The sequence below is a fragment of the Balearica regulorum genome, chromosome 2 (assembly GCF_011004875.1).
Source record: "Balearica regulorum gibbericeps isolate bBalReg1 chromosome 2, bBalReg1.pri, whole genome shotgun sequence".
Lineage (NCBI taxonomy): Eukaryota > Metazoa > Chordata > Aves > Gruiformes > Gruidae > Balearica > Balearica regulorum.
Window position 1 is genome coordinate 23,047,197 of NC_046185.1, and position 288,358 is coordinate 23,335,554.

At 44.8% G+C, this 288,358-nt stretch overlaps 3 protein-coding genes and 1 long non-coding RNA gene across 8 annotated transcripts; 3 read left to right on the forward strand and 1 right to left on the reverse strand.

Moving 5' to 3' along the window:
* Positions 1-31,432: 31,432 nt before the first annotated feature.
* Positions 31,433-91,026, forward strand: NCALD (neurocalcin delta). The gene is made up of 4 exons (XM_075743589.1): positions 31,433-31,949; positions 76,208-76,604; positions 83,753-83,858; positions 84,140-91,026. The coding sequence occupies exons 2-4, from the start codon at positions 76,227-76,229 to the stop codon at positions 84,235-84,237; spliced, it is 582 nt and encodes a 193-aa protein (XP_075599704.1). The 5' UTR covers positions 31,433-31,949; positions 76,208-76,226; the 3' UTR covers positions 84,238-91,026.
* A 5,726-nt stretch (positions 91,027-96,752) lies between these two features.
* Positions 96,753-166,809, reverse strand: GRHL2 (grainyhead like transcription factor 2). Of its 4 annotated transcripts, none has more exons than XM_075743592.1 (16): positions 166,367-166,809; positions 153,214-153,403; positions 150,141-150,208; positions 148,184-148,568; positions 144,738-144,790; positions 141,050-141,203; positions 138,444-138,555; positions 132,883-132,977; positions 123,816-123,974; positions 118,232-118,319; positions 118,005-118,144; positions 115,754-115,785; positions 114,186-114,280; positions 108,448-108,533; positions 102,409-102,473; positions 96,753-101,219 (listed from the first exon to the last, which is right to left on the reverse strand). In XM_075743592.1, exons 1-16 carry the CDS (start codon positions 166,384-166,386, stop codon positions 101,105-101,107), a joined length of 1,857 nt encoding a protein of 618 aa, XP_075599707.1. In that variant the 5' UTR covers positions 166,387-166,809; the 3' UTR covers positions 96,753-101,104. The 4 variants fall into 4 exon arrangements, with proteins under 4 accessions (XP_075599707.1, XP_075599708.1, XP_075599709.1 ...); XM_075743593.1 differs by having other exon boundaries at positions 118,005-118,141; positions 141,050-141,206; XM_075743594.1 differs by having other exon boundaries at positions 114,186-114,277; positions 141,050-141,206.
* A 69-nt stretch (positions 166,810-166,878) lies between these two features.
* LOC142600321 (uncharacterized) lies at positions 166,879-176,054 on the forward strand. Of its 2 annotated transcripts, none has more exons than XR_012833749.1 (3): positions 166,879-167,057; positions 168,967-170,701; positions 175,889-176,054. It is a non-coding gene; the product is annotated as an uncharacterized LOC142600321 (long non-coding RNA). The 2 variants fall into 2 exon arrangements; XR_012833750.1 differs by having other exon boundaries at positions 166,932-167,009.
* An 89,195-nt stretch (positions 176,055-265,249) lies between these two features.
* Positions 265,250-273,028, forward strand: ZNF706 (zinc finger protein 706). Its single transcript, XM_075743595.1, has 4 exons — positions 265,250-265,396; positions 268,473-268,609; positions 269,808-269,915; positions 270,548-273,028. The coding sequence occupies exons 2-3, from the start codon at positions 268,475-268,477 to the stop codon at positions 269,901-269,903; spliced, it is 231 nt and encodes a 76-aa protein (XP_075599710.1). The 5' UTR covers positions 265,250-265,396; positions 268,473-268,474; the 3' UTR covers positions 269,904-269,915; positions 270,548-273,028.
* Positions 273,029-288,358: the final 15,330 nt, after the last annotated feature.

A 288,358-nucleotide genomic window follows, 5' to 3' on the forward strand; every position in this document is an offset into this window, starting at 1 on the left:
AGAAGGGAGGGCTCTTCTTATTATTAACCATGTCATCCGATGACAGCCACAGCTCAGGCGTCCGCCCACGCTGCTTCCTACTCCTTTGAACCAGCTGCTCGGCTTGGCTCAGTGGGGAAATGCTCAGCCAGAAGCTCATAGTCCATGTCTGACTCCTCAGTGTAAAATTAAACCACGCCGCCACCAGAGCAAGCAGGAAGGCACAGCTGATGCTTGATGGGATGATGGGGAGGAAGGGCTCCCCACGGCCAGGGCCGAACGGCTCCAAGGAAGTCAGTGGAGTGATGGCTTTGCTGGACACCGATCACAGCAAGGTCATCGCTGAGCCACTTGTCTCTTCCCCCTTCTGATTTCAGCTCACTTTTCCTTGCTTTTCTGCCTCTCCTATGTTTAAGCTTCTGTTCAGCCTTGCATTTACCTCTAGGAATTCCTCAGCATTTGGGCTGAGATCCAGGATAGTTCTTTTTTGATTGCAAATTGATTTAGTCACCTCTTGAGTTCTTAGCATAGGTGCTGTACGTTACCTGGCAACATTAAATCATAGATGGGTTCTGCCAGGGAAATTAGAAATAGATGAGAAATTGGAGGTACTTCAGGAGCTCTCTGCACAGAAAGCCTGGGGGATCGTCATGGCTGTCAAGTCTAGTGAGGATTCCCCAGCGGCCTAGTAACACAGATTTAAAAAAAAAAATAATGCATAATTAAGCCTTCCTTGAACTCCCCTTGTAATGGTGTTGGTGTTCCTAATGCTGCAGTCAGGTATCTCTAAGAGAATTCATATTTCTTAAAAACTTAGCCCTGCATGTCTTGTCACCTGGCTCTGTTCTGTGACATCCCACTTGTCTCCTGGAAATCTCTGGGATGCAGGGGATGGCAATCCAGGGGCATGTGATAATGCAGGCATTTCCAGCCCTGATCTGTGGAGAAAAGGAGCCTGATCCCACCCTGAGCAGCCAGACAACACCCCAGGATGTGGACTCGTGAGCTGCACCCACGCTGCTGTGCACCATGAGGACGTGGGGGCAGCAGAAGTCCCTCCGTTCTCATGTCCCTTGTGTTAAACCTGCCCAGCAGCCTGTTTAAATGCTAATAATTAGCAGTGAGCTGCTCCTTTGTCATTACACTCCGTGTGCCATGTTCACGGAGGTGTGCGGCAGTGTCTCACCCACAAGCAGGGGGTCTTGGGGATCTCCCCCTGCAAAGGTCACTGTGTGATTTGCAACTGCTCACCTTGCAGTGCCTCTGCTGCTGTCCTGGCTCCTGAGGCAGGGTTTAGCAACCCCATCTGGCCTTAGTGAGTGAACTTTTATAATCTACTAAGTATTTCAGAAATTTTACAGCATTTTAGTTTCATAAGGTAAGTCTGGGCAAGAAAAAGGGCTCTTTACCACCCAAGTCCAATCTGCCCTGGGGTTTTGTTTGCAGGTGGGAGGTGGTGTCGGTTCAGCTCTTTGGAGCGGGAGGAAGGACACCTGCTGAGCATCAGCCTCCAGTTAAGCTGCTGCTGAGGGGTAGGCAGGGGAGAGGTCCCTTCCCCTGGTATCTCAACAGCCCTCTCCTTAAACATCCCTCCAAGGTGATCCTCCCACGGAGACAGAGGCTTGCTTAGCTGCTGGTGAGTTACAGCAAAGACTTAAGAGATTTTAAAATGATCCCTGTCACTGACTGGCTGCATCCTCTGAGCAGGAAATAAGTTTTCCTAATCACTATTAACAGTTTGTCTCTTGGCATGAAAAGCTTAACTGCAGTTTCAAATCGGTGTATAGCCCGGATCTTGACCTGACTTCTATAGCTTTGTAGTTTTTATATTTTTTTAAAGTTTCATTACTGGACTATTCTTATTCTACTCCATTCCATTCCATTCTAGGTGTTATGACTAGTTATGACTTTGCACCCCAGGGAGTGCCACTTGCCCTGGGTGGAGGGCAGGATGGGCACCCCTTGCTGTAGGATCCCTGTGAGGGGCTGGGGACTAAGGGGCCCTGCTGCCTGTGCTGCCTGTGCTGCCTGCACCTGATACAGTGCAGGTGCCTGACACCTCTCCTGGTGGACCTCAAGGCAGCAGAGGCATTTTCCTCTTAATATGTGGGGCTGCTGGAGGACGATGCTTTTATTTTAATGGCATAAATTCCCGTTTGCAGGAGCTATTCGGCGCAAGGTGTGGCTTCAAGTAAGAAGGCGAAGGCAGCGGTAGGTGGATGAGCGTGGGCAGCACGCTGGTGGCTGGGGCTGAGGACAGGTCACCCTGGTGCACACTGAAGATGTCCATCAGCTGGCAGAGGAAAAAGCAAAGTACCTGATGTGCCTCACCCCAATCTTAGCTTGACCCGGTTCAAATAAATCCTCTGCCAGGGATTGTCTTCGCTGTTAACTTTAAATAGCAACATCTTCATTAACCTAAGCCTTCTCTAGAGCCTTGTGGCTGCTCTCTCTGTTGAGCTTGTTCTATTACCCCTATCTCAGACCCACAGTCCAATCCTTCCTACACCTGCACCGATGCTAGCAGCACTAAGGGCTGCGGGATCAGGGAGGTGGTTTAAAGCCTTGGTATCTCATCCATGGTCTGTGGAGATTAGCCCTAGGAAAATTTCTCCAGCACTCTCTACAGAGCAGCATCAGACATCTCTCCACAAACCAGACATCACGGCTTTTAAATTTTTTTTTCTTTCTGAGTCTTCCTTTCTCTTTTATGTGCACAGGCAAAAAACCAATAGGTTTTGGAAAAGTCCCTGGCAATACCTGACACAAGACCAGCTTGTCTTTCAACAGGCTGCACCAGGCGTGCATTGGTGGACCTGGGTGGAAAGAGCCCCGTGGCAGCAGAGCCCCAGCAGAGGTGGGCATGGGGATGCCTGCTCTCCCGCACGGGAAGCCCAGGGAGGTGGCAGTGGCCCGGTGCTGGGCCATGATGCGGGGGCTGAGCTCCTACCCCAGAGCCAGGGTGTTGCTGCAGGTTGTAGATGCCTGTGCTTTCTTCCTTTTCTTGAGCTCAGGAAGAGACACGACCTTTCCCTTGGACTTCCTTGTGCACGTTAAAGCCTTCCTGGAGGAACTGGTGACTTTCTCTTGTGTAATTATTCTGTTAAACACACTGCATAGCAAAATCGGTTTGTCGGTTCCTGTTCAGGACCTGTCAGACTGATGGTTGCTTCATCCACATCTCCAGCCTCACTTGCAGCTGTGATGGCAGGTATGAAGCTGTTTCTGGCCCTGGCAAAGGAAGGGGGACTGGGGAGCCACGATCAGAGTCGTTCTGACACAACCATAGTTGAACTCCCACTTATGGATGGCTGCAGAAGGCCAAGTTAGGCTCAGACCTGCCTGGATAGCAAAAGTTTTTTATGTCCGTCTTTATTTACACAGTATTTGCTTTCAATGGGGGGTAGAAAAGCCTCCAGAGTGGTGTTATACCATGGATGACTTTTGGGGCAAGTTTTGGCCCATGCAGATGGGTTGTAAAACTTTGTCATGACCCAGGCTCTAATTCATTTAGGAATCACAGCTGCTCAATGGAAACAACAATTTAGGGATCAGAGGTTATGCCAAATGAGCTAGGCAAAAATAAGAAACACACCCAGCACTCTGCTGACACAAGCTATTTGTGTCCTCTTTGCCCTAGCCCATTCCTCCATCATCCCCCATGCATCTTACCACTGTCCTCCTTCTCCCTACCTAGTAAGAAGGAAAGCCCAAAGCAGTGAGAAACCTGTGCTGCAAAGAGCCTGGGCAGCTACATGGGTGCCATGGGGTGGTGCTCACTGGGACCTGGTGCTCACGACTCTCTGGTCTTTGCTGGGAACTGCCCCAGATACACAGTGATCCCAGCAGCCTCAGATATAAGACCTGATGTCAGGATGAAAAGCTCTTCCACTGGCAACCCCGTGGTGTCACAACCTGCTCCCAGGACTCTGTACTTATTTCATCCAAAGAATGAATAAATTAATTAATGAAAAGATGTAATCCTAACCTTGAAACTGGTCCAGGTACCCCAGGCTCCTTCTGCCCCCACTTATCTCTCAAGGCTGATTCTCCATGTCTGGGTGGCCAGGGAGATGAGTTGGGTCAATTTAAGTGTGAGGTGCTTCACCACTACAGTGTCTTTTGTACTTAAGGGGTGATTTCAGCTCTCACCAGGCAGGTCATAAAAATCCCATCATTATGGGTGTGATCTTCCCTGGGGACAGGGTGTAGTGCCACTGTGTTTTGTAAAGCCATCTTCGGTGTTAAGTGCAGCAGATGACAGCCCCATCTCACCCACTGGGGCTTTGGGGGGGGAAACGGTCCTCACTCCTGCATGCGCAAGCCCATCAGCCAACACCGGCAGGCAGAAATGTGGAGCCGTGAACTGCCCCCACCATCTCCAGAACCTCTGAGAAGGGTCCTGAAACCACCCCAGCACCAAAAGAAAGCTTGGTTGACCTCCAGTGAATGCACTGCAAAGGATGAACCCTACAGCTCCCTTGACTGCAAAGGGGAAGCCAGATTTCAGCACAACAATGACAATTCACATCCACTTAGAGATCTGAGCTATAGTGTTTGTATCTCTGCTAAACTGCCAAATAACCTCTCAGCATACTGATTGGGGAGTACAGATCCACCTGCTGAGCTGGGTAAGTGCCGTAGGAATGGAATAATTTAATTCCTGTTTGCCAGAGTGAAGCAAACTAACAAAAAGCCCATTCATCTCTTTAATAAAACCTTTCCTCCTTTTTTGTAATCAATATGGGTCAGATCTTTTCTATGCAACACAAGGCTCTAATTCAGCTGAGTAAAAAATGTAATGTAATTTTGAGAAACTATAAATGCTTTAAATGTGATGTATTCAACAACATCAATCCTGCCTAACTAGGAAGCAGAAAAATTACTTCTATGGCCATTAGGGATGGTGTTTACTATTCCAGAGCAAACACCAGTAATTTTATCTGCCATATATTGGCAAATTCAATGCCTTCTGACAGTGGAGAACACATGTTCCCTAACCCTTTACTGTGCTGAAATAGCCATTTAAAAATAACTTTTGAGGCGAGGCGTGCTCTGATCCTTTCCATTCTTCAAATGCATTCACGCCCGGCACTGCTCAGTAGGCTAACTTGATCTTGAACAAATGCTTCACAGATTTTTGGTAGTTATCAAAAGCTCAGTTTCAAGACCGGAGAGCGTTTCATTTCTAAAGCACAGCAAATCAGCCGGGAGAGCGTGAAAGCAACTCTGAGCAATCTCCCTTTTGTAGGGTAATTTACTTTCAAATAAGCAGAGAGAGGTGTTTATGGACTCCTCACCATCCCTGCTGGCTCCACAACAGACTCTCGTCCTCCCAAGCCCCAGCCAACAATTCACTCTCCTCCCGAGGACAGGTTGGAGGGTGGGGGCTATCACAGCTCTGTGCAACCCCCCGGAGCTGGCCACGGCTGGGACTGCTTCTTCCCCCCCCCCCAGTTCCTTCCACATGCCACACGCAGGACACCAGCAGCATCCTGTCAATCTGCAGATCCTGGAGATGATCAAACCAACCTCGCGTATTCCCCAGCATCGCTATACTGTTAGCAAGCAAAAAGCAGGCTCAGTTCCCCAGTGGAGCCCAAGCTGGAGTTTATCTCTTCTTTCCTGTACCCAGCTGTGGCTGGAGAGCTGGAGATAAACTGCAGTGCTACTTTCAGGGCAGGAGCTGCCACCACCAGCACTGCAGAGATGGGCCAGGGAAGAGGGTAAAGCCTGTTCCTCCCCACCTTAGAGCAGACCTCATAATTCAATTATATTTCCATTACAGTTATTCATACATCCAAGGAAGACCTTAACACAGATGCTGCAGCAGACAGGGCTGCCACATGGCCCCTGTGTGTGATTAAACGGCTGCCCAGTGCTGCGGGCAGTACCGGCCTGCGGCTGCTGGCCCGTGGGACGCAGCATCTCGGCGAGTGGGTGAGTGACACCTCATCATACAGCTCATTGTGAGTGGTTTGCTAAGTGGAGGTAATTAATGGCTGGAGAATGACATTTAAACATGTGTTTAATACTTTCTCCTAGAATTAGGACAGATTTACGCTGCTTGGCATTCTGATTAATTCTTTTAGCCTGCAACTGACTTCAGATTTGCATAAGCAGCGTAGTTCATGCTTTCTGCTACCAAAAGCCGAAAAGCAGGATATTTTGCAGCTATTATTTTGCTTTCAGTATTTCAGTTAATTTCCACAGTGCATTTGTCATTGTTCAAGAACATACAATGCTTTGCCAGCTCTATCATTAATGCCAGCTCAAGAGAATAGTGTCAGAATGATGATGATGTCTCGTTTGTATGAATTTCAGTTTTTCTGATAAAAATAAAAAATCCTGAGCCCCATCTGTAATTTTTTTTGACCCTGCATGTTGCTTTCTGCCCTAAGGACCACATTTCACCGTTCAGCCGTTCAGTGAAACTATATTTATGGTTCCCCCCCATGGGTGGGGGTGCTCGGTCCTGAACCCATTGCTGGCGTGTTCAGTGCTCACAGTTTTAAGCCCATTTATCCAAAACAGAAGCTTTCCGCTCCCATAATAGAAACATCACAACATTACAGTGCAAGGGCTCCGGGGTGGAGCTCACGCTCTCTGCAAGCTCTCGTGGGATGCTCTGGAGCACGTGCATCTGCCAGTCACTGCCTGCCAGCTAAGCAGGGTAGAAACAAAAGCACACGCAAATTAATTAGGGAAAAGGAAGATCTGCTTTCTGCCCTCTAGTTCAAGCTCCTTGGCTAGAAGGGGTCTCTGTTATTTCTTTTATTTACTCCAGCTCCTTGTTCATGAAGTGCTTCTCCTTTCTGCCCCACAAGACACACACTATTCTTTGTTATTCGGTTACCCAGCAATAAATCCCCAGAAGAAGGGGTGTTTCCTTCATTTGGGAAGTGTAATTAAAGGGTCTTGATTTAAAGTCACATTTTCATATGCGAAAAACTTTTGTGCTTGTAACAAGTAGCCCTTTCACCCAGGCGTGCTGCTAAGCCTTTACCTGCAAGGAAGGAACCCAGGAAGCATTGCATGTTTTTCTGCTGGCTGGCAGATGCTTCCCCGTAAACAGCGATGGGCACTCGAGTGCAGACCTCCCAACTATTCAGACTGTTGCTTGTCTGTCGATGTTGAAGGATAATCTTGTGCTTTGGGATGCTGTAGCTGCCAACTGGGTACTGTTTTAAATGCCACTGCTCCAGGGGTCTGTGCAGTCCCCCTGCCCCTGTGTGCCGGCTGTCGGGGTCACCTCATCGGTGTGGGACTCACGAGGGAGATGAGGCATCTCCTGGTTTTCCTATGTGTTGCAGCCAAGAGAGATGCTCCAACTACAGCCTCCCACCACTGGTGACAGTGTCAAACCTCTCTATTTGCCCAGATTGGCATATGAAAAACGCTATGGATAAGGGAAGTCTAAGCAATAATTCCCTTGTTTACAACTAAGTTTCCAGCCTGTCTCCTTTAAAGTAAAAGGCAGGGATGTCATGCTGTTCAGCAGCAGTTCTCTCTGACATCGGTATTTATAACCACTTCATTACTTAGGTCATCAGTAAAACAACACTTCCAACAAGCTGTAGGGGTTATCCTAGAGATCAGTGACGCAGGACTGCAAGGCATCAAAGCAAAGGTAAACTGGAGAGCAGGGTTTCTGCACTGCACTCCCCAGTGCCCAGCCTGGAGGAGCACTGGACAGCCCAGCAAATCTTTGGCACTGAAGAAGAACTTGCAAACAGCAAGCAAGGGACCTAGCTGCTTTGCAAATCCAACCCTGTAATTTGGGAAGAAGCAGGACACTGTGGCCAGCAGCACTCTCAGGGCAGGGAATCAGGGAACTGGAGAGCAGAGACACAGGTGGCCCTGCAGGTCCAACACGGTCTATGGGAGCGGTGGGGAGGGATGAATGTGACAGAAAGATGAGGTGGTCTGGGGGTTATGAATCAGTAGGAAAGGATGCTGCTTTGAGGCATGGAGCAGAAAGGGAAAAGTGTGTTTGACTTCAAGGATGAGGAAGAACAGTGTCAAAACAGGACCTGCATGAAACTCCTTCTCCTCAAAACCCAGAGCTCCCTCTAAGCAAAATGCATGCACTGAATAAATAGACACTGAGCCCCTCTGCTCAGGAGGGGTACAGACACGCTGTGGCACTGCAGATTTGCTGGTTGTATGCCCAGTGTGGATACTCAGGTTCAGTGCTGTCATGGTATTAGAGCCAAACACCTCTTGCTGGGCTGCAAGTCACCCGGCAGTGCCAAACCCCAAACCCTCCCCATCGCCCCTTTAAGTTTAAACTGTAGCGAACAGAAAAGAAGCCCAAGCAATGGTTTATCCAGAAGCTCACACAGACATTTTTATCCCATTACAGTCACACACACACTCAAACAGCCCAAACACATCAGGCCAAAGGGCACCACAAGCATTCTAACAGTTTCAGGCTCTTCTGCAACTGCTCAGCCATGTTATATCTCAGTGTCCTCACAGAATATTCAAGTCATAAATTCAGACACGAAAACTGTTTCTCCCCTCTCCTCCCTTGATTAAGCTGTGTGGCCAGATTAATCCTGGGTATGAACATCATCATTTCCATGGGTGAATGTCAACCTTTCCTGAAGAGCGTTGGAAAGCTGCTGGGATGTGCATTCAGATGCCTACTTGCTGAGCTCTGAATTTACAGTATTGTTTATCAGCTTTCTCAATATTTACACTTTGTTCCCATTCCAGTAAACAGATGACATATTATATGATACTACTGTTCAAAAATCCCAAGGAAATGAAAACCAGAAACTTTCTGCAGTAGAAACCCACAGATGTCAAAGGTGCTGAATTTAGGTTCCTTCCAAGGCCTTTTTACTCTGTCCACTATTTATAGGTAACACACAGTTCATACATATTTAGAGCAGGCGCAAGCACTGTTGGGAAGATAGGCATGGCTTGATGGGCTCAGACTCAGTATTTTTAACTCACAACCTATCATCTCCAACAGTGACAATTTCCAGATGCTTTAGAAGAAAGATTTCTGTAAGGGATGGTAATAGGAAAGCCAGCCCCTAAATCACATTCTTATTTACTGAAGGAACTCGGCTTGTGACAAGGAGTGTGAGGAATATACTCCGCATTTTTTGAAACTGAATTGAGTAGAGAATGAGAAAATGTGCCTGTGTGTACATCAGTGCCTGGCCCTGTCTGAATCCTGCGTGGCTCTGGCACTTTCTGGCATTCCGGGGCGTTGAGCTGCCCAGGTGAGTGCCTTTCTATGAATTCCCTTGAGATTTTTCTTCTTTTACTAGAGCACAGTACTGGCAGTGCGTTTCATTTTACTTCTTATCCTTTTTTTGCAATATTTTGTTTATCTCTGTTGACAAACAAACCTACAGCGCTTGGCAATGCCGTTGCACAGGAGCTGGCGGATGGCCCTGTCCCCCTCTGCACACTAAAGCCCTTTGGTGACAGCCGGAGACAAAACCTCTCCCTTAGAGGGTATTTTGTCTGCGCTTTAAAAGCAAGGAGGACAATCTGTGAAATAAGGAGGTGTTTCCAAATCAGTGCTCCCTCCTGGCTTTAGCCACAGAGTCCCCGCACGGCTGTGGGGTCTGGGAGGTAGCCCCGGCCCTGCCCCGGGATGGACAGGCTGCGGGTGCCCCAGGGGGGTTCCTGACCCACACGGGATAACGCTGGTGAAAGCAGCTTCAGAGGAGCCAGTGACTGGGGAAGCAAACAAGTTCCCGACTGGGACAGACCCGTAGTATGTGGCTTTTTCCCAAGAAAGGGAAAATCCCTCTTGCTTAATTGCAGGGAAGCTGTTGTTACTTTTGTTTTGCACTCTCCTGTCCTTAATTAAATTGAATAATTTTACATAATAAATCAAGCAGTGCACCTGCAGTATGCAATGTAGATTGAGCAAAATGTTCATTTTAATTACACTAAGTTTATTCAACCGTGTTAATGCCAATAACTCCATCTGGCTGGAGCAGCAAGCACAGTTTGGCATTTATTTCCAGGTATACAAAGCTTTGGTTTCTGCAAACTGAAAGGAGATGAGCCATCGAAGGGAATGTGATCACAATGTTTGATTTAGCAAATTAATCTTAAGCTTTGAGAACATGATAATAGCAAATAAAGCTGTATCAACTTCACCTGCCTCAGAGTTACAGGGGAACATTTCCTGCATATAAATTAGCTTAATATGGAACCAGTTTGGGCAATGGCTGTAATTCAGTAATCCATACATCAAAGAGTTAAAAAAATGAGGGGATTTTAAGTATTAGATTTGATTGAATATTAATGTGATACTTTTTCATAATACAGACTAGCTGCTAAAGAATTCTCTTTAAAGACCAGCTTTGAGCTCAGCCATGATGAAGTGCAGTGTGTGCCATTTTGTAATGGGGGACAACCTCTCCTAACAGGCTGTAGTCAGTGTTTGTACACTTTATTTTAAAGTATCCCTATGTAAAGTGATTTTAGTAGAGAATTTGTTACGGTGCACGTTAGCAGGAGAGTGACACTCCTTGTATTTCCATGGTGAGCACACCCAGACCCCTTCTGCTGTTGTTATTCTTGTGTTTCTTGGTTTATATTAATTTATTTTTTGTTGAGACCAGAAGTTTTCTTCTTTGCTGGTGCACAGAGGAAGACAAACCATTCAAAGACAAGCACATTTGCAGAGGTGACAAAGCTGTTGTTGGTATGAGGTCATTTATTCTACATGTGGACTTTGAAGCATCTGCAGAGTGAGGAGGGCCCTATCTGAAAGAGCTGTGTGTTACTTTTTAAGGGAATGAGCAAATGTACAACCTCATTAACATGAGTTAATGTTATTAAATAGCCAGGAGATATGAAAAGAAGAAGCAGGTTGGCAGGCTCTTGTGGTTCATGTGCCAAATGAGTATGGAATTGAAGAGGTTGCCACGAGAAGGAAACTTCTTGCATAGTGATTTACAGTGCAAGTGCCTAAGCATAAACCAGAAATACTTTAGGGCTTAGGAAATACTGAGATTTAATATGTATTTCTGTGATGATAAAGTAAATTCTTCCTTTTTTAATAGCATCTTCTGTAAAGCTTCTTTTTAAAGAGGTCAGTCCACCAGATATACAGCAGATATGGGATACGGAGAGCTTGGCTTTCTAAAAGCCACTGCAGACACAGTCCCTAGTCCTGGTATCTGTGGCTAATCTCACAAGCATTCACACAGACTCTGCCCAGGATATAAGATTTACAATATAAACCATAATACAAAACAGCCCCTTTATCAGCCATCTGCTGCAGTCTGAGGTTCACCCCAAGAAATAGAAACGGTTACAGTGCTTTGCTCGCAGCTGATTTTGTGGAAAACAGAAAGACCAGCCACTTCTGGTCTTCAGGTCCAGCATATTTCACCACGAAGCTCCTACTCCTTCATTAGAGATCCCTAATGCACAAGGAGCAAGAACGAAATTGCCCATCATTTACAAGATGTAGCCGCAAAGCAAACAAATCCCCTCTGGTGTCCAGGCTCTCCCGTGCAAGGTGTTGTTCAGACGTGCGCAGGACAGGACTGTTCTGTTCCAAGGAGCTCAACAGACTTAGGAAATGAAAAATAATAGGTGACTGCTAAGAAACGGTAAACAGAGGGATGTTTACATTACGTGGCTGGTGCTGTGCCAGGGCTCAGCTTCTCCGTGGCAGGACACCAGTGAACTCATGCCTGAGTTTGCCTTGCACTGCAGCGTGACCCCAGGTCTCGGCTGAGGATGTGCTCAGCTCAGCACAGCGGTGACAGGCACGGTGGGCTGCCAGGCACCCCTGGGTGAGCAGCTCTGGGGCTGTGAGGCCAGAGGAGGACACGGCAGGGACCGTACTGGGCTTGCACCCATCACCGCAGCCCCAGAGGCTGTGACAGGAGGTACCTGCAGCACGGGCTGCAGGAGCGGGCTTGCAGCAAGCTCATTGCCAAGGCCCTTGGAGACGATTCAGGTGGGAAATTATAACCCTAAAGGATATGACACTATGGAGGGAAATGGTGGAGAAATAATGGGTGCTAAAGGCAGCTCAGTAAATTAAACCTGCAGACTCGATTACCTGGTACTCCCATCTTTGTGGGCGCTGTGAGGATCCCTCGGCTGGCAGATAAATGAGTCTGGAGCATCCATTCACCAGCTGATGTTTGAGCTGCGAGGTGAGGACAATGCAACAGAGACACAAGTCTCACCATTGTAGCAAACATTGGCACAGTCCCAGGGCATCCTTTAGGCAGGTGTTTGGGATACTGGATGTGGATCAGGGACCAGGGAAAGAGTTTCTCACCCCAGGCTGTGACTCTGAAGGAGCTCCGTCGCTGTATCTCTGCATTGGGATGCAGTGTGATAAGGGACAGAGGCAGCAGGCTGCACAATGCTGGCTGTCCTGGGGGAGGGCAGACTCTGTCCATCTCCAGTGCAGCACCAAGCACATCCTGGAAAAAATCTTGAGAGAGAGGAAAGAAGGGGGTCTGGTTTGGATCATTGCTGTGGCAAAGTCTGCAGAATAGGACTGACATTGTGGTGGAGGGAAAAAAATTAATAAAGGCCTGTTTGTCAGCCTCTGCAGAATGTGAAGAAGCAGTGGGAGCTGGGCTGCTGCCCGGGTCACAGTGCCAACGCACCCCAAGGCACACAGCAGCCCTGGCAGGGCAGGCACGGCAGTGGGGGCAAAGCGACACTCGGGGCAGAGAGCTTCTGGTTTTATTAACTTCTGCAGAGGTGGAGACAGACTATTCGAGTCTGTTCAACTTGTTCTTTCTATTGCAAGACCCCTGCTCCTCGTTGCAGCGAGTACGTCTCGCTGCGCCCTGCTGCCGGCTGTGTGGTGCATGTCGGGTGCTGCGGCTTTGCTGGCAGCAGCCCCGGCCCCAGCAGTGGCTGCGCTCCCTGGCCAGGGACCCCCTCCCACCGGGACAGGGTCGGTGCCCTCATGGCTGCGTTGGGACGTCACAACCCTTCACTCAATACATGTTTTCCAAAGCAGCTTTATTTATAGGAGAAGATGCGGGAAGGGGGAAGATGAGCATTTCTGGTGGCCTTGGGACGGTGGCTGGCTGCTGAGGCATTCCCCTGTACCCCAGTGCTTATTTTTGTTTAATATATTGCCCTTCTATGTTTATTTTGCAGGTGTTTATTTTGGAAAGGGCTCTGTTTACATTTCTGTTTTTGCACAGAGCGCACATATGGTGATATTTGCTTTGCTGGGATGTAGCATTCCTCCTCTTCCCCTTCCACCCAGCCCTCACTCCAGCTGAGCCGCTGGTTACAGCCCAACAAGTGAAAGGCTCCTTTCACTTTCAGCCTGGGTTCCCACCCGCCAGCCCCCTCATTCAGGCAGCTCAGACAAAACACATTCAAGCTGCAAAGTGTTTTGAAGTGCAGCTGATATCAGCACTCTCCACCCTCTCCACCTCCTGGCACGCCAGAGGACAGATGTGATGTTCTTCACATGTAAAGCATCCGAATTGCATCACTGCAAAAGGCCTTTCTCCCTCTGGGGTACCTCCTCGCCCGGTGAGCTGGGCTCAGCAGGTCCCCCTGGGCTGTGTCTGCACAAACCTGGCTGTGGTTTTTTCCCTGGTTTGTGCTGAGGTGGTGGAAAAGCAGATAAATCAGATTTTCTACGTCCAGCCTGTGAAGTTAGGCAGATGGAGATTAATTATTTCTTCAGAGGAAAGGAAGCCACTCAAGACCTTGCACGCCAGGTTGTCCCCTCCATGACAGCTAAAAAAGCAGAATGAGGATGTGCTACATGCCAGTCGTTTTCTCCTTTACATCATCTCTCCCACCAAAGACCATGGGTGAAGTTTCTAGGAAATGGGAAATACTATTCACTCAGCTTTTGCTTGTGGATGAGCTCACTACTTCTTCCACGCAATTTGTTTTTGCAGCAGGTTCCTGTCAGCAACACCCTCATTTCGCTGGTGGCTGCTTTGTATGTCTGTTGTTGGAAGTTTTGGATTCTCTACCTCTTGCTCTGTGTGGGGGCTTTGCACTGCAGTCCCTCTCTGTCACCATGCCACCATCCCTTGCCCTTTTACAGCAGTCTCTATCAGGTTCACTAGAGGTCTAACAAGGGGAAATCCAGCTGGTCACTTGAGGGCCTTGCAGACATCGTCAGAGTAAACTCTTGGAGTGATGGTCAGGAAGGGCTTTGCAAAGTTTGCAGCAGAAATGATGACTATGCAATGACTCCTTCAGAAGAAAATCCAAGACACCTTTATGAACCTCAGAGGTGGATTTTGAGGTGTGACAATGTAAAAACTAGTGACTTCTTGCCTATTTTTGTGGTTTTATGTAGTCCGCAGGTAAGACCTGTATATGAGATACATGCACTCAAAAAGTCATTCAACTGAATGTGCGTCTGTCCTGCAAATACAGTGTGTGCATGTATTTAATACCACTCAAGCTAGCTAAGTATGAATCTCATTTGAGTCTTTTTCCTCTCTAATACAGCCGATTACCAAAAAAAATGAAAATACGATGGAAGCACTTTCTCCTGACAACCCCCTTTGGCCAGACAGTGTTCCAGACCTCAGGTCTGTACAGAGCCCACAGCTCTTCACTGCAGAAAGTGGAGGTCTTGCCACTTTTCCTTTCTGCCTGTCAGGTTTGGTCCCTTTCTGTCCAAAAGGACACAGGTGCTGAGGCCTCCTGGCTCAGGAGCTCTCCCACCTCACGGAGAGCAGGAGCTGCAGGAGCTGCCCCGCTTTGCCTGGCTCACCCACAGCTCTGCTGGTGCAGGGGAGCTCCAGGGCCTGGGAAAACTGGTGCCTGGGGCTTTCGCTTATGAGCCCCAAGCACCAAGCCCAGGAACTGTATAAAATATGTATTAACTAAATGTTATAGCCAATTTATCTTTTATGCCCAGTTGATCTTTAAATGCTCCTAGGTCATGGAAATTCTTAGAATTGGCTATTTGCAGAGGTCTGTCTCTTTGTTGACCAGCGCATTAAAATTCTTTGTTTAATTTGCCACTGAGCTCATGAAAAAAAACAGGAGCAAATTTGCATTCATCTCCCTCTTGTCTTTGTCTGCTCAGAAGAATGAAGTAAGTACAGGGAAGCCAACATCTAGGAAATACAAAAGTCGCAAGGTCAGGATTTGAAAACTATATGGGAGTTTGGAAATGAGAGCTACAGCTTTCTTTCCCGATGTGCTCACACAGCTTTGCACAGCATTATACTCGTCTCATTTTTTTGTGAAGGGTTCCTAGGTCTCCGCTGCCCAGTGAAAATACCGCTGATAGCCTGATGCTGCACGAGTGCTCACAGTGTAAGTCATAGTCCCGAAAACGGTCCCCAGCTACTTTTCAGACTGTAGCATCAGCACAGAAACAAAGCGAGGAGGGGTCTCGAATACAAAAGATGTGGTTCCTGCTCAGTCATAAAGACTTGGTGAAAACGCAACCATATTCTATGATCCTTTATGAAAACATGCTGATTAGAAAAATTACAACTTCCTTGTGAAGCACGAAGTCCAGTGCAAAGACAAGCCAATGGCCAGTAGCCTGCAGCTCCTTCGCTCGGCGCTGTGGCATCCTGCTCAAGCGGGTGTCCCTCTGCCAAGCCCGCCGCCCCCGCAGCCCCCGCAGGAGCCCTCGGCTGTCCCCCTGCTGCCCCAGGGACCTCCTTGCCTCTCCACACAAGTGCTGGTTGGGAGGACACCCCGTCCTCTGTCTCCTGGGACACCACCGGTCTCAGGAATCCTGCTGGGCCCCAGCAATTCAGGGATGACCCTTCCTTTGTCCCAGCCGTCACCTCCCCTGTGGCCACCAGACCTCTCGGTTTGCTCCTCAGCGGCAAACGGATGGTTGGGCTCATTGCAAGGGGACAGGGGGTCACTCTGGAGACCCTGGCAACTTCATACTGGTTTCTGTGGGTTTTGTGACATACATGGGACACAGATGAAGTCAGCATGCCTTTAACTGCACTAGGACGGGACAAATCCGTCTCTGCAGGCGCCTGTCTCCCCTCTGTGACTGTAGCAGGAGCTGAGGCACTTTGCGTAGGATCACACCTTACCTTTGGATATGGGCTTTAGGGGCCATGATTTAGCATATATATAGTGATATACTCATTCATTCATATAGTTAAAACTCTTTTCAGACCATTATTGGTGAGCTCTGACACTTGAAGATCATGAAAAATCCCTGAGTTGTGCTGGTTCGACACTGATGGGACCCCAAATTCAGGATTTTTAATAGGGTTTCTGATTAGACATCATCTGACTTTGTACAACCTCTGCTGTGTTCACATAAATTGATTTCTTTGTCTGTGAATTTATCTGCAGAAAAACTTGCTCCCTTTTCTCTGTATGCCCCACCTGTGGTCAGATAAGATTTTTGGCTCGGAAATGGGACAGTTTTGGTTCTCTGCTTTCAGACTCAGCATGTTTGCAAAATGCTTAGTGACAATAGAAATGTTTTAAAGTTAATTACTGAAGAGAGATCGAATAGGGTGTCGGGGTTTTTTTCATATTCCTGCAAATATGCCCCACGCCTCTATTTCAAATATTGTACTTGTTAGTCACTCAGGCCCTTATCCAACAACTTTTAATGTCAGTGGAAAGGCTGACACTGGCTGCAGGGGCTGTTGGATTAGGCATTACAGTGCAATAGCACTGACACTTGCAAGATTGTTTAAGCTACTCTTACTTGCATTATCCCGAGGTGTGGGGCTGGTCGCATGCCCGGCTCCTTGTATAAGAGGGGGACAGCTTGGGGGGACCCTGGCACCACACTCCTCATTGCAATCAAGTTGCTCGGTTTCTCACTTTACAGTAATTAAGATGTTGGGTCCTCACTACTCCAGCGGGGGCTGTTCCCAACCAGCAAACCAATATAAAATAAGGAGACGTGAGGCCCGGCAATCTCACGGGGCAGGTGGCAGTGGCTGAAAAACCTTCGTAAAGGCTCCTGCCCCTCACCTCCCAAACACTCCTGTAAATCAGTGATTAAGTGCTCAGGTGACAGATTAAGGGAGGCTGCTGGGGACAGCTCTCCTGAGCCGCTGCTGGCAGCACAGGCAGAGGCATGAAGGGACGCATGCAGCAGCACGTGTGTCCTGAAGGGCTGCAAATGTGTGAAACTGGGCTCTCAAATCATCGTGTCAGTGCCTGAACATACCAGAGGTGCTTTTTTGTGCCATCACAGGCTGGGTGAGAACAAAATTGCAGCCAGGTCTTGAGCCAGCTTTTGAAAACCACCCCTGGCCAGGCACTCTCTCTGAGTGCTAGAGCAGGGCTTTCCTTAGCAAACGACCATCATCCTCCTTCTCCTTATCCTTATCCTCTTCCTCCTCCTCCTCCTCCTTGCTGCCCATCCAGGGTGTCCCACCTCCCAGCACTCAGCCACAGCCCGGCTCTTCGTCCATCCCCAGAGCCAGCTGATGTTGGCAGTACATCCCTGCTCCTGATAGTTACTAAGCTGATACTAATTTAGAAAACGTTCCTAGAATTTAGCTGAAATCTTGACATTTTGCGTTTAAAGAGAACTTGCTGTTCTGCAAAGCAGATAAAAGGCTATGCAGGAGCCCTTTTACACAGAGGTTGCTCCGGGCTGTGGGACCTCCCTGGAATGCAATAAGCAGTCCTTGGTATTTGGGTACCAGCCTCTGGATGAAGGGACCGGCTGGTCAGAGACCTGGGCAAGGGGACCCAAGAGGGTCATCATGTCCCATCACTGTGTTTGCGATGACGGTGGGTGCTGAGCTGTGCCGTGTACTTGTGTCCCACCTGCGCCGGGGTTGCACGGGCTACAAGTGTGCGGTTTATTTCTCATCCCTCCCACTTCTGTGACAACTGCTGGCACCTTTACTTCTTGGGATATATTGTTCAAGGGTGGCTTCTCATCAAAAGGGATACAGGTTCACTCCCGATTAGTGCTCAAAATAATAGCAATGCTCTGTCTAGACAAGGTTTTAAAAGGCAAGGTGGGAGGATTAGAAACAGAAATATATAGATGCCTGTGATGTCTGCGGTGCTGGACACACATGCTGAAAGCAAGCGCCAGCTTCCTGAACTGGTTAAGTATGTCAGCACACTGCTAACAATCTGACCATGGAGACATTTCCACCCTTCTTGGTCCAAAATCTGTCTCTGTCTATGGTGAGCTAAGTAGTATGTGTCTGAAAAAACAAATTGTTTCCAAATGTTTCAGGGTTGTTCATAAACATTTTCCATATAAAGAAGTCTCTCATAAATATCCCTGAGAATTTACTACTAACCTTTGATATAATTCATTTAGTGGAATCAGGGTCTGACTTGCAGCCATGACTCTGTGCCCTGAACCACTGCAGATGTAAACAGTATTTAGATGGAGCAACGTCTTCCTCAGGTTTTTTGAGGTGCTCTCTCAGCGTTGTTTTCAGCTTTGGGTACCAGCAGGAATCCCTTCAGATATGCAATGTGACCTCCGCAACAGCCGTGTTCCTGTCCCACAGTCTTTCATCCCACTATTGATTACATCTGGGCAAGCCTCACTGAGCGGGAAAACCCAGCGAGAGAAGGAATTACCTCTGCGTGTGAAGGCTGTGGCAGAAGGTAGGAGCTGCATTACAATTATGTTTCATTTCTGTAACGGGGTCTCTGGTGGTACCACTAATGCAAATAACTACCCTGTTTAATGCTTCAGTGAATTCTCCCCTGTTCCACAGAAAAAGTCATTTGTATCACAGCAATGTGGAGGGAGCAGGGACCTTTGGGCTGCCCAAACTCCGCTGGTTTTAGTACCATTCAACCCTGGCTCCATGTGATGCAAGTTGAACCCATCCTGGATCCAGCTGCTCTTTAGTACTCTAGGGAACCTCCAGTGATCTGGACAGAGTTACTCCTCACTTACACCCACGTAAGTAGGAATGGGACTGCAGATGATATATTTACATTTTTTTAAAGCTGACTAGGTAACAGAGCCAGAAACAAAGATAGCTTTGGTTATAGTGAAATGCTAGATTTTTCCAGACTTCTGACACAGTTTTATCCTGCAAGCCCTCACTTCTGGAGTGTCACTAGACCTCCTGTCTAGTAGGATGCAGCAGGAGCTAATCTCAGCACACACACGACAGGCAGGAGCGGCCTCCAACCCAGGCCCCGGGGCTGGTGTTGGTTTAGCTGGGCTCCTGCTGGCAGCACCGGCTCGCAGTGCTGGGGTAGGGGATGGACAGGGAACAAAGAGCTGTGAGGTCCATCTCAGCAGGTTTGCAGGTCTGTTACCTGTGCTCTGACCCAATTATATTGGGGCGTACATTATTTGAAGAGAAAGTAGCAGGAACTGCTAAGCTTTATCTTCAGGACTAAGAGGGTGGAGCAGCATCTGGCACCTCAGCACAAGCTCCTCGCACACATTGCCCAGGAAACCTTTGAGCAGCAAAACCCCAGAGAAGAGAGAGTTGAGCTGGAAGTGAAAGTAGTCACTAAACTGAGAAAGACCATCTGCCTGGAAAGCTGTAAAAATGGCAAACCACCCTTCAATTTATGTTGCCTCTTGCATCTTTTGGAGAAGAAGGATGAACAACTAGTTCATGCAAGATGCTGAGGGGCTGTAGCTCCTGTTGATTGCAGCAAAACCACCTGAAACTTCAGGGCTTCGCTTTGAAGAGTGCTCCAGACAACACGGGAAATAGTTCTCCATGCCTGATAGAGGCTCGAGGTATTCCCTGGGACTACGGTTTGTGCCGGAGGACAGCCCAGGGACATGCAGCAGGCTGCACACCCCAGCAGAGTCAGTACCAGCTTCAGCATGCTTGTACTAGGTCTGGCTGAGATGGAGTTAACTTCCTTAGGTCAATCCACCACAACAGTTATTAACAGGCTCTGGAGTCGCTGTGCACAGGGGAGCAAATTAGACCAATGGCTTTCTCAATGTGCAAAATGCTCCAGGATGTAGAGGGCTCTTCTAAAAGTCTTTGCCTTTGTTGTATTTTCCTGATGTTGAAAATGCTGCAGCTCACTGGAAGATTCGTATTTTTCCTGCCAACTTGCTAGTTTCAATAATTTTGACACCTTCTGGCTTGTTTCACAGAACCTTTGGATTATGTGAGTTCCAGCAGGACTCCTAGGACAAGTAAGGCTGCAGGAGAGGAGTGCAGCTTGCTCAGTTACCTTCTGTGACAGCAGTACGCCAGGCTGGGAACCACATCCGGGATCTGCTACACTGTGTATTAGCAGGAACAGAAGATTGCTCCTTTTGCCCCGTTTGCCAGTTGAAATGGGATTTCTTTGAGCGTGCTGTCTCTCTGAGCATGTCTTTGTCTCTTCTCTCTCTGTCGCCCTCCCAAGTAGCTTCTGAAACCACTGCCCAAATCCAGTCAGACTGGCAGAAGGGTGGAAATTTCAAGGACAACAAATTCCTCCGTGTTTTGTGAAAACTGGTAGGTTATTAAAGGGAACCAAAATTAACAATCTCCTGCCCAAGGACACAGGGGAGAGTTCAGGTCTTCTTTATGCAGTTTAATCAGTTAAGACACACCACTAGACCGGCCATGCAGCACATGATGATGTCCAGGGTTGCTACCAGCACCATTTCTGGGCCAGCTAACTTGTTCAAAACTGTCGATGTAGAGTAGCAGGGAAGCTGAAGACAGAGCGTGACTGGCCTGTGGGCCCTGGGGATGAACCGGGTGCCCCATGGAGGCAGTTTGGAAACAGCAAGGAAGAACTGGCAGGATTTTGGAGCTGTCTGCAGATGTAGGGGAGATTGGGGAACCTTGCAGTGAAGAGTCATATGGGACATGGAGCAGGTCTGGAGTCACTGCAGTGGGGAGCACGGGGGCCATAAGACGTGACTCTAGAGGAAATTGGGTTTCTCTTTTGGCTCTTGGAAATAACACTTTTTCAGTAATCAGATAACAGTGAGTTTGCTTTGGCATGATAGGGAGAAAAAAAACCTTTTTTTTCCACTTGCTTTGTGCCCCTTCGTAGCAAAATGGATTTGTTTCAACCAGTAGTACGAATCAGTTCTTACTTATCCTAGGAGCTTCCACTGTTGCCTCTACTAGCATTATTTTCATTTTAGAGATGCATTTCTGTTGGCTTGTCTGCTTTGCTGGCTGTTTTAAAAATCAATGATCGTGATAAGGCAATTACTTTTTCCCCTTCAGTTTGGCCTACCCCCCTTCTTTTGATCAGCTACCTCGACCTAGTCCTTGCCTCTCAGTGTCAGGGTGGCACTGACTTTCTCTGTTGTGTACATGCCGTTTACTGTGTACCCCTAGCTTAACGGCTTTATGATCTCTATGTTTATTGTTGCTAATCCACCAAAGACCTTAAAATCCAATAAAATTTGCCCCTTGGCAATGTGGAAATCTCCCTCATCCAATTCATTTTCCAACACAGAATTTCCAGGAGATAAATCCAGGCTCATTTTATATTGTTTTTGTTTTTGCATTGCCTAGTTATGAAATGTTGCATGACAACAGTTTAAAAGCATGACTAATTACCAGCATAGTGAAACTTGCTTCTTTTGCCTTTTAGGAATGACTTCTTCTGCCTTTTTCCAGGACAGAAGTACCTTTCAGTAAAACAATTCGAAAGAGACAAATATGCAGACAGTTAAGAAAAGTCAAATATGTGAACTGTTTCTACCCTTTATCATGGACTGTAGTTTCAAGGAATCAATGCTCTTTGCAAAAATCTAACTTGGAAAGGAAAGTTTTGATTCCGAGCCTAACCAACACAGCAGTAGGGGGAATAGGGAGATGTGCCATCTCCTCCTTTGTGTCCTCAAGGCAGTGCCTGTGGGACAAGCAGGATGTATTTGGGATCAGTGATGGCCACTGCTCCGTACCCTTGTGCCTTTTTGGAAAACATTTTTAGCTCAGCCACTCTGATCAGAGCTGAAGGGAACAGCACTAACTGGTTTTGTTTCCTCCAGCCAGGTAGGCTTCCCATTCCCCAGGCATCTCCATTCTTCCTAGTGCAAGTTTGTCTGTCCATCCAGCTCTTCCTCTCTGACACTGTGACCATATTCCATCTTGGCAACGTCTTCATCACCAGATTTCACCAGCTCAATATTGCTTTTTGTGCCTGATTAAATCAAAGCACTGCCAAGCTTGGTCCTCAAGGAGCTCTCCACTTGCCAGCCCCCTCCAGGCTCAGCAAGTCATTGCCCACTGGCCAGTTCCTGCTCATGATTCTTGTATTAAGTTGCATCATTCCCATTTTAACTAAGAATTTACTACATCGTGCCAAATTAGGTGGTTTAGCAGTGTCTAGGTAAATCTAATTTCCTATGAGCAGTAAAATCCTTTTATCAAAAATAGATATTTACTAAGTTGGACACATCTGTTTGATAAAGGTATGGGCTTGTATTCTTTTCCTCTGTTTGTTCTTCCCTTAAAATTTTGTTTTATGCTTTGCATGCTACATAGACCAGATAAAAGGACCGGTATTTGTGCATATTATTTACCATCCTTTTATTAGAGACAGCCTGAACTCCCCTGAAGTGGAAATATTTGTTAGAAATACTTGCTGCCAGACTTACCATTTCATTTGCCAGCTCTTTCATCATTCTGTGATTCTTAGATACAGATCATCTGGTCTTTTGATTCAAGCACATTAAAACTCTTCAAATTTTATTCCATTTCAGGTTTGGTAATTTTCATCCCCATATTCTTAGTCTAATTAGCTACCCCGTCTTTGCCCCTCTGTTCATTGTCTTCTCTTACCATAAACTGAGATGAAGGATTAAATTTGTTTTGGGACCATACCTAGATCTTCTTTAATTTGGATGTTACTCTGTCTGTGTAATAACTCCTCTCTCTCCTTGTTCTCATCTTTCTGGGCTGGCTCACAGCACTCAACTACTTGGGTGAGCTTCAATTCCAAAGTTAACACTGTTTTGGGACAGCTCTTACTCCACTCATTTCAAAATTTTCAATATCATCTTGTTCACCAGTTTCAGGTAACAGTTTATCAAATTCAGCGGTAATAAAACATCCCTTTCCTACGTGAATCTTCCTGAAGCAGATAAACTATCCAGCTGTACCACCTTGCACAGCCCTGGAGAGGAGAGCACAGGACTCTGCTCTCTGGCCGCATGATGAGGCTCCAGGGAGCAGGGCAGGGACGGAGCAGGCTGCAGCGAGCAAACACCACTCAGTCCTTTGGAGGGTCTGTGACCTCCTGGGAGAAGCTGGCTGAGCAGGACTGGGTGGCAGCAGAGCCCAGACTCAGTGGGTCAGCAGCAGAAGTTCTTGCATCTGTCCATATTTGTCTTCTCTTTGTATCTTCTTAAAAAGTTAATGCGCTTATAACCTAGGAGCCATCCTCAAACAGCTGGGTGGCATTCACCCCCTGAAGAAAAAAAAACCATGAAGATTTAATGGGTACACCAGCTGCAAAACGCTGCTTTTGCCCACACTGAAGAGGCAATGGAGGCGATGGTTGGATCCACAGCACCCAGCTGTGGCTGCTCATCTGGGTCACCGAAGCCATGTCCCTCTTGTTACGGTGGGAGCTTCACGTTTGCTCCAGTTTGTTTTGTTTTGCTGAGTTTGGTTGCTGGGATTTAGCACAGCTGGGCGACTTGCATTATCCCACTCAGAGATAACGTGGGAAAACAGCCTTAGTTTTCACTCGTTATGAGGAGTCTGGGGACATCTGTTGTGGCTGGATAGGGTCATCTCAGCAAAGGACAGAAAGGTACTTCATGCCATGGGCCCTTCACTTGAAGCATGACGTAGTTCTTTGTTCCTGTTAAAGACAGATGAGAGCAGTAAATGCAGCGGATAGCGGTAACTGGATCTTACAGAATTTAGCTGTTCCTAGCTTGCTTTGGTTTATTCTTGGGGTATTTTTACATGTTTTGGGCAGGCAGTTGTTGGCTCTATCTTACTTGTGTTCTGCAGTGACCAAACATCGTTAGCGTGTGGTTACTGTCTTTCCTTGGTTTGGTGGGGTTTTTTTCCATGTAAACCATACTCGTGTGGCTTCCAGTCAATTCAAACCAGAGGCAGAATGAGCTTGTACCTGCCTGCAAAACACCATGTGTGCATACCCACAGCGTCGACTAAGTCAATAGAAAGACCGACAGGTTGAGTTGATTTGTGGGAGCTTGCCTTTACATTCAGGGTCACATAAACCACTGCTGGGCTCAGAGCACGGCCAGCACGTGCCTACCTGCTTACCGGGTGGGATCCAGCCATGAAGTTGCCTTACATGCAGTGTTGCCTTTACGAACCGGCACGCTGGGAGAGCAAGCCATAACGCCAGGTCTGGTTTCAGGGAAGAGCACTCAGGAGAGACATGAAGCACCAACTGTAGCCTGGAAATGTCTAGAACATTTGCCTTAGTGTCCGGGGTCCTAACAGACTCCACGTTTGTCATCATCTGTGGGGAAGGAGTGGGAGACAACAGGAGAGGGGCTGTTTTACTCCTTTCTCCCTGAATATCCACAGCTTTTGGGTTTGTTGCTACCCCAGATGCCTGGCAGCACAGTAATCGATCTGCTGCTCCATGCCCACCTCCTGTTGCAGTGCCGGGCTGTGCGGGGCTGCAGAGCCTGCGCTATGGAAACAAACCGTCTGCTTGCCTTTGTGCAGGTACCGTGGGCTCGTACCGCAGGTATGTGACTAACCGGTGTCCACACGTCCGTCCTTCTTAGAGCAAGGTCAGGGACACACGCAGGCACCGGCAGCGCTGCCTCTGGGGCTGGAGAGATGGCAGCAGTGGAAAAGGCAAAAGCGAGAAGTGGGTTGTCGAAGGGATGCAGCCGGCTGCTGCCGCCGGCGTCAGGGCTCGGGCACAGCCGGGTCCTCCCCATCGGCTTGGCAAAGCTGGTGCTGAAGTAGCAGGGATCCTCCACGTCCCAGCAGGATACCCTCGCTGGCTCCCACTCCTGTGTTTAGGAAATGTATCGCAAATTTATCACCACTTACCTCTTGGGTATCAAAGGGAGAAAGGGCAAAAATGTGTGTTATCAAGGAAAGGGCAAAGACGACTGGTGTAAGCCAGAAAACAGATGCCAAAAATGCTTTCATTGCTATCTATCTCTTCAGCAGCTGCTGACACTGGGAAACCTTTCTCTATTATCTGTGGGGGAAGAAGTTAACAAAGCGCCTGCCAGAAACGCTGTACAATGATGTGTGCAAGGACAGTGAGTTCCCCTCCCGAGGGCGAAACTCCAGGGCTTTCTTCTGAGCTGACCCTTTTGTTCCGCTCCGAACCCCGCCTGCCCACTGATAAAGAGCCAGGCAAAGCCTGGCCATTTAGAGTTTACCCATCCAGTGAGGAGGAGCAGAGATTAGCTGCTGGGGAGGCGCTGGGTGACTGGGAGGAACACAGAGATGTCCTGATCAGGACTGGCAGGGAAATGAAGCAGAGTCCATTGTTTATTCTGTCCAAATTCAACCCAGGTGAGATTTTTTCCCCTGTAGCCAGGTAACAGCTGGGTGACAAGCTGGGGCTGGGCGAGGAGGGGGCAGGAGTGACCAGCACAGCCTGAAGCCCCACTCTGGGGTTGTTTTGGGGACAGGGTGTGGGAAGCAGCCTTGTTTGCAAGGGTGTGCACACAGGCACCAGCCGGGCTCCCAGGAGTGGGCTGCAAAAAGTTTTCCTCTGCAGAGGACAACGGGTCTCCAGTGCCAAGAGGTGACCTGCCTCCGAGCGCCTCGGAGCCACGGGAAGTGCTGGGACCGAGGTGTCTCCACAAAGGAGGGATGACATCACGCTCTCGTTCCGGAGCGCAGACAGTGAGACACCATGTCACAGGTGTGCTGAAATTCATCTTTAATGAATCAGGCTATTCACACACTGGTGTATTTAACAGGAGTGTGATATAGTATTTCCATGTGAGGGTGCAGGCTGGTGATTTGTTATTACAAATTAAATACTAACAGCTACTCGGATAAGATAAGCTACACAGAAGTGGATGGCAGCAGCTCAAGGAAAGGAGGAAGAAAAAGAGGAGGAAAATGAGGGATTGGAAGCACAGGAAAAGAAAAATAAAAAAAGCAAAAACATTTGAAATTTGCCAAGTGCGATAAATTTGTAAAGATTTTTTTAAAAACTGGAAATGTTCCTTTTTAATATAGGTGGGACTAAAACACAGATGACTGAATTCCTGTTACAGATTTCTGTTCCTTTATCCTTATTGGAGAAAGATTTATTTGGGAGCAAAAGGGTATTTCTATCTTGTTCCTTTGTTTTTCTGTACTCGCTATCGTTGTGTGCACGATTGGTTTCCACGATGCTGTCAGGCACTTGGGCTCTCATCCAGCAAATACTTAAGCACACGTGTAACATCCCAGCCAGAGTAAGGTTATCCATGTGCTTAGATGACATTGGGTCAGGATCTTAATATCTCTGCTGCTCAGATGTGACTTCCACACAGCAAGGCAGAGGCACAAAAGAGCCAGACAATTAGAAAATGTTATTGTGAGACCACAGAGATCCTGGCAAGAGGGCTCAGGGGGTAATTTGCTACCTGAAATATTATTTCAGTCTTGGGGGAAAATTGGTAAATCAATTATTCTCCAGAAAGTGCTGCTTTGGGGCATTGGAAGTAATCAGCAAATTCAGACCAAATGATCCAGGGTATGTTAAACCGTGCAAACAGCAGAGTTTGAGAGGAGAGGGGTGGGCTGCGCTTCCCAGCCGAGCAGTCCCCCAGGACGAGGAGGGGTGACCACCGGTGGGGCAAGCAACGGTGACCCCTCCTGCCCACATGGCTCTTAGCTGAAGTCTCGCTGCAGATGAAGACCTTCATTTCCAAATATCCTTGGCTTGTTTTAAAAATGCCCAAAACGCTTTCTTTGATCCAAAGGGATTTTTTTTTTTTCCCTGCACATTGCCAAGTAATCAATTCTTGTTTGATTCAAATGACTTTTCCCTGTTTTCTTTCAGTTTGGCCCCCAGATAAGTGCACACAACTCAAGTGCATCAATTAATGGAAAGCATCCACATTCAGCAACAAAGTAAGTCTTCTGGCTGGTCCCTTAGGAGGTACTGATCGTGATTACTAGATGATGGGATTTTTTTTCCAGCTAAGAGTATTTTATTTTTCATCTACTCTCTTAAGTTTTTGAGTTGGTCTCCTGGTGCTTCAGTGCCAGTGAGGTCGGATCCTTGCAAGGGTGATTCTCATCCAGCACACTTGCTACTGCCCAGAGGCCAAATATTTGATGTGGTGGCCAACATCAACTCCTCTCACTCTCCTGGCTGTGGTTTGGGGGACAGCACAAGCTTGAGGTCCTTCCCAACAGGCGGGAAGGGATGAGGCCACCCTCTTGAGGGAGAGGCTCAGCACTGCAGGCTCCAGCAGTGATGTGACACCAAGTCTCTGGGCCAGGGAATGGGCCCCGGCTCCTTGTAGCTGCCGGAGTAGATGTAGCCCTGGAAGATGTGCAAGGTGGCAGAAAATGAGTTTCACCTTACTTGTGATTCAAGATGCTTTTCCCATCTAACCGATGAGTAGTGCAGGCAATGGCGAGGGTGTTGCAAGGGAAATCCAGGAGAACGGACAGAGAGAGAAGAGGATGTGAGGACATCGGCATAGGGCAGGAGATGCAGGAGGGATGCAGCAGCCCCAAAAGTGATCAGCTCCTGTGAGGAGGCAGGTGCAAGCTAAAGTTTCAAAAGAGAAGCTATTGCATATCTCAGGAGGAAGAAAATTCAATGCACTACTGCCTAACGATAGATGATGGTGTTATTTAGGCCCAAATGCCAGAAAAATTGTTGCAAACAAAGTGATCCTTTCTACAAAATATATCACAAAAAGGCAGCTCATGGTGCAAGAGCTTTCTACCACCCCTCAGCAGCACCCATCTGAGGTCTTTGTTGGCAAACAGGTCCTCACTGCTGATGCTCAAACCTTCCCAGAGCTCTGGTCCACTGGCTCTTCTCACTGCTAGAAAGGGTGCTGGGGGAATCCCCAAAGCCGCTGGTCCTGTACAGAAACCCAAAATCATTGCTTCTGAAAGGGGAATCATTCACTCTCCCTGGGAGCAGGAATTAGTGGCACTAAAGAGCCATGACAGATATATGGAGAGCGTAGGATTTTCTTACAGTGCTGCATTCTTGGGAAACCATCATCCACCTGATTTGACTCGAACAATAATTCTTTCACTAGGCCACCGTCAGTGAGCAGGGTGCCTGAACTACTTTCCCTTCTTGTTTTTATTTCAAACTCCTTGTGCTGGTAGTGCCATGTCAGCTGTATCGAAACTAAAATGTCTTTTCCTGTGGGTTTTTTCCACCCTGTTTTTCTACAAGAGCAAAAGTCAACATGACAACATTTTACTGAGTCCTGTTTCTGTCTCTTTTTTATCTATGTAACTGATGCCAATGGAAACATTAGCCACTCTTTCAGACAGCAAGCTGCAGAGGCCAGCAAAACACATGTGGTTTGGTTTATACATACATATATATAAAAAAACATTAAAATCATGCCTACTTGCTTCTTTTCTTCCTTTTATTTCTAAAACCAGTAAAAAGTCACGGATGTTTGAGGGAAGATTTCAAGATGAAGCACTTTTCTAAGTGTTGTTTTGGTAAGAGGAAAGCCAAGAGTAGATTCTCAGCTGCTTACATGGATGTGGCTCCTTTCTGAGAGCAGGGATTGACACCAGGGAAGATCTAGTCTTTTGTGGGTTCAGAGATCAACCCATATAGAGTTTCTGCTCCCTGCGTGTCTTCTATTTTATGGGCAAACAAATGTTATCTATTGTTAGCTCTTCAGAGCCAAAAGGAGTACAGGAGGAAAAGATGGATTTTGTCCCACCTTGTAGCACTGTATTTGTGTCTAAGTTATTACATAGGTCGTGATACATGTATGTCATATGTGGGTTTAGGTATTTGAGATATCTATGTGTCTATTACGATATATATAACATACATATTCACTGACACTGCAGTCAGTGAAGCTGTGGCAGACTGTCCATCATGCTAAGGGTGAGGGAGCCAGCTCATGTCCCCTGGTAGTGCCCTCCACGGGTCCCTGATGTGGAGAGGTGGGAGGGAGAAGGTCCTAAATGCAGGATAGAGACCTTTCCCTGAGAGGCATCATGGCCTCGTAGCGGGAGGAGGAGCATGAGTCTTTGTACCGTGGTCCCAGGTGGGACACAACGCATTTGTTTCTCAGCAGGCTTCAGCCTTTAAATATCTTTTATGTATTTTTCCAGTCAGTGCCCATGTCTCATTGCTTTGTGCTCACTTGGTTGATTGACACTACAGAACAGACTCGTTTGGTGTTGGGGGTTTTATCGTGGAAAAGTTAAGCTAATTCAGAGGATATAGACTTTTCTGCCACTTTTAGCAGGATTCTTTTGGTCTCCGAGGGATGGGTGCTGTTGCTTTCACTTCTGTGTCCGTCTGCATGGTGTAAGGTCTCCCTTGCCTGTAGTTCTCAAAAGCGTTGCGGGTTACTGCAAGTGCTGGGGAGAAATAGGGATTTCAGTTTGAAATTCAGAAAATCTCCCTGTGGAGGAATCGTCCTCAGCCACCATCGATGGGGAGGCACAGCGGGACCTCTGTTGAGCCCTGGGAATAGCATGATTTAGGCTGCCGTTATCATATGGTTTTCAGGGCATTGGTAATTTTTTTTTCTGACTTAACGTCTTTCAACTGGCTGAAAATTATCACCTTCGCAACATATAATTAGTACGTCCCTACAAATACTGTGCACGGTTTAAAAACTTCTCTGGGCTATTGCCCTGCAGCGGAAATACCCTATAATGGAGAGTGAAAGGGTTACTTTTATGCCGGAGGACAGAGGTGCTCTGCACACCCGTGTGTCTGTGGTGTGGAGGAGCAGGGTTACACGGGAGCAGAGCGGGTGCAGGCCCCTGGGCGGCTGCTGCGGGGAGCTCCGGGGGGACCCTGCCCGGCCACCTCCACCAGCCCTTTAGGGGCAAAATGACTATTGAAATGTTTTGTGACCATTAAAATGCATGTGTTGTATTGTCTGGTTTGTGAAAGGGCCTTTAAAAGAATCAAAACCATTAAAATCTCCCCCACGTGCACACATTTTTGACAGACTGGTAGAAAGCAATGCATTACGCAGTGTTGAGGGACATCTTTTTAAACTGCAATCCCAAACTTTCTGTTGTGTTGTACAAACATTGCCATTAAGTGAAAAAATACATCTGTATGTTATGGTGCAATTTTATTGGTGGGTGTTGACATGAAGTTTCAGCCTTCTACACTGGATTAATATGTGTGATTATATGTAACACATGTAGTAAGCAGTGAGGGTTTTAAAATTCATTGCATTATTCTTGTTCTGTTAAACTGTCACAGGTTTCCCAGCTAATTGTGAATATTTTCTTTTTAAGGCATGAGTTTTAGAGAGCGAGGGTTGCCTTATTCTATTGTAATAACTCTTTCAGCCCTCCTCGCTGCTTTGCACCAAGGCCCGGGGGCAGCTCATGATCCCAGAGGGCTTTGCCCCCTCCTATGAACTGCCCCGGGAAGCCCCAGCGCAGCAGTGGTGCTGGAAAGGTGGTTTATAAGCTGTGCTGGAGGGAGAGACGCGTGCCTCACTTAATGTTGCGTAAACCAGTGCTGGAGGTTGTTGATGTAGAGCTAAATATCCCAAGCGCCTGCTGCTCTCACACTCAGGAGAGGGATGCAGAGGAGGGCGATGGGGCTCAGTGGTCCCCCCCACTGCCTGCCAGTCCCATGTGTCCACCATCCTCCCTCCACCTTGGATGGGGGAAGCCCTCCCCAGCACCTCTTTATGCCCCATCCCAGGTTGCCTTTTCATTTTTAATATTTTCTCTTTCACCTGTTGCAAAGGGGCCAAAGCCAACTTCATCTGAGGATGCCCCGGTGTTTGCGTTTGCAGATCCCATGCAGCTTTACATCTGCTTCCACTTTCACCGCAGACATCTGTTGCAGTTGGCTCCTGGTATTTCGTATCCCGGGCACCGGTCAGAAATCATCACTGACTCAGATGAGCACAGGAGTGTTTTCTTGTTGCTGACACTTTGCCTTTCCTCCCTGCTTCTTGCAGGTGAAAGTTTCTCCCTCCTCCCGGCCTCTCCCGCATCCTGCCCCTGGTGTGTGCATATGCTGCGGGGCTTTGGTAGGGCGATGTGCAAAGAGAAAAAAAGAAAATTTGGGGGAAGGAATGGATTTTAGCTAGAGTTACAAGGAAATCTGAGACGCCGGTGTCGTGTCTCTGCCAGCAGGATAAGGCTGCTGAGGTGAGCTGGAGCCAGGTGGAGGCAAGCACTGTTTCATCCTCCTTCCTGGGACATTTTGCTGGGAGCAGCAGGAGACGCATCACAGGCAGGAGGGGCCAGTGGCCGAGGTTCAGGGGTGCGAGGCCGAGCTGGCCAGGCACCTCTGGGTGCGACCCGCAGCCCCACATCGCTTCAGCAAGGACCGCTGCTGCCTCGCCCCGAACCTGGGCAGAGATGCTGGCGACCAAACACGCATCTCTGTGGCTATGAATAAAACCTCGGTGTGTGTCATTTTGAAAGACCCTAATTTTAACTAGCCGGTGCAGCGCCCGGCTGCACATCCTTGAGGTGCCCTGGTACGCACGGACGGCAGCACTTTTGCCCCTAAGCTTGTGCAAACCAGGCGTATAAGGGGTGTTTTCTGCCGGAGGCTGGGGATGCAGGAGGAAGAGGAAGAGGGAGGCGTGTTTTCTTACGGGGACAGGGTTAAGAGAGCATCAGCGACGAGACCAACCCCCCGTCGCAGCCAGCTCCAGCGAGCCCTTGGTGTTTGGGTTGTCCGGGCGCCCGTGATGGTTCCAATGTGCGCGCAGTATGACAGATGACCTATTGAAATAATTTCGGAGCAGTGCTGGGGTTGCCAGGACAACCAGTGCTCCCTGGGCTTGCGCCGGGCCATGTGACAGCCGCCTTGACGTCAGCTGGAGGCAGAGCCCGCGGTTTCGGCCGCGCAGCCAAAGTCTTGTGAGAACCTAGTGGATGCTGGATTTATCCCCGCCGCCGCCGCCGCTGCTGTTTCTCAGGGGCTGCCAGAGCATGGACTATTAAAAACTTGCATTTCTGCAGCGTGAGGTAACCATTTGCTTTATGTTCTCGTCAGGTATTTTTTTTTTTTCCTTTTAAAAAAAATAGGATAGAAAGCAGCTTATCGTGACTGATATTTTTTTCACTTGTTTGTTTTGGCTGGAAGTTTGCCTTGATGAACAAGCCCGGCACTATCAGATAATGCAAAGCAGCTTCCAGTTACTAATTCTGCGTGCAGACTGCAAAGCTGAGTTAAATTTAGATTAATGATCCATGAAAAGAGAATAAAATGATATTGTTCTCATTTGACACTTTAGGAATATAAATGAACATGAGTAATTCTAGGCTAATGCATTTGGGAGTTAAAAGAAATTGTGTTTAGGTATTGTGTTGATTTGGGCATCTCTACAGCTTTATACCTCTGTTGGAACTTGCAGTTTTTTAATGTTGTCCAATTCAGATGGGTTTGTACCCAACATGTTCAGTGAGGGGGAAGCCAGCAGCCGAAGCACTAGGAACAGCTTGAAATCCAACTCCCAAAGTTTGAGTCTTTAAATCATCTTTGTTCACACGGAGTCCCCGCACCCCGTACGCTCCCTGGGCTCTCTGTCCCCCTCCTGGGGCACGCGGCACTCTTGACCGTATAGTGTTTACAGAGGAAAGGATCAAGAGCTTCCTGAAAAATTATCTGAAATATGCCAAGAGACCAACATTGCTGTAACACAGGCTTCTACCCTTTTTTCTCACACGCACACGTACAGCTTGGGTTTTGCCTTTTTTTTTTTTTCTGTTGTGGGTTGAGAGCGGTTAGAATAGCTTAAAAAAGAACTGCAGCATGAACAGCACCACGGTAATTGAGAAAAAAATTAAATGCTGTTTGGCTTTGTTTGTAAAAAAAAAAGAGGGGTTTGGGTCTGTTTCTGTATTGCACTCACTCCGAGGGGGCTGTTATGGGGAAGCAGATCCCAGGGCTGCTGAAGTTTAATGCCGCAGCCTGAGTTTGTTTGTGTGGGAACATATAGATTTGTTTGAAGAACAGATTACAGCTGAAGCATCGTGTGTGTTATTTCCTGGAAAAGTATGCTAGATCATTCTTATCTTCCTGTTCCCTTCCTCCCAAAGTTCAAAGGGTTTATTGATAATGGTAGTGATTTTGTAAAGCAGCTGCCACTCTGAAATGATCACAGAGCTACAAAACAATTTAAAACACAGAGCAATAAAAGATAAAAAAAATTTTATGAAAATTATTCTGATGTTACTAAATGCAGTAGAAGTAATTGTTTCAGAAAGGGAGCCAAGGCAGAGATTGAACTGAAAACACTTCTGAAAGGAAAGTTATGGCTTAATGCTCTGGATTTCACTGCATTTGACATCCTTAACAGAAAAACAAGGATACATGCATCTGAAACCTCTAAACCATTTCACTTGGCAGTATCTCATTTGTTCTTTCCAATTTAACTCTTGTGCCTAAAATATCAGTGTTGGGGGGTGTGAAATATTTAAAATTTTCTTTATTAAATTCTTCACCTGATGCCAGTGCATCAGTTGCGTGAGGAATCTCCACCAGCTCCTGGTAGGTGAGTTTAACCAAGGTTTAGAGGAGACTCGCAGCTTCGCTGGGGAGGTGCTAGCGCCCCGTGCTCAGCCTTCCCGCAGGGAGCCAGGCTCTCAGCGTCCTCGCCTGGGCAAGCCAGCCGGGCTGAGCTGGTCACAGCTGCTCCCCAGCCAGCGTGGGGAGCCCTGTTTTGACTGACGGCGGTCCGTGCTCCCACCACCTGCATGTGAGTCCCCCCGGCGTCTGGGCAGTGGGGTGGGAGGGGAGGGCAGGGGGAGGCGGACGATGCGACCCACCATCCTCCGAGATCTGCTTGTTTGTCGGCTTACGTCGGTGGGGCAACTCCGGCGAGGGACTGGGGCATAGAGTATGGGGACAGATTCGAGCTGAGTGGCACCTGCCATTCAAAAAAAGTCATTCATCTTCATGTCTGGAGGGTTTGACTCCACATATAGCTGTGGTTGTCTGCCAGGTTTGACTTGAGTTGTCAGTGTGGCAATGATGCTCGGTGAGGGCTGGGGCTTCACCTCATTCATTCAAGTTTGAATACAGCATCGTGTAGCATTTGATGCCTTGAAAACACCTGCAAGGTGAAAAATAATTGATGCAGGTTTTGCTCAAGAGCTATTCATTAGAAATATTTTAAAAATAGGTTCCTCATGTCCAGCTGGAATGGACATATCTTGCTTTAGTGATACCGAGCAAGTCTTCAAAAGGCACTAACTTGACCTGCGAGAGGAGGATGATAAACTGCTTCACATTTTACCATAAGGGTCCCAGCTGTGTTGTGGCAGGAGGTCTGAGAGGCAGCGTCACTGGGGAAGCTGGTGAGTGCCGCTGAGGTTGCACAGGGATATGTCCTGCTTGGCAGAGTGACCAGCTCTGTCCCCTCTCATTGAGTCTTGGGGGGCTTTGGGCATCCCATCAGCCCAGCTCCTTTGATCCCCAAGGGAGGGGATGGCCAAGCCGTGGTTGGGCAGGCAGCTCGCAGGCAGTGCGACAGTCTGCAACCGGAGGAAAAGGTACAGGTCCCTCCTCAGGGGAAGGGCAGGGGACCGTGCGTGAGAGTCATCCCAGGGCTGTGTGCCTCTGCCCGGTGATTTTGTGCTCTCGTTTTCACTGGTCAACTCTGTACCAAGCCCTTTCAACAAACACTTGGATTTTACCTTGGGAGCGTGTGAAATTGCCAGGCAATGTAATGCTAAGCATCCCGCTGTCTCTGCCCCGCCATGGTTTCACCTCCCATGAGAAAAGAACAAACAGCCTGTAGGTTTCTTCCTACCACCGAGAGGGGGGAAGGTGGCTGCAGCCCATCCCTGATCTTCTGCCCAACACTGGAACCGTGAGACTACCAACTTGGACTTGAAATCCTCTGACATAAAAAGAAAAAAAATGAGATGCACACGGATTTGGTGACACTCCATCTTGTCTGGGGAGGCCAGGTTGACCCTCATACCTCCCAGCAGCCTTCATATCATTTGCAAATGTCACCCCCTTGCACACACACACGAGGAGGAGACGATCCCTTCTGACAGTCTCCTTGTCCACGGAGAAGGGGGAGCAGACTAGAAATTCCTGAGGAATCAGAGCACTTCACCTTAGGAGAGACCTTGGCTAAAAACAGGACTGAGATCTCCTGGAGTCACTTCTCACACAACTGGGTGCAGCTAGGGAAATTAAAAGCCAGACAAGAGCTGTTGATGCCTCTAGCCTAGTAATAATAACACACTCGAGCCTTTAGAGTGCTCTACCTTGATCTGTTTGAGTTGATGGGCAATGACAATCTAAATTTAGGCTAGAAGCATAATAAAGCCTACAAAAACCTTGCAATGCAGAGTGCTGACTCCTTTTTTGCATTTTTTTTTCAAACAAAATGAGATTTCTGCTTTCTTTTTAAAGGTCCTAGCCACTACTCAAGGCAATATTTCGGGGGGTGGGGCGGGGGAGGGGGCAGAATAAAATTCCCCATACAGGAAGGGAATTGTCAGACAGTGGAAACTGGTGTAGCAGTATGGAGTTTCAAGCTCTTAAATTACATATTGCAGAAGTTGGTTTCCACCCTGCTAAAAATCATTACGTTGTGCTAATTTAATGTCCTGCATCAACACTAGCAGCAACTTGTTTAAATGATAACTGAGCTGCAGTAAAGATTTGGCATTTTAATCAACAGTTGCTTTTCCAATTAAACACAGATGCCATGTGTGTGGTACTCTGACTGCATCATAAAAGTTGACCTGATTGTTGGTTCCAAGCTAAAGTAACAAAAATCCTAACTCTGGAACGTTTTTGGTAATCATATTTTTGAAATAATCTTCCATGGTGAGCCAAAATCTGTGCAGACAGTTATAGTCAGATAACAGTTAAAAAAAATAGACTATGTTTTGGCTGTACTTTTGCTGCTGTTAAATTTATCTTCTTAAATAGCAGGGAGTATGAGTTGAGGTTTGAGAAACAGTAATTTTGTAATTATTTTACATGGATCAAATTATTCTGTCATCAAATTTGCATTTCAGACAGCATTACAGTATGAAAATATAATTAGAAACTGTAATTCAGGAATTGCTGAATGTGATATTTCCCAGAGGGAGCACTGTGAAGAAGCTGCCCTCACTACAACTTCAGCAAATGTTGAAATCCTATAGGTGGAAAATGTGAAGGCTGAGTTGTAAAGTTCCTCTCCCTTCTGCGGTCTCAACACGCTGTCAACTTTCTGCCGAACTTCATTTTTTTGTGAGATTCATTTCCACAGAAACATCTAATCATTAAGAGCTGAATTGCTCAGATCCTGTTCTGCTGAATTTCAGTCGATAGTTGCTGAATTGCTTTCAGCCACAGAATGACACTGAGATAGTGTAAGGATCTGATTTACATGCAGAAAAGCCAAGAAGCTTGTAGTTTGGGCTGGAACGCTGATTTTAATTTGCCCAGTGCCCAGAATTCCCAACAATGCCTCCTCTCACGGGAGAGAGCAGAGGACGGGTCTCAGTTTAACTTTCTTTCTCTTCTTTTGTACTTCAAGACTTTTTGCTGTACGTGGTCACAGTGCTATGCAAAGTTTTAGCTGCATAAATCTCACTGATGTCAATCCTTACAGTTTTTTATTATTCTTATTACAAACTTTGGCTTATCATAGACATATTAGCTGGAAATGAGCACATCTTCTCTTTTTAATTGGACTTATGTTGATAAATCCCGTCTGATTTTGTCTGAAACACTCCTTTGGGGAGCATCATCCATACCCAGTTCTTCCTACCACCTTGCATGGGCATTGGACAAGCCCATATGTGGAGCAGACCTCATGATGCACAAAGCAAAGCCAGGTTTGGGAGGAGACAGAAACAGAGTGTGGGGCAAGTTCGATGTTTTGATGTCCCCGTACATCTCTCACAGTCCTGCTGAGACAGAGTCTTGGTGCTCCTCCAGAGGAAAAGTCAGGGCAAGGCAGGAAAAGGAGAAGTGTGGACCTCTGAACCCAGGACTGCAAGGATAAATGGGCTGGCTGGTGACATGGTTCCTAATGACTCAGGGACACTGTCACCCCCAGTGTGCTCTGAGGAGCAAGACCCTGTTCCATACCTGCCAAGGGCCACCTTCCTGCACCCACCTACACCCAGCCCTGGTGCTTCATCTGGGCTCAGGGTGGGACATCTGCTCCATCGCTCACATTTTGTGTGATGGATGTCCTACAACCTGGATCTGGTATTTGCAATGTGAGCAAAGGGCAAGAGTTGCAGGGCATCGCTGCAGATGATCTGAGAAGGGATTTTTGTTAAGGAAGGTGCAATAAGCCAGACTGGCTCTTTTGGGATAAGTGGCCTGGCCTGGGGGGCCCTGTGCCAGTGCTGGTTGGCAAGTGGGGCATGAGCAGCTCCTGAGCATCACACCAGTATTTTTCCACTTTTTCTCAGAACCTCCACCAGGTCAGGCGATGGTGTTTCAGCCATCTTTGTGCACGGAAGCAGGTGCACACTGGGGCTGAAAGGCTTTGAGACAGGTTTATACCTACCACATTTGTCAGAAAGCCTCTTAGCAGTGTGCTGAATTTCACCATCGAGAGAACAGGGGCTCCGGAACAGGCCGGAGCCAGGCACCACAAGTGGTGGCACATGGGGAAAGGAGAGCCCTGGGCAGGACTAAGTGGCCAGATGATAGCAGGAGGAGGCCAGGAACAGGCTTACCGCCTCTTGGCTGTTCTGCAGTCATTTTGCTGCCGTCTCATGTAACGGTGGCTAAAAGGGCTGCTCTCTCTGCTGGACACTGGGATCAAAATAGGGCTGGAGAAACACCGCACAGTGAACCCTTGCACAGTACATGCTACTGGAGAACAAAGACATTGTCTTTAAAAGCTTCATGCTTGTTCTCATGTTATAGAAGTTATCAGGTTTTGGAGAGACCCAAGATTACATGTACAGAGGTTTTATTAGACAAGCAGATCAGGTAGTTTACAGGTTTTCACTCCAGAGAAGACAAGTTACTGCAAAAGAAGGTGAAAGTTACCTTCTTTCCTCACCAAATTCCCTCGCTCCTAGAGTGGGCAGATTCCCTGATTATGCCTCACGTGGCCTTTCTGCGTCTCCTCCAGGATTGCACATGCACAATGGATCCGGCTCATTTGAAGTGCCTAACTTCAGCTGAATAATACTCAAAGAGACTTCAGCTATGAAGCAATTCAGCCCCAAGAACCTTTAACTCTAAAGAAAATATTCTGCTCGTGTTGTGTGCATGTTCCTAATGGCAAATCCAAGTTGCCGGGGGAAGCGAACACAAAGCCGTTGATTATTTCCACAACTGCTATATGCTTCCTATCACAACAGTATTCTTTTGTGCAGAATGGCAGCATGATTGCAGAGTCCTCTTTAACTTCACCATTTTAGCAAGCCCAGGTCCAATTAGAGCAATTATATCTCAGCAGAAACACTGTCTGTTGTCCTCTGGACCTGTCTGTCAAGTGTCCTATTCATAGCTGTTTATCTTGCGTGAGGTTTTTCATACAAAGTCATTCTGACTCTACTAAAACAGTCTCATCTGAAGGGTAGTTTGCATTTTTGTAGACTTATTTCACAGTCTTATGTGAACAAGTAGACTGCAAAATTATGGCTGGCCAAGGATATGTCTTTCAGTCTAACCATGGTCTCCTCTTGCTTGAGCATTATTGCTGATTTGACACAGCACGCAGATTTCACTTTCAATTATTTCACTTCACACTTCACTTTCAATTACTGTACTGCTAAAATTTGAGAACTTTATCAGAATTTGTAGTTCTTCTTTGCTGCAGTGGAGGGTTTCCTTAATCAAAATCCCCAGCGTGAGTTGCAAGGCATGTAATGTTTGATGGTGCATGATGTCAAACCACTTACAGCTCTGAGGTCTGTGTGGAACTATTCGGTCACAGAGTTATTGAAGAGCCACCTTCTTGAAGAAGGTAGTGGGCACTTCTGCAGAAAGACTGTCTATGTTTTGCTTTACCTCTGCTGTCAGAACCTGATGAAGGAGCTGAGTGACTCCTGCCAAGGAAGTCTCACTTGCCCTCACTAAGGTAAAAGCTGAGAAGCAGAGCTCAGTGAAAGGCAGAAGTGCTGGGACTTGAGAAGGTCAGGGGCAGTGGAAAGAGGAACTCTTTCTGAACAAAAAGTAGTTTTTTGTTTTCTTGTACTTCTCCTGGAAGGGAAAATCCAGAGACAAGTGTTTGGAGTCTTTTTCCTGAAACAAAATGAGCTTTTTTTCTGACAAGTCAGAAATGAGATTGCCTGTGAGAGAGCAGCCCCCATCCCTGCTGCTGGCTCCGTGGCATCCATGGGAGTCCCAGCCGACACTCACAGCAGTGCTCGGGCAGGTTCACTTTAGGAACTGAAAACATGAGCTCAGACCTAAGTCATTCTTCCCCCAGCATCATCAGGGCTTCATTTCCTATTTTGCCTTTTTTCTGCTAGGTTTCGGCCCATGTGGGAAGGCGGCCGGTCCCTTTTGTCAGAAGGACATGCGGAGCTACCCCAGCGGTGGCCCAGATGTCACCTGTGCCTTCCCTTGGCACAGGACGCTGCTGGCAGGAGAGCCGTGCCGGTGCTGACCAGGGCTGCAGAGACCTTGCAGACCTGGTCACGCTAGTGGCAAGGATAAATGACAGCCGATGAAACAGCAGTAGGACGTGCTCCACACCAGGGCTGTGGGGGTCTTGGTGAATTCGTGAAGATAAGTTTATTATGGTAAATGTTTACCTTTATCTGCAGCCTTGGCAGATTCAGGTTTTCTTCTTGCAGCAGTGATGGCCTGTTCTCTGCGAACCATGAGCAGCGAGCTGCTGTGCAGGGTTAGACTCCCCACTCACTACGTCCACATAACACTTGTGATGCCCCAATTAGAAAAATACAATTGTTTCAGAAATGACAAAAGGTGACAGAAGCACTAGGAGCGTGACTGCTTGCCTGATTTTTGCTCTTTTTATTAGACACTGAGAGCCTTGCAGAAACCCCCACCTCACTTAATTCAAAGTGTCTAATAAATATTTGAGAGTATTTCACTATTAGTTCACTGTGTGTCAGTTATTAGTTCACTGTGGTATTGTTCCTGTAGAAAACACACCTTTCCTGCGCGTGGCTCCCACCGTGCTTGTGGATGGCACTCCAGGCAGGGCAGTGGAGAGACAGCTGGGAGAGAAGGGGTTAAAACAAGCTACGGTTACCAGTTTGAGGCATTTTCAAAAATAGCAGCTTTTCTTTTGTTTGCTGAATTCCCCGTGCTTTTCCAGTGCTGTTCCCATTATTCATTTCTTTCCCAAAATAACATTTTTAAGCAGAGGAATGGCTTGAGCGGGGAGAGGAGGGGATGTGCAGCCGAGCAGGACAGCTGCATGCTCTCCTGTGTCTGCGCGAGGGGGCTCTGACCTGCCCTTGGATGCTAATGGCAACTTCCAGGCAGGTGGCAATTCCCAGTATTTCAGGCAATTTTGCCTCCTCGGCAGCAAGCCTGGCAATTCCTTCCTGACAGCCCTCAGTGGTGCTTCTCAGGGACAAGCTTCAGGTTGCCCTTGCAGAGAAACGTCTGTTATTCTTCTTTCAAAGGGGAAGCCTGAACACATCCGAATGGCTTCCAGCTACACAGGGGACATGCTCGTGGCCAGTTAGGTGGGAAGGTGCCTTGACAGGCAGCGTGCTCCTGCCATCCGATGTCTTTGTAGTCCGACTTGACCAGAAGCATCTCTTGCTGGTGGATATTACTTTGAAGGAAAAGGAGGGGAAACCTTTGGGAAAATAAGCCCGAGGGAGCCTGGCCCCAGGACCGGTGATGCAGGCAGATCCCGCTGTGTCCCAGCTCTCAGGGTGCCTCGGGTGTCCCATCCTTGAAAGCTGACCCTAGAAAGAAGCTGCTCTGGAGGGGCTCCCAGGCAGCATCCACCTTGGCTGGCTGGGGACACCCCTCTCTTTTCCCTCACAGTCAGACACGCAGCCAAACACACCGAGCTCCAGAAACAGGTGCTGGCAGCCTTCCCCTGGGGGTGCGGGGAGGGGGGGTGTCAGTGGAAAAGAAGCCCTGAGAGGAATTAAAAATTAAATGCTCACAGCAGCAGCTTGCTGTCATCATGTCCCAGTGGTTCACCTTCGCTGTGGCTGGCTGGCTGCCCAAACACCGAGTGGGAGGAGAGGAGCATCCCATCCTCTTTGCCCTGGCTAGAGGCCAGCCAGCCCTCCTGTGGCCCCTGAGGGGGGAGGTGGAGAGGACCTGCCCTTCACTGCGTGCGGGGGCTTCAGCACGCAGGACCCCCAGCTCTGCGCCACTGGACGCAGCAGCACCCACCTCTCCGTGGAAATCCCCAGAGTCATAGTGAAAGGCACCGCACAAGGAGGTGGCCAGACCCAGATGAGTCACCAGCCGCTTGGACAGATGCTGCTGCTAAATGCAGGGTGCAGGGGGGCTGGATTGGCCGTGCCACAGCCCTCTCTCTGGTTTGGGGTCTGGAATAACCCCAGCCATGGGCTTGCTTAGGGCAGGCAGAGGCTGAGCCCGCTGAGGCTGGCATTTGGGGTGCAAGAGTCAAGCCTACCGAGGCTGGTGTTCAGGGGTACAAGGGCTGAGCCCCATTGGGGGTGGCATTCAGAGGCACATATGTGAAGAGTGGTGTCCATCGTGCTGGAGAGCAGGACCCACATAAACACAGTGTGGGAGCAAAGCTCTGGGCTCTGTATCACTGGCAGCAGAGGGCTGCCAAAGCAGACAGAAGCCTGGGTGCCGAGCTGCGATGGAGATGTCCCAGCTCCTGCCTGCTTGTATCACCGGAGAGCACCAGCACCAGGCAGACTCCATCCTCCAGAGCACTCCTCCCCAGCCGGGGCTGCCACTGCCCACCCCACCATTCCCACCTCCCCTGGCCCTTCCCGCTGGCCGTTTTTCTCCTGTGCTCATCAGCGGTGCATTTAGCCCTCCTTGGTGTGCCAGTCTGGCTGCTTGGTCTGCAAGTACCCTGAAACCCCTTCAGAGCCCCAGCAAGCCCAACACAGAGCCCAAGGCCATTTGCAGAGCGTGTCCCAGATGATTTGGACCCTGGGTCTAGTTCATAATCCCCTCCTTTCCCAAGGTAAGATCTTGCTTGCCCCAAGCCTTGACATTTCTTATTTTAGCATTAACATTCCAGTAGGTGACGAGTTACCCAGTTTCCTCAGGTAAAGGCTGTGTCTGTACTATGGCCGCTGGCTGTATCCGTGCTGCATTAAATAGGGAGCATCCTCAGCACCGGAGCTCAGGGATCAAAACCACTCTCTGTCCAGAGTGGTCCCTATCCCAGTTTTTCTCCCAGCCAGTTCATATCCTCCCAGCTGGTGCCCAAGCCCAGTCTAGGACTTAGCCTGTGCCACTGGGCCCGTCCAACGGGGCAGATGGCACACGGTCACTCTTCCAGAGGGTGCAAAGTTCAATTGCATAGAGGAGGGAATTTCTGTGCCAGTTGGTCCCCATGCTGGGGAATGCACCCAGATGCAGTTGCTTTGTAGTCACAGGTGATACAGTAAATGTCATCATGCATAAGCGTGTGGGAATCCTTGGGAAAAAAAGCCCTTAAAAACAGCAAAGCACTTTTTCTGAAGCCCAGGGCTGAGGAGAGCTCATGAGCTGAAAGCTCTGGCCGCAGCCACCAGCAGGAACCCAGCCCACTGACGCATGACAAAAAGGCTGGCAGCTCTAGTCAGCCGAATAAAGCAGTGGGTTTTTCATAGGACCAGAGCAAAGGAAGTGAGGAGCATGGCTAGAAGGAAGGATAAAGAAAAACCTTTAGTCTATAGAGAAACAGCCGCTTGTATAGAGGGACATTTTCTTGTGCAGTGCTGACCTGGCTCCGTACAGAGGTTTCTTCCCCTCCACGTGTGGCTTTGATGCTGATTTCATGTTGTTCCTTAGTACACACACTTCATGCTGCCTGCTTCAGTTTTAAACCTTTTGTTGTTTACAATCCACTTATTTTAAAGATGTGTAAACTGCAGAGATGGATATCCAGTGCGACACCCCTTCTGCTCTGCTGTTTCTCCAGAATGAGTAAATAGTTATCCAATTGGCAGATTCTTCTTATTTTATATATATGTTGTTGTTGTTATTATTATTATTATACTATTATTAACCCTCTCAATGAGAGCCCAACATGATCTACTTTTCTAATGCTGTATTGTGCCTAAAATCTGTTTCCTAAATCCTCCTTTGGCTGAAGCAAGCACTGTGCGCTGCTTAATGCCGCCGCAGCTCCCCAGCTGCCACAGCCCCGCACGCAGCACTGCGTCTGCCATGCAACTCTGTCAAGTATTCCCATTTCACTCTGCAAGAGGGAAGTGATGTCCAGGTGCTCTCTTCATAAAATTTCAGGGTTGAAAGAGGTAAGAAGCAAAGGAGATTTCTGAGTGCAGTTTTCTCCCGGTGCTTCTGTTTCTGTTGAATTTAACCTTTATGTTTTTGGCCTTGGAGTGTAACGTCAGTGGGGTTTGAGAGAGCCAGGGGAGCATTTACCTATCTCCCTGCCTGCGGCTTTTTGAGCATGTTTGATTGTTTTTATTACTTCCTCTGTTAGACATGGAGTGTTTTCCATTTTCCCTGGATTTCCCAGTTACATCTGGCTGCCCGTGCCTCTGTTCTGGGGCAGCAGCCTCCTGCTGTCCCTGGGGACATGGCCAGCTGCGCGGCTGGTGGGACGGTGCTCAACCTCGTCTTGCTGCATGCTGGAAATGCAGCTCATTTATCAGATGCCGAGCAGAAGTAGGCTATGCCACTTGGTAGCAGGCAAAATCTGTCACGCTGGGATTCTTCAGGCTGGGGTCCTCATTTAAACCCCTCCACTGACTCACTTGTAACCCCAGGGGAAACATTTAATGTCAATGGCCATCCCAGTCAGACAAACGTGACCATGGCTATGATGTCTTAGCAGGTCCTTTCATGGAAGCCATCGCATGGTACACTCTGCTATCATTTGCAGCTATACACCAAAGCCCTGCAGAGCACCAGGATATTGGCTAGGCTGTTTTGAACTGTGGGGTTTGGTGAAGCAGGACCCCAGGTTTTAGTAAAGCAGGACATGGGCATGACTGCATCAAAGTGTAAAGTTTTTTCCCTTTCACTTGCAAACAGAAGTTGCTGTGTTCGTATTGCTCCAAATAATACAGGGGATTTAGGAAGACTAGCATTAAGGCATTTTTTCAGAGTCATTGAATATGTTTTAATCCTTATTAGCCTTGAGCAATTGTCTCCCAGTGAACTCACGGAAGGATAGGTATAATTAAAGATCCGTCCTCCGTGGCCTGCCATGCATTTATAGCTACACAACTGCTCTCACTAGTGAAACAGAAATATGTCTTTCTAAAGGAAAGCTCAACAAGAGGAAATGCTTCTTTCACAAAACCAAACACAAGTTTTTCTTCCAAGCATCATCAGATAAAAGCAAAAACTTTCTTAAATTTCTAGTTCCACTACTCATCTGGCTCTAATGTACAATTCCTTAACTGTTCATTTTTTAACCAAAATGTGCTCCTGTTTTAAAGCACAGTTGTTTCATCCAGTAATAAAAGCCTATTCAACCATTTGCGTGTTTCATCAGTGTTTGCATTCCTTGTTCTCTATCATATCTCGTGTTTTGCTTCAATCTTTCCACTGAAGAATCAGTGTTGTCCAAATTGCCACTGCTCAACTGGACATAACTCCCTATTCCTTACTACTTAAAGCTGGTTATTTAATTCTGTTGGTGGGTAATTTTATCAAGATTTCACAGAGTGCTAAATTTGCCTGCATAGACAATACCGTGACAAGCTTTTCTCCCAGTCATTCCTGAAATCCCCCACCCCACCAGTTGCAAAGACTTATGATCGCTGCCTCTCAGGCATCTGGCACGAATGGAAGCGGCACCGTTGTGTGACATGCTTGTTACTTCAGGCATTAGTCTTGAGAAGTGCTGGGTAATTGGATGGTTTGTCATGGCTGTTTAAGCACATTATTCCTGAAACTGCTCCTCCTCCAATCAATAAAAGACTCCATAAAATTGTTTAAACATATTAAGAAAAATGGGATTTACTCCAGGAATCTTTATTGCATTTCATTATCAGCCGCTGAATCTAATATACAAAGAAGATCATTTTAATTATAAGTGGACAGAAGGAAGATCTACACTGCATTCCCACTAAGCAGCTATCAGCAACATGCACCTTCTCCATCTAATGCAGTTTCATAAACTAATTAGGTTTGGTGTTTCTAATGGGAACAGTGGTTAACCATATTACACAGCCCCCAAGAGAAACTGGCATCAGATGAATTTGTTAGGTAATGTGGTATCTGTTCTTAGCTATTTTTTCCTGCGCTGAGGAAACTCATGAGATATAGCCAAAATGTGGGCAGAGAGTTCAGACGATGGGCCCCTGATCTCCCTGTCTTATCTCGAGCCAGTTTCACTGCACTTGGTGCTGCCCTCTGGACGCTCATCAGATGGCAGAGGACTGTGGTGTTCCTCTCCGCTTGCAGACCCCGTGCATAGCTAGTTTTTGTTTTACAAAGTGAAGTGCCTTGGTGTCATTCACTACTATTTTGTACTTTATTGCTATTTCAAATCCTGGGCAGACAATTTTCGGAGGAGGAAAAGAGAAAACTCAGTCCTAGAGCAACAGATTTCTTCCACCTGTGTTCTTCCCTGTTAAGTGAACAGTTGACATACAGGTTAACTTCTTGACTTTTTGCATGTCAGCACCTGATAGCTAAACAGCAGATTCAAACATCTCCTGTACCCTGCAGCACCCAAAGTATCTGTGTTACTTACTGCAGGAGCAGCCCCGCTTAAAATTGTCATTTATAATATTTGAAACGTAGAGAAGACATGTTGAAGGGTGAATATTATGTTATTTTATTACATGAAGTACCTTCCAGCCTTGAATATCTGAGGGTCATTTTTCTCCCTATGGAGGAATGGGTGTGCTGAGGCTAGCGAGGAAAGGAAACCCAGCAGCAGAGTGATACATGATGTAACGCTGGGGATGCAGGATCAGGAGCGCAGGGACGCGGGACTGCAAAGCCTGAGCGATGAAGCAGCGCCTGTGCACCGTGACCATGGGAGCAACCCCGTGTGCGTTCCGGGACCTGCTGCGTGAAGGTGATAAGCAGAGGGGTTCCTCTATGTCTGTCATGGTGCGGCTTGTAGGGGAGCACAGGGCAAGGTGCCTTCCCACTGTCACAACGGAGACAGTCCCGGGCATGGAGCGGAAGGATGGCTGTCAGGAGGTTTGAGTGCCAACAGCCTCTGTGACCTGGTACGGTCGGGGAGTGTCTGGTGAGAGTCTGTCCTATGCCGGTCCCCTGTGAGTCCCCGCCAACCCAGGAACCTTGAAAACTGACCCCAGCTGGTCCAGGAGCACAGGAGCAGCTCATACGAAAAGCCATATAGATGTTTTAGAAAATCCTTTCCTCCCTCTTCCTGTGTATCGGTTCAGTCAACACTGAAATGCAGCTTTCACCCAGTAATCTTTGTGAAGTGGTCAGAGGTCTTCAGATGGAAAAGCTATGTGGTATTAATAAGTTATTTTGTTCCCTACAGGAGACAAAGGGATCACATTAAGGAAAAAAAAAAACCAAACTTTGTAGAAAGCATGAATTGCTCCATCAATACTGAATAGAAACTGGGCAGATCATTCACTTTCAAAGAAAATGGAAAACTTATTATTTCACAGATTTGGACAACATATTCTGTTAATCCTCTTGACTCCAAGGTTAAGCCCAACCAGCTGTGAATTTTATTAAGGTTACGTGTAAATCTTAATTTCAATTAATTTTTTTGTAACAATCATATTGCTGCTCCCAGAATTCTCCCTGAATTGACAGAGCTGGCTGGCTCTCCTGACCTGTCTGCTGCATCCTGGCACTCGCTCCTCTGCCTGTATAACCCTCTGCTCACATTCCTGCCACTCCGCATTACTGATGTGCGGTGGTGGGAGATTACATACTGCAGAGGAAGACAGAGATATCGTAAACACGTTTACTTAACGTTACTGCCTTTGGCTCTCCTCTTGGTGATCCTTTGTGCTGGAAAGACTGTTGCCTGTAAGAAGCACGTTTGGTTTTTAGGGTGCTGTTTCTCTTCCAGAGGAAGGCAGGACAGGAAGAGCCCTCCTGACTCATCCAGTCAGCTGCAGGTATCTACATCATATTGATCCTATTTGTGCACTTCTCAAACTCCGTTTTCATATGAGCTAGGCCATTTGTCTTGTGATCTTCGGAGAAGCCTGTTCCACAGACTTCACTGCTCCAGTGGTTAGAGATTTGCGTCTCATTCCCAGCCAAAATTTATTCATGGCTAGTTTATACCCATTTGTTCTTGTGCCAGCATTGTCCTTCAGTTTAAATGGCTTTTCTCCTTCCCTAGTGTTTACCCCCCTCTGATGTATTTATAGACTACAACCATATCCCCTCTTGGCCTTTCTTTAGCTCGGCTAAACAGTCGAGTGCCTCTGGTCTCCTCTGAGAGCACAGGCTTTCCATTCCCTTATTTGGCTTAACAGCCTGGCTCTGCAGCCACTGCAGGCCAACATCCCTTTTCCTGAGCATGCTGTCCTGGCCATGTACTACAGCAATCCAGGTGAGTCCTTGTACCACCAAACCCTTGTTTAACTGGCTGTGTTTTCATTAATAGCATGGATACTTCATAGAATCATAGAATGGTTTGGGTTGGAAGGGACCTCAAAGATCATCTAGTTCCAACCCCCCTGCCATGGGCAGGGACACCCTCCACTAGACCACATTGCCCAAAGCCCCACCCAACCTGGCCTTCAACACTTCCAGGGATGGGGCATCCACAGCCTCTCTGGACAACCTGTGCCAGTGCCTCATCACTCTAACAGGAAAGAATTTCTTTCTAACATCTAATCTAAACCGACCCTCCTTCAGCTTAAACCCATTCCCCCTTGTCCTGTCACTACACTCCCTCATGAACAGCCCCCTCTCCAGCTTTCCTGTAGGCCCCTTCAGGTACTGGAAGGCCACAATTAGATCTCCCCGGAGCCTTCTCTTCTCCAGGCTGAACAATCCCAACTCTCTCAGCCTGTCCTCAAAGGAGAGGTGCTCCAGCCCTCTGATCAGCTTCGTGGCCCTCCTCTGGACTCTCTCCAACAGCTCAATGTATCTCTTGTACTGGGGCCCCCAGAGCTGGACGCAGTACTCCAGGTGGGGTCTCACAAGAGTGGAGTAGAGGGGCAGGATCACCTCCCTCGACCTGCTGGTCACACTTGATGGAGCCCAGGACATGGTTGGCTTTCTGGGCTGTGAGTGCACATTGCTGAATCAATGCTGAGCTTCTCATCAATCAATACCCCCAAGTCCTTCTCCTCAGGGCTGCTTTCAATCCATTCTTCATCTTATAGTTGTGCTTGGGATTGCACCGACCCATGTGCAAGACCTTGCACTTGGCCTCGTTAAGCTACAGGCAGTTCACACGGGCCCACCTCTCCAGCCTGTCAAGGTCCCTCTGGATGGCATTCCTTCCCTCCAGCGTGTTGACCACACCACACAGCTTGGTGTCATCGGCAAACTTGCTGAGGGTGCACTTGATCCCACTGTCCATGTTGCCGACAAAGACGTTAAACTGTGCCATTCCCAGTACTGACCCCTGAGGAACACCACTTGTCACTGTTGTCCACTTGGACATTGAGATGTTGACCACAACTCTTTGAGTGCGACCATTCAGCCAATTTCTTATCCACCGAGTGGTCCATCCATCGAATCCATGTCTCTCCAATTTAGAGACAAGGATGCTGTGCGGGACAGTGTGAGATGCTTTGCACAAGTCCAGGTAGATGATGTCTGTTGCTCCTCCCTCATCCACCAGTGCTGTAACCCATAGTTCATACCATACTTCCACACAATCATACTTCCCCCTGCCTGGACTCACTGGATCAATCTCAGCAAGTTCATTAGGAAGCATCATTTGTCCCCTGCAGGTCACATCATATTGGCTATCTTATGGCTATATAAGATCTTCAGCTCTTCCTCCAGCTCCATCATTTCTAGTTAAAAGCATCAATTCTTCCTAATGGTCCCTCAGAAACTGCACTTAGTAATAAGGGATTTCATCCCACTGCACTATGCCAGTGCTAAAATCATCCCTTGTGTGGTAGCCTGGCTGTCCAGCTGACAGTGCCTTTCACCTTGGTGTCATCAGCAACTGCACTACTTTAAGAGTTTGCATCATGGTTATTAATGAAAATGTTAAATAAGATCCATCCTGAGACTCATCTTTGAAAAACCCTATTTTAACCACCTTCCACTTGAGCTTTCCCCTTTCATTTCAACCCATGATCCTTAAAGAGGACACATCTGTCTGACCCTCTCCAGCACATCCCCCAGCAGGAATGATTTACTTTGATTTTACCTAAGTGGTTTTGAATTAACCTTTCTATATACATCTATATATCTATTAGAAATGAAAGCTTATGTGCTGGTTTGAAAGCCAGTGCAGGCAGACTTTCTACGGGGTTTCCATATAAGGTCAGTTCTGCCAAGAAACTTCAGTTCTAACCTCTAACGTTTCTACAACTTCAGTCTGAGATCTCTCTTCAGCAGGACTTGCCAATTGTGGTGCTCAAGTTGGGGTGTTAGCAGACGTGTTTTGTTCCGTTTCAGTCTCCCAGTGGGTTATGAAGCCAAATTCATGATTCAGATGACTAAACGCATTATTCAGGCTTAGTATACTTTTTAATGGGAATTTGGAATGGGGTGAAAATTCTTTTGTGCTCTGGCCTGTGTTCCTCAGATCTTGGCCTGCAGAGGAATAGCAAAAATTATATTTGTAGCCTTTACATTCAAAATGGGTGAGTCTATAAATATCTTGTAGTCCTAAAACAACATTCCTGTTAGTTCTTCAATTAAGACTGCGAGACTTCTCCCCCAACATCTCCCTGCGATTCCTCACAAAGATCTGACTGTGTTCTTTTCTTCTTTGTGCCAAATGGTTTAGAGACATTTGGAGGAGTTGGTGGTGCAATCCTACAAACTAAAGAACAAAGGTACTTCTCTTTTAGGCTCAGATAAATCAAGAGAGGAGAAATTACTGAATATTTGGCTGCCCTTTTGATGACAGGAAAAGAAGTCCTTGCCTTCCTTCCCTTGAACAGTTCAGGTTTTGGAGATATCTCAATGTTACCAGCTAGTTCTTCTGAATGTGTTGTATAAATGAGAACTGAATGATTCTACCTTTCAAAAGAAGAGCAAAAAGCCTTCAGAAATATCAAATAAGTCTAGTTAAGCCTGTTCCCTGCATTATAATTTAGCTTTTTTTATTAACATTAGAGAGTTCTCTGATCTGAAGAATAAGCTTTTGCTTTTGCATATTGAGGGCTGGCTGACAAGCCTTCCCCTTTCACCTACATCTGAGATGTCATAAAGCCAAGGACCAAACACTCCCATGACACTGCAGACTTCATCTTACTGACTTGGTGGACAGTTATCCTGGCTGCAGCTCTAAGAATAATTGATTTGAGGATTCGTCTGCTGAGTAATCAGGCAGAAAAGGCTTTAATTTGGCATGAGGTTGCATTTTCCAGCTCTTTTTGCTAAAATGAAGGAACTCCACAACAATAACAACAACTGATATAATTCAATTTGACATTGGATGTTGAGAAAACTGAGAACATGTTCTCCTCAAGCAGTTTTGTGAAACTAGCTTCCAATATTTCTCTTTCTGCCTGAAATCATGAACTTGGAGTTTGCTCAGTCACTCTCTAGACTCCAGAGATGGTACTGACAAGATTTCCATAGCTTGTATGGAGACAGCTAAGTTTCTGAATCAGGAGTTAGATCACCCCTGCTTTCTGTAGGTAAGTAATGTGGAAAGTTTGATAATGAAATGGTCACTTCCTGAGCTGCTGTTGAAGGATGTAACTTGGTAAAGGTTGTTTCTAGATTCAAAGCATTTAATGTGTACCTGCACACGTGCTCTGACTCAGTCCGGCCCCCTTGCTCTGTTCGGGCAACACTGGGGGCTCTGGCTGTGAATTTCCTGCGGAGGATCCCTTCCACCAAGGAAGCTCACTGCTGATCTCAACCCAGCAGAAGGAACACTTTTGCTGGTCTCTGCCTCTCCTGCCAATACAGGACACAGGCTGGAGATGAGCAGAGCCAGTCAGCTGGGTCCCCAGCACATATAGAGTTTGTGATGTCAGTTGGAGACATCCCTGGGAGCTACAGACCCCAAGCCACTGCACCAGCTAGTGCAGAGTCACAGTGTGCAGCCAGGTGCCTGGAGCCAAATTTCTCCCCTTTCCTCCCCTCCCCTCCCAGAGCATCCTCTGTTGCTGAGAAAACTTAGATGTAGGAAGTTTCCAAACCAAAATTATAGGGAGGGGACTGTACCAGCCTGCAGCTGCTTAACATCTCAAAAGGAAGACCGAATTCCTTGTCTCTGGCAATTGAGATGCAGGCAGTCACTTTATTGACAGAATCAGTTCATATTCCAGTCCATCATGTGTACAGATAATGCACTCTGAGATTAAGCTACTGTAGAAATAAATTTGCTAACCTAATTTTAAAAGACAAAAGCTCCAGTGAAGTGAGGCTTCACAGCACACTCCATTCAATTTCCAACACTTTGGAAGATCAGGCAAGAAAGCCCTCCCGCAGGTAGCTGCTCTGTGCCTCCAACCTCCTCCTCAGAAAGCAAATCTTCTGGGGAAGGAAATAGAGCAGCACTAAAACTCCCCTCCCTCTGGGTACCAGCATCTGCTGTCACTCTTCATAGCTCACATGAAAGGTCATATGGAGCAGGGCTTGGAGAAGCCCTTCAAGCAAAATAAGGAGGAGTGTTGTCCTGCATCAGGAGAAGACTTGCCTCCCCTTGCACCCTCCCTCTCCACTTCCGCAGCAGTTCCTGACCACCCTCCTCTCCCCGTGAGTTCCAGATAGCCGTGAGCACCACCAGCCCAGCCCCTGGCCCTCTTACTGGTCTGGAAACAGGGGTAGCTTCCGAGTACTGGTGGCACAGGAGATGCTGATTCCCACAGGCTATTGCAGCTCAGCAGCAAGAAGTGGCACCAGGAGGAGGGAGAGCACAGCCTGGGGTGCTGGGCAGACACCTCGGGGCTTTGTACCTGTTTCGGGGTGAGGGATGGCTGAATGCACTCGGCATCGCACAAGACCAGAAGGTGTTGAGATTGCTCAATACCCGCAAGCCTCCTGTGGCAGTAATTTAGGGATAGATATTGCAGCTGGTAAGGAAACCCCAGGAGCCGGGCATTTCAAGATAGATGGCAGCTTGGACCTCAGCAGAGGAATGGCTGAACGTCTCCATCTCTGCAGCCTCAGAGATGGGAACAGCTCTACCACGGTGTGGCCAAGACCTAGGGAAAGAGGTGGCTGCATATGCATGGGGCAGCTGTGCAAAGAGGCAGTCAGGTGTTTTGTGCACCCCGCCTCCCAAAGCATCACAAGTCTTAACGGGTCGTTGAATTTTGCTCATGATTGAGCTGCCTTGCATTGCTAGTGGGACCAGAGTTTCTTATGCAACTTAACTGAATTAAATTTTTTATCTGGCCACGCTGCAAGGATGGCATTGTTAGAAACCACAGGCATGAAGCTCATGTAATGTTGGTGGCAGTAGCTTTATTTCTCTTGGCTATGCTAGGGGAGTTTGCAAGCTACACCAAACTTTCCTGAGCATTTGGTTGTCTTCATATTTGAAAAGGCAGTATTTACATTGCAGGCTCTAGCAATGTGCTCAGTATGTGCTAGTTCAACATCATTTTAAATAATTGATCAGGGCAAAAAGAAGTGCTTATGTTGGTTATGTTGTCTTCCTTTGCAAAGATCCAAATGTATGATGCTCCAAACAGTGTGCTAAAAGCATCTGCAGTAAGGTGATGGTGGCATCTCCGGGAAAAGATACACATTGCTTCTATATTACCAAAATCCAAATAAAGTAGTGTTGTTTGTGCTGTTTGAGTGCTTACAGTGCACCGCAGTTCAAAGGGAAATCACACAAAAGATGGCACTTCCACCTTATCCGTAATTGTTTTCTGTACAGAAAGCTGCTGTAACCTATTTATTTGCACCAGCATCACAACTGGCCTCCAGCCAGCAGCTCGGGTTCAGCCCAGTTCTAGATGTGAACCTCAAACAAGGTTTTCAGGAAGCCTTCAAAAATACCAGTTGGTGGTTTCTGTAAGGTTCACCAGGACTAGCTCCCCAGGCCTTCCTTTGCGTGCTTATTTTCAGATCTTCTAGGCATTTCACCATGTGCGCATTTCAAAGAGAAGAGTTTGCAATTTTTTTATAAACCAAGGATGCTATTAGGCAGTTGGGTGGAAAAATGCTTTTTGCCTGGACTCTTTGGCCAATATGCACATGCTTACAAGCTCCTGTTTAAATAAGTTGTCACGCAGGTGCATAAAACTCTGCACTCAGAGAAGCCCTTTCCTTCACTGCTGGTTCTTGGTGCAAGTGGTTTCAGTCATCCTGTGCAGCTCCTGGAGCTGGTTATCAGCTCTGTGCACAGCACATCCCTATTATCTCCCATCACCTCTGTTTCAGCTTGTCCTGCCCCTCTCTGCTGTGATTTTTATTTTCTTGGACTTCATTTGACTAATGACCTTTTTCTCCACTTGTATGTGCTTGAGGAGCTGCAGTGCCTGGTGGGATACAAGGTGGAGTGGGCTATCCAAGCCATGGCTCCTGGGCAGGACAGTGTTAGAGGAGACACTGGAGAGCAGTGGGGCAGTGAGCAGGGTTTGATGAGGGCAAGTGGTTTTCGAGGACTCTCATCAGTTTCCATCAATTCTCCCTCATCCAAGCCAAGGAGATCTCTAGGATCAGTTCTTCATGATCCTCCAGAAATGCTGTTTGTAGTTGCTGGGCTTCACTCTGGTGTAAGCAGCTATCATTTCACTGATTTAAGGGAGGGAGACAGCTGCATGTTAGGGGAAGATCTGGCCCGCTTCCATCATGCTGCATCGTCATTTTCCACCAAAGCATTTACCAGCAATTGCTCCAGCCCACTGCCAAAAAAAGAGCAGTTTTTCTTCCTTCAAATAAGAGTGAATGTAGCACTTGAGCCACACCATGTTCTTCTAAATGGTAGTTTCTCACAATAAATGTGCCACATGGATAGAAAGAAATCATAATAGAGGGACCAGCACACACGTCAAGGCTTTGATTGTAAACATCCAGCTCTGGGAAGGAGATGAGCAATCTTTATGTTGAATTATAACTGCAGATATTTCCTTTTTCCTAAGCTAGTGTCTGTTACCATGGCCACAACCTTCAGAATTTTCTGGCTATTTTACAGTCATTAATAGGAGTGAAAGAGCAGATGTTTAATTACATTCTTCTTATTCCTTTCACCAAGGTACAGGTGACATTTTAGGAGTCTTCAGTAAAAATATCCATTTTTATTGTTTATCATTTTCCTAGAGGAAAATAGCAGAAGTTTATTAATATATGCCAGAATGCACTTCACCTACAACTTCTAAGTAGAGGTGAGGAAACCAGTTTCTTTACATCTTAAAGACTGAATATTAGACTGGTATTAACAGCAGTCAGAGGTAGGTAAAAACCGTGCTGTAGAAAAAAGGCTCGGAGCTTTCAATTCTTGTTCTGGCCACCAGCAGCCCCAAAGGACTGAGCATGTCCTTCAAACCCTCTGGTTTCCACCCAAAGAAATGCCGTTGAGCCAGGGCCCCTCTCTCTCTGTATTCGTACACCACCAGCAGAGTCCTGCACAGGCTCTGCAGGAGCTCCTGGTAAGCTGCCCATGTGTTGTGACTGTAGGTACACTCTCAGCATCCCCACTGTGTGGACAAACCTCTGGGATTTATTAAAACACAAGGAGCTTCTTCTCCACCACATCATGGCATTTCTGGTTTGTGAAGAGAGACAATAATTACCAAGGAGATTGCTCAGTCAACAGGACTGCAGTGCATGCAGTCCCCTAGGTCTCCATGGACTGTTCTTGGTCCATTCCTCTTTACTTAGACAATGTTACCACTTGTGTCACAGCATAGAAGATCTGTTCATTAATGTTTTCTGGACAGAGAAAATCAAATATAGGGTTGCCTAAGTTTAACATTTTATCTCTAAATGGTGGTGACCCCAGCACGTCACGAGAGCCTTGGTATTTCCCTGTGCACGCCTTCCCACTAGACTCTGTCAGGCCAAAGGAACAACTACTTTCTGGATCATAAGAAAGATCAAGTATGAGGTAGGTGCTAAGTCCTACTGAGATTGGTATGTAACTTGGTTTATGCTGAGAAATGTGATAAGAAGGCAAACTCTGATGTCTGTGCACTTCCAGGGACAAATGGCTGCTGAGCAGGGGCTTCCAGCTGTTTGGCTTGAGCACATTTGGATGGAGTGACCCTACTTCTCATCTCACTCTTACTTTCAGTCTAAACTTATTTGGATCTGTGTCTTGTTGCTCTGTGCCTGGGCTCTTCACCAAAGACTTCCTCGATGGACTCAGGTGCTGGGAAGGTGAATGCCCTAGAGGAGTGGCTCCCAAGATGTGAATTCAGATCTGCATATTCAGGGTGCTCTCCTGTTAGTGTTTTCTTGACTTGGAGCTGCTAGGTATCACCTTGTTGATGAGTTACGAGATTGCATTGTTTTGCTGATGTTGCCAGGCTCTTCTTGGTGATGGAGTTTGCTCTAGCTAGTACTGCTGCTAACTTGAAGCTATTCATGTTCTAAGCCAACCATAACCTCAGCAGTAATTATGCTGATGAACACCGATTTAAAGATTTTGCAAACCAGGGCAAAGGACAATGCTGTCTTTCTCTCAAAAGCAGAGCACAAGCCATGGAGGGAGATCCAGCATGGGATTCTCCCTGAAACCACAGATGGAAACATAGATGTGAAAAGAGGGAGTTTAGGTCAGGGTCGATGGCTGCGGAAAGTCCCACAGTGAGAGATGTGGTCAGTGTATAGCAGCTTCTCACAATCCCTGCTACTACGTAGCGCTTACAACATCTCCACCGCACAGCTGCCTTTGGGCAGGCAGGGGAATAGCTGACCGATGACAGACGTGCCTCTCAGCCATGGCAGGGAGCAGGCTGGCTGCCCAACAGTCCCTTCTCCTTTGACCATGCTAAGGTTGACTGTCATGCTTTTGCCTTTATTTTTGGCTATGCAATTATTTTGCTAAGTTGCAATCCATTTTGTTGCTGTAAAAGCTTCTTTTGTCTATGCGGTATAAGTAACTAATTGTGCCCCCTCTCATTATTTCATACCTACAGTGCACTATCTGCTATCCAAAAGCCTAATTTTCCTACACTTTTTCCCATTCACCTGTTTCTAAGAAGTAGTGTCATTTCCCTGGTGGCAGTGAGTCCAGCTGATAGATGACTTGAGCTTTGGGCTTGAGGAACTGATTCTTTCTACAACAGTAGTATGACGCTCCAGACTTAACCTTAGTAACTTGGTGAAAGCTTAATACCATGCTACCTAGCCTGGCTGAGTTGGAGTAGGAAAGAAATTATCTGTCACCTACGTACAGAAGAAACATAATGTCCCTGGAGCAGGAGAGGAAGCAGGAGAGGAAGGAGAGGGTCCATTCAGTGGGCAGCACATTTTTAGGCAACCCCTTACTTAAGGCACATTTTTAGTTTGCAGTCATGGAAGAGGAGCAAGTGCCCAGCTTCCAACATCTGCTTCACACTCCACGCATGTCTGATCACATCTCTCATTGCAGCAGCTCAACAGACCTGCAACACCAAGGTCATGTGAAGGTGCAGTCAGTTCTGTGCAAAGCAGATCTGTCCCGTCTAGCAGATCTGAAGGACCCATTTGATTCTCTCCTCAAGGCATTCACAGTTCAGTCTGGCATCCCACTTCTGCAGTGTGCTCCCCACGCTGTGGTTTGTACTGACCTATCTGGTAACCTAATCGGGAGATCTTTTGTTTTCTTGTCTTGAAAGCATGTCGATCTTTCTATATTATTTAAGCTTATGTTATAGATATACGCATATGCACACACATATATAGATACATATATATATATAGTGTGTATATGTAGTTCATACATGTACATATACAAAATGAGAAGATAAAGGTGAATTTTCAAAGTCAAATTGTTGCAAAAGTTGAAATTTGGGTGATCTGTGCTTTCATCTTTCAACTCTTCTAGCTTGCACCTATTTTCATATAATTAGTGCATATATATTAATGCAGTGAGATGTGCCTTTCCTTTATGCTTCATTTTTGTGACGCACCTTGGAAACTGGTTGCAGAAATTCAAGATTGGGATCTCTTTGTGAATGAGGAAGATTGCTTTGGAGAGGGAGAATTTACTTATAATTCAAAAGCCATGCACCCCTGAGCCTTTTATTCAGTGCTTCCTCAAACGTAGAGAGTCTTTACTTCCAAATTGGTGGAACCTACCCTGCATTGCACCACAACTCTCCACCCCAAGTAGTTTAAGTGTTTCTATGTGGGAGCGTACAAAGGGACTTAGACGCGTTATTGTCCCATCAAGTGCAACTTTGGCCATTTATTTGAGAATGGGTCTGTGCATATCTCAAGAAATAGCTGGAGAGCTTCCTATTTTGAACGATCCAATTATGTGTCTTTCTCACAAATAATAAGATGCATCCAGACATCCTTGTTCCATGGTGATTACAATGCACCTTTCAGTAGAGTCTCGGTGTGTTTCTAGAAAATCGTCTCATCGAGAAGCCATACTTCCCTCTGTGAATGAGATATTCTAGAGGTTTTTCAGTCAAATTAATTAAATGTGCTTTTGTTATCAGCTAGCTTTGTAAATGAATTTGTTTCGAATATATAAGAGCTGCAGAACTCCCTGATGAAAAATGCGATTTCCCAAGTGCCCATTCAATGCAGACAAGAGTGGTAATCTGCTGGGATAGACTTCTGCAGAGAAAAAGTCAACAGAATAATGCTTTTTCATTTGAGACTGCTTTCAAAGTTCATGTGTTGCATTTTTTAAGAAACAACATACTGTTGAGTTCAGTGATATTTTTGTCTCTCTTTGCATCAATTCTTTTGCTTTGCCTAAATCTGGGTGCTAGATCTGGCAACAGTATTGGAAAAAACAGTCTGTGCTTTGTGTATAATGTGTGTATATGTAATACAGTAAGATTATACAAATTTAAACAAACTGTTCTTTCACCTCTGTGACGATTAGTATATTGGTAATTCAATAGATATATATAGAATGACTCAGAAATGAGAGGCAGACTCATCCGAGCATTGTATCAAACCCCCGTCAAATGTAGGATGTTTTTCTTCTCCAAAATGTAACTCCTCTCATAATTTCTTCAGTCCAGCTACTACATACAGAAGCTACTTTCTTTGAGCATCTCATGTGTGTTCTGAAGAACAAATAATTTAATGATAAACCTGACCTGCCTAATCTTTCCTGAGCATCCTTTTTTATTTTGGGCCCACTTGAAAGCTGTGCCTACAAGGACCGATATTTATTTAATAAAGCATAAAATTAGATTCTAGGTAAAATGTGTAAAATACTAGGATGTCCACGCTTGTGATTCTGCAGAGAGCTGGACAGCACATGCTCTGCTCAGCACAAGGCCCCATGTGCTGCCTGGTGCAGAGGGCATTTGGAAGGATGTCCTCAAGTTGTTGCTACGTTTGGCCTAGGGAGTCCAGTTCTGCCTTCTACCTTGGGGCAGAAGGAAAAGCAATCCCCTGCATGTGTTCATAGATGAACAACTCGAACTTCTCAGCTGATAAGATATTGGGAAAACTGAGCATCTGCTTGGCTGTGAGGTGTCTGTGTTTAGATCTCTTCTAGCATTCAGGAGTTGCCTTCTCCATTTCTTCATGCTATACTGTCATCAGTCAAGACTTAGACAAGTGAATACATGCGTGCACGGATATACCTGCCCGTATAGTGTGAAAGAGGTGTTGCCACCATGATGGTTTAAGAGTATAAGAGATTTGTAAGAGTGATAATATATTTATTAGATTAGTTTATATACTGTGAAAAAGCAGAATGTACCTTTCGTGTATACTGGTGAGTGTTACAGGCTGGAATCTACATGGAGAAATCATTAAAGAATTACAGCCTGGGCTGGAATGAGGTCACACCTGGAAATAAGTTTTTTTTTCTGAGGTCTCCCACTTGATTTCAAGAAGCCTCCAACCTCCCCCAGTTCATCAGCAGAAGTCAATTGTCCCAAGATCCAATAAGCATCAGGTGAAATCAGGCCTTGACAAAGACCCTCAAGGTTTTCAGAATCAGTGAGTTCCAGATGTGCTTGTCACCAGGTATGATACAGATCTTCTAACGCATCATCTACCTCCTTTAAAATGAAGAAGATGAGACTGCATAAGGTCTGCAAGTTAGAATGAGCTCACATGGACAACTGAGAAATACAGAGAAGTATAATCATGATTAGGAAAATGTTCTTTTGTAAAATGGCCACTCTAATACTGGCCTTGCAGTCCTGATGGCGAAGAGAAGGCCTATACAAAATCTTTAAAATGAGCTTGAGGTGTCCAATACAGACAAGGGTCCCAGGTTTGGCACAGTTTGTGCCCCACTGCAATACACCTCTCACCACACTTTTGCTAATCCGCTGCTTTTCAGGTGCTAACTGCCTGTCCCCTGCTCCACAGAGGTTAATGACCACCTCCCCCTCCACTAATAGCCCTCTTTGCTCCAAACATGCTAATTACCCTTTTCTGTCATGTTTGTAGTGCATTAACAATGATTAATTTACAGGCAACCTGTTTCTCTCCTGTGTTCAGCTTGGGGGTCACTGCTTTGTCTGACCCACTGAGGTACCTGTGAGAGCCCGTTTATTTTTACCACATTAGGTGGTCAAATAAAAGATTTGTGAAGAACTTTCTTCACAAATACAGCTTCTTAGTAGTGGTTTTTAACAGTTCTCATGCAGTTCTACAGTATTTATCCTTTTCTGTCCAGATCATGTGCAAAAGAGGGTGAGGGCACACAAGCTTCGTGCTGTTGAGGACTACCTGCTGGTACCCTGCTAAGGAGCAGCATGTGGGGCCTTTCAGGAGCACTAATACAGATCTCCAGTCAAAAAGCAAACCCATTACTGGATTTCCAGATGCATATCTAAGCAGTGGGTGGAGAAGGGTACATAAAACTTGCTCGGAAAGACCTTTTTTTTCTCCTGCATAAGCAACAGGGAAAATGTAAGTGATGAGACTTGCATTATTCCACAGCAGCCCCCTAACTTTCAACTTTGTGCTTGAGGTAGCTACAACAACTGTTGTGCCAGGATTCCAGCAGACCATGTCGCTGCCAGTGTGGAACCTCTTTTCTTGGCCAACACAGGTTTTTTACCACTCTCCAGCCACATGCAAAACTTCATCATGGCAGAGCCAGCATCATGGAACATGGATTGTCCTCCATGCCATCATGTTCCTGGTACCCAGTAGTCCCTGTTAGAGGCCCTAGTGTGTTCGTGTTCCAGGATCATTTGGAAGGATATATAGATATGTGAGCAAGAAGACTCCTTCCAGGTCTCTGTAAGATAAATCAGAATTTATTCATGGACAGGGGATTGGGGGCTCACCATAGGATGCCCCCACCCACATAGCACTGATGCACACTTGTTTCTGCACAGATATAAAACTCAGAGTACAGGGATCCCATCGTTTAAGTGAAGTACATGTAGCTGAACTTTGGCCTCTACTGCTTTGACTACAGCAGAAAACAAGGGTCTAAAAATAAGGAAATGTTTGCCTCTTGGAAATTTTCTAAGCAATTAATCTAAGAATTATTGATGTCTCTAATTTAGTCAGCACAGGGAGGACCATCAGTCACACTCAGAAATGCCAGCTCTTTGCTGATAACTCATAAAGTGGAATGGCTTTTTAATGAAGTTGCCAGAAGAAAGGTTTGCTGCCAAAATCAAGTATATTGCTCTATCCCACTCCTACTCCTTCATCAAGGAAACTTCCAAGAAAATTCTGGCTTTCTCCCAAAGTTGTTGTGTGGGGGTTTTGTTTTTTTCTTCTTCTCTCTCTCTTTTTTTTTTTTATTTGAGTGCCTGAAAACCAACTCCAAAACCAGTTTTACTGCCAACCTTTTAAAAATCAGAGGAGTGACAAGATATGGTGATAGGAGGTTTCACAAATCAGTATGAGATCACTGAAACTGGTTCCCATCTGATCACAAATGAATGAACGATGTGTGGGTTTGAACTGTGTTCATGATATTATGATAGCTACATCTTTCATTAAGACTGAGATCAAATGAATCTTACCAAGTGCTGGGTGGTAAACTGTTGATAAGTGGCTGTTTTATCATCCTGTGGAGACTAATGTGAAAACATGCTTATTTTAATTTAACAGAGTGATAGATTTTAGAGCACCTTGCAATGAAATATATGGTTTCTTCATGAACCGCTCCCTTTCCTAGAACATTCATTAAAAAGCAATAAGTCTCCCAGGGAACATCCTTCTTTTAATAAAGAAAAAGCAAGTGGATAATCAGTTTTTTATATATATATTTGCATAGTTATCAATGTCTTAATCTTTCTTGGAGGATTCCTTTGGCAATTCACAGGACGATCCCTGTGTTGCTCACTGATCTAAGTGACTTTCCAATGAAGTCATTAGAACATTAAGATATGAGACATATTTGGTGGAACAGGATGTGCTTTTATTATTGAATAAGTGATTTGTATGGTGATTTTATACGGCACTTTACAAACAGTGGGCTGATTCTTCAGTGTTCATCCTGTTTCCAAGCAGTGGAGCTTCACTGGTTTTCATAACATTGGTAGCAGAGGAGATAATTAGGAAATATTTGATGCATGAAGTGAGAGGAAGCGTGGAGTGTCCAGGGAGTGGGTTGGGATTGAACTTATTGGCAAAGATGATGTAGAAGAGAGAATTGACAGCTGAAGATATTTTCAGGACATTTCAAAAGCTATATGTAGAAAGCAGTGAGAGGGAGACATTTCAAGCACAAGGCCTTTATTTTTATAAGGCATGATACTGAGAATGCAAGAGGTTAAGGTTACTGTAGAAAGAATGGTATTGGGCAGATAGAGCAAGAAAAGACACTGGAACAAATAATGCCAGAGATAGATAGAGATTTCTATCGGTGAGATTATGATTACATAAAAACATACGTCACTGCATAGATCTGAAATATTTGCCATCATGTAACTAGTGAATCTTCCATCAGCCCCAGGCAAAAATTCTCACACACTCACATACGTTTCCACTCCTTTCCACACCTGAAAAGGATTGTTTCCCAGGAAAAGGAATCAGATCATGAAAATCTGAAATTCTAATCAAATGTTGGTGATGATGCTGTTCAGAGTACAGAAACTGCTCTTACTAATGAACAGCAGCGCTAGTACTCTACCGTTGAGACCAAAGCAGCAAGGTGAAAGGATGGTGGATGAAATGATAATAATTTGCTCGGAATTAGATACAGAGTAAATTTTTCCTGCCTATTTCTTTTGGATGATTTAATTAGAGAAAGAGACACAGAGATTAAGCCATAGACGATCTTCTTCCAAAGTTTCCAAACCCTGCTGCTTTGGTCATAATATATTTAATTGTTAGGATACTGTTTTGACACAGTGTATGGTTTGGGAAACACCAATACTTGGAAACACTGATAGTAGGAGCAGAAATACAGAGGAAATTAAGAAAAATTTAACAGTAATTATGTGACATGGGTTTTTTCAAAGATAATAGAAAAATTAAGGAAGATGGTGTTTGTTCAAGGGAGTTAAGAAATAGTAGTGAAAGTAAAAGATAAGGGGAAAAGATAAAACATGAAAGAAAGAACAAAGTTTTATACAATAACACAATAAATAAAAGTCCTAGGAAGTGAAAAATGGGGAGAGGCCCTAAAAGACACATACAAGAAATCTCAGAGAAGCTGACATCTTGAGAACAGCAAAGAGGCAAAAGTAAACTGTCCTAAAAATGTAATAGGATCAGCATTTCTATTTATTTACAGTCACTAGGAAGTGATGAAAAGTGGTATTTTATTCCATGTTGGATAAAATCTGGTTTTCCTAAAGTTAAACTTTGGAAAGAAGTTTTCTGGTTCTGCCACTTCTACTTCTCTACAACAATAATACAAATTGTTCGTTGTTCACATGAGAAAAAAATAATTTGTTTGTCTGAAAACAGTTATCTGATGAACTTTGTTTACTTCTTCAGAGGATGTTAATAGTGAAGGCAGAAACACTGTTAATCCATTCATTTGTGGAGGAGTTCATCTCAGTTGAATTTACAGAAAATTTTCAGTGATGGCAGAAGAGTTTTCAAACCAATAATTCAGATTTTTCAGTCTAGATTCAGTCCTAGTTTTTATACTGTATTCCTCATTGCAGTTTGTGTAACACTATGAACACGCAAATAATTTTTACTGACTTCTTGCAAGCAATCTATTTATTTTTTTTTTACTACAATCTGTATTATGACTATGTGACAGATGCCATTGCAAGGGTTTGTTTGTGAAATAGTATTGTTTATATGAGTGGCTATTACCTACACTTAATATTGAGAATTTCTAGGGTTTTGCTTGTTGATACAAATAATAGTAAGAACATAAAGATTATACAAGCATTTGTTTATACGTGTGTTTGAGACATGGACAGAGAAGTAGAGCAAATTATTTTTGCACTTAATTTGTAAAATGTTTTTCTATGCCTCTTAAGGGAGTTTGCTTACCGACCTTTACCATGTTGTTCAAACTCCCAAATTCATTCCTGTTGAGTAATTTCTAAAATCAGGCAGCACACTGTGTTATGCATGAAATAGCAGTCGGGTAAGACACGGGTCTGTGTTTTTCACAGCGGGCTGTCAGTACTGGATGTCATTCTGACTTTCAAAATGAATACAAATCAAAATCTTCTTCTAGTAACCTTATAGATCATATCCAAGCTAAGTTTCCCATCATGTTAGTACACGAACGGTGCTCAGAGGGAACAGAGAGCAGTATCTCCACATTAAACGCCTGTTGTACACACCGAGATCCAGCCCTCCCAGGTCAGTTGCCCATGTAGAGTGGGAAGAAGCAGGTACCCTGAGGTGGCCCGAGTAATCAAAAAATTGTTAGGAAAAAGAAGAGATACCGTCATCACCAAAGGTGACTTCATTCTTGTCCACAGGAAACTTTTCAGGGAGCACAGCAAAGTCCCTGAACTGGGGTCCATGACTGAGCTTAGCAAGCAGACTGGATTGCTGGACCAGCTTGGGGGCAATTATCTGGTTTTCCTGTACCTTATCTGCAGCATGAAGAATGTATCTGTGAAGACAGAGAAGAGCTTTTAGGAAAAATAAAAAAGGCATTGTCTTAAACCAGAACTAAAATGTTATTTTATTTTGTTGGTGGTAAAGTCTTTCAAGTTAATATGACTTCTCAAATAGAATTCAAATTATGACTCATCTGGATGAAGTTATCTTTTGAAAAGAAATAGATTTATCTTCCTATTAATGTTCAAAAATAGACATTTATCATGGAACAAATATTTTATTTAAAGTATCAATTTAAAACCTTTGTAAAATGAAAGTAGCTTTCTGCACTGTAGTTTGGGAATTATGAGTTCTCTTTAGACGTAGGGGCTGTAGGCTGTGCCATATGTCACTGGGAGGATGTTTTCTCATATATTTGCAGGAAAATCTTAGGTTTGAATGATGAATTCCATGAATTTGTCAAGACAGCATGAAGAATAAAATAAAAGTGGCTAGCCTCAAACTTCCCTAGACAACTAGGAGCAAGAAACTTGCCATATGTCATTGACTTCCATGAGCAATGCTGAACAGTAGAATATCACCCTGTTCTGCAGCGTTACGTACTGCCCTAAGTCATTAATACAAAGCAGATGGCTTTGTTGTTGATTAGAGCTGGTTAGAATCCGAAATTCCCATTCCAAAGGAAATTTTGACATTTATATTTATTTTCACTGCAAATTGGAATAAAACATCAAAATTTCCTGGTGGGATGGAAGTTAAAAATTATCTGGAAACACCGAGTTATTTCACTTCATTGGGAATGAATTGTTTTCTCAATAATGTCAAAACCACTGTAATGCTAAAACTAACATCTAATATAAATGCCAAAACAAAATTAATAAAAAACAAAGTCACGCTGAAACTTTTTGCTTTATTACAAGGAAAAGATAAAATTAAATTGATCAAATCTGACATTTTCACAGAATTTCTTTTCCTGAATGAGACACATTTCCACAAAACATTTTGATTTCTGCTAAGCCGCATTACCTGATGGAAATGGGTTCTACTGAAAAATGTTCACCTAGTGCTGTTCCTTCACAGCCAGTAATTCATAGACTCATCTTGCAAGTTCAAGGATGTAAAAATTCTGAGAAATAAGATATGCATAAAAAGAAAATTAACACTTTATCTGCAGTTTAGAAACTTATTTGAAAACTGCTTTAAAAAATTCCTACAACTCCCACAAAATTCCTTTGATCATCAGTATCACCTCTTACATTATGTCCCTTGTGTTCAGGCACACTTGACAGTACTAGGTGCTGGACAAACCATCCCTGGCATGGACCTTCATATTTATGAACTTGTAAACTCTGACATTATCTTAGCGCATCTTGTTTCCATCTCCTTAGCAAGATTCTGGTCCTGGCCGCCAGAACCTCCCACTCCCACTCTTCTGTTGACTACTTTCCCAGAGAAAGTTCCACTAAATTTCTTCAATATGGAACAAAAACTCACAGTTACTCTCCAGGTAGGAACCTCCGCCATCATTCCTTTCCCCATCATAAGAACATCTTTAAAAATATCTAGTTGGCCAGTTAATGGCTCAGTTTTTTCCAATATCATGCTTTCATTTTATCTGTCAACACCAAGTCTCTGCTGTGGGATAGGAGACCATCTGTTAACAGTTTTTTTAAGGGGAGAGTAAGCACAAATGTCACTCTTTGGGAGTCACATGCTATTTATTTACAAAGATGAAAAAAATCAAGATCATGAATTCACATCAGCTTCTTGTGTTACTTTGTGCAACAGTAGCTTTCTGCTTTAGTTTCCACTACCTTCCACCAAGGTATTGCATATATGGTTACATAAAAGGACCGAACAAGATGTAGGACAGATTAGAAACCCGATAAAGTTGCTGCTAGATGAGTTTGACGACTGGTGTGCTTGGGTGCATTGAGGAATATCATGTTACTACCCGTGAGTGCCTTACACAAAGGAGAGAAACACTTCAGAAGAGAGGAGAATGAACCGCATTTGATGTAGCTGGAGGTGTGAGTATCAGGATAAAGACAAATTGCAGTGACGCAGACATGTAGAAGGCTGGCTTTTCTAAAGCACTCAGGCCCTTGTTAGGTACCAAAATAAGTGGTGTGATTTTCTGGGAGATCTCAGTTTACTGGGTACAGATGCTTTTTGAGAAGCTGCTTATTACACAGGTCCCCAAATGGAAGACGTACTTCTTTTGAAAAGCCCAAATGTAATTGAGGGTGCTGAGCACTTGAAAAATGTGACCTAGAGCATTTTATGAAGTGTGGTACAGAAAGGGATTATTAAACAAAGAAACTTTAGGCTCCTGAGTTGCTTTCGTAATAGGAGACACAATAATTGCAGAAAATGTCCATCATTCGGATCTTGATATACAGTCTCCTTTTGAAAGGATGCCGCTAGATAAAGTCACCTCCAGCCAGAAAGGGCTGAGAGATTTTGCCATCTCCCCTGCTGTTAGCTTAACACCCATGTTTATAAATACCACAGATGTCCTGTGCTTAATGAAACAGTTGAATGCAGTAAAATCTGGAAAAGCAACCTCCTGAGGGCGGATGTCCTAATGTACTGTGTTAGCAAAGTCTCTCTTGCCCTTTATCATACAAAACTAGGCAAAGACAAACATACTTTTACAAAAATACTATTTCCATAGAGTTTAAAGAAATCAAATGTATAAAAATATGTATCTAATTCCCAAAAGAGTCATCCAAAGTCTGCCAAGACAAAGAATTAGTTATTTTAAAGACCTCAGATGGTTCTACCCAGGATAACAAATCATTGTTTTTTCTTGCAAAGCCTATGGTAAATTGTTGTTCCTCAACTCCTCACAAATGAATGACTATGAACTAAAAAAGCACATGAATATTGGTATGATTTTCATTGCTGTGAGCTCTTAAAGAATGAGGAAGAAATGAAATGAAAGGAAATAGTGAGATCCTCTAGGAGTCTGGGAAGAGCGCTTAACCAAACCTGTGTGAGTTTTCCCCCTCTTGACTGGTTTCTGTTTTCTTTTTTGATTTCTTATTTCTCACTATAGAGGGAAAATGTTACTTTCTGGGTGGGTGAAACCTTTGCTGGTCGGCCCTGGGGAATGACTGACCAACATTTACAGCTTTACTTTTCACACTGCTCGCAGGGTGGTGGTTCTCTGCATCACCTCCCAAAGCACTCCGGACAAAGCCCAGGGTGCCGAGGAAGCCTGGAGGTCCAGAATCGCCTCCGTGTGCACAGGGGAGCACAGGGCCCCCATTTACACCCACTTCCACCTAGGAAAGTCACTGTAGGATTTGGGAACATTGATTGCTTTATGTGTAGCTCCAGCAGTCCCTTTTCTGGCCATCTTCACTGCCTGTCTACCCCCACGTGGAGGCAGAGGTTATACCTTAATTGAGCAGAAAACCTTCCTGAAGGTGCTTATGTGCACTCTGAAATGGCAAAGATTTTGTGCTAAGCTGAGTGACCTCCACCTCCACCTTATAACGGCCACACTCTCAATGCAGCAGCAAGTAGCTGATCATCGGTAGCTTAAGAACAGACTTGGTAATGCTCCCACGCAACTGAAATCTGGTGGGTGGAGGTGGAGCGAGCAGAGCCCATTACATAAGCAAATACAGAGACACTACTCTGATGTACACCATGTTTCAGCTAGGACCAGTTTCACAGACAAGCTCAGAGTCCTAAATGCAAGGCTTTAAGATGGAAAGAGTGACCGACCGAATGCGAGAGGAGTCGCTGCACAATATGCCATGCTGTGTAAATCCGCATAACGTGGTCTTTTCCCCCAGCTCCCAACATTAGAAATACTCATGCCTAGTCATTTTCTCCATACCACATGCTCAGTGTTACCAAAACCACTTTGGAAACAGAGACCTTCTCTGGAAGCCCCAGTGATGCTAAAGCTGATGCAGAGGTGAGGGGGTGTGAGGACATAATCCATTTTGCTGCTCGAGGCAGAAACACTGCTTACTAGTCTCAGAACAATTCCAGCCAAGACCATGGGCATTGCTGAGAGTAACGTGATAAGCGCTAGGCTGTTATCTAGTTAACCCACTGATGCAGAAGACCCCGGTAGTAATGTACCAGCATTTATTGACAGGGGCACTGCCTTTCTGCTGCTTCTCCCTCCTCCACCCCCGCGCCAGCCCTCATTGCTAAAATGCACAAAGGAACTATGATAAAAAGAAACAGGAGGCAACACGGAGCAGCTGTAGCATTTCTCTGTCAGGGTAACTCTGAAGGGATAAGAGCCTAGGCTTTTGATGTTTGATATCCATAAGCATCTCCAAGTTTGAAACACATGAACTTTGTGCAGCTGCTCCTGCTTGGACTGCTCACCTCAGAGGTTTTACTTTTATTTCTTGTCTTGAGTTTCTCCTGGGGGCTGTAGAAGGAAAGCACGGAACAAGTGCTGTGAAAGGAGCACTGAGGGGCACCTTTCACAGGGGAAGGATCCCCAGTAAAGGGGCTGGAGGAACAGGAAGGTGGCACAAAACAAAACAGTAACTTGCAGCAGTAAAAACGTCAGGATCCTGGAATCAGACTAAGACACTAATACAAAATGAGTGAAATTTATTGTGACAAACACATTATGAAGTACCAATGGGTAACTGGATGGCACGTGTGTCCCCTGTTCCTTCTATTAACAAATAAGGCATAAATACTGAATGATGATCCCATCCACGCCTTTTCCTCTGTTGGTTTTTTTCCCACATTTCTGCATTATTCTTCCTTCCTGTTCTTCAATGTCTACTATAGTTTTAGCCAGAAGTTTTACTTGTAGTATATGTTTCAGGCCTTGGATACTTGTAACACTGTACTGCAAATCTGTTTACTGCTGTTCCTTGTGAATATTCATAAGAGAGTGTCAGATTTTTTTAATGAATCTCTCCCATGAATTTTATCCATTTTTTTGCTGTTTGCCAATATAAGCAGATAAATTGAGGGTGGTAAGGCTCAGAATCTCACTCTGCATGTATTTATTTTTTTGCTAAGTCCCTCTGTGATTTTTAATAAGTTTGTTTTTCTTTCAAAAATATGTTCCAAGATGCTGTTCTGAAAAAAATTAAACAAAAGCCTTTCTTGGCAAGCGTTGCCACACTGGTCACACAAATGAACATGTGAAAACAGACTAGAAATGGCCAGAAAGAAAAAAGTGGCTGGTCCCAAGAGCCTGCGGGGTAGTTTTCTGTAGAATCAAGAAGAAAAGTCTCCTGACCAGGTAGCACTTGCACTTCATGGCAAGAGGCTAAAACCCAGTAAGTTATTCTTTCCAGTGCTGCTGCTGCACTAACAAAAAGCACCATGTCCAATGAGTGGGATCCTGCACTGGCACTGAAATTTCCAACTGGAAGGTGGAGAGCAGCACTGGAGGTGGCTCTGAGGTTGTGAACATCAGAAGGGCAAAAATGAGAGCTGTGTGGAAGCAGAGCACTCTGCCCAACCTGCTCGTCGGGAGCTCAGTGAACGATTACAGAGTTTCCCTGTTCAGAGATGACCGAACACACATTCCTGCCTTGCTCACCTGAGTCCCACAGGAGAGCTACAAAATGACGAACAGTGCATTGCCCACATTTACTGCTGGGATTGCATTCATGATCAGGCTATGGCAACGTTGGTGTTCCAGCCATGGGGAAACTGTATACACAGATGGGAAGAAAATGTGTCATTTGAGATAGCTGCTGCTTTGAACTATTTCATTACATAGCTTGTACAGCAGTTAGCAGTATTACAGCCTGAAGGAATAACTGACCTTATGAAGGAAAGCTTTTATACCAGAAAGTGTTCACCAAGGCCTTGACTTTTGTAAATGCACTTACCTTCCCCCATTCTGCAAGGGTGCAGACAAGGAAGAATCAGAGATGCATCTAGAAACGTGTGTACATTGGATCAGAAATTACAGCAGAATTTGCAGGGATTGCCACGTGCTGTCATTGGTGAACTGGCTTTCGGTATCTGAAGCTTTACCAAGCAATGAAAGCAGCTGGTAGCTGCTGGCAGAGAAGGGAGACAGTTGCTCTTACTGTGAAGACTGTTGAGAACAGGGCAAGATTTTGGCCTGGAAACCCTGGGGACACATCCTCAGCCAAGTCCCATGCTCTGAGATGCACTGTAGTCTCCCCCTGACATCCCCCCCCCCTTATCGCAGGGTAAAGGGATGCTGTGCTGCAAGGTTTGGTCAACCAGAGGTCTGGTCAACCAGAACAGAGCAGCACCTCTTCTTTGCGCTTGTGACAGAGTGGAGTTGCACAGTGACAGGCAGAAATGGTACAGGAAGGAGTGGCAGAAGGTGATGGCAGGAATATTTAACTTGCAGGAGACCTGTACACTGTACTGTGGAGGCTGGCATGCAGTGATAGCTGATGACTGTTGGTGGGTAGGACATGAAAGAACATGAGATCCCTGCCACATCCCGATGTGTAGACAGCTTGAGAAGTAGATGGTGTATGAGTCTGCTTATCACACGTCCAGGTTTTTGTAATGCTCAGCAGTTACTCTGGAAGAAAAGTGACAGCCGTGACGGTGAGTGGAGAACCACAGGGGCTGCAGGAAACACTCGTACCACAGACAAGCCATTAGGCTCATTCCAGCAGTTGTCAGGAACTTCTTCAGCTGCTCGTCAGAGATTGAAATACCACAATTGCTGTTCTCAGGGAAATTCTCAAATTATGTGTTAGAAATGTTAAAGACAGCATTGCTCCATGAGTGGATTATTTCTAGGAAACAAGTCAGACCATATGTGTAAGAAACCAAGAAACAGCAGTTTCTGAAGACAAACAATAATGAGGTGGTTCATCCCTGTTTTCTGCAATATTACAAGCCATATTACTAGTCAAGTAAGCCTGTACTGGTATATCCATCATCCAGCTGTCTCTCAGCTATGCTGGAGAGGTGTCCAGCTCACTTTAGCGGTATGTTACTGAAACTTTTCCCATCCATGCCCCTGAATTATCCCTGTGTGCAACCTGTGGCTTTAGGACTGTATAAACCATCTTGTCCAGTGTTATCTCTGCCACTGAAAGATTGTTTCCTAGGGCTCATGTTTTGTTATCTAGTGCTTTCTAATTTTAAATTGTGGAATAGCACTGAAATCACAAAATGGAACTTTCATTGCTTCTTTCTGAAAAGTTTTCTGCCTTCACTCTTACACAATTGGTCTCTGTAGCCAAGGCTATGGTGTGATTTCTCTTGCTGTCCCCACTGTAAATATATCAGGCAGGACTTGCCTCCAAACTGATTCTTTACACCTTTCAGGTGCTTTGTACCCTGTTAGCTATGAAGTACTCAGTATTCCAAATGCTCCATTTTTAGAGCAACTCTTCCCCCTGAACAAGTGCCCCTTTCTCATTTTACCTTTTCACAGCAGTGATCTTTCCTCCACATTTAAGCCTAAATCAAAATTAAGATGTCTTGCTGGTTTTGGTGGACTGAGCTCAACAACAACAACACCACCACCAACAACAACAAAGGGAAAAAAAAAAGGAAAAAAAAAGAAAAAAGAAAAAAAGAGAGAAAAAGGTTTGAAGAGCAAGAACATTGTTAGAAATGTGTTGCTAGCACTTGCTTATTATAGCGAACCCCCAACAGAAAAAAATCGGTTTGATTTCTCGTTAGGCAATGTGTGTAGATGCTTGCACGGCATTCGCACAGCAATGGGTGAGCTGCTGCACGCTCTCGGCTGCTGCAGCTTCCCAGCTCCTGCGAGGCCGTTGCTTCAGCGGGCAGCATGTTTGCCTTGCCCGGCGGTTTCAGATCGAGGTAACAACTGTATGTGAGCAGCAGCAAACTGCTGACAAGAGACACATGATAGAGTAAGTGTTCATTGCCTTTCTGTCCAGTCACTTCTCCCTGTTTGAGGAGAAGGCTCTAAGAGCATCCATGTCCTGTCTGCACACCATATACTGCAGAGAAAGTCTGTTGGTGTGGTGTCAGTCACTACTACACCTAGTTATTCTCTTAGATGCTGAATTGTCACAGCCTGTTGTCCGTCAAAAAGCTCTGTCTTCAGTCTTGTCTTAAAAACTCTGCACCTGGACCTGATTAGAGCAAGCTCTAAGTATTTACTTTACGGAGCAGCACCTATGACATTTGTTACAAGAATCAGTGAACAGAGATTCTTTCCATAGCAACCACACAGCAGTGATGCTTTCCCTTCTGATCTTCTATAGTTGTTGGCTGAAATGGTATCAACCCTTCAAGCCACAAACACATCACATTCTTTTACCAAACAATATTGCCTTCGGAATTAAGACCTTAATATTTTTGTATGTCATGTTGTCCCATATAGGCAGTCATTCATATATAGTATGCCATTGTATCAAAGGAAGAAATTGTAGACATGCAATTAAGCATAATCATTGAACACTTCATTTGTCTTTGTTTTGTAGATCTACAACATCCATTTCTCAGTATTGTCAAAATTTTACTTTGCCACTAAGATTGCCGTTCACTATTTACTTGTTGTATTTTTAACATTTAATCACGTATTAGAAATTTGAAAGATCTACAGAGGGCATGAAGTGTGAAAAAAATGCCTAAAATCAGATCCAATTTTATTTCATTCTCTGCATTTATTGCTGTCAGTGTTAGGTGACATTCTCTCAGCTCGCTCACAGTACTCTGCCCATAATCTAATCTCTCCTGAAGAGGCAGGCAGCAGTGTATGAAGTGATTATAAGGATCTTCAAGTGTCTTCAAGGATTTTCTGTACTTGGACTGCAAAAGCATTTTGATCTGTTGTTGATAGAACGGGCAAAATAAATCACATCGTTACGGTTCCTAGAACACCACCTATTAATAAGGAACACTCTGGAGGACAAAGAACATCATACAAATTCATCACAAGTGGACTCAGGAATAATCCTACTGGTTTTGACTGTGGTGCCTGGCATCACAGCGGCTCAACCCCTAACTGCAAGTCACATATGGTTAGCGCTCTCTCTGTGCCTGGAGAACATAGATTTTTCTGATTGTGATGTTTTGCTCCTACCAATGCAATGCAGTACGTTCTGCTACTCTGTATGTTTATTATTTGGGAAAAATATGTTGCACCTGCAGCCACGTGCAGCTATAAAGGCATCATTTTTTGGACTGAAACACATTCTTATCAGCTACTTCTTGAAAGCCACTGCCTGCATGTTACCTCACTCTTTTATTTTTCAAAAGACTCTGGACTGGAAGTGTGCAAGCCGAGTTTTGCGTTTTCATATGTTTGAGATATTAAAAAGCAGCGAGGGATTATATCGCTAATGCCAGCTCACTCCTACGGCAGCTGGCTTGCACATTAGTCAGAGATCTTCCCTTTCTACTCTAACAGTCTGAAAAGTGTGCAGCCCCTGGGGCTGCAGAATAGCTGCCAACTGTGGGTGTGAGTAGCTGCTACCTACTCTGGGGATTTTACTGGTTTGGTTCTTTATTAAGCTGGTGCTGCTCTAAACTAAGCCTGGTCACCTCACTTGTCCAGTTGCTTTTCATCCTGCTGACAGACCCTGCTCGTGTTGTTTTGCCTGACATAAACCCGTCTGGCTGCCCTAATGTAATCCGTTCACTCAGCTAATTCCCAGGTTGTTTATTATGGACCCCGTCCAACACCCACTGAAGGCAACGCAACCTTCAGCTGCCTCGGCAGCTGCTGGACCAGGTCTATAAAACAGGGACTTTTTTTGCTATTTTCAGGGTATTAAGAGCTTGGATTACTTAAAAACTGTACAGCATGTTTTGATCATGATGAAAGGAGGAAAGGCAATAGAAAAAATTACCCTTGAGGTGGCATCTTCCACTTTCTAAGTGTTTTGGAGACACTTTGGAGGACAAGACATTGTTTGGATCAAGGTAGTCACCCAGGCCCCTGAAATGGTCAGGGGATGGAGAGGCTCCCATCGGGCAAGACTCCTCACCCCTTTCAGTCTCCTCTCTGTGAACAGGGGACCCTATCCTACATCAACTGTGTAGGCAATGAGTTTAGATTAGACATCTAGTTACCAGGCAGCCATCAGTGGATCCTGGGGAGACACAGATAAATCTAGGATGGATACCACCATTTTACCTTTGCGAAACAAAGCTTTTTGGTCATTCTGGCCTAAGAACACAGGAAATTAAGGAGTCGGTCCCCTAGCTGCCTTGGGGAGTTCAAATTCACCTTGGGGAGAAGGGGAGCTTCTCACCACAGGAAACAATTAGCATCAACCCAAGGGAGCCTCAATTTCTTCTTCCCAGTGCCAAATAGAAGAGACAGGAGATTAGCTTCAAATGGTGGTATATTTCTCACTAGCTGCTTCTGACATGTCACGATACTGTATTATTCTTCATTTTTTAAAAGTAGTATTACCTTGGTCTAGAGAAGACATTTTATTGAATGCTCATTAGCCACTACAGACATTGTTCACAGATCCATCTCTGTGGCCCAGAGACTCCATTCTGACAACTGTGTGGGAATCTTGTATAAATTATTTTGCAATTCTACTTAAGTTATCCATACATCAGATCTTAGTTGTGACTGTCATTCACATGACCTGTTGGAGCGAGTCCAGAGGAGGCCACGAAGATGATCAGAGGGCTGGAGCTTCTCTCCTATGAAGACAGGCTGAGAGAGTTGGGCTTGTTCAGCTTGGAGAAGAGAAGGCTCCGGGGAGACCTTATAGCAGCCTTCCAGTACCTGAAGGGGCCTACAGAAAAGCTGGAGAGGGGCTGTTTACAAGGGCATGGAGTGATAGGACAAGTTTTAACGGGTTTAAGCTGAAGGAGGGCGGATTTAGATTAGGTGTTAGGAAGAAATTCTTCCCTGTGAGGGTGGTGAGGCACTGGAACAGGTTGCCCAGAGAAGTTGTGGATGTCCCCTCCCTGGAAGTGTTCAAGGCCAGGTTGGATGGGGCTTTGGGCAACCTGGTCTAGTGGAGAGTGTCCCTGCCCATGGCAGGTGGGTTGGAACTGGATAATCTTTGAGGTGCCTTCCAACCCAAACCATTCTATGATTCTATGACAAATTCTCAGGCAGGTTTCTCCTGATAGAGAATAGCTTCCCATAATTCAGGTGTAATGCTAAGCTTCCAGTAAAACTGATGATGTTGCTTTTTGGAGCCAACACACTCAGGCTCCAAAACTTAAAACCCAAAGGGCATCAGTCATTAGTAAATCTGCTGCATAATGTGATACGTAGCAACTTGTCTTAAACAAAATATAATTAAAGTGATTTAACAGAAGCTGTATCCAATAATATTTCTTAATGGTTAATTTAAGGAAAATGAATTTCCAATTTTGTTGTCTGTGTACTTTTTTTTTCTCCTCCTTTATTTTAAAGGGTTTTTTCCAAAGAGCTGTGACCACCCAGGTTACTATTACTTAGTAATAAATAGATACAATTTCTGGCTACAAGGAGAATTTAAAAACACAGAAATAGTTTGGGGTGGGGGAATCCACCATTGATAAAATCTTTTCAGATTTTATCTGCATTTTGAACTAAAATGGGAATTAGTCCATGCCAAACCAGAGAGGCAACTTCTGGGTTGCTTTGTTTGATTCTGGCTATAAAGATATATCTAGAAGGGCTTTGGAGCTCCTGGTTTCAGTGTACACTGCAGATGCACCTTGATGCCATTTTGGAGTGAGAGCAAGTGAACATAACCCTTTTGTAGCAACCTGGTTTCCAGCAGAGGGACAAAAAAATGTATCTATCTCGTTCAGGTCAGGTCCTTGAGACAGTTGGGTGACCAGGCTGGAGGGCATGCTGCAACACACAGCTACCAGTCAGCTACCCCTTGCAACACCCATTGCTTACCTTGTGATTTCAAAGACAAAGTAGGATGGCAATAAATTAAATGTAATTACAGTTCTCCAGGCTGTGAAAAGACAATGTAATCAACACGGCTTGTTATTTTTTTCAGAGTGTACTTGTAGTAGTGCGCACTACCCAAAGTTTCAATTGATTCCCAAGAATGAACTTTCATCAGAAAACTCAGAATCCAGCACACTGTTCTTCTGCAACCTCTAAGCTAATAGTTACTAAGTAGTTAATAATGATAATGATAATAAAATAATTAGTATTATTATTCATATGCTTGTTTTTCCTCTGCAGTTAATATTTTGACACCAATATGGGAAAGCAAAACAGCAAACTACGCCCTGAAGTCATGCAAGATTTGCTAGAAAGTACAGACTTTACAGAACACGAGATCCAGGAGTGGTACAAAGGCTTCTTGAGAGACTGTCCAAGTGGACATTTATCTATGGAGGAGTTTAAAAAAATATATGGGAACTTTTTCCCTTATGGGGACGCTTCTAAGTTTGCGGAACATGTATTCCGCACTTTTGACGCCAACGGAGATGGAACAATAGATTTCAGAGAATTCATCATAGCCTTGAGCGTAACGTCGAGAGGTAAACTGGAGCAAAAGCTGAAGTGGGCATTCAGCATGTACGACCTTGATGGGAACGGCTACATCAGTAAGTCAGAGATGCTGGAAATCGTGCAGGTATGTGCTGCTCAGAGGCACCCCTTAGCCTCCCTCCTTCCAAGCAAATTATGAAGCAATGTTGCAATGAGACACTGAATTAAAAACTCTGGCATTATTTCAGTATTTATGTTCTTGGTTATCTGTATGATGGCTTGAATATAAAATGCTATTTCTTTTGGCAAAGATCATGTCACAATTCAAACTACAGCATTTGATATCCATCACAAGTTTTTCCTGAGCAACATGCTGTGTGGGAAGTTCTCTTTTGGGAGTTACGTTAGGCAGGAGCACAGCAAATAACCTTCTGATAAATGTGATTCTGTCCCCTGGGAAATCACTGTCAATTAATTACAATTAATTAGTTGGACGAAGTAGGTATCTTAGATCAACCAGGTAGTGTACTTATAAGGAAGGCAGGCTCCCTGCCTGCAAAGAAGCAAATCTACTTTGAAATCATGTTGTTATGGAGAACCAGCTCACATATTTTAAGCAATGTCTGTCTGCCTAATTCCAGCAAGGTCTGCGTACTTAGTATCATCCTAGCTATCTTCATATTAAGTTGCCAGTATAGATAAATCTTATCTGGATAGACGATGATTCCATACATAGCTTCTTCGGATGCATTTTCTTGTGGTGTTAGTAGGAGTCCCACCCCACTTTGGCTTCCTCTGACGTGTTTTTACCCTTGAGGCACATCACTCTACTGAAAGCTTTAAAACATTTTTGATATGGTGGTATATTTACACAGCTTGAGCCTGTATAATGCAGCACTGTTTAAAAAAAAAGCCTGTTATCAAGATCCTTTCTTTCCCTGGAAATTTTGAGATGCTAACTATGTACTGTATTATTCAGATTTATATTTGTGCTGGAAATCAAGGGAAAGGAATGCACACAAATTACAGGCTGTGATGGCAAACTGTGTGTATGGAGTCAGCCTAACACATGGTGCCCTTGTCTTTCTACCAGGGCTCTTCCCATGTCCTCCAAACAGTAACTAACGGCAGCACTTGCGCTGCTTCAGCAAGACCAGATACAAAGCTCAGCTGCAAAAGTAGGGTTGTTGTGTCGTCTTTCACTTATTCTGCATTGCGTTCCCATGTCTGAGTTACAGAGCATTCAGACGCAGAGACCTCCCTGTCTCCGTGCCATGACAAACCCCATGGAATATTTACATTAGAAGACAGTCTGTTCCTTACAAATCTCCCTCTCCCCCAGGTAGGGTAAACAGGCTATCAGTTAGTGTTTTCCTAGTTGTATTTGTCCTCATGAGAAAACAAAGAGAATCCCAAAAGAACTAACAAAGTTCAAAGTGAGCACAAGGAGCCAAACCCGAGCAAGCGCCAGCTCCTCCGGAGGAGGGGACACCCCAGGGACCGCAGGACCCCTTGCTGCTGTCAGTAGCTGGGGAAGACCTCAGTGCTGAACAGCAGCACAAACCCTCCAGGGCAGAAGATTTGCAAACATGGAGAACAATGCCACAAATGTGTTCATGTCAAATTTAATGAAAACATCAGTGGCTGGGTTCTCCATAGTGAGCCAAGCAAGGACCAGCAAAACCAGCAGCATTTTCCAGTTACCCCAGATCTGCTCACCAGCATCATGAGAGGCTGGAAATGCTCTGCCTCCTCTTCACAGTCGTGTTGGTACCAAATCGTAGCACTGTCCTTTACAACCATGATGTTATCATCAAATGAAGCTGCAGCTTAGGGGTCAGTGTAGGGCAACATTTTGTCAATTTGCACATCCAGCCCAGAGCAACACTTTGCATATGGCCCTCGGCCTGGCTCTCCAGCCCTCCCACTGCACTTCTTGGGAGGGTTGGCTCTCTCCTCCTTTCAGATCGCACCAGAAACTCAACTGTGTGATGCTTACTCTCATTTACTCTCACCCCACATTTTGAGGGACCACACAAAAATCCATTACGGCAGTAAACAGCCTAAAATAAGCCTGAGCAACAGTCATTTCTGCACCATGGACCATCAGTGAGTGGTTTTACAGTCAGGAAAGTTGCCCTTTCTGTGATGGAGCTTGCCATGAGGCAATGTGCTTGTAGGTCTCATCCTGTTCATTTGCTTTTTATGGTCATAGTGATCTCCCTGTATTGCACTGGTGACCCGTAGCTCCCCTCGGTGAGGATTTGTTGCATAGTCTCTGGAAGCGTGTTTGGCTGATATGTGAAACTGAAGTAGATGAGCACATTTTCCTCCTTTATTGAGAGGTTCCTGTGATGCAGAGTGATTAGACTTACAAAAAAACAGCTAACAACTATCACTTTCATTTACAAAAGCTGATTATTTTTTAATATGGAAAGACAGGATTCTGTATCAAATGTCTTCCTGGGGGCCCTCAGCCGTCACAATCTTTCTGACAGTGAAAAACAGAACTCTGTTATATCTCTGATATATGTCTCAGAGGAACCTATTACAAGTCCCTTATCTAGCATACATTTGCATATTGATATAGCAGAATTTATTATGTTTTCACCAGGATTTTTGCACAAGACAATACATCAAAATGAGTGCTAAAAGAAACACTATCAATCTAAAAGTCTTAGTTTCATGGAAAAACATTGCCCCTATTACTGTGGGATTACTGTATCTTAAATAACATAGGGGCAAGGCATGCTTCTCTTCTTTTTCATTCTGCTTTTCTTTGTGTTTTGAAAGTCCTCTCTCCATAGTGATTTTCACTGTTATGCTGACGGTTACCTGCATTTCCTTTCTCATGGCCTGGCCCAATCTGACACCGCTGCAGGCGATGCAGGCATTGCACTCTTGCTCAACATTGCAAGAAGGTGCTTGTGGTAGCAGTGGTAGCAGCAGTAGCACTGAAACAGCAGAGCTACTGGTTAAGATGGCTCCTGGCCCACAGGAACCCTAGCAACTACCCAGCTGCCAAGGAGATGAACATGAATGGTTCATAACAGCTTTTGGAAGCCCATTTTCTCTGCAAAGCGATGGGCTAGAGGGCAAAGCACCTGCATTCCTTTAAGCTCCGTTTACCATAGCGCTGTATGCATGTACACATAGCCTATCACAGACTCACCGTGCCTGCCCATGAGCTTCCCCTGGACAAGTCTCCAAAAAGCCCTGTGTAGAGACACACATGAGCCATCCACATGGAGCCAGCTGCACAGTTTGGAGGATCACATAACTTGAAGGAATTTAGTGGTGGGCCGATGACTGCAGAGCCTAATGAAAGAAGGTCCACAGGATAGGTGGTCCACAGAAGATCCCTGGAAGTGTTTAAGGCCAGGTTGGATGGGGCTTTGGGCAACGTGGTCTAGTGGAGGGTGTCCCCGCCCATGGCAGGGGGGTTGGAACTAGATGGTCTTTGAGGTCCCTTCCAACCCAAACCATTCTGTGATTCTATGATTCTATGATACTGCTGCACTTACCAGGCATAGCACATCTGCAAAGTACTGTGGGAAGATGGTTCATAGCCAGCCCTCTTGACAGACCTCACCACAGATCCTCTCAGATTCTTCTGCTCTATAGATGCTTTTTATGTCTCCCATATGTTTACCTATAATCTAAATAGCCGAGTGCACTCAAAAATAGCTGCAAACCAGCTAGAAGATTTGTGTTTGTTCCCCTTGCTGAAATGGGACATATTTGGCGAGACTCTCTTAAGAATTCAAATAAGACGTGGAAACCTTGTTCTAAGGGTACATTTTTTAACTGTGTGGAGTCATAAGGCATCTTAAGAATACTGATCTGAGAGAGGAGAATAACACCTCCAGTTTAATACAAATAGAGTTTCACTTGCTGGGCTAACTCATTTGCAAGCCTGGAAGAAACAGAAGCTGATATGGGAAGAAGCAGAAGCTGATACAGCTCTCAGTAAAGACAGTGTCAAAAATCCCCATGGGATTGAGAGGAAAGCAATTTTTTGAGGCCATTTATTCACTTTATGAGATTTTTAGCTGTCAAAATGTATTTCAACAGACTAAAAAGGATTGCCTCAAAAATTGTGCTGTCATTGCTGCCATCACCGCAAGGAGTTCTTTGACACTTTGCCAAGTACAGCAGGAAAGTGCAAGCCCCCACCAAGGTGGCCCGAGTGCAGCAGTGGCAGCCAGCAGCTGGGAGCCAAACGTGTGCGAATGGGCAAAGGGATGAGATTTGCCCTAAATCCCCCATCACTGCTCATCCACATGCAGGCAGAAAATCAAAGGGGAGAGCTCTGCAGGGAACCAGCCAGTTCAGTTGAAGCTGGAGCCTGTGCTCGCTCCAGTGATGCCCACAGGGCTCTGGAGGCACCGTTTCTTGGTGGCATTCAGGGGTGCCAGGGACCTGTAAGGAGCCCTCCTGACAGAAGTCCACCTGCAAAGGGCAACCTGGTCTAGTGGAGGGTGTCCCTGCCCATGGCAGGGGGGTTGGAACTACATGATCTTTGAGGTCCCTTCCAACCCAGACCATTCTATGATTCTATGATTCTAAGGCTGCCCTGGCTCAGGTGGCTGCTGATAGATAACCACCTCCAAACCTTCTCCTGCTGAGTGCCACTGATGGCTTTCAGCCCAAGTGCCGTGAGGCCAACGAGTTGTACTCCATGTGGAGTGGAGCCCCTGCAGCCCCTTGGTCCCAGGTTACTGCCCAGGGTTAGTACAGCCCAGGTCCACGCAATTATCAGATGAAACCAGCTTCCTTTGAAAGCTTGCTCTTTCAAACATGCAATAAAGAGCTCTCTGTAGCTGCGCTGAATTAATATGGGGCAAGTCTCAAGATTCTTAATCAGCTTTAGCTGGCTTTTACTTTGGGAAAACTTCCCACTGAACTTCTGAGTAAGGACATAAGAATTTGTCTAGAGTAACCATTTTCAGCATGAAAGGAACGCTTACTATGTTATTCCCATCTGGCTTTCCTAGAATATCTCATCTGTTATTCCCTTCACACGCCTCTGTGAAAAGGACCCTGTAGGATGAAGTCATCTTGAAGTGCTTTTTTTTTTTTTTTTTTTTGTCCTAAAAATCTGCATATTCTTACTATGGTTACTTTGATCAGAGTAAACACGCCTGCACTCCCGGTCTGGGGCATTCCTCCCACACTTTCAATACAGAATCTCTGCTTTGCCATCCTCTCACCCAGAGTGAGGGAATGACCCCTCCACCTCCCTTCCTACCCCAGACAAAAGCCAGACAGCTTAAGATGCTTAAACATTGGCAGATTTATAAGCCTCATCTCTGCTCTGACCCCTGCGAGTCTTGCATGCTGATGAGGATGAGGAAGGTGTAAATCGTTACTGTCTACCCCCTCCTTTTTTCTCTTCCCCTATTACCTCCTCCCCCCAGGTCCCTCATCCCTGTGTTCATGTGCTTGCATGTTCATCCCTTCTTCTGTTCTCCTGCTTATCTGATGATCATAGTTGTGTGGACAGCATCCCAACACTCTGGCACCCAAATTCTCTTGGGAGCCTTTGGGCATTCCTGCAGTGCAAATCACGATGATGATGATGATGATGATGATTAAAAGGGTGCCCATCACTTTTGCATTCAGCCAGCAGCTGTTCATGCTGAAATGTTCTCCTCTATTCCCCTGCTCAGGTCCATAGTCAGTGTCACAGATTTACCGGAGGGCAGACCAGGAAATCTGCGGCCACAGTGTTGGTGACATCACTGAGGGAGCAGATGTTTGAATGCGCAGAGCATAAGCGATGGATAATTAATTAAACAGACAAATGCCTTTCTCAGATTGTAGCTATTTAAGTGATTTAAAGTCCAGGAGATGTGAAAGGTGAGCTGCTGACAGAGGACAGGTCAGCAAGATGGCCAAGGAAGCGGGTGCTCCCTAGTCCGAGTGTAAAATGTCTGTGCTTCTTAGAGGCATCCTCCAGCTGGTGAATCCATGCTGTCACATGCCTGAGGTCATCCCCTGGGGACCCTGGGCCAGATGATGGGAGCGTGCTAGGCAGAGTGCCTTCACGAGTGGGAAAAGGGGAGAGGGGAGATCCAGTGAGCGATCCTGGGCTTGCGCCAAGGTCCCCCCCTCCCAGAGCAGGAGGAAGCAGAGAACAAATATCTAAAGCAATCATGTCTGCACTAAGCTATCAACTGACCGCTACAGACACTGTGTTGGGGGGGAAACGAGAATGTAAATCTGTGGAAGAAAGCCATCCACATCTGCAGACCAGGAGGGCACAGCGACTGCCCAGCGCAGCACCCGTCAGCCAGAGGCCAACGAGCCGCAGCGGGAAGCAGAAGGAGCTGGTCAGACGGGGGCAACACTGCCTTGGGCTGGGTGTGCTGCCTCTCCGAACGGCCGGGGGGCTCCCCCGAGGCCACCACCCTGCAGCTGCCTGGCTGCTGCTGTTCTCCCAGCTGCGTGGCACCCTAAAGATATCTGACACACAAACCGCTTGTTTACTGCTACTGCATGCTCACATTTCCAGGCAACATTTGGATAACCCACTCAGAGACAACTGCTCATCCTTGGTTTAAAATTAACGTTACCTCTCTTTTAGGGGCGGCTAATACCATACGTGACTAATGGATTTGTCCATGCAGAGAATAGCTCTGGGTGGCACCAGTGCCATGTGGGACCAGAACATCTGCTCTCTGTGGAACGAATCGTGAATGGGGATTTTTAGCTGTGTACGCACACCAGTCCCCAAGGAAAAGGCCACCTTGTTGCTGGTCAAGTCTTCAGATCTGTGAGACACGACAAATGCGGGGAGTGAGTCACTGCCCTCCCTGCGGGCAGGATGCTGACCAAGGCGGGAGAGAAGGGAGATGGAGGGGGGAAGCGAAGGCAGGGTGAGGGGATGAGGGTGGTGAGGACGGAGCCTGGGTGGCCAAAGCACAGGGGCATGCCACAGTGGTCTTACCATTCCCCCAGGCACCGGGAGCTGCCAGTGCCTAATGCACTGTACAAGTGATAAATTCATCCTAAAACTGTTTTAATAAGGAAAAATGTAACCTCGGTCCAAACCCAGACTGTGTTCAACCGTGACTAAATAAGGAAACAGTATTTCATAAATGAGCATCCCACAGAAGAGGGCAGCTGCATGCACTGGTGCCACTTGGCTCCCTTCAGCATCCGGACAGCAGGTCCCAGTCAATGTTCCTGGGATATTTTCTGCCTATTTCTGTCACCAGGAGATAATCGTACCCCTACATTACGATAATGTGTTTCTTACCAGCTCTTTGCTCCTGTCATATCACACAGGCAATCTATAAGATGGTTTCTTCTGTAATGAAGATGCCGGAAGACGAGTCGACACCAGAGAAGAGGACAGAGAAGATCTTCCGCCAGATGGACACCAATCGCGATGGTAGGCACCCTCCAGGCACCGGGGTGGCAACCTTTGCCCCCGTGCTGGGTGACTGGGGTGTCCTGCCCACATGAGGTGACCCCTCAAACCCACGGCTCCTCCTTCAGCCACCCAGACAAAGCCCCAGCGGGGGACAAGCAGGCAGGGCTTTGCCTTGCGGGGTTGCTTTCCCAAGGGTTTTCCTTGGGCTCCCCCAGCTTCCTTCCACCATGCTTGTCCAGAGGCTTGGCAGGTGTGCTGCCACCCACCATGTGAGCTAAGCAGACGTGTTTTTTTTCTAGGAAAGCTCTCTCTGGAAGAGTTCATCCGAGGCGCCAAGAGCGATCCATCCATAGTCCGTCTCCTGCAGTGTGATCCCAGCAGCGCCGGGCAGTTCTGAACCTGCTCTTTGGATTAATTATGTATCTGCTTTTTTTTTTTTTTCCTTGCCAAACAACATTCATGGTAGTGTTGCCTCTGTATGGCCAATTATGCCTTCTTTTGTGGCATCTTATAGCTTCTTTTGTTGTGGATTAATTATAAGAATGCTGAATTGCTCTTAACAATTTGTCCAGAGCACGGGCAGTACTGTTTTAAACAGATATTGTGGTGTTATCATTGTTTTAAAGATTTCATTTTGGTTTTTGTTTTAACATGTCTATTTTGGAAAGTACACGTTGAGAAGGAGGAAACCAACAACAAAACCCTTGGCAGCAAGACACACTGACAGATTTTTAGACTGCTGCTTTAGTAGCTGAGTATTCACCTGCGGGACCTGAAAGTGTAGTAGAGGTTGAACCAAAGGGGTTGTGATGGGTGGGGAAGGATTCACCTGGAACCTCCTCTCCTGTCCAGGAGGCACCAGTTAAGGTCAAAGACAGGATTGGGAAGAAGTATAAAAGTGCAAAATGGGTGCAGGGTGTATTGTCCACACCCCTGCTTCTACGCCTCGTTGTTTCAATGCTGTGAACATTTTCCAGGTTGTGAAGGAGAAGGGAAAAAAACAAAGATGGACAGTTTTTCCTAGGTTTACAGTGGTTGATTTTGTGTGGCTTTATCTGAAAATTCAGCAATTTGCAATCCTGATCCCCAAATCCACAACTGATGATACCTCTTGCCATTTGGGATCAGCAAAGGCAGACACAGATATGGAAAACTGGGTCTTGACAATGAATTTAAGGGAGATACATGTTGAATGTGAAATTTTCAGGTTAGTAATAAAGCAGTTTCTACTAAGGAGAGTGGGCATTCACGTGAGGAAGTCACAGACACGCAGCTGAGGCACATCTGCTGTTCTGAATGCTCTTGCGTAGTATGAAGTTTTGGGGGGTTTTTGTCTCTCTCCACGTAGCTAACGGAGTTTCTGGGCCTTCCCTTAGGGGAAGGCCATCATCAAAACTTGTTTTAAACATAAAATTGTAGCATTTATATTTCGTTTATTTTAGTAAAGTTCAAAAAGTCTGTACTGAAACGAGGAAATGGTACGCTTTATGGTATATTTATATATATAAAAATTAAAACAAAAAAAAAGATCAGCTCTTGAGAGAAATGTTGAATGTTTATCTTTTCGCCTAGATGCAGGAGTTCTGAAATTTGCTGCTGCAGAACTTCATCCTTTGGTCAAAGTTGCTGTATGCAAAGCTAGTACACATACATGGGATTTCTTAGGGACTTTACAAGCGCTGCTGCTGCAACGGAAAAGCTTTAGCGACAGGAGGCATTACGCTGACTAAATCGGTATTAATCTGTCATTAGCTAAAGTCTGCTCCGTGATGCTGTTGGAGAGGTACCCATGTAGGCTGTGCACAGCGCTGGGAATTCATGAGCTCGTTAGAGTAACCTTTGTCTGACAGGCAAGGTTGGCTTTTTGTCAAGTGACCTTGTAGATGCTAATCCCCAGTAGCCTTAATTTAAAATAAACTAAGTAAAATAAGTCTGCTTTGCAGATGATGATTAGCTAAGTACTAATTAGAAGTCATGAAGAAGTAGCCGAGTATGAATAATTTTTTGTTGAACACTAGCTATCATGTACAATAACTGAGAGAAAAAATCCTAGACTTAATTTTCCACACCGTTTGCTTTGCCAGGTGTGAAGTACAGAGCATATTAAAATAAAATAAAAATAAATTGAAAACAACATTGCTAATCAGTTGTGCTAAAATTATTATGAGTGGCTAATTACACACTCAATAAATGTCTTCAGGCACACACCTTTCTCTTAAATGATCACAGAAATCCAGTTGATGATATATTCCCATTATATTAATCAAAATACCGAGCAGAGGTATGTGGGGGAAGTGAGAAAGCAAAAGAGGCCCAACCACAAACAGATTTCAATCCCTAGTGCTTTTAGCTGTTCCAAGCATCACTGGCAAATTTTGCACCAATTCTTTCAGCTGATGGAAATGTTCTATATCTACGTTCATTAGACATCCTGTGCACAAATCTAACCCTTCAAAGGAGAGCCTGTGCCTACCTTCTTCAAGGTAATTTTCTGCTTTACCTGGAGAGGTTCTGGCCCTCTCTCCCGTATCCATCACCTCATGTATATTCAAAGCCATGTTCCCTCTCGATTGCTTTGAGGGTTGATTTTCAGCAGGACGAGCCTGGCCAGACTGCTGGGGGGTGCTGCAGGAAGGTCAGTGGACATGCGCTGATCAGCACCCCCTCTGTCAGACGGGAACGACCAGTCCCGCTGCCCCAGCTGCTCCCGGGATGCTCCATCACCGCCCCTGCACGGGCAGGACTAGGTGACGCTAGAGGAACCCCGCTGAACAGCGCAGGCACCCAGATCCAAAGCAGCCCAGACCTACAGAAGCTGGCATTTACTGAAGGTGAACTTGGATACCTTCTGCAGTTCCATCTTCTTCTCAACGTTGTGAAAGCAGTTGCATGTGACCGAAACTTTTTAAATGTTGCCCTTTATTTAAGTGACTGCATTCCATCTCTTTTTTGTTTTATAAGATATTTCTGTCCCAGAACCTAATCTCTCAGTTTGTTTCTGCTCAGTAGTTCTGGGGCTTTGGGGCCAGGCTTGCTTCACGTGTCAGTACTATACAACACGTGCTTGAAAACACAACCTGCGATATGACTCCAGGCCAGCAGAGATGTAATTCTTCCCACAGTTCACAAAATCTGGAAGAATAAGAATTAGCCTACAGCTGCAGAGGACGTAGCTGGAGATAAGACTACTGTATAAACATTTACAGAGTGAACTAAAGGTTATTCTTTTACCTGACTACCACTGATGTCTGGTATTGTTTTAAATTATTAACTATCCTTTTCTTTCTCTGGCTCTGCACATACTTTAAAAGTGATCCATAGCTGGAGTTGTGATAGGAACATCTGCAGACCTCAGATCAGCAGGACAGCAGTGGTGTGCTGCGCCTCAGATTGGAATTTTCTGCTTTGCTGCCATTCGCATCATAAACCTTTTGAAGACAAAATGACCTATCCTGTATAAAATACCACAGCGAGTTAGACACTTCCAAGCCATCCATTAGCAATATTTCCATACAAGCAGAACGGCAGACAGCACACACTATTTCACATCACCTCTCAATTTTGTAGATGCATTCTCCAGTATTAGTTGCATGCAAAAGAAGTAACCTTCACTCGCTTATTGTCAAAATGAATTATTGAGTAGATCCCGCATCTAGACTAAATCCATGGAAAAGTCCCATTTATCCAGCATTCCCAGCCAGCTTGCCAAACTCTGGGCCAGCAGATGTGAAGTGAGGATGATGGCTTGTGCGATCTGCAGCACCCTGTGTTTGTTTTAGGGTGCTTTGGGAAGGGAAACGGGAATACAACCCTTGTAAAACCAGCACACGTGTTTTTGTGAGCACTTAGGGTTTGAGAGGGACAGAAGAAAGATCTATGTTTCAACATTAATTGAAGCCCTGTGAGTTCACGGCAGTGGATGTTCCTGAGGAGCTGTGCTGTTCCTCTTGCTGTTCTCGGGATCTTGTAGGATTTTTTACCTTATTGCTGGAGCATTTTGTCCTTTTTTGTTCTCTGTTTTAAAGCATGACCTCCAAATTTTCTAGACACTGCTGCTTAAAACAGTAAGCCAGAAGCGTGTGACTTCTGTAGCTGGACGAGGTCTATGTGTATCCCACACTGACACTAGAACTGTTCACACATGACCAAGTCCCCACGGTTTAACAGCTGCCCGCAGGGGCTGAGCCCCTGAACCTTTCAGCGTGTGCTCTCTTCACCGACGGCAAACCTGCAATAATGCGGCTTAGCTTAATTTTCTTTCACTGCAGACCAGGCTAAGCCGCATTTGTTGTGTGCTGGAAGCACACACATGGGCAGAAACATCAGCTCAGCTGACTCATGGAAACTTGTTGAACTGTGGTAACTTGACGTTGAGCCCTAATCCGCAGCCTAAGCCGAGTGAGAACATGGCCTTGGCCGTACGTCTCCCAGTACATGTGAATCGGGGAACACGGTGACAACTGGCAGGTCCCTGGGGACACGTGGCGGTGAGGAGGGAATCCCCTGCCTCGGAACAAATGTCCTGAGCTCAGCTGTCTCACTTCTTTTAAAACTCTCTCTCTCTTTTTTTTTTTTTTTTTTTTTTTAGCAACACCGGTGAAGATGCAACATGATAGCAATATAGCATGATCAGAATAAAGGAGGCATCCTTCAAAAGAGTTTCCTTTTGAAGTCTAGCGTACGAGCACCAAGCAAAACAAGCAGAGGGGAGGGCTGGCCAAAACCTCTCCTGAACACCTGTTACACCAGCACCTCCTTTGTCTTTCTGATGGTGTTCCCTCGGTTTCCTGTGGTGAGATGGTCCTTGGGCTCAGGAATTAGGTACCAGGTAACTGGTGCAAGACCAGTGGAGAAGAATATTTTACCTGCCCATGGCACAAGCGTTCGGATGCATTCTTTGCTCCGTGTCTCACTGAGTGGGATCTCACGTAGGAGTCTTAAAGTGGGGGAAGACAGTTTCCTTGGTATCACAGGCAGAACTTGTGCTTAGAAATGCAGAAAAACTTGGCAAGCATCAGAGAGACGCTGGGAGCTGCATGCAGAGTTTTCCACTGACTGTGCAGTAGACAGATAAGATACAAAGCAGTGATATGTCAGACTCGTGGTGTGATGTGCTCTGAGATAGGACTAGACCAGAAATGGCACCTTTTGCTGAGCAGCTCTGTCTGCTATGTGCTCAGTCAGAGGTGCTGGCAAAATACACTTTTAAATACCTTTAGTATGAACATGCAGCTGCAGAAGCAGAATAACTCTACTTTTTCTTACATATAAGTAACAGAGCTGTTTGCTGTGCCCTGGTTAGAAGCTGAACAAGGAAGAGAATGTGACATTTCTTAAGTGTAACTGAGGACAAAATGTCGCCTGCAGGAGCTTTCTTCCCAGCCGTGGTAGACAAGAAAGGAAAGCTCCATCCAGCTCTCAAAGCCCAGGTGCCATTTTGCAGCCTGGGCAACATGAGAAGAACAGCTATGTTTTAAGCACACGGAGGGAAAAAGCAGCAGGGTTTGTAAATTGGCATGGAAAGCAGTGACACTAGAAATTGGGACCATCATTGAGGACCTGCAGAAGCCATGAGGTGCATCTGGCATTCAGAGCAGTAGAATGATCATTCAGATGCAAAGTCAACCTCCTCGTCCCTTGCAGAAACCATCCCTGGCTGCCATGGGTGTCTCAGTTAGCAGCACCCCTTATTGCAGCCTGGCTTTTGCTGTTGTAGCTTCCAAATCATCCATACTGAGAAGTTGTTTGGGGGGTGGGGGGGTAGATTTTCACAGGATAAGATATAAAGCTTTTCAGACATACTCTCCATTTCTTAGAAAGTAACAACTGGAAAGGCCAGATTGAGGGGCTTCCTGCAGTGTACCAATTTGATTTCCTCATTGCTCCCACAGGTCATAAGTGTTACTTTAATATGTATAGTTGGGATTAAGCTATCACATGTAAAATACTGACTAATGCACAATAAACAAGGCAAAAACGAGCTTGGGTTGTAGTGAACAATGTGAAAAGACTAGAGAAAAAGAAGATGGTAAGAGATCTCACTGCCTTTATATCACGGTCTGAATTTGCCAGGTGAAACTCCCCCGTAGCCGTAGCACAGAATAGCTCCTCTGCGACAGCCCAGTCCGTGGGCTGCTTCATCCCCACATCACCATGTGCCAAGCCAAGGGACTCCGAGTCCTGCCACAGAGATGGTCATCTGGGCTTTTTCAGCCTGCTGAGTGCTTCCCAGGTCCCAAAGCACGCGATGGCCACCCTCTCCATTGTGTTCTCTTACTGTGCAGCTGAGACATGTCTTAGATCTTCCCCTCTTGCCCTGATCTTATGCCAAAGATGTTCTCACCTTCCAGGGCAGGCACTCAGGGTGTCTAGCTCTCCGAGGCTTTGTGCCCACATCCCGGTTGCCATCCCCACCCTCTCTGTGAATGAATAACAAGCATCAGCCCTTGGCGTCTGGAGGAGCCAAGCTTGATGCACTCAGATGGAACAGCTTCTGATTTGGTTCACAGCCTTTGGCCCTCCTGTCTGTACCTTGCCAACCACACTATTTATTTCCTATTATTAAGTAATGGTAGTATTAAACTTTTCAAGAGCACACTGAACCTCTGGAACAATGTGGTTTTCATTATCGTGTATGGTTTGTTGATGTACTGCGGACTGAACCTGACCGGTGTTCACTCTCTGCTCCCATGGTTTATTCCTTGGAGGGCTGATTTCTTCCAGGTGGGAGCAGTATCTTCCTATGCATCACCCTTCAGCATATGGTGCCCTGATGCTGCCTGGAGCACCCAGATGCTGTGGACCAAGAGAAAGTTTGGGCGCAGTAATGTCAGGCAGAAACTCTTCCTGCCATCTGTCAAAAACAGGTGTCAAGGGTGTGCCCTCTGGTTTTCTCCTCCCTGGGGACAGGGGTTGCAGTGGTATTCAGGGTTGGCCTCACGTTCCCCCACCAAATGGGATCGTGGTGATTAGTAAACCCACCTGAGAAAATCCTCTTAAATTCTAAGCTTCATTTGTGCTGATAATTGGCTGCGCTCGGAGGGAAGATTAATGGGTCCTTCGCAGTTGGTTGGTGGAGAACTTGCAGTTCCTTGCCGCCACCACCTTTTTATTTCCTGTCATTAACTTATTCCCACTTCCAGGGCAACCAAATGGTTTTTATTAGTAACTGGGAGAAAAAAAACAAACCAAAACAAACCAAAAAAACCCAGAGTTTCAATCTGATAAGGATCTAAGGAAGCTTACTAAAGACATTGTACCCCACGCTAGTCATACGAATGCTCTAAAAGATGTTTCTTTGGTATTTTCTGTTTGATTTCCTAATTCATGTTTGAGTTGTGTTCATGATTTATTTATTTATTTCAGATCCTCTTAGATTCAGCCCTGCCGGTCATTTAGCTCATGTGCTGGCAAAAGTCTCAATTATCCCGAGAGCAGAGCTGCCTGAGCAATTACTAGCAAGGTGGGCTCACCGTGCCTAGTAAAAATGAAGTGCTTAATTACGTTAGGGATTATTGTTGTCTGCACATTTGCTGCAAGGAGACAGATTGAGCCGCATTTCAATATGCTTAGCTCTTCCACTTGCTCACTTCCATTCCATCCAAGCAGTCTTGTAGTTTATATTCGTATATCCAGTTCTATTTTGCTCTTGAACCCGAGGTGACCAATATTGGCCTCTTCTGACAGAAGTACTTGGTACCTCTACATTTTTAGATATTGCTGAGCGAATGACACAATAGATGTGAAAGTAAATAGTTATACATTAGTTTGTGTGAATTTGGGCAGGTATTTTTAATACTGTAGAGACTAATAAGTTGAGATAAACCATGGCCAAAAGCTGAATGGATCCAAATGTCCAGTTCCCGTTTAAGCCCATGACCATTCCACAGGGAGAGCTTTCTCATCTCTGTTCCCTGAGGCTGTTTCTGCATTGCAGCATAGAGTAGAGATACCAAATCTAACTTTAAATTAGCTACCACGGGCAGACTAACTGCAGCAGCATGTAGTTCAGCATATCCTGTGTCTTGGCAAAATTAGATACCTCTCTAGATGAATGCTTTGTAAGCAAACCTACATATCCTAAGGAAGACTTTTACAACTCAGAAAGGAGGGACAACTACGAATTAAATGAATTTGGTCTGCATAGTTTTCTTATGGCTGTCTAGAATTGCTAGTGTCCTGTGTGTGGTTGCCTATAGCTATCGTGATGTGTTAATTCCCACCCCCCCACCCCCCTGATTCTGTTGTAAGCTCATCTGGTGATATCCTGAGTCTCCAGCCAGTTCTCAGCGAGGCAAAGCCCACGGGAAGGACATCTGGAGGTGTGCTGCCTTCAGGAAGATTGGGGGCGGCTCTCGGGATCAGTCCCAGTGCTGTCGCATGCTTTGGGAGTGTGTATCCACAGCAATGCGTTAAACCTACCCGGTAAATGGAAGTAGATGATCAGGCCATGGAAGGAGATGGAGAATTTGGCAGAGGGTTGTGTATGTGTTTTGTGCCCCCCCAGCACGCGCACCGTTCCCCCTGCTATTAACTTCCAGTTAGGACCTTTCTTGAATTCTTAGTGTCGGAGTAAAGTTTTCTTATGCTGATAATGTATTTGTATTATGCAACGTACTCAGAAAAAAAAAAAAAGATATTATCTCTCTATGACTGTCCTCTCCTCTCGAGAATCTGTTCTCTTCTGTACATATGATATGCAGAATGTATGGGAGTCTTACCAGCGTTGGTTTGCATTTTTAAGACTGTACTAATTAATGTGTGATACTATTGTGTTCTCGTAGTGGCATCTTTGATGTAAGATGTAAAAACTATTTAAATTTAATTTTTTTGTTATTGTTCAGCTTTTAGAGATAGCACCAAGGACTGCATGTTCACTAGAATCAGCCTTTTCCAAGGGCCGTCGTAGCTGCACACAGGCGCCGGTGTTTCACCCAGAGCATAGTAACCACGGTCTCGTTTTAATAGGGGTCAGTTTTGAGCGGAAACGTAATTCTTCCTGAAGCGTCCAGTTTTCTGTCTTTCCCTCTCTCAGACTCAAGCTTCCCGCTCCTGCGCCGTGTGCCAGTCCCGGCCCCAGGACGAGACCCGGCCAGGGAGTCCCCCTTGCAGCACCCCGCTGGCCCCAGCGTCAGGCCGTCTTGTCCCTTCCCTCGCCCTTGTGCGCGCTGGGTTTTCCTCGGCACTGCTGGCTATACCAGGACAAAACCGACGGGATCACATTTTAAAACTATTTGTGCAAGTGACTTTAAAATTAATGAACTAAAATTTTGAGGAATTAAGCAATGAAGGTAAAGAAGAGCCTGAGCGGCAAGTTTGGAGTCTGAATCTTATTGGGGTGCTTAATATAGCAAGAACGTGGGGTCAGTCCCCAAAAGACGGGACCATTTGGGTGGCTTAGGTCTACATTTCTTGTTGGGTTTGGAGAGGGAAGAGGGGCTCGGATCTAGCCTTTCTGGCAGGGCTGACTTGCTCAACAGATTGAGTATGAGAGAGGTGCTTCTCCAGATCACGTCCTGGGCCAAAAGACAAGACATGCTGCAGCTTAGGAGGTTTTTTTTTTTTTCTTTTAGTTTCTTTCTTTTTAATGGAGAAAGCAGTTCAAACTGCACCTGGCAAAATGACTGACTTCAAAAGCATGTTTTTCCTTGTTATATAGACACTCACAAAACAGCATTGTGTGGTTAAAAAGGCGCGTTTGTGACAGTTTCTTTTTCAGTGCCAAAATATATAAGCAGTATTGTTTGAAAGGAAATAAGAAATTTTTTACTGTATTGTTATTACTGTTGAACAAATATTGTTTTTAAATGTTAGATTTTGAAGACTTTTGTATTGTAAACTGTTTTGTGACATGGTGCTTTTTCATACTGGAATTACTGATTGCACCTAAATATGAATTATTTTGTTTTCTTATATAAATATGTAACCTTGAACAATCTTGATGAAAACCAATGTATGGTGGATACTGATGGTTCAAACAAATTCTCCTACTGAAATCCCCTAAATGTTCTTTCCTACTAATAAATATTCTGCTGCAGCTAGCTATGATGTGCCGTGTGCTGTTATTCTCTTCACGCCGGAGCCTGAAAGCCTCATGGTCTGATGAGCAAACCTCGGAGAAGTTTTTGCCTGCTGTCCTCACAGCCCCCAGCCCGCTCACCGCCATGGGCAAAGGGGCAGCAGCCAGGTAAGCCAATTTGGAGGGCTTAGCGAGGGCTTAAACCGTGCATGGCACTCTGCCGGCACGTTGCAGCTGGCTGGGCTCTCCGCTGCTCACGCAGTTTTTCCTCCAGCGACTAACGCCAGCAGCCGGGCACAGGGCGAGATAACGCGGAGTGGTTTATAAAAGCAAAGGAAGGACAGCACAAGGCTGAGAGCCCTGGTCCTCCGGAGCTGGAAAGGCCGGCTCAGCTGGCTGACGGAAGCTTTCCCTGCCATAGACAGATCCCTCTCCAGGTTTAGGGCACTTTGTTATCCCCGAATGACTAGCACACCATCAGGGGGGCAGGATGTGGGAAGGGACCACGGGTTGGTAGGGTGGTAGCTGTGGTTAGTCACTCTGAGACGTGGCTCATGGGGCGGCAGCAGAGCCGGTCACAGCAGGGGCTCCCACCAGCCTCTGCCGGGCTCGGGGGGGGGGTGGCTCGTGCTGCTGTGCATGCTCCTTAAGCTCCTCAAACTTTTACCTTGGTTAAATCTGGAGCTGGGATTAGCACCAGGGTGCTAAAAGTAGTTTAAATCCCGCTGGAAGGTAACTGAAACCAGTGCCTATTTCCTTTTGAGATTAAAAAAAAGCCCTATTTGTAGAACTGCACATTAATATGGGTTTGAAACAGGCTGGAGCCTGGATGGAGCATCACTTACATCGTCCAGGTACCCTGTGTGCTCAGTGCACTTTCAAACCGGATTTATTACACGAGCTTCCCGTGTGCCAGACTGCCCGTGATGTACATTCTCCTCACCCTCCCATCAGGGCCATAATACGATTTAGCATTAAGGCGTCAAAAAGGCAGGAGTGTAAGGAGGCGTTCCTTTGCACAGGGGTGCTAAAATCCTCCACTTACCACCTTTGCTGGCCCATGCATCTTGCTGTGCAAAGCCCAAAGCTTCTGTCCCAGGTCAGGGATGTGGACAGGTTCCTGGCGCAGAGCCTGGCTTCAAGTGATGGCCACCACCAGGAACTCGAGCACACGTTGCACCCCGACACCCTGGGGCTGACCCTCCCATCACCTCGGGGAGGAGAGCACCTGAGACCCTGCAGCTCATCGGCTTGTGAGCCCTGGATCTGGCCTCGTCTGGGAAAGAGCACGCTCTGGAGTCAGTCATTGTTTTCACAGCATCAATCATGCTGAGAGCTTGGGAAAGGTGCTGAAAAACACAACTTTGCTGCCCCACTGAGTCCCCTAAAGATTTGGTGAAGAGCTAGAGGAGGGGTGTTTTGCTCCCCTCTCCTAGGAGAGAGTCAGTTTTTCTTAAAGACCTTGTGAGTCACCTTGCAAGTCACCTTGCTAAACCTTGCTCAGCCATGCCAGAAATGACCCGGCCTTTGAGCATGCTGTGGGTGCAGCCGTTCCCATCAGCCAACACGCTTCCCCTTGCTCCTCCACGGCCTCGCAGACGGAGCACTTCCAACCACTCAGACGTTAAAGCATTCACATTTTAAGAGTCACTCAGTAAAATAACTTCCTATAAAGCACAATTAAACATCTATCACAGGCAGTACCCAGGAAACATGATTACTTTAAAGACCCCCACGGGAGCTGGTCCTGGCTCACCCCACACAGCTGGTCCAGATAGCATCCTGGGACTGGCAAAGCCCCCGAGAAACTCCCCAAAACGTGCTGGACTGAGGAGCCACAGTGGCAGAGGCAGCACCTTGGGCTGTAAGCTCATCCACAGAGGCTACCAGCAAACTGCAGCCAGTCCCACAGCTGCCATCAGATAGATATAGATATATATATACACACACACACATAGTATTATATACATATGGCTTTTGGTTTCTGCTGTAGCTCAGGTGCTGACTGCAGACGGGCTGGTGGGGGAAAACAGGCTGCACTAGAGACCACTGCCAGGGCAAAGAGCGTGTGGTGGGAGGGGAACACAGGTCTTTGTGGTTTCCGGTGCATCTGGGAAGATCTCTTCTGCTCTTGGCGAGTCGGTCATACTCACCACGCTACGGAGTGCTCAGTGCCTAGCTCCCCTGCTGTATCACAAACAAAACAGCCGACAAATACTTTTCAAAATTATTAGAAAATGCCATACAGGGAAAGCCTTTTTTAAAAACCTTTGGTGGCTGTGAAAAGGCTCTTAGAGCTGGATACTACTGGATGAATTTTGCTTGGATGGGAATGGTGTGAGGAGCAGAAAAGGCCTTGGCTCTGTGCAAGCACTGCTCAGCAGTAACAAAGACATCCCTGTGTTATCAACTCTGTTTCCAGCACAATCCAAACCCTAGCCCCATAGCAGCTACTGTGAAGAAAACTAACTCTATCCCAGCCAAAACCAGCACACTGTTGAACAGGACCGGATGTGGTATTGACCCCTGGGCACGCTGCTAGTCACTGGTCCCCAACTAGCCTTCATGCCACTGACCAGCAGCCACTCTATGGCCCAGCCATTCAGTTTTCAGTTCTCCTGTCTGCTCATCCAGCCTGTACAGCAACAGCTTCTCTGCAAGGATATTACAGCAAACAGTGTCAAAGCTGGGTAGATGATATCCACTGCTCTCCCCCACACCCACCAGGCCAGGCATTCAACTCATGTTTTGGTGATTATTTTTTCCAGTCTCTGTTCTTATTTTCTTCGTAGAATTAATTTCTATTTTCATCTTTTTGAAAAGCTTTCTGGGCTCAGAAGTAGGAACTCAATCCCCCGTATGTAGTAATACACACCACAGCAACAGAAATATTATCTCATACATAGGAATATTTATTTTTTTCCTTCTTAAAAATGTACAAAAAATAAAATAACTGTATTTACAGTTTATCAACCCCTCTCCCAGTTGCAACACTATTAAGTTACATGAGCTACCTTCTTAATATAAAAGCACACTATTTATACATAGTTTCCTTGTTTGCCAGAAAGAGGGTTTTTCACAACCTTTGGCACAAACATTCTTGTTTGTATCTTGTCTCAATTCATAGGAAATGGAAGAGCATATAAACATTTCATAAGCTTTACATTTTAAAAGTCATAAGACACTCCTTTCCAGTTCCATATCAATCAATATAAAGCATCTCAGAGCTGAAGAGTTTAGTTTTTACTAATTGTTTGAATTAATTTACAACATTTAAACAATCCATAGACTGAAAGAGGAAAATATACAAGACAGACACTTGATGTCTGAATTCCATTGATAGAAAACTTCATGAGAGAGGACACACAGGAAAAAAAAAGTTCTTTTCTTTGTAGTTAACATTCAGCGGTAAAAATCCTCCAAAATGTCTTGATGGGGATATCAAAGCTTCATTGCAAGGATACGCTTTGTTTTGGGGATATCAGCACCTGACTGTGTAGAAAGAAACTAAAATTTGAGATCTGCGGGTTTCACCATACAACATCAAATGGACGGACATTGTGCTAAACCTGTGGCAGGAACCAAAATTAGAGCTTAGAAGACTATTCTCCCTTTGCACATCTCTATCACAATCTTTCAAAACACAATATCAACAAACACTGCACTCATAGGGAAAATCAGCTGAGCCACAAGCCACCCTTCAGGCTGCACTAGTTAAGACTCAAGACTGCCGTCTTGAAGAAGGAAAGGCAATGAGAGTTTTGTTCCTTTAAATAAACAAGCACAGAAGTGCCGCAAAGACACAAAAGGAGGCAAGGCAGTTATTCCTGTCCCCTGCTGAACAGCAGCCAAGTCTTACTTCCATTTAACTCATAATATTTGGAAGATCCAGCGTTTATCAATATTTTTCATTAAACAAAAGCAACATGTATATTTTAAACAATATACATGCAAGCATTTTGTACTCCTCAAGACCTTTGAATCAAGCAGGGCATGAGGCAGGCCACTGCTTCAGAAGTTTGCAGTACTAGTACTGGCCCTTCCCCATCACTTTGATAGCCCGTTTTTTACCAACAAGGTGAACCCTGAGAGCTAGTAGCTTGTCACCACCAGCATCCAAGGTTCAGTGCTCCTTCAGCAGCTGATGTTGTATCTACAACTGAAGGGGTGCAGGGTGGTGTGCTCTTTGTAATGTCTTAGGTGTTTGCAATGCATCTGCATCTGGAGCAGAGAAACAAAGCGCTCAGACCTTGGCAGATAAAGTTAAAGGAGATCATCCTTAACTAGCTCTAGTTGTTGTTTTAAAATAATCTTACCATCAGGGTAAATCCTTCTCATCTTCCTCAACCCTGCTACCTTCACTGAGACTGTAAGAAGGAACTAAAGGCAGGAGTATATCAGCTCTCTTGTATCAGGAATTCGCACACCTAAGATTTATTTAGAAAAGCTTTCAGTTAATCTTTCCTGCCCTGGACAGCACGTGACCAAAAGCTCCTAAAACAGCACTGGAAAGATAGCTCCTCAAGCCCCAGTATTTCCTGGAGCATTGCACTACTCACTGATCCTACATTGCTCCTCAGTACAGGATGCTGCAGCATCCATCTGATCCAAACTCATCTCCACCCATGAGTAAGATAAGAACATCCCATTAACCTGAGTGCTGGTGCTGCCAGGACAGCCCTGCCCTTCTCTGTGAATCCCAATTTCTCACTGTCCTCTCTCAATGCAGCACATCCCAACCCAGGCCAGCCCAGGCACCACAGGCACTCCCTGTAAGTCAGAGAGCTCAGATGGCAGGTTTGTTGGGGGCAGAACCAGGGCTCAACTCCCACGTACATTTACTCCTATGCTTCACCTGCAGCTTCTGCCCAGACATCATGACTAACTGAGAGATCCCAGCTAATATCCCTAGGATCCCAAACACCATCAAACAGAGAAATTCAAGAATACACACCACTGCTCAACAGTCCTGCATGCTGGCCCCAGTTCCTAATGCCACCTGCCAAAACTGTCCTTTCTTTTCTTTAGCATAACAGTATCTGGGCTAAGTCAGCATAGACTTTTTATCTGAGCCCGAGCCAAATAGAAACAAACCGAACCACCATAAATCCCCTGTATTCTCAGGATGTCTGCTCCTGAGCAGGGTAGCAAGAGCATCTTTGCTGGAGTACACATCTATAAAAAGATAATGGAATTACTACAAAACTCTGCATCAGAAGGAGGAAGAACAAATGACAGAGGAAGAGGGAGGGAGGCAGAACAGACATTTTGTTTTGCAGACATATGTGGATTCCGGGTATGTTAGCCCCGATGCTAACAGCCTTTCACAGGTTCTGGTCCCACAGAAACTTTGACAAGTATCTAACATTTCTATTTGAAGTACAGATTTTAATGGGATGCTATTGTTAATGAAGTTAAGAAAGCGTGCAAGAGCTTGCAGGACAATTAATGAAAAAACATGACCAAATCAGACTGGTCAGCTGTCCTAGCTACTTTGTTTGAATGTAAATAGCTCCACATACCTCCAAACACTACAGAATGAGCCCTGTTAGTGTCTCTTTATGTCATTAACCACCTAACAAAAAAAGATTCTGTGACTAAACAGAAAAAAATATTTCAGAAGGAACAAAAATAAACTCTAAAGGCTGCATGTAGGAAAGGGCCCACATTTCTGTCTGTCACACAGGATCCACATACAGTGCATCAAGAAGAAAATGCTTGCAGCTTAAACTCACAGGATTGTATGCTGAGTGAGGAGCTCTCTACAACAGCCAGAGGAGCTGGAAAGGTGAGAGAGAGGTGCTGGGTTTGGATGTGCTAGGGACATTCAGGCCTTGAACCCTTTTCCTGGTACGATGTTAGCCTGCAACTTTCTCTCTTCACAGAATTCATGAGACGGGTGGAATTTGATGGGATAACCATGTAGTTCAACTTGGGTTCAGATGCAGCCCTTGTGAGAGACATCTCTCTCTCCACACCTCAGGTGTGGGATACTCAGCCTCCACTGGTAAAATTGTTCCAGTTTCAATTAAATATTTACATCAAGCCCAGGTTTATACCTCACCCAACTGTCCTAGGAATCAAAACAGAATCATTCAATGGAGATACAAGAGCAAGTAACCTTACAAGGAAGAGTTTGAAGTCCTGTTTCTTACAGTCTAGAGGAATGCTCTAATGAGTAGGGTGCTGCAGAAAGCACCCTTCCCTCATGCGGCTTGAGAAAAGCCCACTTTGAGAGGTTCCACTGCATCAACAGAACAGGCAGAAGTCCCTTCTGTACCTCTAGACAGCAGACACATGGTGCCTCTTGGATTTGGTGATGACAGCTGGATGGGACACTCCGGCATCTACAGCTGGGAATTGGGCACCTAAGGTGGGTCTCATCGTGCCAGAGCACTCCAGACCCTGCAGCATGGTTTGCTCCAATATTTCAGCACAAAACTGGGTGAGCAAGGGTGGAGCATACAAGTGCAGATGCAGTTATTAGCTTCTCAGTACACACTCCTTAACAGATTGCAGCAATCTAATCCTCTAGGAAAGATTCTGTTAAACCCTAAACCCAATACATACAAAAACATAGTGGCAGTAAACATGCCCACATACAGTAGTTAAAATATATTATTGCATATTATAAACATTATATACAAGGTTAAAATGGTTTCTTTACCATTTACTTACAAGTGACATTTGTAGCTGAATGCCTTACTTACAAGTCCTCATTGCTACATGCTGAGAACTACCAGAGGTATTTGGCAAGACTATACACTATAGAGAGATACGGATCAGTATGAGCAAGTGAACTGTCAGCCACTTTCCCCATCTTTAGCACTGCACCAGTATTTTAGCAATGACGGAGAGAACTACTGGTAAAGTGATTTACACCAGATTTCTGAAACATGGTTCCTTAACGTGTTTTAGAATGAGCTTGTCCACACTAAAGTATGGATTAAAATGCTGCATTTCACATTTGCAGTGGGTCATCTGGTTACAAATCTGGGGGCTGGTAACTGCTTGTACACTAGAGAGTGGGGAACAATAAATAAGGGACCAGGTTAACATGAGTGGCCTTGTGCTTGACAAACCCAAGTCTATATGCAGTGGGTGCACATGTGCAGAATGGACAGTTATTTTCAAAGCAGTCTTGTAACAGTTTCTCTGATCAATGTCTGTCAAGTTCCTGGGGAATCTTCTGCTTTCCAAGAAGGATGAAATGCTGTGGTTCCTTACAAAAAGGCTCTGCCTGAGGCTAGATCTCTGTCAGTGTGATCTTGAAGCCTTCGACCATGCTCTCCATGTGTAGGATGAACGTGTCCTCATTGGAGTAGTGCTCAATAATGTTGTCATCCATGTTTACCAAGATACTGGTGACAAAGGCAAAAGTCAACACTTTTATGTACCAGGACACTGAAAGGGAAAGCCATGCACTCTGCCTCACGTGCTCGCTTCACTATGATTCAAAACCAGACTCCAGTACATGCCAGTACAGGGACGATAGTGGGAATCATCACCAAGATCTGCCCCATAGTCCCTTACAGTCTTTGGATTAAAGGCTGCTCCTTGCCAAAGTGGTTAAACTAAGAGACATGCCAGTGCTGGGGTGTTAACCCACTTAAGCTGTCTACAGAGCGAGCTGCGCTCCAGATCCCTGGCAGACCCAGCTAGCTGGTGTTTCCCATGCCTGGTGTTGGCTCCCCAGGTACACCTCCACGCTGCTCCTCAGCCAGGCCGCGTGAGCTGCTGCACCTCTGTGGTGTGAGTTGCTAACATGGGGAAAGCAGTGTAATTTGTGCTTTGCACACAGCTCACAGGCCTGGAGCTCAGCTTGGATGTGAGAATATCAGCAACTCTTTACAATAAAGTGTTTCTTCCAATAAACATCACTTGGAAACAGTGTTAGAAAGAAGCAAAACATGAGAAGTTTCACCTGTCTTCTCAAAAGCTAAAGAAATCCCCAGACAAAACAATGCCCTAAGCTAGAGTTACAGCTGAAAATACATGATTGATTTAAAATTATATCACTACAATATTGTGGGTATTTAGAAGTAAAAAAAGTTTAAGTGGAGAGATTTAGATTTATGGCAAGGAGTAGTAGCCTAGCTATTCTAAAATCACAGCTGTGATGCTCATGTCTAAATTTATGCAGTTGAAATCCCTGCAGCAAACATTGCCTGCCTGCCTTTCAGATTCGGACAGTGGCCTACTTCTTTGTAACACCGCAGGGAAACTCCACACTGCATTCACAGCAAAGGCTGCACCTCTCCCATGCTAGCTCTCCACAGTATTATTAAGCACATAGTCTAGAAAACAGACTTTACCCAAATACCTTTTCCAAACACAAATTCTGTTTCTTCACAGTAAGCCTATAAATACTGGTCAGACACAGACTGGAGATTCATGTTTCCTCTTCTGCCACCCCTTGCTGTCTCCATAGACATTAAGATTTCAAGCGTATAGGCATGTCTCCTAAAAGTATTTATACTGCCCAAGCTTAGTTGGGATCTCTGAGTACTTCTAAAGGATCCTGCAACAGCTCATAGTTAGTTTACTTACCCCTTTTTGCTCTTTTTATAAAGTTTTGCTATCTTTTCAACTGGCAGCCCATATTTCTCAGAGATCTGAAATCATAAAAATAAAAGAAATATCATTTAAAAAGACTAACAAGAAATATTAAATTATCACCTCTCACTTTACATAAGGCATTAAAACACTGTCTCTGCAAACTTTGACAGGATAGCTATACAGAAAAGTCACTCACAACCATACCATGGCTTCATTTAAGGATGAATCGGGGAGGAATAATCCTAAATATCTTGATCAAAACACCACAATTGTTTCCATCCAGAAACTTGAAGACTATAGTTTTCATAGTGTGTCGGTCATCAAAACTGCCTCAGCTTCTCCTACTGCTCTGCTCAAGGAGTCAACACTCTTCCCAGTTTCAGATTTTATCAGGGAATTTCAATCCGATCAGCCGCTTTTCTGATGCTTCTTATTTTGATTTTCTGGGCGCAAGGAAGCAAAGGCTTCTTCCACCAAGCAGAAGGCAGATGAGTGGCAACACAACAGGAGCTGATGGATTGATGGATCAACCGAAAAAAACATGCATATTTCTATTTGTCATTGGCATTTCAAGGTTTGTTAAGCTAACAGGACCCCCCCCCATGGTACTACTTTTGTTTGAAAAGTATCTTCAAGGTACCTTTTATTGCAGGAGGGCTACAAACATGCTACACGTAGCATTAGGAAGCTTCTGTATTATTGGGGAGGTGACTCAGTCTAGTTACTAGGATGGCAAAATGAGAAAACTATTTGGCTCACAAAACATCATCTGCGTGTACAGATAACAAGATGAGATGCCACAGAGAAGTGTGTTAAGGTAAAGGACTTCTAAAATAAACTTCTTGCCAGCTACTGAAATGATAAAGCAGAAAATATAGGAAAACTTTTGAAGGAAGAACTATTTAGCTGACAAATTACCAACACTAACAAGCACTTCACCAGGATGCTCTGGCATTGCTTTGCAGCAGTGTGTCAGCAACTTTTTTGGGCGTCCGTTCTGCAGTGAGCCTGTGGTGTGCTCATGGAGATGGTGTCTCTGAGCCCTCTGCCTGAGCCAGGTTTCCTTTCCAAATTACGACTCTTCTTTGAGGGAACAGGTCACACAGCTCATACTTTAGAAGAGGATTGTCCCAAAAGGCAAAATAATTATGGAAAAATGACTTTTTGTCAGTGATTAATGTTCTGTGGTACACTACTGCCAACCAAAGTAAGTTTCCTGCTCTTCCCAGGTGAAATGAAGTTGCAGCTAAATAGCTGACTATTTATCTTCTGAATTAGAGAACTGAAATGCACAATTAAAAATCCATTTAAAGACTGCCAGACATCAGTCACTGTAAAAATCCTTTCTTTGTGTTTGCATTCAGAGTTCCGTTGAGAAAAAGTGATATTTTTGAGAAGCAAATTAAAGCAATTATCATTAAACAGAAAATGGAAAGAAAGCAATGGATAAATTCAGCACCAAGAACAGATTCAAACAGCCACAGGCTGAACCCCAAGCACGGCTCCTGGCCAGAGAGCCAGGATTCCCTAAGAGAGAGAATTAATTGTCCTATACTTGCCTACCTATAGTTGTATAATTGTCATCTTATCAAAGATACAATTTTGTACTTAAAAAGTATAGCGTAACTCCAAGATTTTGAAGAACCGATAAAGCTGCTTTTATACTGCAAACAGTTTCTTCTGACCACAGTGTACGTCTGTGACTAACAGAAAGAGGAGGATGTAAATAAGGAGTAACTGATAAAGTACACTAGATCCATCCACTCCCAAAGTTTTGCACCTGGCAGAGAACACAATATAAACTAAACTGTGGGTTGTATTTGCTACTTTGGTTTTACTCGCACCAGCATGTTTCATTGCCCTTTTGGATATGGTGCTGGAGATACTGATGGTAGTCCCGGTTCCATGTTCTCACTTGCCTTGGGAGAGGCCTAATTCACTGTTTAGGCAGCACAAGCTCCTATGCTGTACGGTCACACTCTCCCTGCTGTGGGGAGTGGTCCACTTTGTACATTAAGAGAAGAGGGGTTTCACCCCACTTGTTTTATGTGTCACACAGGCATCCTCACTATTGAACTATAAACCCAATCTTTTTCACTCTGAGCTCCATGTACCCTATGCAAAAGGCTCTGTGTAGCCTATGGAAAAGCTATGTAACCACATGCACAGGGTGGAAATGCATCCTACAAAGAAGTTCCATAACATACTCAGCTTACCTGTAGCAAGTTCAAGTCGTTGCTCCAAACAGAGCAGAACAAGGGTGATTCGAACCCAGGGTTTGCCATATCCCCGTGGGGGATGTCCTAACCCATTGCAGCTACTCTCCATCACAGAAAGGACAGGCTGCCCCACCTAGCCTTTGTGAACGCCTCACCCAGCCTAGGCACATAAATCCAAGGGAGGACCCATGGGCAGGATCCCCAGTAGAAGGAATCATCTACCTCTAGCCAGAAGCACTTGTGTAGGTACCCACACCTTGCCCCTCACTCACACTCTACCCCTGTCTACCACCATCTTTCCAAGTCTCCCTTCCTTCGATGCCTCATCCTGTGCTGCCCACAGAGGGCAGCTGCCTGACCTGAGGCTGGTGGCTCCTCTGGGGTACCCAGGTACCACACCGGGAGGGCAAATTTTGACCATCTTAGAGAAGTTCTCAGAGAAATTTTCATGTTCTCCTTTTATTCTTTTTCACCCTCTAGCTTTGCTCACCATGAATAAAACAATGTCAGATAAGCAATCTGGTGCTGAACTTTTTGTATCTCTTTGTTGTACCCCTAAATTTAAGCTTTCATGTAAAGCAATAGTAAAAATGGCTCCATTTCATCAGATTGTTGAAAAAAAATCCTTTCTAACAAGCATCAGAGAAAAACTGCAACTTGAAACTGCAAAAAAAGTCACAACTATGAGAATACATGAGAAAATGATATATCTTCCTCTCTAGGTTGTTAACTCTGAAGCCTAGTGATATTTTAAAGATCAGTACCTGAAGACACTTTTCACTGACTCCATGCAAATAAACAAGCAGGGAGAAACATTTCTGTGCCAAGGAGGTTTAATAGCAGCTAATATACAGCATTCTGCACATTCCAGCATAGAACTTCCCGAGGATATTTGGGATACCTAACACTCACACATTCCAAATGTTGCTCAAAGAAGTGCTTTGGGACTCTGGGACACTGCTTCCTACATAAGCTATGAGAGGTAGGGCTGAGAAAGCCTTGCCTGTCACACTGCCTATGACAGGTGTAGGATTTATATAACACACAGGGATTAGTGAGCTTTGCGAAAGATTTCCAACTGACTGAATAAGCACATTTCTCAGCAACCCCTAAGGATTCAACCAATTATACTGAACAGCAAGCTGTGGAAGCAAGGCTCAAAGTGGGGGTATGGGAGATCCTCCCCCTCACAGGCCCAGAAAACAAGTCTCCAGTGCAAATGTGCTAAGTCCTGCTGCAGAATCTGAGAAAGCAGGGAGCTAGCATCTGCTAGGGCATCTCACTTAACACCCTCTTCTGAAACATGTTCGTTGCCAACTCAGAGGGAACACCACTACTGCCAACTTCCATATAAAACAAAAGCATTTCTCACCTGACCTCAAGCAGGCTACAATAAATTTTAAAAAGATGTCTTTATTTGGAGGACTATTTTCCTTTATCATCGCCATTGTCCATTTTTCAATCTTCTGAGCAGAGAATTCTTTCCTTCCCTTAGGATGCTTGAAGCAGCGGGACAACCTGAAGTAACACTCTGGGTGTCCCTTTGAGCTGCAGTCCCATGGCACAGCAAGTTTGTCTGGAGCACATATCTGATTGCACAAGCCACCAGGAATGCTTTTTCTGCTGGAGTCAGGAAGACCGAAAGAGCAACATCTGGGCTGGTCGAGGCATGTAGGAAAACATCTTTGCCAACATATTGCTATGGAATGGTCCAGTCTGTTGCCCTACATTGGTTGGTTGGACACATATATAGACAGGTATCTAATAAACTTTGGTCTAAGCAAGCTCTATCGAGCTCAGCAGTTAGCTTTTAATTTTAGAAAAACTTTTGGAGGTGCCTGAATTTCCCAATTTAGATCACCTTCTGTAACTTGAATAAATATGTGATTATGCACAATGTAAGACTGAGATACCTAGTGTGAGCCACAGAATTAACCTGATTTTGCATCACTTCCTGAGATGTTCTGTATCTCTGAAACCTGAGACCTCTAGATATTTGCCTGAAGAAATAAATCTGAGAAGGAATCTAATTGTTCATTTGGAATGGGGGTATACAAGAGAATAAACTAAACATAGTATCTGAGAAAACAATATCATTAGTCGTGGAAAATTAGGAGAAAGTCACAGACCAGGAATAGTGATTAACAAGGAAAAAAAAAAGTAAACTCCAGAAACAGAGAAGGAGGGTATAATTCAGGATCATTGGTGCTGTCTTTCAGATCTAGGGCTCTATAGTATTCAGATCCTCAGTTTTTAATATTGAGTTTAGAACTGAGCATTTAGGATGTGCACAATTACAAAATTACATGATTTGTTGAAACGACCCTAGAGAGAGTATTTAAGAATATGCAGTTTGACAGCTTTTTGGCACTCATTTATCCACAATATCCTACCAAGGGAATTAAAGTTTTCCCGTGAACTGGGATATTTTACAACAGATCAGATTTCTCTGGTGCCGAAAACAGGCCACTGAGTCAGCAGCTGTGCTGACAGAGGTATGCAGAAACCTTTCCTGCTTCTGCACCAGCTTTGTTTTTATGTTACACAGTGGCTGGAGAATAGGCATAGAGAGGCACAGACTACTGGAGATAAAACATTCATGTTAGTCTGAAGGGTTATAGCAGGATTATAACATACTTTTAACTTCCATACAAAGACAAGATGAAATCGTGTTATAGCTTATCATGAATCAGACTGCAGCCTCTTCAAGTGAAGTCTGACTTTTATTATACACGTGTGTTCTGCCTAACAACTGCGCTGCAGTCACAGCTAACAAGCAGTATTGGCAAAAGCAGTTAGGACATCCTTAGAATGCAGTTGACCCTCCTCAGAGATGCCCTGATCTGAACAGGTACTTTAAACAACTTCACCAACCCACAAATCTCTTTTTGCCTTCTGCTACTGGCCAAATATTGACCAAATAACTCAATCTTTACTGCATGTGAAGTGTCCAGTATATGTACCAAGACACTGACAGTTTTATAAGAGTATGAATAAACACACTTCTAGCACTCAGCTGAGCTCTCTAGGGACACTTTCATCCATTCCCATCTTCTCCCCTCCATGTAACCAAGGCTAGAAATCAACTTAGTGTCCCACATGTCAATCCCACATTAGTCCCCCCACTGAAGCAGTGGTTGCTTCTTAACTCTTCCCTTACCAAATTTCACACATCTACTAGCCATCAGCTCATATAAACTGGATTAAACATGGAAATAGCCACTCTTGATCACAGCTCACGGGTAACAAGCAAAAACTCAAGTCAAAGAAACAGCAAAGAGGAAGGCTGATAGGTAGGTCACTCTGGGAGTGAGGGCTAGAGAAGGAATTTGAGACAGCAGGTACAAATGACTAGCTGCATTGGCTCAGCAACTGCCTCTTACAGGCTGGAACAGCAATTGTACAAAGCTGTATGAAATTCACACGGAAACAGTGGATCCTTGGGGCTCTTCTTTAAAAGATGTCTGTAAACATACCAACAGGAATTACAGGAAAAGAATCACTAGTTCAGAAAGAAGCATTTCAGAAAATGGAGCCTGTTCCCTGACACTGGTTAAGTACCGCCACTCCTCAAGGCTCATGTCTCCAGAAAATCAGCTCTGCGACATTATTTAATCCCAGCAACTTGCTGATAGCACTGAATTTGGAACATGCTAGCATTTCAGAGGCATGCTCCAGAAAGTCTTTATGAAATGCTTCAAATGTATTTGAGCATAACTTCATCTTTATATTATGTTTCATCTCAATAACACATTGAAAGCCTCAAGATTTTCTTGCCTAGGCAAACAACATGAGGACATCAGATACTTACCGCTTCCATTAGCCCCTTTACTGTAGGTGATTTCAGCATCAAAGCATCAAACACCTCATCTGTCTCCTTCCTCACATACAAAAGCACTGAAACAGAAAAAAAAGTCAAACTTGGAGCAGGTTCAGTCAATTGAACAGATGAAACACCTCACACTGCGTAGAAAAACAAATATTAATCCATGACAGATAACCCGAAGTGCTGAAGACAGTTTGCACTTGCAAAAATGTACTTTCATATTATCAGTGATCTAAACATGGAAGACACATTGTAGTTGCTTTGAAAACACACAAATAAAATTCAGAAAATTCAATGTGAGGAATGTATATCTTCAAGAATTTAAACCTCCATTTACTGAAATAAGTGAACCTAAAAAGCACTGGGGCCCCGTCCCTGGATCACAGGACAAAACACACAAGCTAGGTTTTCCTAAACCTGTGTTTCAGCTTGCACCTCTCCAGGCTTCATCCAAAAGGCTGGGAAAGGACATTCAGAAAAGGCAAGTCTGGTTTGCCTTTAACTGAGCCTTTGAGAGCAAAATCAAAAAGGAAAAGAAATAGTTCTCTCCAACATTACCATGTGGACTGTAAATGGGCCTGGACAGTCTGAAAATAAATACTGGAAAGAATGAGTCCAAAGTCACTTGAGACTTTACAGAGGAGACATCCAAAAGTACATGCCTGCCTGGCAGGCATTTACTTGCATGCCCACCCCTGCTCAGGTACCCAAATGCCATTTGCACTCCTGAAAATCTCTGCTTCCTCCCTCAGACATCCTGCCGGGTCTTAGTGGTTCACAGACACAGTGCCCTGTGCTCTCTAGCTCTTTTTCTCCCCTGCACCTTGTACAGGTAAAAGGAGGAAACTGCTGTTCCATGGAAAAAGCAAAGCAGACAGCTACAAAGCAAATAAACATAAACACTAGAGAAGTCTTTGAGGCATAATCTCGCATGACTCTGATAAAGTAGCAGGTTAAATATGATGTTCTGCCATTTATTTTGTTACCCAAATAAGCTGCCTTTTTAAATAGCAGTATTGCAGGTTAAGTACAAATACACATGCACTGTTAGGTATTTTATGTCTGTGTGACAAACTACATTGGTAACTATCATAATTAAATTTTTTTTTTAGTAGACAGAAAAAGATATCTTTTGAAACTGCTCATCCTTGTGGTCCAAAAGATATCTTCACCAGGTAACTCAATAGATGACTTCCAGATGAACCAACAGAGATGATGGTATTTTTGATACAGAAGCAATTGTTTGGAAGCTAATTCTCAGGGCAAGACCACAGCAGGGTAGACTCAGGCCCATTTTCAGAGAATTGTAGCTTCTTCGTCGGGGTTTTGAGATGATTGAAAAAAAGATTTAAAATGTGGGCAGATCAGTCCCGTCTTGGTCTACAAACCAGATGTGCAGGACAATGGTGGGTTTTTGCACCTTTAATTCAGAAGTATAAGCCACAAAACTGCTACCACAGACATGCAGAGCCACATCCTTTTCACCTACGTTTTGGTAATTCTTTGGGACCTGCCTGAGACTGTGCTTTTAAAGGACTTAGGAACTGAGATAACTTTGGGTCACAACCTAAATAACTGTCAGAATATAAAAGAACAAAAAAAATCCACATCAGTAGTTAAACTTTATTGGGTCTGATATGTTTACTTGCATAAGCAAGTACTCGCTCAAAGTGCTAATTTTACCTGTACTAACACTTTTATTAATTTAGTAATTCTTTTCTTGTGACTAGAAGGCTGTCCTGTAACTCCTGGCTTTTCAAACATCCGGACCTCTGCCAGACTTAACAATTGCAAATGTTACCTGAAAGGAGCAAAAAAATCACTCAGTCCAAGGTTAAAGTTGGGGACATTATACACCAAGTGCTGAGCTTTAAATTTCTCTGTGTTATGCTGAATGAAGGATTCATGACAAGGATAATGGGAAGCTTGAATCACTATTATACAGACAGAGAGACAGGATTAGTAAACATATGGGGGGGTGTTGGTTTTTTCTTTCCCCTGACAGGTGTGAAAATCCTGGCTTTGATTCACTAGGGCACTTTTCCATAAATGACTTGTGGTGACAGTGATGCCTTAAGAAGCCCCTGTCCCATCCCTGCCCTCATGCTTTGTTACTCTGGCCCGTCCTAACGAATTTTCCTGGATGATGAACTCTCTCAAAGAGCAGATGTGAGTGAAAAAACAACCCTTTTTTCTGAGTTGTCCTTCAGACAGATTGGGTCCCTGCTTCAGCGTGCAATGCAGCCCCACAAGCCTTGGTGCTGGCATAACCGCAGAGAGCAGGGTGGCTGGCCCACAGCAAGAGGCACAGCCAGGGCAGAGGGAAAGGAGCTGGAGAGGCTCTGTTGGGCTCAGCAGCATTGCCACTGGATGCCAAGCCATGACTGCAACAATGTGACATAACTTGTACCTATGCCCTCTCATCCTACTGTCACCACGTTCATGACATCTAGACGGGCTCACTTTAATAGTACAGCTTGCAATATTTATCTTTTTTTGGCAGGAGGAGTATCTTGTACCAGGCTTTTTTTGACTGAAAGTTAAAAGATAAATTCAAATTTGTCTGACCTCTACACTACCTGGCCTCAGTTCTTAACCTTCTAGCAGCACTGAAACCCACTGTAGTCCCTAATGTTCTTTAGATGTTAAAAAGAATTGCAAAAGATGGGGGTGATAAATTAATCTCTAGTTACTGCAGAAATAACCCTGATTCACAAAACTGCGGAGTGGCAACCAGCCTTTGCTGAAGGCAAGGGAGGTTATTGCACCTGGGAGATTTCTGGAAGCCAGGCCTCTGAACTGAGGATTTCAGTGTGAATGCAGAAGAATGTTAGATACCTCTTTTAAAAAAGTGTTAACAGCTTGGCTCTCCATTGGCAAATCTGCCAAGGCAGAAGATAAGCAACAGACACACGGCAAAAATGAAACTAAGGACATGATGGGACAGTAAAAGTTGGGCCACTACGAAGGTCTGAGCTCAGGCATTACTGATGCTCTGATGCTGTGAGCAGTGACTATAGTCTTTGTAAAGTGGTCTCTGGATGGAGATGTGGCACATTGCAGTCAAGGGAAGTAGGGCTGGTAGCTGTGACCTGGCTTTCCTTTCCCATGTTTGGAGTTTTCACTAATTGCCCAGGCACAAATTCCCTAGGTGACCGAGTGAATGCTGTCCTCCACAGGGATGGTTCACAAAACTCTGATTGTTATGAATCCAAAATGTTTCAGAGTAGTTTAACGCAACTTTCCTGAGAGACAAAAGCGAGACAAAAATATGACTTTCTCCAAGCTGGGAACTACAGGACTGGAAATCTCCCTGATCCGTACCACAGCTTCTGGATTTATAATTAATGGGAAACTCCCTATGAAATCTGAAAGGGAAAGTGATTTGAAAACTCTTACTGAGAACTCAAAACAGGAAAAGGCCACAAGCCTAGCCAAGTAACTAGCTGTGGTGCACACTTGGTACAGATTAACTTACTTTACATTTCTGTATTGGGCACTTGTACCTCCCTTAGAGGTCAAGGAGATGAAAGAATAATTCACAAAGACATAGCTACCTGTGTGAGAATATTAACCTTGTTTTACCAATGGTTTGCAATCCCCTTCAGACCTGTTCTCTTGAAGGCTGTCCTTTAATACTTTTTGCTGCCACTGGACAGTATTACAATTAGGTCCATCAGGCAGAGGTGAGGCCACACACTGTCACTTCAGTTCTTCAGCTGGGCTTGGACCCCTCACTGAGTGCTACTTACCTGCACTGCTCTGATAATAAGCCATCTTGAGATTACATTGCTTTTAATGCATATTTGCACATATCAGACCTGCTCTCTCTCAAACATTACACCAGTGCCCCATCTCTAGCTGCTCTCTAGAAGCTACTGATTCTGCTGTACCAAATAAATCTGGGAGAAAACAAAGCTTCTAGTATGGCTAAGCATGGGAAAAAACTGCAGAATATTTTAATACCCAGTGACTCCTGTGGCAAAGAGTATTGTCAAACGGGGAGATTCAGCTGAGTTGCGCTGCATCAACACAATCCCAGATGCAGGGCTCCCAATGGCAGGAAGTTCACCAGTGCAAAGGCCATGCTGGAGGAGGCTTGGCCTCCAGCCAGCGTAGTCCAAGTTGCAAGAAACATTGAACAGGAAGGGGATGTGAAGAGAGCATCCTCCAGCTTCTCTGGTTCCATGCCTCTCCTGGATTTAATCATTTAACATAGTTTTGCCATCAGTTGAAAAACATTTCTTCTTCTTTCATATTTTCCCCTTGAAATGGCTGCAAGTCCTGGATGATATTAAAACAACTTACCACAAAGGACAGGAATAATCAAATCAAACCAATACCTCCTTGCAGGCAAGTCTCCAGGGTTCCAGCTGGGAAACCCAGGTGAAATTGCAGGAAATGACTGGTTTTTATGTAGCCCTTGTGGTTGTCCCCTTCTGCTTGATGGAGCCCTGATAATGTGAATTTGGTCAAGGCCTTGAGTCAATCGATGCCAGATTGTGGTCAGTGTTGACCTCATGTAATTAACTGAATATTTAATTGACAGAAGAATATGTTCACATTTATTCCAGGATGGTATCAGTTTCCATCCTGTAATCTCATATGCTTCCCCTGGTTCAAGCAAGCCACCCTAGCCAAGAGAGAAACTTTGCAAATGCAGGTTCATGGAAAGTTGTTTCAATAAAGCTCAAATGAGTCTTACAAATAGCGCAACTAAGAACAACTGAGCTCACTTCTGTACCTTGTTGCTTTGTTGTCTCACAAACTGATCGGTGAACGTCAAAGCATTTGCAAGTTTGAGTTACATAAGTTAGTCAAACCCCTGGAGCCTCCAATCAACTTACATGACAGAACTCATGAGACTGAAGGAATAGCAAATACTCTCCAGGGTATCTGACTGTGGGGGTGTAGGATATTATCACCTACAGCACTGCTCTGGAAGTAACTGTACACAAAGCAGATTTTGTGGACAAAACCAACATCTGTTCATCCTTACCTTCAGTGGAAAGTTTAACAGCTCTACCTAAACCATTGCTTCAGTGTTACTCAACTTAAGCTTCACTACAGTGAACTGGAAAATAGGAGTTGTACTGGTATAGCATATGAAACACAACTGTAGTAATACAGTCAGTATATTTATTAAACTCAGGGCAGTAAAAATAGTTAAGGGAAACAAAATCTTAAATAATTCAGTTAGGTCTGCTGGAAGATGTCTGTCCATGCCTTGTATTTCTAATAGGGTAGGAAATTTCTGAGATTTCATTCAGGCTAACCTAAGTCTGCAGTCAGAAGGAGCTTGCCTGTGTAAGGTCTCTGTATTTGACCCAGTGCAACTTGCATATTTGCTTGTGATCGCAGCCAGAAGAGATGAGCAAAAGTTAAAACCAGACAACTACAGATTTGCTACCAGAACATTTATGAACTATGTAGCTTGGCCAAGTATCAAGAAACTTTCTAGCTTTTTCATATTTTATATACATGTGTGTCCTGATCCATTCTTGAGATAGCACAGTCCTTTTTCTTTTCTGCTTTTAAATCATTATTAGCACCTGTTAAAACGTCTCCTTGTATACTGGTAAGTGTAATGATATCTTCTCCCATCTACCCCACATTTGCACTAGCATCAAACCACTGACTTGGTCCGAGCCACACCTGCCCTTCCCAGCTTGAGGGTATGAGTCCCACAGCATTATTTTTAACTTCTAAGAATTGACTGTTACCTCTTTTCAGGCCTTCTTCTTTCATTTGTTTCAAAGGGGATGGACCAAACTCCTCCTCCACAGGCCGGAACATCCTTTTGACCAGGACACTGCTACTAGAAAACACACAACAGGGACCATGTCACAATAAAACTGTCCTCCCAGCAGGAGACAAGACAACAGCAGCAGTCATGACTGACTTTGGACTCTGGCAAAAAACCCCACTAGCTACTCAAGTAGCACCAGACCAGAAACTGCAAGGATTTAGCTTTTGATGCTTATCTGAACTCTCCAGGCCTCTCAAATTGCCCACACTGACTGGCTGGGACAGGTGACAGGAAAATACGCTCCAATGTTACATACTATTTTGAAAACCCCAAAGGCCCTTAACTATTTAAATATTGAGGAGAGGGGGATGGGGAGGAAGAGACAGCTAAGCAAGGAGCTGAACCCACATTTACACATTGATTCACCTCCTCTTTGGGGTCAAGGAGACAGCCTCAGGAAACACCAGTAATACTTCTAAAATCCGAGACCGTACAAGCCAGTGAGTTCAAAAGGAATAATGTGCCAGGCCAGATCCAGCCCAAAGCTGCGATGCACTCCGCCAAGGAAGCTGAGGGCCGAAGGCACTACGGCCACCCCCTCCCCTCGGCGTAGTTCTGGTGGGACTCGGTGTCTCCTTTTAGTCTTGGAAGAGAGAACCAAAGCCAATGTGCTTGGTGCAATAAACCCCTTTGTTTCTCAAATTCTACCGTAAGCCTTATGAAGAACATTTGCTTCATAAAAGAAACAAAAAGGGCCTCGTGTTTTGGAGTCAACATTAGCTGCAGATGCCTGGCCACTCCCTACCACAGGCCACTTTATGCAGGCTTATGTGAGTGCAGTTGTCTTACTCCAAACTCTCAGATTTGGGGGTGCTCACTGGGGATTCAAGCAACTTACTAAAGTATGAGGCTTGCACACATTACAGTTAATACTGGCTGAACTTCAGCCACACATATTAAAGCCTTTATTTCATGACATCTTCATTTCAGGGACTTTCTACAATTCTTCCAAAGCCAGAGAGGGCATGCTCCCATTTCCAACCTCCTCCCTTCCCGGGATCTCCCATACTCTTTCTGCCTTTTTCTTCTGGCGCTTGAGCATTCTCTCTGCAGTTCCTGTATTTGTCACATACACACGTGTGCTGCTAAACAGCTTTCAGGAAGGCAGTGAAGCTCAGTGCTTCATTAAAAAATTCCTGGTTTTAAATTATTTGAGAACCCTTACATATATAAAAGGCACTTTATTATCAAATATATTGTCCTGTCCCTGTATTGAACCTTATGGCTCTTTAAACTGTTTTACTTGGAAATGTAATCAAAAATAGATATAAAAAGCAGCCAGTTCACATGAAGGACAGGAAAGTTACCAAAAAATAAACTTCCCTCTACCAGTTCAATATATTATTCACCTCCTGTTAACGATGGGAGAACACAAGGGAAGGGGAGAAAGAAGATCAGTTTTATCTGATTTTGTGTTTTATGCCTGCTTTCTATGAGTTTGAACTGCTAACTGCAAAGCTTGTGAAACAGTAAATGTCTTACCCTTCTCTCTCATCATCTGTATTATAGTAAACCTAGAAGGGTGGGAAAAACAAAACAAAACAATTATTCCCAAAACTCAGACACCTGCTTAACAGAATAACTTCAAAAGGGAGAAAAGACAATAAGTGGTTTGCAGTTTTCCATCTGTTAAAAATCCTTTTCCTTCTATAAACCACAAACATCTCCAATTCTAATTGTGATCTGGAAAAAGTGTGGCTTAGAAAAACTGCTGTTGAATATCATCTAGTAGAAATATATCAAAGCATTTTGACAGACATTACCCTCTCCCCTGGTTTATATCATTTTCCCAATTATTTTACAATCGTCTAAATCAGATCACTACTCACCTAAATTACCCCTAATACGATTTAAGCCACAACACTCACAAGCTTTTCTATGTATTTAATACTGCCTGAAAATCTAATTAAACTATAAAGACCAACATTAAACTACAGGCCTAATGGAAATACAATTACTAATAGTACAGCTGAACTCTTTTGCACAGGCTGTGGGCTGAAGCTCCAGTCCAGACTGTTGTTTTGTGTAAATCAGTATAGCTTACAGTCACTGGGACCAAATTTACAACAGCAGCAAATGCAGCTAACAGTAGCAGGGGAGGTATAAAATCACAGTCTGTTGTCAAAGGCTTTACAGAACAGTCAGCCAAATTCCTCACAACATGCCTGCACCATGAGTCTGCACCAACAAGCGTTACCAGCATTCCGGCTGCTGAGTTACTGTGCAAGCGTGGGGCGAAGGCAGGGCACCGGAGCCCCACGTTCTGCCGGGGCAGAGCAAGGCATCTCGGGCAGGTTTCCAGCACTTGTGCTGGCAAGACTCAGAGCACACTCGGCTCTCCAGGGGAGCCTTCGCTTCTGAACCTGTACAATGAAAATAGCTCAGAGGTGGGGGTGTGTGCAAAGCTGAAGTCTGTAACTCATTCTATGACCAGGACCTGAAAGTGACTACACTTTCATAATAAAACATTCATAAATAATAAACTATTGTCATAATAAATCATTCTTATATTAAGTAATACACAAAATAATTGAAAAGTTTGAGATAGCAAGAATGCCAATACTGCAACCTATACAGCAGTAAAAGACTGGGCTGAACATTGCCTGAGAGCTAGCGAACTGGGGTGTCTTCCAGCTAGTTTGGAAAATTATTTACAGGATTACATATACTAAGGAATGCTTCCACCTTCTCCTGTTTTGAGACAAATCCACATTCTGGTTTGAAAGCCACGAGGACAGAAGGTACCCAGCACTGATATGTGAGTGGGAGTCTTTCCAGTTTTGGAGAGTAAGTCAGTGACAGCTGCGATTGCAATGTCTGTGCTCTTTGTGCTGTGCTCTACCACAATTCTCACTGCTTTAAAATAAATGACAATTTTAACACTCAGTGTCATTTAATCTTCATTATTTTAATATTTTGCAGCAAGATGCATATAAAATTTCCTCTTCTATTTGTCTTTATAAGCACACACATATAGGTCTCATTCTACTCCCTGAGATGCTAATAAAGAAGAGGTTCATATTCAAAAAAATTGTCAGAGCTGACCCTCCAATTCAGGTTTGCAATTTCCCAGTAAGCAATAAAGTAGGTCTTAAAAGAGTCAAGTCAACAAAGACTCTCTCACACTTAACTGGTGATAATGACTCCATGACTTCTGCACTAAGCCAATAGTGAATATAGTATTAGCATGATAGATTCTTACTTTGTAGAGTGAAAATATTTATTCCAATGAATTCCCAGATCTCTAGGTGATGCCGACAGAAAATGGGCAGTGGTGTTTAGTGAGCCTTCTCTTGACCTCCTTACACATGTCAGAGCTTGGTCTTTTGTTTTCAGTTCTCACAGGGAGGGGGATCTCTGCTACCACAAGGTGGCACTTCATTTCATCAAGCCAAGTAGTACATTCAAACCCAGACTTCCTTTCAGTCACAAACCAACCCTCTATGTCAAAATTCTTGACTATTTGTTCCATTCTTTCTTCCCAGCAAAGGAATGGCAAAACCATAACAAACACAAATGAGTCACTTGTTAATGAAGTATAAACTCCTTTTTTGCACCCAGAACTCAGAAAGGCACTAGTCTCTTATAAGGTCTTTTTTTAAGTGACTCAAGAGCTGCATTTACAAAAATCAACAGGCTTCAGGAACAGTGCTTTGTTTTCCTACAGCCAGCCTCAGAGCACACGTGGCCGAATGGCAGGTGGGCACCGGCTCATCTCATTATCATTTCCTACCTGTCCAGTTCTTTGTAGGTTTCCAAAGTGAACATCCGGTATGAAGAGGACTGGTTGGGAATCTAGGTCAGCCATTGTTTTGAAGAAGGTGATATCACTCTTTTTTTGCGGAGGGAGTGCACTCAACTTTCCTTCAGCTGCTAGGAGGGTCACAAAGCAATGTAGTTATGAGAGGAGGCATGTAAAGCGTGACTTAGCCCCAAACCAGAAAGGCCCATCTTACTCACAGTTATTACACGAGGCTTGGGATGCCTGGCCTTTGCCTTTCTTCCTGTTCTGTTTCCTCTCTTCATCTCGGATTTTCCTTTCTGCTCCCTGATGCAAAATAGACAACCCACACATGTTATCCAAAGAGGCCACTGTGAGCATCGTACCCTGCGATGCCTGGAACTACAGCAATGGACACATCAGAGATGTTGAAACAGAGACTGGTTATCCCATCACAGATAAATCTGTCCAGATTTTTGGGAACATGCTATCACCAGGGCCTGAAACTCAAGCTGGCACAGCCAGCAGTCCTCAGGGCTGAAGACAGCAAGAGGAACAGATCCACATGCTGGCTTGGAGGAGACAAGACGGATGGCTCAGGCAGCGTGCAGACTGCAGCAGGGCTGTTGCCACCACAACTTGTGCAAAGGGCATACAGAGCCCAGCACCTCTGCAATGGACAGAGTGCTCAGGCCAAATACTTTGCGTATGTACTGACGTAAAACACCTGCAGGATTGCTATCATCTTAGATCACATCTGTGCTAAGCTTTTCTCTAAACTTTCCTCCTCCCACCTTGTCTGGGGGTGGCATTGCTCCACTGTGGCCAGCTTTGTAGAGGCCTTTGAGATTTGCCAGTGCAAGAAAGCTACACTGACATCTTGCCAACAGTGCAAGGGCTCTTACAGAAAAATACAGGCATTTCAAACAGCGAAAAGCTCTCCAGAAACTGGAAAGCAATGTAGCACTGCCCTACTAGGCCCCAGGAACTCCTGGGAAGCTGCAGGCTTCTGTTATGTAAATACACTCTCAACAAGTTTAGAAAATAAAACTTGTTATTGACATAAAAAGCAGCAACACCTCCTTTGAAGTTCTCCTAATTTACTTTATAAATATGAATAGCCAAGTTGTGAAAGGTATTAAAGATCCATATGCTCCCAGATAGTCAGCAAGATTTTCTTTTCAAATTAAAATTAGAAGTTTCTTTAAAAGAAAGGCGGGAGGGAGGTAAGGAAAGCCAAAAATATCCACTCAAGATGGCAAAATTCACACATGAGCCAATGAACCAAGCTTGAAAAAAAAAATGCAAGGGAAGATGTACTCTGTGATCTATCAATAGATTTTCAGAGGTTGAAAGAGGTGGAAGAAGAAACAGCTCTTTAAAAAACATGAAGGTGTCTAACAGAAACATTGCCTCCAGACCCAGGTCCCAGTCCAGTTGTCACTGACCTCAACCACAGAAGACAAGGGATTCAGAGTTGGTTGTGCCCTTATCAAAACTGTTTCTAAGGGTACAATCATATCTTTAACGCCCACCTGTTCTTTGGCAGAAAGGAGCAAAAATATTCCTCACAGTCACTGTCCTGCAGAAGACACATCCCTGAAAGCCCCATGCTGCACAAAGCAGCTCTGCCAAGCAGCCACAGCCCTACCTGCCACTCAGTGTGGCCACTCTGCTGCTCACAGGTAGCAGGATGAACCTTGAAAGACATTTTGTACACAGCAGCAAGCATGAGTTTCCTCTCAGGAAAGCAGAAACTGAGGACTCAGTCTTTTGTACACAGTAAAGAATACATGTTTTGCTGATTTTTCTTTTATATTCTCTGTAACTATGAACCTGGTAAAGCTTCACAACTTTGTCCTCATTCAAGGCAAGACACCCCCAAGTCCTCCGGGGTGCGGGTAATCTCTGAGCAGGACAGCCATTCCCACCTGCCAGTGCCACAGCCACTTTACAAATGCAGCAACTGCAATACCCACAAAACTACCTACCAGCCCTTCTAAGCTAGGAGCATCCTACCCGGCACAGTGCAGGGGCCAGCCAAGCCTACATGATGTACATCATTGCTGCTGGTGCTGAGACAATAGAACACAGTAAGATTTTTGCATCTCAGAGCATTTCTGCCAGACAGTTTTTGCAGTTTCACAGCTGAGCCATCTGACACATATCTAATTAACCAGAGTTTCAGGACAGAAGAAGAAATAACCTGCTCTGACCAGTCAAATAATTGAATGAGTTTTTCATTGACATCTGGACTTAGTATAAATGCAATGAGTACTTCTGCTACTAACCATTAGCAAAACACAGCCTATGAATTCCAGCTGATTCAAAATATTTTTTTTCCAAGTCTTCAGCTCATTTAAGCTTGTCTCGCATTCTAGCTCCAGCCTAGCAAAGCCCTCACCATCATAAGGACCACTCCCATTGTCATTATGAAACTTATGTGAACACCTGTTTCTAGTTCAAGGCCAAAGCGTTCCACATCTGGTAGGAGAGGCCCATAGACTTCAGCCTTCTTCTCTCTAAAGCTGAAGACTAATAGGCAATTACAGTTGTTCAATACCCTGTGATAATCCATTTTCTCTGTGATGGTCCATACTGAAGACAAGACGGCAGAAACTACATATATTTGAAACAACATGTAGTTTTTCAGAGTAAAGAAAATGGGACTAATTTATTTTATTTTGGAATGTTATGGTATTTGCCAAGTCAAATGCTTCTGCTTCTTTTCAGCAAGGCCAATCACATATATAAAATCAAAATATCTCTGAACCCCTAGTTCCTTCATACAGAGTGGCTAAAGCATATAGATATATATATAAAAAAAAAAATATAAATAGGCCTGGTAGCAAGTTTCCCTGACAACCTACTTAAGGAATAAAAATTATATTCTTTTATCATAATGCAGCATCGGTGATCTGCACACGATAAAAAGACTGCAAGGGCAGAGAGAATTAGCACTGAGAAAAGAAGATGTGCACTGTAACAGTTACTTTGAAGACTGCCAACTGGAAAATAAACATGGACAAAATATTGGAGAATGAATAGGGAGCAAGCACATGATTACAACCTCTGCAGCCTTTATCTCCATACATTTTTATGTCATAAAACACACACTGGATCTGAGTTGGTGTTGCTCTGCAGTTTACATGTAAATTAATACTAAATTCAAGCAACTGCCTGAGTAAATACTAAAATATACATAATATGTACCACTTAGCTAAAAGAAGCTTTATTTCTTCAGGAATACTCTTTCCACAACAGCTATGCTGTCCTCAACTAGAGGACATTATCAGCAAATGGTCATCTTAAAAATTGGACACTTCTACCTGTGATTTATCAAAGCTAATATACAAATATACAAGAGGCATCATCACTGAAGAAAAACTATTTGTAAGAACACTGTCAGGCACAGAAACATTTTTTCTTCCATGTTTGAAACTAAGATACATTTCAGTACTGAGGTGGGAGGAATTTACTGCGTAGTTCCTCTGATCCAGATGATTGTTAATAAATCAGGCACCTTTCTCATCAGCTTCTCTTTGGGGTTATCAGATTGGGGCATAATTGTGTAATTCACACTTTTAAAATGTATAAAAATTATTATATGCCTGCTGTTTTTTTGAAATGGCCCTGTAATACTTTTTTTTAAGTGATCCTGACAAAGAGGTGGGCAATAACGGGCTGGGCTTCCCGGCCTTTCCCCAAAGGCAGCACACCCTGGCTCTGTCACTAGAGGGCAGAGACTCAGCAGCGAAACTGAGCCAGGACCCTCCACATACCACGGCCCCGACCAGCGCCAGGGTTTATTTTGGCATCTTGGAAAGATGAGGGTACCCAGCCCCACCAGCTACATTCCTCTGAGCGCCAAAAATCCTCCCAGTGCTATTAGCAAGCGTAAAGTCTCCAACCATTTATTTACTCAGAAAAGCACTGTAACAAACGGATGCCGGTAAAGATACAGCAGCGTGAGGGGAGCAGCAGGCCTCTGTCTCTTTCAAAGAGCCAATTAGCATGAACTGTCATGTGAACTGACCTCGATAATTTTCATTCATTTTCATTCATTCAACTCATTTTCAGCCCTGCATTAAGTTAAAAAGCTTTGTGTGCGTGTATGCATGTATACATCTATATTACACAGATATATATCCCATTATTGGTACCCTTGAGCCCTCCTCCAGTTCCCACTTTCAATATAGTTTTGATGTGGATAACGCTTTAACTACCCCTGTGATCTTTTCTTCTGCTTTGAGACAGTTTTGATTAAAAGACTCAACATCCATTTCCTGCTTTCTAGTCTGGATATTTGAAGTACCAATTATGCCAATAGATGAAATGAACATGTATTATTCAAAATCTCTACCAGTTGTGTCTACAGGTCATCCTTGATGAGTTTGTGCTCTGAATTTCCTTCCTTTTTTTAAATCAGATTTTTCTAATTGCTTTTCAAAAACAGGTAGATAAAAACGACTTGTTACTTTGATATTTACTGAGCTTTTAACATCCAGCTGTAGCTTCAAATCTCTAAATATTTGACATTCAAAGTTACAATTAAAAGCATAACATTTTGACTGCAGGAAGACCTCAGTGCATACATTTACATTCATTACTTTCAAAGCTTTTGCTCCACTAACACAACTGACTGATTAGCCCTCAAGATCCCGTTGTCAAGACAGCAACAAGGGAATGAACTAAAAGAAGGGAAGGAGCAGCAGCACAGAGACCTGGAACAGTTGAACTCTTACCCTGCCATTAAAAAGTTAATGCTACGTATTGCCTGGGGCACGGCCTTTTGCCTTTCTATTCCCACCTGTAAGACGGCAAGACTAATCTGGATAAATTTCCAAGTGACTTAAATAGATGTAGGCTCCTGAATCCCTGAACCTTGACTAGAATCCAGACATCAGCTCCCCTCTGGAAGACCCTTCCCAGCATGGTTAAAGTTATTGGCTGGGGTGGTCACACTCACATCTAAAAATCATCACTGAGATAATATTTCTGAGCAACTGTTTCTACTCAGTGATACACACAGCTGACCATGACACTGTCAGACTCATTAAGGCATGATCTATGTTTTGGTGCTGAAAAACCTTATCAATTCTCACAAAGGAGTGGGGAAACCCATTGTAAAAGAACCAAATTTTGCAAAAGGAGGAGTGAGCAAGAAAAAAAAAAAAAGGAAAAAAATAGTTACCGAACTACAAAATGGGAATGGCCAATGTATTTTTGCAGTTTACTTTTAATAAGAGAATCCTAGCATCATAAAAGTCTTATTGAAGCTTCCAGAAGAACGGTTTGTAATCAAGCGGTGGGGGGGGAACCATCAGCTGCATCACTGGATCATTGGGACTTGGTGTTTTCCATTGTATCATAAAAGACAGCTTAGCAGGCCTTTCTGAAAGCTGCATTTCTCTACCAGAGACCTCTCCACAAAGTTTATACATTACCTGTCCTGGCTGTTAGAGCCAGAAGGGATAACATCATCAGACTGGCACTTGCATGAGCCTATGCTCAACACTGACCTTCCAAGTAGAGATCTTTATGTTTGTGCTTTCTATGACTTTTTTGATATTCCTGTATCATGACCTGTAACATGCTGTCCTTAAACAGTCCAACTATTGCTCACAAGCTGAGGAATCAGGGCCAACAAAGCTGCAAAGCAGTAAAATAATTACACAACAATCTGTTAGATTTATGATATAGCTGGTCCAAATTCTACTGTTTAGGAAAAGAAAAAACTTTTAATTAGATCTAAAATACAGCAATACTAAACTGTCTAACAAGGTTACTCCTCTATCCATGCTAATTGTGCTTTCCACTTACCTTGTCACAAAAAACCTTGATCTGGCAGTAGGCTCGGTGGATGGGTTTATTGCTGCGGTTGTTATAGCTGTACGTATCAATCTGAATCATCAAAGGAAGCCCTTTTACTCCTTTTTGTGAGGAGAAGTCTGTGCTCAAGCAATTCACTGTGATGAAAATCTGTGTGCCAGAGAGATTACTTTTAAAACGTGGTGCAAACAACTATTAAACTTCTGGAAACACCTAACAACACATGGGAAAATAAAAGCAGATACACCTCCTCCACTCCCCTAAAAAAAACCCAATAAATTACGATCCACTCTCTGGCAATTCACACATTTATTCTCCACTTCTGTCCTAAGTCCAGCAAAGATGCTTCCACGCTGGGAAGAAGGACAAACTTTTAAGGCATGTATCGATGGCTTCAGTTTGGATCAGGAGTTCACATTTGAAGTGAATCATTTAATTGTCCCAACTTACCATGCTTTGGTTCACACCAGCGAGCTCAAAGTGCATGAGCTGGATTCTTTTGGAAGAGCCAGGCCAGAAGATGTGTCCTAGGAGCACACGTCACATGCTCCAGCTGCTAACGGTTGCTCAGTCTGTGGGAACTGACTAAAGATAATCTGAGATAAAACCTCCTAAAATGTGTTTCACATGGATGTCAGGTCTTTAGCCCTGACTTGTTTCACTCTACAAACCTGCTCTGTATGTTTGTACTATTTGTTAATATAGACATAGCAAGATCATCTTGCATCTTTCCTTTCCAGCTGTCTTTTGGTCTGGCTTGTTCTTCTAAGAGCTCACAATTTAAATTCAATGTGGCCAAAGTCCTTTCCCCTTTTATTTTACAAATTCTCTTCACGCTCTCATCAGCAGTACCCCTTCCTCCATCCCATCCAGATACTCCTGATCTTCACTTTAAGGGTCCTTCATGGTATTTCTTCAATTTCAAAAATGCACTTCACTTTGTCTTTCAAACTGGGAAGGAGTGTCTCAAATATTTATAAAACTACACCCTACCTCTTGTCAAAAGTCCCCTTTGCTATGTAACATCCACGCAACTTGACACTACCCTCGGTTCCTGGCAAGCCCTGCCTGCCTTTGCTTCAGAAACCCATCTCGTGCTTTGCTTCTACACCCACATATGTCTGTTGATAGCCACGGGTCACGTCCTGCCCTCCAACCTCCATCTGTACAACAGAACAAGGTGTGTCTTGTCTGCACTGTTTGTACAGCACCTGGCAGAAGGGTCTCCCGAAGTCTCCCAAGGACTGTTTTGATGCAAAGCAAGCTGCAATTGTGAACTGAAATCTCACTGATAACCTTTCACTTCAGAGAGTGTGCATGAAATTTAAGAGATGAAATTGTACTAAAAATCCAAATGTTCTTCCCAGTGATTAATATGTGCATTATATAGTAATTTGGGACAATTATTTATTGACCCGATTCTACTTGTCACTTTTTCTCAGTTCAAAGAACAACAACAAAAACCTCAAACAGTGAACTAAGGAAAAGGACAGCGAAAACTGCCAGTACATATTTCCTGAACCAGGAGGACGTGAAACCTGCTCCAGCAGAACGAGCACACTCGGAAAGGAAGAGATCCGCAGGGTCTCTCGCCAGGCAGAGGAGGGGCCAACAGGCCCTGGAGGTTTGGGAGGATTCAGGAAGAGGGACCATGAAGGAACTCCTGCCAAATCCACAACAGAGAAAAATAAAAAAAACCCCAAAACCAGTTTGAGTGACCAGAATACTAAGAGAAAGGCAGCTGAGAATAGAGAAGGGCTCTGGCAGAGCTGCGGGGGGGTGGGGGGGTGGATCTTTTACCCTAATGACAGAAGTTAACATTACAGTCAGGTTTTTTACGATGGAGCCAGAGCGGCTTGTTTGCTGGACTGAGCTAATGGCACCTCCACATTTTTGCTTCTGATTGTATCACAGAGCTGCATTTACAAATGAAATAGTTGAACTTTAACTGCTGGAGAGAGGAGGGAGGCGGAGAAGGGCCCTAGGTGAAACTCTGATTTTTAAGCAGATAATGTTATTTCTGTTTCAAATTACAACTTGGTCTCACCAGCTCCAAAGGTAAGTGTGGATACGGGTGCATATGCCTTTGAAATATGATGGCATGAATTTTCATTTGCCTTCAGACACTTTTACAGTGTCAGGGGAATGCTTTAAAGTGTGTATGTGAAGACAGAGCAGCAGAATGAGGTCTTGGCATAAAACAGATTCTGGTCTTGCTATATTTTAGCCCATAGTCCTCCACACAAATTTTCCAAGTTATATGTTAAAATGTGAGAGGGGATGTGCAGGCTTTAAATCTATCCAGCAGTTTGCACATCTAGGACCTTTACTGCACACTCAGCTGAGAAGTAAAAAAAGACCTTGTTCCACCTTAATCAGCTACATACACTGTGTGTCATCTCTTCTGCTGCCTCCAGAAACACAGAGCGGAGTAGGAGTGGCTGGGGAAGACAGACTTTATCATTTTAAGAGTCCCCATACAGCAATAATAGATTATCCAGCATGAATAATAGATTGATGCTGTAAGATTCAATATCCTAGTCCTGACACTGTAATACATCAGGATCTCTCTGAGGAGCAATGACTGTACGTTCACGCACATGAAGCGTACCATAGTTTCTGTCATATCATTTGCACCTCACAGATAGACAGATGGATTTGAATTAACACAGATCATTTATTTTTAGAAAATTTTTCTGTCTCCACACAATCTTCTCTTAGCTTTCTTTTAGAGTGCCACACTGACTTTGGATTTGGAAAACATAGGGGGGATGCAGAAGTGGGGGGAAGAGGGCATAAGTTCTGTTACTCAAATTGATTTTAGGGTTTCTTTTTTCTCTGCATGACTGAAGATTTGCACCAGTTTTAACACCATGGTCCAGCAGGCTGCTGCAGTGAACAGGACTCGGGGAACCCTCTGGACAGTCCCATTCTCTCTGTCCCTGCCCTGTCCAGAAACCTTCACATACTGCTCTGATTTCACTGCCCAAGCACAGCCTGCTTTGCCCTTAACAACCCTCATCTCTCCCTCCTTTGCAGCTCCTGTCTCTAATGCAGGTAAATTCCCACCCTCAATGAGACAAGGAGCAAAACAACCCCACATGCAGCCACAAAAAGATGAAGTCCTGTTCCACCTCTCTTGGAAGACATTCTGGTTTAAAAGCCTCCTTGCTCTGGTCTCTTGCATAGTAGAGTTACATGGTTAAAAAAATGTAGAGTTAAGTAGAATGACAGTAGCAGGAGTAGAAATCACTGCTTTTTATTTTTCCCCCAGGGCCCTGTCTACACTTGACTTAGAACTATTTTAATGGATGTGACTATGGCTGTACCTGAATTCATTAACAAACTTTTTTTTTTTTTTCCTGTGCAAACTAGATTTTAGCAATGTTTTGCTATCAGGAACAAGTTTGGGTTGTCGTTATAGTGATGTCTTTTTTTTTTTTTTTATGTCAGCATATCTTAGATTAGAGCAATTAATGATAGAGTTCCACCCATCTAGTCTCCAGCTCAGGCATGCCATTGGCAATGAAAAACTAATTTGAGAAACATTTGGTGCCTGAGAAAGTTTCAAAAGTGGCCTAGATAATGACAACTCTTCTGTTTGTTATAGAGCACGTCTAGAAAAAGCACTCTCTCTTTCGGGGAAGGCACTCCTCCACAGTGTAGCTGTTATTATGTGAATTACTGACTGTTTGTTAAACACTGCAGCATAATTAGTGATGTACAAGACACACACAGAGTAACTTGCCTTAAGAGAAAGCAAGGCCCAGAAATGCATTTCCCCTTTTATCATTTAACGCAGCCAACATGACTCCTGCTGCGGTCTCTCAGCTTATACACTTTAAACATCTACAGTTACGAAACCTCTAATATAAGTCTTTTATTACTATTTACATTTCTGGCTCCCATCCTCTCAGAAAGAGCCAAGAGCAGAAGGGAGGGAAGAGTGTGTTACAGCGCAAAATCAGAAACTTAAAGCAATTTCTCTACTGAATACTGGCAATACATAGAATCGGCATCTGGGTGATGAGTCTTTACAAAACCCTGTTTTAAACGGGTTCAATCCTCCAGACTGTAACAACAAAGAGTTAAATGACTTGTCTCTTAAATGACTAACATCAATCCCATCATTCCTCATATACACAGAAAGTGTGGTTTTATAGTTTCTCCTGCCAGCCGTTACCTTATAAATCCCATACAAAGGTAAGACCTTTGTTTTATTTCAATACGAATGTCTCCAGCAAATGTTTACACTACTCTTTTGAAGCTTCCTCAACTTACACCACACCCTGGCAACTACATAAAAATGCCATTTGCCTTGAATCCCAGATGCATACTTACCGAACCATTTGTATACACTGAAATTTCAACATTATCTGCTACCACAGGTTAACTCTTCTTTAATATATACATGTGTGTGTGCATGCACAACATATAAATATCTTAAAAAATATATATGCACACATACACATACAGACATGGTTTATTAAACCAGTTACCAAGTCTAATCCTACATAATTTCTGGTACTAATTCCCCCAAATAAAGTATCTTCCTCCAACCTTTAAATTTTGAGAGTAAAGAAAATACTAATTTCCTCCTTAATGAAACAAAATTTGATCTAAGTTAGGAAGGAAATTAACAATTAGGAATAAAATAATTCTTATACTAGTCAAAGCTTGTCCTAAGTATTGCTGGCAATGTTAAAGAAATACAGATTGCCACAATACAAATGACTGAGAGACTATGCTGCTCTATCAGCTTGATTTTACAGTTGTGCCCACTGGAATCATAGCTCACTTTGGCCCACAATATCTAAGAACCTAATCCTGCAAATCACTCACTCATTGAAAACACAGCTTATTACTGTATGGGCTATGCCAAAACTCATTAAATAACTGGAAAGGTTCCCAGAAGCTTCAGCATGCTTTGGATTAAAGATCTACCTTTCAGTTAAATATAGCAGGACAATGATTGCACGCAAGTATACACAACAACTTCACAGCACATAGCTACTGTACACACCAAAAAGCATGTGCCAGAACCTGCCTGAATAACAAACACATCCGCCAACATGTCTGTTCATTGCATGTCCAAGTTGCAGCGCTTTGCATAAATCAGTAATTTCTCACTCGCACTGAGAAGTAATTTTTGCCTGCTTTAAGATGACATTTTTCTTTAACAACTGTTCACTGAAGTCACACCTTTGAATTTAAGGTTAAAAAGTTCTTTCCATGAAAATATACAATTAATGTATCACAAGTATTAATCAGAGAGAAGGCATATCTCAAAGAGTTGGTATGATTTATGACAAAGATATTCTCCTTTGACCAGGAGAGTTCTAGTTCTTAATTATCTATCTTTCTTGCAAACTAACTTCTGTCAGCAATCCGACTCCAAGCGGGCAGATGTATGTCTATGGAAAATGAAGCTGAGCTCTGTTCAAAAGCCTCCACTAGAACTTTGTCAACTAGCCAGATGCTGCAGCAGAATCTTCTGCAGGGCAACAGCAAAGGAACTACCTACCTTCTAGCATATCATAAAAAGATTTTTAAAAGATGGTTAAAAAGTCAGCCAGTTCTTGTTAATTGTTGTTTGTTTCCTCACCTCTTTTTAAAGAACTCCTTTAAAAATACCAAACATAGCATTCAGGTTCAACCAAAGGGAGCCAACAAATCACCCTGACCATAAATGTTGCATATTTATATACAGAAGTAAATACAGGAGTGAAACAAAGATGGACTGTACAGAAAGTATTCTTCACTTCCTACCTCTGCTTTCGTATTGCACAGTATTTTTGTCTCAAGGCAGCATAAGGAAGAGTTCAACATGGCTGTAGACCCTTCCCTCGTTTCCCTTTATCCTGCTCTGAACCACAAGCCTTGCAGTGACCTCTAAACAACAGTCCCATCAGAAAAGGATGTTGTTCTAGAAAAAGGTAAGGATGTGCCAGGCCCAACTCTGCTCTGCCAGAAGGTACGGGGACTGCTGTTGTCAATGAGATACAGCAGAGGAAACACCAGTGGAGTGGTGTTTCTGACTTTGGTGCTGTTCCCTTCGTCCACAGAAAGCACTGGTGAGATTATTCCACAGCTCAACATGTGCTGGACAAGATTCCCTCTTCCATTGACTTGTTCTGTCAAGCAGCAGCTGGATGACGAGGGACCAAGCACAAGGAGCTGGAGCCAAGACCCCAATTCCCTTGACATTACTGAGGCGATGAAGAGAGGTCTCTGCCTCTACTCTCTGAATGCCCGTTTCTTCCACATAAGATCCAGCTGAGATGCTGCCTTACAAACCCTCGGCAGACTCACTGTTAACAGGCAGATTCTGGCTGTCACACCTACGCTGTTATACCCTCGTTCTGAAGGGCTTCCAGGAGGAGGGTACTGCTCTGCTTGCATGTGGGAGGAGAAATCTGGCTTTAAATCAGCTGCCCTCCAGGCAGAGTAGGAAAGTGAGAAATCCAATGCTCCAGATAAATCTTCCTAGATGTGGGATGTAGTCTCCCAGGAGAGACAGGGATATTTGGTTAGGTGATTTCTGCTTCTCCTGATTGATTTTTCAAGATCGCTCCCCTGTGCACTTCTAATGACCAGACTGTTTTCTTTATTTCTTCCCAGGCCAGCAGAGCGCTTCATCGCATCTCAGAGGCCCTGGAAAGAACTGCTCTGTGCCGCTTTTGTCTGACTCAGAAGAGAAAGGTCTTTGTGCCTGTGAGGTTAGTTTTAATCTTGAAATTGCGGTGAAAAGGGAAAACAACACTGAGCAGAAACAATGGAGCCAGTTTAAAGATCATCGCTCAAAAAGCTTAAGAGAGTCTGTAATTAGGCCTTGAAATTCTTCATCTCTCTTGGATGAGGTAATTGCTGGAGAAAAAACAGCCTTCAGTGACGTGCCTCAGAGTCCACAGCTTTCAAACACCGCAGGGGCATCCTATGGGAATCCCCAGACACAGCACAACTGGTTATTGTATTAGACTCTCCAACAAGAGCAAGCATGTGGGTACGTGTACACGTATGTGGGGAGGGAAATACTTCAGTGCACGGTGATAAGCTTTCGGTTCAGGTACAACCTGATTTATGCCTGATAGCCCAATACCAAAGCATGTTATGAAACCTCTTTCTTCTATCAATACATTTGCAGTTCAAGCTCCTAAAAGATCAGGTATTTGATAACTACCCCAGGAAATAAATATGCATAAGCCAATTTGCATTTAAATGACTACTTCCTGCAGAAATACAAGTGGCTTTCTTAAATTTCACTCCTGACACTTTTTTAATCCAGCAACAATAAGAAAGTCATTATTTTAAAATCTTACTATGTTTTATTTCCAGCAATCATTGCAAGAGTTGTGTTCTTCACCCAGGGCAGGAGCAATGTGAATGGTGTGAGATTAGAACAAAACAGCTGAGGGTAACACCTGACATTAGTGGATGTGACTTTCTTGCTCCTAGATCAACATGGTATCTTGCTAAGTCTGGCTTGCAGCTGCAAATGCAAATGTGTTAAAGAACTGCCAGCCCTGGCAATGGGGATAGTAGCCACCGGTTGGACGAGACTGCCACGCGGTAGCCCTGGTACTGCTTCTGTAAAGGTCCTTGGGAAAACCCATCGTGTTGGAGATCCCAAACCAAATATTTGCTGTATTTGCTTCCATAATGATCACACGCACACAATGGTCATCTGTTGTGACTGCAGAGGACAACATACCGCTGTATTTTCAAATGGAATCACATAATAAGGGAATATCTAAGGCAGTGAGAATGTAATCATTACATGAGTAATTATAGCACCATTAGCAACTGAGCCAAGTACAGCTCTGTTTACCAAGGCCAGCTTTTGAAAGAGCTAGGTGGTTTTCAGAACTATTGTCTTTTCTTTAGTGCTCTATTCTTTTAAAATGCGCATCAGAGATGAAAATCCCTGTTACTACAAAGCTCAGCACCTTCAAGTCAGTCAGGACAGCGCAGTGTTAATGCTACCACTCCATGCTCGATGCTATCTCTCACAGGACTCACTTGCTAGATGCAATCTCTCTAATGCTCTGTTAGAAGTGCAGTGGGGAATCGTGCATGAAGATGACTCTGGATGTGAAAGATCCTTGGCATTACTTGAACACTGGGCATTTTGTATTCAACATGAAGACAGTATCAAGGAGTCTGCTAAGCTCAACGTGTTTCGTGTTTATTATTTCTGCATCCCCGAGAGTCCCACATTACCCTCACTCATTTTACACAGCCTGTTTCCCCTGTTGTTTGCTTTTCAGAGGACAACTTCTTGCAATTACCGGCAGCTTTTCATTTCTCCTACATTAGTCCATGCAGCTGAAACACTCTGCCACCCTTTGGATAACCTCATCTATAAGAAACTTGTTAAGGTGCTCTGCTGTCCTGATTTATAGGTCCACTATAGCAGTGACATCCCCAAATGTAAAACACTAACGTCTGAGGGTACTTGACCATCTAAAAAAGACAGACAGACAGCACCAGTACTCAAAACCACTTTCATTTCCAATTGCAAGGACAATCTGTGTAACACTATAAAAAATAATGGCACAAACACAAAGGGAAGGCACAGTCCAGGTTACAAGAATATTGATTACTGCCAATGTTTATAGTGTAGAAAGGAAGTTTATAATTTAGAGAAAGAAAATATTCACCTTGTGTCCTACACTGGCTTTGCAAGTAGGAAAAAAAACTTACTGTTTCTCAGGCTGGCCTTATTTTAAATGGAAAATCACTGAGAGGCCAAAAGTAAGAAACTACAGTGAGAGCACCCTGCAGGTTTTCCTCAGAACTACATCTCTATTTGTCAGCGATACAGGTGTGAGTGCAGTATCACCCTGACAGCCGTTACATACTGCCTTGCCTTTTAGGGATGGCCAGAATCCCTGGGGTGAGTGAAAGATCACGGTTTGGTTTGCCTGGCTTTGCAGAGACTGAGCTCTCTCACCTCCACCTACCCTTCCTGTTATTTGTTAAAAAGGAGATAAGTAGAAGAGTGACTAAGGATGGATGATACTTATAAAGGGATACCATCTGCATGGCTTTTCCTCACCTTTGCCTCTTCATTGACATCCCAAGTAAAGGACACAGCATTGAATGCTATTTCTTCAATATTCCCAATCGTATTAAAACTCTCCTTGTAATCAGCTGTAAGAAATAACAAAGAAACAAAAGACTCGTGAAAAAAATTTGAACTTTCTCTTTTACAATTCATAGTACATTTTTGCTTTTTCAGCTGGGTTGTCTAATGCATCAAAACTATCTCTTTGTATTGTTTATGTTAAATTACAAATAAGCTTAATTGCAAAGAGGTAATATATTGCAGCTTGAGTCTTATGCATAGTACATCACTAGCTAACATTCTTGCAAAATACTGCTTGCTCTCAAAAAGGAATCAGTGTGACTGTAGTGGGAATGAGTGGGTGCGGTGCGTTCATTAGCTTGGCCAAGGAATGGCCAAAACTGGAAAATTAACTAAAAGCTATTGAAACATTTAAAGAGACTGTTCAAACCTTGACATAAATAAATGACATTATGGTAAATCCTATAGAAGCTTTCTAAAAAGCTAAGAGCTATCATTGGAGGAAATAACCAGTAGCATACATTCCTTGCCCAGCCATTTCAACTTTCCCAGGAATCACTGCACTGGACGCTGGATGGCTATTTAAAAAAAAAAAACAAAAACAAAAAACAAAAACCAAAACCAGACACACCCCCAAGAAAACAACACAAAGATCCTTTCTCCAAAGCGTGTATGATACTAAAATAGCAAACAAACAAACATAATGTGTTTTTACATTGTCTGACTACCAAATTTGCACCCTCTTCTCACTTCTTTCCAAAGGGCTGTTAATATTATTAGTAAACTAGCATCTCAGAAGGAATGCAAAGCAAGAGGGAGGAAGTCCAAATTTCAAAGATGACCTGCCCCCTCACTAAAACCAGTAAGGGCAGAAAATCACATAAGACAGACAACTTCCAGATCTTCTTTATAAGCAAAAAGAGGAACAAGCCGCCTTTTTCTCTCCCTTTGCCAGCCAGCTTAACACACTTTCTTCTTTTTGATGACAGATTAAGAGAAAGACCAGGTTTGTAAGGGGGTAATATCTGTTTGATTAAAGGAACTTGCAGATTCTTTATGCAAATGCATCAACTGTCTCTAGGACATATACATTTCTTTAGCATCCCTCCAAGGCTGTAATGGCTGTAATTGGACTCGGTGCCAGAGGGCTAAGATTACGTCATGCAGCAATCTTGATCTAACGTTTGCCCAAATCTGCACTTCAGAAGCACACTGATTCTTAGCTTTCTAATCAGTTATAGAAAGATGATGTTTTTTAATTCTATAAATGAGACACCCAAATGGTTTCAATATGCATTTTTTTTGCCCTTCTAAAAATAAACTGTTGGTCTCTAAAAAATAATTTCCAGGTAACAACTGTTTTAAAATCATTTATAACAAAACCACTGCTGCAAGGAGAATTATTTGAGATGTGCAATCAGTTTACTTTTCTCTCATCTGAAATGCAGGGATGCTGGCATTTCACTGGGCAAGTGAAACTGTGTGCCTGGGATACATGAATGATTTTGGATACAGTAAAAAATAATTCACTGTTCTGACCATAGGCACAGCACAAGATATTTGGTGATGCAGCAAGCGAACATGGTGTTTGAGAGGGCAGGCAGGCTTTTCATTCCCATCGTGAACTCAGATCTCCTGTCTAACTGAAGTCATTGGCTTCACTATCTAAATTCAGTGTGGGAATGCAAATGAGAGGAATTAGCATAAGTAGTTTACTATGCTAATTATTTATACATATTAAACTACTTACATAAGTAGTTTAATATGCATGCGCACACATCCACCCACCCCCTAAATTTATGATTCACCAGAAAGTGCCTCGTGCAACTGACTGCTGCATATGGGCGTGCTGTGTAGGTGCACTTTGGAAAGACATGAACAAGATGTCTTGTAAAGACACATGTTTTCTTCTCCTAAAAGACTCTCAGAACCTCGCATCCCACCAACCCTTTCCTTCCCCCAGCACATGCCTTCACATTCTTAATTGCCATACACAAATCTCATGCAGAGTCTATGTGACATGCTGTTTAAAAGCAGAAGTGCATCCTATTCCCCTCAATTTACTGATAATTAAAAAAGGATCCTCAGTAGATTAAGATAGCATTTACATCCAAGGATATCTGAAAGTTGTTAGCGTGACTACAATTTTTCCTTTTCTGCTGCTGTGAGTTACCAGAAATAGAAAATTGGGGTTCTTCAATATGCAAAAAAAATGGCTCTACAGGAATTGTTTCCTCTTTTGTTGAGTAAACTGCATATTAAACAATGGCAAATTTCAACATTAAACACCAATCATTTGCATGTAGTACATACCATTGTAGTAGTTTTTGTACTGTGCACATAAATAACACAAACAATCCTGCAAAAAAATACAGGCAAGACTCTGGAGCACATATAACCCCAATCTAAAGCTTCCACACCCACCCTTTATATCTGTGTTTGAACCTGTTCCTGTATCTATCAAATTATATTACTGATTCTAAATAATATTTGCTGTAATCTAGTACTGAATTCTTTATTTGACATTATTTTAAAAGAAAAAGCTAGTGATCCAGTGTCACAGCACTGTGGAAAAGTCAGATTTTATTTTCCCACACACACTCCTGCTAAAAAACAGTGAAAGTGCCTCCTTCCTTCTTCAGAAAAATCCATAACAGCACACAGCCTAAACTCTGGAAAATACCTTTTCTTCTTGCTTACTAAGTGTCAAGTCCTCGGGTTGATTCCTCAAGCACTAAGGACTTGCTTACATGTAAGTACACGCTTATCCCATTAACATCAATGCATCTTCAGACCCAGCACAGCATCTAATCCATTCATCCATCCTTCCTCCCAGGAGGTGCACCAGCCAGCACACAAAACAAATTAACGCAGTGACCCCTGCATGTCTGGAGTGAGGAAACAAGTCACTCTGTTTCCTCTGACCTCCAGAATATAACTGCAGGTCAGAAGGCAGGCAGACCAACCTATGCCACCTGGGAAAGCAGCACAAGCAGAGTTGCCACCCCATCTAAGGGCTAAACAGCTGGACCCCTGAACTAGAACAATTCCCAAATTCATTTGATTCTCTGTCTGCTGAGGAGCAAGGTATACTCTAGAATACACGTGCATTCATAAACAATTAAAAAGGATTCACAGATGTTAAACATATGCTACAAACATTAAGTTAAAATAATATTAATTATTATAAACCTTTATGGAACAGGTTATACAGATTTATGGCTATTCACAGATAGTTTTAAAGGAGCCTAATGCATGATTAATGCTTTATATACTGTTCATAGTTGGAGTGAAATCCAAAATAACAGAGAAGTGGGGCTATAAGCAGATTGCCAGGCCATCCCCTGAAGATAGGACAAATCTGATACACATTTCGGTCCTTAGCAAGCTGCTCTCGCTGCCTGTTTAAATGGTTCTCCAGGGCGTATCCTGGTATTTGCTAATCATCTCCCTCATAGACACCTAATTCTCTCTGTTAACTACACGGGGCCTGGACACTCAGTATTTCTTTATAGGAGCCCTTCAAGGGTCTGAATTTTCAATGTAAAGGGAAATCTTCATAGAGCCACACAATAATTTAGCTTGGAAGGGACCCCTGGAGGTCATCTGGTTCAACCCCTACCCTAATCCTGCTCAAAGCTGGGCCAACTTCGAATTTGGATGAAATTGCTCAATTAGATCACCTGATGAGAAAAGTGGAAGATTTTGCTAAATGCAGCTTGACGCTTGTATGGGAAATGTAGTTGGGAGCCATTCTGCCCTAATAAGCCAAATATCCACAATGTAAGTCTCAAAGAAAATGAAACGTACTTCAAAATCACTGTACTTGGTAAGAGCTAAGGCTGTATTTCAGTTGTTCTCAAGAAAACACTACTGAGCAACATCTAGGTCTTTCTTCTGAAAACGTTGAGATGAACTGTGCTCTTACAGCTGTACGTCTGACAGGGAGCGTTATATCAGTAAGTTACTACACTGAGCGTTGCTCGTATTTGCAGTCCAAATACAGAATAAGTACCAGAGTGCCTCAAAAGTCAGCACAGACCTATTTCATCTCAAACTAATGGAAACATAAAAGACATTCACTTTAACAGAGATAAACACACAGCTCTTGTACAGCACTTGTTTTGCATAGCACTATTTTACAGAATATGCATAAGCTGACTCGTTTAAGTAAGTGGACTGAAATGTGCCAGTACACCACAAGTGCGGTGGAGTTGGAGGGTGTTGGCACTGCAGTAGAACGAGCTCCTCAGCACATACCTTCGAAGGTATGAGCATTAGCACAGCAAGCTTGTAGGGACTAGCACAAAAAAAACAGGCAGCCTTCAGAAATAGCTGTGACGTGGCATACTTGCTCTTTTAATGTGTCATGATAGGAGTCATTTGGTCTGGGGTGGAGGTTTTACTTCCTTAACTACCCCAAAGGATTAAAAAAAAAAAAGCTGTGGAAACAGTTCAGCCAGAACTATGATTATAAGACAAGGGGCAGAGAGGAGATTCAGGAAGAGCTGCTTTGACCAAACACACTTGACTTTAAATAATGCCAGCCTCAGTAGAGGCAGCAGCATTTGAGTGTTGAAAGGCACTGCATGAGTAGGACCACTTAGGGACTGATTCCCAGCACTGGAGGTGTTCAGTCACCTTTGAAGCCTTGCAGTGCTCTCTCCAAATAACCCTACCTTTTTTCCCCCCTCTTCTCTGCCCCCTCTCATTCCTGCCATTCAATGGTTTGGTTCCCTCAGGCGGTCAAAACAAGATAGACTTTGTCTGCTTTGGTCTTGCCGACTCCTTGACTGGAATCCACTGCAGATGGCTGTGTGTGTAAACTGCACGTGGGAGGGAGAAGCGCTTGATGTCTAGACACTCCCACAGATTTCAACTTCAGGCTCCTTGGCAGCAGGTACATGTTCTTCCTTTGCTAAAATCTCCTAAGCATGCAGATAGGGCAGTTGTGGCTGAAATGGGCTTGTAAATACCTTAGATGGGATGAATGGTAAACAGGTCTCAGGATAAGCACACCAGAGCTCACTTCTCCTGAATGTCTTTGACACTGACAAGACTCAAAAACTGGGGGTGTAGCAGTCCTGTACGTTTCTTTGCAGTCACCATAATGATGGCTTCTTCACTCTCAGGCTGCCCTTATGCATCAGATTAGCTAACATAACTGTTATGTGGGCTGCTACAGGATTAAAGAGTGGATCAGCCTTTGAAAAACTAAAGGAAACAAACACTGCCACTCCTGAGGAGGCTAGACCTTGACTTCCCAGCAGCAGAAGGTGGAACACTATCAAATACGCATGCAAGGTGCAGCTCTTCTTTGCAACTACTAAGGACCATTCCTTCTGCATGGTCTCCATCCTGCTTCATAGACCCCGTAGCCCAGTTCTAGCAGGGACGAGCCATTGCTAACAACTGTGATACAAGCCTTGCAGCTATTGCAAATATATCCCACCCCATCCCTGTGCAAGGTACCAGAGCTTTCCACATTCTGCCATCTTCCTTGAAACATTTGCAGATCCTCTTACACTCACCAATGTCGAGGACCCTCTGTTTAGCTGTGTGCTGTCGAGAATGCCAGTATTTCCAGTATTTCAGCTGTTCATCTCTGTTTTTATCCTCACTGAAAACAACCATGACCACGCTCTAAGAAAACCAACAGAATTTGCATTAGCTAATATGTAATTAACAATTAGAAACACAAAGAATAAAATCTCCCACATGCCTCTAATGCTGACCCAGTCACCGCCCTCCCCCAGCACTTGGATTGCAGAAGATTGCTGGGTTTTATTCCAGTCCAATATTGCAATGCACTTAAAATCTCAGAGCAGAAGAAACATAGTTTTAAAATAACACAGGACCTAGGATTATGTTCTTATTAGTCGAAATAAAATATAATCGTATTCTCAGATTTAAGAAGTCTAAGTTGCCTTATGTAAAAAGTGGTCATTTCCAAGTCAGAGGATCCCCAATTCCAATTCTGATCCAAGTCCAGTCAAAGTGTTGGAGTTCAGATTCCTTGTCTCTCTGGAAGATGACATCACACTGTAAAGGGATGTGTTGTTATGGAGCTTAGGCTCACTGGCTAAAGGCAGGACACTTATAGTTTTAGCATACGTAGTCCAAATACCCTTCTTAGAAGCAGGACTCTTGCATACATGTATTCAATGACAAACTCGGTGTGACTATTTACTGAGATTTGCTGAGCTTTTCAGTTCAAGTTCTGAATTCCCTTTGTTAAACTGTGTGACTCAAAGGAAACAAGTTGAAACTTTATGCAAAACTTCACATGAGTAATAAAGGCTTTTTTAAAAAGCCCTGCTGTAGGCAAGCAAAACAAAAAACACAAAACAATGAAAGAATGTTCATACTAGGTAAACTGAAGTGAAAAGAAATCACAGAGAAAAAAAAAAATCACTTTTAAATATCCTCTTTTGTTCCCATTCTTCCTTTAACCCTGAGTCACCAAGCTCAAAAAACACCAACAGTTTCATAAGCCGAGGAGCTGGATCACAATTGATTCATGATCACCACCATAATCCTTGACATGCTTTGTGACCTTCTCCATTCCACCTATAAAAGTTGAACATCATCGTGTCTTCCATGTCTAGCTACTGTGTGGGCACAAGGCAGTACATGCCACGGATGAGTCCCGAGTTATGTATATATATACTGGCTGGCCATCAAGTATGCATTACCTGGCCAGCTGATGCACTAACCAGAACTGGCAGTGCAGACTGTAGCTTTTCCACCAAGGACAGCATTATTTTTTTCCTCTATGAACCACTTACATGGAACTTGTAGAGGTTTGATACCTTCAAAACCTCTTGCCCCTCTGTCAGGTTTGGATGGAACTGGCAATAAATTCAACAGTCGCTTGGCTGGGGGCCTGGCAAACAGAACACGATCATGAAAGTTGCATTTGGTTTCGCAATCTTCTGTAAACTGTACATCCTCCAAAAGAAATGGTCTCATCTCTCCTTTACAATTTCCACCCTTCTGCTGCCACAGCTTCAAAACCCATGTGGCTGTGCAGTGAATCAGACTTATGAGGACTGGTTTTCAGCCAGACCAGTGAGCTCCTGACTCCTGTTTCAGTTGTACTGAAAGAGCTGGCACCACAAAGGGGGAAGGAACAGGTGGCTGGCAGGTAAAGAGACTTTTCAGTAGAAGAGAAGTCTTACATCAACTTCAGCCAACAACGAAATGCCATCATCAGCCTCATGTCCTTAGGAAACCAGGCTAAAAATTAACTGCTATTCAGGTTTACAAATCATTGCCTCTCTTTAGGAAGAGTCTCTCTAAACTTCATGTATGATAGAAACATATAGGTTGTTGCTCATGTTCATTGCTCATGTTGACATGCATTGGTTCCTTCAACTAAAGTCACAACATTTTTACAGAACTTCATTTATTTGGATGGAAACACTTTTGCAGCCTCATACATATGCAGCCCTTCCAGCTTCAGGGTGAAAGTTGCAGAGCAGCAACTCTGAGGCTCATTATTCATTCCAAGTTTACTGTGTTAGGATTTGCTTACTCAAAAACATTACCAGGGAAATCAGGAGGCCTGTTCACCAGGCACATGTTGCTGAACACCGAGCTCCAGTTCTGCCCGCAGAATCTAAGATGCAAATCATCCATTTGGTCATACTTCTGGGTGAATATCAAGTGAAAACTCACACTTATACGATGTAAGTGGTTTAAAATTTATGTCACAAAGGATGGCTTCAACTCTTCACATTTTATCTGAAATGCACTGGAAAGCAGCCACTGAAGTGCACGAGTGAAGATGGACTTACATAGTAGATGTAGCAGCAGTTCTGTGATTTTTTTCTTTAATCATGCCGATGGTAAGTTCACCAATGTCAAGTGTAATATCTGTGCAATTACCATTCTGTCAAAGCATAAACTGAGGCAGATACGTATATAATTAACTCATAAGATCACACTTTGAAAAAACTGGACCCCAAATATTTGGGACCAGCATCATTATTACTCTCCCACCTTTACACTGGGCATAAGAGTAAGCTTGCTCTGTCCTCTCCCGCAAGAAAAAAAAATAATTAAAACCCAACCAACCACAACTACATTTATCTGCAGAGCTCCATTTCCATCTAGGAAAGAAATTGGACTATACCCTGACTTTGCTGATGGGATGTCGGAAACATTTGTTGTCACCCGTCTCACTCAGGGTGATGGCGTAGAACTGTCCTTTGTTCAAGTAGGTCATGGGCCCCTCCCCTTGCTTTTGACGCAGAGATTTGGTAGCTTCTAATGTATACTGAAAAGTGCTGCTGAAAAGACAGGGAGAGAAACACCAACAAAATCCATATCACTTTCTCCTTTTGTCTTTGTCCCCATTTATTAAATATTTCATGCATTGTATAAGCAAGGCTTAAGACACTAATAATAAAATTCCAAGAAAAGGTCACACAGGTATTTAAAAATGCAATTTTCTTTTTTCAAGTTCATCAGATCTGACAATCAAGTATAAAACTATCTGAACTGTAAGTCTCTTGGATCAAAGACTACATCTTTACTTCCTCTGAAAAGAACCATCATGAAGAACAAGACTATGTACCCCGCAGTGAGAGTGTCAAATACCAGGAGGGAATTCAGTATGATTTGCAGGAAATCAGCTACCTCCACAGACATTTAAACTTAGAAGTGATACAGAAAGAGAAATTAAAACAACAAAAAAACCCAACCAAACAAAAACAGAATAAAACTTGTTGCAAACGATGGGCACAGAGAATGGAAAGTCCAACTGCTACTTTCAGCACAGTGCAGAGAAGGAATACAACCAGAAGAGACCAGTAGGTTCATTTGTTTAAAGACAACATGCAATCAGGGTTTTAATAAACCTTCTTTTCAAAATTAATCAGACAGAATAAAGTACCTACATTTAGTTGTATCTGCAATCAAGTAATCTCCCTTTAAAAAAAGACAAAAATTAGAGAAAAAGAGAGTTCGCTCTTGTGTTAGAAGTCAGATTTTAGAAAAGACCCTCCTTCAGAGGAGAACTTTCCACCTTTAAACCTTTTCAAACCATGAAACATTAAAGCTCCATTAACTAGTGAACTGTTAGCTGAACACAATCCTCACAGAGCCTCTTCCAGCCACCTCCTTCAAGAAGGGACTTGAACAATAATCCAATAAAAACAATGCCTGCAGCTCCTCACATTCTCTTAAATGAAAAATAACGTTAACCTTGCAGAATAAAACTTCTCTTCAAACTGTATTTGGTCACCCCAGGAAGCTTAATGCAAGGAGTCACTTGCAGGATGTCCTCACAAATTGGAGATACAGAGGAAGCATTTTCACAAAGGTCCTAGTTCAGCAAAGTATTTAAGCAGTGCTGGAGTAGAACCAAAAGGACAAATATGTTGGTCCAGAACAACAGTGTGTCCTTAACTTTCTAGTTCAAGCAAATACTCTGGATCATCATAACACTGCCATAGCTATATGGAAATAAGGGGAAGGGCAAAAACAGTCTTAACTGTTCAATGGAGGTAGTGGTGGGGGAAATCACTAAAATGCATGAATAATAACATTTAAATCCCCACTTAAAGAGAAGGTAGAAGAAAAAAAACCTGATACACTGCCTTTCCATCCAAAGGAAGAAGTTTCAGACAGTTTAGTATCAATTATTTAGTTTAGTATCAATCATTCAATCAAATGAAGACAATTTCTAAGTGTTTCTTAGCTTATAAATGGAAATCCAGTCGTTTTTCTAGCTGCTTAAAATTTACAAATCAAAGCAAAACTAAGGTGAAAAGCAAACACTGCTCTATACCTCTCCAACCCACTGATGGCAGTCCCAGCACGTCCCAACAATGCAGTTGCTGCCAACACAAAGGCTCTCACACGCAGTGGGAAGACAGCACGAAGGAGAGTGTGGTCCCCTCCACTGCTGCCCACTGCAGTGTGCACTGCCACAGTCCCTCTGCCCTGTGTGCAACAGGAGCAGAGGCTCTGTCAATGCTGGCAAGTGGTACATTCTCATCCGAGTGGACTGGAAGAGCAGAACCACTGGTGCTGCAGACCCAGCATCCATCCTGCTGCATATACTTGACCTATGGATTGATTGCCCATTAGTGGTGGGGGCACATCCCCTGATTTAGTGTCACATGACAGGATGGTAGGTTGCATGCTGCAAGACTGCTGCATGATGTGTACCAAAGCACGCTGAGTGCCCTCAGTGATGCACCTCAAAACCTCCCACCAGACAGAAGGTCTAACGAGGATGTATGCTGACAAGAGCTTAGGATGAACCAAAGACAGACACACAGTGTCTTAACAGAGCTGCCTACAGTCTGCCATGGTCTGATCTTCTGTTTCCTGGCATCCTGTATGTTTCAGAAAGACATCAAAAAATGTAAATCCCAGACATACTGCACCTAGCCAATTTTGTCTCTGTGTCGTACCACTTGGGAATTTTCTTGTCCCCAGCTGGCAATCAAAGTGTGCCCTATAGCAGGAGGATTACTAGTCCCCTTAAAACTTATTGCAGTTACTCAAATGATTATAATACTATTCTGAATCTCACCATGAGTCTTAACTAAGGCCCCATGTAATCATTAAGGAATCTTCTATCAGGCTTCCAATTACTTTCATATTGATCGCTTTTTTTTTTTTTTTGCCTTTTTTTTCCCTTCAATCTGAAGGTTTCCTTTCTGAGCACCTATCACTTCCAGATAACTCCCAGGAAAAAATGTATTGCATTTTTCTTAATGTGCATTTGGATGTTTCATTCTAATGTGGACCTGGACCATGGCATGAAAGACTTAACATCTGAGAATTGTTAACAATACCAATGCTTTAAGATTCAATTTTATAAATATCCAGTGCAGTAAGTGAGCAGTCTTTGCCAAATATCTGTTTCATATGTACTGTGCCTATATAATGACTCCATTCTGAGCTCAGTGCAGTTAATGATTGTTTTAATATTCCTCAGAAAGAATATCAAGCTGTAAGGAACCTCCACTACAGACACAGTCATATGCCTACTCCAGGAAAAACATGTAGGCATGTTCCTGTTTCTAAAGTGAGACTAATCTCTCAGATATAAACAGAACTATTCACAAGCATGAAGTGAAGCATCAGCTTATAAACTTTACTGATCACAGTCTTTATTAGTTAAAGTGACTCTGCAGTGTTTGCCCAGTCTACTCATGCATTTTTCTGTGCTTAGGGAAGACACTACTCCTTTCAAACTTCAGTTTTTGAAACTTTTTAAAAAGCTTTTTGGAATTCTTAGGGTTTTCTACACATTTTGTAATACATACTTCATTTATGTTATTTTATAGGTAAACATGAAGTACCGTAACAAGCAGGATAAGAAGACAGAGGGTTTCCCAGAAAACCTACTAGGAGTAACTAGAAAAAAAAAAACAGAAGGTAAAAATAAAGATGGGAATTCCTTAAGGTTGGAGGAGCCAGGTCAACCATCCTGGACATCAGACTTGTGCATCCTGCCATCCTGAAAGGTGGGGAAGATTTTCCATGACCTGGCTGTCAAAGCTGTGCCCTGTTACCTGGGGGACCTCTCTTAACAGTTTTAATCTTGCGTATCTCTGGGTGGCTTCAGAGGAGTTACTAACTTAAAACAATGCTGAGGGAAGATAACAGATGAAGATATAAATGGGTCAGATATGAAAGCTAATATGCGCAGGAGAAGGGGAGAGCGATGCTGGGCAGCATCAAGGGAGCCCTGCAGGTGCCCCAGGGTGAGGAAAGGGAAGGTGGGAAGTGGACACAGGCAGCCTCTCCTCAATACATTCCTACGTGATGCCAGCCAACACATTTCAAAGCTTATGCTATACCTTGTTTGTTCGTAAATATATTCTTCAGCCCCCACTGACACACTGCGATACTTCTGAAAAATAAAACCAACAATTAAATAGAGTTTGATACAATCAAAATGCAAATACCAACAAAAGTAGAATTATATTTATTTAAGGGCCCCTCAGAAGAAACCATCAACCATTTAAAATTTAAAATCCCTAAAAACTGGAGTGGACCCTAGATGGTATTTACACTAGAATTGACAGAGATAATTCCTTTATGTCAAGCTTTTAGAGTTTTTCATAACCTAACTGCTACAGGAATGTAGCTGAAAAACATCATCTACCTTATTAAACTCTTTGCCTACACATTAATACATTCTAAAACAAGCCTGTAAAAATGTACCCCATCTCAAAGATAAGTAGATTTTCAAATGAAATCATAGTTTTCCTAGACACTTCACTTTTTATTTTGCTTCATTTAAAAAGGTGTCGTCAGCTGTCCTTAAGGCCTACAATGAAATGCTGATGAAAAATTTAGATTGCTATGCTGTCTATTTTGAACAGGAGTGGTGATGCAGGCTAAGAAAGTATTTTACCTTCAATATAAGATTCTGTCTGAGCAAAACACACACTTTACAAGATGAAAGGAGACCTACAGTCACCTTTAAAAAATTAAAACACATCTATCAAAACAAAATTACATCAAGAGGTAGAATACTGAAAAAAAATGAAACCTTTTTGCACAGACTAAGCAAGGATTTGTAGTCTTCCTGAGCAAACGAGTCCATTTGTACTCTACTACTTCTTGGCTTGCCTGTTGCCTGAAACATGTTTTTGCTGATGTCTCTCTGATTCATTGATGGATCATTACATTTAATTTCCAGACTTTCTTCTGTGATCACCAGTTAACAATTAAAAGCTGTTTTGTTTCCAATTCAGGCAATTTTGAAAACAGTTTTTCATTTTGCCTTATGTACAACTGCACCACAACAAATATCCAGTCAGATACTAGTTAAGTGCGAAAGTATTATGTACCAGTTAGGAATATTTCCTGAAGATCAAAAGTCAAGGAACCATGAGCAGTAGAACAGACAAGCTAAACACTCTAAGAAATCTAACAGTTGAGGAGTATTACAATAAAGATGGTCCCATATTAAAATGCTAGTCACATTTTATATGAAGGCTAGAAGTTGACATTGCCAAGAACACTCAATTTACTTACCTATCCTCAAAAATATTGTCTATACTATAAAGGACTAATAAATTAATTGCAGCTAAATAAATATATGAAAAAGATGAGAAAGGTATATTTATATAATTACTAGAATTGTACCTGAAAAACATAGCAAATTATAGATCGAAGTGTCTGCTACCACAGGGATCTATAAAAACTCAGCACTCCTTCAGTATAACAGAACTAAGTCACTCAATAAATGTTTTGAAACAATTTCTAAATATTATTCATAATGCGTTTAAAAATTGCACAGGTATCAGAGCAAATCTACTGTTGCCAAACCCAGCCATTCTTACCAAGTGAATGGGAAAACTAATAAGAACAACTGTATTCCTACTTTAAACACTGATTTAGCACAAGTTTCTCTTTTGGTAAATTTCGACATTTTACCTTACGCTCTCCCCACACCTGCTTTGTACAGCTGTCCCTACACACCAGCACATGGCTGGAGAAGCAGTCAGAGCACCGCAGGGCAAAGCCACCCTGGGATTTGGGTAGTTGAGAAAAACAGAAGGGACAGGCTAAATGTTGAGCGAGGCTGCAGCAGGGTGAAAAAGCTCTTCCTGCTCCCATGACACGTGCACGTGAGCATTTGGGGCTGGAAGGCCACTACCAGTGGCACACATCTCACCTAACAGCTACAGACAGGGATCTAGTTAAAGTTTGTTGTTCGGTTTCCCCGTACAGTTAATGGGGGAGGAGAGTGCACCCGGCCAACCACTCCATCCACTTTTGGCAATTGGAGTTGAACTGCCTCTTTCTCCACAGACTGCAGAGAAAGCCCAGATGACAAGTATCACATCCTGTTATTAACCAATCATTTTAAAAAACATGTAACAAAATATTACCATTGTAACAAAAATTACCATAACATGGAGTTTGGGACGGAGAGCCAACGTATAGATGTAAATTCCCTTTTTACCTCCAAGTTAAACAACTTTGCACATTCGACAGCACTTCGCACAGCACAGACTGGCTGTTTGAGTAGCTCTCAGCAGTGTATCCCAGAACAAACCAACATAACAGAATCACTCACCTACTGTGCCCCAGGAAAAGCCATGGGTACAGTACCGCTGGCCATTTACCAGTAACAATGAGAAATAGCTGAAATGATGTGATTTAATAATGCAGAGCCATGTTTCTAATCCAAGGTTTGATCTTACTGATTTTTCAATGGCAAGCTAGATTTCTTCATTAATTATTAGTTGACCTAAATGTGTTCTATATCTGAAAATGGATTTCACCTCCAAACGTCCTGATGTACGACACTTCTGTGGAGATAATTTACTTTTCTATAATACACCTACACAAACACACAGTAAATTTCCTATATATTTAGTCAGAGCAACTCAGCCTTAATGTAGCTTGCCTTGTACTTTTGCTACATTTACAATTTCATAGATTTGGAGGAGAAAATCCAAGGAGAGTTTAACCACCTAATATCTCTAATTATTGCAGAGGTACTGTCAGCTTTAAATAATTTTTACCTTTCTACATTTCTGGCTTGTTTGCATTATTCTGCAGCAGGCAAAAGCACCTAGAGGGTATTCACTGTACTAAAGCTGACTTTATAATTACTTTGCCTCAGCATAACAGTGTAAAATAGTTACACGGCAGTTCCTTGTCTCTCTTCTCCTCCTCATTCGCCTACACGCACCCAAGTCTTTCCCTGCCTGTTAACTTCTCCACTCCCCTCTAGTCACCTAATTCCACTCGTTTTTCTCACTTGTCCATGTTGCAGAGTAGAGCTTAGTGCAACAGACCGCTTCTGAATAAGCGACTTGGGTTTATCTAGCAGCAGAGGCTGACACTGCTCATTTGCGCTTTCAGGAGAACATTAAGAATTTCCCAGTTACAAAGTGGCCACTATTTCTTAGTTATGAATAGGTCTGAAGGCAGATCTTGTTAACAGATAACAGATCTTCTTTCAGCATGGCAACTATCCTCTACTTGACACAATATCCCAGAAGTCAAAAGATCAGTTTCTATTACTCTCAGAGTTTCCAATAAACAACTTTAAAACTTGTCTTCTGAAACACCTCATGATGCTCCCCTATAATCAGAGCACAGACTGACAGAAACACGGCAAGAAGCAGAGATTAATTTGTTGAAACAAGCATCACTGTTCTTCTAATGGCTCTTGTGGACAGCTCAAATCTCCTTATCTTGTTTACAAGCTCAAATCTCCTTATCTTGTTTACAGCTTTTTATTGAGTTCTTAGATACTAATTTGAGGTGAAAAACTTACTTCTGTTCCTCCGTCTTTGAAGGTGTCACTGTACGTACTGTCTGGAGTACTGCGCTGGTCATCTTTGAGATAATTTGTGTGGGGAGCAATGTTGGACACTTCGTATGGTTCAAAGATAACCCCTCGGTGCTCCTCATTTTCTCCTCTTGCATAGTGTGCTTGCGGGGTCATAAAAACAGGGGTGAACTCCTCTGCTTTAACCACAGTCACTCCAGTCCCCGTGATGGGTGTCGAGCTCCCAGAAACATTTGTGTTGTATTCCCTTTTGGATGACTCCAAAGGATCTTGGTTCAAGGAAAGGTTAACCGGCACAGTCTTCAGGACTTGCACGCGGTTCTCTCCCCCACTTAAATTACTCTGAGCTTCCGTGGTATTAAGACAATTTCTGTGAGACAAAACCAAAAAATGTTATGAACTGTCCTGACAGAGTAAAACTCTTCTTTAAATAGCTTAATGTTCTTAGATGGCAAGGATGGACATCTTTCAATTCTGATAAGCCACTGCCATAAGAAGTAGTACATTAACAAATACTAGGCAAAAGACATCGTGAGGCAAGCAGAGAGGTCCAGAGCTCTTTAATAGCTAGGGAAAGATAATACATTTGATTTGCCCTATAATCAGTATGACTTATTACAATAAATTCTGGGTATCTGGTGTTGCTTTTGCCTTGGCTAATAATTTGGATGCAAAATCATTCCACTAGTGCAACAGCCTTAAGGCACAAAATAAGCATAAATAATAAGGTGAGGCGTGGATTACTTACAGTAGATAATTTGCATGTGAAATAGGCAGAATATCAACAGCAAAATTCATATGCTGATGCATGCTCTTTCAGGCTGTTGACAGGCCACTACTGTTTGTGTAACTCTGGTACCAATGCTCTCCTGAAAGAGCGAGCTCAGGAATCCCATTGTATGAGTCGATCAGTAACTATAGTGGCTGCAAGGTAACCTCCAGCAGCATTCCCACGTCTACCCGCAGTTGCTGTTGAAAGCAATCTGATTGCTGATTGTAGTTGCACTGACATAAAATTGTTAACTTGTAAAACTTTTAGTAGGTGTAGCACATTGCTTTGTTTTCAACCCAGGAGATATGTTCTGACATTACAGTTCCTCTATCTTGGCTTTCCACCAAAAGCCAGTTCTGTCAATCACACTCAACTTAGGAATTTCGCTGGCGTGCGCAGAAGAAAAACTGTCCCTCAAAAAGAGTTTCACATTCTGTTTTGAAACAGGGAATTTAGACTACTATCTATTTAAACTGTCACCTTACACAGCTAATGGAGACCATCTAAGGTTGCCTCGAATTAGCTACATTGAAATAAACCTTGTGTAGCTTCCCTCCACTATAATTTTACATGAAGATATCTTCCTATAAGTAAAAACTTAGTTCTTTCTACATAAATATACACTCTTTCTTGTCCACAAGTCTTAAAGGCTGGAGTCAGCTTCCTCTGACTCTTCAAGTCACTTTTAGCCTACAGAGAAAAGCTGAAATCTGAGAGGAGCAAGAAAAACGTTGTAAGCAAATGATTTTGAGTTACTTTATTTGCTTCTGGGCAGACCCTAAGTTATGTTAAATGAAACTGTATAAATCAGGTTACTGAGGCCAAACTACTCACTTCTCGCTCTACAAGAAGAAAATTGAAAGAAAAGCAGCCAATCACCAACTGTCAATATAATCTGATTTTACAAACCTCAGCAGCAGCAAAGCAACAAAACAGAATACAAACAAATTCTGAAACTTTCTGCTACTTTGCAAATTGCATGTTTAGTATACTGTTCATTTTTCCTAATAAGTTAAAAGTAAAAAGGAGTAAAGTTTGCTTCCCAAAACAGTCTTCATTCTTTTATCTTTTGGAAGAAAACCATAAACCCTCAGGCTATCATAGTTCCTTCAGTTCACAACTGATCAACACTGTTAGTAGCTGGGTGTATGATTTTGAATAATACTGTACCTTTTATCTTGGTCTTCTTGATTATCACTCACTTTGTTAACAGACAACAGCCTTTTATCTCTGGGAACCTGAGAACAACACCAGGCATGGGGTCAGGTAAATGCAACTGTCAGGTACTTGCAGCTTCAGACTGCTCTACAGCAACAACTAGAAAAATGTAACCATATCAGTGTTCACAGATGCCAGGAGCTGTTTTTCTTTGGGAGACCGATTGTGAATGGAAAGATAATTTCCAAAGGGAAAAAATGCAGGGATTGTTTTCTTTTCTAGTTCTTGGGCACACCGGTCTGGAGCAAAGCACTCTTCTATGTGTCCTTGTCTTTGGAACATCAAGCTAGGTCAAGCTATCTCAAAATCAAAGCTTATATTCCCAAACACGCGCACACTTTTCACTGCATAGTAAAAGATGAGAAGGAAGACATGATGCTTTGATGAGCTCTGCATGGAGATCCTTTTAGCTCAGAGAAAAAATGGTTTTCAATTAAACCACAAGCACCAGCTAAGTTCTCCTGTTACAGAGCAGTCTGGAGGGTGCAAGACTCGTACCTAAGGGAAGTCTGTGGATCCTTCCCTTTCCTAGCATGGGGACAGGTCAGGGCATGCTGGCATGTCATCAGAGAACACTGACTCCTGCTTTGCTGAGTGCACCAACAGCCATGAGAAGTAAAAATCCAGTCAAATCTGGCCCCTCAACAGACTCAGAATTGACACCAAGTGACTTAAAAGATTTGTCTTCCCACATACCGATTTCCTGACATCAGCATAGATATGAAATCACCAAGGGCAAAGTTGCTGCCATGATCATATTTTTCTTTTCTTGCTGAACCAGCAATTTGGGAGCTAAAACTTTTATCTTTTACAAAAGCAGGTATATCCACTCCATCACAGCAGTTAACTCAGGATTAAACAGCAAGAATAGACCTAAGAATAGGCTAAACCTCTGCCTTTTTATCTTTAAATACTTCAAAGAAATATAAGTAAAATATCTGAATTTAGAGGAAAAACAATACTACAGTGCACTAGAGTAGCCAAGGTTAACATCAGCCATATCTGCAAGACAGCAGCAGAGTCAGAGAGTGCTAGCCAGAGCCTTTCCTTCTCTTAGGGACATCCTCTGTCCTTATTAAGTGTCCTGCTGGTTAAAAAGCCTCTTTCATATATTTTAGAAGTGGGATCCAAGCCACAGTTTGCACATGTTGATTTCCCTGCGAAGATCATATATTTATCCCTGAAGGAGAGTCGTCTATGTTTAGGTAAATATCACTACAAGAAAAAGGAGGGAAAAAAACAAAAACAAAAAAAAAACCCACAAACAACAGTTAAGTTCAAATAATTCCTATTGACTGGAAAAAGTACTTCAAAAAAATTACCCAGCATGTCAGAACAAATGAGCCAGATGATAAATAAGGGCAATTCAAGAGAGTCTGGCACACTGGAAGTCGTCCTCTACACTTCCACATTACCGCACAGAGGTTTAAGTTAGGTTTTAAGTTCCTGTTTGAGAGCATTAACAAGAGTTATCCTATTCTCCCAGTTTAAGATAGAAATAGTTATGATTGAATGCTGGAAATGGCTTTGAGATTAACACAGCTTATTCTGTCTGAACCCCAAGTTTTTTGCAACTGTCTGGAACAAGGAACAGACATGTCTCTAGTTTTGAGAAGAAAAAGGGCTGTTGTCTGTTTTTATTAAATCCAGCAGATTAATGAAATGCTACATACAAAGGTATTACTAAGACAGAAGCCAACACTCCAGATGCTCATACACATTCTGAATTTTACAAATCTGCATTAACTTCACAGACTCCAGCACTGTGGTAATTCTGTCAAGTAGAGAAAAGGACCTATCTTCTTCCTCATTGGGAAAAGCTTTTCTCTACTGGCAACAACACACAAAAGCAAGGAACATCTCTTGAGATGTAACCAGTAACGAAATTAAAACAATATTTAACCATAAGGTTGCTATATGGCATCTTGCCTACAACCCCTTCTCCTGAACACTCATTTAATGATTGTAGTAGAGACTAAAAAGATTAGCCCATTCTCTAAAAGCACTTGTACTAATAAACACTAAAAGCAAAGGGGTTTAATTTTAAATTTCCATTCCTGCTACTTTCTTCATAAATTATGAGGGGAGCTGGCATTGTTCTGCTGGCTTTCACAGAAGATCGACTGTCCAATGCAAGCATAGGTGGCTTCAGGAGTATTCAGATAGTTTAAGTGAAATCAACAATTTCATACTTCAGTGCTTGGTAAGCAGCATTGATTCCATTTGCAGAGTACAAAGGGGTCAGCCTGGGGTTTTCAGAGTGAAATTTCTGCATTACCCAGAGATGCACCCTGCAGGACTCTCCTCAGAAATCTCAAACATAGCTCTACTTAAACACTATGAAATATATGAAAAAGAAAGGTGGTATCAAAATGGTAGGTCAGGTTCTAAGCCCAGAGCTTTACATAAACTGAAACTGTGCATCAGTGCTTCCCCTCTAAATTGACAGATCTCTGTCTCTGTGTCCAGCTCCATTTCTGTCCTCCACCTTTCTAGTTAGACTGCAAACTTCCAGTGCAAAGGCTAGACCTAACTGTATGGTATACAGCCTACTGCAATCATTATACAAATACAAATAACATGGGAAACTGTCAGATGAGAGATACTCCAGTTAAAGTGCAAACCAAAACGTGTGGAATGAAACAGAAAAGCAGACAAACCTACAGAAGGACAAGGCTTCCCCTTTTCCACTTTTTAAAGAATACTGCAAGTATCTGAGCACAAATAAAAAGGGGGCTAATTCATCCAACGCTCTTGCAAGGGAAGAGGAAGAACACTATATGCTCAAAAAGAAATCATGGTTGCAAATTTAATACAGGAATTCTGATTTTGGTTTTTCTCTCCAGAACTAAACACATCAAAACAGCCTCAGACAGGCTTCCTAAACCAGAAAGGGTGCCTGATGCAAGTATCAGAGAGAAAACAAGATGCAGTGACTTCTGTCTTCGAAAACCAGCTCTTTTGATGCCTCTTACAGTGGTCCCCTGCTAGTGCAGCAGGGAGGAGTAATGATGGAGTTACCTACTTTATAATAGTCATACAATAGGCCAAGAGCAGCAGCACTGTCCTCATCCCCATTTATGCTCATCATAGCCTTGGTAGCTGCTGTTAGGGGATTCTCCAAATACGACTTCCAGGCTTCATCTTCGCTGGTGTAGGCTCGTCTGGTGTTGAATGAAGTGTCATTTGGCACTAAGGCCACAAGTCGCTTGTTACTGCATAGACAGGAAGAATAAAATGGTGATCCAGAAGGGATTACTTTATTCACAAGGCATGTTAAAGAACATCAAATAGCTCAATGAAAGTGATATGATTACATCAAGCAACTCTGTATTAAACTTGGTGACATTAAATATTTATCAGTATTAGGTATCTTTGGTGCTTAAAAAAAAATATGCGTAGATCTCATGATAATAATTCAAATGTATTTTTACTAAAATACAGATACAGCTATCAAAATATTTAAAAACTATTTGGAAAAAAGGAAGTAACAAGAACATTTTGCCCCAGTATTTTTGCTAGATGTACATTTGATTAGGGAAAAATACACTTAACTGAAATCAATTATAATTAGAAGACATGAATGAAAAGAAAAAGCATCTAATACTAACCTAGTGTTCACCTAAGCAGAGCGTAGTTCAGTATTTAATAACTGGGTACACCTTATACTTATAGCTTATAATTGAGCTATTCTCTGTTTTTGGAATGCAATTTGCCCATAATTTCAGAGAGGTTTTCTGTAACAGGACATGAGCAATGGATCCAGTGGATGGAGCAGAAGTAAACATATTTGGTCTCAATTCAGACTTTATCACTCATCACATCTAGTTACAGACCCATGGCAATACACACAGGACTATTAGTAAGTGGGAGTTGCAGCAGAGCAGTTTCCTCCAGCCTGAAATTGGTACAAACTGACCAGTGCCTGTGCATATCACAAGAAAAGTTGCCACACCACAGCTATGGCTGAAATTTCCAGTACAATGGAAACATAAATGAAGATAATAGTACCTGCTTTTGCAAAACGTTCAATACACTTATGGATAAAAGCGCTACCAAAAAAAAAAAAAAAGTTGCATTCCTATTACACAAGATACTAGGCAAACAGATTAGGCAGGGAAATAGTGGAGCGCAGGGTGTGCTGCTTAGTGCATGTTGCAAGAGCACCATCAAGAATTGTGGCTCAAGTTACAAGGATCAGGATGAAACTTTTAGCACATTACACCTTACAAATTTGAAAGCTGCAAAGATGGCAGAATAACTGAATATACTGGCTTAACTGGCAAAACTAGCAGTTATTCCTGGTGACCTTCATAAAATATTTCTTGCCATCTTCTACATAAAAACTGTTCATTATTCAGTCTCTTCTCTCCCCTACCTGCAGTGGTGCCAGCTCCACAGACCTAACCCAACCAACTGCCACTGTTGCACAGAGTGGCATTCAAACACTGTGCAACCAAGCCTTTTATTTGATTTCAGAAATAGGATTTATAAAAGCACAAGTGAACCCACGCAGTGAATGCTCTCAGACGTCAGGAGCCCGTTTTGTGTGGGCCCCAAGCCACAGCAACCAGCAGGCTGGGGCTTCGCCACCTCAGCGTAACCTGCAAAGTGTGTGCTCCGGGCTCCGGTGTTTAAGGAAGAGAAGGGGGGTGGAGGAGATTATCATCTCTATGGTACAGAGCACTGTTTACAAGTTTCTTTATTTAATGAGAAACAAAATAATCCATCTGGTACACAGAACACAGTTTTATGACCTCAGTGGGGGAAGAGAGCATTCTGTAGCCTCGTATCACAAAATACAGCCAACAATTACAGTTCAGATTATATTTTCCTTTAATTTAAAATATCTGGATTTTTAGAAGCTTCCTTTCTTTTCCAAGAGCTTTTCTTTCTGTCTCACCTTTTGCTATCTCTTCTGAAGATTTTTGTCCTTTTTTTCCACATACACATTTGTGGTATTACACGTTTGCTTCAGCAAGCAAAGCTGAGGAGCCCAAGGAAAGAGAGAACTGCTAGGTCTGCTTGCCTTTTCAATACCTTATTGTTAGCAACTCAAATCAGATTTGCAACAGCCCCGCTGTCTGTGCCAGAGGTAGCTGATGGCCTGTTCCCACTCTGGAGTAGCCAATTCTCCCTGGCTTAGAGGCAATTATTCCAGGCAAGGATTCTCCTTTCCTCAACAAAGCTCCCCTTCAGCTAAACCCAGGCTATTTTACTGCATGGGCGGCTGCCCATTGCAAAGCACAAAATACCACCCGGTCTCCTTCCTGTAGCAAGCTTCCCTTACAATCAATAACCACCTTTTGTTACTCAGAGTGCTCATAGCCATGCGATAGTCATAACTGATTTATGAGCACTACTGGCAGACTGAGATGCCCTTTAAAAAACACACCTTTTAAGACCTGGGCTGTGCTTGTCTGCAGAATTGCTGGAAGGGAGGAGTCAATCTCTGCTGCTCTTACTTAGTCAAGCAATCTTAAAGCAATGAACAGAATGCTGTCCCTCAGAGGTGTTGTATACAATTGTGCCGGGGAGAAGCTAAAGTAAAGGGGATAAATGCTCTAGGAACAGTCACTCAGTAAGTAAACAGTTGGGACGGCTGGAAAGGCAGAGATGCATAGACCCGCAGCCTCCCCAGCATCATCCCAGATACCGTTTTCTCTAAAACCCAGGCTTTCACATTTAAAAACTAAATATGCGTCTCCTCTGGCTTGAGAGATGGTCTGCAGCATAATCAACTGACACACTCGTTGTGTTTACTCTGCAAACACACTGAAACAATAGCACTAAGAAAAATAAAAAACTTCCTCATCACCCCCATCCCTGTAATCACCTCTGTGGGAGGTTAATGGTCAGACCTAATTTTCATGATTTAACATAGTCAATCATTTCAAAGATTATATCCAAAGCAGTCAGGCAAAACAACTGCGCTCGCTTTAAGAAATCTTCTCTATTAATTAAGGTCGTTTGGAGGGGAGGGAGGGTTTCTTTTAAGAAATGAGGCTTGTGTGTGCACAAGCATTCCCTTTCCTTTTCCATGACCACTGAAACTCCTGGACAATTTTCAGCCAAATGTGACAGAGGGGTAGCAAAGTCCTCCATAACCAGAGGAGAAAAATACTTTATATTTTAATATATGCCAAGAAAACCCAATCTCCTGGGCAAGGCTCTGCACAGGTAAGCTCCCCTGGTCCCATCAGGCACCCTGTGTCACCAGGGCATCCCCAGCTGTTTCAGTTGTGTAACTGATTACAGCAGGCAACTGCCTGGAGGCCAGTAACTCTGGTGGCATCTGGACCATGGCAAAGGCAAGGGGTGACACCCACAAAAAACATAAGAGCTTTTCCACTGGAGAGAGCTGCTCTGAACACCCTACCTGTGAGAAAAGCCTCAGGTGGAACCTGCAACCAGCAACACATCTAAGAATCTCATCAAAAGTTGCAAGTCCATCAGTGACCATGTTCACAGAGAGCCACTCACTTAAGGAATGAAAGTGGGCTAAGATTGTAAGTAGAAGATTCCCGTTCAACCTGGCCAGCAGTATCAGCAAATATCCGCTGTAGCTCCAGGCACATCTTCTAAAATAGCCTGCCAAGGAGTGGAGAACAAGCCCAACTCTGACACTGTGCCCATTCCTTACTCGGGCTAGCCCACCATCCCTCTCTATCTGATAGTCAGGACCTGTGCTAACCAGAACACAGCTAGGAGGCACATGCCTGTACAGGCTAGGAGCACACCATCATTTTACTGTGGAGATACAGCTTAACAACTGAGGATATTTTGTCCCTATAAAGTAGATGTTTCCTTTCAAGCTACCAGTTGAGCTCCTAATTTATGAAAAATGTTTCAATCATTTTATGTTAAACAGTAGTAGGTGGTTATGTATCTTAATTTATAGGTATATGAGGATGAAAGGTAATTGCTGAGGAACAGTCTAGCTTAGGAGCTAGATTGTCCTGAAACTTGAATGTTTATGTCAAGACTAAACTTCAGATGGCTGTTATTTTGCAAGATCATTTCCCCTCCCCCCCCAACTATTTAGTAGAGATTTTCTTGTTTGACCCATCTTATATGGTTTGTGTGCTTTCCTCTTAAGAAAAGATACATACAAGTTTTCCAGATTTATACTAGTTCTAAATCTGGGAAACTGCTATTTTTGAACTTATTTAAAAGGAAGATTATGGAATTTTATAAAACCCTATACATGTGTAGGGTATACATAGACATGTCCAAAACTGCGCTCACTTTGTTTCATTTCAGTTACGGCAGTACAACAACATAAGTTGGAGAGGTACATTATATTTAATGTCAATAAATTAGCTGAATGGAAAGGGCTGGCCTTTCAAGCTCTTCTTCCGATTACAGATAATGAACTTTCAACAGTCAGCACGTGGGGCTATAAAATCCTACTACAGGCAAATTCTTACCCAACTTGATGCAATTTGTGAATTAGCTTACACAGAATCAGAAATGCCCATTAACACACTCATGAACAATGGTGAAAGGTGGCAGGTCTGTGATCAGAGCTTGCTTTTTATTCAGAACCAAGATTTCCTGCCTGCCAGGCTCTCTCAGCCAATTTTGATGCTCAAGAGCTTTCTGTTGAATTGGCAAAGTTCACACAGTCCTCAACCTCTTTGCTAAATTTGCCACTGAACATAAAGGAGCCCAATACAGCCATGCTGCATCAAATACAGCTGCATCCTAATCTCCTCCATTGTATGCTCAGCATTACATCCTGATCCAGTTGGTGCAAGTGGGGAACAAGGTCTCATCCTGCATGCCCCCCAACTTTTGCATTGCCCAGGAAATTCACCCCTGAAACACAAAGCAGACTATTAAAAGTGCCAAGGTAGGCGCTCAGACCAGGCGTTTCCTGGGTTTTTTAATTGCTTTTTTGGACATTGCATTTGTTCTTTCAACAAACTTTTTAAAAAAAAGTAAGAATCAAGCTGCTCTATGCATATCCCTGCAGACAACTTTGCCCCCTGATAATGCATTAGGGCTTCCCCCTCCCTGCACAGGCTAGGTGCCGGATGGGAATACAGCAAGCAATGTGTGTGAGGCAGCAGAATGGGAGAAATCCCTATTCCCAGGTTTCAGCCCGGGCCTGAGCCTGCCTGTTCTTACACCTGTGAGACAGGAGTGGCAAGCACATCTGCACAGCATCCTCTGCAAACTGTCCCTTCAGGAGAGGAGATGGGAGGCTTTGGTCCATACAGCTGCTACAAAGCACACAGAAATTTTAGCACCAAATGACTGGAAAAGGCAAGACGGACTCGTGTCATCCTGGCTCGCAGCCCAGCATGCCAAGGCCACAGGATATTTATTAGAAGCTCCTTTTTTGTTGGATGATAAGAAAGTGCACAGGGCAACTGTCTGCGATTGGGAAACCCTGGGAGAAATACAAACTCTAAAACAAGATGCTAGCCAAAGGGACTACTTTTTATGTTGCATGCAGACATGCACCACACACAATGTTGTCCTGGGTTTCTGATCCCTTAATTGCCCAGACCAGAGATCTGGCTGAAGTATGCTGTGACTCAGTGTGGTATGGGAAGAACACCTGCCTGTTCAGTCTTTCCTCCAGTGCAAAGTAAGAAATGGAGAACTTCAAGAACACCAGCATTTCATTTAGTACGACAAAACGTATAGGAACATACTTCAGCCAAATCCAAGAGCTGGAAAAATAGCTGAAGCTCCCACTTCAGTTTTGACATAGCTAAGGAGGGCAGAGTGTGATCATTTACAAGAATTTCAGTAGCTCTAAAGCCCTTTGTAAATTTAGTTTACGCTTACACAATTCTCGGTTCAGCTATAAGGCTACTATAAAACAGATTTAGAACAGATGTGCATACAATTTGTCTTACAACTCATGTACATACATACGAACTCACAGGCACAAACTGAACTGCTATGACCATTTAAAAGGCAGCTAAGGACAGATCCCACGGAAGCTGGATAAAGTAACAAACTTTAGATTACAGATCATAAATTTTTGTCTGTGCATTATACAAAGAAGTATAAATCAAAGCAAGCCCTAGTGCTTGAAACCATTTGTTTTAAAGAATCTAAAGTTAGCCCAAATTTCCTACCTTCAGCATACTGCTTTGCCTAGACACCAAATTAAAAAACAAAACAAAACAAAAAAACCCCCACCAAACAGAACAACAACAAAAAACCCCCACCACCCAAAAAACTCATGGGTGACTCACAGCAAGTTTTGATTTATTTTGTTTAAAAAAAAGAGTTTAGACTCCTCAGGATTTATTGCCAAAAGTATAATTAAAAAGTCAGCAACACTGTTGTTTCAATTAGATAATAGTGTTCCGTTAAAACTACAAAGGAGCATAAATGTTTAACGAACAGGAAAATTATGGCCCATGTGCCTTGGTATTTTGTCTTTCATAGCTGACAATCACATCGTTCCCAGAAGCACGAACAGATCTCCAAAACGCACTTAGCCCAATCCAGTGAGCATATAAATATACAAATGACTTGAGAGTGAAGAAAAAAAATCAAAGCATTTAGACCACCAAGAAACCAGAAGGTAAGATGCCCTCTGGGCCAGCCAGCAGTCCATACCAAGGAAAAAATTCCCATTAAAGAGGCTGAATAATTTTGCCTACTAATGAATGTAGGTTTGGGACTTTTGCAATTTTGGGACGATTATTCCTCTTGAGCACAAGACAAATCTGAACAAGATTACACATGTTAAATGATTAAAAGAAATTATTTTACCTTTACAAAATACTCCGAGAGGAAGTAAAATAATATATTGAGAGCAGAAACGGCGAATGGCAAAACAGACTAGTTCAACAATTAGATGCCTACTAGAATTTTTATTTTACTCAGAACCAAAATAACTTGAGCATGTAACAGTGATTAAAAAGATTAAAACAAATAGGTGATTCATTAACATTGACAAAAATTATTAACTATGTCAAAGTGAAGGTACAAAAGAGAAATCTGATACAAGGATTAAATACATACAGTAAGTGCCTACTGAGGACTGGTTCAAGTAGGCAATCACCCTGAGATAGACTTTTTATACCTATGATTTCAGCGACTTTTTTTGTTTCACTTTTAATTAAATATTATTTCTACCAGACAATCTTTTGTTGTTAGTGCACTAAGTAGCCTGTTGCCCCCCTCTTTTTTTCTTTTAAAAGGCAAGCAGAAAACAGTCTCAAAAAAAAAAAAGCATGTTTCAGCATATTTGTAAAAAACCAGATGTCTCAAAAAAAATGAAGATACTCTGGAGCTCACAATATTCCTGCAGTCGCTAACAGTCGATCAGAAATAGCAACTTCTTAGTAGCTTCGTACCAGGCCATGCTCTGTTTTGCTAAGAAGCATACTTCCAGCATACATAGCACCCAAGGTTGTTTTAGCTGACTTGAAGCAGCCAGCATTAATTAAAAACAGGTCATGACAAGGCTTCCCAGACCTGCTGCAGTTTAACCTGACCCTTGATCCTGTAGCCCTTATTCATTCATTACTTCCACAGAGTTAATGGAAATGGAATAGTTACTGCACTGATAGCACTGATTGCTGTTTTTTCAGAATATGAAATCAGAAGGAAAACACAAATTCAACAACTGAGCAATCCTGTGAGTCAAGATTTTCCACAAATATTTTTAAAAAGCACACAAAACAAAAAATACACTTCATGGAACAACTAAAATACAGAGTTCTGGAAGATGCCATTATCTCCCACTATTAGGAAAAGTTAAAAAATCTACAGATATATGTAATCTTCGAGGTTGGAGACATATTCTCAAGCTACAGGTATGCTGCAATATTTAACTCCTCCACAGTTCACATGCACTTAATATGGTTCCCTTGGTTAAATATTTCATAAGCAACAGTTCTTTATGAGGTTAGCACTACTGAAGAATAGGACAGTGTACCGGTATACTAGGATGTCTGAAATAATTAATTACTTACCTTCTTCTAATTAGCTACTACTGTCCCAATCACTAATAAAAAGCTAATGAAGATTCATCCTAGGATGAATTCCTAGATCAGCATTTGAAAGTGCTATTTTTTTTGTGTGTACAAAAAAGGGCAGCTTAATTGGCTGTTCCATAATCACAGAAAAAAAAATTATTTAAGGTAACCATCAATGGTCTGCACTGGATTAATATTTGTGAAAATATTTGACAACAAACATCAACTGGTGCAATATCATTTCCCCTTCAGATGTCCCTGCCAGAATGAGAGCGATGATGTCCCTGCTGACCCTTCCACAGGGAAGACGTTATGCCATCATTACAATCAAGTAAATGATGTGGGAAAATCCCCTCCCTCCTGTTCTGCTTTGATCTTCAGTCTGGTCTCAGACTTCAGCACCAGAGAGACAGCAGTGTTACAGGGAGACATAACCTTTTGATACCCTTGTCCTCTCAGTTAAGCTTACAGTTGCAAGATCTATGAGGTTCTGAACACTGATTTTCCACCTTCCTTGCACAGATATGGTTTTCTGGGGAACATCCATGACAGCATGTCTGACATTTGAAAAGTGCAAACATTAAACACCTCTAATTACTGCTTCTCCATTCATTCCTAGATAAATAACACTATGGAAAATTCATCTCAATGGATGCCCTATCCACACACTGAGCAATGTAAAAAAAAAAAAAAAAGTAGTCTATGACCTCATTGCCACTCAACATCAGTGATGAGAAAGATGTTTGGTCCTCAAAGAAAAAATTAAGAACAATTCACAGAATCACACTGTAAACTATAAATGTCCTTTGTTGTTATAGTGCTAGATGCTTAAGTTAAACATTATGAAGGCAGCATCTACATTTACACACTGATGAAGTAGGAAACCAGGACAAAATTACTCTGAGAAGAGTCCAAGATGAACTTCTGCCACAGACACTACCAAGTAGAAAGCTGGATGTGGACGTGCTTCCACTGACACATGGGAGCAGGTCTGAACCCGTTCCCACCTCCGGACTTGCTCTCCCCTCAGTTATTTACCCACAAGCACATGCTCAGCTGCAGACCCAGGCTGCCCTGAGTCCTCCTTAATGTGGTCAGTCTGAGCATGCCCCAGCCCCATCTACCTGGTGTCCCGAGTAGCTCTTGCACATACTGGGGGTGCTGGGAGCCTGATGGACAGGCAGTCATGCGGCTGGCTGGCTAGCAAGAGAGCCACAGCAACTAGCACGCTCAGGCCTGCTACCAAGCCTGCTCTTTGTGCAACTGCAGCCCCAGCCTATGTGGGACTCACGACTTTACACAATGCCAGGAGCGGCGGGGACACAACTGTGGCTTTTACCAGGCAGGTCCCAAGTGGTTGTACAGTTGCTGCTCCTCACTCACAGGAGTACTGGCAATCTCTAAAACCCTGTTAAGTCTCACAAGGACTGAGGTCACTAATTAGCTTCACTAATGCACTAGAGCCATTAATCTGGAGCCCTGTTGTGACAATTTTTTTCTGTATACTACAGTAAGAACAACTTTTCAACTTATAAATGCAGAAGTGAACCCTAGAATCATCTTTACATCCTGCAAAAGGGATGCTCCCTCCTCCCCACCCTATGCCCCCCACCCCCAGCCTCCACTCAGTCCCCAGGGTCCCCTCATGATGGCTCTGGGGTTTGGATAATAACAGAAGCAGCTGCATGGACCTCCAAAATGTTCACAGAGAGGCAGGGACACACGTTTCCTTCTGCAGAGGTTCTAGTTTGAGCAGTTCTGTCTGTAACACCTGCCATTTGTTTGCACCCTCTCTGCATATGAAGAGCCCAGAGCGATGAAAAATGGATGTTAAAAATAATCTCCATGAGGAGATCAGGCTACTCTCAACCCAACACTCCCCTGAGCCAGTTCTCTAGCTGCACAAACAGCTCTACTGACACAGCTGAGAGGGTGGAATGGAGGCAGGAACAAGTGGCCACAGGCTGCTTAAGTCGGTACTACCTCTGAAAAATGCATGTGAAATCATGCCTTATCTCTTCTGACCGATAGGAGTTTGTGGAAGCAAGCAGGCAAGACCCAGCTTAGGCAGAAAGACTAAAGGGAAAGACAAGGAGATATGCACACTATCTTAAGGATAATCTCCCCTTCCAAGCTCCTCAATTAGCATTAGAATCAAGTGACTTGTTCTTTAGCATTTTCACCTGACTGTCCACCTTCCTCCCTTAAAGCTGATGGTGCAGGTAGCACCCCTGTCCCTCCTCCTCCCTCCAAAAAGGGACACTGCAGGTGTTGTGCAGCGGGGTGTACCATCTCTCCAGAAAACCCAGCAAATCCCACTGAAGGATGAGACAGGAATGTATTTTTCCATGCTTTCTATATCCCCTCAGCTGCTTAGTCCTCTACATCAGCGCTTTACTAGCACAAACCCCACAAAAACATGTCCAACAACACTGACAAATTAACTGACCTCGAAATAATGAACTTCCCTCTCCAGTCTTGCCTGTAGGGAAGATGTGTTTTTAAGTAAAAGAAAGGCCATGTGGAGGAGAATAACATTGTACTCTCTTGATTAGGTTTTAACTGGATATAATTTGAGCCTAAAAAAAAACCTAAAAAACCAACAAAAAACCTTCCCATGCAAACTCCCACCAGTCTAATATCTCATTCCATTTGGTCATCTTTTCTGAAAACAAATGTATTTGTATTCTCGTCTTACACTTGTGTACAGAGAGCCCAGGGGACTTCTTTACTTTTTATTTCCTTTTCAAACTCTTACCTACCACCTATGAATTTTCTAAACACCTTAACCAGAAACAGATCACAGGCATACCTGCAACAGGGGAAGTACTGTTACTTGAGGAGAGTACCTGCTCTGCAGTGCTCTTACGTTCCTCACAGCGGTAACAGCAGCAGCACTACACAGAGCAGGGGATGAAGGACATTAATGCTCCAGTCTCAGTATCTTACACCTATGCCATATGGTTCCTGTTGGGAAGGAAGGACAGTCCTGTAGCTTAGTAGCATCCTAGACCCCAAAAGGAACCACTTTTGCCCTAGTTTCTTACATGAGTTAGGTTTCCACTGCACTGTTTTTTCTGTTTCAAAGCTGACTGTGATACAAAGTTGCTCCTTCTCCCACCCCCATAATCCCCTCCTGCTCCCCTTACCTGTGCCTGATCTGCTGCAGCCTAGTTTCTGACCCTTTGCTGAAACTACTGGCAACTAGGCTCGGCCAGGGAGTAACTTATGGGTCCCTTCCACCACCTTTGTGCAGTTCTGGAACTGCCTCTTGCTTTGGGATGCCCTCAATCACTGCTTCTTGTCAACTCTAAGCTCTTTCCCAGTTAATCTGGTTCCCCTCCCAATTCAAAGACTGCTCTTTCAGCTGCTCCTCCCTGCCTCATAGATCCCTCAGGGCTCTGTCCTTATACCCTTCCTTGCACTTAAATCATTTACTGCTCTTATCTGGACACCTAAGGCATTAGATCCCAGTCCCCACTCAGATGAACTCCCAAAACTCCACTTTGTTCCCAAGTCCTACCACAATGAGTTTAATTCATGTTAGTAACTACCTTTGCACTATCCCACTGTCAGCTGATGTTTGAAAAGGCCAGGACTAAAATTATTTTTTTAATCTTTCTCCTCTGAACCGTCCAGTCTCTTCCCTATCAGGGCAGCCAACCCTGCTGTTTTCTTTTGTCAGATAACCTCTTTCTTTCGCTCCTTGACAGGCAGGCTGTCACCAAGCCTCTCAATCCGACCTCCCCAATATCAGGCTCCTCCTCTCTAACTCCTTTGCCACAAAGGCTCCTGAGGAGCCCAACAAGAGCTTGCAGCTGAGCTGCACCAATCTCCCACCCTCCATCTTCCTTGCCCCGTTACTCTCCCCAGCCGCCTCCTGCAGAAACACTAATAACCCGAGCAGGTAAAATGGCCTTCCCGCCCGGCTGCCTCACGGCGGCTCCTCGGCGCCGCACAGCAGCAGGCCGCCACCACGCTCCCAGCCAGGCCCCGGCCTTCACGCCAAGCCACCTGGCCGCCATCGCGGGAACACAGACATCGCCTTTACCCTACGGCGTACCGAGACGGGCAGGGACGGGGGATTAATAAAAACAACCCCTGGTTTTGGGCCGATCGGCACGAAGCGGTGATGGAATTGGACACACGCTGGGGTGGCAGAAGAGCAAGCCGCGGCCTGCGCGCTAAACAGCTCCCAGCGCCTCTCCCCGCGCCGGGACAGACCCCTCTCCCACCGAGCCCACGGCTGGGCTCTGTCTCGGTCCTGCTGCGTGCCCCGGAGTGGGCAAGGCCGGCACCTCCAGCTCCTCTGGAAGGCAAGAAGGGGTCCTCACTTCACTGCCGCTCTGTCCCCTGCCTCGCTGGCCTCAGGGCGGGCAGCTCCGCACGCCTCCCCGCTGCCAGGCCCGGGCTCGGCCGCCGCGGCCTGCGGCCCCGCCGCCGTGCGCCCGTTCGGGCAGGAGAAGGGCTGCGGAGGGCCCGGGACGGGAGCTTTACACCTCCACCTCCTCCTCCTCCTCCGATGCCGCTACTGGGAAAGTTACTTTTTAACCCCGGGCGGAGGCGCCGGTCTCCGAGCAGCCGCGGGCCCGCCGGGGCGTCCCGCCGGAAAAACAAGGTCAGGGCGCCGAAGCTGAAGACGCCGCACACAGCGGCTGGCGCGGCCGAGGTAGTGGAGCACCCGCGCAGGCCTGGCCGGGGCCCTTCCTCCCGCCGTCCGCGGGACGGGCCCAGGGTGCCGCCGGCCCCCCTGCCCTGCCCGCCCGGCACCGGCCGAAGGGAGGAAGATGGCCGTGTCCAGCCCGGGATAAAAGCCCTTTGTTGCGCTAACACAAAAGCCAAGAAGCACTTTTCGTCCGGGGCCTTCGGCGGGCGGAGGCCGCTCTGCTCTTGTGGGGCGAGAAGAGCTCCCTACCGAAAAGTGACCCTCGAGGTGAGAGGAGAAAAAACGAAAAAAAAAAAAAATCTAAACTCAAAGGGGAATAAAAAAAAATCGCGAAGCCCCACAACCAGATGGAAAGCAGGGTGAGGGGCGGTGAGCCGCAGCCTTATCCTCGGGCGCTCAGGGAGTTGCTGTGCCGCCCGGGCCGGCGTCGCTTTACGGAGGGAGAAACGCCGTCCCGGCAGGTCCGCGTCCGCCACCGGAGAGGGGGAAACACAACCAGCCAGACGGGCCGGCCAGCCCCGCGCAGCGGGAGCAGCGGCGTGCCTGCGATCACTTACTTGTCCGTCTCTTGTGACATGTTTGATCCAATGAACTCTCTCCCCTTTTCCCGGTGCCTCCGTCTCCCTGGCGGAACTGGACTTTCAGGTCTGTGCAGGTAAAGGTGTGTGTGAACGCCCGGGACGGCAGAACCAGAGCTACTGGTAATTCTGCTTTCCTTCCCCCCCTCTCCCGGCTCCGCAGCCAGCCGCCAAGGTAGGACAGGTAGAGCCCCCTCCCCCTCGCATGTGGGGAGCGGCGGGGCTGAGGCGCCGGCGAGGCACGGCTGGGCTCGACTCGGCGCAGAGAGCGGCCGGGCCGGGCGCGCACAGGTAACTTTCCCGAGCGGCGCTGGATTCTTTCACTAAAGGAGCGGGGCAGAGGGACGAGCCGCCCGCTGATTGGGCGGCGCGGGCTGGCAGGTGCGCTGCCATTGGAAGAGGCGCGCACAGGTAAGGCTGCCGCCGAGCTCCAGGTAACGCACCTCGCGCCCGCGCCGCGACGGGAGGCCGCCGCCGTCGTGGGGAAGGAAGGAAGGAAGGGGGAGCCGGCGCTGAGGCGGCGGGCAGTTCCACCGTGAAACAACCCCTCCCTTCCTTCGCCGCAGACGGAGCGGGCGGGCCGCGGGAGAGGCGGCCGTCCGCGCTGGGGAGGCGAGGCGCGGTGAGGCGAGGCGAGGCGCGGGGCCGTTGGTGCCTCACGCCGCTGAGGGTGAGGAGAGGCCCCTCGCGTGCGCGACGGAGCGGGGCAGCCGGGCGGGCCGGCGGGGCCGCGCTTCTGCGCCGGGCCGGGGGCCGAAGGGGGTAGCTGCGCCCGGCATCCCCCGGCTGCCCTGTGGCTGGCCTCGGTGCCCAGGGAGGAGGCGGCCTTCACAGGACGGTTTTGTAGTTAGGTTTTTTGTTGGGTTTCAGGGATTTTCTTCCTTTTTTTTTACCTTACCCACGGTTGTGACCGGCCGGGTTTGACATTGGTGAACGTCTTGGTGCAGAAAGCATCTCACAGCAGAGGGATGAAGCAGTGCCAGGCGATGACACCTACTGCGTGGATCTGAGAGCTACCAGCTGGGCTGGGAGGGTTGAAGGGTCTGTTTTGTCAGTAGGAGAAAGCTGGAGAGAAAATGGGAAAGCTGGAACAGGGTGTTTATTGAGGAAGGCTCTGTTACACAGGGGCAAAGCACAGAGAGGACTGCACCATCAATCTGTCAGTCACCCTTCAGTCCAGCACACCCTACCGTGTGCTTTGCCCGAAGACCTATGTGGGCTTACAAGGGACAGGATCGGGCTCTGCAGGCAGCAGCTTTGCCCCTGATGGGAAGGGGAGGAAGAGGGCCTCTCCCCCTGTTGTGTCAGTTGGAGAAGAGAGAGTGGAACCATCTGCTCTCAGTCCCCATTCCTCCACCAGAGACAGGTCAGGACCCCACTTACTCCTACTGCCTGTCCTCATGGAGACATCTTCCCATACCAGGCATCCATCTGGACTGCTGATAATCTCTGCTATGCAAACAGTGCTGTATATGTAAAGAATGCACCATTATATGAGGTCGATCATTATATTACTTGCTGATCTTTGCAAGAAAAATAGTTGAATGGTGCCAAAACGATCTAATTTATACTGTCTTAGGTGAAGGCATTTTCCATTTTCTACCTTTGGTTTCACCTGACAGGGGAATGTAGTAGAAGGAATATTTGCAGAAATACATATTTGTATAACAAAATATATATGCATGCATACATACATATATATATATATATTTTCAAAAAACATAGTATTGCAATCTGGGGCTTGAACTTCTTTCACCTATTCCTATAGTTGAAATCAAACTTGACTCTGTAAAGTCTTTGGTATTATGGGATCGCAATCAGGCACAAGTATCTATTACTGGGTCTCAGCCCTTATCTTTATTCATAGTGACTAACCAAATTAAGCCAATTCAGTATAAATCAGTTCCAAGGCAGCTTAAACATAGCCCCATGATGATTTCTGTCACTTTAACTAAACAGAATTAGAAAAGTACTTTAGCTAGATTAATGACGCTTTGATTGAGCACAAGATATTAGTTAGCCTTTCTCTTCCTCCATTCACCAGTCACAGGAAAGAAATCCAATCAGAAGTCGCTAATGTGATCTGAATTTTGAATAACAAATACTGGTATTGAACTTGTAGGCCATTATTCATAACAATGCTTGTATGAATTATTTTGTATAATACATTTTGAGGAAGCCATAAGGCTTCATAAAACACAGAAGGGAAACAGTCATTTATTCATTACAAATAATGCAGTCATTTTGAATACAGAATTAGTATGTAATCTTAAAACAAGTTGAGCCTCTCAGGGGCGTTACTGTGAGATACTGTGAGTTGCTTTGGAGAAATAATGGTAGAATGCTGTGACAGTTTAAGTTAGTGAAGCCCCCCTGTTAACTGCAGAAATGATAAGGTTTCTTTCCCAAATGTTTGTTATGCTGAAAGAAACTGAGTCCTGAAAAGGTTACCTGTTTGAGCATCATCAAGAGGCTTAATGCCAGTTCGGTATCCTCTTTCTCTTTTTTAATTTTTCAGTTATGAGAAACATTTGGATGTTGATATTTTTCCCCTTTTTTTAGCTCTATGAAATGTATAGGAAGAAGGAGAGGAAGATCAGTGATGAGCACTTTTGAAAATGCCACCTTCCCCAAGGTAGAAATGCTGTTGATGTGTGATTTTACATGAAAGAAAACTGCATTTGATGCCATCTGCAGTCCTGGACCAAACCCAAACTGTAACTCAAACTGAAATGGTTGTTGTTCTAGTACTGGGTCAAATACAAAACTGCCTTTACCAGCCTGCTCTCAGGAGAGATTCTCTTAGAATGAGGTAGTCAGGAGACTGAATTACTGCTCACCATCTTACAAGGTGTTTCAAGGTCAAAGTTAGGAATATAAGTGGAAAATGGAATAATGAACTGTTGATTTGAGGTTGTTGGAGATGACAACTGTTATTTAGTTGGGAGTTATTTAGATGGAAAAATATACCCTCAAAATTATTTTAACTAGGTAGGTAGGCACAGGGCTCATCATTTTCTGGATGAGCCTTTTGCTTCAGACTGCAGACTAGAATCAAATTGAAAGTGTCAGAGTCCACCTCTAGCTGAGCAGGTCAAACAAGTCCTACTTAATCCAGCCTGATGCTCATTCTTCATGATCTACAAGATTATTATAAACTAATCTGTTAGTCATTGAAAAATCAGCTAATGTTATTTCTGGCCAGACCAGTCTTGCTTCCTGTAGAATAAAGGCTGTGTAGAGCAAAAATGAAATAGTTGTGCAATACATTATTGAAAAACTAGGACTTATCTTTGGAGTGTACAGGAGAAATTTAAAATGGTAACCTAAACCTACTGTTTTTCGTACTGTGCTTGCTTCTTTGTTTGTGCAGCAGATGATAGTTTTTTGTGGTGGTGTAAGGATTCAGAGTAGAATTCAGCTGTCTAAAGTTTTACCTCATGTTTACACTGTTTACTCCATAGCAGCTAGCATCAGTGTTGTTTGGACTTGCCAGCACTGGGTAAGGGAAATAGAGTGTACAAACAAGGCTTAACTAGGCTTACTAATTGCACTAAGTACCTAAAAGATCTTTCAGAAAACTACTTAAAAGTCAATGTGATAAAAGATGTTAGAGAGAAATTTATGTCAAAACAATGTTGTAAAGCAGTTCAGTGAGAGAGCAGATGTTTGGAAACAACTGTTTTCAGTAGGCAATGATTACTACATATTTTTATTTGTGTCTTTCTATGTCATTGATGGCTGTTGATATAAAATGTACTCTCTCATAGTAAGTTCAAAGACAACCACCTACCCACTAATTCTGTGATATGCAACATCTACTGTTAATCCTCCACATAGCCTTTCCTTTGTAGTCATCTCCTGCATGAAACTATATTTATTGGAATCTGTGCAGACCTTGATCCTCAACTAACTTCAATGAAGCCATCATGTACATCAAAATAAGCTGAACAGATTTCAGTGCAACCCTCCTATACCTCAAAAAGATCATTCTTATGCTCTCAGAATGAATTACTCAACAGTGTTAACTTCAAGAAAGTAATTCTAAGTAACCAAGATCCTGATAACTTTTTACTTAGAATGCTGCACAATGAAACTATAAAAGTCCTACCAGAATGGAAGATTTTGTGATGAACGGCAAGTACTTGTGGATATCTGTCATGCTGCCTGGAAACTGCAATTTGTGCTCCCCAGACAGGTCTGCTGGGATCCCTTTAGCAACCTGGAGCTCTCGGGTGCCTCCACATCACCTATGACAGCAGCAGTTCAGCAATGTGGAGGACCATGGAACATCAAGCATTTCCTGGCCACAGGGTAAGGTGTGGAGCCATGGCACTTTCTATTTGAAATGCTGATTTGCATTTTTTTAAGATTCATCAAAGTAGCATTTAAGAAGAAAAGGAGGGGCTTTATTTATTTTTGCTTTGCTCCTTATAAATGTAGAATTCATGGTTCTGAAAGATGTCAAAGTTATTAGTATCCTATACAGGAGAAGTTCAGTAATGCTGATGTGGTTTCAGCTTAAAACAGAAGTCATTTTTAGCGAGGAAAATAGCTCAAAGCATGGAAATCCTTTCATGATTGAGACATCGAGACAGCTAAGAAGGCAGCAAAGTCTGACAATAGATTGGAATATTAGGTTCATACTTGATTAGCAGACATTAAAGTACCAATCCATTTCATAAAGATTGCTCACAGTTTTGGAACCAATTCAATAGAATTTAATATAGAAGGATAGCTTTTCTGCAGATGCTTTGATCTATCTGATAGCGTTTTTTAGTGATTCATTCAAGCATTTTGAAACATTGGGAAAATACAGTTAGGTCACCTAATGATGGTAATTTTGCATTTAGTGTAAAACCGTAATGTGAAAAAGAATAAGAAGGCATCTCTGAAAGACAATTAATTTTGATGTGGGATCCGGGACTCTGGAAATATGTTAATTAAGCTGACATTAAAATTGTGTGATGTCATTATGGGGCAGAGCTAGAGAACCTAAATAACCTGTCCTGTGAGAAAAATGTTAAGTGTGCATCTTCGTGAAGCTTTGTCCAGCTTCCTGTGTTAATCAACGGGATCTTTGCATCATCATAGAACAAAACTGCAAATTCATAGACACATTTTGAGTAATCCTAATTTGAACTCTTTTGGGATGAAGGTAAAATGCTGTCATTTTGTTTAAGTTGTCCCCAGTTCCTGGGGAAGGGAAGAAGAAAATTGTCCTAATATCTATATATCCTTTTTTTTTTAAACTGCTAAAACATTTTTTAATTGCCAGTAGTAGTTTAAAACCAACTTCTTCTCGAAATTAAAGTTTCTTTTTTTTTCCCTTTTCTCCTCCTTTCTTTTTTCTCCTCCTTTCTTTTTTCTCCTCCTTTCTTTTTTCTCCTCCTTTTTTTTCTCCTCCTTTCTTTCTTGATAATGTAGAATTCCCTCAGTTGTACACAGTGAGCCCTTCGTTTTTCTTGGTACTACAGTGAGTGCCTGGGGGAGGTGGGCTGGCCTTCTCTAAGTTCCATGGAGGCTGGGACTGAAGAACTGTCACTGGGGAGTGGGAATGGCCAAGTCTGTGTTTGCTACTGAGGCTTCTACTCCCAGTTCTCATCAGTCAGTTCTTGAACCATTATGACTTACAGAGCATCATTTTAAAGGAATCTGAAATAGAGATGTGGTCAACACGTGGAAAACTTAAGAGCTTCAAATGTCTTTGCATTGGTTATAAGCATGTTGTGAGTTTAGAAAAAATATAGAAGCTCCACAGGTCTGAAATACTGCACTGCAATAATAAGCATTCTAAAACCAATGATGAATGTGTCTCTTTTTGCTCTAGCAGTCTGTCTTAAAATAGGTGTAAGTGTTCCAGCATGCAGAAGGTGAAGGATGGCATATAAACAATTGCTTGTTGACTTTTCCCACACTCAGGAACCAGAGTAAATGCAGCCCAAAGAATCCACAGAAATACTTTCCAATCGGAGCAGCAGGAGTTGGGAAGCAAAGCTGTGGACTGTCATCCTGTTCACTTAAATTCAACAGGGTTTTCCCTCAAAATAGGTCAATACTATAATCAAATGGCAGGGTACTTAAGAAATCACAGCAAATGGAAAATACTGCTTTCAGAGCCTGCTGAATAAGAGGTACGGTTGATAGCCCCTGGGCTGTTGCTCACATATCCTTGTGGCTGCCCTCAGGAGCAGGCAAATGTTATTTTATTTGAAGGGCAGAGGATAAAGAGGATTGTCTGGTGGTACAAAAGGAACCAGTGTTGGAGCCAGGAGATCTTTGCAGTGCCTTGTTCTATGGAAAGGTCACTAGACCATGTGTCTCTGTGTTTCTGTTTAAGCTTTGTCAGCTCTGCTTTTAGTAACTGACAGGTGTAGCCCTGTCACTTTCTACTATTTGTTGTTATTCTCTTTTGAAATAGAGTATTTCAGAAGAAAGCCTCCAACTGGTTTCGTTCATAAACATAAAGGCAGTATATAATATTACTCCATCAGGCTTTTTGGGCAATGTACAATCAGAGCTTGTTGACATAATCTTTGGCCTTTCTTATTGCCTGGGTTTGGTTCTTCAGTGTTCAGAAACTTCAAGGTCATTTAATCCTCCGTGGCATGAGGAAGACCCCAGTTCTAGATCCCCTGCAGCCGCTTCATCAGCCTGTCCTATCAGGTTCACCATCTCAGTGATACCATGTTTATACAATGCACATGCCCTGCATGCACCTACAAGCCTGCTTTATCTCTACTCAGACTCTGCTGTGAAAGTAGATTTTGCTGTTCCTCTGTTGCTGGAAGGACTTCCCTGACAGCCAGGGAGATGTGATAACTATTCTGTCTTGTTTGCCTTGGTGGTGTGGGACAGCCAGGCCCAGGAATCGGGCTCTCAGTGCATCACTGTGATGTGCTGGTTCCAAGTTCCATTTTTCTTTTGCAGTATCTCTGTTACCTGTGTGCATTATTACACTGCCTAATCCAGTATTGATCTTTTTGTCATTGTTTTTCAATGCAGATCAGAGTTAATAGGTAATTCCAACTCCTTTAGCTGTGTTCCATGGCTGTGGAGTATGCTGCTTTGTAACCCTACCATTGTTCCTCTGAGTCCCTTGAAACATCAGACAAAACATCCATGTTCTCTCAATTCGGTCAGGATACAAAAACTTCTTACCATGTCTTACCTAGACACTGTGTGTCAACAGGAGTTGCATTGCAGATTTTGCTTCCTTTGTTTTAGTACGGAATAAACAGATTTACAACATCTGTGTTTTTTCCCTTATATTTTTGTTTCTTTTCTTTTTTCCCAAGTAAGTGGAAATCTTCGCTTCGGGAAGAAGCAAGGTGAAAGTATTCCGCAGTGAAGAAGTTTTATGTGGCTCCAGGACAGAGATGCTGAGTATTTGCTTGTCTCTGACTTGAAAAAGATACCTGGAAATGGCAGTTTGTTTATGTGGAGTGTTTGGGTGTGAGGGGCAAAGCAGGCAGATTAATATTTACATTTCTTTACTGCTTTTTTTTATCTAGCTCCCCACACATGAGCAATAACCCTGCGGGGAAGGGTGGGGGCGAGATGTGTATGTTGCTCCTTATTTCACCATAAACTTTGCCCTGAGTGCTAGGACTTCTGAGGGGAAGGCAAACCCTGCTTTACCATCATTGGGGGTATAAATCACTCCTCTGCATAATCAATACCACAGTTAAGGTGCTGGGGGGGTGTGGGGGGGAGGCAAAAATCATATACTCGGGCTGTGTCATTCCAGAATGAACTATGTGCAGGAGGACACATTCAAAGGTTGAGGAAACCTGTGTGAGAGAGAGCCCAAACTGACACCCTGCACTCTCCTAGCCCCAAGGCGAAGACGTTGTTTGGTATCAAAAGTTGCTCAAGCTCTCACTGCCAGAGACAGTTCCTGACCTGCGAAGGTTTCAAAGTTGGTGCAGGAGGCAGACGCAGGGAGGTAGGTGCAACACCTCTCCATTTTATACGTGAGATTTTTGAGTAACAGACGTGCCAAAGGTTATGTGGAGACTCCGTGCAGAGCCAGGAATTTATTACCCCTTGCCCAAATCTCAGGCTGGTGCCAGATGCAGACAGGTAGTTTGCTGAATGCTCCAGCCTGATCCTGGAAAGTACTCTTGCATTTCCAGTGAAACCAATGAGTTCCCCACTTTAGAATACATTTATTTTTAAACTGTACAGGCAGGATTTACATGTTTTGACAAACTCCATTCCGGAGCACTGGACGCCTTGTGGATTCATAGCCCCTAACTGCTCTTTCAATCTGCTGCTGCCCAGCAGAATCCCTCAGCCCTCCAGTGGACTCTTGGGCAGTGCCTGAGAGAGTGCAAGGTGCCTTTCTCAGTCTAGCCTTCTTTTTTTTTTTTGTTTAAATCACTGGCAAAGGTGAAGGTAGAGTGTATGAGGGGAAAAAAATCAGGGTGAGTTGCACTCACAAAATAAACAAACTGCATTTGAAATGTAGCATTTAAAACCCAAATGTCTTCATCTCATTTTATCAGAGCTAATTGGTTCAGCCTATGTGCAGCATAGGTTGAATTTTAAATGTTGCACTGATAACTCTAAGTTGACATCAGTATCTAGACAAGACAACTGATGATGCAGTATCATGTTTGTCTTCAAGGACAGGTCTTACTTTGGTCAGAGTGGAGTCCATCCTCTTCAGAGTTTTATAACTTGATAAAATCTCTGTCTTATATATGCATGAAGTGCTGGTGGTGAACACTGAGCTTGGTACCACAACACAGTGGAGCAGGAAGTAATCCTGTAGCAGAGATTCCCATGGTATCCCCAAGGTCACAGCAATGAGAAAGCAACTTGAGTGCAAAGCAGAACACCAGAGAATGTCAGAAGGTCCTGTCATCTCACCTCTACTGGGATCTTGTTTGTAAGGCGAGGGGGAATACTGCATGCTTCAACCCTCCTTCTTACAGTGAAGTTGAATAAAGCATATTTTGTTGAGATTCCAATCAGATAAACACGTAAGTCACCACTGGTTGGCTTAGCCCAGTAGAACAGCACGTGGCTGCCCAAAGGGTCTTTCTCTCTTACCCTAGGTCACGCATTTCTGCCTTCTTGTTTCGCAGCAGCAGCCTTGCTCTTTCATCCTGAAAACTCTTTTGGTTTGCTTTTTTAGTAGGGTTAGTTTTCAGGTAGGTAAGCTGGTTCGACCCCCTAAAATTCCATTCTCAAACTGTGGGAGTGCTGGAGCCAACAAAAGGAAAGGGAGAGTAGTAGGGCAGGCCCACCTCTTTTGGCAGCAGCCTGGTTTTAGCTCTGAGTTAAAGCAATTGTGAAAGTGCATGCAAAGCAATCTTTTTTGTTTGGGATGAATGAAAGCCTTCCAGGTGTAAGCATAGAGAATTAATTACACCATTTGCACAGCCCAGTTCTGGAGTCTCACACATGGCTGGCTAATATGACGTCTCTGAGCATTAGAGAGTTATGGCATCACCAGCAGCTCTGACAGCATCTGTTTCTTGAACCTTTCAGCCTCCTCCCGTGGCTGGAGTGGTGGTGAATTTCTGCAAGTGCAACACAATCCACCACATCGGCATCATTGTAGACCCAGTGAAGCTTCTGAATTCATGGAAGTGTATGGATGAGTGCAGCTATCTGATCAAGAAGGTATATTGTAAGTCACAGGTGAAATGACCATCTTTTCTTTGAAAGGTGTACATGTAGAAGGTGTTGTGCCTGGTTTTTATAGACAGTATTATGAAGAATGTCAATCATTCAAGTTGTCTTTTGCACTGCATCTCCGTTCTTTGCTTTGGAAGTGACTTCACAGCTGGCTGGTGCTCAAATTCCGTTAGCTCTAGATAGTAGATGCCTGGGGTTAAATTCGATGCTTTGGCCCTCCAAACCCAGCCTTGCAAGATGGAGTGGCAGGAAGGGGGGACTTCCCCTTGATCTGTGCTGTTCCCTTTGGGTTCCAGAGCTTCCATCAGGACCCAGAGTGGGAAGGGAGACTAAGGATATCTGAAAATCTTCAGTGTAAACAAGGCCAATTATACACACACCAATTACCTCAGTGTAAACAACCAATCACACTATAATAGGGAGAACCTTTTGAGCCTGAGGAGAGGGCTTTGAAGTGCCTTTGCTCAGAGATTGCCTATTAATGCAGGGAATTGCACCAGCAGCACTATTGGCTCTGTGAGTAGAGTGACAATGACAATGGAGCTAGGTGGATTGGGAGTTGCATGCCCTGATACAACAATACAGTAGTTAAAATTCCAACAGCGATGGAGCAGTAACCAGTGGCAACCTAGCTGTAGGCTTGGCTGTATCAGTGTGAAGGAATGGGAATTTTTTGTTACATATATGTGTAGTCATTTCTTCTATGTCCAGGAAACTGCTTGACCTGCACTTTGCTGACTGGTCACATTCCCAGTAAGTTTGCAGCCTCCACTGACTTTAGGTCTCTCTAAGCCCCAACTGTCATTTTCTCCTTCAAAGCACTACGCTGCTCATTCAGAAGCCCTGATCTTGCTGTGGATGGAATCCACTGAGAATCTTCCTAATTTTGTGAGCTGTGTATCAGGGCCTATAGGGTTGAATTTGGTCTGTTTGCAGGTGAATGCTGTTCCCCGCGTAATGCCGAGGGCTGCAGCAGGTTCTCCAGTCCTTCTCTCCACTTCTAGAAGAGGAATCAAACACAATGATTTCTTCACAGGGTCTTGTCCCCATGCCACATCCTCTCCTAAAGTTCCCTTAACATTCACTGTGTACAGCCCCTGTTCAGTCTGGGATCGATGTGCTGGTTTTGCCTTCGTACATTCAGCAGACCTGCGTCATCTACCTCTAGATGTGACATATTGGTGCAATAAGGGCAGGCATTTCATCTGTATGTGCAGAAGTGAATTCCAGTTTTTTAGCAGTACCTACATGATTTCTCGCATTTTCTGTGAAAGAATACAAGACATACCCAGGTTAACATAAATGTGTCTTAACTCTCAGCAGGGAGAGGATTATGTCAATTTAGGCTAATAGCTGCCAAATAGCAGACACACAGATACTCTTAAATTGGTTTAATTTATGTGTCTGCTGGCTCTGACAATTGGAAGAAAAGATAAATACACACAAAGCGTTCAAAGCTTGGGGTGTTGTGATGCTAATTGAAAAGTCACCAAAGGAAGCCTGCATGGTGTGTGGGAATCTTAGCACATGAGATTAGTGGCTAATTAGTGGCTGGGAGCTGGAGTGCACTCCTCTCACCGTGAGAGCAGACAGCTTGGCCCATGCAATCAATTCTCGCCCCTGATACCAGCCATGAAACACCTATTGTGGGCAACAGACAGCATGGTGATGGAAAGACACAAATAGTGCCAGCACTATAGCAGGCTCTCATAACATGCACAGAAAGCAGTGTCAGAGAGGTCTAGGTAGCTTGCTGTGTCCTGAGCCACAGCAAATATACAGGCATTTGAGAACTGTCTTCTTTTTTTCTTTTTAACAGATGCACAAATGTCTTTATCTTACTTTCTGCCTCTTTCATGCCATGTTTGCAGCAGATGACAGAACACGCTCCAGAGTTCCTGAGCTTCAAACTCTGCTTTAGACTCTGAAGTGAATACATACAGGTGGTGGCACCCCCTTCCTTGCATTGTGTTTTAGAATCATGACATTTAAAAAATAGAGGTTTCATCTGTCTGTCAGTGTCCCGGTATTTCCCTCTCAAGCTTTTCCCTGGTGTACAAATGAAGTATAAGAATCAGAGATTTAAATAATACACTTCTGTCAAGAGTCGAAGAGGTTGGCCTTTAGGAAAAGAGACACATGGAAAATTGTAGGAATTGGTGTCACTGATGCATCACTGACACCACTGAACTTATCAGGGCTTTGTTTGATTAGGCACACATCTATTTTTCTCAATTGTTTTGCGTTCATTTGGGATAATCCCTTATTTATTTCTTCACTTAGGAAGGCTGTTTTGTGACTGAAGAGTTACAAGTTTTCTTCTTTTCCCCACATTTGCTTTTCCAAATCTTAAACAAGTGTAAACACAGCTTTAACTATGACACACCCTCTTGATTAAACTAACCAGTATTAAACCTCACACAGGCATTGAGTAGCAGTCTTGAACATTACAGAAGCTAGAAAACTCTTTCCTTGTCACCAGCTGAGTGATGCGGTGTTGCTTGAGCTGGAGTCAGAAGTGGGATATCATAAGAAGCCCGTGCTCATGGGCAGCGGCCTGGGACTGCGTGAGCTGTTGGTTGTGGAGTCAGCTTGTCTGGCAATCAATGCATGGACACTTCTAGTCCAGTTTCCTTAACCCTCCAGTCAATCAGCCCTCCAGACAACTAACCCTCTTCTCCAGCTGTTGAGAAAAAGCAAAATCATCCATGATCTCCCCAGTAAGAGCTAATCACAAAGAGGACATCCTTCATATAGTAGCCCTGTTGTTGTAAAAGTGATGCTATGGAGAGAGGTAAGGTTTGCTGGCAGAGCTAATATCTTGTTTGATCACATACGTAGTTGGGAAAAGTTAACAGACTTTCAGACATAGAAGTTCTTCTACAGGTCTGAAAGAGAAAACGCAAACTTTGAGCTATTCTGGCCCATTCTCAAAAATCCTGTGGAGAGAACAGACGTGACAGCCCCAGCCAGCCAGCTCTGCCATGGATAAAGCCAACTTGCTGTGCAGCCCCGAGAGCCCAGGTGCTCCAGGAATCTTAATAGCCTATGTGGAGCAACAAATTCCAGAAACCTTGCTCTTCGTTCAGTAAATGTTTGCCAAAACAGGAATGAGAGATACAGGAAAAATCAGCATTTTCTGGCCAAATTATTTCCAGCTGGTTCTAGGTGGGTATTAGAAATGCAGCTGTCAGTTTTCACATGATGGTTTTTAAATGGACCCCCTTTTCTTAGTCATCTTTTAAGGTATCCTCTCTTTTATCGTCAGCAAAATACATGTGGGTACCATTACTGATGGTTTCAGATACTACTGGCAGTAACATTAAGATACCAGTGGAAGCTGGTTAGTGTGGCGACTAACGCTGCACGGGAATTCGGTGATAGTGTTACAGACTGGAAGATACTCCATGCTGGAGCCTGGCAAGGAGCTTTGAGTAGATAAGACATCTGTTTAATCTCACTGTGAGGAGAAAAGGGGCAAAAATCCCAAATAAAGTATATTCAGCTGAATGGAGCTTGTGAAGGGACTGCTGTCTGCTTGAGCAGCTTTTGAGAGGAATCTTAAGGGGACTCTGGTCTGGTGGGCAGATTGCCTCTGCCAGTATGCTGCCTCCTCTTGGGAGCCTCAAGAGAAAACATTTGCCCTTCCCCCTGGCCAAATCGAAACAGCCCCTTCTCCTTCCCTCCCACTCCCTGCTGAGCTTGGGGTATCTCCTGCTGCCAGGCAGGGGGCAGCGGGGCCAACACCAACTGCTTCTTCACAGCATCCATTTAAAGTCAAGGCTCGATGATGATTGTTGGTCCATGGGCTCCTCTTCACTTGGGGAAGGGCCCTATCACAAGAGCATCTCAGGTTATGCAGGTGGGTGTCAGCAGACCACAAACAGTCCAGCCATCTCCCTGGAGTGCAGAGGAGGCTCTGGGAGAGTCATCCATGTAATGATTTCCGGATGCTGTGTCTGATCAGTTCCTGTATTGCTGCGGGGTTTTGGGGGGTTCAGGTAGGCTGCATGTGAGAGGAGAAGACAAGAGAAGGACTCTTCTGCTGTAATTGTTCCTCCTATACAAAAACAGCCAATGGTCCCACCACCTACCACTTGCGCTTCTCAACAGGCTGGGAGACAGGCAGGTCTGGAAAGGCCTGGCAACCCACTGAGAAAGTTGTTTCTTTCATCCCCTTGCAGGACAGCCTTTCTCTTTTAATGTTTTCTGCACAGTAAAGAGACGGAAAAGGGTGAAGCAGCTAAAGAGAAGGAGTTGCAGAGGAGATTCCAATTCCTGTGGCAATCTATGCATGGCACATTGGGTCTGCAGGAGCACAAAGCTGTGCTCAGCTCTATGAAACCTGGTAGCTCAGCTGCAAATCCCAGGATTTCTTCTGGCTTCTGAGCCAATCCCTCAGCATGTAGAGGAAGTACTAGACTAAGATGACGTTCTGCAAGCATGTTTGATCTCATGTCAGCTAAAAAACAATAAAAATCAGCTTAAAACACTAGCCTATTCCAAAGAAAAGTACCAAACCTTAGTCTGGAGCTTCTGTTAAGTTAAAACTGGAAATGCTTCTTCAAATAAAGTATGCAATTTAAATGCTTCTTCAAATAAAGTATAAAAGACAATTTGCTGGACTTCACCCTCTTCACTGTGAGGGTGGTGAGGCACTGGAACAGGTTGCCCAGAGAAGTTGTGGATGCCCCCTCCCTGGAAGTGTTTAAGGCCAGGTTGGATGGGGCTTTGGGTAATGTGGTCTAGTGGAGGGTGTCCCTGCCCATGGCAGGGGGGTTGGAACTAGAGGATCTTTAAGGCCCCTTCTAACCCAAACCATTCTATGATTCTGCGGTCTAACAACTGCTTTCTCCAGATAACTTCTAAAATAAAACTCACCTATTCCAAAATAAAAATCACCTATTAAAAAAATTAAAAATCATCTATTCCAAAATAAAATTCAATGTCTAAGATGACATCTGGGAGATCTACGTAAGTCTGGTTTAACTGGGGTAAAGCTAGGGTGAGAGGTCAAAATCAAGCTTACCACGGAGGCTATCTGCAACCTTTGTGGAGAAAGATTGCCATCTTGCTGGGGAGATCATGTTTCTGTTATTTTCAATAACAATCTGTTTTATATTGCTTACTCTCCCCTCTTTCTTAGGTTATCATCTCTGACAGCTGGGAGACTCGACACGACACCTAAGGTGAAGCTATGATGAGACCGAATCATGTTATTGAATCAGAAGTGTCGTCCTATTGTATCACACACTGTGACAATATGTAGGTACCACAGTCCTTGCCCCAAAACACTTACAGTCAAAGCCAGAGAACTTGTAACGAGGAGGGTCATAGTGAAGTACGGACATCCAAGTGCAAGGTCCTGCACCTGGGTCAGGGCAAGCCCCGGTATCAATACAGGCTGGGGGATGAAGGGATTGAGAGCAGCCCTGAGGAGAAGGACTTGGGGGTACTGGTGGATGAAAAGCTGTCATGACCCAGCAATGTGCGCTCACAGCCCAGAAAGCCAACCATGTCCTGGGCTGCATCAGGGAATAACCCTTAAAGGTCCCCTCCTACCCAAATGATTCTATGATCTGTGCTATTTTGAATGTTGTGATTTATAGCTGTATTTTTGCAATAAAGGTCATTTTTTATTTTAGTGCATTTTGATGTAGAAGCCTATGAAATCTTACAGATGTTACAGTAAGAGCAGGCTGCCTTTCTGTGTATGCTTCTGTGGGGGAATGTCTTTTCTGTGCAATTAGCTGGGAGGATTGAGCTTTACGATGGAGCAGTTTGGTCTGAGCTGCTTTCCCTTGCTGGCCTGTTCAGAAAGCGCTAAGCAGGGCAAAGCCACCCATCTCTACAGCCTCACAGGGTGTCTGTAACAGGGTGGTGCCTATGGCTGTGTGCAGAGACCCTCCTGCTCTGCAGGAGCTGATGCTGTTATGCTCCACAGAGCAAGTCTGAACCTGGCAAAATGAACAGGAAATGCCAGTTCCAGCCCTCCCAGATGGCTCCAGGCTACTTTGTACACTAACTTTTTCAGCCTCCAGAGGTTTTGCATATTAATTCCTCACCATCCATAAACTGCTTTTGGATCAGCACTGCGCTGCTGAGATCTTGGAAAGCCACCCCACTCGTGTGATTCTGGAGACATTGGCTACACCGTGTTTATTGGGCTGCCTGCTCTTTTCTCCTGGTTTGGTAATCCTCTGCTCTCCTGCAGGTATTAACACGTACAAGAAAGCTTCATCACAATAAACAATAGCCAAACATGCCACTTCTTTTTCCGTCTGTCAAAGATACCATCATACTTTTAAGTCGGTCCCAGCGAAAATCATCAGTGGGGCTGCAGAAAGGTCAAAGGTTTGCTGGTTTAGGATTTCGTGGGAATATATGCTTGTTTGGACTTGGCCCAAGAGCTTCGTTTACCTGTTTGACAGGTAACAATTAGCGAGTAATAGCTCTGCCGGCTGGAATGCGGCTGCGAGGGCCAGCGGGCGCTGGGTTACCTGGTGGGCAGGTGTGGGTGCAGCGCCCAGATAGGTATGTGCATGCACAGCATTCCTGGGAATCAGTTTTCCCTTAAAGATGCAGCGATGACTGCAGGGCACAAAAAGGCTGGGCTTAGCCCAGGCTCGAAGATGTTAAGCTGTTTGCAAGGTAAAGAAGTAAAGTAAATAGTGGAAGAGAAGAGGAGCTGAGGAAAGGGCTGTGAGAAGCAGTTGCCCCTTTTTTGCCTTGCCCAGGGAGAGGAGAGTTTTGATTCTTCCCTGAGAATCTCAGTAATGCAGAATTCAGTGCAAACACAGTGTCAGGGGAGATAAAAAAGAAGAGAAATGCTGAGATAGGGTAGAACTGATTTGAGAAGTGCGCGTCTGTCTAAAAGTTATGCGGACGGGTCGCCAGCATGGCTCAGGAACGGTCTGTAAGGATTTCGTGCGCATTGCTCCCCAGTGGCAGCCCAGCATAGGCGCAGCAGCACACCAGCATAGGTGCAGCAGCACACGGCAGAGCTGAGCAGCTCATTGGCGTGGTACAAATGCGAAGTGGGGAAACCCTCTATCAATTGGTTTAGAAATGGTTAAACAGCTTGTGTGCAGTTATGCTCAAATCTGCCATTAGCAAGAATCCAAACCTCATGAGTTTATCGAATAAAACCGCTTTATCTGTGGCAAACGGCCCCATTTCCAGCTCCTGCAGCAGTTGGGGAAGATTCCTGCAGCCCCTCCCTACAGTCGAGTCCCTAGAGGGAATCTGGTATAAATTATGTAGACAGTCAGGGACTTCACAGGTGGTTTTAAGATGTTTGATATTGTTTTACCACAGTAGGTGACCCTTCTGTTCTAGGAACGGAAAGGATTGCTCATTCTTTTCATATTTTATTCCCATTCGTGAACAGGCTTCTGGGTTTGTGTATATCCACTTAGCTGTTTCACACTTGACAATTGAGCTATTGTGTGACTTTGGAGAAGCCACATCCTCTTTCCTGGTCTCTCTATTTTCACCTGCAGAGTTGGAGTAGTGAGTCTCGTGTTATTAACCATGAGAGACACAGATGATAACTACTGCTAGTTTTAAACACATATGCTATTAAAGATATGTATTTATTTATATCTCACAGTAATTCCTTTGAACCTTATTTCACTAAGATGACAAAATATTTTGTGTTTTTAATAAAAATCATGTCTTTTTTACTCATAAATGGCTTCCCTGGCCGAAAAGACTTTATTCTTGATGTACTAGTTGATGTCATTTGAGGAAGAAGAAATCCAAGTATAATTAGAGACGATTTTCCTTGATCTTAAAGGACCCAGCATCACTTTGAGTCATTAAGCATTATTTGTACACTGTTATTTAGTATGACCTTCATTAAGAGGGAGTCTCTTTGCTCAACAGTGTACGGGCCAATAAATGGTCATTAAACTGACAAAATAGCAAGGTTTGTGTTTATTCTCACAAGCTCCTTACAAGCTACAAGCAAGCGCTACAGAAACACAGAGACATCTCTGCACTGTGGACGACACTAAAGCGAAAATATAAAAATATAACCCTTTCTGAGAAAGTGCTGAGAAAGACGTGACAAGCCCCTTCCCCAGCCCACATCCACTGCAGAAGAAGATGCAATTATCTGTTCTGGGTCGGGCAAGAGGCTCACCCAGAGCACCTCCAAGAGCCCCCACCCAGGCACTTTGGGAAGAAGTGAGCAGCACTCTTCCCCTTCCAGGCATCCTTCACTCTGCATCTCAGTCTTCCTCAGCTGGAGCTTGGATCCACATCTCTGCATTTCCACCTCTGAGTCAACGCTTTGTTTTGTGAATCTGTCTGACCAGTGTTTGAACCCCTGTATACTTTTGACATCCGTAATGTTAGATAGCCATGAGCCCCACAGATTATGAAGTACTTCAGATAATCATTTTGTTTGTCATAAACCATGTTTCTGATGCTGGCATTTGGCATCTATGGTACTGTGTGAAACAGCGGGCAAACTGTTCATTCTGTCTCCCATTTATTGCTGACCTTTACAACCTGCACATTTTGATGTGTCTTCCTACTGTTGCTCCTGCGACCTTAACATTTCAGATCACCTCCCTTTTGGGCATGGAGGACAGGAGCTGCACGCAGTGTTCAAGACCTAGGGAACTTTAGATTTGCCCAGTAATGTAATGGTGCTTTCTGTTCCTCACATTTCTGATGTTCCTTTGGCCCTGCTGAGCGTGGGAGCAACCTTAGCATGCCGAGAAACGCTTTCATCAGACTTCACGGTCACGATCATGCTGCATGGTCATGCTGCACGATAAGCACAAATGCCTCAGAGTCAAGTGAAGAACTCTCCTCCCTCCTGCAGCTTTCTGCCCACCTGTAGGTTTTATGTCCCTGTGTGGACTTGATCACCCCATCACTTAGAGTGAGTAGAAAGGGTTCCCCTGATTTCAGCAAGACTGGAAGTCCTGTGAGCATCTCTTGTTAATGACAAGGGGAGCTACATGGAGAAGCAGAGCTGTGGTTAGTGCTGAGTGATGTGCTTTTCTGGTCCTTGGGAACAGGAAAGTTCATGCTCACAGGAAGACCAGACTCATGAAGTCAAGAGAAATGAAGTGGAGTACCAGTGGTGGGCTTGTGAGAGAGTTTTGCTTCAGCTTTCACTTTCTTAAATGCTTTCTGTGAGCACAAGGAATTCAGCCGTTCAGTCTACTGCTTTCCGCTATATGAGCACTTTAGCCAGAACACTTGGAAACATTTAAAGAGTGGCATCAATCAAAGGTGACTCAGGAACAAATCTGATATGAAGAACTTGGAAAGACTGGAAGAATAGCGATTGTACCAAGTGCTTTTCTAAATGGATACCTGAAGGGATGAAGCTATGGAGAGGATGGTTTGGGAGGCAGCTTTCCCACTTCAGCAGTGCCGTCATGGTAATTAAACATACCCTTTGGAAGCACACACCGTTTTGAAGGAGCTTCCAGCCATCACTGAATGAAGTTTACAATGAACAACCCATTGCATGTTAAGAGGCAGGATGACTCCACCTGCTACTTGGGTTCTGTACAAAAGGCTGGCAGTACTTCAGGGTGAGCATGGGGACTCTGGAGAGTATGGCAAGGGCTCTGTTGTTCACTGGTAACTACCGATAAAGAGTCCACTAGATAAACTGGATCATAAATGGCATCTGAAGTAGTCTTTCACCCCAGCAAAGGATATTCCAGGAGAGCAATGCAGGAAAAGGACCCACTCAAAGGAATTCACCACCACAGGTTATTCCCAGGCAGCACCACACTGTGTAAGGAGGAATGGAAAACACGTGGCCTTATTCTCTGTGAAGTGTTTGCAGAGGTTTTGTCACCATAGTACCGAGTCACCAAATACAGAAAGGTCCCTCCCATGATTCATAACTGAACCCACAATAGCTGCTGCTGTTTCTTGCAGTCCTTCTCACTCTTACCCGTTGTGTAATAGCTGAAAGGAGCAATGCTGGACACTTGCAGGCTTCTCCATCCTCCCAGCATGTTACAAACAGATTACTACACCCAGCATGAGCTTTTCTGGGCAGGTGAAAAGAGCAGATTATGGATCATTTCATACAACCATAGGTCTGACTGGTGTCACCTGCTATCACCAGGGTAAGGATTCATGAAACACTGCGTTGTGAACCTGGGTTTAGCTATCCATCACCAGATTTGATCTATTTGGGAAGAAGTTTTCTGAAATTTTTCTTTCTAGCATTAAGACATTTTTAACCAAAATGGTTCTGCTGTGTGTGACAGCAGGGATAGAGAAAAATCCAATGTTGTTTTGTCCAATGTTGTTTTCATGTTAATGAACAGTTCCGCCATTCCCATGCTTCAGAGAAAGATGCTAAAAGTTAGCATGGCATAAGGAGAGGGAGAAAAAATAAAAAACCCTGCTTCAGGAGTCTGCTTTGAAAATCCGTTTGAAATTCCCATCTGCTCAGCAGTAGTGTTGCTAATGTCAGCAGCAGAGTATCTCTGGGTTACCATCCACACCAAGCACACACCAGGCTATGAGAGGCCTGAGAGCAAATGCCTCTGCCGATCCAGAGCTCTTCTGCTGGGATGGCCACCCTTGGAGGAAGAAGTCTCCTGTGACGGCCAACTGCCCTGCAAGGGAGACCTTCTGGAGCTGGGCCAGAGGAGTGGACCACAACAAGGAGCATAGGAGGGGAAGATGGGGGACGAAGGCTGGACTGGCATTGACTGCGAACCAGAGTGTGGGGAGCACTGGACTACTTGGATGAGACTGGAGCAAGGGGAGGGGACCTCCAGGCACAGCAGTTGGAGCAGGGCAGACTGAAGAAAGACAGAGGGGACGACTAGGACTGTTTGAATGCATGAGAAGAACTGAGAACTAACAGAGGTAGAGGGAAAAGTGGTGGGGCTGTTCTGTGAGGAGCAAGGACTACTGATGGCTGAGCACTGTGGTGGAAACCCAGTCTGAACAAGACCAATGACTATGAGTGGCCTTCTGGGTCAGCCACCGGGCTTTCTGCCTTCCCGTGGTGCTGGATGGCCCAGAGATCTCAACATGACTGAAGGGAAGTACACTACCAGGAGCCGTGTCACTGCAGGAAAGTCACTTTCCAGATGCAAGCTGGACCATGGACACTGTTTCAAGTGGTAGAATCACAGAATTGTAGAACAGCCCAGGTTGGAAGGAAAGATCATCTGGTCCAACATTTCATGGGAAAGGGAGCCTAGATGAGATTAACTAGCACCCTGTCTAATCACATCTTGAAAACTTCCAATGATGAGGACTCTACCACCTGGAGAGGTTGTAGAATTAGACACTTTGGGTGGCACAACAAGAACCTGGAGAACTGGAATACAAGATGTGGGAGGTCATTTGTAGCAGGCAGATGAGCAGAGGCCAGCTGGCTTTCCCTGCCAACACCACTGCTGTGCCGCTGCAGGAAGGCATCTCCAGCCAGCGAAAGCAGTGCTGAGGCCACTGCGGACCTGCGAGCGGTGAGACCCCACAGGCATGACCCGCCTCCTTCTGCCCTAGGAGGGGTGTCCCAGACTTGCCCAGCACAGAAAGCAAAGGATACAAGGAGGTACTAATACCTCAAGGAAGTAACTACCAGGAAACAAACACAGAGATTTAAATTAAAGGGCAGTGTTGGCACAAGGACAATAGGGTGCAAACGGACTTTAACATATTTCAGGTGGTAAAGAAAAGGTGGCATCTACCCAGGTGAGAAGTGAGTTACTGGAAGAGATCCTCCAGCAGCAGGAGTGGGAACGAGGGCCCCAGGGGCTCAGGGTTGCAGTTTGGTTGGGAGATGCTGCCAGGACCACCCAGGATGAGCCAGGGCTCAGTGAGGCACGTGAACCCTTCCAGACCACTTGCTTGAGCATCTCCTAACTTTTGAGTTGTCCCTGCTTTTCCAGGGCATTTGGAGAGCATCATACTGGGTCTTCTGCAGCTTCAGCTGCTTTATTTCAGTGAATAACAGGGCTTTCATATAGGCCTAATTATGTACTACTAGTAGAAAAAGATAAACTGAAAAAAGGAACTATCTGTATTTAACAAAGCTGATCTGCTGCCACCAGGGATTAAGTGCTGACACACAGAACTTGGCTTACCCAAGACTAGTTGGGACAAAGCAAACAGCGAGTTGTTTGACTGCAGCCCAGCTAGTGATGGCAAGCCTTTCAGGAAAATAAACTGCAGCCATCACAGCTCAGGGGGTTCTTTCCCTGCCAGGGATAACAAAAGTTATGAAGTTAAGAAGTTATGAAGTTAAGAAGCATCCCTTGGATAGTCACTGTAGCATACAATCTCTCCTTCAGGCTGAGGAAAGGTCAACATGAAGGAGTAATGCCTTCCCAAGGAATATTTTATGATGGAAGAATTTAGATTGTACAGGATTTGTTACTTTGAGTGACACGCATAGTTTATTAAATCTTTTCAATTCGGTGAAATAAAGAGCAAACACGAGTCCCCACACCTAAGCAAACACACAGATAGGTTCTTATGCAACTCCACCCCCTGTGGCTGCTTTTTTGCCAACTTCCGCAATGACTTAATTTAAACAAAATCCCAGGACAGAGGCGCTCCACAACACTTCAGCGTAACCTCAGCCTGAGCTTCCTTTTAAAGTGGCAGGTCCCTGGGTTTTCCCTTAAAGGTACGTGTGCTTATTAGCATCCCATCTTGTCTAAGGCAAGCTAATGACACCCATCTTATTTTAAGATTTGTGTAGGTCATGATAATAGCTGTGCTGCTTGGACTGCTACTGATGTTTCTTTCTTTGTAAGAATAAAGGGAAAGTATTGGGGATTAGCACTGTCGCCATACTCACTTCTTCCCTCCTCTCCCCACTGCAAGCCTTACACAAAGAGCACAAACACAACCTTTGCATTGCACAAAAGTAATAATCCAATATTTTGTAAGTAGATCGGTAACTGAGAATTTTTATTATATCATTGTTAAACACAGTAATAATAAAATTTTCCTTCTATGAGCAGCATATGTGGCACTGAATGAGAATTTAAACCTGAATCACAAATATCACAGGTTAATACCTGTACCTTCCAGATCATCAAAATGGAAAGGCAAGTTCACAAGTATTTCCAGTTCTGGTAACTGCCACCCTGCTTTGCTTTTCTTTCCTGTCACCTCTCCAGGGTCTTCCAAGCCTTCTTCGCTGTGGCTTCTCTAGTAACTGTCGTGATGCTTCCTACTCAACAAGTGCAGAAGTCCACGGGAGTCTTCCAGTATTTATTAGCAAGATTTGGAGTCTTGGCCCCAAGAACAGTGGGGATATCGCCCTTGGTTCAGGCCCATGCCAGCGTGAGCTCACTGCCAAACGGCGCTGGATGGGAGCCATGGGAGAAATGCTTCCTCCCGTTAGGAGACTCGGTGGTTCTCAAAAAACAACAGGTAACATCATTTTCCTCCCTTGACTTCAGCTTTTGACTTTATAAAGAGAGAATAATGACAATCATTTACTACATAAAAAGATATACAGGAAAGTTTAATGCAGTGCTGTCTTTGAATACAAATACCAGATGCTGCAAAGTCTCTTTTAATGAAAAGACTCCCTTTGTCCTTGTCACAAAGGAAAAATAAATTATGTATATATTTTTTAAAGATCTCACCACTTCACTCTTGGAATATGACTTTAAATTGCAACCTAAAATTATATTTCAAATATTAAGCTAAAAATGTTAACCTAAAAAGATGTAAAGGTGGAGCTGACCCAAGAACTATGGGTGTGAGTTTGCCCTATTCTTTGGCTTCTGAAGTTGTAACCCTGTCCAGAAATCTGGCTGGGGGTCCATCCCATCCCATCCCATCCCATCCCATCCCATCCCATCCCATCCCATCCCATCCCATCCTTAGCAAGAGAGCAGCCTCGCGTGAAGGAAGGCTCTTAGGACATTAAGGTGGATTTTTTTGTGAACCATTAGTAGCATAAGAGTGTTTCTGCTCAGAAGCAGGGATGAACTTCTTAGCAGTTTTCTTTTGGAACCAGCAGAAAAAAATAATCACCAAGTGCTTTGGGTAATATTCAGGGCTTCTGTCAACACTGCCCAAATTACCAGAGTACTTACCATAGAGGCAAACCTTGGGAAATCACGTCAAGTGTTTAGCAACCAGTGATCTCATAGTTTTTCTTATTTGAGCAGTGCAGGATGAAAGCCTCCTACAAAGCCTGAGCATACAACTGACGTGTCTCAGCCTGTTTCCTTCAATGGCTAAAAGAAGTCATGGCAGACATTGAAATAACATCTCCCTTCATATGTGCAATTATCTCTGAAACTACAGCAGAGGATGATTGCCTCTATGGGCAGCCTTCTCAGGTAGGAGTGATATTTGAGGTCCTATGCACCACTTTGGGTTTGGGAAGTAGTTTAATCTGATCTTGGAATATCGCATTGCATTCGCTTGAAGAACACTTGCCCAGCATGTCTAACTTTTGAGGACAAGTGGTTTTACACAGGTCAGCTCATGCAGGAGATGACAAACATTTTGAGGAGGAAAATCCAAGTGTGTTTCTTTACAGACCCTCATTCTCCAAGCCCTTCTAAGCCTCCTCCTCTGTCACCCACCAAGCCCCCATGTCTATGCCGAGGCAGGGGCTGCGAAGGACAGTTATGTGACGTGAGTTATTAGGAAATGAACCAGGAGCATCTGATGTCACCAGACACCCCACAAAACACGTAATACAGGATTATCAGGTTCAACTGCCACTCCAGAGCCAATGGTAATGCGATGCTGGGGAACATCTCCATGGTTCACTCCTCCCCTTTCTCAGATGCTGCTGTGTAAATCTAGCCTTAGGATCTATGAACTAGAGAGCATTTCAATTCCATTTATCCCTAACATCTTGTGAAAACACCTGTGGTCTTTACAAATGCTCTCTCTGAAAGGCTGAATGGAGCAGGGAGTCAGAAGGAAATCCACCTTTCTACCCCTGAGAAATGTCCCGCTAAGAACTGAAATAAGCTAGGAAGGTCACTTCCAGAATCTTTAAATTTTTTTCCCAAATTCACAGACTGGATTTTTATTTTTAAAGGAACGTTTTTATTTCAGTGTGAGAAATTTCCCATTAGATTTTACTTCATGTTCTAGTGATTCAAAAATCCTTAGTGAAATGTCAGAACTTTTCAGACAGGTTTTGTAAATACTCTGGAACTAAATCTTTTCAAGCCTTCTTTCTCTTTCCCCAGGAGCATAGCCAGAACCATGAGATACCCTGGAAGAAGGAACTGTTGTGCAGTAAGTTACAGCTTTATGATGGTATAAAAATAAAAAAAGCCCCAAACAATTAATGTTATACCTGACACTTACTTACAAGTACACAGAAGCAATTTGAAAGCTGTAAAATCCTTCACCAGCCTCATGTAAGCTCACCCTGTGAAAGACATGGATACTAGTCACTTTTATTACCGGCAGTGCAGCGACCGAGTATTTTAGAGCTCGTTAAATAAGTTGGGTCAGATCCACAGATGGTATAAATCAAACTTCTGTAGTTACTCCAACATATCTGTGGTCACAGAGGGCTCTCTGGAGTCATTGCACAACCAGAGCCACCCCAGGGAACTCTTACATCAGGTGCAACCTCGATGAGCTGCAGACACGCCAGGGTCCTGCTGCTGATACGGCAGGTCCCCACCCCGCGTCCCCAACGGAGGTGCGGGAAGAAGGGGCCGAGCTGTCGTATCTGTCGGCCAGCCAGGCTGGCATTGCAGCCCTGTCTGGGGCTGGTCCCCGGACCCATCTTGCTCTCCTGAAGTCTCTGCTGGAGTCCTTGGGTCCAGCCTCTTCCATTCCCATCCCCTCGCTGCTGTAGTGCTACGTACATGATCACAAAAAATGGCATCTCTGAATAGATTTAGCCAATGGTGGAGAAATGATCATTTTTAGGGGAACATAAGAGTAGAGAGCAATGGCTGGAATGTGTTTCTCCCCCCCCCCCCCGCCCAGGAAGGGGAGGAGGAGCTGGCAGCAGATTGCGTTAGCACAATGCTTCGGGATGACTAAATCGCTCAAGGTAAAAGGGTGGTGAAATTTGATTTGAGTTGCTGTCAACTGTGAAAATCCACTTATCACAGACTTCTCCCACAGTCATGGAAAGAGCCTGCATCTGAGCTACCAGCAGCACCTGGTACAGCTCCCACTCCATCCAGCTCTCGACCTCCATGAGGTGGGAGTGATGAGGATGTGACACCCCAGCAACCCTTTCCCCTGGCTGAGCTCAAGCCAGAGACAACTGGATGCAGCCTGCAGCTGGGTGCTTATCTCCCATGGAGCAATGCAAGTCATTAAAGCCACCTCATGAGACGTTATAAAAAGCACCTCTCAGCTCTTTTCTACAACTTTCAAGGTTTTATTCTCTCTCTATGGATATCTCTGCCCATATCATCCTCACCCTCAACAGGCTTTGGCCCCTCAGTGTCACAGTGCTCAGAGCTGTGTCTCGGCAGCTCCCAGCCCAGCTGAGCTCTACTAGAGATGCCACCAGGAGCGTTTGGTGTTGCAGTGTGACTCCCCAACCAGCACGCTGATGGGGAGGCCACTTCTTGCAGTCAAGACAGAAGACGCAGAGCGTCTGCCCCTGCAATTCTGTAAAACCCCAGCGACCGCAACTTCAGCCTGCAGCAAGCTCAGCAGACTTGTTTTCAGTTTTATCTTGAACAGCGGTGTCATAGGTGACAGGTCTTGCTGTGCCACTGCCATCTAGTCATAAAATCAAATCAGAGTTTGACTCTGCATCTTCCCTCATGGATTTTATCTCTTAGGTCACTCTTTCCCAGCAGTTGAGGGACAAGCAGTTACACGTTTAAACTTGCGGTTATCATTCTGTGGCCAGTTATCAGACATGATACGTCAAGTAGCTGCATCTGATTAAAGAGGACTGTGTACACATGCCTCCTTTCTACCTGCAGTATTCTTCAGTCATGCTGAATGTGTGAACTCATGAATGATGCTGATGTGAATAATCATCTGGAACAACTAGATGTTTTTTCCAGATGGCTCACCCAGATCTGCCTCTGCCTGTGCTCCAGAAGCCTCATTTCCCCCGGTTCCCAGCATGAGCTCTGTCACTTAGTTTTGCCTGGATTTTAGGTGCATGCTGCAAGCGCCACTGCTTTCTCCAGTGTTTCTGTACAAGGCTGGTGAGACATGCCAGTGGCATTTATCTCAGATTTTTCAGTCCTGACATGACTTTCAAATGTCCTTTTTTCCTTGCTTTCACACACTCCTACCTGGTCTTGATGGTCCAGAGCATGCTGAGTTTCTGGGTTTAATTTGGTTTGAAATGCACTAACACAGTTCTGGCCTTTGCTCCCCACTCATTTGGCCGGGGCACTGGAGGCTCCCTCACCCACCAGTCTCTTCCACGTCCGCGTCTGATTTTCAAATAATGCGTTAGTTGTTAGCGGTATCCTGGGAGGGCTGGCGTTTGTTTGCAAAGCTCCTCTTGGCAAGGGGACAAGGAGCTTGCAGTTGCTGCCAAGTAACACGGGCCTCCCAACAATAAAAATATGTAACTTTTTTTCACCTCTGGACTCTGACGAAGGTGAGGAGGATGACTTTGGCTGCAGCACGTTATGTGAATTGAATGAGCATCAGGTACTCAACTGCTGTGGGGTGTATCTATCTCCACTCCTTCCTGCGAGCGCAGGCTGATAGGCCGTGGGACCGCAGTATGTTTTGTGTCAAATTAATCACTGGTATTTTGCATATAGAGATGCACAAAGTCTTGAGACGTATTTTTCGGCACCGGGAAGCAAGCTGAGATCTCATGGCCCACTACTGAAACTGCTTCTAGTGAGCAAAGCATGAGATCTCTGCAGGTTCCCATAACATCATGGGTGGCAGGGCGATCTCCAGGTGAAAGCTGGTGGCAGGCAGCTGCTGCCTGCACCTCTCTGCAGGCACGGCGGCCACCTTGCCCTGCACAACCCAGCAGGCAGCCCTTAGTGAGACCCACGGCATATACTTTCCTAGGAAGCACCTCAGCAGCACATAGTGTGTCAGGGCTTCTCTGGAAATATTTTTGCATTGCTTCATGCCCTAAATAATTGCTTAAGCCCCCCTCCCTCCACCTCTCACACATTTTAACTCCTGCCCATCCCGCTTGCCAATTTTCCTCAGGCCTTGTTATGCAGAGAGGGATTTCATGTGCTGCAGCATGGTGCGCACTCCCTCCCACCCCCGGGAGACCTCTCCCCTTCCCCAGCACCCCCGCAAGCGGTGGCAGTGGCGTTTGGGCTGCCACAGCCCTGATGGAGCAGCTGACCCCACAGCCAGGCAGAGGTGTGCACACACAGCAACCCTCTCTCTCCCACTTGCCTCCAGCAGCACTCGCTCTCCTTGTTTTTCCTCCCGATCTTTTGCACCAAAGGGCTCAATTTTGGCACAAGACCTTGGAGAACAGATGGCCAGGGCTGGGGTCTGTGACCTGGAGGAGGCACAGCATGGGTGTCCCTCTGGACCCTCCAGCTGCTGGCAAGCTGAAGAGAGCTAGGGCAAGGACTCAGCCACTGACCATGTAGTTTCAAGACGGTGTTACTTCATACTGCACACTCCCTGGCACGGATCCGTCCTGGGCCAAGTAGCGCTCTCCCTGCCAGAGCCCAGACCCAGGCAGGGGAGAGCAAGATCTATGAGGCGACCCTTTTTTGGGGATAGGAAGTGTGGTGAGTTGCCCTCGGCTGGAGGCCAGGTGCCCCCCAAAGCCACTCTTGTCACTGTCCGTCCTCAGCTGGGCAGGGGAGAGAAAATAAAACGCAAGGCTCATGGGTCAAAATAAGGACAGGGAGAGATCACTCACCAGTTACTGTCATGGGCAAAACAGACTCAACATGGGGAAAATTAATTTAATTTATTACCAATCAAATCAGAGTCAAGTAATGAGAAATAAACCCAAATCTTAAAGCACCTCCCCCCACCCCTCCCTTCTTCCTGGGCTCAACTTCACTCCCAATTTCTCCCTCCGCCAGCAGCACAGGGGGATGGGGAATGGGGGTTGTGGTCAGTTCATCACACGTTGTCTCTGCTGCTCCTTCCTCCTCAGGGGGAGGACTCCTCACACTCTCCCCCTGCTCCAGCATGGGGTCTCTCCCACAAGAGACAGTCCTCCATGAACTTCTCCAAAGTGAGTCCTTCCCACGGGCTGCAGTTCTTCATGAACTGCTCCAGCATGGGTCCCTTCCACGGGGTCACAAGTCCTGCCAGCAAACCTGCTCCAGCGTGGGCTCCTCTCTCCACGGGGCCACAGGTCCTGCCAGGAGCCTGCTCCAGCATGGGCTTTCCACAGGGTCACAGCCTCCCTCAGGTGTCTCCACCTGCTCCGGCGTGGGGTCCTCCGCATGCTGCAGGTGGACATCTGCTCCACCATGGACCTCCATGGGCTGCAGGGGGACAGCCTGCCTCACCATGGTCTTCTCCACAGGCTGCAGGGGAATCTCTGCTCCAGCGCCTGGAGCACCTTCTCTTCCCCCTTCTTCACTGACCTGGGTGTCTGCAGAGTTGTTCCTCTCACATCTTCTCACTCCTCTCTCTGGCTGCAATTGATCCTGGTTTTGGTGGTTATTTTTTTTCTTTTCCCTTCTTAACTCTGTTATCCCAGAGGCAATACCACCATCGCTGATGGGCTCGGCCTTGGCCAGCGGCGGGACCGTCTCGGAGCCAGCTGGCATTGGCTCTATAGGACATGGGGGAAACTTCTAGCAGCTTCTCACAGAAGCCACCCCCGTAGCGCCCCTGCTACCAAACCTTGCCACGCAAACCCAGTACAGGAGGGATCCTCACCCTATGGACAGGAGCTGCACTGAACAGCCCATCCCCAAGCCAGAAAGCAGACCCAGGCTGATTTTATTTACTAGTAGCAGTAGAGGTGTCCCCAGCTTCACATCTGATGCTGTTTGTGTGTGGATGCACTGTCCCACACAGGTCTGCCCCTTCTCAGTGCCAAGCTCCCTCCAAGCCGCCACTCCTGGAGCCTGTCACAGCACCAGCTAACATTCAGGTCATCTCATACTCCCCAGTGCCACCACTCCTCTCTGCTGCTGATAACTGTTGCCAGACTTCAGCCATTTTAAGCTGAAATTGTCCTCTGGGTATCTGCCTCTGGTATTCACTGGAGTCCTCACCGGTTGGCATGCAAAGGGTCAGCCATTTCCAAAAGGAGGCTGGGCCCGGCGCTGCTCGCCCTGGGAAGGGCGCACGGCTTTAGCACCTTTCCCTTGAGGTGTCCTCCTGCGGCTGCTGCAGCTGGGCTGAGATGTGGCCCTCCCCATGCCTGCGAAAATCCACCAAAACCCAGCCGGGTTATAAGCCATTTAAAGGTGGCCCCGGTCTGCACAGGGGACCTGATTTCCTCTGGGGTTTTGTGGTGTTAATGACTGATCTGGCTTCCAGGAATAAGTGCGTGCCAGCTGGAGGCTTTTTTTGTGGCAGGAACATTTTGAAAACCACTATCCCATGTATACCCTCTGGTGAGTGATAAACTGGAAGCTCCTGTGGCCACTTTTTCCACAGTTTGGGATTTTTTTTTTGTCTCTTTCCTCCCTCTACTCCCTTATTTTTGTGAAACTAGTAGGGAGTTAATTATATGTGTGACATCTGATTGAGTCAGCCAGTGGCTTCACAGCTTAGCAGGGGATGGCAGGCAGATAAACAACCAGACACACAGACACACATGCCCACGCACGTATGTGCGCGCGCACACACACTCACACGTGACTGCATAAGGCTTTTCTCTTAGAAATCTGGATCTGCAGCAATAATAACCCATGGTTTTGGCCAGCGCTGGATGTTTGTCCAAGGCGATGAATCCTGCAGTGACCCTCGGGCAAGCTGGTGAGATGCCCCCCAAGGGAAATGGGGCTGGTTCTCCCTTTTGTCCTCAAAAAACCCCAACAACTTGGAAATTGTTCTTCTAAGACTACTCAGGTGACGACACAAAGTACAACATTACTCAGAAGTAAGAAAGCGGGGAAGGGACTTGGCTTGATGGAGGAGGCGCATGCACCATGTGGACCCCTGCTCAGGCCACCCCCAGGCTCTGCCTGAGAGGATGCTTTTGGCTTGGGCCGAGACTGTGTGCACGCTTCTTGCACATCTGTGCTTGGGCTCTGGTCCCGACGCTACCTCGCTTACTTGCACATTTTTGTGCCTCTGTTTCCAAAGCGGTAGCAATACTCAGGTTTTGACACAAGCGGTTAGGAGAATAATTTCACTGATCTCTGTGAGGTGCATCTGTGCTCGGGGCTGGAGCAGCACAGGAGAGCCCAGAGGAAAGGCAATCCTGAGTTCAGAGCAGGGTTTAATTAGGGAGCTATAAATCGAGCACAAGGCTACACACTGGGAATAGATGGGTTATCAGTGCAGTATGTCGGCATCCTTCATTTTTCCGCTGGCTTCAGCTAGGTTTCTGTGCAAAGTGGATACGGAGGCATCATTGAAAAGGGACCCCAAATTCATACAGGTGAGAGAAGCAGGAGAACTGACTTCCACAGCCACCTACGTTTTGGGAGGAGGTAACGCACAAATAAGGAAAATATTGATTTTTCTACCATGCTGCTGATCTCATGCATAGCAGAAAAGAGTCAGCTGCCTGCAGAGGTTGTGCTTCCAAACAGGCCATTTGCTGCTGTAGCATCTAGTCCTGGTGCACAAGATGACAGCTTTAATCTCTTTGGGAAAAGCAAAGCCACAGAGGGTAACCCAGGCAGTCTTTGCGGCATCAAGGCACTACACAGCCGTGATAAGATTCAGGTTTATTTTGATCTTTGAGCTCCTGTAGGACTGACTGCTGGGAATAATCATGGTTTGGCACCCAAGGGAGAGCACAGGGAGTGACACAACCGGCAGTTTGTAGGTACAAGAGGAGGTGACTTGGTCCTCAGCAGCTGCGGGTCTGCCTACTCTGGGTTTGTGGCTGTGCCCGAAGCCCTGCAGATTCCCAGGTTTCTTAGTCCAGAGAAATGAAACAGCTAGCAAGACCAGGGTAGAAAGTGAAGGCTGGCAAAGCGTTTTTGAGGAGCTATTGATTGCTTTGGTCTCACAAGCACCATGCAGAAAAACCTCAGCCAGCTTCACACGCACTGGCTGGAGACCTGGAAGGGCCTCGCCACGTCCATGTGCCACATCTCACTAAGCCCATCAGGCTGCCAGCGCCAGAGCGAGTGTCTCTGTCAGCTGTCTTCCTGCTTGAAATAAGAATTTTAGTACAAAAGGGGAAAGGACCAGCCGTTGTCAGCAGCAGATAGGTCTTCAAGACCCACAACCAAGATACACCAAGAAATGTTTATACAAATCTCACTCACATGTGTCCTTTCTCTTTCCAGTACCATCTGCCAGAGCAACAACAAGTGTCCAAAGTTGTCTGCATTGGGCTAAACCAGGAGCTGATCTCAACATGGCCTGCTGAGAAACAAGTTGAAACACTTTAGGATTTATTCTCAGTCAACCTCTAATTGCAGAGTCTAGTAATCATCACCAGATGAGATCTGAAATGTGGATCAAGCAACAGCTTAAGCAAATGAGCATTGCAACAAAAATACAGAATCCACACACGGACATTATTTTTCGCAAGAATGAATCAAAGCTCCTTACTCTGCCGGTTCTGTGCAACAGCACTAGTTATTTTCAGAAGTGGAGTTGGAGGTACTCATACTCCATGGAGGGCATTGCTTCTACACAGCAAGGCACAAAGGATCCACTTTTAGTCTGACGCAAGATTACCTCCAGAGCCGGGCCTTTGCGCCTGGTTTGTGTTTAGCTATTGCCAACTTCATTCAACGGTATGAGCACAGGAAACTTGTGCAAGCAGTCCCTGCTAATGCGCTTGCACATTTAGAAGGCAGTGGAGCAAAACCACACTTGAGTCACAGCTGAACACACTTGATGGGGGAGACACTGATGTATTTCACTATATTTAGATCAGCCTGGATCATTGGAAAGAAGATAAGCAGCAAAAAAAGGAAGGAGAGAAGAAATTTTCTTTCATAAGGAGTAGTCAGAGAGAAATGAAAAGGGCAAAGAAAATATTAACACTTACTTTGCATCTCTGGCTGCCAGAGAACAGATACTTTCTTAAGCAAGATTATGATTACTGAGAGCAGATGATGAGGAATTAAGAAACCAGGAGATAAGATCAGGAATAGTTAATAAAAAGCTTGGGATCTGTAGAACCAGTAAAAGGGAAAGGCCATATGCAGGCGTGCTGAAGGAAATGGGGAAAGAAATTAGAGACGCTTTAGCAAACCTTTTCAGAAGTTCAAGAGAAATCCCTTGGGACTGGAAAATGCAACAAAAAGCAAGTGCTGGGGAAAGCAGCCTGAGGGCAAATCAAGGCTACATCTAGTCAGCTTGAAATCCATTGCTGGAAAGCCTTAAAGCTCTTTAAAAGATCAGTTTGGAGAAATACTTAGAAGAGCGTAAGAGCACCTCACTAAGTTGCTTGAATTCACTGAGGTTGCTATTGGCGGAGCAGAACAAAGTAGTGGTACATGATGAGAATTTCTGAAACAATGTCTGGCTTGAAAATCATTTTGAAAAAGAGAAAAGGAGAGAGGTGCGTGAGTAGAAACCAGATGACCTATGCAAGAAGAGAAAAACTCACTAAGACGTATTTTTTGCAATTGTCCTTTCAGCTTCAAGCCCTGGATAAATTATATGGCAAATACCAGTGTTATCAGGGGAGTTTAGTAAAGCAGGTTTAAGTTATGTTAAAAATATAACCCTGCATATGACATTACAAAGACAACCACACATGTCCAGCCCTGTGTCACATGGAGAAATATTAAGGTGGCACTCCCTGTTGTATTTAGCTAAATGTGGAAACAAACCTCCACGCTCTTTGCCTGGATGACAGCAGGGATGACACAAAGAAGACAGCACGAGTCATACAATTGCAGTATCACTAACAATACTGAAGCAATAGACTTGCATTAATTAAAGAAGATGTGGTTTATTAACTAGTAAAAGTAAAGCTAGAAAATTCTGATCATAGAAATATAAAAAGATAAAGACAAAGGTAACATAGACATGAAAACCTAGAAGATAATTTTTTAAAATAGTTTTAATATTGGTAAAATATTTAACTAGGCCATATTATTTTGTCATTTCTATCTAAGCTCCCCACCAAGATCAATCTGCAGTAAGTTGTAGAAAGTTAATGTATCTCCAGTTTCTACTGTTTTATTTTCTATGCTCTGTGTAGTATTTTTTCTATCATCGAGTCTGAATTTCTTTAAAACAAAGTGCTGCAGCTTATACTTTGACTGTTGCTATAATGCTTTGTAACTTCTTCTGTCTGTGCTAACATTTCAAAAGTAGCTAATTTGAGAAAAAAAATCTAATATCAATGTTGTAATTAATTCCATCTATCATCTCATTAGGCAGCGGCATCTTATAAAACAACGAGTGCAGTCACCTCGTCCGTGTGTCCCGCTAACGACGCCGTCCTGCTGCACCAGCCAGGGAGTAGCTGTGCTTGTGGCTGCCCAGGCATCCCAGCAGTTTGCTCAGGCAGTTGCCCTGTTTTAAAAGTTAACTTAAGTAAAAGCTGACACGAAAGCCATCGCAAGGACAGATGAGAAAAGGACTATGAAGAGGAGCGTCCTGGTTTTTGCTGGGGTAAAGTTAAGTTTCTTCATAGTAGCTGCTATGGGGCTATGGTTTGGATTTGTGCTGAAAGCAGTGTTGGTAACACAGGGATGCTTTCGTTCCTGCTGAGCAGTGCTTACACAGAGCCAAGGGCTTTTCTGCTCCTCACACCACCCCACCAGTGAGTGGGCTGGGGGTGCACAAGGAGTTGGGAGGGGACACAGACGGGACAGCTGACCCCAACTGACCAGAGAGACGTTCCATAACATATGACGCCATGCTCAACACATAAAGCTGGGGAAAGAAGGAGAAAGGGGGAACATTTGGAGTTATGGTGTTTGTCTTCCCAAGTCACCGTTACACATGATGGAGCCCTGCTTTCCTGGGGATGGCTGAACACCTGCCTGCCCATGGGAAGTGGGGAATGAATTCCTTGTTTTGCTGTGCCTGCATACGTGGCTTTTGCTTTACCTATTAAACTGTCTTTATCTCAACCCACGAGTTGTCTCACTTTTACCCTTCCAATTCTGTCCCCCATCCCACTGAGGGGAGAGTGAGCGAGTCGCTGCGTGGTGCTTAGTTGCCGGCTGGGGTAAACCACAACAAGGAGCTATCAGCAGGTCCCACATCTGTGTTTGCATTTAAAAGACTGGGGGGGAGCCAGCGATGCGCCCCCTTATAGGGGTGCGTGGCAATGGTGTTGCCCAGAGTCACCTTTCTCCTTGGCAAGAGCATGCTCAGGCCAGGAGGGCAGCTACACAGCCATGCTCCAGCACTGAGCACATCGGCCATCTCTGGGACAGGGCAGCTGGGACACAAGCCCTGTAAATCTATGGGCATCAGAGCCGCAGAAACTCAAGGGAGGAGCTGCAGCAGGGGCTGAGCCCCAAACACTGCTGGCTCAAGAGCCCCAGGGTAGCTGCAGGAGTCTGCAAGGGATTTTGCTCTCAGCAGGTGCCCAGAGATCAGAGCTAAGGAAGAGCTTACCTAAAAAAATGTAATGACCTAGAAACTGATAAAACTTAAATGTAACAGGAAAAGTGTTTTGAAATACCAGGGAGAAAATGCAACAGCAGCAATGCATGTCTGAGTCTTAAAAATGTCCAGCTGGTGAATCAGTGCCGGTGGGGACTGGTGCTGAGCTGTGGCTGTAAGCGAGGACCGTGTACACAGAAAGCCGTTGGACTGACAGGGAGCCCGGGGAGCCATGTGTTTCACGAGGCTTGGAGGAGTGCAGCTGGTATGCTTGTGATTGTAGCACAGGGATACCAGGAACTGGGGCAGGTAATGAGACAACCCATAAAATGCTCCCCTCAAATCCTGAAATCAGAGGTAAAAAAATTACAGGCAGCTTCGATCATGCAAGGGCAATGTTTAAGGAGTGGGGTTGAATGACTTCCAGTACAAGGAACTACTGTAAGACTTCCATGCAAGTAAGATGGCAAATGAATAGAAAACATGATGACCATCCATGCCTATGTCTACGTTTGTGTCATCTATCAGAGCTTCTGAATATGTGGGAAGAAGGATTAATTTTTCAAGAGAATCCAGAAGCACATAAAATGCAACCCTTGACAAAGACTTCAGGGATGCCACCGGAAAAATCCCTTGACAGTTTTGTTAGTTGCACAACATACGCTCAGATAAAACACAGCAAGCAAACACTTCTGCACTGGCATCCTCTTATATTCCTCTCTGCATGTATGAAACTGGGTAAGCTTTGGAACTCACCAGGAACCGATCTGTGACCACAGTGACCAGGGGAATGCCAAGGTTGTGACTCCAGAGGCCTTTATGGGACAGAATCACAGAATCAGCACAGCTGAGGCTGGCAGCCACTGCTGGAGGCTGTCCAGCCCAACCCTTGCTCTTGCAGGGTCAGCCAGAGCAGGCTGGTCAAGGGTCTGCCCAGTCAGGGTTTGAGTATCTCCAAGGATAGAGATTCCACAATCTCTTTGTGCAACCTGTGCCTGTGTTGAACCACCCAGCTGCACCATATAAATGGAATTTCCTGTGTTTCTGTGGGTGCCATTGCCTCTTGTCCTGGCCCTAAGCACCACTGAGAAGAATCTGACTCCCTCTTCTTTATCTCCCCATTAGATATTTATGCACATGACCACCCTGAACCTTCTCATCTGCAGGTTGAGCAGTCCCAGCTCTCTCAAGGAGAGACTTCCTTGTACAAAAGTTGCTCCAGTCCCTTCATCATCTTTGCAGCCCTTCCATGGACTCGCTACAGTAGGTCCCTATCTCTCTTGCACTGAGGAGCACCCGACACAGCACCCCAGATAAGTCTCACCAGTGCAACGCTCTGCCTAATGCAGCCCGGGACACCCTGGCTTCTTCACTGTGTTGGTGCACTGCTGACTGATGGTCACCTTGACCCCCAGGGGTCCACCAGGACCCCAGGTCCTTCTCTACTGAGTTGCTTTCCTGTTGGTTGCCTCCTAGCATGTACTGGTGCATGGGATTATTTCTCTGTGGGGGCAGGGCTTGCCTCTATCTCTTGTTGAATTTTAGGAGGTTCCTCTCTGACCCTCTTCTCCATCCTGTCTATGTCCCTCTGAATGGCAGCACAATCACCTGGGGCATTAGTCACTTCTCCCAGTTTCATATTCTCTGCAAACTTGGATTGTTGTAGAAGGCTATCAATCAGGTTGGTTAAGCGTGATTTCCCCTTCATAAATGCATGCCAACTACTCCCAATCACCTTCTTGTCCTTCATATATTTGGAAGTAGTTTCAGGGATTAGTTGCTCCATCACCATCCCAGGGACCGAGGTAAGGCTGACTGGCCCATAATTCCCTGGGTCCTCCTTCTTGGTCTTCTTGAAGATAGAAGTGACATTTGCTTTCCTCCAGTCTCCAGGAACCTCTACTGATTGCCACACGCATATTGAGGTAGCTCTTAATTTTTGTGTTGCTCCATCATAGATTAGCAGAAAACAAAGAGCAAACATGAAGAACATCCATTTTGTTTGGTGGTTGTCATGTGCGGAGTACCAAGTGAAGACTTTGTATCTAAGACATAGCTGTGAGGAGATATTGAAACTGTAGTGGTCCCTGCCATCTTTCAGTTATGCTGCTCCAAATCCAAAGCAGGTCCAGCATCTCTGGGCAGGCACCAAGGAACAGGTTTCTGAAATTTGCCTCAGTCTTCACTGAAATTTGCCTCAGTCTTCACTGAAATTTGCCTCTTCACTAGCAAGTGCTTGAGCCACACTGCCTAGGCCACAGAAGGCAAAGGCAGGGACTGAGAGAATGCAGAACCACCCACTGTAGGAGAAGATCAGGTATGAGACCATCTAAGGAACCTGAAGCTGCACAAGTCCATGGGACCTGATGAGATGCATCCACAGGTCTTGAGGGAACTGGTGGGAAGTGGTCAGGCCACCCTCCATCATATTTGAGAAGTCCTGGCAGTCCAGAGAAGTTTCCACTGACTGGAAAAGGGAAAACATAACCCCCAGTTTTAAAAAGGGTAAAAAAGGAAGACCCAGGGAACTACAGGTCAGTCAGTCTCACCTCTGTGCCTGGCAAGATCATGGAGCAGACCCTCCTGGAGACTATGCTCAGGCACATGGAAAATAAGGAGGTGATTGGTGACAGCCAACATGGCTTCACTAAGGGCAAATCGTGCCTGACAAAGTTGGTGGCCTTCTATGATGAACTTACAGCGTTGGTGGACAAAGGAATAGCAACTGACATCATCTACCTGGACTCATGCAAGGCATTTGACACTGTCCTGCACGACATTCTTGTGTCTAAATTGGAGAGACATGGATTCCATGGATGGACCACGCGGTGGATAAGAAATTGGCTGGATGGTCACACTCAGAGTTGTGGTCAACGGCTCAATGTCCAAGTGGAGATCGGTGAGAAGTGACGTTCCTTAGGGGTTGGTACTGGGACTGGCACTGTTCAACATCTTTGTCGGCGACATGGACAGTGGGATCGAGTGCACCCTCAGCAAGTTAGCCGATGACACCAAGCTGTGTGGTGTGGTCGACACACTGGTGGGAAGGAATGCCATCCAGAAGGACCTTGACAGGCTGGAGAGGTGGGCCTGTGTGAATCGCATGAAGCTCAACAAGGCCAAGTGCAAGGTCCTGCACATGGGTCGGTGCAATCCCAAGCACGACTATAGGCTGGATGAAGAATGGATTGAGAGCAGCCCTGAGGAGAAGGACTTGGGGATATTGATTATGAGAAGCTCAACATGAGCCAGCAGTGTGCACTTGCAGCCCAGAAAGCCAACCTATCCTGGGCTGCATCAAAAGAAGTGTGACCAGCAGGTCAAGGAAGATGATCCTGCCCCTCTACTTGGCTCTCGGGAGACCCCACCTGAAGTACTGCATCCAGCTCTGGGGGCCCCAGTAGAGGAGAGACATCGAGCTGTTGGAGCGAGTCCAGAGGAGGGCCACGAAGCTGATCAGAGGGCTGGAGCACTTCTCCTATGAGGACAGGCTGAGAGAGTTGGGCTTGTTCAGCCTGGAGAAGAGAAGGCTCTGGGGAGATCTAATTGCCGCTTACCAGTATCTGAAAGGGGCCTACAGGAAAGACGGTGAGGGACTGTTCATGAGGGAGTGTAGTGACAGGACAAGGGGTAATGGGTTCAAGCTGAAGGAGGGTCCATTTAGATTAGCTGTTAGCAAGAAATTCTTTACTGTTAGAGTGGTGAGGCACTGGCACAGGTTGCCCATAGAAGCTGTGGATGCCCCATCCCTGGAAGTGTTCAAGGCCAGGCTGGATGGGGCTTTGGGCAACGTGGTCTAGTGGAGGGTGTCCCTGCCCATGGCAGGGGGGTTGGAACTAGATGATCTTTGAAGTCCCTTCCAACCCAAACCATTCTATGATTCTATGAAATACGCCATAGCCATAAGCCAGATTTCCCTGCAGGGCCACAGCAGAAGTGGCCAGCATTGCACTGCTGCCAAGCAGCCCTCCAAAGCAGGATGCATCACAGGACAAGAGTTACTTTAGGTGACATCATCAGGTGTGAGCGCTTCCCACAAAGAGCCTGCACTGCCTGGGGAAGGGTCCTGTCGATATTTGTACTGTTACTGTGAGAATCCACAGGAACATTTTGTTGGCCCCAGCCATTTGTGGACTGGATTAGCATAAAAAGCTGTTCCTAAATCCTACTGACAGACTTGATGTCTGTGTAACCATTTAAGGTAAGCAGGTAATTTTTGTTACTGAAGTAGGTGGAAGCCTTAGACAGATAAAGTGATCACAGAAAAAGGATTTCTGCATTATTTATCCTCCAATGTGGAAAAGGTTTGTAGCAGAATAAGCACAACTTCATTCCGGCAATTACATCTGTGAAATTTGTGTTACTTTATCTGTATCACAGCATATGTTCAAATGCGTACACTTTTCTATGTAAGCCCAGAATTATTCTCTATACACTGTGTAATTGAGAAAGCTACTTCTTTGCATGGCTTTTTGCTTCATTGCAGTTAGTTTTCTTAGCTAAACCCATCCCGCTGGGGGAAACTAGATAGAGGAGATCAGATTCAAGCCAAAAGGTGACAACAAAGTCAACTGCAATCATATGTGTCCAGTTTATTCCCAATTGGAAATCTAGATTTGGCAAAATAACACAAGACTTAACAGGATGTGTGTAGTTCCAGCCTGGCCTGTCTCTGTTAGAAGAACTTGTTGAAATAATGTTTAGAGGTCTGGTTTGGCATTCTGGGGAGGCAGACGTTATATCCTTATTGCTTTCTAGGCAAAAAGGGAGTGATTAAAGGCCTGGATTGGAACAGGCTCTCTTATAGAGACATACAAATGTCAATCCCAATTTTGAAGTTCACTCCCCAAGGGGATCTGGAAACAAATTTCTGAAAGAAGCAAGGCAGCGCTTCATGGGCACCTTCCACCTGCAGGACTGCTGAATCGTTCTCCCACTTCTTAATCCAAAAGCAAACTGGCAAAGTAAAGAGAAGAGATTTGCTTAGGAACCAAGCAGAGGCCTGGGGACACAGCACCTCCAGAATCACTCTCTGCTGGGGCTACAACAACGGCATGTGCAGAGGGCTCAAAGCAGGACAGACCCTCAGCGTCTCTCTCCCATCCTCTGAGCTGCTCCTCTGATGAACCTTTTTCCCTACCCATCCACCCAGCTCCACCCCCCAAAAGTGGAATCTGCCCCCAAAATCCACACAAGCAAACCCAACAAATGATGCTGCAGCTCCTGCATTTCCCTCTGAGTTGCCAACAGTGCTCAGGCATCGAGGAAGGAGCCCTTTCTGCTAGATCCTCAGTGGCTAAGGCTTCACAGAGCAAAACCACAACCTGAAACTGGAAACAGCAATTCTCAGTCTGGGGCCTTTAACTTCAGAAGCAATGCAAGATATACGTGTTAATTTGTGGTTAATGCCTATTTATCTGGAACAGCACTCGAGGGTGGCTTAGCCTTTCCTGTAGCACAGCAGTTGGAACTGCCAAAAGTAAGAGGCATTAAAAGTTAATAAAAAAGTCTGAAACACGCTCATTAAAATACTTGGAAAACTTCACAGTTTGGCTTCATACCACAGAGTGAGTATGTGAGAACTTGACCAGGCTTGCCTGCCTCCCTAGCAGACTGTCTTGACTTAGAACTTAAAAAAAACCCCACCTGGCGCCTGATGCAGTGTTAAAAAGCCCCTACCATGTCAGATACTGTTGTAATTTGCCCTGGAAATGCATCTAAAGCAAAGGAATGCGTGCACACAAGTCCAGAGCTCAAACGGGGGAAATACTGGTTGTTATACAGATCAGTGGATACAGATGGTATTTTATTTATTTTAACCCTAAGCCCAAAATTTTCAGGGGCTGCTAACTCTGCCATCCCTCTCTGGTTCATCTGGCTTCTGGATGGACAGATGTTGTAGCTATTGCTCCCAGAGCAGGCTCTTCGGATACCACAGTATCGAGCGGCCTGGCCATATCTGGAGCCATTTCAAAGAAAATCTAGCCCTGTATTTGACCTCATACTTTTATTTACTCACCACACTAATTAGGTCAGGCAGAGGGAAGGCCAACAAGACAGGTAGGATGGACTATTTGCATAGCTGCAAGCAGCTTCTATCTGATTGAGTAGAGCGGATTGAACCATAGGTGGATTGTGGGTCAAGAGGTTGTTTGGGTTTCACATTCAAGGATCCACTCTCCACAGCCAGTGTTTTCATTACGCTGCTCCACGGCACACTGCATTGGCTGCCAGGTTGTGAACTGCGCGAGGCTTGGATCTCAAGATGTTGAGGGAGCTTTGAGGATCAGGACTGCTGTGGTTATACATCCATGTGGGACCCTGAGGACAAACCCTACGGTGATGTAGTGAAGGCTGCCCACTTTCCATCTCAGCAGGACGGTCTGTCTGAAAGCATGAGCTTTGGTGGTGTTAGAGACTCTGATTTATCAACAGCTGAAGCCATCTTTGATCTAGTATCTAGTTCTACGGTAAAAATTAAAAGATATATGAAGTACCAGCTTGGGATTCTTTGCCTAATGCCTGTTTCTCCTACCCTGCCACTTTCCCAGGATGTAGTGTCTTTGGCTAACATTCCACTAGTACCATCACATTTGGGATTATCCTGCAAGAACATCATGTTTATCTTGCTTCATTCAAAGTGCAATGATTACCTTGGGACCAGGACATAGTACTGAATTTTGCACCTACTGTAGCTTCTTTGAGTGCAAGGTCTTGGACTTGGTAGCTTTTGGCTCCGGGGTCTGTTTCTTCATGTGATATCACTCAGATGAAGTTACTGTCCTTCAGTGCTACTGCCATGAAAACCCTTCTCTCATTGATGCTTATTCCCTTCAGCAGTCTTGCTGAGTATCTCTTCTGTTCAGATTAAGGCAAATCCCAACATCCAAGTATGTCTACCCATTTTCAAATCATGTTCCCTACTTGCTGTGAATCCACATAAATCTGATCAAACAAGTTACATGACTATTTCTGTGGTGGCTCATCCTAAACTAAGACCTATTATTGATTTTGCAGATCTCTTTCAAAATTTATCTGCTGTGTTTCAAACAACACATATGATACCACAGCTCTTCTGTGGTTTGTAGCCAAAGCAGTGTGTGCTAAGCAGTCCTCTAAAATACACAAAACCAAAATACTTAGAAAGTCATTGTAATAAAGTGCTTACTTTTAGTACTTATTTCAACTTCACCCTTGGAGTTTATTTCAAGAGCACAATTCCACAATGTTCCTGCCCTTCTCCAGTACTTGTCCCAAGCAGTCCCAGGTACTCTATTTCAGAGCTTTCAGGTATAACATATGCAGCCTTGTGGCTTTTTTATGGTAGGACTTACTTTACTGAAGAAGGTTACTAGTTCGTACTTTTCCTTTTGCCTAGGCCACATTATGGGTCTATAATTACACAGCACTTGTTCAGTGTTGGATTGCTGTTCCCAGACATCCTTCCTTTGGAAGCCTGCTGTAGATTTGAGCTACATGTCCCCCATCCTGCAAAATCCCAAGGCAGGGCTACGAGGAGGTGCAGGATGAGTTCAGAGCACTCTGCTTAGTTTGAATGACTGAAACCAAATCTCTGTGGAGGAAGCATGCCTTAGCATCCCTGCATGGCAATGACTGCTCCTAGGGCAGTCCTGCCTGTAAACACTGCCACAGTCCTCTGCACCCTGGAAGCACATACTATCGGGTATGACCTGTTCCCAAGGGCTTTACAAGGAGGAGACATTCCTGCCAAAATCAAGAGCAGCACCCAGCTTCTCCAGACTCCTTTGCCCTGTCTCCTTCCTTCACAGGAAGCTGCCCAAAAGCCTTCTTGGTAGGAAAAGGCCGCTGCTTTTTGGGATGGAAAGGAGCCCCCACAGTGGAAGGTATGCACATGCCTTCCTTCTACAACTTCTCTATTATCAGTAAAGAACAAAGAAATAACAGATGTGTATCTGATGTGTTTACATGAAAGCTGCAGTATTTACTGATGCTTTTAAGGTCATATTTTACTTCAGTCAAGCATCGAAAAAAATGTAGAGAATATCTTGCAGTTAGTTAGCTAAACACCTTTTCCTGCCTTTGGATTGGGTAAGACAGATCCTCACAATAAACTTTATCTGGGGGACAGTTCAAGGAATTGGCAAGAGAGTCCAAAATCCACTAACTCAAGGTCACTCATCCACTCCAGGAGTCCAGGCTGGCTGAGCAGGGACCGTAAATCATCACATCTGACAGTGATCCGGTGACCTATGTAAAACATGTGTGTCTGCACACAGTTCCCGTGGGAGGAGCATCATATCACAACTGCCAGCTACAGAGGCAGTAACTGGTTGCTTCTAGAATAGGCCCAGACTTCACTGGGCATGGAAAGGTAATTTTCCACCAAATCACTAGGACTTCTACTCAAATCATGTCTATAGATAGGAGTGTGGCCAAATCTGTCACCTAAGCCCATTCTGATGGAGCTATAAATCCAAGAAATTGCAGGCTGCAAACACAACCAGGACACACCCTGGGTACTCCTGCCTGTCACACCAAGTCCTAGCAGAGGACGTAATGTCATGGTGTTTCCTTTTGGCATCCTAACAACTTTCCAGGAGCTATGTGGGCACCATCACTACAGTATCCCAATATATCCCAGTGACCTAGTGAGACAAGGAATTTTACAAACGGAAAACTGAGAGACAGTAAAAGTGAATTGCCTAAGGTTTTTTGGCAATCTATGGTTCAGACAAAAAATCTTGGGTATCTTGAATAAAAGTTTAATGCCTTATGCACTGAAACACCCTTCCTAGCAAACACACTCTCAGACTTAGTAGTTAAAGCTCCCCACTCACTTGTTGGGGTGTCAAGAAATTACGTGTATGGCCAAGTTGTTCCCACAGTCAGCTCTGAGGTGTATGGCGCTGGTCAGTGTGAGAGCCAGGGTACTAACTAAATGGACAGTTCTGATCCAATAGTTGTCAAATTACTTGAAGCCCCCACAGAAAAATTAGGAGAAAAAGCAGACAGGTCCTGTTACTTCTTTAGCACAGAAAGTCTGAAGCCATTTTGCACTGTTGCATCCCTGTTACGTTTCAACACTGTCCACAACACATAAAAACTATGATGTAGCATGAGCTAGAGTAAAGCTTATTGGGAGCTACTAATGCAAAAATAGAAACCTCCTACACTAAATAAAATGAGTGCTAAGACACACTAAGACATGTGTGAGAGAGACTGCTTGTAAATATTCTCTGCAGTCTGTGTAGGAGTTGTGTGGAGGCAGCCTGAAGACCTCTAGCAGCACAAAAAGGAGATAAATGGGCATTTATACAGCTGAGCATCTGGGGAGAAGGGTTTTAATATGTGCTAGAAGAAACTGGGGATTGACGTTATCAAACTGTGTCCTGGCCAACTTAAATAATAAAGGCTTGAGCTATGCCCTGCTGCCTTGTACGGGCTGTATCATCCCGTGAGGATGGTTTCAAAAAGGTGAGAAAGTGTCTCTCATCATATCTTTTCTCTCTTCACCTGGCAGATTTCTGTGTTTCTTAGGTAAAATCTCAGACAAAAGAGTCACAAATTTACCATGTGTAGCAAACTTCCATGAGCTGGAAATGTCCTCCCCAGCTGAAAAACTCCATAAAGTATTGGAAAAATAATTAGGCTAAGTAAAGAATAATCTTGAGTTTTGCCCAGTCTGGGCTAATCCCAACCTTGGCCTGACAACTGTTCTCACAAGGGCACAAGCGAGCTCTGCTGCATGCACACACAGGTGAACACACGTGTACACACCCAGATGCATGTGCCTGATAAGCAGCGTTGGTAGCACCTTCCCATCAGAGGCTGCTCCATGCTTCCTCCTACACGGCTCCCTTACAGCCCTGCCAGCTTCTGCCTCTTTGGGCTGAAATTTTTCTATGCTGCCTCAGGCAGTTTCATTCACTTTTCTACTTATCTGGGGTTTGTATTTTCAGCCAAAAAAAAGTTCAAGTGTTACCAAGACAGACAGCAGGAGGAGGAGGGGGGAAAAAAGTTAGTTACCTTCATTTTTCCAAAATTTGGTAAATGTGGGCAGATTTTTTATGTGACTTACAGAAATGTGACTTCTTCCCTTTCTTCATTCTCCTTCCCACCAATACCAGACTTTGTATTTCCAACACTTTCCCAGAGCCAGAAAGCATGCATTTTTCTCTCTTGCAGACTGCAAAATGCCCGGACCCTTTGATGGGCAGCAGTCACATCCCCCTTTACCTCGTACTGCTAGCTGAAACAAGCCTGACGCTTGAATCTCCTCTTACAACACAGGCTTTTCCACCCCCTGCTCGCTTGTGTCTGCGCCTTCAACAAATCCCTTGTGAATGCAGGCAAATGCAGCTTCTCAGATGACACTCAAAAGAGCCCTATACCAGGGCATTAAACCTGTCCTCATTGTGCTGGTCAGTCTTACATTGTATATGCACTAGAACTATGCTTGCTGTAGATCAGTAGCTCATAGTCATGCTGTGACTGACTAATGCAGCATGATGCAGCTTGTGCACCAGATCCTTGCAGCACACTCCCATTCAGCCAGTTGCTTTCTCCCCATGGTAAATGGCTGGTTTGGTAGTAAAACATGTCCAAGAACTGAACATCTCCGCCCTTACAGCAGCCAGCTTAGAGCCCATAGCTATTGCTCCATCCCTGTGCATGGGAGAAGGAATTGGGAAAGTGTAGTATCTTCCTGCAGTGCCTGGCTGGAGTTTCTGCCTCATTATTAGGGGGAGAAGGAGCATCCAACAGAAGCTGCAGCTCCTGTCACGTGCTTTTGTGGCAAAAAGGAGTGCTCTCGGGGCTGCCTGTCCTCCTAGAAGTGTACTTGTGTGAGGGGTGACATAGTGTGGTCAGCAAAGGCCTGAGACACAGCTGTTACTATCACAACCTGTGAAGTGAGGGGAAGGACAACATGTCCCAAATCTTGGTTGCAGTTGTGTTTGAACTGCCCTGGACTAATACATGCACTGATCTTCCCCGCCCCCCTCTCTTTCCAGCTGAGTATCTAGCTGATGGCAGAGCTTCTTGTGAGCAGTTCTCAGATCAGCCCCTCTGCTCTGCACTACTAGATTTCACCTCATTTCCATTACTACCCTCCATCATTCACTGTTCAACAAGATTTCTGCAGGTAGCATCTCACGCACCCCATTACAGACAGTACTCAACACTATGTCATCAGTTAATGTCACTGTCTCCTTCTGATTTCTGGTGCCACAACTGGGAATGAAACATTAAATAAGGTCCATTCCAAGTCCAGTCCTGGAGGAATTGTTCTTGTTCCATCATAACCCATCATCATCTTCCTGTTTGTCAGTGCTTTCCTTATCTTAAAATTCATGCTCTCCAGTATAAGAAATAACTTCTTGGGTTTATTTCAGCCTCTTAGTGCAGATTGACTGCATTTGCCTTGTCTGAAAATGTCAGTTATCTTACAAAAGAAAAGCACCATGTTAATTTGGCATGATCTACCTTGAGCAAATTCATGTTGTATTTCATCCCATTTCCAGTTATCTCCTGTTTCTTTCCTTCAGCATAGTTTTTGTGTCCATCTGATCCAAATATCTAATGCATGAGCAGGAGGGGGAAAAGGAGAAGAGAGTTGGTGCTCAATTCCCCTCTGCAGTCTGTTCTGTATCTGTGACATTGCAGCTGCTGCAGTCCACGCAGGCAACCTAAAACAGAAGGAATAAAACAAGGTGTAAAATCATGAGCTCTCTCATGAAGCTCTCCCATGGAGCACGGACTGTGCATCCTTCCTGATAGAACCTGTTGCCTCATGAAACTCTGAGCCTGAGGGGCTTAGTCAAATGTCTTAGATAGAGATGAAACACTTGCAATTATTAAAAGACAATTAAAAGGATTATCTTTCCTCATACTCCATAAACTGTTCTCTAACTGGGCTAGGAGGACATGAACTCCTCGGTTGAAGAACTCCTGATTAGGTGCGGAACATAAATTTAACAACTTTCTCTGCACTGTTTGGCTGCCATCCCAGAGAAGCTATCACTGCAGATGAAGCATCACCACCAGGGCCACAGCTGCATCTTCATTACAACCTCCACAGCGCATCTCCATTGCAGAGACACACTGTTTCTGGGGAGGTGGGGGGGTGTGGATACAGTTTGCTTTACACACACTGTGTTTGGACGTAGACAGCGTGGGAAAGTTCTTGTGTAAACTCCAGGCCAAGCAAGAGCGTGCCTGTATGGCATGGGTGCTGGGTTCAGTGAGCAAGGAGGCTCTGTATCGACTTGTTGATGCTTAAGGAAAGGATGGTGCCTATTGATTAGGGCATGTAGGCAGAGGAGCTGCAGATATGGAGCAGAGTTTAAGGATCTGCAGCTCACTAGGAGTGGCTTGCTTGTGAGAATGCAGCTGGCAGATGCACACAGATGTGTGTGTAGCCAGCTCTGCACAGCAGTACAGCACCAGTGCAGCACGTAACCCAGGGTGGTCCACCTCGCTCTGCCCCTCCGACATGCGATAGGCACCAGCAGCACAGGCAACTGCCAAGATGGCAGGCGCCCGTGGTTAGCACACACCACCTTCCCCTGTGCTGGAGGAGCCTGGAGTTGGGCCCTTCAGTAAGAGGTGCAGCCCAGACAGCCAAACCCTGCACACCCCACAAGCCAGGCAGCAGTGTGGGAGACAGTAATTGTCATTGTCTGTGTTTCCCCACCACCCCACAATGCAGAAGTGGGCCCAGCCTTCCAGGTACACTCTCGGCCCAGGTCCCAGCCTGCTCTGGCCTTTCCTCTTTGCCAAAGCCAGCCTGAAAGTCTTGTCGTGGCTGCCAGCCCGTGCCCTTCTCCAGCCAGAGGAGTGGGAGCAAGAGCTGCTGATGGGAGGGTGCGGGGAGGTCTTGGGGCACAGCATGAGATCTTTTCTCTAGGGGACACAAGATCGACCCGCAGACTGTGTCTCCTTCTCCTCAGGAGTGTTCTGTCTCATCTAAGGATTTTGGTGAGCTAAAGATTCAGATCTTTTACTTCACCTTCAGGCTCTGCTGCTCTGAAGCCAACTTGGCTTCTCTGAAACCACAAGAGAGGCAGTAAAACCCTCACTGGAACATGGTGAGTTTGTCCTCCCCTCTTCCTGCCCCACTCCAAATTTCCGCCACAACTCAGGAAGATACTGCTATACTACAACAACAAGGCAGGCCAGCTGATGGAACTAGTGGCTCTCATGAAGAGTTTAATAAACTAAAATGTGGAAAATGTGGGTGTCGGTCTCTTCTCCCAAGTAACAAGCGATAGGACAAGAGGACACGGCCTCAAGTTGTGCCAAGGGATGTTTAGATCGGATATTAGGAAAAAATTCTTCACTGAAAGGGTTATCGAGCACTGGAACAGGCTGCCCAGGGAAGTGGTGGAGTCACCATCCCTGAAGGTATTTAAAAGACATGTAGATGTGGTGCTTAAGGACATGGTTTAGTGGTGGACTTGGCAGTGCTAAGGTAATGGTTGGACTTAAAGGTCTTTTCCAACCTAAATGCTTCTATAATTCTATAAGAGAGCCAGTGCCCAGCACAGTCTCCCAGCAACTGGGCCAGAAAAGCAGAGGACTGGGAAAGAGCAACAAGGGAGAAGCAAAGCCAGCTGCTGTCTTGCCAAGCATGCCCTACTGCAGCCCCCTGTGCATGCAGCCGCTCGGGGAAGCACTGCCTGTGGAGAGCTTTGTGTGCGGCCGGCCGGCAGACGTGCTGAGCACTGCCTCATCTGCCCCTCGATGCGTAACATGGTTGTGCCAGCCTCTCTGCCGGTCTATATACACCCAGCACTCCCACCGACTGCTGACACAGGAATCTGAAGAAAAGGCAATGAGCCCGCTTCTGGGCACCTCCTGGTGCTGGTGGAGCCGGGTTCCCCCCCAGGAAGCGGACCCCCAGGAATACTGCAACGGCATCCTTTCACCCCATGTGTTGTACGTTTCTTAGTCTCAATCCATGTGTGTGTATCCTGCAGATCGCAATGTCCTTCCCCAGGGGTCTACAGTGGAACCCAAAAAGCCTGTGAAGGGCAGTTTAGGACTGATTAGTCCTTTAAAACTATCCCACATGTATTTATCTAGCTGCTGGTTCCTAAACTGACAAGACTTGCTGTGAGTGCAAACCCTTCTAACATTCAGTGAACATCAACAATAACAAACAAAAAACCTAATTCTCACTTAATCTTTTTATAAGATTGAATTTTACAACTGATATCACAAAACAGAATAGAACCTTTGAGCACTTTTGATATTGGATAAACTATAAACCTTTTATTTAGACAAAGAAAACTAAAAACACGTTGAGAAGACAGTATTTCCCTTCCTGCTGTGAAATTAATGTACTGGCTCCCTCATGGCCAAGCGGTAAAGAAACAGGAAAGTAATTTTGCTCAAATACCAGTTTCTCTGTAGCACTTTGTTAAGTAGAGCCGATACATCACTCATAGTGTTCTCTTTAGATAATGTCAAATGATAATGAGGCAGAACATGCAGACTTCAAATAAGGCAGGACAATACCAGGAGAGCTCATAATAAAACAATAGACTCTGTGTTTCTTTAACAACATTTATCTTTAAACAACTGCATTGAAATCCACCTCAGTTTACCAGCTTTTAAATGAAACTATGAACAAATAGTCCCAAAACTGCTGACATTTTGACTATGACTTTTAGCAAAAGAACATAAAAATGCATTCATCTCTATAAAGGTTCATCTAAAATATCTTGAGAACTCCCTCACTTTATTTCAATTTGTTCTAGTCCCTCAGCAACCAGGACTTAGTCACATATAAACTATGACCCCTACATGCTAGATTTGTAAGAGGATCTTGCCCCAGAAGATACTGCATATGGTAACAAGGGACAATCCTGTTTTTCTTAACATTTTCACAGCTTGGCATTTCAGAGAAAAAAGAGCTAGTTAAACAGCTAGTTAATATGCTGGGAATGACCTTGCAAAGAGAAAAGAGCATGAGAATAAAGTTCTCACAAAACTCATATTTATGTATGTCAGCTTGGGTAGATTGAAAAGGGATGGAAAAGAGTGTGGAGTGTCCAAAGTCCCAATCTGACTGCCCCTGGTTTTGCCCAGGCAAGCTGTCAAGCTGCTTTCCTGTATAAGAAAGTGTTTTATGGTCAGATCTTACTTAGCTCTGTACTTTCCAGGGCGGCTGGTGTCACACGATGGCCACCCTGGATGCTAGGCTCCAAACTACGGCTTTCATTTCAGTTGGTGATCAGCAATAGGAGTTTCTCCCAGTACAGGATTTGGTGGCATGAAAAATGGAATTCAGCATGTGGGGGAAAAAAAGCCTTTAAGGAAGAAAATATAGCTGTGGACTAAGGCCAATCAGAGCATTCTGGCTTGCTACCATTGAGTAGAGAACATGCCCTTCCCAGAACATATCCTGTCCCTGAGGACTTAATGCAGATGAAAACTTCAGAGACCAGATTCTCAGCCGGTATAAATTGGCATAATTTCATTAATTGAACCAGCCAGACCAGGAGTTGATTGAAAACCTAATCTCTGGTTGCTGCTACACCTGCGACAGTTCTTTTCCTACACTTTGCTGTATGAACCAGCATCCTTCTGTCTGACCATCATTATGTAAACCACAGAATGGTGTTTTTTCCCCTAGACATGCTTTTCTGTCTGAACAAAAGGCCACAGAAGGAAGAGTTGACAGGATCCTCAGGAAACCAGCTAGTCCATCATCTATGCTGCAGCAGGATTAGCTGTACTTACACTGTAGACTTGTTCCGTATCTTCCGATCCCACATGTAGATAGTTCCAGGCAGTTTGTTTTTAATGACTGGGCAATTTTGTCCACAGTAAGGCAAGAAGCAGAGGGAATCTGAACCCCTGCAGGTGCAGAGTAGGTTTAGAGGCAGCTGCTTGCCAAGATCCCACCAGGTTGTTAGAGCGGGATTGGGCTGGAGAGTAGCAAGGAACCCAAACTGCAAACACGGGGATCCACTAAGGGCATATTTTCATATGTGCATGGGTAAGAGTAGCAAACAAGCGCTGGCCACTGGTGTCAGTGATGTTCTGGAAGCTTGGAAGGAGTGGAAGATGTCCTGTGTGACTGGGGCAAAGGAGTATTTGGGTTCAGCTGATACGCATGGCCCAAGGATTCAACAGTACTCTGAAGCTGTGGGCCTCAGTACCATCTGCATGGGAGTTTGATGATCATTCTCTGTTCTTGTGCATGCTGTAAATTGTTCGTTACTCCAGCTATCACACATCTGTCTCTTAGCTCTCTCCAGACCTTTTCTTTCAATGTGGCAGTATGCTCCTGATGGACTAAATGAATGATTTATCAAGCACAAACTAGCCAGAAATATCAGACTGAGATTTATGAAGGACCATTTCTTCAAGTAAAACCCATGAAACTGAATTACTGAATGCAAAGAGTCCTCCAGGAAAAGTGTTTCAGAACAGAAGAAAATAATTGCTATTTTTTGTTTGTTCTGCTGACTTTTTTACCCTTCAGCCCCAGTTTGCATGCCTAAACCAATACAAAGACACCAAACCAAGTGTCCTGATCATCCTACACACCCTTGCAGTAACACGCCCACAGCTGAAAAACAGAATCCAATATGCCGACTGCGCTGGTGACAGAGAAACACAGACAAAAGAGGAGTCCTTCTTGCCATTAGAACCACTAACCATATGCTTATTAATTTACTTTAAGTTCAGCAAATCACCCTCCAGTAATTTCTAGCTTAATCTAATCTTGCTCGCCTTTTAACACCCAATTAAAAAGACAGATACCACAATAAGCATAATAAATCAACCAACTTGCAGCAGCACCAAACACATAAACACATCCGCAAACCTGAGTGGGGAATAACACCTGACAGAAGTTCTCAAGAAGATGATGTTATCTGTCATTTCTGTTGGAGCTTCCCTGTAACTTAAATCAGGATAGAGCCGTTCATGGACTTGGGCACTGTCCCAACACATACAAGGGCACAAGTCATGACCAAAAAATTTCAGAGTCAAATTTTTCTGGAGCATCCACAGGGAGATGGCATTGTGTGTTCTTCACTGCTCTGAGGGCTTGGTAGAGACATTTCAGTGCAATTGTTGTCCTTCAGGATTTCTTCAGCCCAAAGCTGGACACAGCTAGCGAGGTGCAGCACACTGAGCATCTGGGTGTTTGTGTGAGCATGTACATGCTTGTGTGTGGAAGGGGAAAGCAAAGTCAGAAAACAACATAATGTCTCAAGACATTCATTAATTTTTCCAGCAATTACATGAAGTCTACACCTTTAATTAAAATTCAATTAAACTAGCTCTAGACCTCTGACCCACGTCAGGAAAAAGAGTCAACAGCTGCATGGTGGGGTAATATCAGAGCAGACGGGGGTATCTGTTCTCCAAGGGGTCAGCTGTAAGCTGAAGATGTCAGCTGAACCACCGCTATGTATTACTTGGAAAGCAGCATACCCCTTTCTTGGTGGTGTAGCAGTACAATGAGTATTACCACAGCAGCTCATAAAAAGCTTCAGGGCACAACTAGAGCATCAGACCCCTGTTCCTACTGTGTGACATTAATGCCCTGTAAGACGGGCCCTGACCCTGCACCTCGGCCATCATGAGAAGGCTGCATGGCAGGACGGGAGGCATGGGGAAAGCTTGAGAAGTCACCTTTCAGCATCCACTGCAGACAGTGCGTCCCCTAAAACCTGCGTGCCCAGGGCCACCACACTGACTGACGGCATCAGAGTTAGGTGGGCCCCTGGCAGGGTCAGTGAACGGGGTGTCTCCACTGGTGACGCAGTGCTCCCATGCACTGAGCAGGGATCACAAAGGACAGCCTGAGATCCTGACCCTCGCCTCGTTCCTGCACTTCTTTGCCCTTCTGAAGTTCAGAGTCTTCTGCTAAAGCAGACACTTGGCTGAGCTGAGCACTACTTTTCCCAAAACAGGCAAAGGAGAAGGCTGAGATGACCATTACCCCATTACGTGATAATTTAGTGACTGGAGAGCACCTGCTCACACAATAGAAGACCACCTATCAGTTCCCCCTCCTCAGCATGATGATAATCCAGGCTTTCCTCCACCCACCTACATATACCCTCAGGCTTTCTCTCTTCCTGCTCCAGATCTGCTTTTGCCACCCCCAGTCCTGGTGGTTAGAGACTATAAATCATAATGAAAACCGTGGGTTTGAATGCCTTCAGGCTGAGAAGAGCATTGGATCCAGGTGCTTCCCAACGCTAAGCAAGAATGCCAGCCACTATGCTTATTCCCAGTGGCACGCAGAATGCCACCAATAAGGGTCACATTCTTATGATGGCAGCTGCAGTGCTTTGTGGTGAGCTCAGAGCTATGTGTGCAGGCAAAAATAGGATGGAAACTGGGGGATTTCAGGTTTCTTCATGTTACAGTCTAGATTGTGAGGGAGTTTATATGTGCCTACATTCTCAGTGCATTCCCTTCATTTCCTGCACGCCTATGGAAGTAGGGAAAATGGGTACTTTGGATTTAGACTGTGCTGAAGAGAAGTTATTTTGGATTGCTTTCTGGAGGTAAGGCAAATTTCACCAAAATCCAGTTTCAAGCACTCTGACTCTCACTGAAAGTTGCTAGTAAAACAGATACCCAAGAGCTTTATGTCACAATAGCAATAAAGTGTCTTGGTTTATTGGGATAGGAATTAGAAATGGCATTAAATGGAATTTTAAACAAACCCAAGCTAAACATGGGAAGACAAATATTGTCATTCTTCCAGTGTGCTTCAAATTGTGTGTTTCGTGCCTGTTTTAAGCCTTGGAGCTTAGGTGTTAAAGGTATATACTGCCCCAGGAGAGTTCAGCAAATCCCTTTTTCTAGAAGGCGGTTCATGTAACAACCTAATTTAGCCCTGCTATAATTCTGCTGCTTTGAATTCCAAGAGTTTATTTTGCTTGCTGCGTGTTTCCTAAGCTGGGAAAAGACTCAGAAAACAATATGAAAAAAAGCCTTTCCATGTGACAGCACCTCTCTATGTTAAAGCCTAGGCATAGACACAAGATCTGTGGCATATTTAGTATTCTGTGGCCCAGGGAACTGTATCTTTCAAGGGATCTCCCAAGATTAAGGCTCAAAACATACTATGTGACCTTGGGAAAACCACTTCATCTTTCTCTGGCTAGGTCTATTGTATAAATTAAGCCCTGCCAGGGGATGTTCCAGGGCATTGGAATTCAATCCTCTATAAACTGTTGACATAATCCTTGGCATCAGTTTTGCTGAAGCCAACTGGCAGTGTCCCAAACAATTCCCCGCTCAGCTCAGGAGTCAGTGCAACCCAAGGCCATTCCCAGTAGACACGTAGAAGGCAGCCACTCAGTTTTGGAGGGGAACACAGCGAACAGAAGCTGCTCCATGCCAGTCAGCCTCTGTGTTCAACACCGAGCCCGGGCATGTTTTGTTGACTAGTACAAACACAACCGATGCACCTAAAATGGGGATAATGTATCATTTCCTTTCTAAAGCACTTTGTGATTTAAGGATGCAGCTACTGTTATAATCCTTGGAGACACATAACTGGAATGCCCATACCATTATTTGAAAGTAAGTAAAGGTGTCTCTCCCCTCTCGGAGTAGCATAAAGGGAACAGCTGCCAGAAGACACATCCTATAGGAAGCTCACATTCACACCTACAGGTAATGCCTGCCAGAAAAAAAAAGTATCATGGTGGCCTAATGGGGAGGTTTAGATTGGATATTAGGAATAAATTCTTCACCGAAAGGGTTATCGAGCACTGATGGCCTATGGGGGTAAGATTTCTAATTTCCTGCTTTTTTAAGTGCAGGAGAAAAGATGTTTATGCATTGGTCCCCTCCCTGTAAGAGAGCAGGGTGGCCTCGTCCATCTCCAGAGATCCTTTGCTTTAGCTGGCACTCTCTATCCCACCTGACAATCTTGCCATGGCCACAGGAGCCAGGTCACCTGTGCTTGTGTGATGGATGCACCTTCAACACTGAACAGCTTTGAGATAAGCATCCTCTCTTCCAAAAAGGGCTCAACTGGAGAGCACTTGGTGATGCTGCAGATCTGCTCTACAGGCCGGCAAGCAATAACCTGGAATTAATGCAAGAGGAATGTAAAGAAGGTAGAAGCAGAAAGAAAGCACGCTCCTCCTTCTAGAACCACTGCCTGCCCTCATCCTTGCCAAGTACGCGGGAACCCCTCACCCTGTTTGAGCCTTTCACTTGAAAACATTTTGCTGATCCTTCCAGATGCACAAATGACTGGCATCTCCTCCAACTGCTTTGGGCTTCAGTGGGTTAGGAGCTGGGTTCAAAATACAACTCGTATTTCATCCACCACATTTCAGCCCTCAATGAAAGGCAAATCACTTATGGCATGGGATGCTGGAGCTTTGTAACAACTCATACCTGCATTAATTACCAGTCTCCACAGTCAAGGGCTACCTTCTTGGCCAAATGGACACAGAAATGTTTGCCCAGGCTAAGCCTCTTCTCTTTGCTCATCCTGAAGCAGCAGGCTCCATCACTTCCCCACTCCTCCTGCCGAGCAGAATAGAATTGGTTACTCTTGATTTAAATTTGTGCAACCTTATATGTACGTAGTCTTTCTAATAAAAAATGCATGCATATATTTGCTTACTAATGTAGGATAACATGCTGTACAGTATGATACTGATACATTCAGGGGAAACAATCCTATTTTGGAAATGGGCTATTCTAAGACTTTTTTTCACAGGAGCTTACACACAACTTCCTTCAGAGCTGTTAGCCGACACCTCTATGCGTGTTCTGTGTGCAGATGCATTATAGCCCACAGCTGGAGCTGGTTTGTATGTAATACTTCCTGTGTGAAAAACCAACAGAAAATGGAACTGGTGATAATTATTATGGCAGTTCTTCTTTTTCTAGGATTTTGGAAGAAACCAATCTCTGACAAAGGGAGGCATTCAGCTATGTCTTCACCCAGTAAACAGTTCCCTAAGTGTTCACTAGCCTGTTTTAGAGGGGAGGTGCCTCCAAGAGGCTTTCATCCTGAAATCATGCCCTCTGCATAGATGATCCTGTTGTTTTCATCATCCACTGCTCTCTCATCTCATTTCTGAACAAAGGAATAAAAATATACTTGTACATTTGTATACTTGTACAACTTCCAAGGAAACATGACTGCTGCAGAGAAGACAGAATGGGTCAGCCAGTAGAGAATGGATGGGCTGGCTGTAGCAGAACTCACTCCATGATCACACCGCTCTCTCTCCTGAAGGCAATATAGAAATAAATAATGACCCTACAAAAGACTAGTTTGGGCACTAGCTTTGTATAAAAAAATGAGGATGCTTCATTGCTCTCAGTAATTGTTAAATTAGATGGATTATTAGCTACAGTTTTTAAAGCGTTCTTTTGGCCAAGTGCCCCTATCTATGACTATCATGAATTGCCCAACTCCAAAACCCTCTTCTGCTCACTATTCCCAAATTCCCAAAGCTGCAACGTTCTACACCATTTACAAAGAGCAGCACTTTTCAGAAAGGCAGAAATACGCTCAAGTTTAGCGACATCTTTGGCAACATCTGTCTCAGATGTTCAAAGGACTCCAGGCACAACCTCTCCCACCTCTCAAATGGAATTGCTTTTGACTGACAGAGCTTCAATCTACACCTAACTCAGCTATTCCCACAGCCAAACCACCATGCAGGTACATAAAATATATGGCCAGCTGGCCCAAGCTTGTTCCTGCAGTTGATGGTACTTACCCTTCAGATTTCCTAAAGGAAAGTAACCCTTGCTTCACACTAGTCAAAGCTTCTTTCGTTCTGATTTTAATCCTGTGTCCAGCCATGGGCTTGACTCCTGAACTGCTGTCAGCAGGAATGATGCCACCTGGTACTACTCACAAGAGATTCAGCACCTGCAGGCTCAAGCTGTGAGTCAAGAAAGACAATTATGGAGAAATAATTTATGCACAGAACAGGAAAAGCAAGTGGTAGTATGCTGGAGTAAAGTGACTATTTTATTCAAAGAAAGCTGAGGGCAAATGCACTGTTAAAGTCATGTGAGAAAGAGAGAATGTAGATACATAGACTAAAGCCAACTCTGTTTTTATTCTTTAAAAAATCATGCAAAAAGAAAAATGTGGTTTGATTTTTCCTGGAAAAAGAACACTTGGTCCAAGTCACACTATCTTCATTAAGCATCAAGCTTTAAATTATGTCACTTGTTTTTAACAGACCAACTATTTCCACCTGCTAGTTGCAGCCACTGATGCACTGTCCCACGCCATAAAGACAGCACAAGGCGTTTCAGGAGCTCCCCCTCCACCCAGACGAAGGCAATTCCTATTACTTCTCAAACCTCAGCTCCACAGAGCCTGCAGAGAGCTCAGGAGCCGCCTATAAAGGGCTCAGGCAAAGGGTCTGTCAGCCTCAGCCGCGGGCATGCCACGGAGGCCGCCATTTTCGCCGCACCGCCTGCTACGTGTCCTCAATGCTGCCCCCTCGCTCCACAGCAACGCCTGGTGATAATTTTTTTTTTTTTTTTTTTCCCCCGAATGACTCCAGACTGGAACGTGAGGCCGAGCGAGCCAGCTAGCGGCATTATGTCCGCCTCCCCTTCGCCTTTCCCCCAAGCACCCCTCCGCAGCGGCGGGGCTGGCGGCGGCGCAAGGCCGCCATCTCGCGGCTGGGAGCGCGGTACGCGCGGCTGGCGGCAAAATGGCCCCCGCTGGTGCCCGCCGGCTCCCGAGAGCTGTGCTGGGGCCAAACGGCGGGTCGGGGCGAACACGGGCGAAGCAGAGAGCGGGAGAAAAGGGACCGGGAACGAAAGAGTGATAAAACCCACAAACGCAAAGGGCGCAAAAGTGTTCCATCGGATAAGCGGTGCCAGGTTGTGCCCAAGGCGGGCTGTGAGAGTGGCCTGCTGCTTTTCATTCACCCGAGACAAGCACATTGGCTACCCCGCCCCGATATTAACATCTTCCTTGGAAATTTAGTAAGGGGCTTGAATTTAAAAAAGGCGAGGGAAAATTTCAAAAGTATAAAGGCAAATGTACATCTGATGGGAAGAAGGACTTTATTGCTCTCTGTTGTTTTATAACTGCCAGATGCATTCTGCTGTTGTTTCAGAGCTTGCAGATGTCAGGGTGTAGAGAGAGGACTGCTCCACCCCATTTTCCTGCCAAACTTCATTTTTTTGAAATTTCTCATACCACTTGCCTGCCTCGGGCTGAATTTCAGCTTGAAATTTTCCTAAAAATAGTCCAGCCAGGACAAGAACTGGTTAGTGGTGAAACACTTGTTCTTGCCCATGTTAAAATAACGTACAGTCATTTTGTACCATCAAAACACACGAATTTGTGCAAACTAGAGTGCCTCTGTGCATTGAGGCATGAATTTGGCAAGGAGCCAGGGATGTAACTTTAGCCCAAACTATTAAAACATTAAAAGCTGTAGAAAATATTGTCGGTAGAGACTTTGGTACTTTTTTTTTAAATTTGGTAGCTAAAATCCTTGAAGATGCATTAAAGGACCACCATGGGTAAAGCAAACTTTCCCTGCCGGTGCTGCTTGGGGCTTTTACAGGCTGCTGCTCTATTAGTTGGGTGCCTGAAATCACTTGCTGTGGTTTGTGTGTTTAACTGCCCATGGTGAGGGCTCACAGAGAGCGACAGTTCCGTGCTGCCAGCTCAGGGTCCATTACACTGCTCAAGCCAAGGTGGGTATCATACAGTAGATGTTTCAGTCCCACTCATGATCCATAGAGGTAGGCCATGTGGTAGATTTGTTTTCCATTTGTTCTCTAAAAACGTGGGCAGTTAAACATTCACAGAAGTTAATGTTAAGGTCACAAAGCCACATAAACCACTCCAGAACACGGAAGCTGGCTGTGCAACCATCATTCCACCCTTTGTGCATGTGTATTAAGGTGCATCTGTACCATAGGCTTCTTGCTTGGGTTGAATGGGGTTCATGTCTCTCTGGTACCCTCTGCATCATGACAGAAGCCTTGGGCACATAAAGATCAGTAGCAGTCCAAGTGAAACTCAAGTGACAGAGCCAGGGAGCTGTACAGCTTAGTATTGTTCAGTGACTGGGCATCAGGAGCTCAGCGTGCAGCCAGACCGCAGTCCTGCCTTTTGATAGGTGAGCATGCCATTTCTTCTCACTGGCTTGGGAGGCTGGTATTCATCATGTGTATGAGCAGGACAGGTAATTTTGCAGTCTGTGAGATGTCAGATGTTTGCAAAGCTGAGGGAGGCATTAAGAACCCAGCATTTTCTGCTGTTAAAAAAAAAAAAATCAAAATGCATCTCCAAAATAGAAGAGATCACTGTAATTCATACAAAAATGCCTTTTATTTTCAGTTTGTGATGAGCTCTGCTACTGAGACCTCTGTGACTTCTCCTCCAGGACATTTGACTTCTGTCAGAGAAGTCAACTTTCACTCACTGCAAGCACACAGCAGTACAGTCGAAGAAATGTGGGCCGATCCATGCCGCTTCTTTTCCACCGAGAAATAAATCAGACACCAGCAGGGATTCCCCTTAGTCGGTAGCAGAGCCCGCTGCTGCCGGCGCCGCAGCAGCTGAGGAGCTCCTTCCCGGCGCTGTCGGAGACCACCACCTGCTGGGGGCTCGGCTGAGCTCCGCCAGCCCAGCCGCTGCAGCCACATGCCCTCCCCTCTAGCCTCTCTCTTTTCAGGCCCTTGGCATTTGTATCCGCATCACACAATTTCCGTCTGTCTGCACAGCAAGCAGTTCTCTGGAGCTAACAAATATGCAGTTTATAGTTGACAGCACGCTGCTTTCCTACGCCCAGTCATGCTCTGCTGTCTCCAGCAAGAAGCAGGAAGAGACTGTAGCTGTTACATCCCATTTTCCTCACTCCTCAAGTGATTGAGGACTTTTGACTAAACTAATATCAAAAGAATCCTTCCATTCTTTGTTATTGACCTTTTAGTTGTGGTTTTGGTTTGGTCGGGGGTTTTTTTATTTTATTTCTGCTGCAGTTTTGGAGTTCACTCAAGATGTCCGGGTATCAGACAGCATTGCTAGAGCTCCAGCAGGGAAGCAGCTTGTCTGGAGGGTCAGGAAAATCACAGCTTCTGATTTCCCTGGTTTCTTTCAGTGAGGAGGGAATGCCAAGGCAATGAAAATGAGCTGCTGTTTTGTCCCTGCAAACCTTACACACTTGGGAAGTGACTAAGCTGTGGGTTTTGGGAGACTGCCTTGTATAGATGGATAAGAAAAGAATTTTCAATTTGTGTGAAGTTAGAGATGAACAAACTGAAAATGATAGCAGAGCTCTGGAAAACCTCTGGAGTGGGTTCTCTGTAAGGGCCAGCAGGGTGGAGAGGAGACGCAGCAGATAGTGGAAACATTTGCTTATATAATTTTGGCTTCTGGGATTGATTTTTCCCATGACCACCACAACAATTTCATGCCCTGAAACCCAAGTTTTTAGTGAGCTGCAGGTTTTCCTTTATGTGCAGTTGTGACGCACATGAAAACACTGCTTGGGTTTCAAGAACAGATTAAGTTGGCTTTGGCAAGGTAGTCCAAATATGCTTTGTGGGGCATGGAATGAAGAGCTTAATAATTCTGTGTCTAGAGCAAACTAACAACCAGAAAATGCTGCCAATTAACCAGTTTCCTTTCAGACAAATGAATATAATCATGTTAGCATGCAGTTCCCATGACAAATCAGTCACAGGAGCAAGCTCCTGAGACTTCCCATCTTGCCTATACAATAGCACAAGAAATTTCTCTGGGAGTGTCTGGTGTGGAGACCATTTCCACCATAGCCTGAGACTGGCTAGACCACAGGGCTTCTAGAAGAAACTGCAGCTCCAGGGGGTCCCACAGATCATATACCAAAGCAGAGTGAGGCTTTCTGCTTTACTTCTGTTTGCTGTGATATTCAGCAACGCTCGTGTTTCTGCCATGGCTGACTAAAAGGCAAGAATTTAACTGTCAGTTTGAACTGATTTTGTGGTAATGCATTCTTGGACTCGCAGGATATAATTTCTGGTCAGCTGTAGCCTTTCCTGCCTCCCGACATATTTAGTGGTGGCTTTCTGTGTCTCTGAGACCCATAGGTTATAATTTCTAGTAAAATAAACAATTTCTTCTTATTATTTTTTACAGAATGAATCAATAAATGACTGGAGCTCCAATGTCAGGCATTGCTGTACAGTGCCTAGAAGCCTGAACTGGCAGCAGTGAGGAACTTCCACCTGCAGGACTCCCCAGGTTTAAACAAAAGGGTTTCTAAATTATTAACATGTTTGAATAACCCCATGGGAACCTTCAAGCCTAACTGAGGTGAGAGGTGCCACACTACCAAACAGCCTGCAGGCTATGTGATGGCTGGTTTATTGGCACAAAATTACAGGAGCCATACCCTGCTGCTGCATATCCAGCCAGGAGCTCTGTGGTATTCATTCTGGATTTTCTGATTTTCTGGTTTGGCAGGGTTCAGCTTTTTTGATAAAGTTTCACCCTCAGTTGACAGACTAAACCAAAAGAAGGCCAAAGCGGACCAGAAATTATAACTGGAAATAAATGTTGGCAACTCTGAAATAAATTCCAATTTTGACCTCTGATTTTTTAACAAAAGCAAGACATTGAATTCTACCTCACTTCCCACCAGGACAGCTAGCAAGAATCAAAACAGTTACATCACTCGGACTAGAGATGCACATGCATAGGTAGGAGCCAGATGCTGAGCAACGTTCAGCATATTTCCTAGTGGGATGGAAGCAAACCTTCAGCTGGGACTTCAGGGTGCTGCTGCCATGTAAATTAGAAGTAGTTATGTTCCATCTCCACCATAAGTGATAAAAAAGCCACAGAAGTAATAAGGTTGAATTATGTCATCCTTGAGCACTGTATGTGCCCTTTAGTGCTTTGAAATTTGTACTACTAGCTTGGAAGTTAGCATGCAAGTATTTCACACTCTCAGCTAACTGCATTCATTAATTTCTCAGATGTCATGTGGATTGCCTGCTCTCTATCCTCTTCTCTGCCTTTGACGGCCATATAGGCTGTGCCAAAAATACAGCCAAGACAAACACTTTACTCCAGATGTAAACTGCTCCGATTATAACTCCTGCACACTGTTAACTTCAGTAAGTTTGGAAACCAGCATAAAGCACAGATTTCTCTGAACTGCCAAACTTTGGAGTTTTTACAGTGTGTTATGTTTCTGGCAGGAAATCTGGATGAGATGCTAAGTTGGTAGAAAATTCAATATCCCACTATAAAATGTTTATTGTTTGGCATGTATATCTAAGTGCACCTCCCCGTTGCTAAGTTAACATGATTAAAAAAATTCCCCATCTGAGAATCAATCATCCAGCTGCAGAGTTCAGTGAAATAACTTTCAATAAACAGCGCAAGCATGAGGGAGCCATTCCTGTAAGGGCCTCAGAGCCAGAGTACCTCCCAGTATCTTCTGTAGGACCTCAGCATTTCCTGATGTCTAGACCTGAACTTTTATTTAGTTCATCCTTTTAACGAATCACAGGACCATTATTAAAACTCTGAAGGACACACCAGCTGCTTTCACAGTATAAACCAGGAAAATAGAAGCTTGATCCTACACTAACAAAGCCAGATCCTTAGTAGTTCTTACATCACAACCATTGCAATCACTAAATGACAGACATCAGGTTTCTTCTTTATCTCCCCAAATATGTGCTTTAATAAGTTTGAAAAAGTATCACATTAGTGTGTGCATTTGTAAACCATATATATGGCTCAGTTTCACAAAACAATGCACCTTCCCATACTGTGTAATGTATTTACATTACAGTATTATTAGAACTATAGGGATGTAAAAGATTAGCTTTACAAATACGCTGTCCTCATTCATATCCTATTAGAGCATGCTAAAACATCTCCATTATGTAGTTTACAAATGTGCCAAACTAGTGTATAAGTATACTCCATGGTTAAATGGTCTTATTATTCCTTGAGCAGGAACCATGTGATCTTCCTTACATTAAAATAAACCATTTTATACCTATTTCACTCTACATTCAAAAATATTTGCTCGTTTGTAGAACGTAAAGATGCGTGAAGTGGGATCTTCCTCGAAGCTGCAATGTCTTGGTGGACAGGCTAAATCTCCACTGGCCATGGTGACTGCCCCAGCTCCAGGTATTTTTTAGTCTGGGTGCCTTCAGGAGTTCCCACCAGCTGCTCAGCGCTTCAGGCCTTGCTGAAGCCTTTTTGACTGCGGGGCAGCTCCACGATGGCTGTAACCCATGGCTCTGTGGTGGTTGTGGCACTGCCATCCTGTAGCCTGCACACTGCTTACAAGAGGTCACCAAAGACAGCGCATTCAGTCCTGTCACAGTCCCTTTTTATGTGTCTCACACCCCCCCCCCCCCCATAGAGCACAGCACATTAAGCAATCAGCTGAGCAAATTAGGCCCAGGAGTGCAACAGAGTGTACTGCAGATAAAGACAGCAAGCTGCCGGGAAAACTGCCGTGTGTGACCTTACACAGCACTTGTCCTTTTATGGCTGGCTGAGGCCAGCGATACTCTCACGAGGACAGCTGCACACTCACTTCTGGGGGGCTGGTGCCAAGCCGCAGGAATTCTGCTGCTCCAACTAATGGTGTCGCTTAGGAACCTCTGAGTTAAGTGTAATATTTTGCAAAATGCATTTATTCCCAAATGCACTGGTGAGGATGTCCAGCTGGATACACAGGACTTCACAATACACAGACTACACAGCCAAAGGTTAATAAAGCTAAGGTACAAACTTAGAATCATATTAATTCTTAGAATAGTTCACCAGATGATGTAATTTTCCACCAAATTAGCAGCAGATGAATTACCAAGGTTCTGCTCTCTTGTCTAACAAAAACCTGCGCCTGAGGAGAGGAAGAAACCCATACACATTGTAAGGATGGTCAAGAACATGCAGTTTGGGAGCACTGCTACCTCACAGTTAATCAGCTGAGACAACAAAGTGAAGCGAAGAATGCCCCTCCTCAGCACAAACTCACATTACTAAGTTCCCTAAATGCTGGCTGTAAGAATGATCAGTAAGTACAGAATGTGGAAATCGACTGTGTGCATTTAGTCTACTGCATGCTTTTAGAAATCTCTTACAGTGCGATTAGTAGCTGGATGAGGTCCTTTGTGACAATCCAATCCATTTCCTTGGCACCAAACAGGCACTAATGCCTGTACAAAAGAGCATGTAGGTAGTTCTGTTCAGCTCTAAGCAAACAAAAAGCACTCTGCAAGCACAGGATGCTATTAAAACCAAAGGGAGTTTTGCTGTTGACTTTGACAGAAACAAAAGCAGACCCTTTACATGAAAGACTCACTCCATGGTGAAAAGAAAAAGGCCTGCTGGCCCTCCTGCTGCCCTCGGTAAATTCACGTATGTGTTGTAGCTGCTGCCAAAGGCTTTAACTAAAGAGTTTTACCTTTATTCCCTGATATAACTGCTTCCTTAGGTACTTTGCCAGTAGCTTCCTTGGAGTTTAAGGTACCATCTTTAGCCTCACGTTGGCAGGACTCCTCAGTTCTCTCTCAACGTTCATCAATAGAGAAGTCTATATATTTGTGCTTTAGGTAAGTGAAAAAGTGAACAGCAGAAGGTGGTCTTGTATGTAATGCTATTTCTACATGATCATGTTTATCTTTTCAGAGGGAACCTGCAGTAGCTGTTGTAAATTCACATAACTTCCCTTCCTGCTCTGGCTACACCAGAAAATAAAGCTAGGGTGGCTGGTTGGGAAAAAAGGTGGAGATTCAGGGGTGACCATAAGTGAAGTGGGAGAGAAGCTCACAGCACTTAGTGTGCCCAAAGTGAGAGAAGAAATAAAATTATCTACACTGAGAATCTGAAGAATTGGTGTATAAAACTGCTGTTCCAGGAACAGAGATTTTAAAATTTAGGAGTGCTCCAATCTGACAGCAGAACAGTAGGCACCATATCCATACTTTATTAAAAAGACAAAGATTATCTTGGCAGTCAGAGACTTATCAGTCTTTCTATGATCGTGGGCAATCTTTAGAACAAATTTTGAAGAAAAGAATAATTAAGACCTGAAGGTAAGTAGAAAATTATGTAGATAAAACAATTAGGGCAAACTCAGCTGGTATCTCTTGTTGATTTTCCAGGCATAACTCATTTACCTGGGTGCTAAACTCAGGAACCAACTTGCTAAGCCAGATTGACTTAATCACTCGTGATGATACCTGTCTTGGACTGGACAAGACACCCTTAGAACTGGGTATCAAAGTGAATAAGGAGCCAGCACAGCTCAACTTGGGTAAAGAATTACTGAACAGGAAGAAAATGAATAATGGAATTCCTCAAGGTATTGGGCCTGATTCTTTCAAAGATTTTCATTTATTACCACGGGACATGCTAAGGATGTTTTGAAGCATTGTCAGCATGGAAGAGGGATGGAATGTTAAAAGCACTACATGGCACTGGTGACCAAAGCAGTGGAAATAAGGTGGCATTTGCTAGGGCAGAATACAAGCCATGTAGGAGCTGTTTGGATGTTAGATGTCAAAACAAAAGAGTTACTAAGGTTTCTTTATCAGTAATACAGAAAGAAAAGCACTTCTGGAAGTTCAGTCTTACTGCTTCAGACACTGATCTGGAGGGAATTACCTGTGGGAGGTGTCTCTGGTGCACTCCAGAGGTAGCTGGGAAACCTGCTGTTCAGGCAGCTGAAGCTATGTCGGATCAGTCAGATATCAAGAAGAGTGTCTGCTCCAAAAAGGCCACCCATAGCTCTGAGAGGGCTGCAGAGAGGAACGAATGGGGGTAATAGTTGATCATATCGTGACTGTGATGGGATAGTCATGAAAGAGGCAAACAGATACTGTATATATCCAAAGAGATCTTTCTAAAGCAGAGTATTGACATATTCCCAGGCACGTATACCCGGAACTCATCTGTGTGCACTTCAGGTGACTTGTGCCAAGGAACTCAAGACTGCACCATGTGTAGAGAAAGCTACAAAAGTCAATGTGAGAATGGAAAATATATTTTATTAACAGTGTGCCTAAAGGAACTGGGCTTGTTTAGCCTCACAAAATGAAGGCTGAGGGGGACTCTGTTGCCTTCTTAAATGTATCAGAGCAAAGGAAGAGATTTAAAAATTTTTAACATGATGCTGGTAAAGGATTATAGTCTGGTTAAGAATAAATTTGGACTCAAAATGTAAAGGTCTGTAGCTATCAGAGCAGCTGGTATTGCCCAACAACCATTTCAAAATGTTGCTTGGTATGTTTGTAATCCAGGGTTTTTCTGGTTTGGCTTTTTCTCTGAGTTAAATATCATAGTAAAGAGTCCTACAGAAACAAGAATTTTTCACTATTAATAAGACCCTTACAATGAGATCCTACCATCTCCTCTATTTCTGGGTCAAGCATACACGTTCATTCTCCAGCATGTTCTCAATATCAAAGTAGTTTTAATTGTAAAGGTTATTTTCTGATAATGGGCGAGTCTTGCTGAGCTGCCAATCTTGCCTGAGAAATACTTACCAGTGGCTTACTCCCAGGAACTGCTGTGCACAAGAGGCAGGGTGTCAAGGGAGTTCTGGTGCTTGAGCTACATAAATAGCAAGGTGGCAGACATTAGAAGTCTTTAGTAGGGAGTAAAGTGGTATTTGTGTGTGACGACATAAATGTAAGGGTAAATTTCCAGTCTGTTTAGATTCGCCTTTACCCCAACAGTCAGGAAATGCTTTACAAATGAGCCTGTGTTGGAAGCTGAGTGAATGAATGATGCTTCTTGACTGGTTGTGAACATGGGGGCTTGTGGCTGTCATTAGGAATCAGCCCCACATCATTAATCTGGCGTCCGTGTGTAAGGTACTTCATATTGTGCTGGCGTTTTTACAGCATCCTCGGATGGAAATTTGAAAGTGCAAATGAAGTGTAAGGAAGAACAGAAGCATATTAAAACTTTGCTTTAAAGAACTGCAACTGAGTTCTTTTCAGGAGCTTTTAAAGATCTTAATTTAAATGGTACAGGTGGTGCCTAAGGTTTGATTAAAATGTAACGTACAAACAGATTGGAGTTGTGAATTCAAAGTGGTTGCCACAGATTGGGAAGTGAGGACTATGTCCTCCCAGAAATACAGGCCAGTTAATCCTCTCTCCTGGTATGGGGAAAGTCAAGGATTTGTAAAGATAAAGAAGATGGAGCCAGACTCTTCTCAGTGGCACCCAGTGAAAGGGCAAGAAGGAATGAGCATAGATTGAAATACAGGAGATTCCACTTAAAGCTAAGAAAAAAAAAACTTTTTAATGCAAGGATGGCTAAACACTGGCACAGATTGTGCAGGGACGATCTGGAGTCACCATACTTTGAGCTACTCAAACCCCACTGGACATGGTCCTGAGCAGCCTGCTGTAGCTGACCCTGCTTGAGCAGGGCTTTGGAAACAATCTCCAGAGGTGCCTGCCAGCCTGGATTGTTCTTTGATTCTGTAAAAGGCAGTGAAATTCCTAAGTGAGCCAGTTTTTTTTTCTGCAGGAACTGCTGAGACCAGCGCACATTTAACATCGGTTTCTGTTGGGTAAGGAGGGTATATTGCTACCCTCAGTCTTGTGGAATAGAAGCAAAACCCAAATGTGCAGGGACAAGAGCAATGGAGTTGTGTGGCTTCCCTAAGCAGTTTACCTGCTGTCAGCTAGGGTGTTTGGTAGATACCCAAGAGACATTGTTCTCCCCACCCCACACACGGGCCAAATCACGATGTGTGTGATAGGGCTGTTCTGAACCAACTCTCTGTGTCTCAGGGCTGCAAACAGGGTTTCTCCATCTTACACAGTGATTATCTCAGCATAAATCAGATGGGTAGAAAATATAGCAAGTCCAGTTTGGGGACTTTTCTTTCACTAAAGCTCATTTTGTTTCAGCCACAAAACTACAGATTAACTTGGCTTCAAATGAGTAAGTCTGCCTTCCAGAGTAGGAGTAAAGGCTTTTTCATCCTTCAGTTCCTGTCCCAGTGGTCCCTCCCTGCCTAGTGGACCACTGACTGACTGGAGGAGAAGAGTTCGGTCTTCAGGGGAAAACACCATAGAGTGGGGATTTTTCTGAAATTCTGATGGGGTATTGTTTTGCTGTAACTAAAAGTTCTTGTTTGAGGACCAGGTAGCTCTGAAAGGAAGAGTGAACTGACAGGATGCAGCAGAACACTCGGTTTGCTGTTGTTTTCCCATCACCCTGTTCCCCGAGGACTATGGAGACGTGGGCAAGTGTGTCTTGCCATCTGTAGGATGAAAGTCTGCAGGTTGGATCATGTAAAAAGGACACCAAAATGCTATTTACATTGCATTTATGGGTTTGACTATATGAAAAGGAGAGGATGTAACAGAGTGCTGGACCATGAGGCCATGGAAAGGCTGAGCTCTCAAGTTTTCAAGCATTGTTCTTGATGGGTCTATTGTTCATGCCAACATCTGCTCTGGGTACGTACCGGTGGCACGGTGACAGAGCTTGGCCTCTGAGCAGTAATGGAGGCCCAAAGTGGAGTTTCCAGAATACTTCTTCATCCTCTCTGCTCCATCGTTTTCTGCACAGAAATAGAAAAGAACATTCTGCCTGTTACACTCCTGTGCAATTCACAGAAACGCTCAGATGTGCTCCTTCCCCACCTCACACAGCCCAGGCTCAGCTCTTACTCATGCAAGGAGGAGTGCCAAGTGAAAAGCGTTGTCTGTCATCTTGAGATTTCTCTTTGTATAGCTGATGGCTTAATGAGTGCTGTGATAGTGCAGGTTGCTCAGAATTGCTGTTGGGGGCATTATGAGAATGCAGTGAACCTTTGCAGCTTTCCTAGAAAGTAGGACAGGAGCAAAGTGGCAGCAACGAGCAGTTCTGCAAGGCAGTAAGAGGTGTGAGACTCCTCTGCGGGGGCTTTTCCTTACTGACTCATCTGAGAGCTGTACTCCCACTTTTCATTTGAAAATGAACCTCTACCCCTCCCTTGACTGCAGTTGTCCCTAGCAGTGTTAGCGTCACCTCTACACCTCTTTTTCTCACAAGCATGTGTGGGTGGTGCCAGCTTTGCGCATGAAAACACTGGGGCATGCTCAGCCCTGCTCTTTTGTTCTGCTAGTGGTCACCACTGAACACACTTTCATTTATACTGTCAAAAATGTTTCCACCATAGCAAACGCAAGGATCAAGACCACTGCTAGGGGAGGTCCTCTTCCTACCGTGCAGTAACTAAAAACAGCCAGCAGAGCCACTGGTTGAAGGTCTGTGCTCCGGAGTGCTAGCAACTACTTTGCCATTGCTTTTTAAACACCCGTGAGACAGTCTTTCATTACATGTGAAATGAATCCATCAAAAATGGTGACAGGGGAACATGGATCAAACTGCCAGATGGAGGAAAAAGACATACTTACAAGACTCCTTGCTAATCATACCGAATGTTTCAGATGGGAGCACGTTGACTCACAGGAGGGAGCTGCTTTTCTGCTGTCCTCCATGCAGGTGTACTGATAGTGACAACATATTGCCACCCCAGGTGGGTGGCAGCTCTTTGAAACATGAAAGGAAGGAGTAAAAAGACCTGGAAATCTGAATTCTGCAATTACTTACCCCTAGGTTAAATCAGTCCTTCATGCTTTCCATTGCTTTCCTCAGGAGTGGAACAAACAGTCTGGTTTTATGGATGGATGTGATCCTGGCCAAGCCCCCGCTTGACAACAAGTCTGGAGCTACCCAGAATTAACGATCTACTCCTAAATCCTGACTGCAGGCACATCAGTTGCTGGGAGAGCCTTGGGGTAGAGCATCAACCCATGTAAATCTGTCATCTCTTGGAAAGTTCCTGAACGATGCTTAGCCTTCATAGATCGAATCTTGTATGGAGATCAGAAGCAGGGATTCAAGGCATCTCTGGAATTACAAATTCCTGCTTCTTAACCCAAGGCCATTTGCTGATAGAATGGGCACACAGGGAGCTGATAACAAGACTCAGCCCTTCACTCCTGCACAAACAGGATGCAATGGCAACACACCCACCAAGATCTAACAACAACTCACCTGAAAAACAAGTCAACAGATCAGCATTTTGAGGAGTGAGTGGAAATTTTCTGTTCCCAGGACAACAGCTCAAAGCAAGGCTGAAAAGTGATGTTTTCTATTATCGTGGAAACGCAGTACAGTCTGCAGCACCCAGGATGGAGTCAGGCTTATTCCAGCATTATAGTCAGAGCTGACTTACTTAATCAACAGTAGTTTAATATCCTTCTCAATCACTATCATTGTCACTGCTGTTGCTTCACCCTGGCAGGGATGTCGCAGCCTGGTTCATCTCAGGCCAGTACAGTACCCTCAAGGATGAGCCCTTTTCAGACACATCCACTGCAAGAAGTGGTGTCACATGTAAAGACCAAGATGAGGGTTGCAATATCCAGCACGAAAAATACACGAGAAATCAATGGTAATTGGAGAGCTATTTCTGTCCAGAAATGTTTCATGGGTGTTTATTTTCTCTAAACTGTAAAAATCAAAGGTATGATGCTGAAGAAAGACCTGCTTGCTTTAGGTACTGGAGAAATTATGTAGCAACAATTAGCTTTTATGCAAAGACTAATCCTTAAGTAGGGAGGTATGGGTCTCTTTTAACACTGCTTGACTTTTCCACAGGAGATTTTATATTTATAAGTGACTGTTCCTGCTCACACAGAAAACTTCTGTCTCTTCATCTGCTTCCCTAGAGACTTCTGAACTTGTCATCAACCTGATCTCCCAGCCAGAGGAACACTTCCCCACTGTGCAATGAAAATTTATCAGCTTGTCCTTCATCATGTCTCAACAACTCAGAGATTATTAACTCGTCTTTCAAGTGATTAATACTCCTGGGTGTTTGAGAGGCACAACTCTGGTACTTGTGAGGTGCTTGGAGGCCCTGGAAAAGAAGGCAGGAGGGGAATGCAAAGTGTGACGGTTTGGACTGAGAGGCAGACTAACCCCACTCTTGCTCGAGTCCTGTGCCTATTCCCCTCAGGTCCCATTTTGGCTGGCCTCTGCAGGCCCCACAGACAAACAGTGAACAGCCCTTTTTAGTCTCCTTCCTTTGTATGACAATCCAGATCTGCGGATTCTCAAGGGAGTACATCTGAGAAGAAGCCATTTCACTTAGCGCTGCCTAATTATAGCCATGTTGACAGCCGCAGTTGTAACTCCTCTGCTAAAAGATTTTTAGTATTCATCAGCAGGCTTCTCATTGGTGGCTGCAGAGTACCTGTCAGTCATGATAATTACTAATTTGTTTTAACTTGCCTCGGAAGCATTCCTAGAATTTATGGCTGTGCTGTGAGTCCGCACAGGCCTCATTATTCCAGCTTTGCCTTCTACTATGACAGAGGTATGGCAGAAATGCAACATATATAAAGTCATCGTGGCCTGTCTCTAAGACAAGTGATGCGCTGAGAAAGTGCATGACCATGATGCATGCGTGTTTGTGCCATGAAGAACACCAGCAGCACCCTACTATTAAATCACTCCTGGGACTGCTCTTGTGGCTCTGCCTGTCTTTTGAACATGCACACTGATAGGTGCACGTATATAATTTTCTAGGAGAGCTGGTCTGTCTCTCCTTGCACATATGGCTGAGGCAGCTAACAGGGCTACAGTGTTCAAATACGGTCAGGCCAAGTGAAAAAGAGAAAGGGAACACAAAGGATAAAGACCACATTTCACGGCTAGCTAGGCACGGGTCCAGTGCTTTCGTCCAAAAGCTCTTGCGTTGTGTCCCTAAACTGACCCTGACAGCCTTGCAGGAAGCCAAGTTGCTTCAGAAGATTATCGTGCACCCCCCATTACAGTAAGTGGTGTCCACAATACTGCTTTATTGGAATACATTGGTGCCGGTAAAGAGCACCCAGATTGTGTAAAACACAGGGCAAGAGTAGCATGGACACAATAGTTTGTGCTCCAATAAAGGGCTAATGTTCTAATCATGAAGTTGGAAATGAAGCAACACTCCCCATTCCCCCCCTACCACGTAACACAAGGTAAACATAGACCATGCTTCACCCCAGCCTGCACCCCAGGATTCCTCCACAGCACGTCCCTGCCATGGAGCCCAACAAGCCACCCCAGCAACTCTGCTACCTGCATGCTGCTCCCACAAGCCTCCCCCTCCACTCCCCCACCCAGCCTTCTGCCTCCCACAGATACTCTGCAGCTTTCTGAGTCATGCTAATTGTGAATGAAGCTTCCCAGCTTGGCCCAGCAGAGCCCCTTCCCCATTTTGTCTCTAATTTCTGCACCCCTGTCATGCTGAGCCATCGCTGGTGGCCTGGAAAACACAGCCTCGGTGAACTTTCACATCTCCCCACACGTGCCAGAAGAAGGGGATTCACACACAGCACCTCAACTCTGCTGTGCTACTGCTCTCAGGAGAGTTCCCAAAGCACGTATAATAAATTGCTTTTCAGTGTGCAGCAGTTTTGATCGTCTCACAGCTCGGGAGCCTGTTACCCTTGTGTCAGTCCTGACTGGAGGAGGTGGTTTCCTTGTACACCCTGCTCCAGGTCCTGAGCTCCTGGAGGTGCCCTGGGCATCTCAGTTTAGACACAGCAACTCCAACAAGGCAGGAACGGGTGGATCGTGAGGTTGTTCCAGAGGCTGGGCAGAGAGGGGTCACTGGCAGGGAGAGCAGGGTGACTCTGAGCGTGTGAGCAGTGATTCTGCCCAGATCAAGATTTAACCTCTGCCAGCACCAGTCCTTTGCAGGACTACCTGCGCTATGATCCCCATGGAGACCAGTCCCAAAGTCCAAAGCATTGTAGCCAGTAAGAGTTTCTGAGTTTATAAGTGGCTCAATAACTGTGACATACTACAAATATGCTAATAATTATTTTGGGTAAGTATTGAAGCAGTAAGGCTCTGCCTGTTCCCTGCAGGAAGAGGCTGCTCCAGCAGCACCGCTCTGGTTTCTGGTTTTATTGTTTTAACTCAGAGACCCATCACGCAATCAGTTCTGCTACTAGTCCTTGAATCCAAATAATTTCCCATCAAATAGAAACTTTAATTTAATGAACAGGCAGATGTTTCAAAATGTGACCTTTCCCAAGGTGAAACACTCAGTGGATGTATTATTTATTGGTTTTCAATTTTTCCACAGGCAGACATGTCTATTCCATCAGGAATGTTAAACAAGAAGACGTTTAAAAATTCATTTAAGTGCAAATGCAGTCCTTACTACTGTAGTAATTCTTTCTCTTAACTACACATTAAAGAGCAAGATGTGGTTGTACTGGAAGATAAATGATAGCTTGTTTGAGGCAGGACTGACAGCTTGTAGCTATCCACTGCTGGCTGCAGGTGCAGCTTAAATGGTCTCCAGCCCTTTCCTTGGGCTCACTTGCCATCCATCTGCTCTCTGAAATTGGGCTGTACTTTGCTTTAAGCGTGGAGTACCTCTGTTTGTCTCACCCAGCAGTTATGCTCATGTTCTTTGGTGGGGACAGCATCAAGGTGCCCAGAGCAACTCCAGCCACCCGGCTGACCTTGCAGGGGCCTTGTTGGATGGGGCAGGTTCTTGTGCAGGGGTGAAGGCAGAGGAAAGGTTCTTCATTTTGGAAGCGTCGCTCTTCTCTCTCTCTGGGGGAGGACTGGAGGTCACTCTGGAGGCCGCATTCAGACTTGTGTCTTCTGACTCTTAAGGATCTTGGTTGATGAGAAGATCAACTTGAGCCATCAATGTGTGCTCACAGCCCAGAAAGCCAACCCTATCCTGGGCTGCATCAAAAGAAGCATGACTGGCAGGTTGAGGGAGGTGATCCTGCCCCTCTACTCCGCTCTTGTGAGACCCCACCTAGAGTACTGCGTCCAGCTCTGGGGGCCCCAGTACAGGAGAGACATGGAGCTGTTGGAGTGAGTCCAGAGAAGGTCACGAAGATGATCAGAGGGCTGGAGCCCCTCTCCTATGAGGACAGGCTGAGGGAGTTGGGCTTGTTCAGCCTGGAGAAGAGAAGGCTCCAGGGAGACCTTAGAGCAGCCTTCCAGTACCTGAAGGGGCCTACAGGAAAGCTGGAGAGGAACTTTTTACAAGGGCATGGAGTGATAGGACAAGGGGTAATGGCTTTAAGCTGAAAGAAGGTAGATTTAGATTAGATACTAGGAAAAAAATCTTCACTATGAGGGTGGTGAGGCACTGGCACAGGTTGCCCAGAGAGGTTGTGGATGCCCCCTCCCTGGAAGTGTTCAAGGTCAGGTCGGATGGGGCTTTGGGCAACGTGGTCTAGTGGAGGGTGTCCCTGCCTGCAGCAGGGGGGTTGGAACTAGATGATCTTTGAGGTCCCTTCTAACCCAAACCATTCTATGATTCTATGATCTTGATAACTGTGTGGCTAATTCGCATGGTTCTCTTCTCTTTTTCCAGACCAATGTAGCTTAAATTTTTGCAGATTGGTTAAATAATAATTCCAACAGATGCAAGAAAAAAACTCACTAGTGGATTATGGCAAAGCAGAACTATTTGCTGAGAAATTAGCTCATTTGATTGGAAATAGTACCTTATATGCCCTAGTGAATCCTTTAGAACTAGAAAAATGTGCATAAATAATGTAAATAAGAACAGTGTTTTGTACTCATCTTTCCAGGAAAATCAGTCCTGACAGCTTGTTGGATTTGCCTCTTCTGGCTATTTGTGATGGTGACTTAGAAACTCTTCCTGATTGACTCTTCAGCTAAGAAAAAAGGAAGAATAAAACCAGTGTAGGCTCTACATGTTCTGTCATAAAAACTGACAGTGCCTGGTCCTAACACAATGCATTATTCTCCTGTGCCAAACCAAGGCCAGGCCTCTATGCAGACTTTGTTCCTGAGCTTTGGCTGCCAACGCCATGCTCTGATTTATGCTGTGCGACACAGAACCATTAACATGTGTTGAGCAAGTTTAAATTCCTCTGTAATTGAGAGTAATCAGTAACACAGGATAAGAATAGTAAGTAAAAACTGCAGCCCAAGTGATAAAAATAGCCTGGTTGAAGGACCGGAGCTGGAAGACAGCAGAGCTCGGGGCTGCAAGACCAGGACCTTGGAGTCCTCCTATGCATTTATAGTCTCTGCACAAGGTGCCATTTAACACCCCATGCTGCATGAAATGGAGGTTTCTGCACCAGTAGAAGGATTTTTCTGTAAGCTTTCTAGGCCCTGGAAGAAAGGTTAGATTTGATAGTGTTTGCATAGCAGGCATCATAGCCCGGATCCACCACCTCACTCCTGGCCACCCCATGCATAGGCAGCCAGGCCATGAGTCTGACCGGGTCCAGCACGGCTTTCTTGTATACAGTCAGCACCCGTCTCACCTCCTTCTCCCTTGATAAGAGCCACCCTGGTGCCTGCAGCAAGCCCCTCCAGGTGCCCACAGCACAGCACCCTGCAGGACAGGGTCAGCATTCGCAGTCCTGGGGCAGCGCTCCGCTCCTCTCCCTCGAAGCCCTCTCAGATGCACCAGCAGCACTCTGAGCATGAAGCACTGTTCCCCTGTGCTCCCAGAGCCCATGGCACAGCCCTCATCTTGCTGCTGGCAAAAATCTCGTGGCACCGCCACATCTTGCTCTTTGGGCACATCAGTCTACAGGAGCCGAGCAGGCTGCACAGGGGACATCCCCAGGGCATGGGAAGGAGCACCTGGCTCTGTGTCTGCACTGCGAGTGAAACACAGTTAGAGTGAAACACGGTTAGCGGGGCATGGAAGATGCAGAGACTTCCAGTCCTTTCCAGTTCTTTCCCACACTCTTAGCATGGATGTGCAGGAAACTAAGAAGTTAAGCAGCTTGCTCTGCTATTTTTCCTCTCCTGTGACCCTGGCGACAGTAAGTATAATGCCCATGATATACTCTTATTACCATAGTAACTCGGCCAGGAGCTGATGATTGCACGAGTAGATGCTGAAAGGGAAGGACTGCCTGAGGAAGAAATCAGCTCTCTGCTACCTGGGTGCATCATCCCTCTCTGCACTAGATTCTCCTTTGAAGACAGTAGGATTCCTCTGGCACAGAGTGAGAGCAAATTACAGCTTAGGTCTAAGTCTGTGCTTGTAAGGCAATTTTCCCAAAGGATCCAACCATTTTACATCTAACCAAAAAATAACCCACCCCTTATTAGAAGAGGCTGTTTTTCAGCAAGGCTCTGCACTGCTCGCTCTGCATTTCTCCTACTCCCTTTGAAGCAAGGCCATGGGGTGCAGCTCGAGCTGTGCCACCTGCAAGAACATAGGCATGTCTGCAGCTCTCCTTAACGGCAGCTGCTCAATGCAAAGAGGAGGCCAATGTTAACAGTTCAGCTGAGTGACAGTGGCAGAAGCCTCCGTGCACAGGACGCCCTTGGCTGCACAGTGTCTAACCTCAGAAATTTCTGCGCTAGCTCCAGTGCTGCAGGGTGAAAATGCCTTTCAATGGAGTGTGGTGATGAGACAGCCCCTTACCCCAGAGTGTACCATCTACCTGAAAACCTCACAACAGCAGCTAATATTTCATGTGTTTGCCTTCCCAGTGCCCCATGGGGTACGAAATCAGTCACAGCCATCAGACACGCAAGTAAGCACTGAAGTGCAAAGAAGCCAGCCAGGTACCAGGGCCATCAAGGGGACATGTAGCAAGGATTTGAAAGCTCATGTCTCAGGCGAAAATAGTATGAGTTCATAGGGTGAGCTCAGGGTCACTCTTCCTTTTCTAAAGCAATAAGATCAAAGAGGACTTCCCCAGGTACATGAGGTTTTCTTCATCTTTTCTTCTTAGTTTTGCCTGTTGGGTAGTAAGCCTTATCACAGCATTGAAACTGCTGTTCTGCTAACATTCACCACTCTTATTCAGGGGCATAAAGTTTCTGTTCAGTATCCAAGGAGTGAGAGGGATGCAGATGAGCAGGATGAGACTATTTTGGCAGTCATGGACAGCAGGACTCTGTGAAGGCAACATTAGGTAGTGACCACCCTTCAAACTCCATCCTTCTCAGCAGCCCAGGACACCTCCCTTGGTAACACAGGAAAAACATGACCGTCACTGACATTACGCCATGGTGGGGAGCAGCAGAGTCCTGCCACACAGCCCTGCCTAGTTGCATAAAAATGTTTCAGGAAGATTTTCATAACCTTTCCACCAAGTGCTGTTAACAGCTCAAGGGCCAGACTCAATTACGCAAGGTTTCCTCTTAAAACTTCTGGTCAGCAACAGCTCAAGCCCCTCTCTACCCCTACCTAGAAACCTGCAAAAGGGAAACCTTCTCTCTCCAGCAAGCTTCTCTCAAGTCCTGAAGCTGCATAGAAAACAAAAAATGTATATATTGTGGAGGGGAGGAGAACTGGAGCATTCATCTGGGAACACACAAAACATAAGTCATGTAAATGAGGTAGATATATGCATTTATGTGTGTGTATATATCTGCTCATGTGTGCATATAAATCCTGAGAGATGTCTCCCCTCCCCTGCTGCTGTGGATAGCAAATCTCTGTCCTCCCAGGGCACGAGGTGGCAAGGCTGCCTGTGCTTCTGTCCCCGTCTCGCGCTTCCCACGTCTTTGGCTGACAAAGTCCCTGTGCCCAGAAAGGCACCTGCTCATATTAGCAACCCATTTGAGCAGAATAACCAAAACGCTGCACTGGGAGACCAGCAGCAAGTATAAAAGAATCCTGCTGCCATGTTGCTGGGTCTTCCCAAGCTTTACCAGCAGAGAGCAACAGCTAACCCTGCTCCTCACCCGCTTGGCCTTTCAGGGCTGGTGCCATGCTGCAGGGCTGGGTTGAGTCAGCACACGCAGGACAGGCACGGGCTATGTGGATGGGCAAAAGGGAACTTTTCCCACTTCCAGTAGTGCTGGCTACTCACCAAAACCAAAGCCCAAAAGCATCGCCATCGTCGGGACCCTGGAGAGCTGTGCTGGAGTAGAGGCTTGTTTCAGCAAGGGTGCTTGGGGTAACCCACAAAACTTCCCCCAAAGCACGGACCATGCCTGCAGCGGGCACGTGAGTGATGGTCACATCAAGAAGGAAGATCTGTTTGGCCAGAGTAAAGACTGCCATCGCGGTGCTGCCATTGCAATTGGATACTGCAGTGCATATGCTGAAAAACAGAGTAAACTGAAGGGAAGATAAGCCTTTCATTTTCCCTGTACCTGAGCTGCAAGGAGTATCTTTCTAATTGAAAGGGAAGTGAATACATTAGTGAGCTGCTGCTTCTGTTACAGGAAAAATCAGTAGTGTTGTCACAAATGTCTCCACATATCTCAGTGACTATTAGCTCTCTATTAGCATTTGACCTTCCTTGTCTCACACCTGTATTTCTGGGTAGCACGCACATCGCCTGTGTGCCAAAGCCTGACAGATCACCCACCACCCAAAATGTACCAAGTGGAGTATTTAAGTTCCAGGTTAACTGAACTCAGGTGAAAAAAGACACAAACCTTTTGACTGGGCATACAGCTTGCTGAAATAAAGTGAGAAATAGTGTCAGTCTGGTCTGACTTAGGTCAGGAAATCCCAAGGAAGATCCCTGTTTCATTTACCTCCCTCTTAAACAGACACAAGCCTCATACCATTTTCCTGAACTCTCAAGCTTTTTTTTTAACATTCCCTGAATCTTGAAGGCCATCACCTCTGCTACACTGCAAAAAGGACTTGTTTCATACAGATCACAAAGATGATCTGAGCCTGCAAAGAGCTCAGCTTACACAATTCCTACTGGGTGTAAAACACCGTCTCTACGTGCTTATTGCTCATGCATGAAACTCAGTGGTGAACCATTGACCTACAGCAGTCAGGAGGTGATGGCAGGGGAGAGTAGACACGCCTGATGGCTTTCATAACAAAATCTGAGGGGAAAATAACCATCCCCTACGTAAATGTGGCACTGAAGGGGACTCTTGCCCTCTGGCAATACAGCTCTGGTGATGAGGGATTTCCCACCACTGCTGGGACGTCCAGCATTTGAGCCCCAGACAAAACCAGAGTTGGACAATTAACTCTGAAAGCTAATGCCATATTTTACTCGCTCTTCTCTTGAGAAGCTAATGGGAAAGTATTTGGAGGAATGCCTTTATTTCTAATCTAAGGCTGACATACAAATCAGAAAAGTCTTGCTGCAAGCATTTGAGTTACCAGAGATGGAGCCAGGCTGACTGGCCAGTTCACACCTCCGTTCCCACTGCGCTCAGACACCAGCAGGTACTGAGTGTGTCCAAACCCCCAGTGCTCCTGCACCCTTCTCTTCACTGAAATCTCTTTACAACAGGAAAATATGGAAGGCGATACATGCCAGTCCCTAGCTTGCTTCTAAAATACTAATGGAAATGGAAAACGAGGTCAGAGACAATGCTATGGCTTTGTATGTGACAGCCTGCACTTAAGGAAACAGACTGGAAAGAGTCCAGGACAGAGGAAAGATGAAAAGGAGAAGAAAGTGGAGATAAAAGTCAGTGGAGTGGCTGAAGCGTGTGCTAATGCTGGGGGAGATTCTGCAGCTAATGATGAGATGACAGTGTGTAAAGAGATTTGAAAGTGGAAAGCCAAACTGGGAAGCCAGACGAAAAGCTGGAAAAGGCAGGTACCGAAGTGCGTGTGATCGCAGAAAAGAGGCTGGAGAGAGCAAGAAAGATTTTCTGAAAGAAGAGACATCTGTTGTCTACTTTGCCAGCCTCAAAGGAAAGCAAAAGGAGTGAGTAGCATTTCAGCCCTTTCTGCAGCAGGTGGCTTGCAGGCTCCATCCCCAGCCAGAGCTCTGAGGAGTCACAATTAAATGCAATGAAGTGGAATAAGATAGGCTGGAGCATTGCAGCGTGGCAGTGCCTGAAGCCTGGAAGGCAGTCTCTAAATCCGCCTGGGAGTTGTTCCTGTGATCTGCAAGGAAAATTGTGCTCACAGTCCTGCTAAGAGCCAAAAAAAAAAAAAAAAAAAAAAAAAAGAAAAGAAAAGAAAAGAAAGTGCAAGTTTACTATATGGTGGTAAAACATGGAATTCTGTAGTAGCAGGGGAAGGAGCCCTGAGACAAATCCAATGTGGGCTTCCAGCCCCAGACCTTGCACCCTCGTGGCTCACTCTAGGGGTCCTGGGAGCATCGCTGTCAGGGTAGTCTTCTTAGGAGCTATCTGAATTAACAAGTGTGAAGACTCTGCAATCTTGCACAGCTGTTTGCAGGCTGTTTTCTGCGGAGCAGAAGGCACTGAGGAGTTGCTCATGCTTGGTCTTCAGCAAGGCAGTCTTAGTCTCAGGTGTGTGGAAGTGGACATTTAAGCGCTTACACCCTCTCCTCGCACTGAGTGTCAGCTCAGTTGATTATCCTCTGCTCCTCTCCCCACATGAGAGAGAAACCCAGCCCTTGAGATCTCTCCTGGCACAGAGATACAAAGATGCCTGCCTCTAGCCCATGTGCTGGGATCCACAAATGTTTCCATTAAAGCTAAGAGCAACCTGCCTTTGAGCTTCCTTATTCCCATCTCACATGGTGATGGGAGCAGGAGAGGCGTGAGCCAAGCATGCCTGGTGCTGGGGAGCCAGGCACCTGTGTCCCCAGCTCTTCCTTGCAGGCTCCGCAGCTCTGCAAACCTGGGACACCTTCTGGACCAGGAGTCCAGGACATCCAGCAGTGGCTTCACTGTCATCAGGGAGAGGCGTGGAGAGTGACAGGAGGTTCAGCCCTTAAGGCTGAATGTCTCATGCGGCCAAACCCATGCAGAGCCTGTACCACAGCCTGCCAAAGCAAGGAACATGTTCAGTCACAGCATGTGGGTTAGCCACCAGCATGGCACCGTGTGCTCGTGGCCATGAGGAACTCCAGGCACTTGCAAGTTCAGGTCTTCCCATGTCAGCCTGGGATGCTATTGCCCGCTCTCCATGAGAAATCAAAGACACGGAGATTACTGCCTTATCTGTGTACTGGCACCATTCACTGATGCTCCAAAACTTCCCATATATATATAAAAGCAGCCCAAATCCAAGGCTTCAACAGTATGAGTGATGGGAGCCTGACACTATGTTTAAGTACCCTCCTGAGCTAATCCTACATGAGCAACTGCTCCCGAGGATCCAGTAGCCAAGTTCCCAACATGAATATGCTGCATCAGTTGCATTTGCTTTTGTTTCTATTAGACAAATGTTCCTATTTGTCTCGTTACACACCACCACCCACAAAGCAGCCCAATAGCTTTTGCAAGCTGCTATTTAGTTGCTTCACACCAGTGAAGACTAGTTATGCTAGTTTTAGGAAGTCGACCTACATCCTTTCAGCTGTTACTATCTCGTCAAACAGGCCAACCTCATGCTAGCTAGTTCTTGCTCTGTCTTGTTTCAATCAGTTGGCACAGTAGCTCTTTTTTCAAGGATTCACATTTCATTTGCATAAGAACATTAATGGCGTAATTTCAGAAATAAACGCCCAGCTTAACCCTGCTGTACCCTTAGGAAAAGTCCTCTCCACTGTGAAGGCTCTTTGGCATTTCTCTTTGAATGGCTCACAAAGGCACAGGCAAGAGAAGTCAAGCTCCTCTTTGTGCCAATTTCAGAAACAGAGGCTTTCACAATAGGAAAGCACAACCAATGTTTCCTGTCTGTCTTAGGCTAAACTCATAAATCATCTTTTCCAGAGTGACCAAAGAAGAATAAGACCAGAGCAGGCAGGCCAGAGAACCTTACTGCTGGCAAACATCTGGACTTTGCATTGAGTGGCGGGGTGGTTGGCACCTGTGGCTGGGGACAGGGCCCTGTTTGCTGGGCTCTTTGCACATTTCACCTGGGGCAATGATGGCATTTAGGAAAAAATACAATAATCCTAAAAGTGGAAAGTCCCAAATCTCCCTGGGCAGGGCACAGAGCCCTTCGGCTGGGGTGCAGAACCAAACTTCCTTTTTGTGTTCCCCAGGATTTTGGCATCCATGGCCATGCTGTAGTGTGTTCCCAGTTTCAGTGAGGAAAGAATAGAAAAATCTTTCTTTATCCTTGAAATAGCCTGCAACTTGCTGGTTTCTGCAAGGAGGTGGTGGATGTGTGCTCAGGCCCCTCCTGCTAAGCAGATATTCCAAGTACCAGACGCTACTCTCCAGCACACAGGAAAGCCGATGCCTGTTTTATCCCATCCTTTACACTCAGTTTCTCTTTTGCTATGAGCTGTGCAGAAATATTGTGCTTTGTCAAGGTTAATAAGATATTTATTCTACATTTGATCTCTCCATTTAAAGCTTAATTACTGCCCTAGAAAGCTCCAGTTCTTGGAAATCAGCATCTTTGTGTAACTGAAAGATGGAGCCCTCAGCTATTTCACACTACATGAAAGAAGCGCCATGTCAGTTCATGTTTTAACGTAGCTCCATCTTCTGTGAGTCAGTCAATCACAGGTTTTCCTCAAGCGCTCTCTATCCCCCACTCTCATCCTCCTCCTTCCTTGCTGCTCCCCTTCAAGCCTCTTTCCTCCCTCACTCCTTGATAGCCCTGCAAGGACACCCAGCTGGGGTGCATGGTCTCCAAGCCTGGGAGATCCTTCAGCCCCTTGGGAAAGGTTTCCTTTCTGTGAAGGCACTTCTCTACTTGGTTGACACTTCCCCTCCAGAGATGCTCTCAAGCTGTCTGCATGATGTGCTACCCGTCTGTTCCCTGGGCCAGGTGCCTGTCTCCCTGGGGATGCCATGCCTGGCACATAGCTATGGGCCTTGAGAGACAAGAGGAGAAGGCCCAGAAACCCAAGTGAAGCAAAAAGGGTCACTGTAAACACAGGCCTATCTCCATGCATAACATGCACACACTCTTCTGTGGCGGCTTCCAGCTACACCAGCCTGGCACAGCACAAGCTGGGGTGCAAGGAGAACTGAGCCCCACTACTCCTCCCGCTGGTGCCTGCGCCCCACACGGAGACATGGTAATGAGCTGGCAACATTATCTCTGGCACCTCTGCCCAACCTAGATAACATGGCAGAGCCCAGTCCCATGGTATTGCGCTGGGGGAAGGGTGCATTTGAGCAAGAAGAGCAAATAACACATCAGGTCAGAATCTTCTGCCAGGCGGGATGCAAAGCAGCAGAGGCCAAACCTCCAGACTGCGTCAGCAGAGCACATTACGCTGAGCTGCACTAATTAGTAGCCTAAAGAGAAATAGCATCAGCATGGATGAGTTCTCTCTGAGTCAAGTCTCCCTGCAGAGACCTGCTTGTGCATCAGCCCTTTCTGCAGGCATCGCACCAGTTTCCAGCTCTGGCTCCAAGTCGTTGTGTTGGTCTTCTCCCATGCTGAGGTCACGTGCACCTAGCAAGTGCCTTCTTGGGGGCTGAGGAGAATGGTGGGGTCGCTTTGGCTCCTCGTAGTGCTGAAATGTGCCGGGCAGGAAGCTGAATACTCTTTTGGAAACATTTCTGCTCTGGGCCATGTGGTTTCCTGAGGATGCAGGGTAAATGGGTCACCGGGAGGTGCTAGCAGTGACTCCTCAAGTGCCAGCAGGGAATGTTTGCACTGGGATGTGTTTCTGAAGTCAGGATTATGTGTGTTCTCTGAGCTTTATATAGGCACTTCTGTTAGAGAGGAATAGCCATATGTCAATGCAGGTTAAGATTTTAACAAATTATTCACCAGGAAGTTACTCTGAACAATAATGTTTTTAGCATGACCCATGAATATATAAATATAAATGATCATATTACAATGAAAATATTGGGGCTCCCTCAACAAGTCTCATTCATGGCTTTTTCCAACACACTTTGAAGTTAATGGAGCAGTTACAACTCATCAAACATACATAGATATTACTGTGGGCAAGATAAAACATTCCTAAATGTAGCTACGTTCGTCTTACAGACTTGCTACATTTGAGAGGTTAGTGTACTTCCAAGGCCAGCACTACAATTTGAGTTATTCAAGGAAAAAATACTCAACCTCTGTATTTTGGTTTGAGATTAGTTGGTGAAAGCAAATCCAAAGAATATGCGCAACCCAACTTTGCAAACCTTAATTTTTAACATTTTCTTTGACATAACATAGTTGTTCTATTGGTCGTTTAGCCCAAAATGATTCAAAATTTCTTGGTTACCTACATAACAAGAGAACAGCAGCCAGTCCTCTCCCAGCATCAGAGAAAGGGAAGAGATCTGTGGCTCTCCGTACCAACCTGTTGTCCTCCCAGTGCAGGACTACGCACTGCTGCATGGTTGTGTTCAGTCTTACCAGAAGACCATCAGGTTATGACACGCCACATTTTCCTGCTGAAAACTGCTCCACTTTTGGAAAAAAACCCTCTTTTGTAATGCTTGTCTTAACTATCTTTTGTTGTACTGTACTATTAGCAACAATGCCTTGAGCCATATAATTCTGAGCATCTGTAATCTGCGATAGCTAGCGCCAAAGCCTATACATTTAATGCAAAGAGAAACAAAAAGCTCTTTCAAAGCAGTCTGTTTTGGAGTCTGCTTTTAGTCTTATTACCTATGCACCTTCCCTTCACCCATGTTGCTCAGGTTTAGCTCAGCTGTAGTTGCTCTGAAGTCTGAGGTGGTGGCAGGGCTGTGTGGTCTAGCTAACTGTGAGTGGGTGCTCTTTCCTTGCCTCAGGAAGGCACCTGTGACAAGGTGCCTCATCTTGTCTCTTCTTCCTCAATCCTTTCTCTGCCCATGTACAGCTACAGCCTTTCTCATAGTGCCATTTCCTCCTTCCTTGTGAGAGCAGAGGGTTATGTGACATCAGATGTTGGCCCACAAGGACAGCAGCTGAGATGATGGCTGAGCCAGCCAAGGAGGTTTAGGGCTGAGCTTCCAGAGCTGTGCAGAGGGAAGCTGGTATCTTTTCCTCCAGCAATGCTTTTGCTGTTTAGTTTGCATTTCTGCTTTGGGCTGAGGGGTAAAATTTTCTCTAAAAAAGAAAGCAGCAGCTCAGCTGGAGCGTTCTCAGCAGCACAGCTAGTGCCCCGAAGTGTTTGGGTACATACAGGCTTTTCCTTGGTATCCCAGAAGAAGACAGTAGTGGTCTTTTTGCAGGCCTCACATAGAACAAATTTAGCCAAACTTTAAAACAAACCAACCAACCAACCAACCAGTAGTACTAGAGGTGAATCTGTCATCTTCTGCTGCAATAGCAAGGTTAAACCATTCAAGGTGTCATCACCGCTCTGAGAGGTACCTCTGGTTACGACAGCTCTGACGCAGGAGGGGAAACTCCTTTCGGAAGTGTCAGGACATGCCCAGCAGTGGCGATGCGTAATGTTTCCTGTTATCATGGGATCTTTCATTAAGTATGATGGGAAAACAACCTATGTTATGCTGGAAAAGCCATCCATGCTCCGTGTACTGTAGCTGCAGCCCGCGAGGTGGCAGAAGGAAGCGGGTGTCATTGCAGGCTCACCCCGCTCAGGCTTCGCTTCCCTTTAGCGCTGGTGTTTTGAACTTTGAAAAGGAAGGCAAAAGAAAAAACAAAGAACAGAAGCACGTTTAACTTTCATGTAAAAACTTTCCTGAGGAGAAGAGGATAATTTAAGAGGGTTATTTATGTATTTGGTATGTTTACATATATTTATATAATTAAAAACAAGAAAAGTGCAGAAAATAAAGTGCATGTCTTGGCTCCCATGTATTTCAAAAAGGTAAGGCAAATAATAGCAATGGCCAGGAATTATTTTATGCCTCCTTGTGAAGTGATGACTGCCAAGAAGATGCCCACAGACAGCTCTGTTGCAATACAAATTGGCACTTTATCAAACCAGCTCCCTACCAAGCCCACCTGGCCCGTATGTTTATTGACTTGTTTATTGACCAGATTTATATCTGGTGCTAATGAGTTAAAAACAATTGAGCTTGTCCAGCTCTTCAGTCTAACACATACTAATATCCTGAAAGAAAGCAATACATTAATTTATTCAGGAATAAGCAATCATCCTCCCAAGATCCAAGGAACCTGGGTCCTAGTGAAGCTTCTGGGGGAATCCCAGAACACAACCTACCCACACAGAACATAGCTCTGTGCTTCCCTTTCTAGACAAGACACAGTGATAGCATTACTGAATGGCATCCCCTACAGCAACATACCTGGGGGATTTGCTTCCTGGCAGAACTGTGCCTCAAGTAGAAGGGTCCTCTATATACATTAGGCTCCTGGGTGTCCGTTTGCTGGACTCCCAGCTTGTCCTGCCCCCGCTGGAATTGTTTGCTGAAGGAAAGGAAGCTCATGCAAGCACCCAGTCTCATCCTATATTGCAAAAGACTTTTAAACCACAGCTGCAAGATATTGCTCTGCCCAGTGTGATAGTCCAGTAATATGACTTTACTATTAGTTTCTTGGGAAAAGACCACAGAAAACAGAAGAATAATCTGCTTAATTCCCCCACTCGGCAGGGGGAGGGAGGTCAACATGAGCTCATCACATCTCAGACAGCAGAGAACGCCCACAAAAGACCCTTTGTGTGTCTGCTGCGTGTGCAACCCTGTGCGTGCCCCAAAGGGAAGGCTGGGATGAGAACCCATGCTGTTGCACTCGACCGCAAAGCAGAAAGTTCGAGGAAACCTGCTTTTATTCAGTGTGCCCCTTGCTCCTGGACGCCTTGCTGCTGCACTGGGGTCACGTGTTGCATTTCCCATATAAAAGTGAGTGAGGTCAGCTTAGGCTGTCTTTATAGTAGATCTTAATTAGACTGCCTGTGGAGTACGTAACTTCCTTGCCACCGCTGCCCTGAGGAACAAGGTTTGCTGTCCATTGCCTGAGGAATTTTGCTGGCCAGCTGATCTGCCTATGCTCTGGAACCCCTGGAAGCAGGGCTCACAGCACTCGGTGCTCACCAGCTCACTCTGCAATGCCAGCCCTGCTCGCACAACCTGCAGAAAGCACTTGAGAAAAGGGTCCCTTTGGCTGCGAGGCCATTGTGTTATTTCTGCTCTATATTCCCTTCCTTAACTTAAATCTTTGTAAAGCTTCCCCACCAGCAGGCTGACACCACCTCCTCAGGAACCTGCGGTGCTTCTCACCATGCAAGCATGAAGCACCCACCACTGGGAAATGTTCCTGCTCTGCTGTTCTCTGGGTACCGACTTAGGTTTTTCTGCCTTTGGAAACCGTAAGTCCTTCCTAGTGGGGCCAGCCTGGTGCTTTCCTATCACTACAAAGCTTAGTACTCTTATTGCACCACTGTGTAATTAACATTGCCATCATTTGCTGATGATCCTCATTTGCTTCTGTTATGCTGTAGTTTTGGGCTAATGCAGATATCCCCAGGAAAAGGATGACTGTAAGGTCTTTTGCACCTGAGAATTTTTTTTTATTTAGTGCCAGTGCTCTTAGTTATAATAAAAAAACCTTACCCCAAAAAATTAAAAAGCAGTTGAGCAGCACAGCTAATCCATGCTTTCCCATGGATTTATAGTAGGATTCTCTGGTGTCCAGCAAGACACAAACTCCCACCAAAATTTGGGTAGGTGGGATGCAATGTCTTTTCCGTGTGGATTCTGTAGTATCTGAGAGCAAAACCTGCACTGTGGCTTGCAGGGCTCAGGGAGGATGCTCTGTGCATGGACAGCTACCTCTGCTGATTAACTGCTCCCTCAGATTTTGACTGAAATCAGCCAATGGGCCCAAAATTGCTAGTGGGACAGCCTGACTGGTTGCATAAGCCTCCTTTCCATGGGAAAACGCTCCAGAAGAATACATGGTCACACCAACTGTGTGCATGTCACTAACTGCGCTCTGAGTAAACCAATTTACCTCAACCAGTCTGGTCCTGTCAACAAAATGTAACTACTAATATAGGAAACGTGCCAGTAAAGCCTAAGTAGCTCTGATAACATTGTGTATGGAACTGAAAGGTTAAGATAAAGTCAATGGAAAGAATTTAAAGCCGGGTGAGATCTGAGGCTGAAGCAGAGCCCTGGCGTAGCTGGGAGCCCTGCATTCAGATGAGCTCTTACATTTCTGTGGCAGAAGTACCCTCAGCACTTGTAAAGGCTCCCCCGAGAGGCAAGACTGCTGGGGATGAATCGCAGGGTACTACGCTCCTCTTGAAGAGAAAGCCCTTAAAAACACAGTCATCATCTTAATTTCTTCCTCTGTCTGTTGGCGACAGAGAAGAAATCAGAGATACTTCTGAGTTAGTGAGCTTGCACAGCCTGGGCCAACGTACTGCAGAGGCAATGACAGTGGATGTTGTGCTAGAAATAAATTGGACTCGATAGCTTGAATAGATGCCAAGGAGCAAGTTTGATCTCCAAAACAGCAGCTAACAGACCATTAAGAGAAGCTGGCAGAAAAATGTAGCAATCAGCTGTCAAGAGCTGTGACACGTCCTGCAGATGAGGAGCTCGGGGCCGGGTACCGCATTCTCGTACCATGTGCAAGCTGCAAATGAACAAGTGCACCTCTTTTAAATTCACTTGTGGGCCTTCAGGAAAGAGTCAAACACAGGCAACAGGATTCAAACCAGCAGAGGTGGGCTGGATTTCTCCCAGTATTTCTCTATCATACATAAGACTTCATTAGAGAGCAGAACCAGAGAGGAGGCCAAATACAGCTGTTGTCTGAGCGTTTGCCATGCACTTAATTCTAATGGAGCTGTGCACGTCAGTGCAAGCGAGCAATGCAGCCCATAGTATTACAGGCTTATATCTTCTGATGCCTTGCGAGTTAATCAAAGTTCAGAAATTCTTAGTCCTGCCTTCCTTGGATGTCAAGGAATAATGTTATTCATAGCTGACATTATCTGTCATGATACTACTTCTGTCCTTATTCAGACTAGGGCTGGCTAAGGCTCCTCTGTGACGTATGCCATTCAATTGCTGTTAGCCGCATTGAAAGCCAGTGACTAAAGGGCAGAAGTGGAGACGTTACTGGAGAGCAGCTACCCCAACGGGGTCAGGGCTTAGCCTCCCTAGGCTCTGCCATGGCTCCAGTAGAGACTTTCATAGCAGGCCGGAACGTGATCGCTAATACCAGGCTGGACAAGCCTGGACTCAGCCTTTTCTTTGAAGAATGGATATTGGATACTTTTTGAGGATTACCAGTATTGCGCTGGATGTCATGGCTGTGGTCTTCCTGTCGCAGCGCAATGGAGCAGCTGTTTCCCCCTTACAGTCTAAGTAACAGGATCTTGAGGCCTTTCATAGGGGCCACCTGACACTTGGTCAGAAGGGCCATTACTAGGCTGTGCCAGGGCAAATAACCTTACTGCTACAATCTGCTGTCTCACTCATCACAAGCAGCCTAAGAGCTGCAGGCACTCGGGAGCAGCCAGGCTTTGTAATGTGTGATCAAGTTGGTTCATCACTTCTGCCTCAGTAAATCACACCTAAAACTCTTCAGGATTCACTAAGGTTAGATGAGACACAACATGGAAGTATGCTTGCTGGCTTCATATCCCGTCACCATTGTGCTTTGTCCTAACAGCTAAACCCAAGTATTTTGCACTGAGAAAGCTGTTCACTGAAGTGATCAGGGGTTCCCACAGCCATGATGCATTTGCCCAGGGCAGGACGCTGATGGGTCAGGGTCTCTGTGTTGTGTAGCATGTCCCAGAGAGATTGCAGCCCCATCTAATGCCACCACTGAGATTTAAGAATGTAGATGTGCCATCATGAGACAGCTGAGGGCAGAGGGATCCAGCATCTGAAGTTGGTGTACTCCACAGGATCATAAAAACCCAGAGGTGAAGAGTGAGCCTGCCAACTGTGCCCTTCACTGATTCTTCAGCGTTGTCATAAAAGTCTCTCCAATAGCCCCGAACAAATTCACAGACTTGACCAAAGCCTTTTCCCTTGCCTGGGTTGTGCTAAGCACAAGGGTGGTTCCTTCCACCTCCTCCTCTTTCCCAAGACAAACATTTCTGCCTTCTTTGCAGGTGGGTGTGGTAAAAAACCACCTCCAGTGCTGAGCCAGCAAAGCCATACGTTCTTTCCCTTATCATCACTGTTTGCCCAAGCACCTCACCCTCCACAGCGCCTCTCTGAGCAAGGAGAGCCACAAGCTCTCGAGCTGTGTAGAGCACAAAGGTTGTTTCCTGACCCAGGCCGAGGTCTAATTAGTGGAGTTATGACTTGCAGTGCTGGTGAGGCGAGTTAGCGAGGCTCTGCGCTGGCACAGGGCTGTGGGGTTACAGTGATGAGGAAGGGATTTGAGCTTCAGAGTAGCTACATCAGCCTGAGCCCTTCCATCAGTCTGTTTTACATGCACGGCTGCATCTGGGTAATTGGAGGCTTCCAAGTCAAAGGTGGTGTCAGGGTATCCATAGTGGTCAATGAACATCAGGCTTTGCCGTCTTCTTCGTGGAAACTTTGCCTGGCATGTGGGAAGGGACATCCAGAAAAAGATCTGGGGAAGACCCTCAGGACTTCTGGGCACCCAGTAAAGCAGTCAGGACAGTGGTTCCAATAGGACTGCTGGACACCAGTGAGACCTGGTCCTAGTGACACTGCAAGGGGCAGGTTGATTCTGCAGTGTATGTCCACCAAGTCCTGCATGTCCACAGCACAGTCTTAGGAAGCCAAGAGAGAAATACAGGTGTCCTGTTTATACGGAATAATGGAAACCATGGGAACAGACCAGGATCTGACTATAGAAAATCTCAAAAAAGAATTGTAAATGGGAAGCCATCCTCAGTGCCAGCCTTTGTACTAGGGCTGGTCCCACAAGGACCTGTTCTTAGCAAAGCACTCTTCAATACTAGCTCAAGCTTGTTGGTTTATCAAAGAGAAAGGTAAAAAAAGGATCTGATCCTCATTTTAAATATCTGAGGAAAAGATTTCTCTCATCAAAGAACTCTTTACCGTATCAGAGAAAAATATAGAAGCAACAAGCCTGGGAGATCATTTCCAGTCTAAATTTATCTTGCTTAAAGGTGCACATTTTTAAATAGGTACAGGTGAAGTATGCAAGGGCTCAGGCTGTCTTGGCAGCCTCTGGTTTGAACTTTGCACAGCTGGAGTTGTTACTGTGGATGCCGGGACACAGGGGACAGTGCCAGGAAGAGCCGGGGACAGCTGGTTTGGAGAAGGGTACACTGGAGATGTGGCAGTAGTAAGGCTCAGGTGCAGGATGGTAAGGGGCTGGTTGCAGTCTTGGTTTGGGGATGGTGAGAGTGCAGCAAGTAGGTCCTGAAGCTCTATACTGTCCAAGCATGGACAGAATCAGGCCTTTGTTTTCTAACCTGGTCTTTTTTGTCCATGGAAGCACTGTAAAAGACACTTCCCCATTGGGACTGACATGCAAGTCTCCAGCACCAGGAATTTCCACTTTACTATAATTTTTTAGCCAAGTTGCTAGAGAACAATTTTTCATATTAGCTTTACAGACCAGCAGTCAGATTAAAATAACTTTTTTTTTTTAATCAGGTAGTTCAAATGAGAGCTTTAAATGTTTCTAGCCTAGTAAATACTAATGTGCAAAGTTTGTACCTAATGTTACTTCATAACCAGCTCTTGTTCTTTTCAGCTCTGGGACTCTCCTTTAAATGTTATTCTGTCTTGCCTGATTAAAGATGTGCACTGAGTGTTTTCACAGAAGCATAATTCATCCTCCTTGGTTTTCTCCTGCAGTTTCCAAGCAAAAGCCAGGCTAAAGGACAGAGTGAAAATGCCTGTGCTGCTCAGACACCAGCCATATAGCAGGAAAAGGGATTTCCATTCTTCCATCCTATGGCAGTCTGTCTTAAGAGTAAACTTAGGAGCATCTACTGGGACATGACTGTGGGCTTGGTATATCCATGGTAACTTAGTTGCTGACAATCAGCACATATGTTCCACCTCACTGCCCACAAGTAATGTCTTTTGCCTCTACTTAGCTGCAGTCTTTTGGCATTGCTGGCTGCTTCCAGAAATGTGGTTTCTGTTCTGCTCCCACATCCCATAGCACATCACTCTTCTGTGGCACTCTGGGATCTTTTGCAGAAAGCAATGAGATCCAGTGGCCTGGTGCAAACCAAATCATTCCCCTGATTTCTCTTGCCGGGTCCTATTTATCCACCAGTATTTGTGAGATAGACCTTGCTATGTTCAAAGTGCTGTCAGCAGCTGGCAGGAAACACTGGCGATCAGAGCAATCCTCACAGCTCAATTTGCAGCAGGCTTTTTGGATTCCTGCCTTTAAGTCATGCAGTGACTTCAGAGTGAGTGTAACAGAGCATCTGAAAAGGAAAAAGTTTAAATCCAGCAGATGTTTCTCACTGATCTCTTCTCAAAGCAGCAGACTGCTGGGGCTGAGCCAGCACTGTAAACCTGGGAAAACCAGCAGAGTGTGTCACTTTTGGATGTCCAAGGCTGCTTTCCTTCCACGGGGAATGTCCTGCAGCTGGAGAGCCCTTTCCTGTGTACTGACTCACTGTGCTCATTCTGGGATGTGTCATTCTGGGATGCACCCTTGGCCTCTGCTTCCTTGCCAAGCAAGATTTCACATGCTATTTGGACAGCAGAAAGAGCCTCCCACCCTGGCCTTAGCAGGTCCAGAATGGCAATGAAATCTGCACACGAATGACTGAAGGACAAATGGAGAAGCTGTCTGTGGATGAGAAGTAACTGCCCCTTCTGCAAGGTACAATAAGCAGCTACCAAAATATTTGCTGGTACAAGGGTGGAGTCTTGCAGATGGGCTGCACAAGGAAGCAAGCAGAGCTGGTGGATACTCTGAGCCACCTCAACATAGAGGCATCTCTGGGATGTGCAGCCACTTGGAAGCACAGAGGAAGGGATGTATTGCCCTCCACGAGGCTAGAGGCAAGTTGTCAACAATGTTGTCATGTTTGTGAGAGGTTTTAATCACAAATGCTGCACGTGTTTTCATGCGGACATGACATAGTGTGAGGATTTTATTCATACTTCATACATATATTTAACTACACTGGTGGAGAGGAGGGAAATATTGGTGTTCTGAATTAATTAAAAATGTATGGATATATTGGTTTTCATGATCAGGTAGGGACATGAACATGAAGGAAACTCCAAAGCATGAATGGAGGGCACATGCAAAAAAAGGAATGAATGCATCAGATTAATTGGTGTGCATTTAAAAATAGTAACTGTATGTAATGCTGTGCAAAACTAAAATCTATTTTAAACTGTTTATATAGAACAGAAGTGTACGTTCTCAAGGTCTGCAGTTTGTCTACGTGGGTTGGTCAAAAAAGTTGTGACATGCTGAAAAAGGCATTTGCGCCTTGTTGCTTTTAGCAAAAGTCACATCCAACAAAATGGATTTAAAAGAGGAGAGACTGGAAAATACTTAGAGTTCACAAGGCAATCTTTGCCCATGCTCTCCAGGAGGTGCATATGCCATGCCAACCTTTCAGGAACTGCATTGCCGAGCTTCTAACTGCCTCCCTCTGTCATTCTTCACAAGCCTTTTCCTCAAGCCTTCTCTCTTTTTGTCTCTCAGAGGACGTTATTAGCTCCATGTCACATCCTCCATTGAACATTTTTTTGCCCTTCCAATGGGGAGGAGCGTTCCCTGAAGCAGTTCTGTCCATGCTTGCCACAAAGGGTCAGGGGCTATGGGAGGAGGGGAAAAAAAGAGAAAAAGGACAATTAGTTGTAGTCTCTGTGCCAGCAAAAGCAAACCAACACGCCACTACAACCTACCATCAGCTTTGGGACACTCTTCCCTAGGTTTGTCCTAATTTAAGGTTTGGTGGCAAAAGTATTTCCGTAGGCTGCCTTGTTGCACAGGATCCTGGGCCCGTGGTAGGGGTGAGTAGAAGTGACTGTTGTATCAACTTTTCGAAAAGGTCAACAAATGAGTGAGCACCTGGCAGGCTGTCAGTCTGCTGGGGGTGTGGGAGAAGAGGGGACTGTCCTGCCAGGAAGGATAACGTCGCTCTTGTTTACATGCTTCTGAAGTCTACTGAAGGGAGCGTGAGTTCAATGAGCAGCACAGGGAGGGTGGCAACATGGTGGACATCACCTGAGGTTGTTCTTGTTCTGGAGGATCACCCATCTAGTGTCCCTGAAACAAAGAGACTGTTCAGAAAGGCAGCAGGCAAACCAGGAAACTCTGCTACATTGCTGTTAACGGGGCTGGTCCTTCAAAGCTCATGTGGAAGTGGAAGGGTACTGCAAGCTTGAGGAGCCCTGCCAAGAGAGCTGCATTGCTGTGCCAGCTTCCTTCCAAGACAGAGCACAGTCTTTTGGCTTTCCTTCTCATTTTGTTTGCTCTTCCCCCCCCCGCTTTTTTCCCCCCATTTTTAAACTGTGGATCAGCATACAGTGCACTACAAAATACTAATTTACAGTAACATGCAGAAAGAGGCATACCACCACATGCCTTAAAATACTTATTTCTGCAGTATATATGTATTGTGATTTGGTGCCATCTCATACCACTGCAGAACTCAGAATCTATTGAATCTGTGAACCAAACATGTGATTTAAGATCTCTTTTTTTTCCTAATTGCCACAACAATACTGTGCAAGCCCATGAGGTGCCAACATCCCAGCTGCAAAAAAAGTAGCACACAGCAATCAGGGTCAATGGAGGGACAGGAGTTAATGTTGTGTCAAGGAGGTGTGAACTGGATGTATGAGAGCTGGTTGTGAAAATGCATTTACCGGGAAAAGAATAGTATGCTAACGCATGGGGGAGGGAGGAGGTAAAAGTCTGTAAGGCAGAGAAAGGGTAAATGAGCAAAACGCTACCCTGTCAGGCCCCTGAGCTAGGTTAAGTACTGATGCATGATGTTTTCAATCAAACAATACTAACTGCACAGGATTCCAGCCTGTCTGGGGTTCTGCCTACAACCATGTCATCCCATCCCTGAAATTCAGCGATATCGACTCTGATCTGCCCTCACATCAGCTCTGAATATCCTTTCAAAGGATATTGGCTTCAAAGTCTGTGTCTTACAGCCTTCAACTGCAGAGCCAATCTCTTCTGCATTCTTGTCAATGTTGGTCTGCATCCACAAAACCTAGCGAGGACATCTCTGCCGCTTGCAGGGCCCAGGGCATATCCCCTTCCCTTTCCTTCACTTGTTCAGACATGCTGAGGGGTCATGGTGGGGCACCAAATAAAATCACTCAATAGCCAGGCACACGATGCTGGCACGTGTACCCCCCCCCCCCCCAAGTGAGTAGCAAAGGGCAGCACTGGGCTGCAAGCCAGTGTTTAGCCAGTGAGATGACGTTTGATTGATGTGACACCGGATCAATAGCGAGCACAGAAGCAAAAGAGCAGGGAAAAGATGTGGGCAGGGAGCGTGGTAGGGAACGGCAGTGGGAGGACCTGGCAGGTAGACAGGAGTCGATTCAGGAGGGAGACACAGCCCCACCTATGCTGTTGTGAGCAAACTTGTCCTGCACCTCAGAACAATTGCTTTCAAAATGGATTTAATAACATATGTCAAAATGTCAGCTGGTTCAGAGAGGGAATTGTGCTGGGGAGACCGGGCACACGATGGTGAGATAGCTGAAACTGACTTGCAGCAAAATTCAAGTGTCAACAAGTTGCTGTTGAGCAGAACAAGTATTTTGATCTAATGACAGAAATTTCACCTCTGTGCAGGCACAGAAAATGATGGGGGGCTGGAATCCAAAGAGATGGGAAATAAGCATGAGAATAACAAACAATCAAGACTGTTTAAAAAAACCCCAACAAACTAACAAATAATCCTGCCTTACAGCATTGCTCCTTCCAGTTTCCTTTGCTGCTTTCCTACTGATTAGACCAGCATTTTGCTTTTCCTGATCATGCTGTTCACCAAACTCATGCTTGGCCTTAAAGTAGAGCCTTGTTTCTCATCAATTGTCTCATCATGAGAAGATAATAATGTCTTTCTAAAAAAATGGACTATTTTTAAGGGCTCCATGAAAGCTAAAATGCTTTATCCATACCCATATGGAGCTGTGTTTTCCATGTCTATGATGCTGCTACAGATTTCAGTGAATTGTAAACACTGAACATTTTTGTAAGGCTTGGCTTGAGGATAATAACAAACTCCTTGTATTTGGTCTGCCCTTAACTACTGAGAGGTATCCTTGATTTTCACTCTATTTTAACACAGAATGCTTGGTAATATGAGTTGGTTTTAAATTAGAAAACAACAAACAAGAAGCACGCAGAAAAATGCTGCAGTATACTTCTGGAAATTTAAAGATACATTTCAGTCTAAAGCTCACATTTATTTTTCATTTTAACTTCTGTTTATACTTTCATTCATATACTCTAGCTTGCTTCACCTCATATGGGAGCAGCACAAAGCAGAGGAAGTCCGTAAGCCAGATATAAACTGCAATTACGACGGGTTCATTTTGTCAGAGCTATGCAAAGCATGCCAGCACACAGACCGGCCTTGCCTCTAAACCAGCTCACCATATCCACCCTTGTACCTCTCTGCTAACCTGCACACATGCATGGAAAAATCCCCTTTGGTGTGATGAATAAGTTTCATGCAGTGAATACATTTTGAAAAATTATTTAGAGTGAATGTGAATTTTTCCTTATTCTCTTCATAGTAGAAATCTCAACTATGGGGACTCACATTCTTCTTTCACAATGGGTTTTTGTTTCCCAACAGTCTCTTTGGAGGCATCTACATTGCAGAGCCATGATTTGGGCAATACAGGGACCAATGCTGTGACCAGGATCTACCAGCACAAAGGGACAAAAAACAGATTGGCCAGAGGAAGACCACAGTTCCCTGTCCTGCAAGGAGATCCTCTGTTCTCTGAAAAGCAGAAAAAGGTTTGGAGACCAGCCAGAGCTCACCGTGCGTTCAAGAGATCTGCTCTATTTGAAATTCTCATCCAGCCAGGTGTGCAGCAGCGCTGTAATACAGGGACATGACCCTTGAAAGCAGTCTCCAGTTCCACATCTGAGGCCAGCAGTCTTCCTAAAATAGCATCAGCCAGCAAAGAGGCTACTTTTTCACTCGGCCATCTTTTCTCCAATCAAAGCAAAACCTCATTCTGAAAGCCACCTGTTTGCAAGCACAGAACCCAAAACGCCCACCTCTCCCCACCACCCCACAAGCACACCCACGTGAACTTTCAATGTTTTTTATGTAGTTGACTATTTCCATGAAGTTCAGAACCTAACGACAAGATTATTTTAATGCAGTATGGATTGCACTGCCCCGGTATAAGCATTTTCAGAGCTGTCAGTTTAATGTGGAAGACATCATGACAAACAGGAATGTTAGGAAAAATATAACTTCATTTGTTATCATAGACTTATGTTTGACTGTCTTAGATGTTGTCACATCCAGACCTACTTCCAGTGACTTAAGTGTCAGAAATCTGCTACACAGCTCCCCTGTAACTGCTATCGTGCTCTGGGTATGACTCATAATGATGGCCCAAAACATTCACTGTACTGCTTTGGAGACTTTCTGTTGCTCTTCCTCGCTCTCTCAGATCAGAAGAAAATATTACACTCATCAAGTCTGAGCCCCAGTAAAATGCCAAGCCAACACCTAGTAATTTCTCTAGTAAGCGTATTTTGTTTGCTGTTTTGCCCCAGACACAGAACTGTTCAAGACTCAAGGCTTATTTTAAAGCTACAATTGCTCAAAGAGTGGCAGAATGTCATTTCTGAGCAGAGATGCTGCCTCTATTTCTCCTTTTCCTAACAGGTGTATAATCTGAGAAAGCACAGACATTCAGCCTTCCTTTGGGATATATGAAGAAGTTGATAGAAAATAAAGCGCTCCTTTACCCTTCTTTACAGGGCCCACCTACATCTCTACTCATGCAAGCTAATACCTTTCAGAAGAACGACTTCCTACGCGGTCCTTGCCTTAAACACCAAAACAAGATATAGCACACTTTCAATTTGAAACGAATTCTGCTTCTCCCGCCTCTGGCCATTTCCTTCTGCTTACAATTCATTTAACGCTCCTCGCCCCTGCATGGGCCTTCTGCGTGAACTGCCACCTGAACGGTATTTCATTCTGCCCGGGATCCCTGCCTGGCCTCATCTCCCATCCCTTCCCTACAGCCCCTCCAGAGCCATTTTTCCGGATCCCACTGAAGAGGAACAGCAACTATTTTTAGGCTGCGTCTGTATGCTAAGCACAGAGGAATGTGGCCGAGAGCAGGGCTTGCCGGGAAGAGAGGAGCTGCTCTGGGGGTAGGTGCCTACCGCAGTCCCACCGGCTCTGCGGCGCAGCGCTGCCCGCAGCCAGGCACGCCGGCAGCAGCAGACGGAGCTCATTCGAAATCTACCTGCAACTTCCCGGGGTTCAAGTGGGGCTACGGTCCTTGGGACCCAAGTGGGCAGAGCTGGGCTGCCTATCCCGGCTGTATCTCTGCTACAGCGATCCCTGACTGCGGCGTTGCCCTGTCATGTTTTTCCAAGCACCAGACCCCTCGCAACGCTGAAGGTCAGCGGGACTTCGGCCCTCAAGTTGGACCAGCGCCCACCGACCTCCTCAAGGCCGAGGCAGGATCCCCGGGTTTAGCCCTGCCTCCTCCCGAGGACGAGGACTCGCAGCCCCAGCCGCTCGGCTGTTGAGGGGGGGGGGACACGCTTCGCTGCCGGAACCCGAGGCTGTAGACAAGCGACAGCAGCAGCGACAGCAGCGACAGCGGCAGCAGCCCTCACAGCAGGGCGGGCAGCGCGCGGCCAGCGCGCGGCCAGGGCAGGCCAGGCCGGCGTAGCACAAGCCCCGCCCCCACCCCTCGCGGAGGTCAGCGCAGCCCGGTGCCCCCTTCTCCCTCCTCCCCCGCCTTATGTAACGGACGGGCGCTGCCATTGGCCGGCGGGGCCGGGTCGCGCGCCGGTAGGGCCGGGTAGCGCGGGCGCCGGGGCGGGGTCGCGCATGCGCAGTGCAAGCGCCCCCCCGGTCCTCCTCCTCCTCCTCCTCCTCCTCTCGGGCAGGCGGCGGCGGCTGCTGCGGGGCCGCGCGGAGCCTTCTCCACCCGCTCGCCAGGGCCGCTCGGGCCGGACTCCAGGCCGGGTGAGCGGCGGTGCCAGCCCTTCGCGCGGCGGGGCGGCCGCTCTGGCTGCGGGGCGGGCGGGGAGGGGGTCGTGGTGCGCGTGGGGGGAGCGGGCCCGGCTGTGGCGCGGCGCGGCAGGCCCGCCTCGGGGGGAAGGGGGCGGCCCGGCAGCGAGGCGCGCTCCGCTCCCGGCCTGCTGCGGGCCGCCTCCCCCGCGGCTGGGGTTCCGCAGCAGGGGCCCGCTTCCTTCCTCGGCCCCTTCGCGCGGGGCACGTGGTGGGGTTAGCCGGGCTGCGGCTGCCCTCCGAGGCCCTTCCCGGGGGGGGGAGGGGAGGGGGCGTCCTCCCTCTGCCCCTTCGCGCCTCAGGCCGGGCCCAGGCCGCGGGCATCCCTCGCAGCGGTGCTGGGCGAAGGCCGAACTTGCTGCTCCTTCGGCTCAGGCCAGTCGCCTCCTGGCCGGGTACAGCCACGGTACCTCAAGCTGCTGTTTGTTTCTGGAAGTGACAGCGGAAGCAGCTGTTGGAGTCCAGTTTTAGGACTTGAAACTCTCTGCTCAGGTTCTGGTTACTTACAAGGAAATGACGCTGTGTGAGGTATTAACGTACTGCAGGCTTCAGCCTCGCTGCCCTGTAATGCCCGTGCTGTTACCATTATGATTTCACAGCAAGTTTTTCTGTGGTATTAGGCTTCATAGGTGTTCATGCGTTTTTGTTTCAAAACAGCAGGCCTGTTTGATGGGCTGTCTGAGGGTGTGCCTGATAATGAAAACAACACTTATCTGTGTTGTGCAACTGAAATACAGATTTAACCTTGTAGATAAACTCATAATTCTTTGAAACGAACTTTGGGATTGTTTTTGTCACTTTCTTAGTATACTGATAGTCCAAATAGTATTGCTTTTCCAGTAATGGAGTATACACTCTGTCTGTTTCAGCTGTATCGGTGTAATTTGCAGTATTTAAACTCTTGGATTTCTGGTCAGGGGCATTATATGGAAGTTGATATTTTTGAGCAGATGTTTTTGTTCGTGTTTTCTTGTTTGTCTTAACTAAACAGTTGCCAAATACATACAAGCTCAGTGTGATTGGCTGTTGCAATGTACTACTTAACAAGCTCTTACCAAGGGACTAAAATACAAAGTAATATGCAAACACTTTATGAAAATAACTTTTTTTATTACATCTGAGTATTTTCTATTGTGAACCCTCTGATTTCTGGAGGGTTACTGTAATGCTAGTAAAATAGAACTAAATAAAGTTCCTTCTAGTGTATGCAAACCTATTGGCAGTATCTCTTTTTTGTTTGTTTGTTTTTGAACAGGAATTCAGTGTTCTTGTTGAGCCATGCTGTACATAAACAGTGTGAGGCCCTGGCTGGGATGTTTCAGAGTAATTGTAGCATATAGTGAAACAGACTGGTATTTTTAGTCTTATTAACATTCAGTCTGCATCTTATGGAAATTATTGAATGCCACATGTATTCCTGTATGCTTGTTAATAGAATTTGTGTGTTCTTATGTTCAATTTTGGTAGCCATATGGACTTCTAAATTCTTCTTTAGAGAAACTGATGGGGGAAGAGGAAGCTGAAGACGTAGTCTAAGACTTGTGCAAAGGGTTGCGTGGTGGTGTTGTATGCCATGAAAGAACTGTACTGAGGCCTGAGAGATGCCTCTCAATCCACAAGAGCTGTTTTGGGTCTTGGGACCATCTTTGTGCTCAGCATTAAGCACGTCGATGCTACATGTCCAGAAATTCTTGCAATACTAGTGAATTTCCAGATGTTGATGTTTTATAGAAACTTAATTTTCATAATGATTTTAAGGTCTTTTCATGCATATTTACTGGAGGTCAGTCTTTGTTTGGATAGGCTGTTCTCCCTCTTGCAGTGGAAGGCAGTCTGTCCTTGTGGGAAGGACTGCATGACGGACCTCTTGTAGCCACGCAGTGTCTCATGAGTACCAAACTTACAGCAAGTGCCCAGGTTGTGTAGAGGGGCAGTGACCAACCAGCCAACCACCTGGGACCGTTACACTTTTTACTAGCTGTCCTGAAAGCAATGGACTTTACTAGCTGTCCTGTGCTTGTATAGTAAGTTTTGTGCTTCTGTGAGAGCTGCGCAACTGGATTGTGCGTGGGCCGTGAGGGACTGTGAGAGAGATAATAGCAGAAAGTGGGCTGCTGGTTTATATAACCACGCTCTGAAGTCTGCTCTGTCAGTGCGCCTAAATCCTGCCTGGTGTCTGATCTGGGGGTGGGGTGCAAGCTGAATCGGGTGGCCTAGTGGGCTGCATGCAGGTGGAGCATTGCCGTTGTAAAATATGCTGGTTTACAGCTCCCTGAAATGTGATTTTTGTATCTCGTTTCTTCTTATGGTGGACCTTGTCATGGCATATAGCAATAGTGTTTGCTTCTTTTATGCTCCTGTGTTATATAGAGTAATGGCTTTTGATGGGGGTAATTTTACTTGTTTTTTTAAAAAGTATATATGCATGCAAAGTTGGCTCAAAATCAAATAGAATGGCCACCTGTAAAAATAGCCTTGAGTAAAGAGGGGTGACCTATTGTTCTGGGCATTCCCAACTCCAAAGCAGCCCACAAGCACATACACCAGAAGACAGTAACACAGCTTGGGTAATACTTTGATTTGCCTTTCTTGGAGCCTGTTTCAGGTCCCAGAAATAAAGGTTGAGTCTTAAGCTTAAAAAAACAAACAAACAAACCCACAAAAAACCAACAAAACCCCTAAATTTTACTGTACCTGTGGAAATAGAGAAGAAGTTTCTGTTAACTGTAAAGGAAACTCTAATTATTCGAACTATTGAAAACACTTTTCAAAAGTAGACCTTGAAGCTTTGTAGGGGAAGAACCATAAAATGGCCTAATAATTCTGGTGTGTATTTTAAGAACAATACTAAAACCAGAGAGTCTACATAGTAAAGAACTTGAACAGATGTCTGTTGTATATGAGTTATGGGAGTTGTAGGCCTTGTGGACAGAGTGTGTGACTGCTTTATGCTCATGGTTATGGCTTCTGAGTCAGCTAGCAGCAGTAGTTTCTCACATTTGTAGACTAAACGTCTTCTTTTTGTTTGTAGATATGGCTCGTGGACAGCAGAAGATTCAGTCACAGCAGAAAAATGCCAAAAAGCAAGCTGAGCAAAAAAAGAAACAAGGACATGACCAGAAGGCTGCAGCCAAGGCTGCCTTGATATATACCTGCACTGTCTGTAGGGTAAGAGGAACTGAAGACAAACTATTCTTGTAGGCAGGTCTGTCTTCCAGCCTAGAGCAGAACTTTTAAAAGATTATATAGTGGAAACTAAAATACTTTTTAAGTGGCTGTCTAGCTTGTTGCTGTAAGCATTTGCATCTGTTACATGACTTGCATACAGATTACTTGACTAGTGATAATTGAGATACGAGAAAATCTGAGAGGTCATGTACAGATCTGTTTTGGGTAGTTATCTTGCCTTTTGAATTGCAGGGGTCTGCATGTGCTGTTAGTATGACATACAAAACGTAAAAAGTTTGAGATCACTTCCTGTTTAATCTCCAAATGGAAACATCTTTTCTTTGTGATGGAATTGGCCCACATTGGAATCACTGGTTATCGATGTTAATGTAGAGAGGAAAAGCAGTGGTGCCAAAAGCTTTAGTGTAAGTTCGATATGGAGTAACTTCTTCTAGAATAAAAGACTTGAGAACAGAAATGTGAGTGCTAATCAGATTGTACTTTGCTTATGGCTGGTTTTCCTGAATGTGCTTGTTAGGGGGCTGAAGGATAAACTTGCCACTTTTGCTTAAATGGTAAATCCCAGAATAGATTTGTCACTTTGAATGTCTTAAATAAGGTTCCAAATTAAGGGCTGCTCACTTAAGTACTTGTAACCAACTCCTCCTCTTGTGAAATGAAGCTGTGGCAGCAGTCACTTTGGGCAGTTGATGCCTACAACTGTGTAGTAGCAGTGGTCTGAGATAGCTTGTGCCAAGTAGAGAATCAGTCTATGCCACAGCTCTTTGGCCTTTTGATAAACAGAAGAAATAGCTTTTGTAAAGATTTGATTCTGAAAAGGATAAATGTTTGTCTTGTAGGTGTTGAAAAAGAAAATGGTAAGGAGGTAGGTTTTCCTCCAAATCAGCATGTGAAGTGTAAGATCTGCAGGGAGATTTCTGGCAAGAATAATTCTGTTGATGAAAATGCCAAAACAGTGTGATACTAGTGCTTAAAAGTTCTTTAACCTCTTGAAAATCTGAGGTTCAGTATTCTCTCTGAATCTGCAGCTAAATTAATGGGGCTTCTGTCACTAGAGCAGTGTCATTGAGGAGACAATTTGCTTCAGGAAAATAAAATAAAACTTGGGGGGGGACGGGTTTTGTAGCATCATGTAACTCTTGTCTGTGCATAAAGTTAAATGTCTCTCTTTAATCAGACACAAATGCCGGATCCCAAGACCTTCAAACAGCACTTTGAAAGCAAGCATCCTAAGACTCCACTTCCTCCAGAATTGGCTGATGTTCAGGCGTAAAGTTGTCTACAGGTCATTACCTTAATTTTTAAATGATTGTCTGAGAAAGATATATTATGAATCAGGTTTTTTTTACCAGCAACAACTGAGACTTAAAACTTACTTCATTTCCTTTAATATGAAAATTAGCTATAGGCTAAGGTTATACCCCTGAATTGTTACACAGGAGAAGCAAGGTAATAGTTATGTAGGTGAAATGGCTGTGGCATTTCACTGTGCATGGAGGTTGTTTTAAAAGGGATTAATGTTATTTCAAATCATCATCCTTAGTCATAGGAATACTTGGTTATTTAATTCTTGTTTTAAAATCTTAGTTTTGCTTTGAACAAAATATGTATAATAATCTGTCGCTACAAAACACATAATAGAAATAGTTGTTTAGTGTATTTCCAACAATTGACCCTTTTTTGTTCATGAAGTTATGCAAGTGAATGCAGATTTTTCTGCATTCTAATATAAAAATTAACCTCTGCATTAACTATAGAAGAGATTTCCCAATAGCCAGTTGTTAGGCTGTAACCGAAAGTGGTGATAATAAAAGGCTGAAATTGGGTAAAAAGCAGTACTATGGAATTTCATTCATGTAAAGGTAAACAGCGTTGTGTAACAGTTCAGCTTAACTGAGTTATTCTTGTTTTTTATAGGTGAAATCATGGCACCTATTGACTCTTCTACTGTCAGACCTTACATAACAAACCTGCAGCTGCTTTTCTAAAACTGTTGATCAGCAAAAATGAAGGGGCTACAGAAACATTCATATTTTTATGCTGTTCCCTCTTGGGCTTCATGCAAAGACAATTCTGTGTAAATGTACAGTTGTGCCCTATTTGGAAATCCCAAAAAATCAGTCCATACTTGTTATAAAAAATTTTTTACAATTGTAATTATATTGATGTTCATATTGTGTAAAATAACTCATTTAATAAAGTAGTACTTTGATTTTACAATATCACAGATTAAATCCTTGTAGAAGTTCTGTTTCAAATTTCTGCATTATCTGCCTTATAAAAATAATAAAAAAGACAAAGTGGAATTTTCCCCATCCTGCCAAAACATGAGCAGTATCATTCCACTGAAAGTAATGTACATTACAGCAAATTAATCTTAAGTGAAGAGGGAAGCTGCTCAGATTTACTGTTCAGTGTGCTGCCTGCTTGACCCCGGTCACTAGTGGTCAAGTTGTTGGCTCGAGGCATGGCAAGACTCCCTAGAAGCTGCATGAAAATCATGAGACTTCCTTCTACATTTTTGTCCTGTGTATTGGAGTCTAATACCACAAGCCATTTCAAATGGGATTCCTTTACTGTGAGGGATCGTGTTCCTTGAAGTCATGCACTGGAGAGACTCTGGTTATGCTTGTTATCCTTTATATCTGGTAGATGGCTGAGGAAGCTGAGAGGTGGCAGGATTGAATGCTTCTGGGTATGCTGGCTTGAAAAATGCTCGCAAATGTTAGGTTAAAGCAACTCTGCTCTTAGTTGAAAAATTGGTTTGAAAAGATTTCTAAATCATATTTTGAGCAGTCAACCACACATGTTCCTCAAATGCATCTGGTTATTTTAGTAGCAACTTTTCAAGAAATATGCAAAATAGCCAGCCATTAATAACCTTTCTTTGCAACCAGCTTAAAATAAGCCTGTTGGGAACGAGCCAAAGTAACTAAAATAATATGGCTACTTTAAGAAATCGGATGTGATTAAAGTTGCATTGACAAGAAAAAGCTGGATAATAACTCTCTGGCCAAGAACATTTGAGCAGCTAAACATAATTACCCTTAAAGTGTTCCGGGCTCAGTTCTAATCCCAGATGTACAGTACAGAAGTAGTGAAGAAACATCTGAATTGTGCTAGAAGGTCTGCTACACAAAATCCCATCTTTGGCATTTGGAGGGAGCTTATTTAAGAGCTTTAGTTTTGACCTCACAGTAAAAAGCAATACTAGAATTGCTGTGATTTACTGAGGTTACAACGGATGTAAAAATTCTGGCAGTCCAAGTAACCCTTGCTACGCAGCAGGACTGTACATCTCGCCTTCAAATGGCTTCCTAAAATCTAGGACCATAGTCTCAAAGACTCATTCACTTAAAAGAATGCACTTGGTATTTTATTATATAAAGTCAAAGCCTTTGTCTTCGTCCATTCATTTGCTCTTTATTGAACTACTTCTGTGAGACTAGCTTCCTGTCCTCTTTGCTGTGACAGTATCTCTGTAAATAATTACTTTGGCATAAAGTTTCTCTGTATTATAGTCACTCCAGGATAACCTGTATACCACTTAACTTTTCTAGATAATGTTGTTCTCCTCTGAGAGTAATCCACTACTGCACTTGTACACCTGACATCAGAATGTAACGCTTCATTTATTTTTCTTTAATGTTATCAATACCTATATCCTGGAAAATTGGCTCCCACAAGGCAAGAAATCTGCTCTCAACATTTGTGCTGTATGGGGGAGAGATACTTAAATGTTCTGATGCTGTAGTTTGTTTAAAAATACACTGAGTGCAAATGGATAAAGATGTTTCTTGCACTGATTGGTGTTTGCTAATCTGGTTTTACTTTGGAAAATGTTCTGGGATGTATCCCTATAGCTTGATCCTGAGGTGAAGTATATGTTCGATTCCTTCAATTCAGATTGTGTAGCATTAAATAAAAAGATTTTGTTTCATAAACAATCTCTCTTAATGAGCACTGAAGAGCTGGAAAGCTGCATCGCTAGTGGGATGGTTAACTTCAGTTAGAATTGTATTTTCAAAACTTTATGATGCTCAAGTTGAAAATACCCTATGAAATGAAAGGGGGGTTTTATGTATGAGAAGGCAAGGGTGATTCTCAGCTCAATAAGATCTTTAGCTGCAGTAGCTGCAATCTCAATTACAGAAATAAAGGAAAGTTATGACTGAATTGTTACAAAGGCTTTATAAGTATAGGAGGAATGTTATACTAAATGTGGGAATTGTCCTCATTTAGAATATCTGTGATAGTCCTTGTACCTAAAAGGTCAGAGGAAGGACTAGGAGTTCTCCATCTTCTCTTCCTGATCTGAAGGATGGCACCCTGTTACCTGGCTAAAGACACACTTGTGCATTGTAATGTGTCTGATTAAAGAGAATTAAAAAACTAAAATGTAAAATGTCATATTTCCTGCCCTTTTAGAAACAAGTATTGCTGCACTTACAAAATTAATTTCCTGCCTGTGGATAGTCCTGGAGCTTGAGGCTGTCAGACTTTACAAGAAAGAAAAATAGGCCTGGAAAGTGTCCCATGTTCCCTTGAGAAAGATTCATCTTTGTGCAGGGACAGCATTTAGGTAAAGGGTTCTTGCATTGTCAGTATGGGCATCAGTGGCCATGGAGACTTGTGGAGCAACTTTAAAAAGTGATTTTGGATTTTCAGAAGCCCACATCTATTCTGGGAATCTCTTTAAATGGTGTCGGAAAAGTCTCGCTTTAGATCCCAGAATAAAAGTTAGCACGTGTGACTATGATGAGGCTATCTCAGGGACTACTGAGTAATCAAGAATGGTTTTGCCATTTGTGTTACTCAGGCTAGTTTCTGTTCCTCTGCTGTTCCTATCTCTAAGGGTTTCTGGTTCATGCTATCAAAAAGCTGTGTGAAAAATTGGAAACAGAGGTTGAAGATAGTTGCTATGTAGCCTTAAGGAAATAGTTGGCATTATGCAGTGCTCTTGAAACGTCCCTGGAGACTGTCCCTTTTGGTTATTTGCTGTTGAGCTGAAAACACTTCAGCTCAAGTAAAGCTAATGACCATGGGCTGTTTGCAGACCACATAGTAATGAAGGCATCTGTAGCATTTCTGTAAATTACATTGAACTGTTTTCCCATCTTGATAAGAAGAGCTTATAGGTGGAATTTCTTTTGTCATCAAATACCGGTAGGCTGGAGGTCTGTTTTGTTTCCCGTTTTTGCAGAAACAAGTTGGGGAGTATTTGGCTTTAATAAAAGCATGGTCTTCCCAACTCGATTAGTCCTGCAGAATCCATAAACAAAGGTCAGCTTGTACTTCTGTCTGCTCAGCCCATCCTGCTGTGTGTACTTCTGAGGCCTTCGATTTACCTCTGTAGAACCTTACAGGTTTTGCAGTGGACTTTGAATTCAGCCCCAAAACTCAGCTTTGGGTTGGTATTCAATATGTGATTTTCCATATTCTGTAGTACCGTCAGCAATCTTGTGCTAGTCCACACAGTGGGAGGGTGTAAAGTTCTGTCTGTGGAATTTTTCTATCTGTTTTGAAAATTACTTGGAATTTTTTTAATGCATTGTCTATTGTGTTACAGTTTTTATATAGATAAGGCACAATAGAGACTCATTGAGGGAGTTGTGTTTTCTTGGTAGCTTTCAAAAAATGATGGAATAGGTTGGGTGTATATTTTACAGTTCTCTTATATGGCTTTTAGCATTGGGGTTTCTGGGAAAGGAGGAATCCGTAGCTGTCCCAACACTGTTATCTAACAGGAATCTGTTCAAGCAGTGGCTCAGGTTTTTCAGGAAATACAGCACAGCTTTCCTCTGAAAAATACTATCCATTAAATATATAAAGTTAAGGTCCATACAGCCTTTTGATGGCATAGCAAACACATGTGTGTTCCCTGTTCGTAGCTGTTACAAAATTGCAAACATCACTAATTGCTGGAGATCTTGCAGTGAAGCAAGGACTAAGGGAAATCTGAAAAAGTTAACTGGTCCATCTCCTTGCTCTGAGATTGGATCAAATCTGCCAAGATGTAACTAATAAGTGTTTCTCTAACTTGTTCTTAAAAGCTTCTGGCCCAAGGGATCCCATGATCTTGTAAGCAGCGTGTACCGCTGTTGAACCCTACAACTGGAGAGTTATCACAGCAAGAGTTTATCCCTACAAATTAATTCAATTACTTATTGTTCTTATTGGCGATAGATGTGATGAATACAGCCCTCATTTGAGCATTACTCTCATGTTCTTCTGGTCTTCTCTTTTAAGAAAACCCAGTTAATTGAATCACCCTTCATAGGTCACGTCTTCTAAGTCTAGCGATTGTTGGTGCTCTTTGGATCCTCTCCAGTTTGACTACGCTCTTAAATCGGATGGACTGAAATGTGACCTGAAGTGCTGGCTGAAGCTAGTGCAGAGTAGCTGGAACAATTAACTTCTGGCACTTGCATACAGTAGTAGTTGATGTGGTTAACTGGAATAATACTTACCTTTTTGCAACAGCATCACATTGACTTGCGTTCAGTTCCTGGTCTGCGAACATCCCAGATCCGTTTCGGTACCACTCTGTCCAGCCTAACAATCTCTATTTTGTGCCTATGTATCTGGTGTCTGCATCCCTGTCTAATGGATCTCAGACCACGACAACAAAGATACCACCAATCTAGTCCTGTCTCCTGTGCTGTTTACAGTTCATCTAAGTATGGTGTCGTGGGGAAGTCTTGCAGATGTCCTCTTTTACTCTGTAGTCTGAGTTGTTCATGAACACACAGATGGCATAGGTCCCAGGCAAAGCCCTGCAGGACCCTGCCTGAGTTCCCAGTAAGCCTTTGGCAATTAGTCTTTGAGAGCATTTTGTATTGCTGGGATTCTGATTATGATCAGTATGGATTGGAGCCCCATGTTTCACTTGTGAGGATGTCACAGAATGACAATGACAAAGGCCTTTACAGCAACAGGGAGGTTTGGGATCCGATGTGCCTGTGGCCACCAGGCCAGCTTTCACGAGGAAGGAAATAGATGGTGGTAGGGTACGGTGTACTTTGTTCCTGACAATTCCACGTTGGCTTGCTGTTGCTGGGTTACTTTTCCATGTGTTTACAAATAGGATTTTTAAAAAATTAGCCTTTTTCCAGGTTCAGGGTGACTGACAGAGTCCCCTTCTTTTTAAGTTCCTTGTGCTTGTCCCACAGCTCTCTTGGACTCTTCTCCATGCTCTGTGAGTTCTCGAAGAACAACACTTATGGTCCATACAGACATGGCTGATGGCTGGAGCATCTGGGAGAAGAGTAATCGGCTATTGCCAACTTGAATACCATCTAAGTCCTCTGAATAGTTCAACTTACTCTTTCATCTTAACATGCTTTGTTTAGTTAACTTCTGACTGAAGTCAAGTGCTGTTTATTACTTATTTGTAAATCTTATCTTTTATTTTCTCGCCTTCCTCATCAAGTAATGTACCTATACTTAACTTTGTATCTGCCTTTTAGAACCTCAGCTGGTTTTTTGGCTCTGCTAATGAAGGTGTTACTTTGTTGACTTTTGAGCCATTAAAAACCCCAATACCTGTCTGTCTCTCAGGATCCACACTAACTCTTAGAACACACTGCACAACCACAGAGGCCAACTCTTTGAAAATCCTTCTTAGTTGGGGTTTTTTTTTTTGGTTTTGGGGGGTTTTTTTTGCAGAGTTTGCCCAGCATGAAGCTATGAGAAGCTATATATACTCCATCCTGTTCAGTTCATGGTCCCAAATGTGCCAGAGCTGCAGACTTTCTCATTAAAGTTTGAGCTCTGCTAAGTATTTACTTACTTGCACATTGGCAGTGAGAAAGACACTACAGACCGGGGTGGCCTGATAAATCTCCCATGTGTGCAATAGCTGTTATGCTGTATATAAAACTGTATGGCACTAATTACAGTAAATGATTAAGTCACTTTTCACCAGACATCATTCTGACCATTTCTTCCTCTGGTTTTCAAGACTGTCCCTAAACTTTAGTCATTACTGTCTGTTCTTTTCCATATGGATGCTGATGCTATCCAACCCCTCACAAGAGTATATCATGTCTGTCGTCTTTACCTTTTCTTTACCTATAACACGGTAATACCCAAGCCACCTTTCTGTCTTACACAGTGCTTTGCAAAATGAAAGTATGCCTGGAAAACAAATGCATGTTAACTGCACAGCATACTCTCAGGCCAACAGGATAGGCCTTAATTTTTAGCTTCTTATTCCTGATGTGCCTTCAAGTTCCAAGAGCCGTTACCTGCAGATAGTTTTAACTCTCTTTTGGTATACATGTCTTCTTTAGCTGTACATGGTCACTGCATATTTTGCAATAAAAAGGGTGCTTTGAATTATTTGTGGATCTTTTGAAGAGTGAAAATTGAGTATTTCCAGCCAAAAGAATAATTGAAGAATGATGTCTTCTGGGGAAAAAAAAAAAAACAAACCACCACCAACAAAAAAAACCTAAAAAAAAAAGAAAAGTCTAAACTGTTTGTTTATGTCCTGCTGGTATGCAGAATTATTTTTATCATGGAATCATAGAATGGTTTGGGTTGGAAGGGACCTCAAAGATCATACAGTTCCAACCCCCCTGCCATGGGCAGGGACACCCTCCACTAGACCAGGTTGCCCAAAGCCCCATCCAACCTGGCCTTGAACACTTCCAGGGATGGGGCATCCACAGCTTCTCTGGGCAGCCTGTTCCAATGTCTCGTCACCCTCACAGTAAAGAATTTTTTCCTTATATCTAATCTAAATCTACTCTCTTATGGCCATTACTCATTTTCTGTTACAGTAATGCTTAGCGCAATGGCACTTTCTGTTGTTGAAGGAGATACAATTCAGGTTTCATATCACAGCGGGCTGCGTGCAGTAGGGGGGAACTGACCAGAATAGTCTGTGTGCAATGGAGCTCCTTTTTCTCTCCACACAGAAACAGAGGGGAAAATAATTTACATTTGTGACTAGATTTCACTTGCTGTATTTCAGATTTAGAAAGGAAATTTAGATTGTGATTTTAGAAAAAATTGGTTAACCCTTAGATACATTTTCTAAAGGGCACCTACTGCTGCTGTTAGCTCTTACCAGATCAATGCTAGAAGAGAATATTTTTCCTAATGAGGTCTAAGAAATACTGTTTATTAAGGCCCATGTTAAGAAAGGTTAAGAAGTAGTACACAGCTGCTTTTTGCTGCTGCAATAAATCATTCAAAGAATTTGCTATTGTGCATCTGAAAGCATGAGCTTTTACGCAGCTGAAAGAATGTGACACTGGATCATAATCGCCACCAGCCAACAAGGACAACTTCTCAGCTTCTAGGCTGCTTTCTAAATGGAGAAAGCATGCCTGTATTTTTCTCAAGTAGTAATTGAATTGTACATCACTGGAGTCAGTAGGAACTTCATTTTGTTATGTGCTAAATATTCACATGCATGTGCAGAAAGCTGCTAGCTTGAACACCTTTGTAAAATCTATAAATCACATATGTTACTAAAATCAGTTTAATTGACCTCTATCAATCAGAAGACAATTTCTGCATGTCTAGGAGATGCAGTCATCTGTCCTAGAAAACGTAGTGCTGTACCAAGACAGACTTCACAAAGTGTAGTTGATAAAGTCATAAGATGTTTTTGAACTACAGTCACTGTCAATCCTCAAAATTTCTCCTGCTATTTTATCATAACCCTTTTAATTGGACACGCTGTGTGGGCAATATGACTCTGTGGACCTCACAGATGCTAGTGCCCCATGGACAGAGATTTGGAAACCACTTTGTGAGACACTTCTGAAATTAATTGTCTCGCTTGCTTGCTCTGTGGCTCCAGGCATTTTCTCAGGACCCGAACATCTCTGTGTTGCTCCCCTCCTCCCCATTTGGGCTGGGTGAATGGGTAGGAGCACATTCATGTAACAACATTGTCTGGTGTAAAATTACTAACTGCTAATACTGCCTTGATTGCACCATCTATTTTCAGTCAGTGGTGGCCGGACTTCACCTTTCACTCTGATGAAGGGATAGAAACCTGGCATCTGAAGAGCTGCTGTCTGGGGTTGCTAGTCCTGGATGGCAGCCTGCCTTCCTCTCAAATGAGGCTCACAGAGCCACACAAGCAGTGTAACTAGTCGTGTCTAGCTGGCCCTAGGCCTGAACTATAAAAAACCCTTGCCTGAAGACAGCCAGATTTGCAGAAAGGGAGGTATCTGTTGTTCCTATTTGTGAAAATAGGCAGCTGGGTAGAGGAAAGGCTCTCTGTCTCATTATGGGGGAGGGTGGTGGGTTAGAGCTGCAAAATAACCTCCTGCAGTGCTGGAAACTGGAGAAACATTTGAGAAATGCCCAAACCACAAGACAAATTTCCATCGGTGCTTGTATGTCAGGAAGGGGAGTTCATGCTGAAGCACTTGATACCAAGTGCCTGCACCAAACTCGCTCGGTGTCAGAGCTTTGGCCGTGGCCCTGTGGGCAGCAGAGCCGTCTTTAGCCCTGGGACAAGGGGGTCCTTCTGCCTCCCTCTTCCCTCCCCTCTCCCAGCTGCGAGTCCCAGCATCACCCACATTGGGTGCTTGTCGGGCGCTGTCCTGGGCCGAGTCAACCCAGCAGCCTGACAGAAAATGATCCCTTTGACTTGTTCCAGGCAAGTGAGCAAAGTCAGCCCCTGGAAGAGTCTGACAATCCAAGGTGCCCACGTTGTGGCTGGGAGCGGGGAAGTGGCAGGGGTCTGTGTTTCCATACGAGATCAGCAAAGAAAAACAGCTCTCCCTTGACAGCTGCCCTGCACGAGGAAAGGAGAGGCAGAGATGGGATCCCAGTCGGAGACTGTAAGAACAATTCACTGTGCGTTTGCTTACAGGAAATGTTTGCTTTTGAGCACTTGAGGCTGGCTCAGAATTGATTGATTGCTAATGATGGTCAAGGTCCATTCAAAGGCAATAAATTAACAATGTCCTGAAGAGATTGTGCTTTATATGGCAGCCATGACAGATATTTTGCAAGTACCAACACACCATCCCTCTAACTAATGTGGTAACGAATGTGCTAAGTGCTTGGGTGATTTTTTTTTTTTCCTCTTCCATCCCTCCTTGTTGTGAGTATGTCTGTACCAGACCTCCACACACTGCATTGATCCTTACTCAGATACTCATCTCTCCAAGTACTCTTGAACAGACTTGTATATAACTGGTGTCTCAGGAACAGAAAAACTGGATAGAAACTTAAACAAAGCTGATGCTGAGACTTTGTTGTCAGCAGGGAAGTTTATGAGTTGCTTTTGACCAGAATTTGACTCCAGCAGATCACATGCTGTAGAGCTGGCAGGGAGAGAAAGAAAGTCTTTCCATTTCCAGGGAGCTCCGTGGGAGGAAGTGAACAGGAAAGCCCAAGCAAGCAGTCACAGTTCAAGAGGAGACTCGAACAGAGGAACATCGAAAAGTGCCACCAGAAAACAAAGATCAGCCATGAACTTAACATCCAAAAAGAGTGCTGCTTCCCAGAATTTCTTTCCATATGGCTCTGACTCTCGGGCAGGTGTAAGCTCTACCAAGAGCTCGTTGGCTTAGTTGCTAAAACTGATTACGAGAAAGTATTGAAATGTTATCACTGCTGAAGGTTAGTTGTCCAGCTGCTTAAAACAAGTAAAGCTGTTACTGTCCCCCTGGAGACTGAATGGAAGCGGATTATAATGAAACAGATGGTGTAGAATTTAACTTAAAATCAAGATTCTTCATTATTTAGACTGGTGTGTCTCAAGCCACGCTTCAGGCAAATTGGTAGGTGGAGACATTAAACAAATAATCCCAATGGTTACTCTTGGTTCAATTTCTTGGTTACCAGATTTCAGAGTGCTAGAAACATCACTTATTTTTTAATAGGCATCTCTTGGTTTTCCTAAGCTATAGTAAACCCCACTTATTTTAAGATGTGGATCCCAATTTGTGGATTCATATTGTGTAGAAACAGCCCCTCTTTTAATTTAGCAAGGTATATCAAAACCAGCATTATTATTTATATTCTTTTTGTCTTCCAATGGCTACCATTTTCTAGTCTCTCCATTCTTATGGCAGACTTTTTCTCAACCCCATTTCCAGCCAGCTTTCTAGAAGAGCTGTATAAGTGTTTCCTCTTCAAAAACATGTCAGCTACCATTTTTATTCCAAATAACTCCTCAATCTGCCTCTTTACCATGGAATAAATCTCAGCCCCTCTCTCTGACATTTCCACGTGAATGTCTAGCCAAAACCTGTAGCTCCATACCACTGAAAGAAAACAACCTCTTGCCCACAGCTCTTCAGCCCTCACTCCTTTCTCCATTGCTACCACTTTCCTGTCCCTTTGGATTGTATGTGTGCCCTTGGCTTGGATCTCCATCTAGATCCCTTCATACAAGTTAGGAGTCTTGCTGATTCTTCTGCCTTCCTTAGTCAATGCTTTTTTTCCAGGTCCTTGATTTCTCCTCTGTGCAGCATCCCTTCCTCTAATGTATATAGTCTTCACATATGCAAACAGCACCTGGCACCGCTGGCTCCAGCTCCCCAGCCAGGGCTCTTTGGCACTTCCCAAATGCACACTGGTCACAGCCACACTGTCCTTTTTCTCAGGTCACACAGACAAGTCTTCTCCCTGCAGAATAGGTATCTTGCTTTGGCAGAAGTTGTCACAGCTGCTAGATGCTGAAACAACTCTTTCTCTGTTTTCTTCACCAGATAATCAGTTCATGGGCAGCTGAGGGGCTCTCTTGCTCCTTCTTCACTAAGTTAATGGTTTACTCCACAAGCTCTTTGCTTTTCAGACTATATATTTTTTTAATTAGGATTTGCTGCTTTGGCCCTTAGCATCCAAATTCATGCAAAGGCCTCTTTTTAAGACCACATTTCTCTCTGCCATGCCTCCTACTCCTTTTCTGTCCTCCATCGCATTATTTAGTGACAGGGAACTGGACAGTCAGAGACATAAGGGCAAAGCTTGGGACCAAACGGGGTGGAGAACAGGGCTGCACATCCACAGTCCCCCTGCCCAATGCCTGTTGCTGTCAACTTGCCATGCGATCTTCAGTACAGCAGTGGCCAGGTAGGCTTTTTACTGCACCGAGAATGTTCAGCTAGTGCCAGAGAGAAGGGCTCAGGAGCAGCCCTGACCCGCTCTCCTCACGCTTAAAACCACCACGGTACTGAGCCGCCCTCTTTCTGCAGTGAGAAACTAGACACCTCCTTAAAAACCTTCGGTGTGTTTCACTGCTATGTATTTAACGTAACTAGTTCCCAGGTCAAGGCTTACCACTCTGCGTTTACCCCTGGTGAACCCCGAACTGCCAACACCTTGCAGATAGGCTTTGCTGAACTTCCAGCACCTCCTGCCCAACCCGTTTGCTTCTCCCTCTTTCTCGTGCTTCATTATCTCATTTATTTCTCATTTAGTGTCCTTCTGTCTGGAAGGACAGGTCTTGTGTGAGAGGAAATGAATCCCCAGCCCGCCTGCCTTCCTCCTTGGCACAGCGCACAGTGAGAGAGCGGGCAGCGTAAAATCCATGTGAGAGATCCCACCTACCCACCTCAAGTGCCGAACAAATCATAGTAGCAGGACTTGCTGGGTCCAGCCCTTGCATTTTGGCCATCAGAGCAAGAAGCTGGTCTTTGCTTTGCATCCATTACCTTTAGTTGCATCACTCAGTCACCCCTCGGGATCATTTAATGTGCCTTAGTCCTCAATAACTGTCATCTGAAGTGTTGTTTCCATGTATGTTCTGCTGTATCCTGTGTTTTCCAAAGCACAGTTAGTTTTTGCGCACGAATAGCTGGGTCCTGGACTTGCTCAACTTGACTGTGGATCTGCATAAATACAATTCATGTATGTCTTCATATGGAGCCATGAATTGTCAAAAACATACCATAGGTGCCGATTCAACTTCAGTTGGAGCAGGATTAGCCCAAAATGTCAAACTTCCTTTGCAGGTGGCATCTCTTCCTGCACATAGATTTTCCCTTAAAAAAAAATTCCAAGCTGTTTATAATCACAATTTATAAAGCTATATTTTCAGTCTTAATCTCTTGCTGTTTCAGACAGAGCTACAGGAATACTCCTTCAAGCAGCTACCAGAGTATTCCCTTTCCATGCTGATTTAAATTAGCCAAACAATAACCCCTTCTGTAATTAAAACACCCACAAAAAAATCGTAACAAAAAGCTTCCCGTTTAATTCTGTGTTAAACCAATTCATCGGAGTGACACGATTAAAATCTTTGGGCCAAATCCTCCTTGTCCTCTTCATGTAAGCAGTGCTTTTGAGAGCAAAGGGATGAGTGAGAACAGCATTTAGTCCGTACATTAATAATGTATATCCTTTGACTGACAGGGAATGGGCTGGCAGAACAAATGAAAGCACCCTGGGGTAAGAGGAAGAAAGCCTCAGCTAGCTGCTACAAACTGCACAGGCATAAAAGTACATTTTGTTCCCCTATTAAATAAGAAGATTTGGGATATAATACTGTCTCCTTCTGCAGCCCTTCCATTTTCTGCTCATGGCAAAGAGGATAAAACTGTTCACAGCTGTAATTGTTCTGTCCAGCTCTCACATGCCCTGGAGAATTAATCGTGATCTGCAAAATCTACCCCTCTTAGCTGCAAAGCAGCAAGCTTTTGTACGGTAAACATCTACTGACCTTTGAGTCCAAGTACACCAAAGACTGTCTTCCGTGTCCCAGCACTGCGCCCCGTGAAGCTGTCGGCTTCACAGCTGGGACAGCTCGTGGTGGACATCCAGAGCCTCCTTATTTCACTTAGCTTTTTCCTGATCGGAAGGGCATTGCTGTCTTTCTTTTAATTAAGCTGTTTGGGAATGGAGACAAGAGCCATGCTGCTACGTGAGCAGCCCCAAACCCCATGGCTGCAGCGTGGGCAGGACGTGCTGGGTGGGTGCCTCTGGTCGGTGGCACGGGGCTGCCCGTGAGCAGATGGAGCCAGTGTCGAGCCTTCGTGGCTTCATCTCTACATTATGCCTTAGGGGGGTTTAATATTCATTCATGTTGGATTTACCGCTTTCCTTTATTTGTGGGTTGTTTATTTTTTTTGCCAGAGGAACCCTAGACAGACAATATCTGGTGAATTCAATAGTACGAGGGAAACAAAGCAAATTCCAGGAACAAATTACCTCAAATTTTGCACAGTGTAATAACACTGCACTTCTACCATCCTTCCAGCCATTTGATAGTGATTATTGTAGTTAAAATGAATTCACAATGTTCCTGTCTAGCTTCTGCCAAGCAACTCTTCCCTATTTGTTACTGGGCTGTTTCTCTGGATGTTTTTTGTAATCTTATTATACCTGGTATTTTTCATGCCTCGAGAGCAAAGCCAGTAACTTCTGCATCAGTGCTGAAGGTAGTCAGGGAGGGTGAGTCAGCTTCTCTCTTCCAATCATAAAATTAAGGCTCAGTAACTAACAAAGACCTGCTAATCAGGATAAGGACCTTGCCATTTCCTTGGTCTTGAGCACCTAATTTCTACTGTGATATAATTATTACACTAAAATCTATTAAAATGAGTTCGTTTGGATGCTTCACAGCTCAAAGGCAGGATGATGTCCTCGTGCCTGGGCTCCCCTTCTGCAGAGCAGCTGAGCAGACCCGTGCCCAGCTGCATTTCTTCCCCAACTTGCACCCACACACGGTCGTTGCTGGGACGCATGCCCAAGGCCGGCTCGCGGGAATGCCTGCACCCGTCGAGCCCCGTGGGTGGATTCGGGCAAGCCCAGTGCTGGGAGCCGAGAGGATGAAGGAGGACAGCAACGTGTGCGGGGCAGGGGTGCGACTGCCCCAGGTGACATGGCAGGTCCTCGGGGTGAGGTGGGCACTGTGAGTGTGGTGAAAAAATAATACCCCAGCTGGTTAGGGATGAATATGTAACATAAATTCTTTATGACACATAAAGAACCACTAAGAAACAAAATAATGTGTAATCATCATGTGCACTAGTTTCCATCCTGCCATTGGAAAGCTTTCTTCTTCAGTGGCTGAAAAGCAAAGTGCCTGGGTTGAGCTCCTCTTCTGAGCAAACGAAGGAAGATACATCCCCGAAAGGCACTGCTTCCCACCCAAGGTGCGGCATCAGGGGAGATGTCTCCTCATGGAGCTTCGGTCCTGTATTGGTTTTAACAATTAGTTTAGGAAAGATCTGACTTTTAGAAAGTCAATGTACACGAGGGCAGTCCTGCTCCTGAAGTCTGAATGGCTTTAGGGCATGATCCAAACTCCTGGTTTTCATGTATAGGCAGACAGATAAACTTTCGTTTAAAAATATGATTAATTGAAAAATATTATTTTTCTTGCTAAAGTTTTTTTTTTTAAAGTTCTTTTAAATCCTACTCAGCTATCTGGCTGAAGCCTCTCCAAAGCTTTTGGGCCAGCCAAGCTGCTGTTTGGCAGAAGCAGAGGGATGTTGCAGGTCTGCAGTCCCAGTGGTAGGCTGAAACTCAGGGCAGGTGACACCAGCCAGCTACCGATGACCGATGCGTGCTGAGGCCAACCTCAGAACAGTGCTGCCTGTTCCTCGGCCATGTGAAATGGTGTCTGGTCACACAGTCCTTACTCCGAGGTTTGAGGAGCCTGAGGCTGGCTGGCAGGAGACAGGGAATGGCTGAGATGATAGGGCGAAGAAAGTGGAGAGGGGACAAACCGGCGGGGAGAACTGGGATGGTAGGTGAGGAGAGGGGGTGATTGACCATGAGAAGAGTGGGAAATGGGGACAGGTTGAATGACAAGAGAGTGGCATGAGCGGGGGGTTGAAGAAAATGGGGTGCTGCTGGGGGACAGGTGGGAGCAGGTCTCGGCATCCCCTGGGGATGTCCCCTCCTGAGCACAAGACGGAGCCCAGGAGCCATCTGCTGTGAATGAGCCCTTGGGAAACCGGGAGACATGGCAGTGTGGGGTACGAGGGCCACGGGCTGGATGCTCTGTCCACACCTGCACGTTGCCCTGACGAGCACCGGGGAGCTTTCTGGGTTCGTTGTTTGGCAGTGGAGGGGTTAATTCCACATACGAAACCCTGTGGGAAGGTAGCAACTCCAGACACCCACAGCTGGGAAATACAGCCCACGCAAACCTAAATTCAGCCTCTGGAAACTGGTTACTGTGATACAGTCTCTAATGGCAGCCCCACAGGCATCCTTCCCCACGACGCAGGGCCCAGGCACCCTTCCCGTGCTCTGGCAGCAAGAGAAGATGAGATACCCCTGCATGGACACAAGTCCTCTAGCTCAAGGGAGGTGACCCCATTCTTTCATCGTTCCATCTTTTCTTCATTAGAACCTGATTTACGTTGAGCCTAATGAGATCAAAAGAGAAGGTGAGGATATCTAATGGATGATGGTAGGAAGCTGCAGATCCCAGGAGGAGGGAAACTCATAGGTTTTCTTGCCTGATTTGGGATAGACTGTAATGTCAAAGCCCTGCAAACTTCATACGTTGCGTTGGGCCCAGAGATGCTACCAGGGCTGTCAGTCTGGAGGCATTCAGCCCTGGAAAATAGTGAAGCCTTGTATTCACCCTGAAAGCACATTGTTTGTTCAATGCCCAAGGGCAGCTGTTAGGGAGCGGGAAGGATGCGCAGAGGCTGTATTGGCCAAACCAGGGTGAGAATGTGCCATCAGTAGGGCTGTGAGAACAGCCGCTGATCCTACACTTTCCGCTTTCTCACTCAAAAGCTTTTTCCGGCCTTCACTGCAAGGCAGATGGTTAATGACTTGCTCTACCTCAGATGTGGTACCTCCAGGACACTGTTGGTTGCTGGTCCATCAACAGGGGAAGGCACAAAGCCTCCGCAGATGCTGGTGCTTCTCCCTGCCCTGCTCACCAGTTCAGCAGCAGAGCTCCTGCCAGCTTCAGTGATGATTAGTGCCTAACCCAGGCTTATGCCCATGGGGGATTTAAACCAGGGAAGCTCTCCTGAATCGGAGACCTCATTTGCTAGTACCTACATTACTGGTAAAACTCAGGAAGATCATGACCAGCAGATCACAAGCTGCTTCTCCTCCTGCAGGGCTTTGGGTAGCAGAGCACTAGCAATTATCCCCGGGAGCTGTGCGTAAAACATACATTTTTCCCAGCAAAGGGCTAGTGTTGATTTGTGATGAGCTCCTTGCATATTACTCCAAGGCAGAAAAAGCAGATTTGGCCATAAGGTGTGACAAACTGCTGGAGTGTTTGAAAAATCAAACCAGAAGCTTCTAGAGAGTTGTGAGATGCTTGAAAATGAGACTTTAAAATTTTATATTTGGGTATTTGAAGTTATGAATCAGTTTGTAATTCCTGCGCTAGCAGCCTCACTGCCTTGGGCTCACGTAGTTCGTATGCTCTATCTAACAATTAGAGGCAGCAAATAAGTGAGCTTGTGTCCTGGCCCCAGGCAGAAACACCCCGAAATGTTCATGTTGGGAACTGTGGGCTTCTGCTGTGCCTGCTTCCATACTTAGGGACCTAAATGGGTGCTGCCAGGTTTTCTGAGCCCAAGGGTCAGAGGTGTAAATCCCACTGACTTTCCCAGGGCTGAGAGTGAGGTCTGGGCTGTGTGACGCAACGCTTTTGGGGTGAGATGGGGCCAGCACAGCCTGGCCAGGCACAGCTGTGAAACTGGGTATCCCCTGGCACCATCGCCCACCCAGTGCACAGCACAGAGCTTGAGCCAGAGCTGGTGGGTGCCTCTGGGCTCCAAAGGATGTCCTCTTCTCACCAGGCACGTGGGGCTCGGCGGGAGAGATGTATAGATCAGCTGGTCCTTCTGAACCAAAATGAGAATTTTTGGCCTCCTCTGGGAAATGGTAACATTCCAAAAAAAAGGAACATGTTTGACCAAAAATCATTGCTTGACACCCCTTTCCTTATAACTCTGCTCCTTTACCTAGCCAAAGGTGCAGGGGAGGTCACACTCTCTCCAAGGGCTCCCGTGGGCTGTGCTGCTCCTCACCGTCACCTGAGACCTCCTGTGGGAGCCAGCTGCTTGCTGTGCTTTGGAGGGGGTGGAAGTTGTGGTCCCCAGGCAGCGGATGGGAGCGGGGGAACGCCGTGCTCGTGGCTGATTCACCGGCTGGCTCAGCGGTGTTCATTTGTTCCTAGTTTAATGTTTGCTTTTAGCGATCCTGGAAGAATTATACTCTCGGAAGATTAATTGTCAGAGTGCTGAGAGCTTTGTGCTCTTTACTACTAACCAAAGCTAAATAAATAGAAAGTTCTTTTTCTGGACCTTACAACTCTAAGATTTGGCCAAATTCCCCGAGTGTTGCTGTGCTGCAGTCAGCGGCATTACACTAGCTGGCGTTTTGGCACCCTTCCTTATCTTTCCTTCTTCCCAGCTCCCTCCTCTGCTGCAAAAACCCTCATGGCCTCACTACCTCGGGCAAATGTGTCTTTTCACCCATAACCTGCTCAGGTTTTTCTCTCTCTCCTCTCTTCTTCACACAGCTCCTGAGCCAGGGATCCTCCCCGAGCTGCCCTGGACCTCTCCAGCACTATGCTGCCTTTCTCCCCCTCCCTCAGTGCCTCAGGTGCCCTGGAAATCCCCCTTAATTAGGGCATGCCCAAATGCCTCCTCCTCTTCCTTCTGAAAACCATGGAGGATCTCACTTATCTTGTAAAGCACAGAGCCAAACCCGCAGGGCAAACCAACCACCCAGCCGGTGTGCTGCCAACCAGCGTCTGCGCTAAGGCAGGACTTTCCCTCCTGCCCTCCCTCCTTTCACAACCCTCCTTTTGCC

Bases quoted from the DNA above. Each gene is read 5' to 3' on its own strand.
- GRHL2 (XM_075743591.1), bottom strand. From the start codon at position 166,386: ATGTCACAAGAGACGGACAA. The intron at 148,569-150,140 runs GTACAGTATTAT...TTTGTCTCACAG, and splicing joins CAAGAAGACCAAGATAAAAG to AAATTGTCTTAATACCACGG. The intron at 101,220-102,408 runs GTAAGTAAACTA...CTTTGTCACCAG, and splicing joins TATAAAAAGAGCAAAAAGGG to TATCTTGGTAAACATGGATG.
- NCALD (XM_075743589.1), top strand. From the start codon at position 76,227: ATGGGAAAGCAAAACAGCAAACTACGCCCTGAAGTCATGCAAGATTTG. The intron at 76,605-83,752 runs GTATGTGCTGCT...CATATCACACAG, and splicing joins AGATGCTGGAAATCGTGCAG to GCAATCTATAAGATGGTTTC. The intron at 83,859-84,139 runs GTAGGCACCCTC...TTTTTTTTCTAG, and splicing joins GATGGACACCAATCGCGATG to GAAAGCTCTCTCTGGAAGAG.
- ZNF706 (XM_075743595.1), top strand. From the start codon at position 268,475: ATGGCTCGTGGACAGCAGAAGATTCAGTCACAGCAGAAAAATGCCAAA. The intron at 268,610-269,807 runs GTAAGAGGAACT...CTCTTTAATCAG, and splicing joins ATACCTGCACTGTCTGTAGG to ACACAAATGCCGGATCCCAA.